Genomic DNA, 287,215 nt, shown 5'->3' with positions numbered 1-287,215 from the left:
AGTGGGAACTTGTCAAGTGTTTCTTCTAATGGACACTTAAGTGTTTTATTTCCCTCTCCTGCTTATTCTCTGTGCCAACCTCAACACCCAACACACGACGCCTGGGATCTCCTACCAATAACCTGCAGGAGAAGGCAGCCTCACCCAGATGCCAGCCACTGCCCATCCATAGCCACTGCCCATCCATAGCCACTGCCCATCCATAGCCACTGCCCATCCATAGCCACTGCCCATCCATAGCCACTGCCCATCCATAGCCACTGCCCATCCATAGCCACTGCCCATCCATAGCCTCTGCCCATCCATAGCCTCTGCCCATCCATAGCCTCTGCCCATCCATAGCCTCTGCCCATTCATAGCCTCTGCCCATCCATAGCCTCTGCCCATCCATCCACTCACTGATTCATTTTACATTTTTTAATCACGTGCACTTGGCTCTTATAAAATTATTACATTCTGTCATAATTAATATATTTTTTTTACATTTACAGGATGTAAAAAAATTCAGTATTTTCTCTTACATATTTTTTTGTATTTTTTATAAAGACCTGAACATATATAATGTATCGTGATGGGTTGTATATCGTGTGTGTGCCTTTTATCTCATAACCTATTTATCTGCTTATATATTTGTCATTGATCAGCTGTTATTCTGTCTCTGTATCTTCTAGTAATCGAATCTTTCAGCTATTAATATATCTATATATCTCAATTTATTAATAAATATCTGTATTTCATATTTACTATTAACAAATCTATGTATCTCATATGTATTAATATATCTCTATTTCATATCTACTATTAATCTATCTCATATTTATTAGTATGTCTGTATTTCATATTTACTATTAACAAATCTATGTATCTCATATTTATTAATATATCTCTATTTCATATTTACTATTTATCTATCTCATATATATTAATATATCTCTATTTCCTATCTACTATTAATCTATATCTCATATTTATTACTATATCTGTATTTCAGATTTACAATTTATCTATGTATCTCGTATATATTAATATATCTGTATTTCATATCTACTATTAATAAATCTATATATCCTATTGATTATTATAGTTGTTTCATATCTACCATTAATATATCTAGCTCATATTTATATTCATATCTACTATTAACAAATCTATGTATCTCATATTTATTATTATATCTCTATTTCATATCTACTATTGATTTATCTATCATATTTATTATTAATATATTTCTATTTCATATAAATCTACTATTAATATATCTATACGTATCTCTCGTAGTATTTATATATGTATCTTTAAAAAAATATATATATTTTTTTTCCCATATTTAAGTGTATTTAATATTTGTCAACGATCATAGCTATTCATATATCTATATCTCTTATCTATCTACTAGTAATATCTGTATATGACATCAATAGCTGTTAATATATCTATATCTTATCTATCTACTAATATCTGTATATGACATCAATAGCTATTACTATATCTATATCTCTTATCTTTCTACTATTATTATCTGTATATGACATCAATAGCTGATCGATTCTATGAATGTATCTCTGATATTTATTATTAATACAGCTGTAAAGATCAGTTTAATAACTCTATTGATCCAATCTCCCCCGATACATAGACGATAAGATCAATCTTTACTATTTCCTCTCTACCCCCCCAGTGACCCCCCCCCCCCCAGTGACCCCCCCAGTGCCCCCTCTATGGTTCCAAGGATTTCCCTTCTCACTCATCACCGCCTGGAAATGTTTAGATAAGAGAGTGTGAAGGAAAACACTGGGGCGGCCGCTGGTACACTGTAACAACCCCTCTGCTGAGACCAGGATCACTGACAGTATTGGGATTCTGCAGCACTGAGCGCAGCCCGGGCCCGGGGAGAGCGCTAATACCCCGAGAGGGGCGTGGCCTGAGCGGACGGGGGCCTGTGATTGGCCCAGCTTCCACCCCTCTCTCATGAAGGGCCGCCCCCTCCCTGGGGAGGAGTTCCCATAATAGGAGCATTAAGGGAGGGCTGGGAGATAGAGGGAAATAGTCCGGAGTGAAGGAGCGTCCATGCCTGAGCCCTGACTGCTGACACCTGGGAACCAGAGCGCTCAGCCCGGGACAGGATACTCCCTGACACCATCATGCTGTGGAAACTAGCAGACAATGTCAAGTATGAGGAGGAGTGTGAGGTGAGCACTCAGCTGTGCTGCATGTGTAGAGCGTGCATGTGTAGAGCGTGCATCTACTGCTGGAGTAGTCTTTATTCTGAGGGGTTTGTATCAGAAATGGTTATTTTGCTGGTTTGCAGCACTTCTGATTTTCTCTGAGCTCCATATTAGTTCATGTCCCTCACACTGTGTCCTGTGCATCTTATACTGTTTGACCCTGATTTTGCTTTGATTTCTTCCTGCCCCATTGGATGCTTTTTACTGTTTTTTAGTCTTGGTGTATAGCACAATATTGGTCACTAGTGGGCGCCAGAGACAAGGGCATCCTGTCTAAGTCCTGGGCAGAGTTTGGGTTAGAAGTTTCTATTTGCATTGCTTTTGTGGAGAGTCTGTTGTAATGTATGGTTTGTTACTTTTATATTTCATTTTTATTGCAATAATTCACATCCTGTCCATTTACGTACAGTTTGGTGATCGGTCTTCATGCCTTGACTCATTCGTCGGCCTTTCACCCCCTTTTGGTCACAGTCCTTCATTTTTCTCCATTGGTCACGGTCTGTAGGCTGCGGTTGTTTTGGCTCCTGTTGATTAGATTCAGACATTTGCAATCAATAGGGGGTATTTAGTTGGGCGGACGGGTCACAGCGGAGCTTGTCGGGGCTCTTTTCTCTACTGATTAGTTCGCCCTGTTACTCCAATAAGCGTGAAGTTGTAATCTGCTAAAACCAGGGATCAATGTATTTATCACCCTTGCAGCCTAGGAATGCCCCTTGTAGAATTGCTTTGGATGGCCGTCTCCTGCTACCAGACAATTTTTAAGGGATGTTTAAAACTGAAATCAATTATGTTAGTCTAATTTTATTTATATTTTCGCATGTCAGGAATAAAACAAAATACAAAAAAACAAAAAAAAAAAACTTGATAATGAATATTCAAATGCTAAAAAAAATACAAAAACTTGTATATAGCTAGATATTCCTATCTCATTTTATAACTTGTATATAGCTAGATATTCCTATCATTTTATAACTTGTATATAGCTAGATATTCCTATCTTTTTATAACTTGTATATAGCTAGATATTCCTATATCTTTTTATAACTTGTATATAGCTAGATATTCCTATATCTCTTTTTATAACTTGTATATAGCTAGATATTCCTATACCTTTTTATAACTTGTATATAGCTAGATATTCCTATATCTCATTTTATAACTTGTATATAGCTAGATATGCCTATATCTTTTTTATGACTTGTATATAGCTAGATATTCCTATATCTTATTTTATTTTTATTTTTTTTTAAAGATTAAGTGTTATACACTGACCATGATGCTGATGCAACTTAGATTTTCTACAGTTTGGTTACACCAAATGAACACTTAACCTTTTGCAGAGACTTACATGGTGATGGTGAGGTTGATGCAGATCTAATGTCTTCTGTATTTGTTTCCCTTGCAGGACAGACATGATGGAGGCAGCAATGGTAATCCACGGTTACCCCATCTGTCATCAGTCAGCCAGCATTTATACAGCCCAGCTCCCCAACTTTCTCACTCAGGGTCCTCTGACTTTCAGCCTCCGTATTTTCCACCTCCATACCAGCCTCTGCCGTACTCGCAGTCTGACCCTTACTCCCACCTTGGAGACCCCTTCTCCCTGAACTCCATCCACACTTCTCACCCTCCTCCCAGTCAACAGCAAGCATGGCCAAGCCGTCAAAGCCAAGAGCACAGCGGAATTTCCCACCACAACAGACCAGGGTTGGTTCATCACATCCCGTCTCTGGATCCCAGCTCAGGAAGGTTGGGAAGAGACTTCCAAAGAAGGCCAGATATTCTTCTCCAGCATGGACCTGGACACGGTCTGGACTCAAGTCTTGCTGATAACCTTGGTCTACCGGACATTGGCCAGCAGATGGAGGATGTTGCGGTATGTCCCCTATAAAATTTTAATTGTGGCAAGGATAGGGTTTCATCTGGAGATCCTTCCTGTCATAAGAATGCGGAAAACTTGACTTGTCTGAGCTGGATTGGCAATTTTTATTTTTTTTATTTTTAGTACATTTTTTTTCAAGCTTTGTTTGTAAAGAGCTGCTGGCAACAAACCTTCATTTTTGCGCCCATATTTACTGCTATGGTCAAAATGCCATACTCCATATGCTTGAAGGCGACTATAGAGTCAGAATTTCACTGCCCCCTTTTTAATTTGGAGATTTTTTGCTTTAGACAAACATAATTTTTTTAAAAAAACTATTCAGACATGAGATTGTTTTATAAAAATTGGTTTAAATTTATTGAAGCTAACCTATTCTACAGTGCTGTACAGAAATTGTCAATTTATTAGTCTGACATTGCAAGAAACTAGATTATTATAATTTTTTTTAAATCTTTGTGTAGCAAGTAATTTGACTTTTATTTTTTTTTATTTTTATTTTTTTGTAGGTTCATATTTTATGTGATATTGCAACTAAAAAATTGTACACCTAAATTCTCCTATTTTTTTTTTTTTTTTTTTTTCCCCATGCAGAGTTTAGAAGAGCAGGGTTTAATCATGCACGATCAGACTGTCATAAAAAAAGGTTTGTGAAACCAATTTATTATTTATTTATTATGTATTTATTTATTGTTTGTCTGTAAACAACATTTATTTAAAAAAAAAATAGTTAATTACAAGACTGGGTAAATAATACTTATATTTTCTTCTCTGAAGTGAAACTTTTCTTGTGCTTGTGTTCTTCTATCCCTCATCCGTAGTGCATCCAATATTCATTAACCCTTGCAAATTGAGTAAAAACAGAACGTCTTCTATAAACTATCCTGATTGCAAAGATTGTGTCATGTGAAAAATATTTAGTTGTTGAGTTTTTATGTGGTGTGATGAGGTTTTCCTATCACAAATCTCTCTTTGCATCTTTGCAACAGTGTCTGTCTGTGGTTTACTTTTCTCCTTTATTTTTCTTCCGATTTTTTATTTCTTATGGGATTTTTGTATCCATTCTAGTGGAACATTTCAGTATATGTATATATAATGTATAATCCCCCCCCCCTGGCACTTATTGATACAAAATATTTAACTCCATCTTGATGTACAGAAGCTGTCACTGGCTTTATAACTGAGTCTATTAGGAATGCTTGAGCTGATCTGCGGATTGATGTTTCATAGAGAACCTAAATATTATAGTAGACACTTAACAGCGTTGGCATTATAGCTTGCTTGCTCTCGGTTCACACTTGCTTTTGGATTTTTTTATTTGTTGCTGAGATTGTAAACAGAAACTTTTTTATTTTATTTTTTTAACAATGGGAGGATAAAGTTAGTTTAAATGGATAAAAAATTTAGAACAATATTTGGTCGGAAAATTAACTTAATTTTATTTTTGTATTTACTAAAGAGATTTATTTTCCCACCTATTTTAAGTGTGCAATTCCTCGCCCCACTTTTCTACAGTTAAATGGTCCCTATTTTGCGGTCTCCACTTTTCAGATTCATGTCATGTACAGTGCTTGCTATTGACTTAAGTCTTTTTTGTTTTGCTAATTCTCCTGTAAACCTCTCCCTGCTCTTCTGGAGTCGCCTTTTAAAACCTGAATTGCAAATGGTCTGAACATCTAAAACATGTGTGCTTGTGTTCGTCCACACCCTTGTATATATGTCAATACGCATTATAGGCTCCCATTAAGGGGGACTTGGTTCTGATCCTTTGTCATCTTGTCAGCAAATATCTTGTTGAAGGAGTGCTTGCTCTTAACAGAATATGCTGCCACTTCTTTCTAGAATAGGCAAGCAATCTAGATCCAGGTGGTGATGGTTTCTTTCAATTTCCAATAGGACTCTAGAGCTAACTTGCACCAATACTATGGGAAGCCAGGTGCTATAATTTTTATATATATATATTTTTTACAATGGGGGTAACTAGGAGCACCCAGATATGGGAATGCACATAAAATTCAGAACTGGTTCAAAGCCATGGACCAAAGGGTTGTACTCCAAAAGATCTCCATGAAAAACAGCTGATCTACCTTACGTCTGTTCCCCAACCTGTGGCTCTCCAGCTATTGCAGAACTACAACTTTGTGATAGAACGTAGATTCCCCACAAGTTGTGGAACATTGCCTTAGGTTATATTTTAGGGAGTGCTGATCAGAAACCTATTTGATGCACCATAAATCTTTGACCACAGAAGTAGAAAAATTCCCTGAATAATCATCAAATGTCTTCTCCACAGGCAAAAACACACTCAACATGCCCTACCAGAAAGACTCCTTGATGGGAATCGTCATAAATCCGAATGAGGTCTTCTGCTCTGTTCCAGGAAGACTTTCTCTCTTAAGTTCCACCTCAAAGTACAAAGTTACAGTAGCGGAAGTCCAACGGCGGCTGTCGCCCCCTGAATGCTTGAACGCTTCTTTGCTTGGAGGAGTGCTAAGAAGGTAAGTGTTTGATACTGTAGTAGCTGTACACTTATGGATGTTTCTAGCAGAAATTGGTTCTGAAAGTTGTTACAAATTTTGTAAAGCCTTGTTGCTTAAGTTCTGCAGCTCTTCAGCAACCTTAGGGCGGATTCACACCACGATTTCACTTTTCGACTGCTGTATCCGGTTGGGGGGAGCAAAAATCGAGCTCTCCTGTATCACAGCTGGACCTGGCGTGTATCTAATTCATGTCACTGAGTCGACTAGAGTCAAATGGTGACTCCGGTCATCTGATTGAAATGAAATAGATATGGGCCGGGTCCAGCTGGGATACGGGAGCACCCGGTTTTTTGCTCACCCCCCCCTCCCCAAACCGGATCTGTCAGCTGTACAGTGAAATCGTGGTGTGAACTCGCCCTTAGAAGGGGGCTTGGGTGCTGTATTCAACATGTTATTTAGGATTAGGAAAACAGCTGATTTGTTCCAAAAAAACTGTAAAACATCATTCCTCATGTTTTGTGTGGTATTTTGAGCAAAGTTGTCATACCACACGCAACCTGAGGATAGGTGTGGTGCTGTTTTTGAAAGAAATTGGCTGTTTTCTGATTTTGAGAACTCCCTTTTTAAACCTTTTTTTTTTTTTTAGGAATTTAGTGGTGGACATGATCATAACTATGAAATTTCTTATCAAGAGGGCTGACATTTTTAAACACACACAGTCTACATTATAAAAATATTTGTGAAGCTCTATACATTGCATTTGATGTTGCTCTTCTTCAAATCCAGACACAGAAGTATTATCTCCTGAGGGCCTGTTGGGATTTGTAGTTTTGTAGCAGATGGTTAGTGACTGGATTTCCGAAGTGGTTTCTAAATAGTTAATGTGTATAATCTCTCCCGGCCATTGAAACTCTCCCAACTGCTTTCTATTTAATGATAGGGGACATGGGGCGTTGGATCGACAACAGTTGTAGTGCAACAAAACTTTCCTTCCACAGTTTCCGGTGTGGCTCCTTGTAGAACAATGGTGAGCTTTGTTGTAATATTAAAGGGGACCATGTAGAATCCAACGTACTAGATGAAAAAGAAATCGTTAGACCACATTATCCACTCCCTACACCCCCCACCCCTTTTTTTTTTTTTCTCCTCTGGCTGGTTCTGCTCATTTGAATGTGAACGAATTGTATTCAAATGGGAGAACAAGAAACCTGTTTGGCTCCATGGAAAGACCCTACAACCCAGCCAGGGTCTCTTTAAAGAGCAATCTTGCACACACAAAAATGCATTGCATAATCAAATTTTTTATTTTTTATTTATTTTGTAGGAAAGCTGTAAAACAATAAAGCACTGATGCATAATATGACCACTATGGAGCTATTCTTTTTGAATGCTTGTTGTGGCCCCCCCCCCAAACACCAATTAGCTAATCTTTAGGTTCCCCACTCCTGGTAAGGCCCTGTTGAGCATGTACTCCCTCACTTGACCATTTGGAGCAGCATGACCAGGTTATGATAAAGTAGGAATCTCTAAGGAGAATAGAAGATATCTGAGCTCCTATGAACATATTTGCTGTGAAACAAGACTCTAGTGGATAGAAAGTGGTCACTCTTCTGAGTAAGAACTGACCTGATTTACGTTAGATCTTTTTTTTTTTTTTTATTTTTTTTAAAGAATTTTTCCTATGACCTTATTGGCCGCCTTCAACGCACATGATCTGGGTCCTGTTGGTGATGCCATGTTGCTCTAGAGATATATATACTTGATGTGGGAGCTAGGGTCAGGAATGTAACATTAACATATGGCTACTTTTGTGTCTAAGTAGCGTGCATGAATGAGAGCACTGGGTTAGTGACTAAAGTGCAAAAAACATCTGTTCCTGATGTTGCACAATTAAATGAATTTCCATGGTAGAAGGTGAAACTAGAAGAATCATTTTGCTATGAATTCCCAATGTATCTCTAGGGAAGGGAATTCCCATTCAAGTTCCCACAGATGTCTCCAGGGAGCCTTGTACTTCTGAAATTCGATCTGTAATCCATTGTGCGATACAGTTTAGATTCATTGTGAGGGAATCCTGCCCCGTGACATCAGCACTTTCTTGTGAAGTCTTGTCCTCTTTTTCTTTGGAGTGACTCCCTCATCTGAGCGGTTTTGTTGGTTAAACACCTTCATGGCTCCATTGAAATGTTAAATACCTGTCCTGTCTTTTTCATCAGAGCCAAATCCAAAAATGGAGGAAGGTCATTGAGAGAGAAACTTGAAAAAATCGGCCTGAATCTGCCAGCCGGGAGAAGGAAAGCAGCCAATGTGACCCTGCTGACGTCACTGGTGGAAGGTTGGTGTCATAGATTCATGGCGTGGGAAGCATGTTGGCTTCAGCCACAGTAGAGATGGCATTTTGACACCATGATACTGTTGACTGTTTTGCAATATTGGAGGTTGACTTTGGACGAGGGGTTCAATATGTGGTGATCAATAACTTTGTTTCATCCCTTTCATAGATCCATTCCCAGCTTTATCCAGTGTGGGGGGGGGGGGGGGGGTTGTTAATCTGATTTGCATGTCTCAGCAGTGAGTCACTTCTCTTGTCCTGGCATGAGACAACTCCTCTTTAAAGAGCTAACCATTTTGTGGGCTGCAATCTCTACATGACCCACACGTCTGACAAGCCGGTCCACATAGTGTCTTGGTCTTGTCCAGGTTACTTTGCTTTGCCCTGGCCTTCAGAACTCTAATGCTGGGTTCACATTTGTCTGGCTCGTGGATCCCAGCCAAAACTTGGTTTAACGGATGACAAAATGCAGCAGTTGGGATCAGTGGTTTAGGATCTGGCATTCATTATTGTGCATGTTGGACTGGGGAACGCAGCTAAATGCATTCCCCTGTCAGATGCCAATGTGGTGTCCCATTGTCTGGCCTCCAACTTGAGACACCAAATGAGAACCTCTCTCCCATGATTTAAGTCAGCGTGAGCTGACGAAACGTCGGGATGTGGAGGGCTATCGGTGACAGTTTTAACTAGCAGCCAGCAGTGGTCATTTCAGGATAAGATGCACCCACTGGAAAAACCATAGCGGACAAGGATTGTATACTTTATGGGTGCATCTTAAAACCAAATTCACACACTTGGCTGTGTTTTTAAACACACATTCACAAGGGATAATTTGTTTTAATTGACACTAATAAAGTATTACGTTTTTTAGGGGGGTTTCTAGTTTAGGGTTAACCCCTTGGGGGGCTACCCCTAAAGGTTGTTGGTACTGCCAAATGAGAACTGTCCGATTTAAAATGGATGGATCCGTTTTTATAATCGGTTTACCTCTGGTGCTTATTCTACAGCACCAGGGGTAACTCTGCTGGACGATGCATATGTGAAGGGGCCCTAAGCAACTTGAACAAAGAACCTATGTGGCCTGCGTCCTTGACCCTGACTATAACCCTTGTCTTCTCCCTGCAGGTGAAGCCGTACACCTTGCTCGTGACTTCGGTTATGTTTGTGAAACAGAATTCCCTTCCAAGGCAGTGGCTGAATACTTGAGCCGGCCACACATGGAACGCAACGAGATGGCAAATCGCAAAAACATGCTGCTTGCGGCAAAGTAAGTAACCAATTGGAGATCCATTAGACAAGTCTTTAATCTCTGATTTGATCAAACAGGGGAAATGTTCTGATAGACTGCTAAGTTGGGACTTTTCCAAGCTGTGAAATGCCTTTTATTGCCAAGTCTGATTTCCTAAGCTTTTTGACTCGTGATGACTACACCCCTTTCAGAAGTCCCTCAGATTTTTTTTCCCCATTATACCTGCCTTTTCCTCTTCACCCCAGCCTAGTTATTCTATTACTTAAAAAATATTTCGCAAGCAAAATTGCTTTTGATTTTGACTAACCTGTGCAAGAATGTCAAACTTCAGACAGACTGGGTGCAATAAGAGAATCCTTACTTTACATTTTATTACTTTACATTTTATATGGTCTACGTGAATTTCCAACAAACTGTACGACTGGATTGCTCAATATTTCATGTGAAAACAAATTATTGACCTTTTAGGCTAAGTTTCCACTTATTATTATTATTTTTTTTTTCTGGCAGTTTTTGGAATACTGCTACTGCAGATTTTGAGCCAAAGTCAAAATACACTTCTGGCTTTGGCTCAAACTGCAGTGGGAGTTTTCCAAAAACTGCCAGAAAAAAGTGGAAACTTAGCCTTGCTAAAAGAAAAAGCCAAAATGGTCATTAATTTGGTGGCCTCGACCAATTGATCATATGAAATTTGGCTTTGGTTCTTTGTCTCTATTCTGTGAAGATGCTTTGATTTGTTGAGACTTCAAGAGTTTCTTGAGGGCCATTAAATGGCACCGAAAAATTCCATGTAGCAAACAGTTTTTCAATGTTCTTGGACATTTTTTTTTTTTACTCTTGTGGTGGGGACACATTTTTTTAAATCTGAAGTTTATTTTTGAACCACATTCACTGGGGTTAGTTCACCTTTATTTTCCATTCCAGAAGTTATTTCTGTCCTCTTCCAGGACACTTGTATGTTGAGTTATAAATGTTCTCTTACTGAAGAATGTTGCGTCCGGTGTGTTACATGAGGCTTTATGATGTGTACAAATCTCAACAAGTACTCTAAGTGTTTTGCGGATCTCTCCTAATACTTTTCAGGTGTTTTTAAACAGTTGGTTGCTGACTAAGTGACTATTCATCTATAACAGGAAACTGTATAGACCTCTGATGAAAGGGATGCATCTGTAATCTATGTCCCATCTCGCTTCTAAATAAAACATTTGTGCTTTATTGGAAAAGTTTAAGATTACAACATTTAGGAGACCCCTGTAAAACTGAATAGATCCCAAGTTGTGTTTTTTACTTCAAATTCAAAGCCTTCTGTCAATCTCAAATTTTTACTTTTATTTTTGGTTCTAGGCAAATCTGCAAAGAATTCACAGACCTTCTCACACAAGACAGGACGCCACTGGGTAACGCAAGACCAAATCCCATCCTGGAACCTGGAATCCAAAGTTGTTTAGCTCACTTCAGCCTTATCACGCATGGTTTTGGGAGTGCCGCAATCTGTGCTGCTATGACCTCTGTACAAAACTACCTAAATGAGGCATTAAAAATTGCAGACAAAATGTATATGAACACAGGAGACCAGAGCCCTGGAGAAAGCAACAAAGGCCTAGAAAAGATGGACAAACACCGGAAATGATGAGGGTGTAGTGTGGACAACTTTCAGTGTTTGACTAGAGGAACCTATGAGGCTAGGACCTATCACTTTCCTCTTGGTCTCCATTCCATGAGGAACCACAATCTGGCTGGCGGCCCCGGAGACTCTATGGAATATTACGGGACGGTGCTGTTTTCTTATGTCCACTGCCCATTGGCTTGGCTAAGAGGCAACTTTCCAGAAACTTTTCTTCCAGAAAATGTTTGAACCTCCTTTTGCACTCAACTTCCAGCCTCTTCACCTCCCTCACACATTTCATTAGGATTACGAGGATTTTGCAGATTATTCCTTCCCCCTACACCTAAAAATATGAAAAACTGTTCACCAGAGGGTGTAGACATTCACAAAAATCTGGACTTGAGAGTTGGCCTGTGTGCATGTACTTTATGTGTAACTGCAGCCAATTGTAGCATATTTCATTTTAACTCCGCTCCAACTTGGTATTTTAAATGTGTCCATTTTTTACATTTTTATTTTGTAAATTTTTTTTTATTGTAACTTTTTATTTTTTTTTAAATATGCAATAATTTGCTTCAGCCAAGTTCAGAATTTTTTTTAATTATTTTGTTTTTGCGTTTTTATATAGGATTTTAAAGGATTGGGTGCAGATCCTCATAAGACTAGGTACAAACATTTAATGATCTTGTCATACATTAATGGATGAACCTCTTTGCCTGTCACTTTGGCACTTTTCTACCTATTGTAGTAAAGAGAAATAAAAAAAAAAAAGAAGAAAAATCGTCATTCTTTGCCCTGTTTTGATACAATTTTTCTTGTGTTAGGTCATTAGAAGTGAAAATTCCTTAATCATGTTGCTAAAAGTGGACCTCCACCTTCTCAGAATTACATTGACTTGTTATGAAAGATGTAGTGTTTTTTTTTTTTTTTTTTTTTTTTTTTTTTCTCTTGGGGATTAGAAGCCACCAATAAAACAAATCTGTCAGCAACTAAATTCTGTGAAGATTTAGCTGTCATAGTGGCAAAGCATTGACTTTTTTTTTTTCTTACTGTACATATTTATTTATATGTAATTTAAGGGGCTTTGTACATAATGGTGAAAATTTATACAACCGAGGTTATGGGAAGGTTCATTTTTATTTTTTTTATTTTTTTATTTTTTTTTTTTTTTTTTTTTTTTTTTTTTTTTTTGTAAACAGGTCGAATTAGGATATTTAACAAAAAACAATGTGGCACTAAAAGTGCTTCATAAAGCAATATGTGTGAAATTGTGTGGGAGGGGAAGCTTAAATTTATTTTTTATTTTTGGAGGTGTGAGTGACATGTTGCGTTTTGTGTTCAACCGCTTTTACAAATTTGTAAATCTTACAATATTAAACTGTTGTATATTATAAGCCTATAATAAAAATCCTGAACCTAGATTTTATTTGTATTTACCATTTACATAATGGATTTATATATATTTTTTTATTACCTTCCTCCCAATTTCCATTGCATAAAAAGAAAATAAACGTGTGTGGGGGTTAACTTTTATATTTTATTCTCATATAGGAGGAAATTTATCAAAACCCATCCAGAGGAAAAGTTGTCCAGTTGCCCGTAGCAACCAATCAGATCGCTGCTTTCATGTTTGAGAAGCCCTCTAAAAATTGAAGAAGTGATCTGATTGGTTGCTATGGGCAACTCAGTAACTTTTCCTCTGGACAGGTTTTGATAAATCTCCCCCATTGACTTTAACCTCACCATCAAAATTTAAAAAATGTCTTTTAAGCTTTTAGGTAGGTGTAAGTTTGAGTTCTATGGTTTTGGTTATCAAATCCTAAAAAGTGGGTGTGTATACACCCAGATTCCATAGGGATGCATGAAGGGGGTGTGTCGACCCACGCTCTCTGCAGCTGATTGTGGGGTGTCGCATAAGTTAGTCATCCACGTTCACTTATTCCCTATTTGGTGGATCGGGATTTTTTTGTTTAACACTAGTGTGTAAATTGTTTTTTTTATTTAACCCCATAAATTGGTAGCTTGTAGTACTGTAGTCTTTCACAATAATGCAAAGTGATGGGTTTTCTGTGTTTTTTCCCGTTTTAGAGGAATTGAAGCCTTTAGATTTGCTGGTGTGCTCTGCGTCATTGTTCTGTAGCATGACAAAGTTTTAGCTGTTGTATCGATTATCTCACATTGGGGGACATTTATCAAAGCATTTAGTAGAGATTATTTTTTTTTTTTGCTTAAAATTGTCGCAAAAAAAGTCGCACGTGCGACTACTCTTTTATTTATTTTTATTTTTTTTTCCTGCGACTTTTTGATTGTGCAGTGTCCTAAGCACAAAATAAAAATCTTGCTTACCAAAGCGCAAAATGATTTTTTTTTTTTTAATTTTTTTTTTTTTTTGACTTGCAGTGGTCAGAGATTTATCAAGTGCGAAAGTCGCATCACATGAAGAAACCTACTAAATTTACTCCTGCTCAGACATGGAGCAGAAAAAGCCACTACCAAAGCAAAAAAAAAAAAAAAAAAAACTTATGTGAAAGAAACTTATCAACAGTCTGAAAGCAGTTGATAAATAAGTCGCACATAAGCAAAAAAATTGTAAGAAAAATTTACTAAAAAAAGGAATTCATAAGCAAACATTAATAAATGTGCCCCATTATGACTAAAGAATAGTTTTAGTACAGAGGTTCATGGTCTAGTCAATGACTACAAGGTGCCCAGGTCTGGTGGCTATAAACAATCCCAAATTATCCCTCAACCACCAGCCCTGACAGCCGGTAAAAGGGGTTGGTGTTGACATGCTATTTGGTTTCCACCAAATCTGATTCTGTGCTTTATGGCCAAACCTCTCCACTTTTGTCCATCTTTTCAAAGGACTTGCCCCAGATTTAGCAATATTCTGGATGCTATACACAAAAATAGACTGTCTCTCCTCAATCACTTCTTGGCTTTCATATCTTTACGAGCTCTGGTAAAATAAAAGTGGAGCTGTGATTGGTAAATATGGAGGAAATGATATGTATTCAAACTCTTCCCGTCAAGCTGTACTTGTACTGTCACTAACTTATACATGTAACGTGTTAACTGAGGCCTATGGAGTCATAGATGTAGCTCTTGGGTTTTTCTGCAATTTCACTGAGCATTTTTACAATGGTGTCCTATAAATTCTATGTATGCCTCTGCTGAGTAGTCAACTTTACACAAGAATTGTACAGCCTTCTGATGTTGAGAAATCTAGTATTGCCCACTAGAGATTAGTGAAGTTAGTGATTCGGTTCGTCACAAACTACTTGGCTTGGCGGTTGATGACTTATCCTGCATAAATGAGTTCAGCTTTCAGGTGCTCCAGTGGCCTGGAAAAGATGGATACAGTCCTAGAAGAGTCTTCTAGGACTTTATCCACATTTTGCAGAGCACCTGAAAGCTGAAATAATTTATGCAGGATAAAGTCGGCAACTGCCAAGAAGTTCGTGACTTATCGAATCACTAACTTCGCTCATCTCTATTGCCCACATTACAGAACAGTAACAACACTGTAAAACAGGCTAGAACTCGGTCAGTACAGGAGAAGTAATGGAAGGAAAAAAATGTTTTATAGCTCACCACTCGTTGAAACTGGTTGTGGGAATGTCCGAGCCCAGGTGCACGGAACGTAGACTCACAGCCGTTCTGTGGCAAAGTATACAGGAAAAGCTTCCAATATTGGAAGAAAGGATTCAGCACTCCAGGATGTATTAAACTTCTTCCAACTTTATAAACGGACCATTAAAATGTCTGGTCGACTAAAAAAACAAACATATTAAAATAATTTTGGTTTCAAAATGTTTTGTAGTCCACCGGACATTTTAATGGACGGTTAGTAAAGTTGGAAGTTTTTTAATACACCCTGGAGAGCTGGACCCCTTCTATCAATATTGGAAGTTTCTCCTACAGGATAAGTAATGTTTGTACACATTGGGGGACATGTATCGTTGTTTGTGTATAGTAGAAGCAGTTTACCCCTTTTGCCGACTTCTACATTCTGCGCAGATGCGCAAAATTTATCAATCTTGCGCAAGGAGTTTTATAAATTAAGGGGAAATATAGTAATCTTCTCATGCCTCCATCGTACATAGTCGCTCTATTTTGTATATGCTTTGGCTGTAGCGTATCGGAACATATTTAAATTGTAACCGTGACCCTGCTTTTAAATTTTAAGGTCCAGTGTTTCCTTATTTTCAACATCCCTGTTTTTTTGTATTTTTTTTTTTTTTTTGTAGATGTCTAATAACCTCTTAATGGATCTGGCCCTGCAGAGGATGATGCCTTTTGTTTAAAATTGAAAAAGATGAACAGGCCTGCTGTGAGTTATAGTTTAGGAACCGCTGGAGGGTACCTGTTGTGGAATAACGTGCATAATGTACAGTGTTAGACATCTGCATAGCACAGATCATGGATATCATCGATCTTCTATTCAGGTCTGCTCAAAAACTGACCAGACAAGAACCCTTGAGGTGAAATGAGGCAGGTAATTTTACCTCCGTATGAAATTTTTTGACGTTTAATTATTTTTGCATCGCAGCGAATAATCAGAATAAAAAAAACATACCTGCTGTGATCCTGATAGATTATAGCATCTAAGACGGTTTAATGGTGACCAACTTTTAGAATGAGGTCTGCCCGTACCTGCCTCATGAAAGCTGGCCAAAATATGGGGGCATCATACTAACACAGGTCCACAGCATGCATGCATGATGGATGGAACAGAAGAGTGTAATATATATATATATATATATATATATATATATATATATATATATATATATATATATATATATATATATATATATATCTCCTTTATAAAGTAAAACCTGTTTCCTTAAACTACTAATTCAGTCATAACTTATAAAAGGGTATCTGACACTATACTACAATTGCCATTTAATGTCGATTGACTGTATAATTGTGAACGGGAGAGGAAACGAAAAGTAAGGTCTGATACGTTAACTAACCTGCCTTTTGTTATCTTTGCACTTTGAGAAGATCAAGATCAATATCCAATATATAGGAAACATTAGACAATCATAAAAGCATTTAAACTAATAAAGAATGTCAAGAAAATTGATTGTAGTAACACTTAAGAACATAATTATAATTTATCAATTTGAAGGGCATAAGAGAGAAAAAAGAAATGGAGGATTTAGAGCATCTTGCTACTGCACGTCCAAGATGGCTCATATTTGCGTTAAAAAATATGGTCATTGCGGAAGTTTTCTGCGGGTAAATGAAATGTACGCAGTTAATAAATTTGTGCGTACTGAATATATCACAAGGTACACCAAAACATACACATCTGGAGGGAATGGTCCACCAGAATGTATGCAAAAAAGATGCAAAAAAATAGCTTGCGCAAAAATATAAACACAAAAAAGGGGTAAAATCTTTGATACATATCCCCCAGTGACTCTACCAGCAGAATAGTGAGTGCAGCTCTGGAGTATAATACAGGATATACCGTAACTCAGGATGTGTATAGGATAAGCCATGTAGGTACAGTTACTCTACTGATTATCAAATCATAACACAGAGAAAGAATGGGTACCTGCACTTACCGCTAGGCTGCTATAACTCGACACTCCGGTATCAGACTTCCACTTTTCTGGTTCCCAGCACCCCCGTACTAGCAGGCAGAAGGACCCTGATCCCCCGCAGTGACGTACTGGATTGAGCAGTATCCCTGAGCCAGTCACTTGGCATAGTTACCTAGGTCGCCTACTACAATAGTGCCACTGCTCCCCAGCAGTGTTTTTACTCCACTGATTATGTATATTAATTATTTACATAAACTATAATACAATGATCATTGAGATAACATTTGACTGTAGCCAAGATGTCTTTTATGTTGTGAACCTAGCACAGATACTTGAAAATGTCTCCGTCTAGGTGACCCCTTTTCAGGTGTATTTAAATAATAGCACAGGGGAGGGACTATCCTATTAATTTATTGGTTAGCCTCCGTAATGGACACTGTACTGACAGGCTATTTTGAACTTCAGGACAGTAGCTTTCCCTGAAACACTTCGTTATAAGGGATTTATGGATAGTCTGGAGAGAAATGACCGTTATCCCCCTTTAATATCAAGTGTCTTAAGACTTGAGATGAGTGCTTAAGATCTCTTATTCCCTATCTGTGTACATCCCGATGCTCTTGTCTTGCTGAAGTCTGTTCCCGGGATGACAGGATACCATATGTTAATATTTTAGTCTGTGGATTTGCAGTTACACATGGCTGGGGATCTTGTATATTTTTATACCAAATCCTCCACGGCTCGGAGTGTTTGATCATCCGCCCATCAAGGCTCGATGATTGCCCCTCTAATTTGTACTGTGTCAGCTTTCAAACACACGGGCCAGATGAGGCTGATGGGTGGTAGGAAGCTGCACAACAATGCCACATCTTGAAGTAGTGTGTACAATAGAAAATGCAAATCTGTACCCAAGACTTCTAATTATAAAGGATGTGGTTACTGCTTCAGTGCCAAATGGGACACCAGTGCCCACTGTGCTCAAAGCAGCTATACATTGCCCTATTGTGGAGAATCTAAGGAGGAAGACTATGGAAAATACAAACGGCTTCTCAATAAATACAATATATCTTATAGATATCAGGTAAATAATGGGAAAAAGCGAGTATTATGGGAAAAACAACCCTTACACACTGACACTTGGGGTACAGGATAATGACACTGACACTTGGGGTACAGGATAATGACACTGATACTTGGGGTACAGGATAAGGACACTGACACTTGGGGTACAGGAAAATGACACTGACACTTGGAATACAGGATAATGACACTGACACTTGGGGTACAGGATAAAGACACTGACACTTGGGGTACAGGATAATTACACTGCCACTTGGAATACAGGATAATGACACTGCCACTTGGAATACAGGATAATGACACTGACACTTGGAATACAGGATAATGACACTGACACTTGGGGTACAGGATAATGACACTGACACTTGGGGTACAGGATAATTACACTGACACTTGAGGTACAGGAAAAGGACACTGACACTTGGTACAGGATAATGACACTGACACTTGGGGTACAGGATAATGACACTGACACTTGGGGGACAGGATAATGACACTGACACTTGGGGTACAGGATAATGACACTGACACTTGGGGTACAGGATAATGACACTGACACTTGGGGTGCAGGATAATGACACTGACACTTGCGGTACAGGATGATGACACTGACACTTGGGGTACAGGATAATAACACTGACACTTGCGGTACAGGATAATGACACTGACACTTGGGGTACAAGATAATGACACTGGCGCTTGGGGTACAGGATAATGACACTGACACTTGGGGTACAGGATAATGACACTGACACTTGGGGTACAGGATAATGACACTGACACTTGGGGTACAGGATAATGACACACTGATACTTGCGGTACAGGATGATGACACTGACACTTGGGGTACAGGATAATGACACGCTGACACTTGGGGTACAGGATAATGACACGCTGACACTTGGGGTACAGGATGATGACACTGACACTTGGGGTGCAGGATAATGACACTGACACTTGGGGTGCAGGATAATGACACTGACACTTGCGGTACAGGATAATGACACTGACACTTGCGGTACAGGATGATGACACTGACACTTGGGGTACAGGATAATGACACGCTGACACTTGGGGTACAGGATAATGACACTAACACTTGGGGTACAGGATAATTAAACTGACACTTGGGGTACAGGATAATGACACTGACACTTGGGGTACAGGATAATAACACAGACACTTGGGGTACAGGATAATGACACACTGACACTTGGGGTACAGGATAATGACACACTGACACTTGGGGTACAGGATAATGACACTGATACTTGGGGTACAGGATAATGACGCTGACACTTGGGGGACAGGATAATGACACTGACACTTGGGGGTATAGGATAATGACACTGACACTTGGGGTACAGGATAATGACACTGACACTTGGGGTACAGGATAATGACACTGACACTTGGGGTACAGGATAATGACACACTGACACTTGGGGTACAGGATAATGACACTGATACTTGGGGTACAGGATAATGACGCTGACACTTGGGGTACAGGATAATGACACTGACACTTGGGGGTACAGGATAATGACACTGACACTTGGGGTGCAGGATAATGACACTGACACTTGGGGTACAGGATAATGACACTGACACTTGGCGTACAGGGTAATTATACTGACACGGCGTACAGGATAATGACACTGACACTTGGGGAACAGGATAATGACACTGACACTTGGGGTACATAATAATGACACTGACACTTGGGGTACAGGATAATGACACTGACACTTGGGGTACAGGATGATGACACACTGACACTTGGGGTACAGGATAATGACACTGACACTTGGGGTACAGGATAATGACACTGACATTTGGCGTACAGGATAATGACACAAACTCTTTGGGTGAAATACTAACAAGAGATGAGCGAAATTACAGTAAATACGATTCGTCACGAACTTCTTGGCTCGGCAGTTGATCACTTATCCTGCGTAAATTAGTTCAGCTTTCAGGTGCTCCGGTGGGCTGGAAAAGGTGGATACAGTCCTAGGAAAGAGTCTCCTAGGACTGTATCCACCTTTTCCAGCCCATCGGAGCACCTGAAAGCTGAACTAATTTATGCAGGAAAAGTCATCAACTGCCGAGCCGAGAAGTTTGTGGCGAATTGAATTTACTGTAAGTTCGCTCATCTCTAATACTAACTGTTGGGGTGACAATGATATTTTGTAACTTCTCAATTTCTATTTAATTGAGATATATTAAAGGAGATCTGTAGTGCAATATAACTTATCCCCTCCAAAGGATAGGGAATAAGTTATAGATTGCGGGGGGGCCCCCCGGGATCTCCTGGATGGGGCCGTGGCAGTATGCTGGAAAGGGGGGCGTTCTGTCCCCGCATGACGCGGTGGTCGACACGCCCCCTCCATGTACCCCATAGACCCACCGCGATCTTTTTGCACTGAAGTACTCCTTTTAAAACCAGTGATAAAATATGAATTTCTCTAATACAATTTTTTTGTTCTGTTGGGGAGATGGTTGCAGACTGACAGAGCTAATTTACCTGTTGGAAACAGTCAGCAAGCTCATTATAAGACACTCCAAGAGCTGCCTAAAATGCAAGGGGGGGGGGGGGGGGGGGGGGGGTTCAGATCGTTTTTCAGGTGACTGTACAGTTTTTGTTATAAAGACAACACTTCCCAGAATACAACTCACCAGTGCAATCTCTGTGCAGACACTGAACAAGCAAGGCATTACGGCAGCTCTTATCCTGTATAACTGTGAGAACAGCTGGGAGTATAATATACATAAAGGAGTGGATAGTCACCGTAGGAGATGAACAGCTGCAGATTTTATGACTATTATGCTTTTTATAGTTTTTTTGTTTATGCATTTGGTTCCTGATCCGTCATCAAAAATTATTAATAAAAAATATCCACAAGTGGAAACCTGCAGAGAAATGTAAATTATAGGTGGAATGTGACACACAGTCTCCCCTGTGCAGAAGGACTGTGAGGATGAGCAGAACAGTCAGTGTTTATCCCCGTACATACAATCTATCCCAAATTCAGCTTTTTGTTTGATGGTGTAATCTGGTCGCCAGAAACCCTGATAGACTGTTTTACAGAAAAACCTACAGTGGTCCCTCAACATACGATGGTAATCCGTTCCAAACGGACCATCGTTTGTTGAAACCATCGCATGTTGAGGGATCCGTGCAATGTAAAGTATAGGACAGTGGTCTACAACCTGCGGACCTCCAGACCACTGTTAGAGGAAGTTGTACTCACGTGTCACTGCCGCTCCGGACCGTCACCGCTCGTCACCGCTCCCCGGGATGTCGCCGTCCATCGCTGTTGCCGCATGCCAGAGGTCTCCCCGACGCTCCGGCAAGGCCTCTGCTTCCCCGGCATCTGCGCTCTCCGTCGCCGCCATCACGTCGCTACGCACGATTGGAGCATAAGAAATGTGCATAAGCTTAAACAGGTTTTTATACTGCACCACCCTCAGGTAATAGGAAACAAGCAGAATTTGTAATGCAGCTCTGGAGGTGTCCTGATAAATGAAGAAATTTCTTAGCATTTCTGTTGGGCAGTGAAGGGGTTACTTTTCCTCATTTCAGGAACCATTTGTTGTGTCATATGTTTATCGTGGGGATGAACATATTTGTTTCTCGGAGATGACTGTGGAGGATGCAGAGGACATGGCACATTCGATCAATGTTCTGTTTTGTGTCTGCAGTAAAGTGCCATATGCAGAATCAGAAGATGAGAGACAGAGAAGCCGGGTAAACTGCCAACAGCTGATGGGAGTGTGATGTCCCAGTACGGGATATAGTCCCGTACAGTACTTAGGCCCTGTCAGGTTGAGTCCCTCTGTGTCCTAGGGGCTCTCCTGCAGCATCTCCCCCATAGTGTTATGTGTATTATGTATAAAGGACCTTTGAGGACCTTTACATTAGTCACATGATAATGTGGTCACATGTTCACTTCACATGTTTGTTACCCAGAGAGCACCAACTAACCAGGTGACCTGCAGCTTGACCTATTGGCTCTTTGCTCAGCCCCCCTTTATAAGAGGGGGAGGTACTCTGGAGTACAGCACATCTGGAGGCCTCAAGCCTAAATTAAGTTAAGTCATCTCTGTCTGCTGTCATTATCCTCAGTCAAGTCAAGTCTATTATAGTCAGCGTGGCTGTCCTAAAGTCTGTCAAGTCACTGCAAGTCCCAGCAAGCTGAGAGGTCCCCTGTGTTACTGGTCACCTCTCTGGGATCCTGGCCTAGCTGTAAAGACTATACCATCTGTCTACCTCAGTAAAGCTACCGTTAACCCTAACCTGGCCTTGGACTCTTATTTTTCCTGCCTGAATAGGACTGGCAGAGCTACCTTGCATAGGCCTTGCATCACGAACATTTAGGGGTTAATACCATCTGCCCCTGGGCTACAACATTTTCTCCATCCACCTCACCTTCACACCCCGAGGCGCACCACAGGAGGTGCACCCTGAAACACGTAGACACCTAGGGTCGCCACCTGGTATTTTAGCCGCCCTGCGAGTATTTTTACATAAAAAAATACCGGCGATGCAATCCAACCAATCCTCCAACTCCGGAATGTTCCATCATATACTATACCAGTGTTTCCCAACCAGAGCGCCTCCTGCTGTTGCAAAACTATAACTCCCAGCATGCCCGGACAGCCAACGGCTGTCCGGGCATGCTGGGAGTTGTAGTTTTGCAACAGCTGGAGCCAACCCTGGTTGGGAAACCCTGACCTATACTATATACTACTATATAGTCCAACATGCTGGGAGTTGCAGTTTACGTTTGGGGCAGCTGCTGAGCCACAGGCTGTATCAGGGCATGCTGAGAGTTGTAGTTAGTAACTAACTGCAACACACAAATTTTATTAAAAAAGTGATCAAAAAGTCACATCAAAAAATGGTACTGTTAAAAACTGCAGATCGGGGTGAAAATATGAGCCCTCATACAGGCCCGTATAAGGAGAAATAAAAAAAAGTTATAGGGGTCAGAATAGGACAAAATTTCCCCCCCACATATGTGTATCCTGTGATGTGACGCATATATAATTATGCAAATTACAGTGACAGCCACAGTGCCCCCATAAGAGTGACTTACACAATACTCTCATAACAGTGACAGAACCTGAGTCCCCATAACAATCATATGCCCAGTGCCTCATAACAATGACAGTTACAGGACCCCATAACAGTGATATGCCCAATGCCTCATAACAATGACAGCTACAGGACCCCCATAACAGTGATATGCCCAATGCCTCATAACAATGACAGTAACAGGACCCCCATAACAGTGATATGCCCAATGCCTCATAACAATGACAGCTACAGGACCCCCATAACAGTGATATGCCCAATGCCTCATAACAATGACAGCTACAGGACCCCCATAACAGTGATATGCCCAATGCCTCATAACAATGACAGCTACAGGACCCCCATAACAGTGATATGCCCAGTGCCTCATAACAATGACAGCTACAGGTCCCCCATAACAGTGATATGCCCAGTGTTCTATAACAATGACAGTTACAGGACCTCATAACAGTGATATGCCCAGTGCTCTATAACAATGACAGTTACAGGACCCCATAACAGTGATATGCCCAATGCCTCATAACAATGACAGTTACAGGACCCCATAACAATGATATGCCCAGTGCCTCATAACAATGACAGCTACAGGACCCCATAACAGTGATATGCCCAGTGCTCTATAACAATGACAGATACAGGACCCCCATAACAATGATATGCCCAGTGCTCTATAACAATGACAGATACAGGACCCCATAACAGTGATATGCCCAGTGCTCTATAACAATGACAGATACAGGACCCCATAACAGTGATATGCCCAGTGTTCTCTTACAATGACAGCTACAGGACCCCCATAACAGTGAAATTCCCAGTGCTCTATAACAAAGACAGTTACAGGACCCCATAACAGTGATATGCCCAGTGCCTCATAACAATGACAGTTACAGGACCCCCATAACAGTGATATGCCCAATGCTCTATAACAATGACAGCTACAGGGCCCCATAACAGTGATATGCCCAGTGTTCTCTTACAATGACAGCTACAGGACCCCCATAACAGTGATATGCCCAGTGCCTCATAACAATGACAGTTACAGGACCCCATAACAGTGATATGCCCAGTGCTCTATAACAATGACAGCTACAGGACCCCCATAACAGTGATATGTCCAGTGCCAATGATACCTACAGGACCCCCATAACAGTGACATCTACAGAGTCCCTAAAAGCCGTGATTGCCTTAGTGCCCCCATAATAACAGTGACAGCCATAGTGTCCGATCAGATTTCCCTATATAATGAATAATTTTTGCTATTCAGAACTTGCCTGGGTGACAATCCTTGTACAGACCCTACTGTTGTCATCCACCGTTTCCAGAATTGGGTGAAACTAGTACATGGCTGAATGGAATATGTATTTTAAAAAAATATTTTAACTTTTCCAATTCTGGCTGGAGTAATACAGTAAGAATAAATAGCACGGAGGATACATGTGTGTGTGCAGGACCGCAGAGCCAATATTTGGACATCACACCAATGAACAGATGGGGGAAAGACTGTTCTTTATTTCGAAATAGACAACACGGGCCAAGTTGGTTCCTCTTGGACCAGGACTGAATTGGCAGATGCCATGCAATGTAACTTCTGTACGTGTATTGGAAGAAATGACATACAGATGACAACTGGCATACACACTGCCCGCCAGTGACATTCATGGCTCCTGACTGATTTAAGGAGCACATGTAGCAGCAGAGCGGGGATCAAGCTGCTTCATCCAGATCTCCATCATCTCTTGTGGGAGCCATAAGAGCGGCCAAATTGGGTGTCAGGTTGTCACAGGGGAGCCTATACATCAGTGATGCCAGTGAGGGGAGATCAGAATTCCAAAAACAGCGCCACTTTTGTCTTCTGGAAATGTGTGGTATTTCAGTTCAGCTCTATTCAGGTAAATGCAGCTGAGCTGTCATACTGAAGACAACCTGAAGTCCTAGATAGATGGGTCTTTTATTCAACCATACTAACTATGAATAGAAAAAGGTGGCACTGTTTCCATCTATAGATATGTACTGTATTTATCGGCGTATTTTTTAGGCTAAATTTTTTTGCCTAAAGTCTATCTGCGTGTTATACGCCGATAAGCGGCTGTAGTTCAATGATTTAAAGCGGGCGCTTTAAATCAATGAACTGCAGCGGCTTTTGCAGGTCCAGAGACCTGCCGTCACTGCCCGATTCTCTGCCCCTGCCTATACTGGGGTCCAGAGACTGAGGCGCCGCTGCCTCATTGCCTCCCCCATCCCTGGCTTTTCTGACCCCGCAGAAGCCCCCAGGAAAGGCAGGGGGAGAGAGGCCGTCGCTGCCCGCTTCTCTCCCCCTGCCTTTCCTGGGGTCTAGAGCCCTGCTGCCGCCACTTCTCTCCCCCTGACTATCGGCGCCGCTGCCCCATTGCCGGCGCCGCTGCCCCATTGCCTCCCCCATCCCCGGTTTTATAATTACCTGTTGCCGGGGTCGGGTCCCCGCTGCTTCTGGCTCTAGTGTGGCGTCTCCTGCGTTGTTGCTATGCGCTGCGCTACGCAATGATGAGTGACATCGCGTTGAAGACGTCACTGGTCATTGCGCCTCGCAGCGCATAGCAACAACGCAGGAGACGCCACACCAGAGCCAGAAGCAGCGGGGACCCGACCCCGGCAACAGGTAATTATAAAACCGGGGATGGGGGAGGCAATGGGGCAGCGGCGCCGATAGCCAGAGGGAGAGAAGCGGCGGCAGCAGGGCTCTACACCTCAGGAAAGGCAAGGGGAGAGAAGCGGGCAGCGAACGGCCTCTCTCCCCCTGCCTTTCCTGGGGGCTTCTGCGGGGTCAGAAACAGTGTATCGGGATATACACATGCACACACGCACCCTCATTTTACCAAGGATATTTGGGTAAAAAACTTTTTTTCCCCAAATATCCTTGGTAAAATGAGGGTGCGTGTTATAGGCCGGTGCGTGGTATACCCCGATAAATACGGTATATATGTGTGCATTGGTTTATGGTTTTTGAACTTCCAATAGTTTAAAAGTTGCTCCAAAGTGCATTGAGGACTAGAAGCAAAATAAAAAAAAATAAAAAAATTCAAAAGAAGTCAAAGTTAAAAAAGTATTATTAAAAAAGGTAAAAAACTAAAACAAAAGAGGATATAATGATTATTAAGTCAATTTCTTCTAATCTGCTGCTAATAAAAGTGAGAACTGGTTCACGTCAGCAATGAATTCACCCCTGTGTTGATTTTTCTCTTATGCAAAACAAACAGCCATATGTCATCAGCCTAAAGAAAGTGCCCCCCCTTCCACCCCCGCTGTGGGACTGACCACGCCACGGTTCCCAGGTGCCAGCTTCCCATTGAAAAGGCTGTTCTTAGAGATTCACTTATATACACGTTGGAGGGGGGTTAGGGATATTGAAGATTTCTCATACAGCTTCGGAATAAGAAACCATCCATCCCTAATGAATTCACTAAGGAAGGGGAAACATTTAAATGAAATGCAAATTAATTTATTAATCACTATTAGAAATTATCATTGTGAAAAGAATTCAACCATATGCGTTGATGAAAATTAAAAATTATAATTCATAAATGCAAACTAAATAGAATAAGAATAAGAAATACATAAGTAAAAAAGTGTATAAAATAACAGTAAATTAGTAAGAATAATAAAAAAAGAAAATATATAATGATATGAAAAGACATTTATTACAGCAGTAATTAATAAACAAACAATAAGTTGAGCAGAAACTGAAATAAAAAAATAAAATAAAAAATATAATGAAATAAGTTTTGGGGAAAAAACAGCAAGAAGACATAATAAAACAAAAATGTATTTAAACATGAATGAATTAATAAATAAATAAACAAACAAACAACGTAATAAAATACTACTACAACTACTACTAATAATAAATTAATAAATCATACTCTGATCCACTGAATTTCTCCCCTGCTCCTAACTCTATATTCTGCTGTTCCATCATCCGGTCGTTCTCTGTTTCTGGATTTCTTGCCCGAAAACAAGTTATCGAATCATTTGAGCTTTTTAACTACAAACACGATTCCTTGCTGCGAGTCACTTTCCAGAATAGACAATTTATTCAGCGTCTGGAAAGTTCTGAGTTCTTTACTGCTTGGTACAATGTATTCATGTGAATCTGTTAATTAGCTGCTTGCACATCCCCCGTCTTCCTCTCTAGATCATCATCAAACCCCCTCCATTTCCCCCGATTCAGTAATGTTACTGGGTTATAATGCCAGGTATACATAGAAGTTGTATGTGGTCTAGCGGTTACAGAGGTGAAAGAGGTTCTGCGATAGTGTAGGTGTGTATTGTATGATAGTGTGCCCCCAGCTGCTTCAGTAGGACCTCTGCAAGGTTCCCTCATAACAATTCTATCCACAGTGCTTTCTCATAACAGTACCTTCCACAGTGCCCTCTCATAACAGTGCCATCCACAGTGCCCTCTTATTACAGTACCATCCACAGTGCCCTCTTATTACAGTACCATCCACAGTGCCTTCTTATTACAGTACCATCCACAGTGCCCTCTTATAACAGTACCATCCACAGTGCCCTCTTATAACAGTACCATCCACAGTGCCCTCTTATAACAGTACCATCCACAGTGTTCTACAACCTATCATCCACAGTGTTATACTACAGTACCTTCCACAGTGCCCTCTCATAACAGTAGCATCCACAGTGCCCTCTTATAAAAGTACCATCCACAATGCCCTCTCATATCAGTGCCGTAGACAGTGTTCGACAACAGTACCATCCACAGTGCCCTCTCATAACAGTACCATCCACGGTGTCATCTCATAACAGTGCCATACACAATGTTCTACAACAGTACCATCCACAGTGCTCTCTTATAACAGAGCCATCCACAGTGTTCTACAACAGTACCATTCACAGTGCCCTCTCATAAAAGTGCCATACACAATGTTCTACAACAGTACCATCCACAGTGCCCTCTCATAACAGTACCATCCACTGTGTCATCTCATAACAGTGCCATCCACTGTGTTCTACAACAGTACCATCCACAGTGCCCTCTTATAACAGAGCCATCCACAGTGTTCTACAACAGTACCATTCACAGTGCCCTCTCATAACAGTGCCATACACAATGTTCTACAACAGTACCATCCACAGTGCTCTCTCATAACAGTACCATCCATGATGTCAGCTTTTAACAGTGCCATCCACTGTGTTCTACAACACTACCATCCACAGTGCTCTCTCATAACAGTGCTATCCACTGTATTCTACAACAGTACCATCCACAGTGCCCTCTCATAATAGTACCATCCACAGTGCCCTCTCATAACAGTGCCATGCACAGTGTTCTACAACAGTATCATCCACAGTGCTCTCTCATAACAGTGTCATCCACTGTGTTCTACAATACAACAGTACCCTCCACAGTGCCTTCTTATAACAGTACCATTCACAATGCTCTCTCATAACAGTACCATCCACAGTGCCCTCATGACAGTGCCATCCAGAGTGTTCTACAACAGTATCATCCACAGTGCCTTCTCATAACAGTGCCATCCACTGTGTTCTACAACAGTACCATCCACAGTGCCCTCTTATAACAGTACCATCCACAGCGTCCTCTCATAACAGTACCATCCAGAGTGCTCTCTCATAACAGTACCATCCATGGTGTAATCTCATAACAGTGCCATCCACTGTGTTCTATAACAGCACCATCCACATTGCCCTCTTATAACAGTACCATCCACAGTGTTCTACAACAGTACCATCCACAGTGCTCTCTCATAACAGTACTATCCACAGTGCTCTCTCATAACAGTGCCATCCACAAAGCCCTCTCATAAAAGTGCCATCCACAGCACCCTCTCATAACAGTGTCATCCACAGTGCCCTCTCATAACAAAAGTCTATTCAAGGCTACTCTTTTTGCAGACACTAGAATCGGGATATCTGCCACGGAATTCCCCCATGTAAACAGTGCAACAGAATCCCATTAAAATCAATTGAACTTTGCTGCAGTGGAATGTTAGTGTGGAATATTTCGGCAGAATTTTGCACAAATAATTCCACTGTGTGAACATACCCTAATCGTCGAAACTGGAGAAAACAAGGCTCTACTCATCACTTGCCTGATATCATCCCTATAGTGAAGAATGGTGGTGGCAGTATCATTTTGTGGGAATGTTTTTTAGCAGCTGGGACAGGGAGACTGGTCAGGGTTGAGGGGAAGCTGAATGGAGCAAAGAGATATTCTTAATAAAAACCTGATCCAGAGTGCTCTAGACCTCAGACTGGGCCAAAAAATGTACCTCCCAAGAAGACAATGACCTAAAACACACAGCCAAGACAACACAGAAGTGGCTTGGGGACAACCCTGAGAATGTCCTTGAGTGGCCCATCAAACATCTCTGCCAAAGTACAGTGGTCCCTCAACATACGATGGTAATCCGTTCCAAACGGACCATCGTTTGTTGAAACCATCGCATGTTGAGGGATCCATGCAATGTAAAGTATAGGACAGTGGTCTACAACCTGCGGACCTCCTGATGTTGCAAAACTACAACACCCAGCATGCCCGGACAGCCAACGGCTGTCCGGGCATGCTGGGTGTTGTAGTTTTACAACATCTGTAGGTCCACAGGTTGTAGACCACTGTTAAAGAAAGTTGTACTCACCTGTCCCCGCCGCTCCGGACCGTCACGGCTTGTCACCGCTGCCCGGGATGTCGCCGTCCATTGCTGTCGCCGCGTCCCCGAGGTGTCCCCAACGCTTCGGTAAGGCTTCTTCTTCCCCGGCATCCTCGCTCTCCGTTGCCGCCATCACGTCGCTACGCACGCCGCTCCTATTGGATGATGGGACGCCGTGCGCAACGGTGTGATGACGTCGATGGAGAGCGCCGACGATGCAGAGGATCCCAAAGAGGACAGGTAAGTGATCGTCAGCAAAGGGCACAGGGCACCGTAAACGGCTATCCGGTGGCAGCTGAAGCAGTCAGCGCTGCCAGATAGCCGTTTATGCAATGGCCCCGACATACAAAAGCATCGTATGTTGATGCTGCTTTCAACATGCGATGGCCTCTGAGAGGGGCCATCGTAGGTCGAGGGGGTCACTGTACTTTGTTTTCACTTTGCCTTTATGGGGTATTGAGGGCAGAATAATAGGAGAAAACTTGATTTTTCTTTATGTTAGCACAAGGCAGCTACATATGAAAATGTGAAAACAGTGAAGGGGTCTGAAAACTTTTCCAACACATCATGGCATCAACACATCTCTGTTCTATTAGTGACTTCTCATATCAGAATGTGGCCGTATTATTCTATACCATATTATCTTATCTTGTACCATGTTGCCACATTGTGCAATAATATGTTGTCGCATTGTACTGTATTGTATTGTTAGATTGTTCTATAAAATACTATATTGTTATATTGTATGATAATATGTTGTTGCATTGTATTTTATTGCATTGTTATATTGTTCTATATTATACTGTCTGTATTGTTATATTGTACTATAATATGTTGTTGCATTGTATTGTTAGATTGTTCTATAATATACTATATTGTTATATTGTACTATATAATATTGTTGCATTGTACTGTATTGTATTGTTAGATTGTTCTATAAAATATTATATTGTTATATTGTACTATAATATGTTTTTGCACTGTATTTTATTGCATTGTTATATTGTTCTATATTATACTGTCTGTATTGTTATATTGTACTATAATATGTTGTTGCATTGTATTGTATTGCATTGTTATATTGTTCTATATTATACTGTCTGTATTGTTATATTGTACTATAATATGTTGTTGCATTGTATTTTATTGCATTGTTATATTGTTCTATATTATACTGTCTGCATTGTTATATTGTACTATAATATGTTGTTGCATTGTATTGTATTGTTAGATTGTTCTATACTATACTATATTGTTATATTGTACTATATAATATTGTTGCATTGTACTGTATTGTATTGTTAGATTGTTCTATAAAATACTATATTGTTGTACTATAATATGTTGTTGCATTGTATTTTATTGCATTGTTATATTGTTCTATATTATACTGTCTGTATTGTTATATTGTACTATATGTTTTTGCATTGTATTTTATTGCATTGTTCTATTGTTCTATATCATACTGTCTGTATTGTTATATTGTACTATAATATGTTGTTGCATTGTATTGTATTGCATTGTTATATTGTTCTATATTATACTGTCTGTATTGTTATATTGTACTATAACATGTTGTTGCATTGTATTGTATTGCATTGTTATATTGTTCTATATCATACTGTCTGTATTGTTATATTGTACTATAATATGTTGTTGCATTGTATTGTATTGCATTGTTATATTGTTCTATATTATACTGTCTGTATTGTTATATTGTACTATAATATGTTGTTGCATTGTATTGTATTGCATTGTTATATTGTTCTATATTATACTGTCTGTATTGTTATATTGTACTATAACATGTTGTTGCATTGTATTGTATTGCATTGTTATATTGTTCTATATTATACTGTCTGTATTGTTATATTGTACTATAATATGTTGTTGCATTGTATTGTATTGCATTGTTATATTGTTCTATATCATACTGTCTGTACTGCTATATTGTACTATTAGATTACTTGCTTGTGTAATAGCAGGTTTGCAGCACTATCCCAAATATTACATTCCAGGTATCATATTATATAATAACCCCATACCTGCCGAAATATCCTTATTTCTGTTTGCAGCCCCCTGGCTATAACCTCCATTATCCTGGGAAATAATAATCAAGATGGACGTCCAAGCAGATGTCTCTGCATCAAGTCAGTTTCATGAACGTTGCTGAGCAGAAATTAGGTCATCCATTGTCATGGGGAGCCAAATACTCACTCTGCTAAAACCCCCTTATATCTGCAGAGGGTTCATGGACGACCCTCGAAGAGGAAGAGATGGCGCTGCTATGCATTTAGTGACTCAATAACAACAAATCAGAGATTTTAAGGAATATGAGTCAACAGTTTATTGGCCCGGAGGATTATTTTATTTTGGTATTTTAACCTTTCTGCTTTCTAAGAAATTAATTCTGGGTAAGTAAAGGTACATTCAGCTGTTAAAAATTCATGTTTCCGCCATGTTTATTAGATGCTAATGTGGTGCTATTTCCTGCATTGGACAAAAAAAAAAAAAGAAGATAGCTGCGTTATTACAAAAACAGTGCCACTCCTGTCCTCTGGCTATGTATGGTATTACAACGTGGCTTTATTCACTTCAATGTAACTGAGTTGCAATAGCACACAAACTGAAGACAAGAGTGGCGCTGTTTCTGAAAGAAAGCCTCTTTATTTTTCTGAACCTGGATAATCCCTTTAAGGCTCATGCATATAACTATATTACAGCTCCATACATTCTCCAGACATCTATGGAGCTACACTGAATTTTTCTACCTGTTCCTTTGGATTCCATATTAATGAGCTGCCCCTCTAAGAATGGACAAAATGGCCCTGGTTTACTAAGAGTGGAGTGTAAGTTTCTTTGTGGGTTTTAATTCCCTACAATTTTTTCCCCACGGTATTTACTAAGGTTTCCCTACATTTTCCACTTTCCCTACATTTTGCTTTTTTTACACATGTTCTGATCTGTAGGGTTTTCCTCAGCTCAAATCCACCACATTTTATGTGGAAACCTTAGTAAATATGTTGTTTTTTTGTGAAAATGTCAGGAACACGCCCCTTTTCAGAGACCATGCCCCCTTTTCACATCGGCCACGCCCCCTTTTTTAAAGTAAAATGGAGAGTTAGTCGGGTTTTTTCAATTCTGGCACAAATTCTGGCGCAATGTGCCAGAATCTGGTGCAGAACCCGACAAAACTCGGGTTTGCAGTAGTAAATGAGGGCCAATAAGTCCAAGGCTCTGTGGCCTGCAGGGCAAAGCGGGGCACTCTTGGGAATCCAGGACACATTATTTCCTATCGCCGAGCGAGGGCAGGTTTCAACTATGTGTGTGCCTTAAAAGAGGACTTGTGACAAACTCCCCAAAAAGGAGACTGTGTTATAATGAAATGGCTCACGGTGCCCTGATCGCGCATCTTTTTTTACATTTTTTTTTTTTTTTTACAGTTTCTTGATATGCCTTTATAATTTGTCTGACAATTTAGGGAATCAGTCAGATGGGCATGAACTTAATTTTAATAAAGGGAGTGACTATCAGGTGATGGGTGGAAGTACGTGAGGAGGGCCTAATACTACATATCTGTGCCCGAGGTGTGCCTAATACCTCACAGAGGTGGGCCTGTATACTATATCGGGGCACAGAGGGGGTCTAAAACTATGTGGGGGCACAGAGGTGTGTCTAATACTATATGGGGACCAGAGTTGGGCCTAACTACTACAGTTTATGGGGCCAGAGGTGGGCCCAACTATTATAGGTGAGGTCCAGAGGTGGGCCCAACTATTATATAGGGCCAGAGATGGGCTTAACTACCATATGGGGGGGGACAGAGTTAGCCCTAACTACTATTTGGGGACCAAAAGGGCTATATTGGAGCACAGAAAGGGCCTTATATTATATGGGGACCAGAGTTGGGCTTTATGCTACATTGGGGCACAGAGGTGGGATAATATTATATGGAAGGACAGAGGTGGGCCTATATACCATGTTGGGGCACAGAAGGGGCCTAATACTATGTGGTCAACGCAAATCTGCTAATGTTCTTCCTTGATAAAGCCATATTGCAGTGGTGAAACATGTAGGAAGTAGTGGCCATTAAGGTTTTAGTTAGCAGCCCCAGTGTTTACATATATTTAAATTTTGCAGATTTAGTGGAGGTACAGTGGCCGTGCACACTACTGATGTATGAGCATTACTGTTTATGTACACTACTTAATAATCTCTCTAAGATGTGCTTGCTCCACTAGATGATATTCATTGGCTCTATATTAAAGGGGTATTCTGGGCAAAAACATTTTATCCCCTTTAATAATAAGGGGGGTAGAGGTGGGATATCTAGATCATATAAAGCTTTACAACAAACAGAGCCCAAAATAATGAATTTTCAGGTCAAATGGGAAATTGACCTAGGGTTTTCTATCTCTGAAGAAACATGGTCGGGTATCTTTACTATCCCAGTCAAGTTTTCACATTGTCTCTCCCATTTGGAGTCATCACGCAAGTTACTATATAGGTGGTACCTGACCCCGGTTAAAATGGCTAAATTCAATATAAAGAACTCTTCGGTTTGTTGGCGGTGTAAGCTGGGGGTGGGTACATTAAAACATATTTGGTGGGATTGCCCACATATAAAAAGGTTTTGGGACGAGATATATGAATTACTGAAGCTATTGTGGGGTGAAACTATGGATATTATCTGGGGGCCAGGAATGGCGTTATTATCATTGGGTTTGAATCACCTTCAACCGAAATATTCAGTGATAGCCTTCCATGTACTGGTTACAACAAGGGAGGCAATAGCCAGTTGTTGGAATAGCCAAACTCTTCCAAATATAATTTCCATTGTTAGAACATTGAAACAAATATGTATTATGGAGAAATTAAGATTAAATAGGATTGTAAAGGATAAGTCAAAAGACAAATGGCAGGAGATCTGGGAAATTTTTGAAACCCAATTAAATAAGTTGGTGTGAACCTCCCTAAATATTAGGGGTGAACTCTGGGTGTGAGTGGAAAAGGGAGGCGGAAGGATGGTTAGGTGAGAGGGGTGAGAGAGAGGGAGAGATTGTAGGATGTTGTTAAGTAGAGGTTTGGTTGTTTTGAGTTTTATTTATGTATATGTGCGATAATTGTATCTTGAAAATAACAATAATAAAATATTATAAAGGAAAAACATTTTATCCCCTATCCAAAGGATAGGGTATAAGGTGTCTGATCGCGGGGGGGCCCCGCTGCTGGGACCCCCGCGATCTCCTTGCAGCACCCGCATTCTTTGCCAGAGCTGCGTCTCCAGTTTTTGCCAGGGATACCCCTTTAATACTGTTGCTGTGATTTTAAACTTTTGTATCCATTTGTATCCACATTATGTAATTTTAGCAAACAATAAAAGTTATGTTTTAGTGGATAGGGGACAATAAAGGTAATAGTGCCCTTTGGGCACATCAGTTGTGGTAATACTATGTGGTGGCACAGACATTGATATAATACTATATTAGGGTCAGGGTTGAGCTTTATACTATATGGGTGCCAGAGGTGTGCCTAACTACTATTTGAGGCCAAAGAGGACCTAATACTTCATGGGAGCACAGAAGGGCCTTACTACTGCATGGGGGCACAGAGGTGGGTCTAATACTATACAGATGGAACCGAGATGGTCCTGATACTGTGCAGTAAGACAAGGAGGTGGGCACAGAGGTGGCCCTTTCTACTATATAGGGTGCACAGAGGTGGGCCTAACTGCTATATAAGGACACAGGGGGGGCTAACTACCATATGGAGATATAGAAGAGTTTAACTATTATATGGGGAAACCAATTGGGCACTATTACTGTGTGGGGCAATACATATGAGTTTGTATAGATGTGGAGATTGTGCCGGAGAAAGGAGACTAAAATGTTGGCCTGGCAAATTCTGTGGAGATGCGTTCTAGATGGGAGAATTCTTCAAGTCTTAAAATCATCAATCTTAATCAGATGGGGAAGCAGAGGAAAAGAACAACTCCGGTCAGAAAAGACATTGTCTATGAGTGACTGGATATGAATGCATTGCAACCACTTATATTAAATTGATAAATAATTATATGATCTGCAGAGCCTGTATAAGGAGAACATTGGTATTTGTAGTAAGAATTTTATTCAGTAGCAGTAAGGTGGTAATAGTCATTACATGGTGGTAATACATGGTTGTGGTGCGGCAGTATTATTGTCCCTTGTATACTGGTATTATTGGTCTCAGTATACAGGATTTGGTCAGTAATATGTATAGTAATGTGTATAGTAATAATATTCCTCCTTGTATTCTGGTATTATTGGTAACATTGGTCTCAGTATACAGGATGTGGTCAGAAATAGTATGATGGTAATATGTATTAGGATAATATACCTCCTTGTATACTAGTATTATTGGTAAGATTGGTCTCAGTATACAGGATTTGGTCAGTAACAGTATGATGGTACTATGTATGGTGATGATATTCCTCCATGTATACTAGTATTATTGGTAACATTGGTCTTAGTATACAGGATGTGGTCAGTAACATTATGATAGTAATATGAATGGTGATAATATTTTTTATTGTATTTGCATTTTTAATTGGCCTTTGTATACTGGATTTGGTTTGGTGTTTTTTGTCATATACTCTATTAGTATACATTTTCCATATTTGATGTTCTTCAGTTCAGGCTGTAGGTATGTTCTGATACATGTCGTATGATCTGTACAGCTAGGGCTACACACCTTGATCAATGCCACATCATATCTAACAGTAATGTTGCCAAATGCAACATAACATGACAGCGATGGATTTGCATCCGAAGTTTACAAGTCTCATGAGGCTTTGTCTATATTCTTCTGACTTCTCTATTTTTTTTTTACAGCCAAATTGCAACTGTACTAAAGTCTCATAATAGCAAGTTGCATGCAAACCATAAAAATATTTTGATTATGTGACTTACGAGAATTTAAAATTAGCTGTTGTGCAACCCACGTTGCCTTGTAGCACTAGTTTTAGACAAACAATATTACCATTTGCATTGATTGAACAAGTGGTGTTCTCTGTGGTTTCCACAGTTTTGGATCCCCCGAAATTTTTTTTTTTTTTTTTTTTTTTACATGAAATACAGACAAGACAAGAAAGAAAGGAACAAGTTAGGTTGTGCTCACATTGCATTCAGAGTACACATGTGGCATATGCCCAAGAAAAGCTCCTGTTGAAAATATAGCCAAATATAGCCATAGATCCCTATCGACCCAACAGATGCCGCCAAAAGAGTCTATATAGTTTTTTGCTATATAGGAAAGTACAGCAGACTGCGCCTCTCTTTTGGGCCACCAAATGTAACATATATTATGCAGTATACATTTTTTATTTTGATTGTGGGCAATAGATAAAGTATGGCTTTACTGTGACAAACTCGCCCCAAGTCAATGTAAAGAGGGCTTTATGATGTATCAGTGGGTAAAAGTGGATGAAAATTGAGAAACCTCAAGAATCAGCCAAAAGTGTTGGAAACCGAGCCACAGAGAGGACTTAAAACCTCCTTTATTTGCAAAGACAACAACTTTGGCTTTTTAAACACAATGTAAAAAGTAAATAAAACAATATATATGTATATGTATATACTGCAACTACCGATGATATATATATATATATATATACACACATATACACATACAATATATTCCTCATTTCACACCAAAATCCACAACAAGTACAATGTGACAAGAGACGTAGAGCACATTTAAATAGCAGATTGTTCCATTGGAAAAATTCACTGCAAAATCTGCAGCAGAAATCCGAGGAACACTCTTGAATTTATTTTATTTACTAAAACTGCTTTAAATAATAGAAGGGAACAGCCATAGGACGATAAACATCAAGAACCCCCCAGTAGTACATAGTCAATGCAAACAACACAAGAGGAAAATAATAGACATAACAGGTGAAAAATACACCATCCTATCAAAAAAATTTGAAAAAGGAAAACAATTGCCATCATATCCTGTGGCCTAACCGTGTTTTATTGCAAAATGAGTGCCTCAATAGGACACAGAGGGGTAAAAGAGGAAAAAGAAGAAAAAGTAAGAAGATAGAAGAGAAAAAAAGTAAGGGGGGAAGGGGTGGCAAAGAAGGGAGTTTAGGTGAAATCAGGGAGAAGAGAGAAAAGAGAGTGGAATGGACCCAAAAATAAAGCCATAGGGAATCCCAGAGCATGACATCCCAAATATGTGAGGAAGGGGAGTGCTGCAAAAGGGAAACAAGTGCAGTTGGGTGAATCTTGGAATTCAAGTGACCAAAACCACGTCTGAAAAAAGAGCCATATGGTGAAAAGGGCAAATTCTTTATGTGCATGTTATTATTAACTTATGGAAATCCATAGACAGATCGGGGGGGTGGGGGGGGGGGGACAGTTTGTTTCCAGAGCGTTGGGATGCACACTCGTGCCGACATAATTATAATAAAATGCAATGGCGATCGAGTGCAAGCCTTTGTGAACATCTCGGAGTAATGGAGAAGTAAAAGGGCTGGGGAAAGGTCCACGGCCAGTCCAGTGACCCGGTGAGTCACTCTCTTTACCTCTTCCTAGAAAGGGAGGTGAAATCGCAAGTTAGTGGGACCTCGAAATCAACTTGTAGCTGGATTCATCATAACAAGAAGAAATAATAAGGTCAGAACATAAGACCTGAAGGACTGTAACCAGGTCATCTGTAGGTCCAATTGAGGGGGTACGCTAGGGAGAGCCTAGATTTGCAAATCCACATTTAAAAAATGTATAGCATATAAACTTCGGCACATGTTCTGATACATTATATGTGATGTGGTCTGGGAGCAGAATTCACACAGATTCTGGAGTTTGGAATAGGCCGGGTGTATGTGCCAAAACTCTTATTCCATTGCATGAACATGCCCTTACAATGTAACATTTTGTTTATTCCAACAATAGTAATAATGAATATTAATAATAATAATAATAATAAGTATTAATAATCAATAACAATATAAGAACAATTGATAACAAATGAAATACTGTATAATAGTAAATAAAAACAGTAACACAAAGTGATAAAATACAAAAAATTACTACAATAATGAAAAAACTAATAAAATACAAAATTAGTTTATTATTAAAAATAAGGGACACATAAAGCCTAATAATATTCAATTTATTTCCATGTGCTCTGTAATATTCCTATATTCATTGATAGTATTGCGCGTTTGGCTCCAGGATCTGCAGATTAGCGGTGGGAGTATCAGGCGTTGGGTGTTGTGTTCTCTGGGCATCAAAGTGAGTTTTTCTTGCTTTTTCTCCCTGCTTCACTGCCCTTTACTCGTAATGACTGAGCACTGAAAGACTCTCACAGAGAATTGCTCTCTCATAATGGCTTTGCAGCAGTGGAAAATCCAATGTTGTTCGGGGCGCTTGCTATGAGATGTGCAATCCACCAAGACATCTGCCTGAAGGCTTAAACCACACAGCTACAGGCGAAGGCCCTGCGGGCCCAGAGATTGGGCATTTATGCAGAACTAAATAGGGGAACAGCTGAGCAGCAAGAATGGTAAGCACGGCCCACAGCACAGTAAAGAACTTCTCCCAAGGTGGGAGCCTTGATTCAAGCTGACATCTTGTATGTCAAGTTTATAGCATCCTCATTCTGCACATCCTATAACTCGCAACCTATGTCCCAATGAAGAGTGATGACTGTGGCCTTAACTAACTTATTAGTATGATTATCCAGCTCAAGAAGATTTATCCGCCTCTGGAGAACAAGTCTTCACGCCTCTATAACCTGTGAATTTCCTCAGATGAGGTATAGGATATAGGAGCTGAATATGGCCATATCTCCTACCTACACCCAATCAAACATTTAGGGTAGACACAAAGAGGCAGATAGCAGAGAAAAAAGACAGGCAGACTTTTATCATTGTCTTTAGACTTTTTTTGTGTCCACAAAAGGTGCAAAAAAGGCACAAGCAGGGTTTATTTGCGCCTTTTTTGGCAAATACACACCCAGACCAGACGCCTCTAAACCAATACAGGCCTCAGATCAGACCCACTTAATCTATACAGACCACACAACAGACCCCCTAAACTAATACAGACCCTAAACACCTACATCAATAATCTATCCATCTATCTATCATCTATCTTATCTATCTCTATAGATCACTACAAGTGACCAGTCAGTTCTTAAAGTTTATGCTGGAAGCAGGAATATTAGGTAAAAGTAAGGATCTGAGCAACTGTGACAAGGTCAAAATTGTAATGATAACTGGTCAGAACAGCCAAAGATTGGGCACAGAGTCATGGGTGCCCAAGGCTCATTGATGAGTGAGGGGGTGAAGGCTAGTCTATCTGGACCGATCACACAGTAGAACTGCCATAAAGCAAACTGCTGAGAAAGTTCCTGTTGGCTATGTTAGCCCCATACACAGGGCATTGTAGCTTGCTGTATATGGGGCAGTGTAGCCACAGACCAGTCAGAGTGCCCAAGCTGATCCCTGTCCACCACCAAAATTGTCTATAATGGGCATGTAGACATCAGACCCACCTGGAGCATAATGCTATGGAAAAAGGCAGCTTGGTCTGATCACATTTTACATCATGTGGACAAACATGTGTGCGCTCCTCACTTATCTGAGGAAACAATAGCACCAGGGTGCGCTATTGGAAGAAGACAAGCTAGCAGGGGCAGTGTGATGGCCAATGCTGCTGTTACTGTGACATGTTCATAGCAGCAGGATCCCCTAATGGCAGTGGCCTCACCTCTGCCACACTGCAAACATTGTTCATGATGAATATGACAAAGAGATCAAGGTGGGGACAAGGTTCCCAGACTTCTGATTATTCTTCTGTGGTGTCCCAGCACCAAAGGCTGCCCTGTTGCCTGCGGATCTCCTCAGGCATGGCTGCTGCTCCTGTGAAAATGATTACTATGTTTACAATGTTCAAGCACTTAAAGGGGTTCTCCGGTGCTTACACATCTTTTCCCCTATCCAAAGGATAGGGGATAAGATGCCTGATCGCGGGAGTGACAGCTATCACGCCCCCTCCCGTAAGCTTGCATTGAGGGGCGGAGCGTGACGTCACACGGGGGCGGAGGCGTGACGTCACACGCCGCCGTCCCGGTGGTCGCCTGTAATCAGACCCGGAGCAAACTCGCTCCGGGGACTGATTACAAACGGGGTGCCGCATGCAAGATCCCAGGGGGTCCCCAGCAGAGGGACTCCCGCGATCACGCATCTTATCCCCTATCATTTGGATAGGGGATAAGATGTCTAAGCACCGGAGTACCCCTTTAATTATATTTTCTATATTCACTTGTGGTGACCACGGGGTGTTGCAGTAAGTGGTGTGGTCGGATGGTATTAACCCCCTGGGGCAAGATATTGTTAACCCCTAGTGTTTGTGATGCCAGGATGTGATTGTTTTGGTATAGGGTACTGCCGACAACCAACCCAGAAACGGCATGCAGTAAATGAGAGTCCACAGCAAGGATTCGAAGCAACTTGAACTTTTTACTTGGAAAAGGCAAATAACAGTCTTAACTAGCCAACTTCCACAGAGGTGACAGGGACACAGGAACCTCTCAGGCTTGCTTGGACTTGTAGTTATTGTAATAATGATGCAGGCCACTGTACTATTGGTGTAACTTTAGCGGGACAGTAGTGGACTTGAATTGTAGAGGTAGATTTCACTTACAGTTTAGTTGAGGCTGCAGGTTCTTAGGCTTTGGCCTAGATAAGCTGAACTTGAATGGTACAGGACTTTGTACTTGCTTTTAGGTCCAGGTCTCAAGAGAGTGAATCTAGAGACTACAGCCCCTTATATACTAGGTAGCTGGTTGCCTGGGGTACCTCTGCCCTTGGAACTCTGGGTGTATAATTTGATTACAGGTCACATGACCAACATTTTATACAATATGTACAACTTTATACATAATGACATTCTCAGTAGAACACATACAATAAATGTACATAGTGAATATACAATGCATTAAACACCATATAAACCTAGGGGTAACCCTGCAGGAGAGCCCTGTGGACCTTAGGGTCTCTTCCTGAGGGGATTTAAGAACTGTACAGAACCGTATATAAATATATTTTTTTAGATATATAAATACAAAAAAACCAAGGGCAGAGCATGTAGGACCCCTTAATAATGATAATGGGGAGGTTGTCACGTGCGATCAAGAGAAGGCGGAGCTACTGAATGGGTTCTTTAGTTCTGTATATACTATGGAAGAAGGAGCTGACATTGGCCAGGTCAGTGCTGGTAACACATCATATAATGTATTGAACTGGCTTAATGTAGAGATGGTACAAGGTAAGTTAAGTAAAGTAAATGTAAGCAAATCTCCAGGGCCGGATGGACTACACCCAAGAGTTCTTAGAGAGGTAAGTTCAGTAATATCTGTACCCTTGTTCATGATATTTAGAGATTCTCTGGTGTCTGGTATTGTGCCAAGGGACTGGCGCAAGGCTAATGTGGTACCAATCTTCAAGAAGGGCTCTAGGTCTTCGCCAGGCAATTATAGACCGGTAAGTCTAACGTGCATTGTGGGTAAATTGTTTGAAGGACTTATAAGGGATTACATACAGGAATACATAGGGGATAATAGTATTATAAGTGATAGCCAGCATGGGTTTACTAAGGATAGAAGTTGTCAAACCAATCTAATTTGCTTTTATGAAGAGGTGAGTAGAAGCCTTGACAGAGGAATGGCTGTGGATATAGTGTTTCTGGATTTTGCCAAAGCGTTTGATACTGTCCCTCATAGACGTCTGACAGGTAAGTTAAGGTCCTTGGGCTTGGAAACTTTAGTTTGTAACTGGATTGAACACTGGCTCATGGATCGTACCCAGAGAGTGGTGGTAAATGATTCGTACTCTGATTGGTCCCCGGTTATTAGTGGTGTACCCCAAGGTTCAGTACTGGGCCCGCTGCTGTTTAATTTATTTATCAATGATATAGAGAATGGTATTAACAGCTCTGTTTCTATCTTTGCAGATGACACCAAGCTTTGTAGCACGGTACAGTCTATAGAGGATGTGCATAAGTTACAAGATGACTTGGATAGACTAAGTGTCTGGGCATCCACTTGGCAAATGAGGTTCAATGTGGATAAATGTAAAGTTATGCATCTGGGTACTAATAACCTGCATGCATCGTATGTCTTAGGGGGGATTAAACTGTCAGAGTCACTGGTAGAGAAGGATCTGGGTGTACTTGTAGATCACAGACTACAAAATAGCATGCAATGTCAGGCTGCTGCTTCCAAAGCCGGCAGGATATTGTCATGTATAAAAAGAGGCATGGACTCGAGGGGCAGGGACATAATACTCCCCCTTTATAAAGCATTGGTACGGCCTCACCTGGAATATGCTGTTCAGTTTTGGTCGCCTGTTCATAAAAGGGACACTGCGGAGTTGGAAAGGGTGCAGAGACGCGCGACTAAACTAATATGGGGCATGGAACATCTTAGCTATGAGGAGCGATTAAAGGAGTTACAATTGTTTAGTCTTGAGAAGAGACGTTTAAGGGGGGATATGATAAACGTATATAAGTATATAAATGGCCCATACAAAAAATATGGAGAAAAACTGTTCCAGGTTAAACCCCCCCAAAGGACGAGGGGGCACTCCCTCCGTCTGGAGAAGAAAAGGTTTAGTCTAAAGGGGCGGCACGCCTTCTTTACCGTGAGGACTGTGAATTTATGGAACGGTCTACCTCAGGAACTGGTCACAGCAGGAACAATTAACAGCTTTAAAGCAGGGTTAGATACATTCCTGGAACAAAATAACATTAATGCTTATGCAGAATTATAAAACTACATCCCTTTCCCTTATCCCCTTACATCCTTCCCTTCAATCCCCTGGTTGGACTTGATGGACGTATGTCTTTTTTCAACCATACTAACTATGTAACTATGTAACCACACACTATATATTATGTTATTTATGTACTATTCCTTTAAAGTAAGGAGATGCAGTGAGAATCAGGTGATCCTGTCTGCCCAATGGGAACCCTAAATTCTCGTGTATATAATGTGTGTGTGTGGAAAGTGTGGAAGATGTGTGTGGTGAATACTGAGGGAAGCCTGAGAAAGTCAGCCCTGCCATACTGCAAGAGTTCCCCGTACAGTGGTGAGCCAAGCCCTGGTGGTGTTAGTCATTAAACCTTGTCAGAACCCTAGTCAGCGTGGGATATCTTCAAGTCTCATATCTCAAATCTATATAATTCCAGTGGGTGAAAAGCACCATATGTCCCAGCAAGGCAACAGGGCTCCCAAGGGTTACACTGCATCCATCCCTTCTACTCTGCTCCATACTGTGTGTTGTACCATCTATACCTGCTCAGTAAAAGACAGTTATCCGTAACCCAACGTCTGTGTGTTTCTTACCCCAAGTGTCTGGCCCAGGAGAAGCTGTCTCAACCTCGGACTGTGTATAGGCTAACGTGTCCATGCGTCACGAATTGACAAGAATCCCTTACACTCCCATGACATCACACATCTTTGGGTGGCGCTGTAGAAACAAGTCCAATCCATGAAGGCCTTACGTCACAACTCACAACCTGCAACCTGACATCTTGGTGCAGATACCACAGGACACATGACCGGTCTATGGAGTCCAGACTTCAAAAGGTCAGAGCATGAAAGGAAATTGCACTGTATTAGGCAGGGGGTTTAATTTCATGGAGATTCCGCTTCTTCCTATATCATTGGAAAGTTCAATATAAGCTGTCTAAATATGGTGAGCAAGGGGCTCTAAGTTTATAGCTCTGAGAGTAATAGTTAACATTTGTGGACATTGTATGATAATGTTATAGTATTATTATGGCACTTATTATTATGGAGTTGTGGTATCTGGACCATTAGTGTATATTTACCTTTATACATTTGTATCACAGAATTAAAACTCAGTGTTGTTGAAATGTACCAAAGTCCCAAAGTCAGCATAGGGATGATTGATACTGATCTTAGACACTTTCTGAACATATTGTGGGCTCTGAGAATACAGCCACCCGGGGCTTTGCTTTGGGAGGACAGCCATACTGCATGCCCAGCCTGGTGTGTGGGAACAGCTCAGGATCCCTCGGTCTGGGAAGTGTTGGTGTATCTAAGCCCGGCCCATATGCTGCTTCTCACAGTAATAATTAGCGTGTGAATCTGGGTGATGAATCCAGGTCAAGTTTGCATCGTGTTACACACTCCTGCATGGAGCCAGAGTAATGGGCAGGAGAGGAGGGGACATTGTGGTCAGCCAGATGTCACATTGATGCGCCCGTATTACCAGGAGATGCCATAATCTGTGAGGACTTCCCCATGTATCTGCTACACTGTATGACCTTTTAGTATGAAAATTGTAAACTCTATAGGATCACAGTATTCACAGTATTCACTATACAATGTAGTTTTATCATATGCTCAATGTCAACCCCTGATGACTACAATGAGCTGCCAATTACTTTATACAAGTACTAATTACTGTAATACTACTGCCCCCATGTACAATAGTACAGCAACTAAAATGGTGAATATAAGTACTTTAATACTGCCCCAATGTACAAGACTATAACTTTTATATTACTGTTTCTTATGTGCAAGAATATAACTACTATAACACTGCCTCCTGTGTACAGGAATATAACTATTATAATACTGTCTCCTATGTGCAAGAATATAACTACTATAATACTGCCTCCTATATACAAGAATATAACTACTATAATATTGCTCCTATGTACAAGAATATAACTACTATAATACTGCCTCCTATATACAAGAATATAACTACTATAATACTGTCTCCTATATACAAGACTATAACAACTATAATACTACTCCTATATACAAGAATATAACTACTATAACACTGCCTCCTGTGTACAGGAATATAACTATTATAATACTGTCTCCTATGTGCAAGAATATAACTACTATAATACTGCCCCCTATGTACAAGAATATAACTACTATAATACTGCCTCCTATATACAAGAATATAACTACTATAATACTGCCTCCTATGTACAAGAATATTACTACTATAATACTGCCTCCTGTGTACAGGACTATAACTATTATAATTCACTTCTTGAGAAAAGAAATAGGACGGGAACTCACCCCTTCGGTGAGACCAGAAGAAGTTCCATAGTGGAACGAACGGACGTTGTCTAACGTAGCTCACGTCTCTATACCTGCTCATCACCTACCTGCACCCTCTTGTCCTTTGGAGATGATTTATGAAATAAAGAATTGTTTTTGATACGGTGAAGCGGTGAGTTCCCGTCCTATTTCTTTTCTCAAGAAGTGAAATATATATAACTGCATGCTATATTAGGACGGAGAGAACTACTAGCTGCACAAAGCATATCTAGATCCTGTGGCATGCCGGTATAAAGACCTAGGAATTGTACACCTATAACATAATTCAGCAAGTAGTGCCTGGCGGGACTCTTCTTTATAAAAATAACTATTATAATACTGTCTCCTTTGTACAAGAATATAACTACTATAATACTGCCCCCATATGTATAAGACTGTAACTAATATAATACTGCCCCTTATGTACAAGAATATAACTACTATAATACTGCCCCTTATGTACAAGAATATAACTACTATAATATTGCTGCCTATGTACAAGACTATAACTATTATATTACTGCTTCTTATGTACAAGAATATAATAACTACTATAATACTGTCACCTATGTACAAGAATATAACTACCTTAATGTGTGCGGGAAGAGAAGTAGACAAATCGTACTCACCCTAGTTGTTTGTCTCGGGACTCCTCCACACCTCATGTCTGTTATTTACAGGAATATACTTTGGGAATAAATTCTTCTCTTCTACTGCAACTACAGAGGGTGAGTGCGATTTGTCTTCTTCTCTTCCCGCAGGCATTACCTTCTATAATCTCATTTACAATCTGCACCCCCTGGTATTGTATCTATGTTATACTGCCTCCTCTGAATCAGTTATTCATCACTCAAGTGCGTTAACTGCAAGCTGTGCCACCATGTTGTCTTCTATTGAAATATAACTACCATAATACTGCCTCCTATGTACAAGAATATATCTACTATAATACTGCCCCCTATGTAAAAGAATATAACTACTATATTACTGCTCCCTATGTACAATAATATAACTATTATAATACTGCCACCTATGTACAAGAATATAGCTACTATAATGCTGCTCCTATGTACAAGAATATAACTACTATAATACTGCCCCCTATGTACAAGAATATAACTACTATAATACTGCTCTTGTGTACAATAGTATAACAACTATAATACTGCTCATAGGTTCAAGAATATTACTACTATAATCCTACCTCCTATGTACAGGAATGTAACTATAATACTGCTCTTATGTACAAGAATATAACTACTATAATACTGCTCATAGGTGCAAGCTAGGGATGAGCGAACTTACAGTAAATTCGATTCGTCACAAACTTCTCTGCTCGACAGTTGATGACTTTTCCTGCATAAATTAGTTCAGCTTTCCGGTGCTCCGGTGGGCTGGAAAAGGTGGATACAGTCCTAGGAGACTCTTTCCTAGGACTGTATGCACCTTTTCCAGCCCGCCGGAGCACCTGAAAGCTGAACTAATTTATGAAGGATAAGTCATCAACTGCCGAGCCGAGAACTTCGTGACGAATCGAATTTACTGTAAATTTGCTCATCTCTAGTGCAATCATATGACTACTATAATCCTAAATCCTATGTACAGGAATATAACTGCTATAATACTGCCCCCTATGTACATAAATATAACTACTATAATGAGGCAGTAGAGGAAAGGTAAGACAACACTACCAATGGTCATAGCATGCAAAAACATATGGGGGGAGATTTATCAAAACCTGTCCAGAGGGAAAGTTGCTGAGTTGCCCATAGCAACCAATCCGATTACCTCTTAAATTTTTCAAAGGCCTTTCCAAAAATGAAAGAAGCGATCTGATTGGTTGCTATGGGCAATTCAGCAACTTTTCCTCTGGACAGGTTTTGATAAATCTCCCCCATAATGTAAATGGTCCCATGCCGGAGGAGCAGATTCCGGAGTACAGGGGTGCCAGATGATTGTGAAATAGAGACATCTATGCATGAATCCGAAAGAAGAAATTCACATCTGCACTCACCTGTATACATCTTCACTTTATTTCGTCATCATAAAGAATATACAAGCTGGCCTGGTGGGATCGGGAAACAAGGAGCGCAACAGCCGAGGCTGTGCGGGTGGGCGGCGAACAGCTGGTTTCGCAGGTAAAACCGCTTCCTCTGGCCTCCCGGTTTTACCCGCAAAACCAGCTGTACGCCGCCCACCCGCACAGCCTCGGCTGTTGCGCTCCTTGTTTCCCGATCCCACCAGGACGGCTTGTTTGTATATTCTTTATGATGACGAAATAAAGTGAAGTTGTACACAGGTGAGTGCAGATGTGAATTTCTTCTTTCGGATTCATAACTACTATAATACTGCTCTTAAGCACCACAATATAACTACTATAATACTGCCCCCATGTACAGGAATATAACTACTATAATACTGCCCCAATGTACAAGAAAATAAATAATGTAATACTGCCCCTCATGTTCAATAATATAACAACTTAAAGGGGTACTCTGGCGCTAAAACATCTTATCCCCTATGCAAAGGATAGGGGATAAGATGCATGCACTTCAGTAATGTGGGGGTTTCCCAGTAAAATACCTGCTCTGATTGGTCAGATCGTCCAACCATTCATACATGCAAGGGATCTGAACTGTCTGTGGCATTTAAAGGGGTATTCTGGTGCTAAGAAATCTTATCCCCTATCCAAAGGATAGGGGATAAGATGCCTGATCGCGGTGGTCCCGTCGCTGGGGACCCCCGTGATCTTGCACGCAGCACCCCGTTACAATCAGTCCCTGGAGGATGTTCGCTCCAGGTCTGCTTACTGGCGATCACGAAGCCGGAGCATTGTGATGTCATGGCCCCGCCCCCGTGTGAAGTCACGCTCTGCCCCCTCAATGCAAGCCTATGGGAGGGGGCGTCACAGTGCTGCGGTCCCCAGCCGGGTCCCCAGCGGCGGGACCACCGCGATCAGGCATCTTATCCCCTATCCTTTGGATAGGGGATAAGATTTCTTAGCACCGGAGTACCCCTTTAAATGCCACAGACAGTTCAGATCCCTGGCATGTATGAATGGTTGGACGATCTGACCAATCAGAGCAGGTATTTTACTGGTAAACCCCCACATTACTGAAGTGCATGTACTAGCGTGATTGCATTACGGTACAGTGCAGTACTACATGTCCTTTTCTGTCCTTTTCCTGTGCCAGGATGAGCGGATCCCTTGAACACCAGTTGAGCATGCCTCCATATTGTACAGTATCTCTGCTACACTGTGGACTCTGAAGAAGCACCTACCTTTCTAGGAGCTATTTCTGAACTTTATACCAGGACTTACTTTAGCTTTATTAGATATCTGCCTTATTTTCCATGAATCTTCATTTTTTCATGTTTTGGTCTCAAGATACAATAGTTTCAATTTACACTGTTCGTCTTTAAAACCAATTGATATTATGTACAAGAATAATATTGGGGGGAGATTTATCAAAACCTGTGTTATCTTCTTTCATTTTTAACAAGGCCTCTGCAAAATGAAAGAAGCGATCTGATTGGTTGCTTTGGGCAACTGGGCAACTTTTCCTTTGCACAGGTTTTGGTAAATCTCCCCCATAGGGATCATTCTATATCACTATATAAATATATATATCACATATATATAAAAATATATAAATCCCTATAACACTGCCCCCTATAGTCAGATTTCATCAGGGCAGCTTTGGTCTCTCCCTTTTAGGCTCGGTTCACACTGTGGAATCTCTGGGCAGGAAATTTCCGCCCGGAGATTCCGAGTGCGGCCAGCTGCGACTGAATCAGTCGGTGCTAGGACCGCGTGGACACTGCAGTCTCCAACAGACTGCAATGTGTTCCGCGAGTATTTCCGCCTGAAGGAAATGAATTTTTGAAGCAGTGATCTATCAATAATCATACAGCGTGATGCCTAAAAAATAATACCATACATGCTCTAATACTTTTATACAGTTGCCCGTGTATTAATGTGGTGGCCCAGTACAGGAGCTGCAACCCTGTACCCTTGCTGCCCTGTCAGGCAGCCTCCATACAGTGACCCCTGGGCCCCCCCTGCACCTGTATGTGCAGGGGGGGGGGGGGGGGCTGCACATGTGTATGTTCCTAAGGGCCTGTGTTGTATAGTGTATTGCACATATAATGTGTTATGCCTTTAAGACCTGTTATCATGTGATTGTAACCCAGTGAGGTACCAGTGACCATGTGACCTACAGGGTGACCTATGGGACCCCTCCTGAGTCTCCCCATATAAGCCCTGGGTGGAGCTTCCTCATTCTCTTTAGTGCTGAGTTGCAGTAAGGTCGAGTCCTGTAAGAGTGTGTCTGGAGTCCAGAGGAGGCCTAAAGTCTACACACAGCCACGGATCCACAAGACCACTACTCCACGGGTCCAAGCCAAAGCCTGGTAAGCTACACGAGGGGTATAGTCAGTCTCAATCAAGTCAGTCCAAGTCAATCTGTCTCAAGTCAGCGTGGCCGTGCATCAAATTGTCTGAGTCCACTATAAGTCCCAGCAAGCCCTGTGGTCTCTGAAGTCACTGGTCCCCTCTGTGGGCCTAGCCAAGCTGTATAGACTGTTACACCTGTCTGATTCAGTAAAGCTGCCGTTGTTCCGTAACTTGTCATTATTTGCCCCCGTGCCTAGCCCAAGATTCAGCGGCCTACCTTCGGGTGGTGAAGCGGTTAAACCACGCCCTGTCGTCATGAACACTAGGGGCCAGTGGCGTTGCGACCCGGGTGCGGGGGGTGCGGGCCGCACCGGGTGACACCAACCTAATGGGGTGACACCAAGACGCTCCGCAGCACCCCCCCCTCCCCAGCTACACCGACACCCCCATCTGTGCCCGACCGGCCTCCCATCCGTCAGCACCCCCCCCCCCCGCCTTCATCTGCGCTGTGTGTGCGGTGCGCCCGTCCGTCATCACACCCCCCCCTCACCTTCACCAGCACTGTGCCCGGCCTCCGCTCCCACGTCTGCGCCGGCCTGACGTCACACCGCATGGCCGCGCAGGAGGACGTCAGTTACGTCACTCGCAGGGCGCCCGGTAAGAAGGAGCGCTGCGCTGGATGGGTGAGTGTGTGTGTCTGTCTCTCTGTCTGTCTCTATCTATGTTTGTCTGTGTGACTCTGTGTGTGTGTGTGTGACTGTGTATGTGTGTGACTGTGTGTATGTGACTGTGTGTGTGTGTGTGTGTATGTGACTCTATGTGTGTGTGTGACTGTGTGTGTTTGTGTGACTCTCTGAGTGTGTCTGTGACTGTGTGTGTGTGACTGTGTGACTGTGTGTGTGTGTGACTGTGACTCTGTGTGTGTGTCAGTCTGTGAGTGTGTGTCTCTCTGACTCTGTGTGTGTTTGTGCATGTGTCTCTCTGTGTTGTATGTGTTTTTGTGTGTGTGTGTGTGTGTGTGCGGGGGGGGGGGGGGGGGGGGGGGTTTGAACCAGCGATCTAATGTGGGGAGACTTTGACCCATTGTGGGGAACCTGCGGCCTAATGTGGGGAAACTACTACCAAATGTGCGGAGTCTATGCTACCTAATGTGGGGAGTCTATGCTACCTAATGTGGGGAATCTGTGCTACCAAATGTGGGGAGTCTATGCTACCTTATGTGGGGAGTCTATGCTACCTTATGTGGGGAGTCTATGCTACCTTATGTGGGGAATCTTCGCTACCGAATGTGGGGAATCTATGCTACCTAATGTGGGGAAACTGCTACCTAATGTGGGGAATCTGTGCTACCTAATGTGGGGAAATTGCTACCTAATGTGGGGAATCTGTTCTACCTAATGTGGGGAAATTGCTACCTAATGTGGGGAATCTGTGCTACCTAATGTGGGGAAATTGCTACCTAATGTGGGGAATCAGTGCTACTTAATGTGGGGAACTTGCTACCTAATGTGGGGTAACTGGTACCTACCTAATGTGGGGGAACTGGTACCAAATGTGGGGAATCTATGCTGCCTAATGTGGGAAAAGATGCTACCTAATGTGGGGAAACTGCTACCTACCTAATGTGGGGGAACTGCTGCCTACCTAATGCTCCCCCCCCTGGTAGTGGCACCCTCATTATCCACCAGCAACACCCCCCCCCCCAGCAGCAGCACCTCCATCAGCAGATCCTGATGGTGGATGATGGCGGTGCTCCTGCCAGGAGGATGATCCTGCCGATGGATGATGGGGGTGATACTGCCAGGGGGGGATGGCCAGTAGCACCCTCATCATCCTCCAGCAACTCCCCCCCAGTAGTAGCACCCCCATCATCCACTAACAACACCACCAATACCCCCCTCCCGTGGTAATAGCATCAGCTAACGGATGTTGAGGGGTGTTACTGCGGTTGTGGTATTATATTCAGAGGGTGCACTGTATGGCAACGTTATATTCAGAGCGCGCAGTTTGTGGTAGTATTATATTCAGAAGGCGCAGTTTGTGGTAGTATTATATTCAGAGGGTGCACTGTATGGCAACGTTATATTCAGAGCGCGCAGTTTGTGGTAGTATTATAGTCAGAGGGCACAGTGGGTGGTAGTATTATATTCAGAGGGTGCACTGTATGGCAACGTTATATTCAGAGGACACAGTTTGTGGTAGTATTATATTCAGAGGGCGCAGTTTGCGGTAGTATTATTAGAGATGAGCGAACTTACAGTAAATTTGATTCGTCACGAACGTCTCGGCTCGGCAGTTGATGACTTTTCCTGCGTAAATTAGTTCAGCCTTCAGGTGCTCTGGTGGGCTGGAAAAGGTGGATACATTCCTAGGAAAGAGTCTCCTAGGACTGTATCCACCTTTTCCAGCCCACCGGAGCACCTGAAAGCTGAACTAATTTATGCAGGAAAAGTAATCAATTGCCGAGCTGAGAAGTTCGTGACGAGTTGAATTTACTGTAGTTCGCTCATCTCTAAGTATTATATTCAGCGGGCGCAGTGGGTGGTAGTATTATATTCAGAGGCTACAGTATGTGGCGGTATTATATTCAGGGGTACAGTATGTGGCAGATTTATATTCAGGGGTACAGTATGTGGCAGATTTAAATTCAGAGGGTACAGTATGTGGCAGATTTATGTTCAGAGGGCACAGTGTGTGGTAGTATATTCAGAGGGCACAGTGGGTGGTAGTATTATATTCAGTGGGTACAGTGTGTGGCGGTATTATATTCAGGGGTACAGTATGTGGCAGATTTATATTCAGAGTGTACAGTATGTGTTGGTATTCAGAATGTACAGTGTGTGGTAGTATTATATTCAGTGGGTATGGTGTATGGAAGGTTTATAATCAAAGAGTTTAGTGTATAGTAGTATTATATTTAGAGGATACAGTGTCTGGCAGGTTTATAATAATAATTGTTTTCATATAGAGGATGAGAATGCGCTGACATAGTGAGGAGACGTCTGGGCGTCACATTCTACAGACAGAAGTTTTAGCTGGAACAAGTCCTGGCGGTATGTACCATCTGAATTAGATAAGGAAAAACTATGGAGAAGACGTCACCTATAGTCACTGATATCATTGTGTATTCTCCTCACTATAGAGAAGACGTCATCTGTAATCACTGATACCATTGTACATTCTCCTTACTATAGAGAAGACGTCACCTGTAGTCACTGATATCATTGTGTATTCTCCTCACTATAAAGAAGACGTCACCTGTAGTCACTGATATCATTGTGTATTCTCCTCACTATAGAGAAGACATTACCTGTAATCACTGATATCATTGTGTATTCTCCTCACTATAGAGAAGACGTCACCTGTAATCACTGATATCATTGTGTATTCTCCTCACTATAGAGAAGACGTCACCTGTAATCACTGATATCATTGTGTATTCTTCTCTCTATGTCCTATCAGAGCTGTAGTCGCTTGTCAGTTCTACAGTTAGGTCAGTGAAACTACAACTCCCAGAATAACCTCACCACTGCTCAAAGGGGTACTCTACTGGAAAACATTTTTTAATCAACTGGTGCTGCAAAGTTAAACAGATTTGTAAATTACTTCTATTTAAAAATCTTAATCCTTCCAGTACTTATTAGCTGCTGTATAAGCGATTCACAGGAAGTTATTTTCTTTTTTAATTTCTTTTCTGTCTGACCACAGTGCTCTGTGCTGACACCTCTGTCCATGTCAAGAACTGTCCATAGTAGGAGCAAATCCCCATAGCAAACCTGTCCTGCTCTGGACAGTTCCTGACATGGACAGAAGTGTCAGCAAATAGCACTGTGGTCAGACTGGAAAGAACTACACAACTTCCTGTGGAGCACACACCAGCTTATAAGTACTGTAAGGATTACGATTTTAGATAGAAGTAATTTAAAAATCTGTTTAACTTTCTGGCACCAGTTGATATAAAAGTAAATGTTTTCCAGTGGAGTACCCCTTTAAGTAATTCTGGGAGCTGTACATTTAAATGGTGAAAACTTCTTTAACACTTTCCCATTCTGTGGCAACTGGTATATCTGATTATTATACTGGAATTTCTCACAATGCGCTACAACAGTGGTGTCTGTCACAACAGGCTAAAAACTTACTGGGGGGGAGGGGGGTAGGTATGGGGGTGACACCATTTTCTACCGCACCGGGTGACACCAACCCTAGCAACGCCACTGCTAGGGGCCATCTGCCCCTAGGGTAATTCCATCTGCCCTCATCACACCCTCATCACATTAACACAATACAGTGCCACAGCCAACACACAATGCAAAAATGATGCATCATATATTGCCCAAATAATATACGGTACTGTGTCTATTCTATGTATCAGTGCCGCACAATATTATGCAAGATAAATACCGACAAATAGTGCTTAAATATTATGAAACCCAATTTTTTTCTATATAATGATTACAGGTGTCAGGCCACCTTTGGTTTCTCCTTCAGCATCGGTGGCTGATGTCCTGAAGGCAACCTGGATATGTTCTTCGGTTTACATATCCCTCCATAACTAGAAGAAAAGTTGGGTGAAGACCCCTGCCATAGCAGCACTCACGGCCACACTAGTTGTCCCCCAGTGTTCCCAGTAACAGATACAATTCCAGAATATCTCATGTGAATTCAATGCTCTTCTGTACACATTTGTTTTCCAGAAACGTTCCCCCCCCCCCCCCCCATTGCGATCTCCACAAGTGCAGCTGCAGTTATTGTAAAGCCAGATCAAGGACGGGTAACAACACAACCCTTGTGATCACACGTCCCACAACACACGTGGTGACAATACTGTGCTCAGCTGGAGATCACATAATCATCTTATAGGAAGCCAAGAACAGATAGGCTGCAGCTCCGAAGACGATGGGTGTTGTTGACACACATAAAACAATGTGATGGGTCTATCGCGGGATACATGGCCACTACTCCCTGTCTTCGTGTCTATTTTCCATTCTTTTCCTTCCTGTTTTCCTGTCATCAAAGACCTTGTCGAGGAACAGGCGAAGGCAGGCAGCACATCTGGCCACCATGTCCCCAGACCAGTTTTCATGGCTAAAGATACATGAGGCCTGGTGCCTCCTTGAAGGTTGCTCAATATTCCTGCTCACATCTATCCTTAATATTGAGGCGTTAAGCGTTTGTGGCACGTTTTGCACTTGGCACGGCTATAAACTGTCATGTCAGCTCTTGTTTTATGGTTTAATTAGGTGAAGGTTCGTAAAATCCCAGGATGATCTGGTTTATAGACTAGCTGTGAAGTGAGGGTGCAGTTACTTATGCAATGCGGACTTTTGCTGACATACATTATCTTAAAGCCACTTTTAATAGCTTCTTAAGAGGGTCCTCACCTTTGACCAATGTGGACTGGCAATCTGGCCATTTTGGGGGTAAATCTTATCTATTTTGAGCAGTGAAAAAAGTATATACAGTACGAGGGAACATGGCCCCAAACAATGTAAAAAAATAAAATAAATTGGAACTCCATCTAGCCGCTTAGGCTAAGCATACCATTTTCATTTTAAAGGGGTACTCTGGTGGAAATTATTTTTTTTTTTAAATCAACTGGTGCCAGAAAGTCCAACAGATTTGTGATTTTTTTTTCTATGTAAAAATCTTAATCCTTCCAGTACTTATCAGCTGCTGCATACTCCAGAGGAAGTGTGTTTCTTTTTTAATTTATTTTCTGTCTGACCACAGTGCTCTCTGCTGACACCTCTGTCCATGCCAGGAACTGTCCCGAGATAGAGCAAATCCCCATAGCAAACCTCTCCTGCTCTCTACAGTTCCTGACATAGACAGAGGTGTCAGCAGAGAGCACTGTGGTCAGACAGAAAAGAAATTCAAAAAGAAAAGAACTTCCTGTGGAGCATACAGCAAGTACTGGAAGGAACAAGATTTTTACATAGAAAAAATTCACAAATCTGTTTAACTTTCTGGCACCAGTTGACTTTAATTTTTTTCCCAATGGAGTACCCCTTTAAGCAACACAAAAAGATATCTACCTTTTACAGGTTAAGCCAATGAAATCTCTATTTACCACGTGCTAACTCATCGACTGACACTGAATGAACGTTCTTTGTTTTCACAACAAGCAGCCACAGCAAAAAAAAAAAAGCCGATCGGAAATTTATCTTTTCAAGATTTCCAATGTTTGCTTTTGGCTTAATCTCCGAAAAGAAAACCCAACCAGCGAGGGGACTAAAACTCAAGTCGTCTTACAAGAACCAGGAGAATGTGGAGCTTGTTTGTGATGAGAGGGCTTAGGAGATTCACAGGTGCCAATAGAATCGTGCACACTTTCCATTCTTGTAGGACAAGAGTAAAGAGATGATGAAGGCAGCGCCGCTGAATGACAGCGCATTTCATTTCATGCCATTGGATCTGTGCCCATCTCTGGCTTGTGTGTTTATTGTATTATTTCTAAGAGGTGCTTAAGTTATTCCTAGTTTGGTCTAAACAAGAAATCACTTTGCAGCTGTGACTACACGTCCTTCGCTCTGAGTCACTTATCACCGGTGTAGTGTTAAGAGATCTTGTGCTATGCAGGTGATATATTAATATGTGTGTGGGCACCACAATTAAAAGATCACTGTAGCAATTTTAATGGAGTACCCCTTTAAGGGATTTTAAAGGGGTTCTCCACTGCCCTGCCTTCTGGAGCTCCGCTCGCAGTGTCCGGACGTTTTTTACTCCAAACACTGTGTGCGGGCTTCCGTGTTCGAGGGCGCCCCCTCGTGACGTCACGCCCACCCCCTCAACGAAAGTCTATGGGAAGGGGGCTTGACAGCGGGCGTGACGTCACGAGGGGGCTTCCGTGTTCGAGGCCGCACCCTCGTGATGTCACGCCCGCCCACTCGTGAAGTCACGCCTGCCCCCTCAACGAAAGTCAATGGGAAGGGGGCGTGATGTCACGAGGGGGCTTCCGTGTTCGAGGCCGCCCCCTCGTGACGTCATGCCCGCCCCCTCGTGACATCACGCCCGCCCCCTCAAGAAAGTCTATGGGAAGGGGGCGTGACAGTGGGCGTGACGTCACGAGGGGGCTTCCATGTTCGAGGCCGCCCCCTCGTAACATCACGCCCGCCCCCTCGTGACGTCACGCCGCCCCCTCAACAAAAGTCTATGGGAAGGGGGCGTGACAGCTGTCACGCCCCCTTCCCATAGACTTTCGTTGAGGGGGCGGGCGGGACGTCACGAGGGGGCGGCCTCGAACACGGAAGCCCGCACACAGAGTTAAGAGTAATAAACTTCCAGACATTGCAAGCGGAGCTCCGGAAGGGAGGGCAGTGGAGAACCCCTTTAAGAAAGCTTGACCAGCATGATAACAGACACTGGTATGGTAACTATATTAAACTGCCTAAATAGTATATATAGAACTTTATCTTATTTTTGTATTCCATTTTCTTCATTGACCTGATTCTCAGGAGCTCTATACTTGAAGTTTGCTTTGCTGTGACATGGAGAAAATCAGAAGAAAATTGATCTGTGCAGACACCCAGGCTCCAGACTTTAGCAACTTCCTTCATCAAACACAAACTTGTGACTTTTATTGGGGCCCCAGGTGTATAAGGGTTTTATTAAGCAGAGCTGACAGGTCCCCCTGCCCAGGAAGAACTCCGAAAAGACGGCACAGAAGAGGGCATCAAGGAGAAACGTCATGGCGTGCTGGCAGCGGGCTAGGTTATGACAGCTCTTGACATGACGAAGCTTTGAGAGGATGAAGATTTACTCTGGCTGTCAATCATTCTTCATGTGACACATCAAATCCATAACTGATGATGAGCACATTATATGCCCAGTGGCATCTGATACAAAGCTGTCACCATCACTGAACTGGAAGCGGCGAGGGCCCTGCACAACCTACGTCTTATATTCAGGAATTGGAAGGTGTCAAGGAAAGAGCAGATACTGAGAATTGCACCCAGCATACAGGACAAGAGAAGTGGTACTGTGCAGTGTCCATATATACAGAATAAAAGCAGTTACTGAGAATTACATCCAGCATACAGGACTAGAGAAGTGGTACTGTGCAGTGTCCATATATACAGAATAAGAGCAGTTACTGAGAATTACATCCAGCATACAGGACAAGAGAAGTGGTACTGTGCAGTGTCCATATATACAGAATAAGAGCAGTTACTGAGAATTACATCCAGCATACAGGACTAGAGAAGTGGTACTGTGCAGTGTGTATATATCCAGAATAAGAGCAGATACTGAGAATGACATCCAGCATACAGGACAAGAGAAGTGGTACTGTGCAGTGTCCTTATATACAGAATAAGAGCAGTTACTGAGAATTACATCCAGCATACAGGACAAGAGAAGTGGTACTGTGCAGTGTCCATATATACTGAATAAGAGCAGATACTGAGAATTACATTCAGCATAAAAGAGAAGTGGTACTGTGCAGTACAGAATAAGAGCAGATACTGAGAAGTAAACCTAGCATACAGGATGAGGCTGGGTTCACATCACGTTTTTGCCATACTATTTTCAATCCGTTTTTCTAAAGAAAACCGAATGGCAAAAAAACGGATGGAACAGTATGGAAAAAAGTAAACCGTATGCGTTTTTAAACAGTATACTGTTTTTAAAAGTGCATACAGTTCCGTCAGTTTTTATAGAAAAAAACCCCATACGTTTTTGAAAATTTTGTCCATTTTTAATGGGAGGGGTCTTGGGTGGGGACTTTAGGATTCAAATGCGCATGTGCAAAGTAATAACCGTATACGTTTTTCCCGTATGGAACCGTATACATGTGCGTTTCCCATTGACGTCCATGTTAAAAAAAAACTTATGCGGTTGCAGTACGGTTTTTAAACGGGAGTCAAAACCGTGGTTGACCACGATATTGTCTCCGGTTTAAAAACCGTACTGCAACCGCATACATTTTTTTAAAACATGGACGTCAATGGGAAACGCACATGTATACGGTTCCATACGGGAAAAACGTGATGTGAACCCAGCCTGAGAGAAGTGGTACTGTACTGGGTAAAACCCAGGTAAAAATTCTGGTGTAGTAGCCCGCCATTGTTTTCAATGGGATTTTGCTGCACTGTAAACATGGCAGAATTTCTGCGGTGAAAATTCAAATTTTGAACTAAGCTGAAAGAATGAACATGTTCATTCTTTCAGTGCAAAGTGCTCGTGCACGAATCGCCGTCTATGGGGATGGTGCACCATGTGAATATGCCCCATTTTGGGATGACTTGCAACTTACCTTGTCCTTAAAAATGATTTCAGGGACTTGGGCAGCAAGTTTAAGGCAAGAATCTACAAGATAATATTTTCAGAAATATGACCTGTACCACGAGCCACACCAGAGAGGCAGCGGGAGATTAGGGAGGTAAACAAGTGGCTCAGAAGCTGGTGTAGGAAGGAGGGGTTTGGGTTACGATATAGAGGGAGAAGATAGATAGAGAACTGGGGCATGTTAATACCTGGGGTGGAGTGGAGGGAGGGGTTGGGATTATAAATAGGAATAGGCTTCATAGGAAAAAAAGTCATACACCTCTGTATTCTGACTAATGAGATTTTCTATGAGCCCCCAATTTTAATGGAAGCAGCAGAAAATCAGTTGTTGAGGCAAATAAACAAAGCAGCAAATCCCAATGAGGTGGTTATTATGGGGAACATTACAATCCCGATAAAATCTGGGAAACTGAGACCTGTGAATTTCATAGAGGAAACAGGTTTCTGAAAATAGTCAAACATAATTATCTGTCCCAAATGGTGCAGGGCCCGACCAGAGGGGGCGCCCTACTGAACTTAGTATTAACCAACAGACCTGACAGAGTAACTAATGTGCAGGTAGAAGGTTACCTAGGGAATTGTGATCACAATATATTACAATATAACTTGTCCTTCAATAAGGGAACCTACCAAGAAGCTACAAGAACAATGAACTTTAAGAAGGCAAAGTTTGATTAGCTCGGAGAGGCCCTTGGCATTATAAATTGGGATAATGTCCTCAAAAACAAGGGGTACTGACACTAAATGGGAGATGTTTAAAAATATCTTAAATTCTAATGGTGAGAGGTACATGTCTTATGGGAATAAAGGGTCCGGAACAGAAGAAAACCAATGTGGATAAATAAAAATGTAAAAGGAGCAATAAATGACAAAAAAAGCATTTAACCCCTTAAGAACATAGAACGTAAATCTATGCCCTGATGCTCTGGGACTTAGCACACCAGGATGTACATTTACGTCCTATACATGACGCGAGCATCGGAGCGGTGCCCACATCATGCACGACAGGTCCCATCTGCTATCAGCAGCCAGGTACCCACCGGTAATTACAGACATAAGCAATCGTGCTGATGTCCGCCATTAACAACCTCAGGTGCTGTGATCAATACAGATCACGGCATCTGCAGCAATGCGAGCTTGAAATGGCTGATCTGATTGCACGTGGCACGGCCGCGGGGATCAGATCAGCCAAGATGGCGGACGGAGGTCCCCTTACCTGCCTCCATCCGTTCCCCGGCATCTTCTTCTCTGGTCTGACATCAAGCAGACCAAAGAAGAAGATCGCCAATAATACTCATCAGTGCTATGCCTATGTGGTGTGACTGGAGTGCGTCCTGTCAGGTGAACATTACTTCATGTGTCTGCGATTGACCCTGCTGCTTAGGTGATGCTTTAATATACATTGTAGTCTTTGCCTGTTAATTTATATTGTTTTGCACTGTACCTGTAATAAATATAAAGGATATTTGTTAGGTAGCATAATGCAGAGTACCCATGTGACCCTGATTGCGCAATGGCAGGCCCTCTAGCTAGGCCATATATAGTGTAGGGTGGGGGGGGGGGGGTTATTCAGTTTTTAGTGGAGAGTGCAAAGCTCAGTTTGAGCTGCAGTGTGGAGAAGAGACAGCAGGAGTGTGAGGTAAGTCAAGGGAAGACTAAAGAAAATCTTCAAGCAAGCGATCACACCATTCTGCAAGTGTTTCCCGCCCAGGAGGAGTTGGAAATTTCCTAACTGTGAGCATAATAGCTGGTGACTCGACGGGCCACACAGTGCTAGTTCAAACCCTTGCGGTGTAGCGTTAATTGGACACTATAAAAACCCTAGTCAGTGTGGGTGGCCTCAGAATAAAGTCTTAAGTCCCAAGCCTGCAACAAGTAAAGCTAAGAGGGTGTAAAATACTACAAGTCACAGCAAGTCCACAGGGCTTCCAAGGTTAACTCTGTATCTCCTCTACTCTAATCTGTGCTGTGAGGATTGCAGTATCTACTCTTGCCTCAGTAAAGACAGTTATCCGGAAGCTGGTATATCCCATGCCTGGCCCAGGAGAAGCTGTCCTATCCTCGGACCAAGTAGGTTAACTGTGCCCTGGCATCACGATCATATCCGAACACCCTGCACACAGTACCCCATAATTGGGCGCCACACCTATCCTCTAACATGTCTAGGGATGGAGTACCCCTTTAAAATGGACCCAAATGGTCTTGTGGGGAGCCTTGTGAGGGTTCTTTACTGTAAGAGCAGTGCGACTATGGAACTCTCTGTCACAGGAAGTGGTCATGATGAACTCAATATAAGAGTTCAAAAGGGGCCTGGATGTTTGCCTTCTTCTGAAAAAACACAATAGGGACACAACAGGCATATAGGCTGAACTTGATGGACCCTTGTCTTTTTTCAACCTTATGAACTTTGTGACTATTTCTAACTACCTCTACTGCAAGCAAGGTTGTCCACAATGTCATCCATGCCCCACCTCTTCTTTACAATGTCATTAAGGAGAGAGGCATAGTCAATATCTCATTTAATTAACTGCCTAATGAGGGGAGCTAACTGCCTAATGGGAGATTACTTGCCTTCGGTAGGAGCTACCTGGCTAAGTGGGGGAATCACCTGCTTACTGGTAAAGTTACATGCCTAATGGGAGGATACTTGCCTAATGGGGGGATTACTTGTATAGGAGAGCTACATGGCTTATTGGGGGGCTTTCCTGCATACTGGGGGAACTAGGTGCCTAATGTGGAGATTACTTGCCCACTAGGAGAGCTACCTGCAAATAGGGGGATTGCATGCCTACTGGGGAACTACAAGCCAAATGGGGGATTACTTGCCTACTGGGGAAGCTACCTGGCTAATTGGGGGGATTGCATGCCTACTAGGGGAACTATGTGCCTAAAGGAGTATTACTTGCCTACTGGGGCAGCTACTTGGCTGGGATTGTCTGCTTGCTGGGGAGCTACCCGCCTTATGGGGGGATTACTAACATACTAGGGAGCTACCTACCTAATTGCGGAATTGCCTGCTTACTGGGGGAGATACTTGCCAAATGGGGTGAATATTTGTCTAATGGGGGGATTACTTGCCTACTGGGGGGATTGCTTGCCTACAGGGGGAGCTACCTGGCTAATTTAGGGATTGCCTGCTTACTGGGGGAGTTTACTCTGCCTACTGAGGGAACTACCTTACTGCTGTGGGGGTCCTACTTGCCTACCCACTTTTACTTTTTGGGACACCAAGGGGAGTATTATTATCGTTGGGGAGATTGTGTAGAAGTGGGATGTGTGTTGACAAAGAAAGGAGGCATGAATGGAAGAAAAGAGTCATGACTGGAAGAAGTCCACATGATGGTCTGGAGAAGAAAAAGTAAAGAGAACAACTCCAAAATGATGTCACCTGTGAGGAGGGGGGGCTTGCCAAATACCGGGTGCATGATACTGCTGCCCTGGCAGCTTCTTCCCACCCCACCCTTTCCCAAGTAGTGAGAGACCAGATAATTAGGGCTGGCAGAGGAAACCGTTCTTTGTACTGTTTATATCCAGATAAAGAACTAATTCTGTACATCCAGTACAAGAGAAGTTGTACTGTGCACTGCCTGACATAACTATCTCCCCCCCCCCTTAATCTTGTATACTGCACTTAGTTCCAGTAAATATCACCACATGTCTTCTTTGTAAATGATACATGCTTTATTTTCATCCAATGATCTAATGGTGATGTTCATATTGCAGGTTGCCTCTTGCCGTTACGTACGATGTAATCACATAGAGCCTTATATACTGTATTATCACTTATCTCATGTACACTGTGGAAAGCAGCCATATTTAAAAGGGTTTTAGTTCTATCCTTTCTGTGTGTGGTAGGTACTAGGAAAAATTATGTTGGGTAGTAGTCCCTGATGAATATGTCATATGGCAGAATGGTACTACCCCTGATGCTCCTCTGTGACCCACAGCCTTTGTGTCAGGGAAGCTGTTTCCTCATACAAAGCAGGAATGAGACTTCTGACACTTGAATTCCATGAAACAAGTCATAAACTTTACTGAACTCCTTTCGCAATTCCAATGAAATACAGTTGCTCGAATACAGTTTTGTTGGTTACAACTTTGGAGTCAGGAGAATAGAGATCTGGTCTCTATCACTTTAATTATTATTATTCTCTGGTGCTCACATTCTCGGTCTTACTTAAATTACTTAAACTGCTAAATGAGGACCTTTAGGGGATAGATCACCTTGGTGTATGGTGAACTACTTTTACTCTTTGGTGGCAATCTGTGATACATCACTTGGAAAGGCACATTCAGGGGCATCTTCCTGCATGGCAGACAGGCAGCAGCCGGGCCGGACTGGGACTAAAAAAAGGTCCGGGCATTTTACAATAAGCAGCCCATTTTAGCTGTGGATGTGGCTATGTGCATGTGGGGCCACAAATGGGAGGGGCGAGCTGTTAATCATAGTTGGGTATAATAAGACACATAACGGGGGGAATAAAAAAAATATTTATATATAATTATATATATATATATATATTTTAAAATCAAACAAATATTGCAGTATCTTGTAATACCTTTTTTATTGGACTAACAGCATTTTGTAGAGACAAGCTTTCGGGATTCCTCCCTTTTTCAAGTCGAAAGCAAATCTAAACTCACAAGCAGAAGACACAGGTTACATCTCACAAATATGCAGGGGTTAAGAATTCACACTAAGATAGACAATGAATCGTCCAGTGTGAATTCTCCACATCTATTGTCTTAACCCCTGCATATTTGTGAGAGGAAACCTGTGTCTTCTTGTGAGCTTAGATTTGCTTTTGACTTGAAAAAGGGAGGAATCCCGAGAGCTTGTCTCTACAAAATTCTTGGATTTTTGGATAACCCAGACTTGCAACAGCTGGAACCCCCTGCAATAGGGACCACTGTTTGAGATGAACCAGGAAGTGCTCACTCCACCAAGTGAACGCCATCCATACACGGCATTTGGATCATCATTACCTGCGTCCACTCACCACAGCTGTTTGACGCAAAACTCTCCACACCATCGGAGGAACCCTGAGACTTTGCACAGACGCACCGGGCCAGCCGCCGAGCAGAGCCAGTCTGCGCCGCTGAGCCCAGCACATCAGGGGCTACCATCTCAGGGATACGGAGCGGGGAGTGGTGCAGAAGCACCAACAACTATCTATCTACCTACAACTATTAACTTTTGTTTCAACTTACGATACTAACTCTGACACCATCTGTTACAATCATTGCGATCAGAACACTCGCTATACTAATCTGCCAAAAGCTATGGCCAAAGTCTACTGATATTCGGTCAGCAATAGACTAATAACTCCTATCCAATAGGTGGCTGCTATATGGACTAATTATTTTTACTATTAATTATTTTCTAGAATTTTTTTGTTTGTTATTTATTTAATTATTAATAATAAAAAAAAAATTCTTCTACTTTTTATCTAATATTATGGTATATTATCATTGCATTAATTTGTATGTTGTCTAGTCCATAGCAAGGGCCCTGCTTGGACTATTCTGTGTAATTTAATAAAATACTGTTATATATACAACCAGTCCTATCCCAACTATTTCCTACTCTTACAATTATATACCACATTTCACATACAAATATATACCTTCAGGTCTGCATCCATTTCTTTTACAGTTACCAAATAACACTGGTATACAAGGAAGAATATTATCACCATACATATTACCATCATACTGTTACTGACCAAATCCTGTAGACTGAGACTAATATTACCAATAATACTAGTATACAAGGAAGAATATTATCACCATACATATTACCATCATACTGTTACTGACCAAATCCTGTAGACTGAGACTAATATTACCAATAATACTAGTATACAAAGAGGAATATTATCACCATACATATTACCATTTTACTGTTACTGACCAAATCCTGTAGACTGAGACTAATATTACCAATAATACTAGTATACAAAGAGGAATATTATCACCATACATATTACCATCATACTGTTACTGACCATATCCAGTATACTGAGACCAATACGATCAATAATACCAGTATACAAGAATAATAACGCTACATTATGACCATTACCTTTACCACCACATAGTGACTGTATAAAAACCATATATTAGTGACCCTGGCTCTAAGTGATTACAGTGCAGTAACATCTACTGACTCACAGAAGGCGTCTTGTTGGAGTCGTTCTATTATCTTTTCTTCTCTGTCTTGCTTAAACCATCATGAAGTGTTCTTCCAATCATGAGTCGTCACCACAGAATCTGCCAGGCAACAAACATATTAGACTCCACACTTTTTAAGCACATTCCCCACCTGTTCCCTACTCTCAGTGCCCTAGTGAATGCCCCAGTAGGTAGAGAATCTCCCCAATAAGGTAGAAGCCCCTAGTAGGTTGGTAGTGCCCCCAGTACGTAGGCAATGCCCCTCGTATTGCTCCCAGGCAGGTAATACCCTCAGTAGGTAGGTTGTAGGTAATGCCACCAGAAAGTAGTGCCCCAAGTAGGTTATGCCCCCAGTAGGTACCAGGTGATGCCCCAGATAGGTTGTAGGTAATGCCCCAAAAGCAGGGCCGGTGCAAGGATTTCTGCCAACACAAGCGAAGCTCCATTTTGGCCATTTCTATACAGGTGGGGGTATGTGCAGAGCATTGCACCCTTCTAAAGACAAGGGTGCAATGCTCTGCACATACCCCCACCTGTATAGGAATGCCATTCCCATTTAAAATAGTGTAAAAAATGTTTTTATGTGGTATTGCCGCATGCGTAAATGTCTGAACTATTAAAAAATAATGTTAATGAAATTGCACGGTCGTGGGCACTCCGTCTCCTATACACATGGCAGTATAAGCTTACAAAGAGATCGCACCCTAGTGTTTATAGTACTGTTTTAATATGGCCATTTTACATAGTGTTACAAGTATTTCACTATATAGTAGTTTAGGTTATGCTGCAACCTGCAGCGCTATAGGCTGTCAAAGAATGATGGGAGTTGCAGTTAGTAACTGCAACTGCAACACCTAACTGCAGTTAGTAACTGCAACTCCCAGCATTCAAGGAATGCAATGCTGGGAGTTGCAGTTACCAACTACAATTCCCAGCATGCCCTGATACAATCTATGGTGACCAAAACTACAACTCCCATTATATTGCACAATACTATAATATAGGCTATATGGTGCTACATGCTGGGGGGAGCTGTAGTTTTGGGTCAGCTGCAGAGATATAGGCTGGAATCTGGATCACGGAAATTTCTTGATCCAGATTCCAGCCTGTATCTCTGCAGCTGACCCAAAACTACAGCTCCCCCCAGCATGTAGCACCATATAACCTATATTATAGTATAGTGCAACATAATGGGAGTTGTAGTGTTGGGTCAGCTGCAAAACCATAGGCTGTCTCAGGGCATGCTGGGCATTACAGTTAGTAACTGCAACTCCCAGCATGCCCTGATACAATCTTGGTCTGCTCTGCAGCTGTTGCAAAAATAAATGCATTGCTTCCCCAGGAGTATAGTTCAACATAATGATAGTTGAAGTTTTGGGTCAGCGGCAAAACCATAGGCTGTATCAGGCTGATACAGCCGATGGTTTTGTCGCTGACCCAAAACTAATTTTGGGACAGCTGCAGAGCAGACCAAGATTGTATCAGGGCATGCTGGGAGTTGCAGTGAATGCTAACTGTAATGCCCAGCACGCCCTGATACTATCAGGGCATGCTGGGCATTACAATTAGTAACTGCAACTCCAAGCATGCCCTGACCACACCACACATGCCCAGGCTCACGGCTCAGGACTACATCCCCATCATGTATTATTATGACTCCATTATATGTAGGCTCACGGCTCAGGACTACATCCCCATCATGTATTATTATGACTCCATTATACGTAGGCTCATGACTCAGGACTACATTCCCATCATGTATGATTGTGACTTCTGTATACGTAGGCTCATGGCTCAGGACTACATCCCCATCATGTATGATTTTGACTCTTATAAGTAGCCTACGTATGATAGACAGTCACAATCATACATGATGGGAATGTAGTCCTGAGCTGTGAGCCTACATATAATAGACAGTCACAATCATACATGATGGGGATGTAGTCCTGAACTGTGAGCCTACATAATGTATGATAGTGTGACTATTATATGTAGACTCACAGTCCAGAACTACATCCCCATCATGTAGGATTGTGACCATTTATCATTTTTAACACTTTAAGTGCTCCAGTGCAACCCTGACCTTGGCAGCAGGCCAGCAGCCACTTACCGGCACTTGCTGCTGCAGGCCTCTCTCTCCTTAGACTCTCCAGCAGCCCAGAGCCAGGGGCCGTGGCTGCTCCTGTCCTGGCAGCGGCCAGAGGGGCTCCTGTCCTGGCAGAGGGGCTCCAGTCCTGGGAGCGTGGCTGTAAGTGCGGCCTGCGCCTCTCCCGTGCGGGTGGACGTCATCCAGACGTAACTTCACGGATGCCTGAACCATCAGCCCCTGCAGTCTTAATTTGCTGGCGGCGGGGGGGCATTTAGGGGGTTTGCGGGGGCGGATGGAGGACGGTCTGTGGGGTAGCGCAACTCGGCTTTATTAAAAAGAAAAAAAAAAAGAAAAAATAGGTCCTTGATTTTTCTGCCCCCTGGTCCGTGCGCCCCTAAGCGAACGCGTGGTCTGCCTTATGCAACTGCCGGGCCTGCCCAAAAGGTAGGTAGTAGGTAATGTCCCCAGTAGGTAGTGCCCCCCGCAGGTAGATAATACCCCCAGTAGGTAGTAGGTAAGCCTCAAGATAGGTAATGTTCCAGTAGCTAGTGCCCCCTGGTAGTTAATGCCCCTAGTAGGTAGTTCCCTCAGTAGGTAGTCCCCCCAAGTATGTAATGCCCATAAAAAGTAGTGCCCTCAGTAGGTAGTGCCCCCAGGTATATAATGCCAATAATAGGTCATTTCCCCAGGTAGGTAATGCCCCCAGGAGGAAGTTTCTCTAGGCAGAATGTGCCCTGAGTAGGTAGTGTCCCTAGGTAGATAATGCCCCCCAGTAGGTACTTTTCCTGGGTTGGTAGTGCTCGCAGTAGATAGTGCCCCAAATTAGTAGCGCCTACTCCTGGCAGCCCCTGTGATGGCTTTAAAGTACCCACAGCCCATCCTGCATTCTAAGTGAATAGAGGTTTGGGGCTAGACTTGGGGTTAGGGGCTGGCAGTGGGCCCCCTTTCTGACATTTAAAGTAAAACTGTCAGCAAAGTCACCCGCACTTACCAGTGATAATGTCTGGTAGTGTGGGTGACGCTGATTAAAATGAGGCTAACCTTGCCCGGATCCGTCGCCTCGTTCGGCCGTTATATTCAGTTTTGTGATTATTGTAATGAGGACCAAGTGGCATGGGCCAGGTTAGAAGCTTGCCTTCGGGCACTGTGACATCGGCTGGGCTAATGAATATTCATTCCCTCCCTTCACTTCTCCCCCTCCTCTCCACTTTCCAAACACGTCTTCTGCACATGTGCTGCTTCCTGGGCTGTACTGAAGCTGCGCCGAGGCTGCTTCCGGGTGTACCCAGGAAGCGGCACATGTGCAGAAGACGTGTTTGGAAAGTGTAGAGGAGGGGGAGAAGCGGAGGGAGGGAATGAATATTCATTAGCCTAGCCAATGTCACAGTGCCCGAAGGCAAGCTTCTAACCCCACCCATGCCACTTTGTCCTCATTATCAAAATTAGAGATGAGCGAACTTTTTAAATAGTCTATATAGTCTTATATATAGTCTTAATCTATATTAAAAACGTCTATTTCTGGCCTACAGAGAGCCTCAATAGGGGTGTAGAACACGTTGCTGTGTTCTAACATGCATATGGAGTGTGCTGGCGTAGTGAAATAATACTGTTATTCAGTATGACATGCAGAATACCGGCATCAGTTTTAGAATCACTGCCGCAGAGCGGCACAATGACAGAGCCTGGTGGTGGCATCAGTATGAGGAGACCATATAGTGGCTGAATGACACAGCGTGGAGGTGTTGGCAGCATGAGGAGACCATATAGTGGCTGAATGGCACAGTGTGGAGGTTTTGGCAGCATGAGGAGACCAAATAGTGGCTGAATGACACAGCTTGGATGAGGCTGAAGCATGAGGAGACATATAGTGGCTGAATGACACACCGTGGAGGTGTTGGCGGCATGAAAAGACCATATAGTGGCAGAATGACACATCCTGGAGCTGGCAGCATGAGTAGACACTAGGGCTTCACAATCCCTAGGATTAAAAGATGAATTCTTAAATTGAAACCAAAGATTTTGGGTAGCTAGTGCTACCATAACAAAATTTTGGCACAACTGCACTGGACCTAAGCTTAGCAGAAGAGCAGAGCTCAAAGAGAAAGAAGCAAGCTCCACCCAGGGCTTATATGGGGGAGACTAGCAGGGTGCCCATAGGTCACTCTTGGGATCACCTGGTCACTGGTACCTCCTGGGTAATCACATGGTATAACTATTAAAGCAATTTGACTTTGTAACTGCTTTCTGAAGATACTTAAGACAACAATATACATATCAATATACATAGATTCATAGATTGGACTGCCGGAGGCTATCTACCCAATGCCTTGGATGCTGGGGCCCCTCGGTTCTCAACTCTTCTCCCCAGAACTCAATATACGTTGTTACACTATACAACAGTGTTACCTTTACATTTAGCTATTCTGTCACTCTACAGGCATTATCTAGATATCAGGCGAACCCTCTGGCCAGTAGAGTACCCTATACACTTGGACAGGAGAGAAAACATTAGACACATAACTGTAAATAGCGAGCAAAAGGATACTGGTAGACGGCACTCACAGGTAAAAACTTGCGGTTCCTTTATTGGGACAAGCTGGATACAAAGCAACGTGTAGTCAAGCGGCAGAGGTCACGTCTAAGTGCTCTGTGCAGCGCGAAACCGGCCGCTTGACTACACGTTGCTTTGTATCCAGCTTGTCCCAATAAAAGAACCGCAAGTTTTTACCTGTGAGTGCCGTCTACCAGTATTCTTTTGCTCGCTATGGATTAATCTATGTTCCGTAAGGACTGAGCACCACGCAGAACAGCGGAGGATAGTAATTAAGCAGTGTGATCAGACTCCTACAAAAAGGTACAGACTTGTTTCACATGTGTAACATAACTGGAAATATTTAGAACTCGTGGACTGGGACGACAAATAATGTTACAGTCTTATCTTAACTATTTGCATATGTGTGGACCACGTTTACCATATGTGAACTGACTATGTGTGGTACATAACTCTACATTATGAGTTAATCTTTGTACCTGGCAGGAATTTGTCCTTGTGTCGACTGCTGGAACCTACGCAACACCACTTCTGGGGAATATGGAACTCTTGCATCTTTGGGAGACCTTGGAGACTCTGAAGCTGCAGCTAACACTTCCTCGACAAATTCAAGAGCGGGTATTGGTCCAGGGCTGGCGGGACCCAGAGTTGCTTGCATCTGCACTGGAGAGGCTGAAGACTTAGTTGGTACTCTAGAGACTGGCGTATAGGCCGGAGCCAATGGTGACAAGACTAGGACTGGTGGGGAGACAAGTATTGGTTAAACCAGCCCCAGGGTTGGTGAGACACCGAAGATCGCAGGCTGAGTTGGAGAAAACATGGGGAAATCCATGGATGGGTGGATTCCCTCATCTGGGACATATTCTCTCACAGGTGTGACAGCTGGAGGAAGTGGTGCTGAGAGCACTGGTAGATCTTCTTTCAGACACAATTTGGTTCGGTTTCGGTGAACAACTTGTAGCTCATACCCAGACTTTTTTACTTCGTACACATCAGAGTCCAGATAGGGTACGGCCGTCACCGTGTACGGTTCTGTCTCCCAGATAGAGTCTAACTTGTGGGTCCTTGGAAACTTCCGCAGATTTTATTGCCAGACTGAAGTGGTTTGGCAGAAGCATGACGGTTATAATCCTCCTGTTGGCTCTGCTGGGCCTCGCCCATCTTCTTGCTGGCAATTTCTTTGGCCTCTTGGATTCTTTGCTGGTGGTCAGAGACCCACCCCAGGGAGGCTTGCGGAGAGTTGTTGAATGGGGCTTGGAGCCCAAATGTTCGGTCTTTTGGCAGCTGTCCATGGCATCCCATCATCAAGTAGAAAGGGGTGTACCCCGTAGAACAGTGGACTGTGTTATTATAGATCTCCAATAGTTCAGGCAGCAGTCGGGGCCACTGTTCTTATCTTGACACAGAGGCGGCTCGCAACATGTCGAAAAAGACTTGGTTGATGTGGTCAGCCCATTCCCCTGGGGGTGATAAGCAGTAGTCCGGAGTTTCTTGCAGGCATGGAATTGACACAGCTCTTGGAAGAGTTCGGCCTCGAAGGCCATTCCCTGGTCCATTAGGACAGACTCCAGACACCCAAGGGTTTGCACCCAATTGGAGTAGAATAACTGGGCCCCTGTCTTGGCTGTAAGATCTTTGATGGGGGCAACGACAACCATTTAGAGTAGTGATCCACCATGGTGAGAGCATAAGTGTACCCGGATCAGGAAGGAGACAACTTGACATGGTCTAGCATGACCAACTGATTAGGCCTTTCACTCTGTATGGAATGGAGGGGTGCTCTGGCCTCCTTGCACACATTCTTGGTGACATTACAGGCAGCACATTCACTGCGCCATTTCTCAAAGTCGCTCCGCATTCTGATCCAGTGGAATCTTCACCTGACAGTAGCTTCGGTCTTGTGGACTCCAAAGTGTTCCGACTGATCATGGTATGCGTTGAGGACCATTGCCACGTCTCTCCGGGGAACAATAACCTGATGAAGTCGCTCACCAGTCGAGCCCTTTGTGCACAAACAGTCGCTTCCTCTGTCACCACAGAAGGTTTCAGCTCAAATCACACTGGGCTCGGCATGGACGGGTTGGTACCTTTTTTGCCAGAAGGTAGTCCAACAGATCCCCCATGACTCGCCTTTCATCTTGAAGAGTCTTCCAGGTGTACAGGTCTTCTTTAACCTTTTTTTGGACCTGGGTTCACCGTCCATCAGGGTGGTCACAACATTCTGGTTCACGAACCGTTGATAAAATGGGGGCATCTCCATGTCCTCCCACACGTCTTCGACAAGTGGTTCTTCGCCGGGGGTCATCCAAGATAGTACATCCGCATTGACATTCGACTTGCCATTTCTGTACTTGATGGTGAAACTAATTGTCTAATCTTGAAGCCCAATGTTGTTCGATGGCACCCAACTTGACAGTGTTCAGGTGGGCCAAAGGGTTATTATCCGTGTAGACAGTAAATGGAGTGGCAGCCAAGTAGTCTTTGAACTTTTCGGTCACAGCCCATACCAGGGCAAGAAGTTCTAACTTGAATGAACTGTAGTTTGCATCGTTCTTCTCTGCTCCTCGCAGGTTACGACTGGCATAGGCAACTACTCGCTCTTGCCTTTCCTGGACTTGGGACAGGACAGCTCCCACTATTTTGAAACTGGCATTGGCATCTAACTGGATCGGCTGACTGTAGTCTGGGTACGCCAGGATGGGTGGTTTTGTCAGCAGACATTTAAGAGCTCGGAACACTGTCTCTTGCACTTCGCCCCATTCAACAGGTAGTTTCCCATTGTAGTTCTCCTTCGCCGTACCCCGTAAGAGAGCTGTGAGGGGTTCTGCAATCTGGGCGAAGTGGCTAGTGAACCCGACGGTAGTAGCCGGAAAATCCCAGCAAGCTCCTGACATTTTTCACCGAGCACGGGGTAGGCCAGTTCTTGACAACTTCCACCTTTTCAGAATTGTGCTGGACTCCCTCGGCGCTGACAACATGACCCAGGTACCTGAGGTTTGAGCAAGTGACACTTTGATGGCTTGATCTTAAGCTCATGCTTGATCAGGACTTGCAAGACGTCTGACAGATGACTGAGATGTTCCTGGTAGGACTTGGAATACACAATGACATTGTCCAGGTACAATAGGACACTTTGAAAATTCAGATGGCCCAGGCACCTTTCCATCAGACGCTGAAATGTAGCAGGGGCTTTACATAGCCCAAACGGCATACTTTTAAACTCGAACAGTCCCATGAGTGTCACGAAGGCGGTCTTCTCCTGGTCTTCCACGGCCTTGGGCACTTGCCAATATCCGCTGGTTAAGTCCAGGGTGGAGAAGTAAGCAGCAGACCCGAGGGTTGTGAGTGACTCCTCAATCCTTGGCATAGGATAAGCGTCCTTATGTGTGACATTGTTCAGTTTCCTGTAGTCGACACAGAAGTGGATGGTTCCGTCTTTTTTCTTGACCAGGACAAGTGGTGCCACCCAGGAACTCTGACTTTCTTGGATGACATTGGCCTCTTTCATATCAGCCAGCATCTTCTTGACAGTCTTATACATGCCTGGCGCGACCGGGCGGTGTCTTTCCTTGATAGGTGGGCTGTTGCCTGTGAGGATTCGGTGTTGGATCATGGACGTATGCCCGAAATCTGTGGGGTATTTGCTAAAAGCTTCATGGCACCTTTTGGCGACATTGCTGACTCCATTGACTTGGTCCCTTGGGGTAGTGTAATTTCCAACTTGGAGTTGTGCCCATCAGGGCTCGGGAGGACTCGTACTGGATCCTTCAGCCACTTGGGCTGAACGCTGGCGGGCCGCCATACGCTCTGTTAAGATGTCCTTTGACTCTATGAGATATAACTGGGCTACTGGGGTTTATTTGGGTAACACAGTAGCAGCAGGTATCAGACAGGTTGACTAACAGGACTGGAACTCTCCGTTGGTAATGGTGACAAGGAGGGGCACTGTCGCCTGGTTGACCTGGAGAGCTGGGTTCTGACATTTTGTTGAATTTTGAGTGCACTGTCGCTTTAAGAAGAATAAGATGCTTTCCCCTTTAAGATAATTGCTGAAGTGCTGCAGCGTTGGCTAGTGGGAGTACTATACTGAATGCTCCCCCTCTATTTTGCAGGTACCCAGTAGTAATTTGTCTTGTGACCAGACTTGCGGACACTAGTGGGTAAATGCTGATAGTTACCACCACCGGAGACTTGATACTGGTAATCGTTGGCGTTTGCAGAGTCTGCGCTGCAACGTGTGCTTGATAGAAGACAGCGGAGCCGGACGCAGCTGCCGGAACCTCCAATATGGCTGGGCCGAAGGAACTGCTTATTTTGGTCTGGTCGGCAAAGTCTTCCCCTGTGCAAGAGAGGGCGGCTCTTTAGTTCCTCCTCACTGTGCTAGGGATATGACACTGTTGGGGACTGACGGGGCTGAGCTGCAACTACTCTTGTGCACCGGAAACACCGGTCCCAATGAACCCTTTCAGGTACAGACTCTCTACAATACACAATGGCAAATGACAGTCTTTTCTTCACCTCCCCCTCTGTTTCACAAGCAACACGAGTATAACACTTTTCACTTGCAAAGTCCCATACACTTTTTGGTGCAGACTTAAATCGCATTGGCATGCAGTTTTTACAGACAATATTGGACACAGTTCAGACTAGGGGCAGTACTTGTGGCATAAGGCACACACCTGTATCCTGTTTGTGACGCCAAAAGTTGTGGTGGCGGTGTGTGTGGTGCAGGGCAGATGTTGTTACCCTAGGGGCAGATGGCATTAACCCCTTGTATTCGTAACGCCAGGGCATGGTTTAGCCTATAACTACCCGAAGGTATACTGCTGGATCCTGGGCTAGACACGGGGGGCAATGAAGACTCCAACGCCAAGTTATGGACAACGGTAGCTTTACTGAGGGTAGAAAGTTGGTAAAGTCTATACAGTTCAGCCAGGGCCTAAGGGGGTGACCAGTGATGAAGAAACCTTAAGGGCTTGCTGGGACTTGTAGAAGGAGTTGAAAATTGAATGCAGACCACACTGACTTGACAGATGACAGGGACTGACTTGACTTGATTTATAAAGCTGTGACTTTAGCTTACTTGACTTGATGGTGGCTGCAGGACTTGACTTTGAGGTCTCCAACACTCTGGACACACACACTAGGCGACTGCACTGGACCTCAGCTTAGCAGAAGAGCAGAGCTCAAAGAGAGAGAAGCTCCACCCAGGGCTTATATGGGGGAGACTAGCAGGGAGCCCATAGGTCACTCTTGGGATCCCCTGGTCACTGGTACCTCCTGGGTAACAATCACATGACATATCACATGGTATAACTCTTAAAGAAACATTACATTTTATAACACTTTACATATTTACAATGGGGAAATAAGTGCATTGGGCCTTGGGGACACTGAAGGAGGCTGCCTGACAGGACAGCAGGAGCATGGGGTAACACCTCCCGTACTGGGCAACCACAGATAGATAGATATGAGATAGATGGATCAGTGTTTCTCAACCAGTTTGCCTCCAGCTGTTGCCAAACTACAACTTCCAGCATGCCCACACAGCCAAAGGCATGCTGGGAGTTGTAGTTATGAAACAGCTGGAGGTACTCCTGTTAGAAAACGCTAAGATAGATAGATTGAAAGATATATAGATAGATATGAGCTGCATAGATAAATATATAGATCATCGTTTCCCAACCAGGATGCCTCCAGCTGTTGCAACACTACAACTCCCAGCATGCCCACACAGTCAGACATATGCTGGGAGTTGTAGTTTTGCAACAGCTGGAGGCACCCTGGTTGGGAAACACTGAGATAGATAGAGAGACAGACAGACGGAAAGTAGAGAGCTATATAGAAAGTTACTTACTGAACATGGCATCAGCTGTGGGCAGGGGAATGCTTCCTTTTCCCAGCACCTCTGGGCAGCTCAGAGTCTGTGGTGGAGCAGGATCACCAGTAGGACTGCACACAGGGGTCATGAGTGGGAGGAGGGAGGAGCGTTGCTCTCAGCTGCTCTTTTCCTCCCAGAGAGTCAGTACAGCCCCTGCACTGATTGAAAAGGCCTGAAGGGGAAACTGTAAGTAAAGACTCTGGCAGCAGCGGACACTTCTCAGGCTGTGCCCGACCTGTCAGTTGCAGTATCCCCCTGATGGCGGCCCTGGGCACAGTTATAGCTGTGGGTGGAAGCTGCGGCTGCTTTGTATTAAGAGCAGGCAGGGGAATGGCCCAGCCCACAGATGGCCGGCCCACCTGGAAAATGCCCCGTGTGCCCGATGGCCAGTGGGCAGCAGTGACCCAACCGTAGGCTTTAAAGGGGTATTCTGGGTTTATACATCTTATTCCCTATCCAAAGGATAGGGTATAAGATGTATGATAACAGGGGTCCCGCCAATGGGGACCCTCGTGATCTCGGTGCAGCCCCCGGCATTCTGTGCCGGGCGCTGCTTCCAAGACAGGGATTTGATGTCATGGTTACGCCCCCTAGTGACATCACACCATGCCCCCTCCATTCATGTCATGACGCTGTTGCTGTTCCTGAACCTTGTTCCTGTCTGCTCTGTGGGGATACTGTGTTATGTTTCCAGGCGCCAAGAGAGTATTTCATCTTACAAGGGGACCTTTCTGCCTTACATTGATCTATTTTAAAGGGGTATTCTGTGTTTATACATCCAAAGGATAGGGGATAACATGTATGATCGTAGGGGTCTCGCCGCGTGGGTCCCCTGCGATCTTGGTGCAGCCCCCGGCATTCTGTGCTAGGCACTGCTTCCGAGACGTCGACGTGACGTCATGACATGAATGGAGGGGGCATGGCATGACATCACTAGGGGGCATAACCATGACATCTCATCCCCGTCTTGGAAGCAGCGCTCGGCACAGAATGCCAGGGGCTGCACCAAGATCGCGGGGTCCCCAGCGGCGGGACCCCTGCGCTCATACATCTTATCTCCTATCCTTTGGCCAATAGCCAATTGGGTGTGTCTATTTATAGTCAGCCGAGCCTAGCCTCAGCACTGGTGATTATCTTCATTTTATCGTGACTTGCTGCTATGCTGGACATGCTGCTAATGGAGGCTGGGTGAAACACTCTTTGTTTGAGCTTTTAATCTACTATCTCTGTTTTAGCATGCACTTTATATTTTCTGGTTTTAGACATGTTATGTGGCATGCTCTTAGTAGATTTTAAGCTGTGTTTGTTTAGTCGGTTTTAGGATTTATTTACCCTTTCTGCTATGTGTCTGTTCACACTGTTTCCTCTTGTATCCGTTTATGTGAAGTTCTGTGTTTTATATTTCTGTTTTCCTACTGAGCCAGCATCCTGACCTTGATGGAGTGTGCTGCTGGCCAGTATTCTATTTGGATTTATTATTAATGGCTACTCCTATAGTGGAAGTGGAGTGGAGTGTCCAGTTTGTGTGTCCAGTGTGAACAATGTCCTATGTTAGGCATCCCTGTTTCTGCTCCATGGGGACATCCTTGTCTACTGGAGGTGTTCTGAAGGGATTACGATTTCTGTCTTGTTTTTTTTTATTTTAAAAAGAGAAAAAAACACAAGTCAGAAATCGCAATCCCTTCATAACACCTCCATTACAACACAACAAGATATACCCCAGAGTAGTGGGCCCAGAATCAAGACACTAGAAGTGCCTGAGGCAACGTTTACCAGACAGGACAAAATCCTGTACTGGGATACCACACATTAAATGCAAGAAATATTAACCCTTGCATTTTGCTTTCCTCGGTGAATGCATTAAAGGAGTACTATGGCGCTTTTTTTTTTATTAACCCTCCGTGCCCGGGCTGCAAAATGAAACAAAACAAACTTTAACTCACCTGCCTATGTTCCCCCGTTGCTCTGATGTCAGTGTCGCGTTCTCCGGTCCCTGTCTTCTTCCACTTCCTGCGGATCGGTGAGTCACGCTGTTCTCAGCGTATCACCTGCCGCAGCAGGACCCGCAGGAAGCGGAAGAAGACAGGGACCGGAGAACGGGACACCGACATCGGAGGAACATAGGCAGGTGAGTTAAAGTTTGTTTTGTTTCATTTTGCAGCCTGGGCACAGAAGGTTAATAAAAAATGCACCATAGTACTCCTTTAAATTTAATGCAACACATAAAATATATTTAACAAAGAACTCTCCAGTACCTGATATACACATTATGCATTAAGCAAACCTTTTACTCTCAGTCCATACTTGGACACAGTACATTTTGAAACAATTATTTTTTAAATCCATTAACACAGGTGCATAGTTTGTTATAGTGTATCAGAACTCCCTGTAATAGGTTTTTTCAGCTTTTTCAGCTAGACATGGCCAAGTGCGATTCCCAACCTGTGGCTCTTCAGATGTTGCTTTTATACAGTGGGTATGCCATGTCAGTGATGGAAGAATTCTCCTGGCAAATGCCACACCCAAATCCCTCCATTAGATGGTCATATAGTCAGCATTCCTTTTGTTAAAGGGGTACTTCATCGATAGACATGTGATCCCCTATCCAAAGGCCGGACCCCCCACGATCTCTGCACTGGCACCCCAGTCATCCAGTGCACAGAGCGAACTCTGCTTTGTGCCGGATGACTGGCGAACACAGCTGCCACGCCCCCTCCATTCATGTCTATAGGAGGAGGCGTGACAGCTCTGTACTAGCCGTCACACCCCTTCCATAGACATGGGTGGAGCGTACCTGACGTCACGATCACAGAAGCCCATGGCTCCATAGGGGATAACATGTCTAGGGGCAGAGTACCCTTTAAAATTTGTTTCTGTTGCTGCAACTTACGAAGGCAGTGGCTTTACACCACTTCGGCTGACACCAGACATTGAGAAATCCATGAAACTCCAAGTGAACAAATCATGTGCCTATGCTGTTTTCAGACAGGTTGTGCGGCAGTAGTAAGCGTTACAACAAAGCAAACATCCTGCAAGTAGTCAGTGGGCTGATAAGACATCTTGTGCGTGTACTGTTTATATATTATGTGATAGTTTGATATTTGAATCCAGTCTATATCACATATACTGTAGTCTGTTGTACTTTCATTGCCTGTATTACCATTGAGCAGGTGCAGTATATTTAGCTGGGTGCAGAAATGTGTCGCCCCATTCAATGACTTTCCTGTGTTATCTGACTGAACCCTTATGGTGTGAATATTTTCTGCAAATGTAGCTATTTCTACTGATATTTTCCAGGATAAATGTTACAGGCGAAATCAGCAAAATCACTAATTGGAGATTGTGCGATATTTGGGTTATTTAAGATGCGCGCCCTCCGGACATGAAGACTGAGAGGTGATACAAGGAAGGAACTGGAGAAAAGCACAGGATGCAAATACAGATAAAGAGCAAATCCACTAAAGTGTAATAATACATAATCTTCTCTCTACTTGTGGCTGTATTATTATTGAGACACTCTTGCACATAGAAGGCAATTATATAGTAGTTATAATTTTGAACATAGAAGGCAGTATTATAGTAGGTATATTCTTGTATATAGGTGGCAGTATTATAGTTGTTATATTCTTGTATATAGGAGCAGTATCATAGTAGTTATAGAAACATAGAATGTGTCGGCAGATAAGAACCATTTGGCCCATCTAGTCTGCCCAATAATCTGAATCCTATCAATAGTCCCTGGCCCTATCTTATATGAAGGATAGCCTTATGCCTATCCCATGCATGTTTAAACTCCTTCACTGTATTTACAGTGACCACTTCTGCAGGAAGGCTATTCCATGCATCCACTACTCTCTCAGTAAAGCAATACTTCCTGATATTACTGCAGAAATCGTTGCACCTCTAATTTAAAACAATGTCCTCTTGGTGGTAGTTTTTCTTCTTTTAAATATGCTCTCCACCTTTACCGTGTTGATTCCTTTTATGTATTTAAAAGTCTCTATCATATCCTCTCTGTCTCTTCTTTCTTCCAAGCTATACATGTTAAAGGGGTATTCCAGGATTTTTTTTTTATTTGACTATGCTACAGGGGCTGTAAAGTTAGTGTAGTTCATAATATAGTGTATTTACCTGTGTGTGACAGTTTTCTGACAATTCTTCTGTGATTTTCACTCCAATATTTATTTTTATCAGCATACAAAATGACTGTTGTCTCAGATTTTTCCCAGGTTGCAATGTGGCCGAGACCTGACCTCACTAGTCAGCTGATGACAGGGAGCCTGTCTGCTTCAATGGGTGGAGAGATCGCTTGGTGGGAGAGAGATCAATCTGCAACTAATGCAACAGCTGTAGGCACCCTGATTGAAAACCACAGGTCTTATGAATGGTTGCAGCTCCTTTATGTTTCAATGGATGGGGTGGCTGATGTGTGGGAGGGAGGAAAATGGAATTGTGGGATTTGTAGTCAAAAAAAGAAAAGTCAAACAGGAAATGCCAGTTCAAAAAAAGCTAGCCACAGTGTTATGGTAATCTCACAGCATAGCCATTTAGTCCCAAGACAAGCACAGATCCTTCCTAAGCATGTCCATTACTGTCTGCCAGGTACCTACTAAAATCACCTTATGGTGGATAACCCCTTTAAGGTCCTTTAACCTTTCCTGATAAGCTTTATCCTGCAATCCATGTACTAGTTTAGTAGCTCTTCTCTGAACTCGCTCTAGAGTATCTATATCCTTTTGGAGATACGGCCTCCAGTACTGTGCACAATATTCCAAGTGAGGTCTCACCAGTGTTCTGTATAGCGGCATGAGCACTTCATTCTTTCTATTGCTTATACCTCTCCCTATACATCCAAGCATTCTGCTAGCGTTTCCTGCTGCTCTATTACATTGTCTTCCTACCTTTAAGTCTTCTGAAATAATTACTCCTAAATCCCTTTCATCAGATACTGAGGTCAGGACTGTGTCAAATATTCTATATTCTGCCCGAAGAGTTTTTACGCACCAGGTGAATTATATTGCACTTATCCACATTACATTTCAGTTGCCAGAGTTCTGACCATTCTTCTGGTTTGCCTAAATCCTTTTCCATTTGGCGTATCCCTCCAGGAACATAAACCCTGTTACATATATTTGTGTCATCAGCAAAAAGACGTACCTTACCATCGAGACCTTTTGCGATATCACTAATGAAGATATTAAACAAAATTGGTCCCAGTACAGATCCCTGAGGTACCCCACTGGTAACAAGACCTTGCTCTGAATATACTCCATTGACTACAACCCTCTGTTGTCTGTCACTCAGACACTGCCTAATCCACTCAACAATATGGGAGTCCAAGGTCAATAACTGTAGTTTACTGATAAGTCTTCTATGTGGGACAGTGTCAAAAGCCTTACTAAAATCTAGATATGCGATGTCTACTGCCCCTTCGCCATCTATTATTTTAGTCACCCAATCAAAAAAAATCAATAAGATTTGTATGACATGATGTTCCTGAAGTAAACCCATGTTGTTTTTCATCTTGCAATCCATGGGATTTTAGATGTTCCACAATCCTATCCTTTAGTAGGGTTTCCATTAATTTCCCCACTATTGATGTCAGACTTACTGGTTTATAGTTGTTTGATTTTTCCCTACTACCTTTCTTGTGAATGGGCACGACATTTGCTAATTTTAAATCTTCCGGGACGACTCCTGTTACCAGTGATTGGTTAAATAAATCTGTTGACGGTTTTGCTAGCTCACTGCTAAGTTTTTTTAATAATTTTGGGTGTATCCCATCAGGCCCCTGTGACTTGTTTATCTTCACTTTAGACAGCAAACGTAGAACCTCTTCCTCTGTAAAGACACATGCATCAAACGATTAATTAGTCTTCCTCCCTAATTGAGGTCCTTTTCCTTCTTTTTCTGAAAACTGAACAGAAGTATTCATTAAGGCAGTCGGCCAGCCCTTTATTCTCTTCTACATACCGTATTTATCGGGGTATACCACGCACCGGCCTATAACACGCACCCTCATTTTACCAAGGATATTTGGGTAAAAAAAGTTTTTTACCCAAATATCCATGAAAAAATGAGGGTGCATGTGTGCGCGTGTATACCCCGATATACCCCCAGGAAAGGCAGGGGGAGAGAGGCCGTCGCTGCCCGCTTCTCTCCCCCTGCCTTTCCTGGGGTCTAGAGCGCTGCTGTCGGCCCTTTTCACCCCCTGGTTATCGGCGCCGCTGCCCGGTCTGTCCCCCTGACTATCGGTGCCGGCGCCGATAGCCAGGGGGAGAGAAGTGGCGCCGACAGCCAGGGGGAGAGAAGGGGCAGCGGCACCCATTGCCGGCGCCGCTGCCCGTTGCCTCCCCCCATCCCCGGTGGCATAATTACCTGAGTCGGGTCCGCGGTGCTCCAGGCCTGAGTCGGGTCCGCGCTGCTCCGCTGCTCCAGGCCTCCGTCGTTGCTATGCGCTGAACGGCGCGGCGCATGACGTCAGAGCGCCGCGCTGTGCATAGCAGCGATGCTGGGGACCGGCATCGTTTCTATGCACGGCGCGGCGCTCTGAAGTCATGCGCCGCGCCGTTCAGCGCATAGCAACGACGGAGGCCTGGAGCAGCAGAGCAGCGCGGACCCGACTCAGGTAATTATGCCACCGGGGATGGGGGGAGGCAACGGGGCAGCGGCGCCGGCAATGGGTGCCGCTGCCCCTTCTCTCCTCCTGGCTGTCGGCGCCGCTTCTCTCCCCCTGGCTATCGGCGCCGGCACCGATAGTCAGGGGGACAGAACGGGCAGCGGCGCTGATAACCAGGGGGTGAAAAGGGCCGACAGCAGCGCTCTAGACCCCAGGAAAGGGAGGGGGAGAGAAGCGGGCAGCGACGGCCTCTCTCCCCCTGCCTTTCCTGGGGGGGTATCGGCGTATAACACGCACACAGACTTTAGGCTAAAAATTTTAGCCTAAAAAGTGCGTGTTATACGCCGATAAATACGGTACCTTCCTTACTTTGTTTTTAATTTAGTTATTCCTTGTTTTAATTTCCTTTTTTCATTTATGTATTTGAAGAATTTCTTAACCTTTTTTTCACAGACTGAGCTAGTTTTTCTTCTGCCTGCGCTTTAGAAGTTCTAGTACATAGAGGCAGTATTATAGTAGTTCTACTCTTTTACATGACAGCAGTAATATATTAGTTATACTCTAGTATATTGAGAACAGTATTGTAGTAGTTATTTTCTTGTATAAAGTGGAAGTATTGTAGTAGTTATAGTCTTGTACTTAGGTCTAGTATTAGAAGTTATATTCTTGTACATAAGAGCCATAATATAGTAGTAATATTCCTGTACACAGGAGCAGTATTATAGTAGTTTTATTATTGTGCATAAAAGCAGTATTGTAGTAGTTATAGTCCTGTACATAGGAGACAGTATTATAGGAGTTATTTTCTTATACATAGAGGGCAGCTTTTTAGTAGCTATATTCCTGTACTTAGAGGTAGTATTATAGTATTTATATTCTTGTACATAAAATGTGGTATAATAGTAGTTGTATTTTTGTACTGTTAGTTGCTATAACTGATGACTATACAGGGAAACCTGCATAGAACATTTTTTATTTAATTAGTATTTATGCTCGGGCTACAAGCAATGCTATGCGTCAGTTTTACTAACAAACAGACCTTACACAGTGGTTGAAATGTGCCATAAGCAGACATTGCATACGTACCTGTATGACTGATAGTTGACCCTACTATAGCGGTTGATAAACCGCGTCCGAGGGCACGCCTATAAAGGGCAAAAAATGCAAACCAAGTAGGAAGGAAAACAAAGTTGCTAAACAAATTACCATATCAAACCAAAGACTGAAGGCATCAAACATGTCCTTCCGTAGACTCTATAACTAACAAGACAGCGCAAGAATGATCAACCTGAACTCTAACCACCTGAGCAGACACCTGGCATTATGGAGCTGAGGATGCCGCACCTATTCAAGGAAAACCTGCCACTGGGACCAGATCACAGATGACCTCCAAACTGCCGTATCAACATAATTATACAAACTTACCAGTGACAAGCTCAGTAGAAGAGGAACCGAATTTCTATCAGACACAGGCATAACATCATCGGTATTTTGCAATAAAGGGAAAAAAAATACAAATACTAGGGCAAATGCATAAGGACCTAAAAACGAAAACCTACAATCCAATGAAAATCATCGACCAGCCCCTAAGTAAATATACCGTAGCATAGCTAAGACACCAGCCTGAAAGTACAATCTGTGGAGATGCCATTCAACCTGTGGATATCACTAAAGATACGCGGAACTAAATGAAGAAAAAATAAAAACAAGCAGCAAAACATTTTTTTTATTAATATACAGTACAGACCAAAAGTTTGGACACACCTTCTCATTCAGAGTTTTCTTTATTTTCATGACTATGAAAATTGTAGATTCACATTGAAGGCATCAAAACTATGAATTAACACATGTGGAATTATACACATAACAAAAAAGTGTGAAACAGCTGAAAATATGTCGTATTCTAGCCACCTTTTGCTTTGATTACTGCTTTGCACACTCTTGGCATTCTCTTGTTGAGCTTCAAGAGGTAGTCACCTGAAATGGTTTTCACTTCACAGGTGTGCTGGTGTGGAGGAGGAGGTGTGATGGTGTGGAGGTGCTTTGCTGGTGACACTGTTCGGGATTTATTCAAAATTGAAGGCATACTGAACCAGCTTCCGGTTTGCGTTTAGTTGGACCATCATTTATTTTTCAACAGGACAATGACCCCAAACACACCTCCAGGCTGTGTAAGGGCTATTTGACCAACAAGGAGAGGGATGGGGTGCTGCGCCAGATGACCTGGCCTCCACAGTCACCGGACCTGAACCCAATCGAGATGGTTTTGGGTGAGCTGGACCGCAGAGTGAAGGCAAAAAGGGCCAACAAGTGCTAAGCATCTCTGGGAACTCCTTCAAGACTGTTGGAAGACCATTTCAGGTGACTACCTCTTGAAGCTCATCAAGAGAATGCCAAGAGTGTGCAAAGCAGTAATCAAAGCAAAAGGTGCTAGAACCTAGAATATGACATATTTTCACACGTTTTTGTTATGTCTATAATTCCACATGTGTTAATTCATAGTTTTGATGCTTTCAATGAGAATCTACAATTTTCATAGTCATGAAAATAGAGAAAACTCTGAATGAGAAGGTGTGTCCAGACTTTTGGTCTGTACTGTGTGTATATATATATATATATATACATATATATATATATATATATATATATATATATATATACCCCTCCCCCAACGACTATAAGCACAGAAATGATGCTGAGTAAATATCAGAGACACACCAACCTGAACTTTTAAAGTTTAACATAAAGCAATCTATTCTTGTTCGCCAGAAGGACATGATACTCCAGGCGGATGCCTGAGAACCGTTCCGTTAGAAGAAAACTTCGTCTGAGCCTGAGACCAATCCCAGTGTGGACAGTTTGCCTGTGAAACATTCCTGTTACCTGAAACCCAACCTTACCTGTAACCTAAAAATTACATTATACAGCCAATCCAACAGTAAACATGACAGATCATACGTAACTGCCATATCCATACACGAAACAGGTCTTAGAGTAATCATCATGCCTGAATAGGTGACATACCACTGTTCTACTTACAACCACCTGTGTGTCGGGATGTTATTGCTCGTAAAAACATGTCAGTAACAATAAACTGCACAGTGCATCCCCCTGCAAACGTGTCAGATATGAGGGGCATACAATCACCTATGCGTCGAGATGTTATTGCTCTGAAGCCGTGTCAGCAAACAATAACTGGAGTAGTGCATCCCCCGCAGACGTGGCAGGTGTGACGGGTATACCACTACCTATGTGTCAATGCTCTGAAAGCGAAAAGCGTGCCAGTAACAATAACTACGCAGTGCACCCCCTGCAGACGGGGCAGGTATCATGGGTATACACCGCCTATGTGTCACAAGGTTATTGCTCTGAAAAATGTGTCAGCAAACAATAACTGGAGTAGTGCATCCCCCTGCAGACCTATGTGTCATAAGGTTATTGCTCTGAAAGAGTGTCAGTAACAACAACTATGCATTGCATCCCCCCTGCAGACATGACAGGTATGATGAGTATACAGCCAGCTGTATGTCGTAATATGGCTGTTCTGAAAACGTGTCATTAACAGTAAATCAGCATAGTGCATCCCCCTGCAAACATGGCAGGCACGACAGGACTACACCTCCCATATATGCATGTTTATGGTACAACTCAAAAATGTTCATGTTACCCAAATTGCTTGTGATATATGTATGGAACAAAACCCTCTGTCGAGGTTACACGGCACCAGTTAACGTTGTTGTAACATAACATGTACAAGCGTGAAATAAAATTTGGACATAATGAACCACCATAGCATATGTATGGCAAAAACAAACTGCAACGTATTCATGGTCCAACCATGGAAGTAACAGCTTAGTATAAACTCTATGGGGGGTATTTATCAATTTTGCCTGTTGACAGTTTCTTTTTACCCTTTTTTTTCCCACTTTGGTTTTCGTGGACATGCACCAAATTTATCATTTGGTGCAAGTTGTTAGTAATTTTGGCTCAAATGTTGAAATCAGCTGTTCACAGCGCCTTTTACACAGAACTTACCACCACAGAGGACGCGTATTTTACCCTGTAGAGCAGCCATTTCGGAGTCCCTCCTGCAGTATATCAGCGAGCGATGTGAGTTATTTTCTTTTGTGGGGTTTATAGCCACCATGTGAAATGGATTTTATTTTCAACTTGGGTAGTTTTTTTTTTTTTTTTTTACTTTAGTGCAGTGGTCTTCAACCTGCGGACCTCCAGATGTTGCAAAACTACAATTCCCAGCATGCCCGGACAGCCATTGGCTGTCCGGGCATGCTGGGAGTTGTAGTTTTGCAACATCTGGAGGTCCGCAGGTTGGAGACCACTGCTTTAGTGATTACCTTTCCTGAACCTGTGTGGCCATGTCCAATGCTGGCTCAACGGAGGGTGAAGGTTCCTCAGAGACAACTATGTCGCAGGATAGTATTGAGCAGCCCTGGAGGCATCGCTGCTTTCACAAAAAATGTTTTTATGTTTTTTTACGCCTTTACATTTTCTGACATTGCTAAGTGTGTTTTCCATGTGCAAAATTTCTTGGCGGGGATTTGCACCAAAAAAACGGGATTTGAGCCAAAATTGCGCCAAAGATCGATTGGCGCAAATGATGAATTACTAACTAAAGTTAAAATCACACACAGGACCGTGTGATTTTGAGAAAGTTGTAAAAATGACAGTGGAGAAGATACTGCGCCAAAGTTACGTGAAAAAAAAAAACATAAATCCTTTGATAATAACCTGTCAGGCCCAAGGCCTGATTATTAAAATCCTATATGTGTATTATAAATTATAACTGTGTGTGATGTATTATTCAAGACATGGGTCAGAGGTCATTCAGACGGTGTATTCTTTTGTGTATTGCATTTTATTGGGGGTCTGGCTGTTTGTTTACATCTCCTTTGAAGTCAAAGGCTCTTTTGAAGCAGCAGGAAGTCATGCACTCTGGTCCCATCATATAATCAACCAGATAAGAGGGCCAGGAACAGAGATGCCCCCCTGGTGGGATCAGAGTGGAGGGGGGAATGGAGTCTCCCTCCAAAAGCCAGATATATAATATTTAACAATGCTAGACTCAGGGTGTTCAAGGCTGTGTCCAAAGCTGACAAGAGCTGGACTCTAACTGACAAGGAGGGCTATACCATCATGCTGTAAGAACTTCATCTATTGTTTTCTGAACTTACCTTGCTAAACTCTTTTATATATTTTTGTACCTGTATGTCATTTGTTTCTGTATTTTTATATAGTCAGCACTGTGATACCTTTTATCAGATTAAATGTTTAATTAATCAGCTCTGGTTTTTGATCTCTAAATATAGGAGCTCACCTTTCTGAAGGCAGCTCTGGTGGAAACACGTTTATCTAAGGGTTAATTTGGTGACTTGCTTGGACTAGTAGTGGATACCCAGAGATCTGGCGGCTTTAACCCTTGCACAATCACACTCTCTCTAGCGTCTTGGCTGGACCGATAGGGTGTGATCGTGACAACTGGTGGCAGCGTCGGGATATATTTAGAGATTTTTAGTGCTTGCTGGATTTGACCTGTAAGGAAATCTTAGCACTAAAAAGAAATTGCATACATCTTCTTGTGTGTAAATTCCAAAGACAGAGCTCAGTGCTGGTTTAAAAGACATACAAAAAGAGTGCAAGACAGTTCTGTCCTCCCCATCTCCTGTTTTACCTCCTCTGTCTCATCTCGGAAATATGGAGGCATATCGCAAGCAGTCCAAGCCTGCACTGGAGCTAGTGTGCCAAGAAAAGGACATCCCTACTGCAGGAAAGAACAAGGAACAACTTATTGCTGATCTTGTGGAGGATGATGCCCGTGCAGATGAGACAAAGTCCTACAGCTGGAACTGCCATCCAAGGACTGATATCTCCTGGGGAATACAACATTACTCCCCATCAGGACAGTACTCCCCATGAGGCCTTGGACTCTTATATGTGGACTGCCTTACAACACCTTGGGAATGTGGATGCCAATATGAAACTCCAACTTCTTCTCCAGTACCAAACTGCAGAGAGAGAGGCACGAGCTGCAAAAAGAGAGGCCCAGCGAAGGCATGAACTGGAGGTTCTGAGGCTGAGAGGGGATGCTTCATCTGCACTGAGTGATGTGCAGGATCAAGGAGACCACAAACCTCGCTTGGAACATTTCCCCATGTTGGAGAAAGATGGTGATTTGGATGTGTTCCTGAGGGGATTTGAAATGGTTTGCCGGCAGTTCCATCTACCTAAGGAACAGTGGGGACGATATCTAACCCCACGGCTGCGAGGGAAAGCTCTGGATGTTTTTGCTTCGCTTCCCTCTGAAAGTGACCAGGACAATGAGGCAATAAAATCTGCCCTGCTTTAAAGTTTTAATCTGACTCCAGAGGCTTATCGGAAAAAGTTTCGGACTTTGCAACACAGTGCCACAGAAAGCTGCACTCAACATGCAGGTCAGCTAAGAACTGCATTCAGGCAATGGACTGGGGGCCTACAAGTCACTACCTATGAGGCCCTGGAGGACTTGATGGTCCTGGATCAGTTTCTCCAAACACGGAGCTTTGAAGCCAGAGAGTGGATATTGGACCGCAAGCCCAAGACAGCAATGGAAGCAGCAGAACTTGGAGATGACTTTGCCAACAACCGGGCGCCAGCAGCAAAGCGTGGATCTGCACAAGCTGGAGAAAGTACCTGGAGGGGAGCCACACACCCACAGAGCACCACCAGCAGCACCAAGCCAGCCGGAAAATTCTTGCCATCATTCCCAAAAGCAACAGGAGCTACATTGGGTCAGGGGGACACCCGCCGATGTTACAGATGCAACAATATTGGGCACCTGAGTGCCACTTGCCCCAACAAAAAGAATTCTCCACCAGTAGCTGGAGGACACACAGCTGTTCTTCTGGTGACCGGAGCGGTGGAGAAAAGAGCGGATAACCTGCAGAGTGTAACTGTGGGTGACCGGGTGACAGTGGGTTTGCGAGATTCTGGATCCTCCTTTACCTTGGTGCGGCCTGAAGTGGTGGATACAGAGGACATCATCCCTGGAAGAACTACGGCTTTAAAAGGAATTGGAGGTGTGCGGCCTGCTGTGCCCATGGCCCGTGTGTACCTGTATTGGGATACAGGCAAAGGTTTGCGGGAGGTGGGGGTCTCTGAGGACATCCCTGTTAATGTTCTGCTGGGGAATGATTTGGGTCGGATGCTCTGTCATTATGCTCCAGAGGACACTACCTGCACACCGGATGGGCTAGGAGAGAGCTCTGTTCATTCTGAGGTACTGTGCGAGACTTTGGGAGACACTGCGAAATGTGGTAACTGGGAGGGAGTGCAGGGGATTGATAATTGTTTACCTGTGACTGAACCAGTAATGTTTTCCAAAAGTGGAATGGGGTGTATTGTGAAACGTGGTGACGGGGAGGGAGTGCAGGGGATTGATAATTGTTTACCTGTGACTGAACCAGTAATGTTTTCCAAAAGTGGAATGGGGTGTATTGTAAAATGTGGTGACAATGCATTGCCAATGCCAAAACCTAGTGGAGATGTGCTAGGGGGAGGGGTTGTGTGCCCTTGGTGACATTTAAGGATGAGGGACCAGCAGTGAGTGATATGTCCCAATCCTGTGAGCCTAAGGAGGAGGAGGGAAGGAGTGATAGCCCTGTGTATGATGCCTGTAACATTGTTATGTCTGGAACTGAGGGAGAGGAAGGTGGAGATGCTAGTTCACCTGGGGGGAAATGTGCTCCCTGATGCCCCAAGATGGGGGGAGGGAAATTAGCATTTCCGGGGAGCTCTGCGCAGTGACCCTTCCCTTGAAGGGCTGAGACAACGTGCTGAACATACAGGTGTTGACACAGATGGGCATCGGGTATATTGGGAATATGATATCTTGTACTGGGAGTCCCTTTTCAAAGGCATGCTAGGGGCCCAGGAGAGAGAGAGAGGCAATTAGTGGTTCCTAGGCAGTACAGGAAAGAGCTGCTGAGGTTGGCCCATGAGACCCCCCTGGCAGGACATTTGGGAGTGGCCTATGCGGTCATACAGAAGGAATGTCTAGCTGTGGTCTGGGCTTTGAAAAAATTACAGCCATACCTGTATGGCAGGGATTTTACTGTCATAACTGATCACAACCCTCTACATTGGTTGGACAGAGTGTCCGGTAACAATGGCACCTTGAAACAAATGCTAAAAACATTTGTAGAATAAGAGGGCAGAGACTGGGAAAAGTATTTACCCCATCTGTTATTTGCTTACAGGGAGGTACCCCAAGAATCTACAGGTTTCTCGCCCTTTGAATTATTATATGGTCACAAAGTGCGGGGACCCTGAGATTTAGTTAGGGAAGAGTGGGAAGGGGGGCTACATGCCCCTGAGACTTCTGTGGTGGAGTATGTTCTGAGATTCAGGGACAGGATGCAGGCACTGACTGGGCTGGTACATGACAACCTCACAGCAGCACAGACCAGGCAGAAGTACTGGTATGATCACAATGCAAGGGACCGGGTCTATGAAGTGGGACAGAAGGTAATGGTTCTGAACCCCCATCAGGCAGAATAAGTTGCAGGCTGCCTGGGAGGGTACCTTCCCCATTTTGCAGTGCCTAGAACCCACCACATATGTAGTTGCCCTTGATGAGAAAGATCAGAGGTAGAGACAGTACCACATTAATATGGCTTACTATGACCCTGAGAAGGTGGTACTCAGTGTATGTAGTGCACCAGAGGAAGGGTTGGGTAGTGATCCCCTACTGGACCTAGTGGAGAAAGCTAAGAGCCAGGGATCCATTCAGGATGTACAGATCAATCCACAGCTCTTAGCTGAAAAGAAAAGGCAGCTAAATGAGGAAATAGGCCCCTTCAGTGCTATCTTTGCCTGGGAATCCAGGGCCTGTGGTGTCAAGAAAAGAAATAGATGGTTAAGGGAGACAGATCTATCAGCCTGGAGAGGCAAGATCTCTCTGTCCCCATCTTAAGGGGGAGGTGTCAGGCCCAAGGCCTGATTATTAAAATCCTATATGTGTATTATAAATTATAACTGTGTGTGATGTATTATCCAAGACATGGGTAAGAGGTCATTCAGACGGTGTATCCTTTGGTGTATTGCATTTTATTGGGGGTTCTGGCTGTTTGTTTACATCTCCTTTGAAGTCAAAGACTCTTTTGAAGCAGCAGGAAGTCATGCACTCTGGTCCCATCATATAATCAACCAGATAAGAGGGCCAGGAACAGAGATGCCCCCCTGGTGGGATCAGAGTGGAGGGGGGAATGGAGTCTCCCTCCAAAAAGGCAGATATATAATATTTAACAATGCTAGACTCAGGGTGTTCAAGGCTGTGTCCAAAGCTGACAAGAGCTGGACTCTCACTGACAAGGAGGGCTATACCATCATGCTGTAAGAACTTCATCTATTGTTTTCTGAACTTGCCTTGCTAAACTCTTTTATATATCTTTGTAACTGTATGTCATTTGTTTCTGTGTTTTTATATAGTCAGCACTGTGATACCTTTTATCAGATTAAATGTTTAATTAATCAGCTCTGGTCTTTGATCTCTAAATATAGGAGCTCACCTTTCTGAAGGCAGCTCTGTTGGAAACACGTTTATCTAAGGGTTAATTTGGTGACTTGCTGGGACTAGTAGTGGATACCCAGAGGTCTGGCAGCTTTAACCCTTGCACCATCACCCTCTCTCTAATGTCTTGGCTGGACCGATAGGGTGTGATCGTGACACCCACTATAACCCTGATTACATGTAATAAAATGCTTAGCGTTTGCAAGAAGATCATGCTAAACCTGACACAAAGCTATGAAAATATACTCTGAAGAAGTCATGAAAGTCCATATGCTATAAACCAAGAAAAGCGTGCACCTCATATACGTACCGTATATACTCGAGTATAAGACGACCCGAGTATAAGCCGAGACCCCTAATTTCAACCCAAAATCCCAGGAAAAGTTATTGACTCGAGTATAAGCCTAGGGTGGAAAATACTTCATCCCCCCCTGTCATCATCCAGACCCGTCATTAACATCCTCATCATCATCACCGCCTGTCATCATCCAGACCCTCATCATCATCACCTGTCATCATCCCCTTGTCATCATCCAGACCCTCATCATCATCACCTGTCATCATCCCCTTGTCATCATCCCACACATCCCCCCTTCATCATCCCCTTGTCATCATCCCCACCCCTTCATCATCCCCTTGTCATCATCCCCACCCCCTTCATCATCCCCACCCCCTTCATCATCCCCTTGTAATCATCCCACACCCCCCCCTTCATCATCCCCTTGTCATCATCCCCACCCCCCTTCATCATCCCACACCCCCCCTTCATCATCCTCTTGTCATCATCCCACACCCCCCCTTCATCATCCTCTTCTCATCATCCGCCCTCAGTGGTCTTCAACCTGCGGACCTCCAGAGGTTTCAAAACTACAACTCCCAGCAAGCCCGGGCAGCCATCGGCTGTCCGGGCTTGCTGGGAGTTGTAGTTTTGAAACCTCCGGAGGTCCGCAGGTTGAAGACCACTGCGGCCTTCGACATCATCCAGCCCCCTCTCACCCCCCTTTAGTTCTGTACAGTACTCACCTCCGCTCGGCGCTGGTCCGGTGCTGCAGGGCTGTCCGGAGAGGAGGTGGTTCGGTGGGATAGTGGTTCCGGGCTGCTATCTTCACCGGGGGCGCCTCTTCTCCGCGCTTCCGGCCCGGAATAGAAGCGTTGCCTTGACAATGACGCAGAAGTACGTTGGCAATGAACGTACCTCTGCGTCGTTGTCAAGGCAACGTGACTATTCTGGGGCCGGGCCCGAAGCGCTTAGAAGAGGCCTCCCCGGTGAAGATAGCAGCCCGGAACCACTATCCCACCAGACGACCTCCTCACCGGACAGTCCTGCAGCATCGGACCAGCGCCGAGCGGAGGTGAGTACTGTACAGAACTAAAGGGGGGTGAGAGGGGGCTGGATGATGTCGAAGGTCGCAGTGGTCTTCAACCTGCGGACCTCCGGAGGTTTCAAAACTACAACTCCCAGCAAGCCCGGACAGCCGATGGCTGCCCGGGCTTGCTGGGAGTTGTAATTTTGAAACCTCTGGAGGTCCGCAGGTTGAAGACCACTGCGGGTGGAGAGTTTACTCGAGTATAAGCCGAGGGGGGTGTTTTCAGCACGAAAAATCGTGCTGAAAAACTCGGCTTATACTCGAGTATATACGGTATTACAAAACACTGGTACTGAAGCACCATGAATGCAAGCGTTGAACAAAAATTACCACCCACAAGCACTTACACAGCACCAAGAAAAATGAACAGCACGGCAAAGCAAAAACACAGAACAAATGCTGAGAAAGTATTGTAGCATGAAGCATATAATTGTAAACACTGCATAAATGCTATAACTGCACATACAGAATAAATGCAGAGAGTCTATGCAATAAACAAAAATTAATAAGTACTGAAAAGATATGAAGAAATTTATATATTGAAACTATAAATGTAAACCCAGACAAAAACGAAGTAAGCACAATGGGGGGCATTTACTAATCTTTTACCATGTAGTCTGGTTTTTACCCTGTTTTTTTCTACTTCATTTTTGACTATGTGCGACAAATTTACTAAATTGTTGCACGGCATTAATAAATTTGGCACACATAGGCAAAAGTGGGAAATTTACTTAATGTAGTAGAAAAAATAGTCTGTTCCTTTTTCCTGCTGTCTGAATAGGTTTGGCTGCTGGTTTCCTTCTGGATCTTTTGTTTTTGAGTTTTTTTTTAGCTTTTTCACCACATCTAAATAATTCAATAACTGCAGTGGTCCCTCAAGTTACAATATTAATTGGTTCCAGGAAAACCATTGTAAGTTGAAACCATTGTATGTTGAGACCATAACTCTATGGAAACGTGGTAATTGGTTCTAAAGGCACCAAAATGTCATCCAAAATAGGAAAAAGTGACAAAGAAAAATAAGTAGATAACTGATATAGATAAAGCAAATCCCTACATATAAAAGTAATAAAGATCTGCTGGGAGCTGTAAATCACTGTCTATGTCAGTGTTTCCCAAGCAGGGAGCCTCCAGCTGTTGCAAAACTATAACTCCCAGCATGCCTGGCCAGCCAAAGGCTGTCCGGGCATGCTGGGAGTTGTAGTTTTGCAAAAGATGGGGCCACCCTGCTTGGCAAACACTGGTCTATGTAGAGGACAGGAGCTTCTTCAGGGGTCCTGTACAGTACAGGCAATGTCCCAAACAAGTAATGGAGTCGCCCTCACCTGGTGTCCAAAAGAGCAGCTAACCCTGATACAGGTAAAGTGTACAGAACATGTAATACCAGACACCAGTCAGTGCATACACTTCAGTAATACAGGGGTTTTACCAGTGAATGCCCATTTTGATTGGTTGGTTCTTCCAGCCATTGACACGTTTTACAGATCTGGACTGTCTGTAGCATTGTATGTTGAGTCTGGTTTCAACTTACGATGGTCCAGAAAAGACCATTGTATGTTGAAACTATTGTATGTTGAGGCCATTGTAAGTTGAGGGATCACTGTAAATTGTAGTCATGGCTCAGAAGTGGTAAACGGCGTTTAGTGTGTGTGTGTGTGTGTGTGTTTATTACATTTTTTTAACACAGTTTTTTTCTCCCTAAATGTACTTACACTTTTTTTTTTTTTGGTTACTTCTTCTACAGATCTGTGTATCCTGTGGACTCCTTCGGATTCGGTGGACTACTTCGATGACCAGCGTTTTTCTTTGCTTGATGTTAATAAAATGGTTAACGAGGGCTTGTGGGGGAGTGTTTTTTGTAATAAATTTTTTTTAAAACCTGTTGTGTTTTATTTTTATTTTACTTTACTAGACAGGCTTAGTAGTGGAAGCTGTCTTATAGACTGAGTCCATTACTAAGCCGGGCTTAGCGTTAGCCACAAAAACAGCTAGCGCTAACCCCCAATTATTACCCCGGTACCCAACACCACAGGGGTGCCGGGAAGAGCCGGTACCAACAGGCCCGGAGCGTCAAAAATGGCGCTCCTGGGCCTAGGCGGTAACAGGCTGGCGTTATTTAGGTTGGGGAGGGCCAGTAACAATGGTCCTCGCCCACCCTGGTAATGTCAGGCTGTTACTGTTTGGTTGGTATTTGGTTGAGAATAAAAATAGGGGGACCCTATGCGTTTTTTTAATATATTTAATTATTTATTTAAAAAAAAAAAAACGCATAGGGTCCCCCCTATTTTCATTCTCAGCCAAATACCAACCAAACAGTAACAGCCTGACGTTCCCAGGGTGGGCGAGGACCATTGTTACTGGCCCTCCCCAGCCTAAATAACGCCAGCCTGTTACCGCCTAGGCCCAGGAGCGCCATTTTTGACGCTCCAGGCCTGTTGGTACCGGCTCTTCCCGGCACCCCTGTGGCGTTGGGTACCGGGGTAATAATAGGGGGTTAGCGCTAGCTATTTTTGTGGCTAGCGCTAAGCCCAGGTTAGTAATGGACTCTATAAGTAATGTCTATAAGACAGCTTCCACTACTAAGCCTGTCTAGTAAAGTAAGAAAAAAACACAACAGGTTTTAAAAAATTTTTATTACAAAAAACACTCCCCCACAAGCCCTCGTTAACCATTTTATTAAAATCAAACAAAGAAAAACGCTGGTCATCGAAGTAGTCCACCGAATCCAAAGGAGTCCACAGGATAAACGGATCTGAAATGAGAAGAAAACAAAAAAAATGGGTTAGTACATTTATTATCACCAGCTCACACATCTCCCGCCCCGCATGACTACAACTGCCAGCATGCCCTTACAGTAAGGACATGCTGGGAGTTGTAGTTGTGTGGTGCAGGAGATGTGTGGGCAAGTGACAAGCTTGTCCCCTGCCCCCAGCTGCAGGACTACAACTCCCAGCATGCCCTTACAGTAAGGTGGGGCGGAGGCCGGGCACAGTGTTTCCCAACCTGGGACTTGTAGTTTTGCAACATCTGGAGGCACCCTGGTTGGGAAACACTGTTTTAGGCCAGTGTTTCCCAACCAGGGTGCCTCCAGATGTTGCAAAACTACAAGCCCCAGCATGCCTGGACAGTCAAAGGCTGTCTAGGCATGCTGGGAGTTGTAGTTTTGCAACATCTGGAGGCAACCTGGCTGGGAAACACTGGCCTAAAACAGTGTTTCCCAACCAAGGTGCCTCCAGATGTTGCAAAACTACAAGCCCCAGCATGCCTGGACAGTCAAAGGCTGTCTAGGCATGCTGGGAGTTGTAGTTTTGCAACATCTGGAGGCAACCTGGCTGGGAAACACTGGCCTAAAACAGTGTTTCCCAACCAGGGTGCCTCCAGATGTTGCAAAACTACAAGTCCCAGCATGCCTGGACAGTCAAAGGCTGTCTAGGCATACTGGGAGTTGTAGTTTTGCAACATCTGGAGGCAACCTGGCTGGGAAACACTGGCCTAAAACAGTGTTTCCCAACCAGGGTGCCTCCAGATGTTGCAAAACTACAAGTCCCAGCATGCCTGGACAGTCAAAGGCTGTCTAGGCATGCTGGGAGTTGTAGTTTTGCAACATCTGGAGGCAACCTGGCTGGGAAACACTGGCCTAAAACAGTGTTTCCCAACCAGGGTGCCTCCAGATGTTGCAAAACTACAAGCCCCAGCATGCCTGGACAGTCAAAGGCTGTCCAGGCATGCTGGGAGTTGTAGTTTTGCAACATCTGGAGGCAACCTGGCTGGGAAACACTGGCCTAAAACAGTGTTTCCCAACCAGGGTGCCTCCAGATGTTGCAAAACTACAAGCCCCAGCATGCCTGGACAGTCAAAGGCTGTCCAGGCATGCTGGGAGTTGTAGTCTTGCAACATCTGGAGGCACCCTGGTTGGGAAACACTGGCCTAAAACAGTGTTTCCCAACCAGGGTGACTGTTTTAGGCCAGTGTTTCCCAACTGTTTTAGGCCAGTGTTTCCCAACCAGGGTGCCTCCAGCTGTTGCTAAACTACAACTCCCAGCATGCCTGGACAGCCAAAGGCTGTCCAGGCATGCTGGGAGTTGTAGTCTTGCAACAACTGGAGGCACCCTGGTTGGGAAGCCTGCGCAACTTACCGGCTTCCGTAGGATCCAGCGCTGCACGACACTGCCGCGCGACACTGCCGCGCGACGATCTCCGACAGCGATCGTCGCTGGAGCCTCGGAAGGGTAAGTGAACTTCTTCGCCGGTCCCCTTCAGCTGTTTAGTTTTGCAACAGCTGGAGGACTACAGTTTACAGACCACAAACCAGTGGTCTGCAAACTGTGGCCCTCCAGCTGTTGCAAAACTACAACTCCCAGCATGCCTGGACAGCCAATGGCTGTCCAGGCATGCTGGGAGTTGTAGTCTTGCAACATCTGGAGGCACCCTGGTTGGGAAACACTGTTTTAGGCCAGTGTTTCCCAACAAGGGTGCCTCCAGCTGTTGCAAAACTACAACTCCCAGCATGCCCGGACAGCCAAAGGGTGTCCAGGCATGCTGGGAGTTGTAGTCTTGCAACATCTGGAGGCACCCTGGTTGGGAAACACTGTTTTAGGCCAGTGTTTCCCAACAAGGGTGCCTCCAGCTGTTGCAAAACTACAACTCCCAGCATGCCCGGACAGCCAAAGGGTGTCCAGGCATGCTGGGAGTTGTAGTCTTGCAACATTTGGAGGCACCCTGGTTGGGAAGCTTGCGCAACTTACCGGCTTCCGTAGGATCCAGCGCTGCACGACACTGCCGCGCGACACTGCCGCGCGACAGTGCCGCGCGACGATCTCCGACAGTGATCGTCGCTGGAGCCTCGGAAGGGTAAGTGAACTTCTTCGCCGGTCCCCTTCAGCTGTTTAGTTTTGCAACAGCTGGAGGACTACAGTTTACAGACCACACACCAGTGGTCTGCAAACTGTGGCCCTCCAGCTGTTGCAAAACTACAACACCCAGCATGCCCTGACAGCCAAAGCCTATGGCTCTCAGGGCAGGAGCCCGGGCTGACATTACAGTGCAGCCGCCCGGGCTCCTCATATGGCCTCCCCGCTACCCCCCTTGTCTCCCGCCCGGGCTCCTCATACGGCCTCCCCGCTACCCCCCTTGTCTCCTGCCCGGGCTCCTCACACGGCCTCCCCGCTACCCCCCCCCCCCTCCTCCCCTTGTCTCCCGCCCGCGCCGCTCAGCTCCCGCTGCTACAAGACTACAACTCCCAGCGTGTCCTCACTGTAAGGCCATGCTGGGACTTGTAGTCTTGCAACAGCAGACAGATGGGAGTTGTGTGGCGCTGGCAGGTGAGAGGGGGGGATGTAAATCACTGCAGTGTCCCGGTAGCGCAGTGAGGGTAGCGGGGAGAAAGTATGTCGGAGCCCGGGCGGCAGCAGCTTTTCCTGCTCCATGTTGGAGCTGGAGTAAATTTAGTCAATTTTTATGGCCGTTGCGACAGTTTATTGCGCAACTGCGACTGTCTCAGTTAATAAATTCCTGACCACTGCAAGTAAAAACTGAAAACTTGCATAAATTAAGCGGGAATTTTTTTTTTTTACTTTCTAGCTCTTGCTAGGGAAAGTCGCACAATTTATAGGGTAGGCGCAATTGCGACAATTTTGCGCCAAAAATAGTCCGAAAAAAATGACTAAACCCCTTAGTAAATGCCCCCCAATATGATATGAAAATGCCTGCACAGTGCAAAAGCTATAAATGTATACAGGGAATAAATGCTATGAAAACTTGTACACAGTATAATGCTCTAAACCTATATACATTACAAATACTATGACCGCATACCCACTAAGAGCTATGAACATAGTCCATTATAAATGTAATGAGCGAGCATACTTTAAAAAATCTGAACATAAAGAACAAAAAACATAAAGGGAACACTAAGATAACACATCCTAGACCTGAATGAATGAACTAATCGTATGAAATACTTTCGTTTTTACATAGCTGAATGTGCTGACAACAAAATCACACAAAAATTATCAATGGAAATCAAATTTATAAACCCATGGAGGTCTGGATATGGAGTCACACTCAAAATCAAAGTGGAAAACCACACAACAGGCTGATCCAACTTTGATGTAATGTCCTTAAAACAAGTCAAAATGAGGCTCAGTAGTGTGTGTGGCCTCCACGTGCCCGTATGACCTCCCTACAACACCTGGGCATGCTCCTGATGAGGTGGAGGATGGTCTCCTGAGGGAAGTCCTCCCAGACCTGGACTAAAGCATCCTCCAACTCCTGGACAGTCTGTGGTGCAATGTGGCGTTGGTGGATGGAGCGAGACATGATGTCCCAGATGTGCTCAATCGGATTCAGGTCTGGGGAATGGGCGGGCCAGTCCATAGCATTAATGCCTTCCTCTTGCAGGAACTGCTGACACACTCCAGCCACATGAGGTCTAGCATTGTCTTGCATTAGGAGGAACCCAGGGCCAACCCCACCAGCATATGGTCTCACAAGGATCTCATCTCAGTACCTAATGGAAGTCAGGCTACCTCTGGCAAGCACATGGAGGCCCCCAAAGAAATGCCACCCACACCATTACTGACCCACTGCCAAACTGGTCATGCTGGAGGATGTTGCAGGCAGCAGAATGTTCTCCATGGTGCCTCCAGACTCACATGTGCTCAGTGTGAACCTGCTTTCATCTGTGAAGAGCACAGGGCGCCAGTGGCCAATTTGCCAATCTTGGTGTTCTCTGGCAAATGCCAAATGTCCCCCACCTGTGGACGTCGGGCCCTCATACCCCCCTCATGGAGTCTGTTTCTGACCGTTTGAGTGGACACATGCACATTTTTGGCCTGCTGGAGGTCATTTTGCAGGGCTCTGGCAGTGCTCCTCCTGCTCCTCCTTGCACAACGGCATAGGTAGCGGTCCTGCTGCTGGGCTGTTGCCCTCCTACGGCCTCCCTGCACGTATCCTGATGTACTGGCCTGTCTCCTGGTAGCGCCTCCATGCTCTAGACATTACACTGACAGACTCAGCAAACCTTCTTGCCACAGCTTGATGATTGATGTGCCATCCTGGATGAGCTGCCCTACCTGAGCCACTTGTGTGGGTTGTAGACTCTGTTTCCTCCTACCACTAGAGTGAAAGCACCGCCAACATTCAAAAGTGACCAAAACATCAGCCAGGAAGCATAGGAACTGAGAAGTGGTCTGTGGTCACCACCTGAAAAACAACTCCTTTATTGGAGGTGTCTTGCTAATTGCCTATCATTTCCACCTGTTGTCTGTTCCATTTGCACAACAGTATGTGAAATTGATTGTCAATCAGTGTTGCTTCCTGAGTGGACAGTGTGATTTCACAGAAGTGTGAGTGACTTGGAGTTACATTGTGTTGTTAAAGTGTTCCCTTTATTTTTTTGAGCAGAGTAAATCCTGTGCACGTGAAAACGCATGTATGCTATAAACACTGAGTAATGTATTGATGGAAAGAATGCCTTTTCCCTATACTGCTAGAGATAATGGGGGGAGATATATCAAAACCTGTCCAGAGGAAAAGTTGCTGAGTTGCCCATAGCAACCAATCTGTTCGCTTCTTTCATTTTTGAAGAGGCCTCTGAGAAGTGAAAGAAGTGATCTGATTGGTTGCTATGGTTTCCTTTGGACAGGTTTTGATAAATCTCCCCCAATGACTTAATAAACAATGAGTAAAGAAGAAAAATATACAGCTAAACACATGTTAAAGGGGTACTCCGGCCCTGAGACATCTTATCCCCTATCTGCCGCTGGGGACCCCCGCAATCTTGTATTCGGCACCATCTTGAGGTGTGTATATAGCCCCATCTTGAGGTGTGGGGGCGTCAGACCCCACACCCCTCGCATAAATACAGCCTTAACAGGCTTAATACTTGCCCATAAGTTTTGACCAATAGGTTTGCTCAGAGTTGTAGATTGACAGGCCATAATTTACATTGTACTCATAATCTCATAATGTATGGTTCCACCATTGACTTCCTGATAACTGTATAATCGCAGCATGGACAGCTATGAATGGGTTAAGCATTGTATTTACTCTGGTTCCACCCTTTGCAATCAGACTCTCCAGGTTTATTTATGAATGCATTCAACTGCGTGTGTGGCAGAGCGCTGTGTCCTGCAGTCCGGGCGCCGTCCTCTCTTAGTATTGCAGTGCAGTCCTCCACCACAGACATGACTGTTGCCAATTACATCCATGTGGAGAGATGTGGGCCTTACGCAGCTTCCAAAAGGATATATTACACAGAACTTTTTCACATTACTGCTTCTATCTCTATTGCTTTTCAAGTCCAACCGCATTGTTCTTCCTACGTGACCCCTGTGCATCTAAAATGAAATATTCTATTTCCCAAATCCTGCTTCTGCTGGTAACAGAGAAGGATTTAAATGAATGATGCCCAGGGTTTAAGTGGTCTTCTAGAGCAGTGTTCCCCAACCCCCGGGCCGCGGACCGGTAGCGGTCCGTGGATCAAACGGTACCGGGCCGCCCGAGGAACTTTAAATAATTTCACTGTGGCGTCTGAGCCCGCCCATTGTGTGACAATAGTGAATGAAATGAAATGAAAATCGCTATTGTTACACTGATCCTCCTCCTGGCCAATCGATACCATGTCCGATACCTGCAGTGCGGCTGTCCTGTTCTCCCGATCGCATCATTGCGTCCTATGGAGGAGCATGTGACACACACGTCACTCCTCCTCCCCTGCGCCCAGTGTCGGAAGAAGCAGAGTGACGTTTATGTCACATGCTCCTCCATAGGACGCCATGATGAGGACAGGAGAACGGGGCAGTGGAGCGGCAGCACCCGAGGACAACCGCAGGTGGTGAGCTGTTTACGAGAGGAGGGGGGGGGGTCTGCTGTCTATAAACTGTGGACCTCCAGATGCTGGAAAACTACAACTCCCAGCATGCTGGGAGTTGTAGTTTTGCAACAGCTGGATGTCCACAGTTTGGAGACCACTGATCTAGCAGCAGAGTGAGTGCTGTCTATAAGGGGGGCCCTGCTGTCTATATAAGTGGAGGGGGGGGGGGCTGCTGTCTATATAAGTGGGGGGGGGGAGGACCTGCTGTCTATATAAGGGGGGCCTTCTGCCTTTATAAGAGGGGGGCTGCTGTCTATAAGAGGGGGGCCTGCTGTCTATAAGGGGGGGCCTGCTGTCTATAAGAGGGGGGCCTGCTGTCTATAAGGGGGCCCTGCTGTCTATAAGGGGGGTCTGCTGTCTATAAGAGGGGGGCCTGCTGTCTATAAGAAGGGGGCCTGCTGTCTATATAAGGGGAGGGGGGCTGCTGTCTATATAAATACAATTAAATTAAAATCATTAAATCAAAACAAGCGGGCCACGGAAAAATGATCAAACGTTTACCGGTCCGCGGCAATAAAAAGGTTGGGGAGCACTGTTCTAGAGGATCCTCTGGTAGGCCCTTGCTCTGATACAATAATGGATCCCAAAGGTCCAGGTAAAGACTCCTATATTTGGAGCTGACTTTGTTGGCAATTATTTTTCGCTACTATCTGTTTGACCATAATGACTATGTGCCCTGGGTGTAATGAATGCTACATATACAATATGATCAGGCCTGGACTAGCTATTGGGGGCACAGCTTGTTTGCTAGAGGGGTTCTTGCGCTTTAGGTTGGTGTCCCGGCCCCAAGTGCAATCATCCAGGGCAGAAACACTGCCTCTTGAAGACCAGCACATTTAGTAACAGATATGCTTCGCACAGGCATGGCCGTGACATGACAGACATGTCCCTGACCTGGCTGCTCCACACCGAGCAGGAGCAGAACTTGCAGAAGAACTACCGATACCCACCGTTACCACTAACTCTGTAGCCTGCTGTGCCTCAAGGTGCTGCACCTCGCTGCCTATGTGCTGTGGACATAGGGGGTCAAGGAAGGGAGTCTGAAGGAGGGGGAGAACAGAGAGATTGGGGGGCGGGACATAGTGGTCTGGAGGAGGGACTGGACAGAGGAGTCTGGGGTATGACAGAGAAGTCTGGAGGAGGGGACAGAGGGGTATGGGGAGGGTGAAGAGAGCTCTAGAGGAGGAGACAGAGGGGTGTGGAAGAGGAGACAGAGGGCAGAGGGGTCTGGCTGAGAATAGAGGAGTCTGGAGACAAAGGGGTCTGGGGAGGAGAGAAAGGTTTGGAGGAGGAGGACAGAGGGGTATGGAGGTGGAGCACAGGAGCCTGGAGGAGAGCACAGAAAGGTCTGGAGGAGGCGGGCAGAGGGGTCTGGAGAAGGAGGACAGAGGGGACTGTAGGAGGACTTAGGGTCTGGGGTGGCATAGGGGTCTTGAGGAGGACAGGTGGGTCTGGAAGAGGACTTAGGGGTCTTGGGGAGCATAGGAATCTGGAGGAGGACAGAGGGGTCTGGGTGGCATTGTGGTCTGGAGGACAGTACAGGGGTAGCTTTCAGCTGAACTTCAGGAGCACAGTATGTGACAGACTTATATTCTGGGGCACAGTGTCTGGCAGAGTTATGTTTAGATGGAACATTGTGTGCCAGTATTATATTCAGCCCAGTGTCTGGCAGGGTTATGTGGTGGCCCAGTACAGGAGTTGCACCCCTGTACCCTTGCTCCCCTGTCAGGCAGACTCCATTCAGTGACCTCTGGGCCCCTCTTTTGTCTGTATCCCCTAAATAGTTAACTACCACCTGTGTTATCTAATGTAATGTATAAAACTTGTCATATGTAAAAATATCCAAAGTCACCCATTCACACCTGGGTGAGTGTAATGCGTTTCTCATGAGGGCTCACAACTCACTTTAAGTCATATGGAGTAAAAATTAAACGCCACACACAATTTTCTTGCTTTTCTCAGTTGCTTTTTAGTGAATATTTTGCATAAATTCACAGTTTCTTTGGCAAGTATTGCAAAAAATAGAAAATACATCAAAATAAATCACCCAAGGTACACCTTCTGCGGACACACTAAACACTCTTCAAGCTGTAGAAATGTTCAGCCTATATCCAGGCTCCCTTTAGCTGGACATCATTCCTTTCACGAAGGGGAAGAAAGTGGAGCTGGCGTCGACACTTACGACGTTTCAGAGACCATGCCTCCTTTTCCAAGTATGCCTAACGTGCTCCCCTCACCACATTAAATAGATATGCTAGTCTCACGAGAACTCATTTCTAAAAACGAGAATAACAAAATTAAAATACTACAATAATACAGACAAAATTCTGATTTTATCACAGACAGGAGGCTCGTATCAGATGCATATTCCTTCTTTATTTTGCCCAATAGCAGAAAGAAATGCAAGTGTTAACAACATAAAAAGAAAAAATGCTGGTAACTAGGTACCTAGCAACCATAGTGACTCCCCTTTCTCTCCTCCACCAATGACCACACACAGGGAGTCCTATATAAACTGGCTGCAGCTCCTCCTCCTCCTCTTTCTTTCTGCTCAGTAGCAGTGTGCATATCAGATAAGTACTCTAATTGTGGTTAATTCCTGTCTCTCTAGATATCTAGGGACCGCTTCTTGCGGTCTTCCATACATCTTAGCCTCTACACCTATTGAGTTTTCATAGGATTTTACACATACCTGCTTCCACAATTTTTCATATTTCTATATACCTATCTTTCATCCTATTTTATCCTGCCTGGTGTCGATACTGTAGACACCGGGCCCCCTCTTTGTGTTCTCTACTTGTATTACCTTCGGTTTGGCATTACTTTCCGTTGGGCCCGCCGCCATTTCCCCAGGTCGGCACTTCTTGTTCGCCGCTGTTCTCGCGAGATCCGGAGCGCGCGTCTCGCTCGCTCTGGTGGGGGCGTGTCGCTGACGCGCGGCTCTCGCGGGGACAGGGGAGTAGAGGGGGTGGGGACGACTCCCTCTCTGGCTGCAACGCAGAACGGGTTTGATTACCCGCTCGGCTGCAGTAGCAACAGCGGTCTCGCGGCTCTCCGGGTCGTGTGCTTCTCGGAAGCGCACGTCTCGCTGAGGGCGCGGACGTATGCGCCAAATCGTGCACCTTACTACTTGTAACTACTGGCCCTAGTTCCCTTTTATCCCCTCTGCTTCCGCACCGCTTACCGTGGGCGGAGCTTCCCTTACAATACCTGTGCAATAGACAGGATTGTATTCATATAGTATACAGTTCAGACCTATGTGTATATATATATATATATATATATATATATATGTAGAGTTATATAGCTATATATATATATTTATGTATATATACTGTTAATACAATACATTACTATAATTCAAGTACACCAATTAACAGATCCTGTTGCCCCCCTTTTGTCTTCACAGCCCCGTGTTCTCCGTTATACTACAAGTTCACTGTCGCTATGTCTGTGCATAATGTGCCTATTCCTCTGGATGGTGCACCACCCCCCACTTTAGAGGCTACAACAACTCACCAAATCAATGCACTCAGCCATTGCGTCTGCTATGTCAGCAGTCAACGCTAATATATCCCGCTCTGTCTCCCTGGCGCTGGCTGCGCCTCGCCAAGAGGAGGCGACGGCGATTTCAGTCCCGCCCTCTGTGCCCCATGCTTCGACTCAGGCGCCCAGCCTTTTAAGACCCGGTAAGTCTAGCCGAAAGAGACGACATTGTATAGACGTAATTACCCGTCCCGTTGAATTGTCAGCTGAGGGAGACGGTAGTAGACACTCTAAGACCTCAGTACCGCCTGAGGAAAATCATGTTGCGGATGTCAGACCCCCCAGCCCACGGGGATTACATCAATGGTCGGGCTTCTCGTGTTTCCAAGCGAGTTAAACCTAACTCTTTCGTAGAGTTGTCAGATGACGAATCTAACATGACGTCAGATCATCAGGGCACGGATTGGAGTGAGGATGACGAGAGCCTAGAGGAGGAGGCGGGACCTGCCTCTGCCCCTGCTCCCCAGGCAGAATCCTCCGGAACCCCGGTGGACTCATTGGGTGTTCCCTTTTTTAATCCAGATGACATTACTCATCCTAGATCCGGGGAGTGGACGCCTTCTCCCCAAGTGTCTAAGTACATTGAAACTTGGCTACGCAGATCGCTGGATCGCGCGAACCGCAGCAAATTGAGGGCGGAATGCCCGAGGCCATCTATTGGCAGTAGTGTTGCGAAGACTTCCGATCTGGACCCCATCCTGGTCAGATATCTCCTCAAATCGGGGAAGAACCCCAAGAAGGGAATTGATAAGTCCTTCAAGGGGGTGCAAGACAAACTCCTGGACATTCTGGGTCCATTGACAAAAATCTTGGACATGTCCGAACAGGCGGTGGCTTCTGGCGCCCCTGTAGATGCAGAGACCCTAAGGGGGTGGGCGTTGCGGGCGATCTGTCTGCTCGGCAACGCCAACACGGCCATGTCGGCGGAACGCCGCAGGTCTATCTTGATGCGCTTGGACCCTCAGTTGACCCATTTGGCCTCTGACGAGCCGGGTCCGAGTGCAGAAGGACTGCTCTTTGGCGACTCCTTCATTAAAAACATTAATAAATTTGTCGGGCTGTTCTCCAGCCTCGACAAGGCCCAGTCCTCTCTTAAAAAGTCTTCTCAGGGGAAGGTTTTCAACAGGGCTGGAAGGGGTAGGGGTCGCCCTTCCAGCCGTGGTTCGTATTACCGACCCTACCATAGAGGAACTGTCCACTTCACGCCAGACAGACAGCACTATACACCCGCCCCACCTGTGCAACCGGTTACCCCGTTCTTCCCGACCAGAGGTCGTCCATGGAGGGCTCGAGGTTCCACGCGTGGTTTTCCCAGAACCAGAGGCACAGGTGAGACTTTCTACCCCGCTACTACCGGATATACCGGTAGGGGGCCGTCTGATGTATTTTTCCCACGCTTGGTCCCGGATCACTTCAGACCCGTGGGTGCTACAGGTGGTGTCGGGTTACTGCATAGAATTCACATGCAATCCTGTACAGACCCATTGGCCAAGGGCCATTCAATTTACGGACGTGGACAGGGATCTGATCCGTGCGGAACTGATGGAGCTAAACCAAAAGCGTGCCATCAGGGAGGTGCCTTGGAACATCCCGGGTTTTGTCAGCAACGTCTTCTTGGTCAAAAAGAAAGACGGCGGACACCGACCCGTGATAAACCTGCGCTATCTCAACGAATGCGTTGTTTACCGCCATTTCAAAATGGAGGGTATACACCTTCTCAGAGATCTGCTGCAACCGGGCGACTGGCTGGCAAAGGTAGATCTGAAGGATGCGTACCTTACTGTGCCAATCCATCCCTCGTGCAGTCGGTACCTGCAGTTTTGTTGGGAAGGTCGCAAGTGGGAGTTCACATGCCTCCCGTTCGGCCTCTCCTCGGCTCCGTGGTGTTTCACCAAACTGCTGAGACCGGCCATGGCGGTGCTCCGAAGTCGAGGTGTTTGGTTAATCGTCTACCTCGACGACATTTTGATCATGGCTCCTACATGCGTGCTGGCCAGGCGGCATGTCCAGTGGAGGATTTCGCTCCTTATGGAATTAGGTTTTTTGATCAACAGGAAGAAGTCGGTGTTGTCACCGGCAAGGAGCATGGAGTTTTTGGGCTTTCTGGTGGATACTCAGTCCGCCACTCTGAGTCTTCCGGTCAAGAAGTTGACCACGATACGCAAGGAGATTCGGAGTATCCTCCGCAGGACGATAGTGTCCTTGAAAGCTATCGCACGGATTGTCGGATTACTGTCGGCATCCGTCCAGGCGATATTTCCGGCGCCTTTGCACTACCGGGCCCTGCAACGTCTAAAAATCAGACATTTGCAGGGGGGCCTGTCTTACTCGGACGAGGTTCCGATATCTCTGGAAGCCAGGGAGGAACTCCTCTGGTGGCTTCAGCATGTCCAGGATTGGAATGGGAAGACCATTTTCAATTCCAAGCCGGACCTAGTGATGGAGTCGGACGCCAGTCTTTCCGGCTGGGGCGCTCGTTGCGGGACTTCCTCCACGGGAGGCAAATGGTCAAGGACGGAAACGCAATTGCATATCAATTGCTTGGAACTCCTAGCGGGATCGTTCGCGCTCCGGAGTTTTGCAACCCACAGGTCCGATTGTTGCATTCTACTACGTATGGACAACGTAGCGGCGGTGCAGTATATCAATCGGCTGGGCGGAACGAAGTCGAAAATCCTCGCGGATTTGGCGACGGAGTTCTGGGACTTCTGTCTTCAACGGAACATTGTGTTGAAAGCGGAGTACCTACCAGGGATTTCCAACTCCATTGCGGATTGGAATTCCAGATACCTCAGGGATTCCAGCGACTGGACGCTGGATCCGGCGGTATTCCAGTCAATACAGTCGTTGTGGGGGCCGTTGGCCGTAGATTTGTTTGCCTCTCGGCTCAATCGCCAATTGGAGGTGTTTTTCAGTTGGTGTCCGGACCCAGAAGCCGCAGCTACGGACGCGTTTCTTCAGCATTGGCCTCAAGGCATACTTTATGCCTTTCCGCCTTTTGCGATGATCCCAAGAGTACTGTGGCAGACGGAGAATCAGAAGGCGACTTTGGTGTTGATCACCCCTTGGTGGCCGACCCAATCGTGGTTTCCACAGATTCTGGGTCTGGCCATGGACGTGCCGAGACTATGTCCGAGTCTTCCTTCGTTGTTGAGGGGCCCGAAAGGAGAGTCACACCCTTTGATTCTTCTCGATCAGTTACCACTGTTAGCGTGGCTGATTTCGGGTCATCGTCACTTGGGGGACGTATTTCGCAGACGGCTAGCAACCTCATTAACGAGGCATGGGCGCCGGGTACCAGATCGGCTTATCGATCTGCCTGGGGACTTTGGCTACGTTGGTGCACACGACGGGATTTGGATCCCGTTCGCGCCCCTCTAGCTGAAGTCATAAACTTTTTATCGGATTCGTTCGAAACGGGTAAGGCCTATCGCACAATCAATGTGTACAGGTCGGCCATTTCTGCGCACCATTCCTTGGTGGATGGCTTGCTGATCGGACAACATCCCGTGATTTGTCGCCTCATGAGGGGGATTCGGTTCAGGAGACCGCCTTCCTCTCGTTATCAGACTACTTGGGACGTTTCTCTCGTTTTACGGATGTTCGAGGAGTGGGACGACAATGATGAGCTATCATTGAAACACCTCTCCTTCAAGTTGACCATGTTGCTGTGTTTAGTTTCGATAAAACGTATATCCGATGTGCGCGCCTTGGACGTGTCTCGGAGACAATTTGTCCCGGATGGAGTTAGGTTTTCTGTCTGCCGTCGGACGAAGACCAATCTGCGTTCGGTTTTTTATCCGTGTTTTCCGTCTCATCCAAGATTGTGTGTGGTGCGTTGCCTCCGATCTTATGAGAATCGGACCGTACCGTTTCGTACAGGGCGCGATTCGCAACTTTTGATTTCGTTTTGTTCGCCGCACTTGCCTGTTTCATCCCCTAAGTTAGCACGTTGGGTGAAACAGACGATGACGTTGGCGGGGATCGATGTGTCCGTTTTTCTCGCCCACTCCACTAGGGGTGCTATTGGGACCAAGACTTTTCAATCTGGAGGTTCGCTTATTGAAATTCTGAAGGCGGCCGATTGGTCGTCTGAAGATGTCTTTAGGACGTTCTACTTTAGGCCTACTCAGCATGTGTCAATGTCAGTGTTGTGATTGTATTATTAAGTTGTTTTATTAATGCTTTGAACATGCATCTGATACGAGCCTCCTGTCTGTGATAAAATTGAAGATTTTCCTAGTATTATGACGGAAAATTTAGATTTTATAAAGACAGGAGGCGAGTATCATCCCTCCCATTGTACCCTACCCTACTCCATGGTATTCTTCTCTCTTTTTCAGGCTATTGAAGATTTTATCTTGCATGTCGATTTTACAGTTGGAGTTACTCGTTAGTAACATTGCTTCCAATCGAACCTGCGGTGTCCCGACGGACTCACTTCGTTGATGTTGATTGAAGTTCCGGTGGATAGTTTGGAGATCCACGCTGTTAGTTCGGTTCCTGGTTTGGGGAATCTTCAAGTGTCCGAGAAGTGGTGATCTGTTCCAGTAAGAGGCTGCCTGACATAAAGAAAGAGGAGGAGGAGGAGCTTCAGCCAGTTTATATAGGACTCCCTGTGTGTGGTCATTGGTGGAGGAGAGAAAGGGGAGTCACTATGGTTGCTAGGTACCTAGTTACCAGCATTTTTTCTTTTTATGTTGTTAACACTTGCATTTCTTTCTGCTATTGGGCAAAATAAAGAAGGAATATGCATCTGATACTCGCCTCCTGTCTTTATAAAATCTAAATTTTCCGTCATAATACTAGGAAAATCTTCAATTATTCATATGTAGGACTAGGATCCCAAGAGAACAGTTAAGACAGAGAAAAAAACAGGATAGGAGAAAAAAGAATGATGAGCTTGTGTACTTAGGTACATATGATAAACATGCGCAATTAATTAAAAATACGATAAAGAAATATTGGGGTCAACTTAGAGCTGACTCATAGTTCGGCAAGGTGTTTGGCAAAACTTCCCGGTTCACCTAAAAGAAAGGGAAATCACTGGCGAATAGTTTAGTGAGGGCGGACATCAGAAAAAAGAAAAAATCTAATCTTTTTTACAGTCTAGAAACAAAGGTACCTTTGCATGTCCGTCATGTCCAAACTGTTCCAGTATCATTAAAAGTGACCACATAGTACATCCTCTATATGGAACTAAGTTCCCTATTAGGGGTTGGTTCAGTTGTGAAACAAAGCAAGTTGTATACTTTCTTAAATGCTCTTGTGGCAGAATCAATGTCGGCCAAACAATGCGAAGTGTTAAATTCAGGATTGCCGAACATCGTTGTGTAATCCGGAATGCACTTGCCAAAATGCTTACAGATGAGACCAATAAGTTTGGTGAAACGGGAGTGGCCAGGCACTTTGTCAAACAGAAGCATAGAGTAAGCGAATTGCGGTGGATGGTAGTAGAAAAGGTTCAAGGGGTTACAGAAGATGAAGAAAGGAAAAGACTGTTAAAACGTGAAGTATATTGGTTCGAGACGCTTAATTCATTAAACCCAAATGGGTTAAATGAATCTTGTAACTTTGGAGTTTACCTGTGTCATCTTTTATGCTGTTCCTAGTCCTATATATGTATACCGTATATACTCGAGTATAAGCCGACCCACATAGAAACCGAGGCCCCTAATTTCCCCCCAAAAACCCAGGAAAAGTTATTGACTCGACTATAAGCCTAGGGTGGGAAATACATCATCCCCTCTGTCATCATCCAGACTCCCGTCATTAACATCCTCATCATCATCACCCTGTCATCATCCCCCCTTCATCATCATCACCTGTCATCATCCCCCCTCTTCATCATTACCCTGTCATCATCCCTCCCTTCATCATTACCCTGTCATCATCCCCCCTTCATCATCCCCCCTTCATCATTACCCTGTCATCATCCCCCCTTCATCATCCCCCCTTCATCATTACCCTGTAATCATCCTCCCTTCATCATTACCCTGTCATCACCCCCCCCTTCATCATCCCCCCCTTCATCATTACCCTGTCATCATCCCACACCACCCCCTTCATCATCACCGCTTGTCAATGTCTGATTTAACAGTGGTCTTCAACCTGCGGCCCTCCAGATGTTCCAAAACTACAACTCCCAGCATGCCCTGACAGCCATCGGCTGTCCGGGCATCCTGGGAGTTGTAGTTTTGAAACATCTGGAGGTCCACAGGTTGAAGACCACTGCCCGGGCCTTCGTCATCATCCAGCCCCCCCCCTCCCCCCTTTAGTTTTGTACTCACCTCCGCTCGGCGGGACGTTCTGGTGAGCTGGTCCGGGCCATCTGTGCTGCAGGACCGTCCGGTGGGGAGGGATAGTTGTTCCGGGCTGTCCATCTTCACCAGGTAGGCCTCTTCTCCGCGCCCGGCCCCGGACTAATGACGTTGCCTTGACGACGACGCACAGGGACGTTGCCTACCCGGTGAAGATGGACAGCCCGGAACGACTATCCCTCCCCACTGGACCGTCCTGCAGCACAGATGGCCCGGACCAGCTCACCCGAACGTCCCGCCGAGCGGAGGTGAGTACAAAACTAAAGGGGGGAGGGGGGCTGGATGATGATGAAGGCCCGGGCAGTGGTCTTCAACCTGCGGACCTCCAGATGTTTCAAAACTACAACTCCCAGCATGAGTTCTCACGAGACTAGCATATCTATTTAATGTGGTGATGGGAGCACGTTAGGAATACTTGAAAAAGGAGGCGTGGTCTTCGAAACGTCATAAGTGTTGATGCAAGCTCGACTCTGTTCCCCATCCTGTCCAGCTAAAGGGAGCCCAGATATGGGCTGAAAATTTCCTACAGCTTGAAGAGTGTTTAGCGTGTCCACAGAAGGTGCACCTTGGGTGATTTATTTTGATATATTTTCTATTTTTTGCAATACTTGCCAAAGAAACTGTGAATTTATGCAAAATATTCACTAAAAAGCTACTGAGAAAAGCAAGAAAATTGTGTGTGGTGTTTAATTTTTACTCTTTAAAACCTGTCATATACCTTTAAATACTGTTGTCATGTGTTGTAACCAAAGAAGGTACCAGTGACCATGTGACCTATAGAGTAACCTATGGGACCCCTCCAGAGTCTCCCCCATATAAACCCTGGGAGGAGCTAGTTCAGTCTCTTTGAGTCTTTGCTGAGATTCAGCACAGTCAAGTCCTGAGAGAGTGTCTAATGTCCTGAGGAGGCCTAAAGCCTACCACGCAGCCACAAGTCAACTACCCCACAGGTGAACGTCAAAACGGGGTAAGCTACAAATGGGGTGAAGTCTGTCTAGTCAGTCCCAGTCAAATCAGTCAAGATTAATCTGTGTCAAGTCAGCGTGGCTCTGCATCAAATTGTCCCAGCGAGCCCTAAAGTCTCTGAAGTCACTGGTCGCCTCCTTGGGCCTGGCTAAGCTGTTAAGACTGTTACACCTGTCTACCTCAGTAAAGCTGCCGTTGTTCCATAACTTGGCGTCGGAGTCATTATTTGACCCAGTGCCTAGACCAGGATCCAGCGGTATACCTACTGGTTGTGAAGAGGTTAAACCACGCCCTGGCATCATGAACACAAGGTGTTAATGCCATCTGCCCCTAGGGTAATTCCATCTGCCCTCATCACACCCTCACAACAACTTTTGGCGTCCTACGAACAGGATATGGGTATGCGCCTTATGTGGAAAGTACCCCCAGTCTAAACTGTGTCCAGTATTGCAGAGCAAAAGTAAAAGTAATTAAAATTTTTTAATAGAAGTAATTTACAAATCTGTTTAACTTTCTGGAGCCAGTTGATATATTAAAAAAAAGAAAGTTTTTAATGGACAGATTTATTGATGGGGCCCACAACAAGAGAGAATGTTAGCAGTCCAAAACCCTAACATGTCATTTCCTGCTTTCAAAAGACTGGCTATCCAAGTGATTGAGTTTGGGACTGAGTTAGAGGAAGTTTGTACTCCCCTGTAACACCTGTTCAAGAGCCACTAGGGGTGGTAGCCAGGCCTATACCATCACCATCCTCTGTCCCCGCTCCACTGCAACCTACTTTGCCAGCCACCACAGCCTTAGATCTACAGAGCGTTAGGCAGGACATTGAGCAATTGACTAAGGAAAGGCTGTAAAGGAACTTGTCACCCGGCCTGCTCCATCTGACCGTGAACCACCCTTGCCTAAGAAACCTGCCCCGGCTCCTGCTCCCCGCAATCCCAATTACTGTAATCCTCCACCCAATAGATATTTGGGGACTCATAGACCTTTCTGCACCTATTGTAACAAGCCTGGTCATTGGAAAATGCAGTGCTGGGATTTAAATGGATTCACAATGAGGTTGAGGACCGGCCTTCAGGAAAACAGTCACCAGGTCCAACCCTGAACGACCTAAATCAGGTCTCTCACTTTATGTTGTCTCCTGCCCCTTTGTAAAAGTTATTTTGGAAGGTGTGTTTTTAAAGGCGTCAATAGATACAGGGTCACAAGTGTCTACCATATCTAAACGTATTTTCTATCAACATTGGGATGCTAGTCTATTATGTGATCCTGATGATGTTCATTTCAGAGTAGTTGTAGGTAATTGGCAACCAGTCCCCAGACATAGATACTGTGAGACAATTATTCAATTGGGAGAGCATGTACTTACCGGACAGGGAGTGATTGTAACTAATGTGACAGATAAGGGGTCTGCTGAGTTTATATTGGGGATGAAAATTATGAAAAATTTTGGACTGAGTTCTACAGGCGGAGCTGAAGTTTGCCAGCAAGCAAAATGAAATCTGCAGAGTACGAGTTCAAGATATCAGGTCGGTGGCCTTACAACCCAACACTAAAACCATCATCTGGTGTCGTGCACCTCCCGGTGTCAAGAATAGGGACTATCAAGCCCTGCTGGAACCTATGCAGTTGGAAGATATTCCATCTTGTCTGAGCTGTGAGAAGTCTCGTCACTGTCACCAACGGGAGAGTCCCGGTGCGCATGGTAAACCTGTCTGATTCTGCTACTGTCTTACCCAAATACACTCCAGTAGCTCAGTTGTACCTCCTAGAGTTGAAAGACATTGGCCCTCATTTACTATTCACAACCCAACAACTTTTGTCTGGTTTTTTTGTTGCATTTTTTCTGGGACATGGCGCAGACATGTCGCAGACATCATGCGCCTGTGCGCGACAGTTCTTCCCGAGTCATCCGACTTGGGTAGGCTGGAACCCAAAAAAGGGGCGTGTCCCGACAAAGAAGGCCCTTTCACACATATTTATCATTGTAAAGCACCCGAATTGTCGTTTTTTTTTTTCCCCCACAGCTCTGACCTGTTGCAAATAGCCCTATCTAACCTATGGAAAGCCTGATATGTTGTATTTTTTGGTGTGATGTTTTTTTCTCTTAAATTAGTGACTGCTTCTTTTTTATTTGATTGTTTCTAATGTATTTTTTTTACTTAAAAAAAATGCAACACAAATACGAGTGTGCGACACCAAAAAAAAATTACTTGCGACATTGACTGCGACACAATAGTAAATAAGCGAGGAAACTAAGGTGTTGGGTTCAAATACAACCAGAAACCCGACCCGACTTTCTAAGTAAATGAGGGCCATTGTGACAGAACGTCTGGTGGCCCGACAGTGTACAACTCTAGTTACCGATGGATCCAGTGCTAACCCATCAGAGCCCTGGTGGGCACAGCTCCAGGTGGGAGACGAAACTCCCCCAAGGGACCAGGTAAATGGCATCATCAATGTCACCAAAAGGTATCATGAAGCTTTCAGCAAACACTCCACAGACTTCGGGAAGACTTTGATGATCCAGCACTGTATCCTCACAGACGACAGCCCGCCTATCAAGAACAGGCACCGTCCAGTCATGCAAAGCACGTATCAGACTCTCATGAAGATGCTGGCCGACATGAAAGAAGCTATTTGATACAAGAATGTCAGAGACCCTGGATGGCACCACTTGTCCTGGTCAAGAAGAAAGATGGAATCATCCGCTTCTGTGTCGACTACAGGAAACTGAACAATGTCATGCATAAGGACGCTTATCCTTTGCCAAGGATAGAGGTGTTGCGTATGGCCCTCGGATCTACTGCTTACTTCTCAACCCTGGATTTAACCAGCGGATACTGGCAAGCGCTCATGGACATGTAGGATGGGGAGAAGACTGCCTGGGGCTGTTCGAGTGTAAAAGTATGCCGTTCGGGCTATGCAATGCCCCTACTACATTCCAGCGTCTAATGGAAAGGTGCCTGATTTTGAATTTCCAAAGTGTCTTGTTGTACCTGGACGATGTCATCGTGTACTCCAAGTCTTACCAGGAACACCTCAGTCATCTGTCAGACATCTTTTAATTGTTGATCAAGCATGGGTTGAAGATCAAACCATCAGAGTGCCACTTGCTCAATCCTCAAGTCCATTACTTGGGTCATGTTGTCAGCACAGAGGGAGTTTAGCCAAATCCTGAAAAGGTGGATGCTGTCAAAAACTGGCCTACCGGCTACTACCGCTGCTTCATCCCACACTTTGCCCAAAAAGCAGAACCAATCACAGCTCTCCTACGGGGTACCACAAAGAAGAATTACAATGGAAGACTGCCTATTAAATGGGCCGAAGAGCAAGAGACAGCATTCCGAGCTCTTAAATGTCTGCTGTATCTTGGTGTATCCAGACTTCAGTCAGCCATTTCGGCTACATATTGATCCCAGTTTTGAAGGTCTGGGAGCTGTCCTGACCCAAATTCAAGATGGACAAGAGCGAGTGATTGCCTACAATCATGTGCACTTGTCATTTACTGTCTACACAGATAATAACCCGTTGGCCCACCTGAACACTGCCAAGTTGGGTGCCATCAAACAGCGTTGGGCTTCACGATTAGCTAATTATAGTTTCACCATCAAGTACAGAAGTGGCAAGACAAACGTCAATGCCGATGTACTGTCTCGGATGACCCCGGTGAAGAACCACCTGTCGAAGATGTGTGGGAAGACAGGGAGATGCCCCTATTTTATCAACGGTTAGTGGAACAGAATGTTGTGACTGCCCTCATGGACGGTGAACCCAGGTCTGAAAAGGTTAAAGAAGACCTGTATACTGAAAACTCTCCAAGATGAAAGTCGAGTTATGGGGGACATGTTGGACTACCTTCTGGCGAAAAAGGTACCAACCTGTCTATGCCGAGTCCAGTGTGACTACGAGTTGAAATACCTGTGTTGACAGGAAGCGACTGTTTGTACGCAAAGGACTGTTGTACCGAAATTCTTTGGATCCGGTCTCTGGTGATCGACTTCATCAGATTCTGGTTCCCCGAAGAGATGCGGCGATGGTCTTCAAAACATATGATCAGTCGGGACATTTTGGAGTCCACAAGACCAAAGCCACTGTCAGGCGAAGATTCTATTGAATTGGAATGTGGAGTGACATTGAGAAATGGTGCAGTGAATGTTCTGTCTGTAACATCAGCAAGAATGTGCAAAGGCGCCAGAGCACCCCTCCACTCCGTTCAGAGTGACAGACCCAATCAGTTGGTCACGCTAGATCATGTGAAGTTGTCTTCTAACCGGTCTGGGTATGCCTATTAACTTGTATAATGTTATGGGGAGAAGTAGCTATAGCCGAAGGGCCCCATTAGCAAAGGCATTCAGGTAGAAAGCCTCTGGCCGCTCGATCCAAATTCATCCTTATTCTCCAGCAAGCAGTTATAAGTCCAAAAAGTTCCCATATGTTTTCATCTTATTGTTCCTAATACCCTCACAACATGCAACATGGAGCATGTAAGGACATTAATTTCAATGCCACATGGACTCTGCCCCAGTTCATCTGTTCACGAGCCCTGTGAAGGACATTGTCTCAAAATGCCCCAGGAACTGTATCTAATGTTGTTGCCAGACATCAGTGGCCACTTCATGTTCGTCCACCCTCCAGGACTGGACGCTGAGGATTGCTGTTGTTAAGAGGGGGAGTTTGTGGTGGCCCAGTAAAGTAGTTGCACCCCTGCACCCTTGCTGCCCTGTCAGGCAGAATCCATTAAGTCACCTCTGGGCCCCTCTTTTGTCTATATCCCCTAAATAGTTAACTAACACCTGTATTATCTAATGTAATGTATATAACTTGTCATATACCTTTAAATACTGTTGTCATGTGTTTTAACCAAGGAAGGTACCAGTGACCATGTGACCTATAGAGTGACCTATGGGACCCCTCCAGAGTCTCCCCCATATAAACCCTGGGAGGAGATAGTTCAGTCTCTTTGAGACTTTGCTGAGATTCAGCCCAGTCAAGTCTGGAGAGAGTGTCTAGTGTCCTGAGGAGGCCTAAAGCCACGCATCAACAAGTCCACTACCCCACAGGTGAACGTCAAAACCTGGTAAGCTACAAATGGGGTAAAATCTGTTTAGTCAGTCCCGGTCAAGTCAGTCAAGATTAATCTGTGTCAAGTCAGCGTGGCTCTGTATCAAATTGTCCAAATCCACTACAAGTCCCAGCGAGCCCTAAAGTCTCTGAAGTCACTGGTCACCTCCTTGGGCCTGGCTAAGCTGTTAAGACTGTTACACCTGCCTAACTCAGTAAAGCTGCTGTTGTTCCGTAACTTGGCTTCGAAGCCATTATTTGCCCCTGTGCCTAGCCCAGGATCCAGCGGTATACCTTCGGGTGGTGAAGAGGTTAAACCATGCCCTGGCGTCACGAACACTAGGGGTTAATGCCATCTGCCCTCATCACACCCTCAACACAGTTATAATGATTTTTGTCTTTCTATAGAGGATGAGGATCTGCTAACAAAGTGAGTAGCCATTGCTATCTACAGCACTCATTGAGAGTTGTTATGTATTTAGGAGTGTACACTATCATATATCTAAATTTGTAAGTGCACTTACAAATTATTCCTAGCGCTTAATAAAAGCAGTTAAATTACCTATTATACCTTCCGTATTCTACTTTTTCATTATTTACTGTTATGATAACTTAATTGTTGTGATAAATTCACATTAAAGGAGTTCTGTGGTGAAAGTTAACTTATCCCCTATCTGAAGGATAGGGGATATAGATCACGGGGGGTCCGACCACTGGAACCCTCTGCGATCTCCTGAATGGGGCCCTGGCAGTCTGCTGGAAGGGGACGTGCCGACCCCCACACGGAGCTGCGGTCAACATGCCCCCTCCATGTATCCCAGCTTCCTGTGGGGGTTGGAATGGCCACTTCCGGAAAACTGCCGGGGCCCCATTCAAAAGATCACGTGGGGTCTCAGCGGTCAGACCCCCGCGATCTATAACTTATCCCCTATCCTTTGGATAGGGGATGAGTTATTTTCACTGCACTATTCCTTTAAGCGGTGATACAGCACTAGGGAATAGTAATTGTGGTTGACAATTTGTATCGTGAGACTAATTACTAAAACAAAAATTAAAGACCTTTTGTAATATGGTTGTTTACATTTTTTTTTAAATAATTAACAAAGAAAATGGCTCCTGAAAATCACACCACTAGGGGTCACCATACCTACTGGGATGCTAACCAGTCCTGCAGCAGCATTAGGCTTGTCCATGAGTCATGGACAAGAGATGACTCATGGACCAGGCTGCATGAGCAGACGCACTAATCATCTGCCCCTTCCCCTGAGAGAATTTTTATAATAGATATAGGTGATAGAGGCAAAACATTTAGAAGTACATGATCAGGATTAGGTATTGAGTAACATACATTTTTTTTTGTGTGAAATCTGACAGGTACGCTTTAAGTCTATGGCTAATAGGAGGACTACTAAGACACAGGAGACCTCACTAATATTAGCCTGTTGGTGACATCTTCTGTACTTCTGATATCTTCTGCAAGCAATTCTGGGATGCCCCCCTACAGCTCTCATCTCTGCATGTATCAATCTGCTGCACCATGGTGCCATTGTTCTCATGCCTCCTACACTTTTTAGTCCTGCAAAAGGAACATGTAGGTTTGGAAAATGGACCAAACATAATTATTTTACATTTGCTTGCTCAACAAGATGAAGCGAATATAGCGTAAAATGATTGTCGCTCTCTCTTTTGATGTTTCCACTGGATTACCTCTTGATGTTATTGAATAAAAGTCAAAAGTTTTCCTACTTGGTGAATGCCATCAATTTTTTATTTTATTTTTTATTTTTTTGGAAGATTACGAATGCTACCACACAAAGTCAGTATTACTGCTCAGGGAATGGAGTAAAAGCGAAAAAATGACCAAAGTTTTAAATTTTCAGTGGCATCACATTTCATTTTTGGCAAAATAAAGTGTGCCATTCTAAAGGAAAAATGCTCCCACAAAAAAACAGGCCCTCATACAGCTATGTCGATGGAAAGATGAAAAAGTTATGGCTTATAGAAGGAGGAAAGAGCTAAAACATAAAAATTAACATTTGCTTCATCCTCAAAACTTTACTGCCATTTGAAAAAAAATAAAAAATTGACGTTAGTCCTGAGACCCGCTGCAATTGTGAGTTATAAGCCAGCTGCCCAATCAGACTCTTTGATTCAATAGACTACTGCCATAAAAGAGTCGGATTTGATTGACAGGTGGGCAGTGAGGCACACGCTGTCACTTACTTCCCCGGCTTATAACTCATGATTGCAGTGGGTCTCAGTTTTTTTCAAATGACACTAATGCTTTAAGTATAGGAAAAAGAGTCGGCACTTCTGTGGTGGGTGGTGCACGTGTAAGAAACAGGCATGTAGAACAAAAAGTCCCGGCACTCACCAAGTTGCAAGCCAATTCGTATTTATTGTATGCGGGTAAACAGGACGCGTTTCGGCAAAGCCTTCCTCTGCCGAAACGCGTCCTGTTTACCCGCATACAATAAATACGAATTGGCTTGCAACTTGGTGAGTGCCGGGACTTTTTGTTCTACACTAATGCTTTAAGGACCCCCCTGTGATCTCCTGAATGGGGCTTCGTCTACTTATTCATCCTCAGAGCACTCTGGGCCCCACCTTCCTGGATGAGTGCCATTGACGGCCTGTTCAGCCAATCACCGGCTGCAGCAGAACGTTGCTGTGGCCAGTAATTGTCTGAGCAGGCCATCACTTATGCTCATCTAGGAAGGTGGGCCGGAGCATGCTGAGGATGGGTAAGTAGATAGGGCCTGTAAAGGAGGTTGCGGGATGTCCCAGCATTTGGATCTCCCGCAGTCAGACATGCCTCTGTGGATAGAGGGTAAGTGTCTGATAAATTCAGTTCCCTGGACTACCCCTGTAAATGTTTACTATATATGAACCTCTGTATTTGCCAATAGTCACAATACTGGCCACTGGTGTATGCATGGGGTAATTTGTTGCTATTGGAAATCCCTGTGGTGATGAATAGAAGCCATGTTGGTTTTACCCAAGCCACAGATGGAGGAAGGAGTAAAAACCCTTTAGACCCTATTGCGGTTCCACATTTCCTCCACTCTCTCTCTCTCTCTGGGGCTGTCATTGCCCTTTTCTTTTCTTTCGTCAGGTGCCGGGGTCACGGCCGGTGTCAGTTGTTCATCTATAGGACACGGGTGTGTAGAAGGTATGTGGTTCATTCACCAAAGCAAATTGAGCGTGACGAAATGCGCTCTGACACCCTGACCTGACAAAAAGAAGGTGCCTGCTACAAGAGAATACATAGCAAATAACATTAATAAGGTACTTTTCATATTATTAACATATTTTCAAAAATGTATCTCCATTATTGGGGCAAATGTCCAAAGCGCCCTTCAAGCTGTATACAATAAAAAACAATTAGTTGCCTAAAGGCCCACATATTTGCCCTTGAAGCTGGCGGCCATCTTCCTCTCTCTGGGAGCATGAGTTGTCACTTGATGGCAGATTTGCTGTTGCTCTGCAACAGCTTAAACACATTTGGGCTACATATTGGACAATCCAAAGAGTTGATATTAGATGATCTGAAGGTCTGGTCCATTAGATTGTACATGGGACTTATCAGGTGAACCGTAGAGGGTGACAGCAATGGAAAAGAAGATGGCTATCTGCCATCAAGTTTTTATGAGGCTATCTCCATGACAACCAGTATTATGGCCTCCATCGGGTGCACACAGTCGTGTGCCAACAAGTCTCCGCACACAGGGGGACAGGTTTGTAAAATGAATGCACCATAGGATACAACTAATAAAGAGTTTATACATTTGCATTCTACAATTTTCATCATAGGGGGGTTCATGATGATGTTATATTATGTGACATCTGGAGATTTACTTTTATTTACTTTATGCCCCACCAATCACGGGAATAAAAGGGACACAAATGTTAGTGTAATGCTACATCCCCTTCACTGTTTTTTCCCCTAGACAGTGCCCCCTAGCAGCCGGGATGTACAGAGAACTGCAACACAGCGCATTCAAGCCCAGCGCTATGCTACATCCCTTTCAACTTTATGATCAGTGGGGATCCCAGAGGTCAGACCCCTGCCAACCAGAAAGTGATAGCATATATATTACTTTCAAGGGGTTTTCCAGGAAAATACTATTCTTTACATTAATATTTTATTTTAGTGGAGATACTTGCCCCCCTGTTATAAAAGGGCTTATCCATTTTCCATTTTGTAACTTTCTAATAAACTTTAGAGGAAATATATTACATTTAGTTCTGGTGTACAAAAAGTTTCAGATTTTTGCACAAGTTTTCTGCACTTTTGTGCCACTTTCTAAAACATGGGTGGGGCTTAGCGGGAGGGGAAGGGCATAACCTTCCATTTTCCCAACACATTTACCATAACTTACACTGCAAATCGGCAATGGGCAAAAAATATACCAGAATTGTAGATGTTTTAACTATTTATTTACTTTTGTGTGTGTATTTTTTCCATTCACTGACAGCAACCAGATATTTTGAAAGTGGTAACAAAAGAAAACCTAAACATTTTGCTGTATAAAGATTTAGCTGTCTTTACACACTGTCTTTAGACTGTGTGATGTCCCAGTACGGGATATGTTCCTACAGTCCTGTCAGGTGGAGTCCCTGTATGTCCTCAGCGTTCTCCTGCAATGTTTCCCCATAATGTGAACAATTTGTATATTAAGTGCAAAGGACCTTTGAAGTGGGTCACATGATTGTTAGTCACTTGATAATGTTTGTTACATGTTTAACCCCTTGGGGATGGAGCCCATAAAATTTTTTTGCAAATCTGACCTCTGTCACTTTATGCATTAATAACTCTGGAATGCTTTTACTTATAAATTTGATTCTGAGATTGTTTTTTCCTGACATATTCTACTTTATGTTAGTGGTAAATTGTTGTCAATATTTTTGTTGATTTCTTGGTGAGATTTCAAAATCTGAATTTTTCAAGAACCAGTTGCGTTTTGAAGTGAATATGAAGGTCTTTATGTTGGAAATCCCTTATAATGGACCCCATTATGAAAACTGCACCCCTCAAAGTATTCAAAATGACATTCAAAAAGTTTGATAACCCTTTAGGTGTTTCACAGGAATAGCAGCAAAATGGAAGAGAAAAATCTAAATCTCCATGTTTTACACTGTCATGGTTTTGTAGCCCCATTTTTTTCATTTTTACAAGGATGTAAAAAGTAAAAAGGCCCCCCAAAACTTGTAATTCAGTTTCTCTCAAGTAAGGAAATACCTCATATGTGGATGTATAGTGCTCTGTGGGTGCACTAGAGGGCTCAGAAGGGAAGGAGTGACAATGGTATTTTGGAGAGCGAATTTTTCAGAAATGATTTTTGGGGGCATGTCGCATTTAGGAAGCCCCTATGGTGCCAGAACAGTAAAAAAAAACAAAAAAAACATGGCATACTATTTTGGAAACTACACCCCTCAAGGAGCGTAACAAGAGGTAAATTGAATCTTTATACCCCACAGGTGATTGACGAACTTTCGCTAATGTGGGACGTGAAAATGAAAAATTTGATATTTAACACTAAAATGCTGGTGTTACCCCAAACTTTTCATTTTCACAAGGGGTAATAGGAGAAAATTCCCCCCAAAATTTGTAACCCCATTTTTCTCGAGTAAGGAAATACCTCATATGTGGATGTAAAGTGATCTGTAGGTGCACTAGAGGGCTCAGAAGGGACGGAGCGACATTGGGCTTGGCTCGGCAGTTTTTCGCAAACAGGGTGCCTCCAGCTGTTGCAGAACTCCCAGCCTGCCAGGACAGGCAATGGCTGTCCGGCAATACTGAGAGTTGTTGTTTTGCAACACCTGGAAGCTGAGAAGTTTCACATTTTTATTGGGTGTGACGTGTTAGGGTATATGTATATGCAGTGTTTTACTTTTTATTTTGTGTTAGTGTAGTGTAGTGTTTTTAGGGTACATTCACACGGGCAGTGGTTCACAGTGAGTTTTCTGCTGGGAGTTTGAGCTGTGGTGGAAAATTTTGCACAGCTCAGACTTGTAGAAGGAAACTCACTGTAAACCACTGCCCATGTGAATGTAACCTGTACATTCACATGGGGGGGGGGGGCACTAACCATCAACTACAACTCCCAGAATGCACTGACAGACAATACATGCTGGGAGTTGTAGTTTTGCGACAGCCGTAGGCACACTGGTGGGGAGCCACTGAGTTAGGAAACAGACTCTAGCTCAGTGATTCCAACCCATGTGCCTCCAGCTGTTGCAAAACTACAACTCCCAGCATGTATGGTCTGTCAGTGCATTCTGGGAGTTGTAGTTTTTCAACAGCTGGAGGCACATGGGTTAGAATCACTGAGTTAGAAAATAGACTCTAGCTCAATGTTTCCCAACCAGTGTGCCTACAGCTGTCGCAAAACTACAACTCCCTATTACAGCTGTGTAAGGGTTAACAGTTAACCTCTAGCCAGATCACCTGCCATACATGACCCTGCAACATACTTACCCTGAGGGACTACTACCTTCAGCTAACATTGACTTCTACACCTATCCTCCTTGTTTGTACCACAATAGGGTTATGCTCCACTACAACAAATGCTTAATGAGAGGAAGGTTTCACCAAACACTGAGCCATGAAACTGGACCCAATACACAATAAGTACCAGGGCACCCCACCTTCCATCTGCCATTTATAATACTGGAGTCTTCTTCCATGGCAGAGGGACCTAAAGGCTCCATCACTGACCAGGGCCTGAATGTGACTGCATCCTCAACATCATGTATAACCTTATTTCTCCAAAAATAAGTGGCACCAGACTACTTATCTTCCTTCTCCCAAGGCAAAAAAAAAGCAGATGCTTGTTTTTTTTAATTTTTTTATGTGGATTAGATATGGACTAAAATAGGAAGAATGCTTCAGTTTGTACAGTACATTGCGCCTGAAGGTCCTTCGATCACCCTGGAAGGGGTTAACTCTGATGGGCTTTGTTGCCATGATTCTGTCTAAAACAGAGCACTCTTCCCTTGTTGTAAGCCCTAGTTCTTTCTTACTTTTCTGCTTTTGTAGTGTTTGTTTGTTTTCGGGGACTGGCCTCGCCTCTTAATACCAGTTGACTGACATTTTGTGTCTTTTCAGTTTTCACTGAAAATTTTCTGGCCAAACCTAAAAGACCCAAAAATGCTGACTATCTGGAAAGTCAGGATAGACATGGAGGAGGGAACGTCACAAGCTTGGGCGGGATCTGTGTATGAGCCCAAGAGTTCCTTAGGAGGTGCCATCCATTTATGATTGGTCGGAATCTGACCCCTGGGGTCACCATCTATTATGAGAACTGGAATCTTGTGGCCTCCCCAGCTTCGGTACTTCCTTCTCCTCACAGTTTTAACCTTAGCAAATGGGTGCTTGGGACTTCCATACTTAAAGGGGTACTCTGCCCCTAGACATCTTATCCCCTATCCAAAGGATAGGGGAGAAGATGTCAGATCGCGGGGGTCCCGCCGCTGGGGACCCCTGGGATCTCGGCTGCAGCACCCACCTGTTGCGGCTTCCGGAAACGCTGGAGGCTTCGGCTCCCGACCACGGTGAGGTGAGATTGTGACATCACGACTCCACCCCCCGTGTGATGTCACGCCATGCCCCTCAATGCAAGTCTATGGGAGGGGGCATGACAGCCGTCACGCCCCCTCCCATGAACTTGCATTGAGGTGGCGGGGTGTGACATCACACGGGGGCGGAGTCGTAATGTCATGATTTCCCGTCACCGTGGTCGTGAGGCGTTAGGATGAGCCGCAACAGGTGGGTGCTGCAGCTGACATCTTATCCCCTCTCCTTTCGATAGGGGATAAGATGTCTAGGGGCGGAGTACCCCTTTAAGCTGGCCATACAATATAGCCATTTGTCTGCCAAGCCCAATTTTAATTGAATTGACCGATCGCCCATAACAACCAATCACAGCTCAGTTCTCTTATCTTCATAAGCTCTGGTTAAATAAAAACTGAGCTGTGATTGGTTGCTATAAGTTAATTAGACCATTTTTATGTCTGACTGATAAATCTCGGCCAATGTATCGGAGTTGAAATCTCTGATTATAATAGAGCAGAGCGGCAGTGTAAATCATAGTGGATGGAAAGAGCAGCAACCTGAGCCTCTGATGGTAAGAAGCCAAATCTACTGTTATACAAGCCTCAGGGAAGGTTTCAGGTACTGGTAAGTGAGCCATGATGATCCCTGTATGACTGAAGTCCCTAAGTAATAGTATTATGGATAATCCTTAAGTCTTACAATAGAAAATAACCCTTCAGGCAACAATAGAGCCAAAATAGTAAAACAGATCTAGCAAAAAAGGAAAACAACAGCGCATTGTTCTATTGTTAGCTGCTCAGAGTGATATCCTCTGCTCTCCAAGGAAAAGGGGACCTGAGCAACAGGTCCCTTTCGATATACAATGGGGAATCTTATAGATTTGTAGGACTAGGAGATGACCTGAGCTAAAAATCTCCCACCATTTTCTGCTTGTTCAGTGTCTGCACAGAGCTTGCTTTGGTGATTTGATATTACTCAGGATAAGTACAGGATACATAATTTATATACACAGTGACTGCACCTGCAGAAGAGTGAGTGTGGTTGTGGGGTATAATACAATATGTAACTCAGGATCAGTACAGGATAAGTAAAGTAATGTATGTACACAGTGACTGCACCAGCAGAATAGTGAGTACAGCTCTGGAGTATAATACAGGATATAACTCAGGATCAGTACAGGATAAGTAATGTAATGTATGTACACAGTGACTGCACCTGCAGAATAGTGAGTACAGCTCTGGGGTATAATACAGAATAAAACCCAGGATCAGTACAGGATAACTAATATAATGTATGTACACAGTGACTCCACCAGCAGAATAGTGAGTACAGCTCTGGGGTATAATACAGAATATAACCCAGGATCAGTACAGGATAAGTAATATAATGTATGTACACAGTGACTCCACCAGCAGAATAGTGAGTGCAGCTCTGGAGTATAATACAGGATATAACTCAGGATCAGTACAGGATAAGTAATGTAATGTATGTACACAGTGACTGCACCTGCAGAATAGTGAGTACAGCTCTGTAGTATAATACAGGATATAATCAGGATCAGTACAGGATAAGTAATTTAATGTATGTACACAGTGATCTCACCAGCAGAATAGTGAGTACAGCTCTGGAGTATAATACAGGATATGACTCAGGATCAGTACAGGATAAGTAATGTAATGTATATACACAGTGACTGCACCTGCAGAATAGTGAGTACAGCTCTGGAGTATAATACAGGATATAATCAGGATCAGTACACAGTATGTACACAGTAACTCATGAGTATTATCGTACAGTGAATCAGTTTTTTGTAAAGGCTATACCTATATAGAGTTGGACATTCCCTTTAAGCACTGTGTGAAGAAGATGCCATGTGGTTCAATAAAGAGCTGAACAAAGGAAGACGCAGCATTGAAATTTTAACTGAATCTAAAAAAAAGGCAAAACCCTCATTTACATTTTCTTCCCCTTCCTGAGAGCAAGCGGGATTAGGGCATGTTGCAGCATGACACAACATACAGTACATATTACGAGACAGGATTTACTGTTGACTTACATTTTTTGAATGGGTGTATGCCGTACTATCAGTTTTCTGAGGATTTATGTATCACTTCAATTGTCTTACATCCTGCGCCAACTCCCTCCAGATGACAGCGTGCCAAAAGCCTCCATTATTACCGAGCACCCAGGATCACGGCTGAAGGAGGGGAAGTGCAGCTCCGAAACTTTAAGACAATATATTCCCCTGAATAAAACCTCCCCAGTTTATATTAATGTTTGAGTCATCTTCTTCTAACAGGCTTAAATTTAGCCAATTGGCTCTTTAGTGATATCTGTTCCTGAGAAAGCAGGGTGGCAGCCATCTGTCACCATTATAGCCCTATTAAGCATTGCCATTAGGCTTTCCCAGCAAATCTTCCGTATAATGATTTTGTGTTATTTTTCCAGGGAGATCTTACTGAAAAGTGAGAGCTGAGCACTGAGTTTAAGCTCCACCCTTGAGGAGCAAATCTGTCCATCAATTAAAAGGTACAGGTTAGGTGGGCAGATATGTCATACAGAAGACTGGATGAGAAGGGTGACAACCAGAAGCTTAACTTGTAGCTTTTGGGTCCTGATGCAAAATCTGCAACATGGTCCCATGTGCCATTTATAATACTGGTGTAGTTCATAATATAGTGTCTGTTCCTGTGTGTGATGGTTTTCTCACAATTCTTATGTGATTTTCACCCCAATAATTATTTTTAACACCATACAAAATGACTGTTGTCTCAGATTTTTCCCAGGTTGCAATGCGGCCGAGACCTGACTTACTAGTCAGCTGATGACAGGGAGCCTGTCTGCTTCAATGGGTGGAGGGATGTAGGCACCCTGATTGAAAACCACAGGTCTTTTGTTTCAATGGGTGGGGTGGCTGATGTGTGGGAGGGAGGAAAATGGAATTATGGGATTTGTAGTCAAAAAAAGAAAAGTCAAACAGGAAATACAAATTCACAAAAAGCTAGTCACAGTATTATGGTAATCTCACAACATAGCCATTTAGCCTTAAGACAAGCACAGATCCTTCCTAGGCATGTCCATTACTGTCTGCCAGGTACGTACTAAAATCACCTTATGGTGGATAAATGCTTGAAATATATACAAAAACAAAGCAGACAAAACAGCGCAGCTATGTGCCATTACTCTGGTGGAGCGGTGGTTGCCACTAGCAGCAGAGAAAGAAAGTGCTCACCTTTTGGTGTTATGCTAAGAGCACAACACCTCTTGTAGCCTGGTATACCCAATCTGCGGGTGTGATGTCAGGTAGAGAGTCGGAGTGCAGCCTAGATCGTGCTTGTCACTGAAGCTGTCAGGACGGTCAAGGAATCCACACGTAGGAAGTTGCAAGTGGCAACTCAAAGAAAGGCGATCTTCCGGGCGCTCATCCGATGACAAATCATAATCCAATAGGGTCACAGGGGTAAGGATAATAATAGTACTTTATTATAAGCGCTTAGTCTACGTGTTTCAAGGGGTGGGACCCCCTCTTCATCAGGTCATCTCTTATGGTGGATAACCCCTTTAAAGGGGTACTCCGGCGCTTAGACATTTTATCCCCTATCCAAAGGATAGGGGATAAGATGCCTGATCGCGGGGGTCCTGCCGCTGGGGACCCCCGTGATCTTGCACGCAGCACCCCAGTTAAAATCAGTCCCCGGAGCATGTTCGCTCCGGGTCTGATTACCGGTGACACGGGTCCGGCGGCGTGTGACGTCGTGCCTCCGCCCCAGTGTGATGCCACGCTCCGCCCCTCAATGCAAGCGAACATGCTCCAGGGACCGATTTTAACTGGGGTGCTGCGTGCAAGATCACGGGGGTCCCCAACAACGAATAAGATGTCTAAGCGCCGGAGTTCCCCTTTAAGGACTGAATGGAGGGGGTCGCAGCTGATATCGCCCATTAGATACTTATCAATATGCCATAACAAAATGAGAAATCCCCTTACTGTCTCAGTAAGCTGCTTATAACAAGGGACTAACCAGTTTGGGGTGTGTGTGTTTGTGTGTGTGTGTGGGGGGGGGGGGGGCTTAGTAGTAGGTGGCTAACTACTAGTAGTGCTAAGTGGTAGGGGGTTAACTAGTAGGGGTGCTAATAAGTAGGGGGCTAATTATTGGGGAGCTAAATAACAGGGGGTTTCCTTGTGGATCCACAAGTCATGGACAGTGCAGTTTATGGAAGCTAGAAATGTGTATGCACATGGTTCAGGCTGCTGGAAAATACCTGCAGTGAAAAGCACAGAGGGCTTGACATTTCTTGCAGTCCTGTAGGTTATCATCGGACAACTCCTGTGGTTAAAGAGGAACATTATTATTTACCTTAATTATTATAGTGGCTTTCTACCAGTATGTCCCTTTAACTGGGTGGGTATTGGAATGTTTAGAAACTTTCTAGTGAAATGTATGCTTGATTCCTAACCATCTCTGCATGCTGTCAATGAATGGTTCCATCCTTTTTTCATCCAAAGGCTAAAAACCTATACAGATCTTTTACAGCTGAGAGTTTGTTACATTTTTATTCACTTTTAGCAATCCTCAGGGAATTGCTTGCATTTCAGACTGATACATTTAACCTACACTGAGATATTGTAGCCTGGGCCAGACTGGGGATAAATTATTGCATACCAGCCCCACAGTATTGTGTCATTGTGCCAGTCAATGGCCACCAGGCGCAGGCGTATCACTTTATATGGCAATATATATATATATATATATATATATATATATATATATATATTGGGGCAAAAAAGTATTTAGTCAGCCACCAATTGCCCAAATTCTCCCACTTAAAAACCTATGTAATTTTCATCATAGGTATATCTCAACTATAAGAGACATAATGAGAAAAAAAATCCATAAAATCACATCGTCTGATTTTTAAAGAATTTAGTAGCAAATTATGATGGAAAATAAGTATTTGGTCATTAACAAAAGTTCATCTCAATACTTTGTTATATATCCTTTGTTGGCAATGACAGAGGTCAAACATTTTCTCTAAGTCTTCCCAAGGTTTTCACACACTGTTGCTGGTATTTTGGCCCATTCCTCCATGCAGATCTCCTTTAGAGCAGTGATGTTTTGGGGCTGGCACTGGGCAACACAGACTTTCAACTTCCTCCAAAGGTTTTGAGATCTGGAGACTGGCTAGGCCACTCCAGGACCTTGAAATGCTTCTTATGAAGCCACTCCTTCGTTGCCCGGGCAGTGTGTTTGGGATCATTGTCATGCTGAAAGACCCAGACAGGTTTGATCTTCAATGCCCTTGCTGATGGAAGGAGGTTTTCACTCAAAATGTCACGATACATGGCCCCATTCATTCTTTCCTTTACACGGATCAGTCTTCCTGGTCCCTTAGCAGAAAAACAGCCCCAAAGCATGATGTTTCCACCACCCATGCTTCACAGTAGGCATAGTGTTCTTTGAATGCAACTCATCATTCTTTCTCCTCCAAACATGACAAGTTGAGTTTTTACCACAAAGTTCTACTTTGATTTCATCTGACCATATGACATTCTCCCAATACTCTTCTGGATCATCCGAATGCTCTCTACCAAACTTCAGACAGGCCCAGACATGTACTGGCTTAAGCAGGGGGACACGTCTGGCACTGCATGATTTGAGTCCCTGGTGGCGTAGTGTGTTACTGATGGTAGCCTTTGTTACTTTGGTCCCAGCTCTCTGCAGGTCATTCACTAGGTCCCCCCCTGGGGTTCTAAGATTTTTGCTCACCGTTCTTGTGATCATTTTGACACCACGGGGTGAGATCTTGCGTGGAGCCCCAGATCGAGGGAGATTATCAGTGGTCTTGTATGTCTTTCATTTTTTTATAATTGCTCCCACAGTTGATTTCTTCACACCAAGCTGCTTGCCTATTGCAGATTCAGTCTTCCCAGCCTGATGCATGTCTACAATTTTGTTTCTGGTGTCCTTCGACAGCCCGACAGGTCTTGGCCATAGTGGAGTTTGGAGTGTGACTGTTTGAGGTTGTGGACAGGTGTCTTTCATACTGATAACAAGTTCAAACAGGTGCCATTAATACAGGTAACAAGTGGAGGACAGAGGAGGCGTTACAGGTCAGGAAGAAGTTACAGGTCTGTGAGAGCCAGAAATCTTGCTTGTTTGTTGGTGACCAAATACTTATTTTCCACCATAATTTGCAAATAAATTCTTTAAAAATCAGACAAATAAATTATTTAAAAATCAGACAATGTGATTTTATGGATTTTTTTTTCTCATTCTGTCTCTCATAATTGAGGTATACATATGATGAAAATTATAGGCCTCTCTAATCTTTTTAAGGGGGAGAACTTGCACAATTGTTGTCTGACTAAATACTTTTTTGCTCTGCTGTATATATGTATATACACTCTGTTCCAAATTATTATGCAAATTCCATTTAAGTAACACAAAGATTAAATATTTTGTTTTTAAGTTTAACTCATGGACGGCATTGTGTCTCAGGGCTCTTTTGTTCACTGAAAACAATCTCGGACACCTGTGATCATTAGATTGCCAGGTGAGCCCAATTTAAGGAGAAACTACTAAAGGTGGGTGTTCCACATTATTAAGCAGAACACCATTTTCAAGCAATATGTGGTAGAAAAAGGATCTCTCTGCTGATGAAAAGAGTGAAATAGTTCATTGCCTTGGACGAGGTATGAAAACATTAGATATTTCACGAAAACTTAAGCGCGATCATCGCACTATTAAGAGATTTGTGGCTGATTCAGAGCACAGATGGGTTCGTGCAGAAAAAGGCACATTGAGGAAAATTTCGGCCAGATCCATGCATCGAATCAAGAGAGCAGCTGCTAAAGTACCATTACATTGCAGCAAACAGATATTTGAAGCTGCTGGTGCCTCTGGAGTCCCAAGGACATCGAGGTGTAGAGTCCTCCAGAGTCTTGCAACTGTGCATAAACCTTCTATTTGGCCACCACTAACCAATGCTCACAAGCGAAAATGGCTGCAAAAATACATGAATTTTCAAACAGTCTTGTTCACTGATGAGTGCCGTGCAACTCTAGATGGTCCAGATGGATGGAGTAGTGGATGGTTGGTGGATGGCCACCCTGTTCCAACAAGGCTGCGACGTCAGCAAGTCATGGAGTGGTGGAGTCATTTTTTGGGCCGGAATCATAGGAAGAGAGCTGGTAGGCCCCTTTAGGGTCCCTAAGGTGTAAAGATGACCTCTGCAAAGTATGTGGAGTTTCTGACTGACCCCTTTCTTCCCTGGTACAGAAGAAAGAACTATGATTTCCGCAATAAAATCATCTTCATGCATGACAATGCACCATCTCATGCTGCAAAGAATACCTCTGCATCAATGGCTGCTATGGGGTTAAAAGCAGAGAAAGTCATGGTGTGGTCTCCATCCTCCCCTGACCTCAATCCTATTGAGAACAATCAGGAAATGCCCCAAGGGAAAGTAAGAGGTCCTTAATCAATCAGATCCAAACCCCAGGGCCGTAACCCGGGGTAAAAAAAAAAAAAAAAAAACTATTAAGCTTCTCTTAAAATTTAACTTTTATTGTGATCAAATAAAATATAAAAACAAAAAAACAACAAGCAGAAGATAAAAACATGCGCAGTGGTAAGCGTGTATAGCGCTGCGGCTAAGTCCTGATAAGCTGCCACCACACAGGCACGGCATCCCGTCATAGGCGCGCAGGCACAGTGAATGTACGGGGAGATTGGGATGTATAAGTCCCCTGCACTGATGACTGGGCATGTGCCGCAGACCGTGCACTTTGTTTACCTTTCGCAGAGGATTAATGACATGGATAGGTTAGTGACGTGTCAGATCAGATAGGTGAAGGAGGTTATCTCACCTGGAAGTAATTCCTATACTTGAACAGACCATTGGTTTGTGGCCACAAAGTGATGATACAGGCTCTAGGATTGGAGCATGATAGGAGGCCATTGTTGATGATGCAAGGGGGATGGTTATAAATACCGTGTTGGTCATTACTGTTTGCCATTGCCTCAATAGCCTCTTGACAATGCCGTTGTTACAGCAAAACATGTCGAGGGAGGCATGCTAGTTACATTTTAACATCACTGTGACAGAGTATTAATACAGTGTACTGCAGCACCATCTACATCTATACAACAGGGTAGTCCCTGTAGCGACAATACGATACGTGCACTCTGCCACTCCACTGTTTTTATCTTCTGTTTGTTTTTTATTATTTTTTTTTATTTGATCACAATAAAAGTTCAATTTTAAGGGAAGCTTAATATGTTTTTTTTTTTTTTTTTTTTTATCCCGGGCTACGGCCCTGGAGTTTGGATCTGTTTCAATCCTATTGAGAACCTTTGGAGCATCCTCAAGCAAAAGATCTATGAGAGTGGGAGACAGTTTACATCCAAACAGCAGCTCTGGGAGGCTATTCTGACATCTTGCAAACAAATTCAAGCAGAAGCTGTCCGAAAACTCACAAGTTCAATGGATGCAAGACTTGTAAAGCTGCTATCAAATAAGGGGTCCTATGTTAAAATGTAACGTGACCTGTTAAATTGTTTAAAAGTTAAAATGTTGTTAAAAGTTGGATTGAAATAGCTTTTGATTTCAGTAAATATGCTGCAAACACAAAAAATGACAATATTCAGTTCCTTACAATCTATAAAGTGTTTTGAAACTTACTGTGCGTAATAATTTGGAACAGTGCGGTGTAAGTTTTTTTTATGTTTAAAAAAATACTGTTATCATTAGGAAGTTTGTTCAACAAAATTTGAATTGTATTCTTAATAGTTGATAACATGAGAATTATGCTGACTGTTATTTTCATCAATTATTTAGGTAAATGAGAAAAATAGCATTTGCATAATCATTTGGAACAGTCTGTATATATATCTTACCAATATACCAAACTACCAATTAGTTTGGTAGTTTGTCCCCATATTAGCTAGGCAGGAACATATTAGATAGTCCCCCACATTAGGTGTAGGCAGCATACTTCCCCCACATTAGGTATAGGCAGCATACTTTCCCCACATTAGCTGTAGACAGCAGAGTTCCCCCACATTAGCTGTAGACAGCAGTGTTCCCCCACATTAGCTGTAGGCAGCAGAGTTCCCCCACATTAGGTACAGGCAGCAGAAGTCCCCAGCAGTAGGTACAGGCAGCAGAGTACCCCACAGTAGGTACAGGTAGCAGAGTTCCCCCACAGTAGGTACAATCAGCCCAGTTTCCCCACAGTAGGTACAGGCAGCAGAGTTTCCCCACAGTAGGTATAGGCAGCAGAGTTTCCCCACAGTAGGTAAAGGTGGCAGAGTTCCCCCACAGTAGGTGAAGGTTGCAGAGTTCCCCCACAGTAGGTACAGGCAGCAGAGTTTCCCCACAGTAGGTACAGGCAGCAGAGTTCCCCACAGTAGGTACAGGCAGCAGAGTTCCCCCACAGTAGGTACAAGCAGCCCAGTTTCCCCACAGTAGGTACAGGCAGCAGAGTTTCCCCACAGTAGGTACAGGCAGCAGAGTTCCCCCACATTAGGTAAAGGCAGCAGAGTTCCCCCACAGTAGGTGAATGTTGCAGAGTTCCCCCACAGTAGGTACAGGCAGCAGAGTTTCCCCACAGTAGGTACAGGCAGCAGAGTTTCCCCACAGTAGGTACAGGCAGCAGAGTTTCCCCACAGTAGGTACAGGCAGCAGAGTTCCCCCACAGAAGGTACAGGAAGCAGAGTTACCCCACAGTAGGTACAGACAGCAGAGTTCCCCCACAGTAGGTAAAGGCAGCAGAGTACCCCCACAGTAGGTACAGGCAGCAAAGTTCCCCCACAGTAAGTACAGGCAGCAGAGTCCCCCCAACAGTAGGTAAAGGCAGCAGAGTTTTCCCACAGTAGGTACAGGCTGCAGAGTTCCCCCACAGTAAGTGCAGGCAGCAGGGTTCCCCCACAGTAGGTACAGGCAGCAGAGTTCCCCCACAGTAGGTACAGGCAGCAGACTTCTCCCACAGTAGGTACAGGCAGCAGAGTTCCCCTCCTCTCCCCTCCCCAGAATGGAAAAACAAATATGCTCAACTGAAGGCCCACGCAGCGATTTCCAGAGCGCATTTTCCATCCTCCACAGTGCAGGTGCCGATGAAGGCCGTAGATGCGGTTCACACAGGGAGGAGGCTGTTTGCCTGGGGATCCTGGATGAGTGTTCTGGATTATCAGTAGCAGCAGCGGTGGGCCCTTTACCCGAATGGGCCGGCCAGTCAGTCCGCCCCTGGCCACTGCATACAAGGTCCTGATACCAGTGTCAGGACCTTGTATTCTATAATAAGGCAGGCAGGCAGTAGCCTACAGGAATTTTCCCGATATCCCGGTAGGCCAGTCCAGCCCCGATTGTAGCAAATTATCAGGACCCAAAGAGAGTTCTGCTAAAAAAGGATTGTCTAGGCTTGATGCAACTGTAACAAACCCTCAGCTGTGAGATGTTTGAGGTCTTAGTGGAATTTGAAATGTTTTCTTCACTTACAGCAAGCTAAAATCTTTAAAATGACAATACATTTTGAAACACAACCTTTCAAACTGCCTATATATGTCAGATAGCTGTTGGCCCAGTGCTCTATTGACGCCACCCCACCAGCTATCCCTCTTATATATCCGCATACATATGCACGCTTAGCTTGGCCGAGCATACATGTGTTCCCAATGGTGATAAAACTGCTGCCAGGCTCTTCTGGGAGCTTTTTATCCAATATGCCGATTCATCTGCCATCATAGGACAGTGGGGAGACCCCCCAGGCACATTAGATCAGTGTTTCTCAACTAAGGTGCCTCCCGCTGTTGCAAAACTACAACTCCCAGTATGCCCGGATAGCCAAAGGCTGTCCGGGCATGCTGGGAGTTGTAATTTTGCAACAGCTGAAGGAACACTGGTTGGGAAACATTGCATTAGATGGTTGGCCAATTCCATGGGCCAGCTATTGTCTTTTAGGAAGTTACAGAATGTATTGGACTGGGCCTACATAGATGGCACACACAGGGCCCATAATCATCCTCTCTGGTATTTCATTGCTGTATTATAACACTTTCTTTTGATTTATGACTAAAACGTCCCAATAAAGCTGCTGTAATCGCCTAAATCCTGTGATCAGCGGCGACCATTGTAGCCAGGACCTGTGTTCACAATATTGGTTTGTACAATGCGCTCTTGTGAGTGAAACGCGTAATGACGACATGTCACTTCTCTTAATGTTCATGCCTGCAGCTATGTTTGCTTCACTTTAAATATTATTTGCCCTTTGATGACAGTGTCGGAGAAGAGAATCGGAGAGAATGTGATGTATATGTGTTAACCCTGTACGTGCCACAGCTGCCTGTTATAGGTATACTGCCTGATGTTCCCATCTGTCATGTTGGAAAAGCGGCAGCCTGAAAGAGTGTTGGCTGCTGATTACCAATAGAGGACAAAGCTGTTGGGGGCTGCACCTATTTACCTAATGGGGGAGCTACCTACTGTTCCCCCAACCCACCTATCTACCCACTCTACTCTGTAGGACACCCAGGGGGTTATTATTACTGTATAGAGTACTATAAGTGATGAAAAAGTGCGGATCTTAAAATGTTTGTCTGACAGGTTCTGTGGAGACGAGTTGCGGCTGGAAGAAATCATCATGGCAGTCTGGGCCAGATGGAAAAGAAAAAGATAAGGGAACGACTCCAATCAGAGAGTATGTAACTGTAATCACTTATATAGTCTGCAGAGTCTGTGTAGAGCCAAGTTCACTAACGTCTTTGCACAGACAGACCCGGTGCGGCCGCTTGGCGAACCAGACAGCCACCTAGAGAGCACTGCCGCCCAGGGCAGCAGGGGAATTCAATAATAAGGGGAAGTTGTGCAGGTGCTTTTGAACTACAAACGAGCGCCTGTAATACCAGCACTCATTTGCAGTTCTAAAGCACGGCTGATGTGTGCTCTTGAAGAAGTCCCAGCTGCTCAGCCGGGACTTCATATGCCCCCAAGGGTGCTGTCCCCCTGCAGAGCTTTTACCCTGTCAGCTGCTGTTTCCAAGCCATGCCCAGTGACGTCATCTCATTGCGCACGGCTTGTGTGAGAAGTTCTGTGCTGGAGCACAGACCCGAAAAGGATGCAGAGGCCTCAGCGTTGAAACAAAAGAAAGTGAGTAGGATTTGTTTTTTCCTTGGCAGCATCAATTGGGGGCATCTACCTATATAGGAACCCACTTTGGGAGGGGGGGCGGAAATTTACCTAACTATATACCTGCAGGGGTTTCCCTGCCTAACCACCTACCTACTGTCTACATACCCAAAGGGTATTACCTGCTTAATTACCTATGTGTCTACATACCTACATGGGGATTACCTGCCTAACTACGTACCTACGGTCTACATACCTACAGGGGATTACCTGCCTAACTTCCTAGGTGTCTACATAGCTACAGGGGGATTACCTGCCTAACTACCTATGTGTCTACATACCTACAGAGGGATTACATACCTAACTACCTACCTTTGTGTCTACATACCTACAGGGGGTTACCTACCTAACTACCTACCATCTACATACCCACAGGATGATTACCTACCTAACTACCTACATACCTAAGGAAGGATTACCTGCCTAACTACCTACCTACGGATTTGTTTAGTAACAGTATGATAGTAATATGTATGGTGATAATATTTCTTCTTGTATACCGGTATTATTGGTAACATTGGTCTCAGTATACGGGGTTTGGTTAGTAACAGTATGTAGGTTATATGTAGGGTGATAAAATTCCTCCTTGTGTACTGGTATTGCTGGCAGTATACTGCTGTTATGTGGTAGTTATTTAGAGGAATAAGTTATCTAGAGGTATACAGTATTATAAACATTTGTAAAGGGGAGGAACCGATAATATATCCACGCCCGTAGGGGGCGCCAAAAAAAGTCTTGCCTAGGGTATAAAATAGCCTAGCACTGGCCCTGTGTACAGTGATTTATTCAGTATCAGTTTGGTCGTATTATCCCGTTACTATGTGGGGGTAATGTGTAGTCATGGTGTGGTATAATTATTTGTTTTTTGTATAGTGGTGTTTCTGGTGATACTGGTCTTTGTATAGAGGTTTTGTTCAGTTTCAGTATGGCAGTATTATCTCATCACTATATATTGGTAATGGTAGTGGTCATGGTGTGGTACAATTATTTGTCCCTTGTATAGTGGTGTTATTAGTGATCTGTGTACAGTGGTACCGGTCTGTGTACAGTGGTTTTATCCGCACATCCACAATTTGTATTTTGATCTAATTGCTTCTCAGCATAAATTCAAAAACTAACAGGATGTTAGTATTCATTTTGATCAAAAAGTACAAGCCCACTCGCCACGTCAAGGCCACCTATTCAGAGTGGGTCGCTAACCTAACACTGGCGTAGTGCCGGGCAGCGACCATTGCCCCTGCCACACCATGCCCACAAGGGGAATGACCCAGTGGCCAGGCGGACCCACTGCTGCCCGACAAAGCCCCTTGCTCCGGGCCACTCCACCCCACAGGCAAAGCATCACAGTAACAATGATCGCTGCAGAGCACCACACCAGTGTGAACACCTATCATGTGATTCCTGCCAGAGGGCTGCAAGAATGTTAGGAGGAAACCCATATGCAGTCCTCTGCTGATTAAAAATGCCTGGGCCGAATGGGTGGAGCAGAGTGCTGGCTATGAAAGAGGCGAGAGACTACAAGTGGAAAACACAAAGAGAAAAAGAAACACAGCCGCACATCCACAATTTGTATTTTGATCTACTTGCTTCTCAGCATAAATTCAAAAACTAACAGGATGTTAGTATTCATTTTGATCAAAAAGTACAGGTCCACTCGCCACGTCAAGGCCACCTATTTAGAGTTTGTCCATAACCTAACACTGGCGTAGAGCCGGACGGCAACCACCGCCCCCGCGACACCATGCCCACAAGGGGAATGACCCAGTGGCAAGGCAGCCCCACTACTGCCCGACCAAGCCCCTGGCTCCGGTGTGGTAGTCTGCGGCGGTCATTGTTACTGTGTTGCTTTGTCTGTGGGGTGGAGTGGCCCAGAGCCAGGGCTTGGTTGGGCAGTAGTGGGGCTGCCTGGCCACTGGGTCGCTCCCCCTGTGGGCTTGGTACTGCGGTGGCAGGGGCCGCCAACCGGTGCTGCGCCAGTGTTAGATTATGGAGCCACTCCGAATAGGTGGCCTTGACGTGGCGTGTGGGCTTGTACTTTTTGATCAAAATGTATACTAACAAGCTGTTAGTTTTTGAGTTTATGCTGAGAAGCAAATATATCAAAATACAAATTGTGGATGTGCGGCTGTGTTTCTCTATTTTTGTTTATTCAGTATCAGTATGGTAGTATTATGCCATTACTATGTGGGGGTATTGTGTAGTTATGGTATAATTATTTGTTCCACCACTGGTGGTAATGGAAGTAATGGTAGTGGTCATGGTGTTGGGCAATTTTTTATCCCTTGTATAGTGGTGATATTGGTCTGTCTATAGTGTTTTTTTTTTTTATATATAATAACATTATGAAGGTATTAGCAGCAGTAATATGTCGTCCTGGTGTGGAGGCATTATTTTGGGGGAGATTTATCCAAACCTGTTGAGAAGAAAAGTGGCTGAGTTGCCCATAGCAACCAATCAGATCGCTTCTTTCATTTCTTAAAAAAAAAGAAAAAAAGGCCTCTGAAAAATGAAGGGATCTGATTGGTTTCTATGGGCAACTCAGCAACTTTTACTCTAGACAGGTTTTGATAAATCTCCCACTTTATGTTTTTATACCTCAGCCTGTGAGACAATTCTGTGTGCACCCCTGGCGAGCGGCAATATTCACACTGTATGCACCGCCATTCTCTTAAGTTCGCAGGCTGGGGGCCTCATAATTGAGTTTCGCCTAAGGCCTCACAAAGTCTTCTACAAGAAATCGTTATAAAAGAATCTGAAACTGTGAAAGAAAACCCTTCAGTTGTGTGAACAATACCAGGTTAAGATAGAATTTTAGCCTCTGGATGAATATATCACATTTTTCCATTTACTAACAGCAAGCAGAGATGGTGAAACACAAAGTATAGTATCATAAATAGCAAACAATAGCAAACAATTGCTTCAGGTCTTTTCCATGCAGCCTAGCACCCACAATCAAGTCTTCATCTTTGCCCCTGAGGATTGTGGGAAGGATCTGCTCACCTCTCCTTAAGGATAAGCTCTGAGACTTCTGGAGAAAAAAAAAAAAAACATAGTAAAAAAATTGCTCTGTCAGCAAATCCAGTTTTTGTACATATCCAATAAATTTACCTGTGTGCACCTGGGAAGATCATTAAAAACTTCCTTTATGTCTTTCCAAGCTCTTCATCATAAGTCATGTCAGGCACTTCCTGCAAGGGCGGATGATAATAGCAATATAACATACAGCGCGCTTAACCCCTTCTTTACCACTTACCTGTCTGACAAAATCCTATTAGAATTATGTAACATTTCACCAGCAGATTTAGCAATTTAGGGAGCGTTCCCACCTGGCGTATACAGAACGTATTTCTCGCAGCGCAAAATTTGCGGCAGCAGTTGGAAATATGCTGTGTATTGCTCGCTCACTATACACATAGGGCTTTCCGGTGGCAGCCACTACACACATAGGGCTGCTGCCGGAAAGCTCTGTGTGTATGGGCAGCAGCGGGAAATACGCTGCGTATTCCTCGCTCACTATATACATAGGGCTTTCTGGTGGCAGCCAATATATACATAGGGCTGCTGCCGGAAAGCCCTGTGTGTATGGTGAGTGAGGAATACCCAGCGTATTTCCCGCTGCTGCCGCAAATTTTGCACAGCGTGAAATACGCTGCGTATACGCCAGGTGGGAACACACCCTAAAATGGTACTCCGGTAGAAAACTTTTTTTTTTTTTTTTATTAACTGGTGCCAGAAAGTTAAACAGATTTGTAATTTATTTCTATTAAAAAATCTTAATCCTTCCAGTACTTATTAGCTGCTAAATACTAGAGGAAATTCTTTTCTTTTTTGGAACACAGTGCTCTCTACTGACATCACGATCACAGTGCTCTCTGATGACATCTCTGTCCATTTTAGAAACTGTCCAGAGCAGCATATGTTTGCTATGGGGATTTTTTCCTACTCTGGACAGTTCTTAAAATGGACAGAGATGTCAGCAGAGAGCACAGTGGTCGTGATGTCAGCAGAGAGCTCTGTGTTCCAAAAAGAAAGGAATTTCCTCTGTAGTATTCAGCAGCTAATAAGTACTGGAAGGATTAAGATTTTTTAATAGAAGTAATTTACAAATATGTTTAACTTTCTGGCACCAGTTGATTTAAAAAATTAAATAAAATCAAAAGTTATACCTTTGTACATTTAAGGGGAAGCTCATAAAATAGAAGATGTCTTTTTGTGCCATATTCAGTTGAACATATTTTGGGGATGGGTTAGATGCAAGACCTCAAGAGGCACTCTATAGCTACACAGAAGCTTTGTAATACTTTGCAGTCTTTAATTACATCATATTTTGTTCTCTGGTCACATCCAGATCTGCATTCAAAATTCTGCTGTTTGTCAGATAAAATCTGTCAATACCCTGCTGACAGCCACACCTCTGATATACTATTCAGCAATCTGTTATAGTAGGTTGTAGGATATGTTCCTAACTCAGTCCTGTGCAGTAACTATAGGCAAATACCCCTAGGCATCAAAGGCATAATCTGAAGCTCCTGGCCCTTAAAGGGGTATTCCGGGTTTATACATGCATGATCGCAGAGGTACCACCACTGGGGACCCCCGAGATCTCTGAGACGGGAACGTGCCGGCTATGGGAGGGGGCGTGATTGCTATGGAAGGGGGCGTGATGGGCGTGACACAGAGATCGTGGGGGTTTCCAACTACGAGACCCCTGCGATCATACATCTTATCCCCTATCCTTTGGATAGGGGATAAGATGTATAGACCCGGAATACCCCTTTAATGTTTAATCTGTAACAGGGTCCCTTACCTACCATATTCCTTTAGGTCCACAGGCAACGGGGCTTGGCTGTATCTTCTACCACTGTGCCCTCCAGTGTAATGGAACTAAACCAAAAAAGGGAGGAAAAAAAGCAAATTGGACATAATGTCACATCAAACTCCAAAAATGGGCTGGACAAAATGATAGGCACCCTTTTATAACTGTGGAAAAATAAGATGGTTTCAAGCATGTGATGCTCCTTTAAACTCACCTGGGGAAAGTAACAGGTGTGGGCAATATAAAAATCCCACCTGAAAGCAATTAAAAAGGAGCGAAGTTCACTTAGTCTTTGCATTGTGTGTCTGTGTGTGCCACACTAAGCATGGACAACACAAAGAGGAGAAGAGAACTGTCTGAGGACTTGAGAACCAAAATTGAGGAAAAATATCAAGAATCTTAAGGTTACAAGGCCATCTTCAGAGATCTAGATTTGCCTTTGTCCACAGTGCGCAACATTATAAAGAAGTTTGCAACCCATGGCACTTTACCTAATTTCCCTGGGCATGGATGGAAGAGAAAAAGTGATGAAAGGTGTCAATGCACGATAGTACAGATGGTGGAGAAGCAGCCCCAAACAAGTTCCAAAGATATTCAAGCTGTCCTGCAGGCTCAGGGAGCAGAAGTGTCAGCGCAAACTATCCATCAACATTTAAATGAAATGAAATGCTGTGGCAGGAGACCCAGGAGTACCCCACTGCTGACACAGATACATAAAAAAGCAAGACTACATTTAGCCAAAATTAACTTGAGTAAGCCAAAATCCATCTGGGAAAATGTCTTGTGGACAGATGAGACCAAGATAGAGCTTTTTGGTAAAGCACATCATTCTACTGTTTACTGAAAACGGAATGAGGCCTACAAAGAAATGAACACAGTATCTACAGTGAAATATGGTGGAGGTTCAATGATGTTTTGGGGTTGTTTTGCTGCCTCTGGCACTGGGTGCCTTAAATGTGTGTAAGACATCATGAAATCTGGATTACCAACGGATTTTGGGTAGCACTGTACAGCCCAGTGTCAGAAAGCTGGGTTTGTGTCCGAGATCTTAGCTCTTCCAGCAGGACATTGACCCCAAACATACGTCAAAAAGGACTCAGAAATGGATTGCAACAAAGCGCTAGAGAGTTCTGAAGCGGCCAGCAATGAGTCCAGATCTAAATCCCATTAAACACCTGTGGAGAGATCTTAAAAGTGCTGTTGGGAAACAGAGAGACCTGGAGAGACCTGGAGAGACCAATAAGAGAGACCTAGAGCAGTTTGCAAAGGAAGAGTGGTCCAACATTCCGGCTGAGAGGTGGAAGAAGCTTATTGATGGTTATAGTAGCCAATAGCCAATAATTTTGTCCAGCCCATTTTGGAGTTTTGTGTGACATTATGTCCAATTTGCTTTTTTTCCCCTCCCTTTTTTGGTTTAGTTCCAATACACACAAAGGGAATAAACGTGTATAGCAAAACATGTGTTACTGCAATCCTTTTCTGTGTGAAATACTTCCTTTTCTAGAAAAATTTCAGGGGTGCCAACATTTGCACCCATGACTTTAGACATGATAGTATCACACAGTTGCGACAGATTTTTCGGCTGTGCATCCATGATAAGAATCTCCCATTTCATCACATCCCAAAGGTGATTTATTGGATTGAGATCTGGTGACTGTAGAGCCATTGGAGTTCAGTGAACTCATTGTTATGTATGAGATGATGTGACCTTTGTGACATGCATTATCCTGCTGGAAGTAGCCATCAGAAGATGTGTACACTGTTGTCATAAAGGGATGGACATGGTCAGCAACAATACTCACGTAGTCCATCGTGTTTATACCATAACCAGTTTGTACTAACGGGGCCAAAGTGGGGTAAGGAAATGTTCCCCACACCATTATACCAACACCAGCCTGAACTGCTGACACAAGGCAGGAATAATCCATGCTTCCATGTACGACATCTGAATGTTGCAGCTGGAATTGAAACTCATCCGACCAGGCAACATTCTTCTAGTCTTTCATTGTCATATTTTGGGAATTCCTATCACTTCGTGACGCCAGGACACTGTTAGCCTATACACGGTCCGAGGTTGAGACAGCTTTTCCTGGGCCAGATATGGGGGTAATAAACACACTGACATCAGGTTACGAATAACTGTAGAAAGGATGAAATGTAACCCTTTGGGAGCCCTTTTACCTTGTTTGGACTTATGGTGCTTTTCACCCATTTGGATAATACTGACTTGAGATTAGAGACTGTAGATTTCCCACGCAAACTATTTCGTTCTGACAAGGTCCAATTACTATTACCACCAGGGCTTGACTCCCCGCTGTACAGGGGAACACTTGCAGAATGGCCAGCTGACTTTAGAAGATAGTTTCTTAGGCTTCCCTCAGGATGTCTCCACACACCACTTCACCTCCTTTCCACACTGCAGCTCAGGCTAAGACTGGGGCAACTCCCCCCCCCCCCCACACACTACATACTGACCAATTTAGTTGTTCCCATTGGGCAGACAGGGTCACCTGGATTACACTGCTCCTCTTGCTCTTAAAGGTAGAGTACATAGACAACATATTATACAGTGCATATAGAAAGTAAAATAAAGTACATTAACATATCATACACAACAGACATTTCATAGTGGACTCAACACATGTGCAGCAGGCATGCCCGAGGAGATCCTCAGCCCACAGGACAGCCTTTTGTGCTGGGACACCACATTTGTATGGTCAGTCTACCTTTGACAATATCACTATGTTCCAGAGCACAGCAAAGGCTTTACAAATATGAATACCAGCAAAGAGTAACAGAGGGATGTGATCATAGGACCTAACAGAAAACCAGTAGATGTTTGAATACAGCTATAGATATGATTGCAGTATTACATTATTGTGGAACCCAAGGGTTGATGGGTGTTGTAGTGCAGGCTAGCTGAGAATTGTAGGGATTCAGATGGTAGTATAGCTAACGGTTCCCTGTGAGCCCAACAATTCTTTTGTTAAATAGGTTGTCCACATAGTGTAGAGTGCAGAAAGGATAACTCCAGACACTTGGATAATGAGGAAACAAGTTAAAAACGTAACTGATTCTTCCATGCAAATACCAATACAATGTAGTCACATCAGCACAGAACAGAATGTTACCCTCTTTAGAGTAGATGAATTAATAATGGTCATTGTCCCTTTAAGAGTTGTTTTAAGCAGATATACTGAGTATAAAGTCTCTAGTGTGCCTTGCGCATGTGTAAGTAAAGTTACTAATCGGAGGGAGGATCCCCAGCACGGCTAGACTCCAACTTAGTATAGACAAAATGCAGATATGCCAGTGGTAAAGATATATTCTTTATTCGGATCCCCATAAAAAACGCAAAATATAACAAGGGTTACTAACGTTACTAATGTAGATGCAGAATAAAGAAAGCATATTGTCCAATTAGTGTTTACGTCTGTAACATGTGAGCCTTACATCACTAACTCTGACTGTAGGTCTCTAAAGAGATTAGTGTAGGCGGAGGAACCCTTGCTCAGATTAATTCTCCTCTGGCTAAGACAATATTCTTGTAGCTGAAATGACTATCTTTGGGTGAAATCCTCCAAACTCTGTACAGTGCTGTGATCACAGCCTGGATCTGTCTCAGACGATGGAACTTGCAACTGGAACAGAAGAGTGACATGCTTGTAGCAGGCTTCATCTTGAACAGGTTACAGAACAGGATTAAACCTAGGACTAACACTATAGCCTATGTGTATATATGCCTAGCAGAAGCAAGAGATGCTACTCTGGCATAAACCAGACATAAACTACTTTGGATTCACCCCTCTGGAAAGAGTAGACTGAACTAGGGACTCTTCCCACAGCCTTCTAGATGTTTCTGTATAGAAACTGTCTGGGAAGCATCATATGACCAAGGCATCATTCATCTCATACATAGCATATGCAAATCTTTAACCCTTACCTCGGCGTATGCTATTATTACAAAGTTAACTTACAGTATTCCCACATACACATTTATGCAATTTAAAGAAAGTTTTCTCACATGAAAATGACAAGTATGGTAGGTGGGACGCAGGTCCTGGGACACAACAGTATAACCTTGTTAGCAGAACTACCCAAGACAGAGGATTTTACAGGGTCGTTTACCTAACTGTTCAATTATACAGCAAGCTTAGGAATGGCAAAGCAGATGCTGCTCTTGTCTCGACAGGTCTGCATTCTACATATATGTAATTTTATTATTTGATGACCGCTCTGGTAGCAGTTTGCTCAGAATGGGAGCGCAAACAGCATTGTGTGCTTATGCCAACTGATGCACAGTCCTCAAATAGAGAGGCAAAGGCTCGAACTGCTGTTATGACAGGAATATAAACAAATGGACTCCTGCAGGGGGAACACTGAAAGTAACCCCCCATCCTACAAGTTATAATCTCTGGGAAAATATCTGATGTTATAGTAAGTGCATCTGATAAATGTGACATCTGAGGGTGAAGTTTATTCAATTTGTTGATTCAGGAAAAACTTTTTACAGTTGAAAAAAAATGAAGAAACAAAACAGAGATTTCTGGTAAAAGGCAGAAAACGTTTACAGAAAGATTGTGAGATGAAAGTAGGAATCAGATTTCCTGTAAATGTAAAAAAAAAAAAAACACATAAAAAAGGAAGAAAAAAAAAAACAAACGCCACAAATTCCAGATATTTAATACCTTCCCATCCTAATACAACCTATGCCATATTGACTGTCTGTCCTGGTCTGCAGAACTGCAGGAGTTAGTGGTGTACATAGCTTCTGGTCCTTGTTGGTGAGTGAGTGGTATGTGCAGTTTATAAGCCCTGCTGGTCTGTGGAATGTACTGTATCTAGGCCACCCTGCTGGTCAGTGATGAGCACTGCATCTATGCCCAACTGGATAGTGATATGTACTCTACCTAAGGCCTACTGGTCACTGATTTATAGGGGCCATCCAGTCAAGCTAGTAAGTAGTACTGTATGTAGTATCAACTGCTGGCCAGAAGTATATAGTATCCAGACCCTGCCGATCAGTGGTATATTCAATATCCTTTTATTTACATAGAAACATAGAATGTGTCGGCAGATAAGAACCCTTTGGCCCATCTAGTCTGCCCAATAATCTGAATCCTATCAATAGTCCCTGGCCCTATCTTATATGGAGGATAGCCTTATGCCTATCTCATGCATGTTTAAACTCCTTCACTGTATTTGCAGCTACCACTTCTGCAGGAAGGCTATTCTATGCATCCACTACTCTCTCAGTAAAGTAATACTTCCTGATATTACTGCAGAAATCTTTGCCTCTCTAATGTAAAACTATGTCCTCTTGTGGTAGTTTTTCTTCTTTTAAATATGCTCTCCTCCTTTACTGTGTTGATTCCCTTTATGTATTTAAAATTCTCTATTATATCCCCTCTGTCTCTTCTTTCTTCCAAGCTATACATGTTAAGGTCCTTTAACCTTTCCTGGTTTTATCCTGCAATCCATGTACTAGTTTAGTAGCTCTTCTCTGAAGTCTCTAGAGTATCTATATCCTTCTGGAGATACGGCCTCCAGTACTGCGCACAATACTCCAAGTGAGGCCTCACCAGTGTTCTGTACAGCGGCATGAGCACTTCTCTCTTTCTACTGCTTATACCTCTCCCTATACAACCAAGCATTCTGCTAGCGTTTCCTGCTGCTCTATTACATTGTCTTCTTACCTTTAAGTCTTCTGAAATAATTACTCTTAAATCCCTTTCCTCAGATGCTGAGGTCAGGACTGTGTCAAATATTCTCTATTCTGCCCAATGGTTTATATGCCCCAGGTGCATTATCTTGCACTTATCCACATTACATTTCAGTTGCCAGAGTTCTGACCATTCTTCTAGTTTGCCTAAATTCTTTTCCATTTGGTGTCTCCCTCCAGGAACATCAACCCTGTTTCATATCTATGTTTCATCAGCAAAAAGACGCACCTTACCATCGAGACCTTTTGCGATATCACTAATGAAGATATTAAACAAAATTGGTCCCAGTACAGATCCCTTAGGTACCCCACTGGTAACAAAACCTTGCTCTGAATATTCTCCATTGACTACAACCCTCTGTTGTCTGTCAGACACTGTCTAATCCACTCAACAATATGGGAGTCCAAGCTCAATGACTGCAGTTTATTGATAAGTCTTCTATGTGGGACAGTGTCAAAAGCCTTACTAAAGCTTCTAGTGTTACTGTATGTATAGTATCCAGTGCCAGCTTTGCTATAGTATTATACATTATTCAGGTCTTGCTGTTTGTTATCAATATATGCAGTTCATACATACATATGGTATATACATTGCTAACCAGTCAGTAGAATATATAATATCTTGTCCCTGCTAGTCAATGGTATTTAGCATCCATTTATTGCTGGTCAGTGGTAAGTATAGTATTCCTTTTTCCCTATAGTAATACACAGAGTTCAGTTTACTGGTGATCTTCAGTGATAAATACAATGCATAATATAATCATACAATTGCTGCTGTACCAGGAGAAATGTACGAAGCTATTCCCTGGTGGTTTGTGGTATATACATTACAATTTCCCTGATATTTTGTGGTATATATAGAATGTATACCCATGTGGTTAGTGTTATATACAGTACTCACTTCCTGCAGATTAGTAATACATACAGAATCATATGGCCCCTGTTGGTTAGTGGTGTATATGCGATATATGGTCCCTGCTGGTAAGTGGTATATTTTGTCCCTGTTGGTTGGTGTTAGGGTATGTTCACACGATGGAATGTTCATGCGGAATTCTGCGGGAATATTGCGCAGGGACATTCTGCTGCAGTAGAGTCCCAATGGAATTCTGCTGCACTGTGCACATGATGGAATTTCTGCGGCAGAGGTTTCTGCAGCGAATATCCCGATTCCAGCGTCTGCAGAAAGAATAGACATGTCAATTTTTTCTGCGAATTTCACTCGGAAATGCATTGTCGATTTGCCTTCTATGAGACAGTGCATTTGCGAGCGGTCCTAGCACCCGCAGGACTTTCAAATGTGCGGAATGTCTGCCCATGTTTTCCGGGTGGACATTCTACACATTTTCCGAGCGGATCCACAGCGTATTTTCTGCTGCGGATTTGCCACCGAAGGACCCCTACAGGGTGCCTTTAGATGTGCCTGCTCAGAGCGGCACTACGCTGCTAGGAGCAGGCACATTGTATACTCGCAAACATAGCGGCCGCTCCCCCTGCTCCCTGAGGTAGGCAAAGAGCAGCCGCGATGTGCAAGTATTCTGCGCACAGTGACTCGCCAATTGCAGTGTGTCTACTGGTAGCGGCATATTGCAGCTCCGAGCAGTCACATCTAAAGGCACCCTTTAGCGGTCCATCGGCGGCAGATTCACAGTGGATCCGCTTGTCTGAACGTACCCTTAGAATGTAAGTAATCACAGGCAGGGCCCTCTCTCCCTCTATATCAGTCTGCATGTAACATTCATTGTACTTGCGTTTTGTATGCATTTTATCCCTTACCAAATGTAAAGCGCCCTAAACAAAACAAAAAAAAAGCGCTATATAAATAATAATAGAAATATATATGATCCCAGTTGATCAGTGGTTTATCCAGTCCCTAATCTCTCCTAGTTACTGGACAATCTATTGTCTGGAATTTGGGTTGGTACTGTTCTTTCATTAAAGTTTATGGGTGAGGGATTGGACAGCTGATCCATAAAATAAAATGCTTATTTTTTTTTGGATGGGTTGTAAAACATTGTAAAACCTGATATATTTGGCCCCTTTTTTCTTTTTCTTGTACCCTCCCCCTCCCAAATAATCCAGATATTTACAGTGTTGAAATGAGATAATGGATATTGTGTCACAGTATACAGAGGAGTGACATTACTAGAAAGTCCTCTGCCGTGTGGCCCCGGGGTGATTCGATTACACTAACCTAACCAAGAAGACTTTTGTAAGGGAAGTAAATAGAAGCAGGATTACTAGAGCACAGGCTTCGGGGCTGTGATGCCTCTGACTCTCACTTCTTTACCATCCAGGCTACTGGGACATAGAAAAATGTGTGTCTCCCAGCCCAGTGCTGACTGATGAGTGAGTCACCGAGGAGTAAGGCAGTAAATCAGATGACAGGGAACCTAGGGTGGGGTCACTTACTTTATCGTATTAAAATAATTGCCACTGGAGCCTTTCACAGCAGCTAAATCAGGGCAAGTAATGAGAGGATTGTGCGTGTATGGGCCCCGGGGGCTAGGAAAAATAAATGAAATGGCCCTGAGGTTTTTATCTCAAAGCCCTGAAATAGCCCCTTCTAGCCCTGACTTTTATTTCCCAGACCATAGTCTGGTAGATAACATCTCAGTATGAGACACATACTAGTAAACAGGATTGTTTGTGTTTTCTTATTGTAAACGTTTAACATATTGGGAAACCATCATTTTCAAAAAGTTCTCTTTCAAATTGAAAAATAACCGTTAAATAACCAAGATGAAGAAGACCCTAGTCCAGGGTCGAAACGTGTTGTTTTTTATTAATAAATCTACCTGAACATATACCTGGGTCCGATTGATGCGCCAAGATACAGGATAACTTTTGTATTTTCTGCTCATTGTTAAATAGAGGAGGAATGGGAAAAAACACTGCCTTGTCCTTTTGATGGTGTTTACCACAACACCCCCTTGGATCTTGGGGTCAGGACTTTGATGTCTGTTAATCAATTCCCTTTATGTCCTCTAGACAATTGGAATGGGTTGACCCCCGGGCTATCAGTACTCGTATAGAACATAGTACCTGTGTGCTTCTATGGGCCTCTTCTACATGGGCATTTAAAGTGAGTGCCACAGTGGCTTTTATGTTTTTAAAGGGGTACTCTGCTGCCCCAACCCTTGTGACGTCATGCCACACCCCCTCAATGCAAGTCTATAGGAGGGGGCGAGATGGCCACCATGCCCCCTCCCATAGACTTGCATCGATGAGGCGTGGCTTGATGTCACAAGGGGCGTGGCCGCGTTGTCACGACCCCCGCACCCCGCATCCAGTGGTCTAAACAAATGCTGGGTGCTGCATAGAGATTGCAGGGGTCCCGTAGCTGCGGGACCCCGCGATCAAACATCTTATCCCCTATCCTTTGGATGGGATAAGATGTCTAGGGGCAGAGTACCCCTTTAACACCATAACACACATTACGGGTCTTGAACCTCATCACATTGGCCTATGCAATGATGCAGTTGTATATACAGCATAATGCTTAACATTTAAATCTCCATCAAGTCTTTTTTAAAGCCAGTTTTTTTTTTATGATACAGTTCATGATCCCTGGTGGTCAGTGGTATATAGAGTCCCTGATCCCTGGTGGTGAGTGGCACACACAGTGTCTATCTATTGGTGGGGTCACTAGTGTATACCACACTAATTTGTTTTGGTTGTAAGTGGCTAAAACAGTTTTTAGTTCCTGGTTGTCAATGGCCTATACAGTCTTTGTTGGGGTAGCTAGTATTTACTACTCTTATTTTGTAGGGGTCAATAGTATCTATTGGTCAATGTACATTGCCTCGCCCTTTTTAAGGTCACTAGTATATACAACACTTTCTTTGTGGGAATCAGTGGTGTATATACATATCTTAATCCCTGGTGGTTAGAGGCATATGTATTGTCTAGCCTTTGGTGAGGTCAGCACTAACACTCATTTTATTGTGGTCACTTGTATACATGGTTGCTGATCCCTAATTGTTAGGCGTATATACAGTATTTAGCCCTTGTTGGAGTCACTAGTATGCACAACAATCATTTTGTCGTGGTGGTACGTGGTACATACAGTTTATGATCTGTGGTGGTGAGTGGTAAAGTTTCTGGTCTCTAGTGGTCAGTAGTATATACTGTTCCTGATCTGTGGCGGTCAGTGGCATATATGGTAGGCAGCTCTAATGGTCACTAGAATTTATAAAACTCATTTTGTGGTGGTCAGTGGTTTATACAGTTACTAATCCATGGTAGCAAGTGACATATATACCTCAGTGGAGTCACAAGTATGCACAACACTAATTTTGTAGGGGCCAGTGGTATATATAGTTTCTGGTCCCCAGTGGTGAGTGGCATATACATTTCCTAGTCCCTGGTGATCAGTGGTATAGACAGGTCCTAATCCCTAGTGGTCAGTGGTATATACAAATCCTGGTCCCTAGTGGTCAATGGTATATACAGTTTCTGGTCCCTGGTGGTCAGTGGCATATTCAGATCCTGGTCACTGCTGGTAAGAGGTATATACAGATCCTGGTCCCTGGTGATCAGTGGTATGTACAGATCCTGGTCCCTGGTGATCAGGGTTATATACAGTCCCTTGTCAGTCATATATACAGATTCTGGTTCTTTCTGGTTAGTGGTATATAGTTCCTGGTCAGTGGTATATTCATATCCGGGCCACTGTTTGTCAGTGGTATGTACAGTTTTTGGTCCCTGACGGTCAGTGGTATATACAGTTCCTGGTCCTTGGTGGTCAGTAGAGATGAGCAAGCTTTTCAAAAGTTTCAGAAAGCGGTCACTTCACGGCACACTTTTCTCCACAAACCAGCATTTAAATGGTTAGGTTGCACAACTTAAGCCAAACTTAAAGGGGTTATCCAGGAAAAAACTTTTTTTTATATATCAACTGGCTCCAGAAATTTTAACAGATTTAATTACTTCTATTAAAAAATCTTAATCCTTTCAGTATTTATGAGCTTCTGAAGTTAAGGTTGCTCTTTTCTGTGCTCTCTGATGATATGTGTCTCAGGAACCACCCAGTTTAGAAGCAAATCCCCATAGCAAACCTCTTCTAAACTGGGCGGTTCCCAAGACACGTGTCATTAGAGAGGATTTAGACAGAAAATAACAACCTTAACTTCAGAAGCTCATAAGTGGTCATAAATTTACAAATCTGTTTAACTTTCTGGAGCCAGTTGATATATAAAAAAAAAGTTTTTTCCTGGAATACCCCTTTTAAGCCATATTACCTGGATCACATCGAGTCTCACTCCTGAAACCCACTGTGACCCTTAAAGGGGTTCTCCGGTGCTTACACATCTTATCCCCTATCCAAAGGATAGGGGATAAGATGCCTGATCGCTGGAGTCCTGCCGCTCGGGACGCCCGTGATCATGCATGCGGCACCCCGTTTGTAATTAGTCCCCGGAGCGTGTTCGCTCCGGGTCTGATTACGGTCGACCGCAGGGCCAGCGGCGTGTGATGTCACGCCTCCGCCCTCGTGTAACGTCACGCTCCGCCCCTCAATGCAAGCCTACGGGAGGGGGCGTGATTGCTATGAGAATAGGAATGAAAATAGGGGAAACCTATGAGCTTTATTTATTTATTTATTTAATGGAAAAAACGCATAAGGTTCCCCCTATTTTGCTTTTCAGCCAGATATGAACAGAACTTGGCTCGTGGCTCTTTTTCTGTAGTTCTGCCACTCATTACAGGCGGGGCTACAGAAGAAGATCGACGGACCAAGAAGAAGATTGGTAAGTGGGTTTTCTCTTGTATACAGTAAACAGCATAGGCTGTATACTGTATACAACACCCCCCTCCCCCAAAAGTGTTAATTAGAGCTCAGTAGCATTAATTAACCCTTTCCTTGCTGAGCTGGCCCATTGCGCTTAGCAAACAACTACTTTTAACAATCAATCAGACATGGGAAAATAAAGCAAGTAAGAAAAAGAGAAAGCCAGCTCACCGCTAGATGATTATCAAAGCTCTGTGAATACGGACGTGAATTTTGGAAGCACAGGAGGGCCTGCCGAGCCATTTCCTCAGCCGGAGTACCAAAAGAGGGTTCAAACGTAGTATCCAGCTCCCAGTGTAAAAAATACTTTAAAATTTTAAAGTTTAATGGGTCATCTTAAAAGTTGAAAAAAAAGTTGAAAAAATGCTCATAAAATGGATACAAAAAAATCAGAGAAACGCAGACGCGTTTCGAACCAACTGGTTCTAAGCAGTTTCTGTGATTTTTTTATATCCATAATGTTGTTTTAATTCTGGGCCTTTCTGGGCTGAGCACATAGTGCATAGTGCTAAGCCCAGCAAGGGTTAAAGAGTGAACTGTGCTTACAGTTGTCTAGCTGGTGGCACAGCTTAGACCCAACATTGCCAGGTTTGGCCGAGCTGAACTTTGCAATGTTCGAAAGTTCTGCGAGCCCTGGTTCATTCAACTCTAGTGGTCAGTGGTATATTCAGATTCTGCTCACTGTTGGTCAGTCGTATATACAGATCCTGGTCCTTTGTGGTCAGTGGTGTATATATACAGTTCCTTGCTCCTGGTGGTCAGTAGTATATTCAGATCCTGGTCACTGTTGGCCAATTATATGTACAAATCCTGTTCCCTGGTGGTCAGTGGTATATACAATTACTGGTCCTTGGTGGATAATGGTATACACAGTTCCTTGACCCTGGTCAAGGGCACTTACAGCTTCAGTCCTTTTTTAGAGGTTTGCCAAGTTGGGGGTTGCTGCTCTATGGTATATTACCCCAAGACTATGATAAAAGAAAACACTACGCATACCTTGATTTCTGGCCTTCAAAATAAATCCAAAACAAATCTTAAAGTAAGTGATTTTCTTTAGAAATAAACAGTACATGAAATCAGCAGTAACAGAAGCCATTTAGTCACAGATCAGTCACAATAAGAAGAGAGGTCAGAACCTGCCCATAGAGACGACATCTGCCGCCCCTCCCAGCACAGCGTGAGTCATGGCATAATACCTGCACATTCACCGCTGGGACAGTGTCCCGCCCCAGCATTAACCCAATATCTTCTTCTCTGGATGACGGTTGTGTAATGTCCTTTAGAGAGTCAATACTGTGTCTCAGAACATTAAAAAAGAAAAAAATATTTAAACAATTTTGAAGTTTACTATTGCTTCCCCAGGATAAAAATTTAATGGACTGTGACGACCTGTCTGTGTATAGTATTAAAGAGTAGGGCAGGGACAACCTTTCAGTGGGGGATGACAACTTTTTGAAGTTGGTGACAACTTTTTGAAGTTTTTGCAATGGGGCCAAGCTTAGACAACAGTGCTGTCAAAAAGGGGTACGGTCCTCTAGCAGCAGTCTCCTTATTACCACCAGTTCTGTGGCTTTAAGACTCCTGTCTATATCACTAAATTATTTTTCTCGTTTGTGCTCACCTAAAAACATCTGAGCCCAAGCACTGCAAATTCTGACAGCCAGGTTATGAAAAATATAGTAACACCTCCATAATGGTGCTCTAAATATATACCACACTATACAGGAGTTGTAAGGAGAAGGAAAGAGAAGTGTGTGAAGAAGTCAAACGAAGCCTATGAAAGAAAATCTAAAATCTGCAGCCACGCCAATCTCAGGATGAACCCTCCCTCAGGTGAAAGTCAAAGCCTAGCGGTGAGCATAAAATTCCGGGGGAAAACATTCTCTTCAGTCAGTCAGTCCAAAGTCTTCAAGTCAGTGTGGGCTGCTATTTAATCTCAAGTCTCAGCCACTACAAATCCCAGCAAGGTGACAGGCTATCCTAGATCACTCTGCACTTCCCTATGAACCAAAGTCTGTACTGTGATGGATTTAACAATTCCTGCTTCAGTAAAGATAGTTATCCGTAACCTTGTATCGGTGTCCTCATTGTCCCCGCGCTTGGCCCAGGAGAAGCTATCTCAACCACGGACTGTGTAGGTTAACGGTGCCCTGGCATCACAAAGTGATCTATACACCCTGCACACAGCCACTAATATATCACATAATCCTATTATGTGTGATACTGTATGCTGAGCTGCTGTATCCATTCCTATCATGTGTGATACTGTCTGCTAAGTTGCTGTATCCAATCTTTTCATGTGTGATACTGTCTGCTGAGCTGCTGTATCCATTATAATCATGTGTGAAACTGTCTGCTAAATTGCTGTATCCGATTCTATCATGTGTGATACTGTCTGCTGAGCTGCTGTATTCAATCCTATCATGTGTGATACTGTCTGCTGAGCTGCAGGTTATGACTAGTCAGAATTGTTGTTTAGTCTGGTAAAGCTGGATGACAACATGTGGCAGATGGCACCCAGCTTTCCTAGGATCAGATACAGTAGTGAATGGTTCTGTACCCACTAGGGACTTCAGAGGGAATGTGCCTGTCATATTTGATATAGCATTCTCTACAGCCGGGAATGTGATCTGTTAGCAGCAGGTTGGACTTGATCTGCTCTGTGAAGCATGTCATTGCTCTCTGTTATCAGCTTCCCTGTAACACCTGGCTTGTCCCTTTCCTGCTGATGAGAGATGTTGTCAATAAAAACATTCATTAAAGTGACGGCTGCTATTTGCATCCACTGCAGATGTGCTCAAGAGCTGACACTCGATCCCAGCATCAATGCTCAGCGTTGGCGAAGCTCCACCACACCACATGATCTTCAATATGAAATCCTCAAGTCACTGCATAATTTGGACATGTAGCATTGTGTCTGCAGAGTCCAGGATGGCAATAAAGCCAATATGGCTACAGTCATGACAACGGATTTCAGGGGCTGTATTCACTCCCTCATCAGATCATCTTTATAATGGCTAATGCATTATCCAAAATTACCCACCTGCAGACTTACTGTATCTTTATTTATTTGACTATCGCTCTGAGGGTGTGTGAGTTGCTGGGCCCTGTATAAGAGATCACAGGGGGTTTTAGAGGGATAGGTTGACTTCCCGGAGTACCTCTATAAGGGCTTGTTCAAATGAACGTATTTAGTTTCAAACTCAAAGCGGGTTTCCCCGGAATCTCTGCCGCAGAAAATCCGCCACAGACCCCATTGTCTTCAACCCTTTAAAACAAAAAAATGCTGAGAACATGCCCTAAGGCTGGTTTCACACTAGAATGATTCTATTGTTAAAGGGGTACTCCGGTGGCAAAAAATGTTTTCACATTAACTGGTTGCAGAAAGTTAAACAGATTTGTATATTACTTCTATTAAAAAATCTGTCTGACCACAGTGCTCTCTGCTGACACCTCTTTTCATGTCAGGAACTGCCCAGAGTAGGAACAAATCCCCATAGCAATCCTCTCCTGCTCTAGACATTTCCTGACATGGACAGAGTTGTCAACAGAAAGCACTGTGGTCAGACAGAAAATAACTACACAACTTCCTCTATAGTATACACCAGCTGATAAGTACTGGAAGGATTAAGATTTCCTAATAGAAGTAATTTACAAATCTGTCTAAATTTCTGGCACCAGTTGATTTGAAAAAATAAAATAAAATGTTTTCCACCAGAGACCCCTAAATGACCAAGCCCATTTTCACCTCAAGGACCAGGCCAATTTTATTTTAGCGTTTTCGTTTTTTCCTCCTCGCGTTCTAAAATCCATAACTCCTTTATGTTTCCATGTACAGACCCATATAAGGGCTTATTTTTTGCGTGACCAATTGTACTTTGTAATGAAACCTCTCATTTTACCATAAAATGTATGGTGAACCCCCAAAAAAATTTTTAGGGAGGAAATTTTAATGAAAACCAAAATGTTGCACATTTTGGAGGGTTTTGTTTTCACACTGTACACTTTACGGTAAAAATGACATGTGTTCTTTATTCTGTGGGTCAATACAATTAAAATGATACCCATGGCTAGATACTTTTATATTTTTGTACCGCTTAAAAAAAATCTAAAACTTTTTGTACAAAATCAGTAATCTAAAATCACCCTATTTTGACCACCTATAACTTTTTCATTTTTCCGTATATAGGGTGGTATGAGGGCAAATTTTTTGCTCCGTCATCTGTACTTTTTTAGATGCTACATGTGCATATATAAAACTTTTAGATAATTTTTTATAAATTTTTTTTTAATAAAATGTGATAAAAAAATCAGCATTTGTGGGCTTTTTAAATTTTTTATGTTTACGCCATTCACCGTACAGGATCATTAACACTATATTTTGATAGTTCAGACATTTACACACGCGGTGATACCAAATATGTTAATTAAAAACATTTTTTTATGCTTTTTGGGGGTAAAATGGGAAAAACTGACAATTTTCATTTTTATTGGGGGAGGGGATTTTTAACTTTTTTTTGTACTTTTTATTTTATCGGAGGGGTTAATGGCGGACATCCGCGCGATCGCGGATGTCGGCCATTACGGGCAGGTTCCCGGCTGCTGCTAGCAGCCGGAACCTGCCGTGGATGACGCGAGCATCGGAAGGGTGTTATAGGGTCATACACAGGACGTAAATGTACGTCCTGATGCGGGAAGTCCCGACAAACCAGGACGTACATTTACGTCCGTGGTCGTTAAGGGGTTAAGCTGGGACATCTTTTTGTGGGCACAGATTAAGTCCATATTACACCAGTGCAGTGTGAAACTGATGTAAATACTGTATGTAAGTAATACTATGAACACAACAAGAAAAATAAATGTGGACCAGAGAAACAATCACACGGTCATGGATAAAACCAAGGTACATTGACTATACAATAGTCAGATCCAGGTCTACACAGGCGCTCTGCTGTATATCGAAGAGAATACTGATCAGATCAGTCACAGGTAGAACACGTAACAATTAGGCTAGGTTCACACTTGTGAAGCTCCGGACAGAAATCTTCCACCCGGAACTTCAGAACGTGGCCAGCGCTGTCTAAATCAATGTCTGCGGAGCGGAAATCTGCCAGAACATTGAAAATACCACCTCCAGGCTCTCTCATTATGCTGCTATATGGTCTCCTCAAGCTGATGTTGCCACCTCTAGGCTCTGTCATTGTACCCCCCATATGGTCTCCTCATGCTGATATTGCCACCTCCAGGCTCTCTCATTGTGCCGCCATATGGTCTCCTCATGCTGATGCTGCCACCTCCAGGCTCTGTCATTGTGCTGCCATATGGTCTCCTCATGCTGATGCTACAACCTCCAGGCTCTCTCAGTGCTGGTCCCCAGTTATAGAAATTCCTCCACATTAGACCACAAGTAAGTATTGAGGATATGCATTAGCTAAAACATAACTTTTCCTAGGATAAAATATATGGACCCAATTTTTTTTATTTTTTTTATCTAACAAGAGGAAAGGTGTGCAAAAAACATCATGTTCCACCTACACCACCAAGTATTAATGTTGAAGACCTCTAAAAAGTGGAAGGGAACAATGTTTGGTTCATTGTAACAGGTGGGGGTAAAATCTTCCCCTTTAAGGCCCTACTCTCACACTATTAATTCCCTTCTTGGCAAGTGTTACTCACCCTTAAAAAGGCAGCCCCACACAGGAACCTCTCTCTATTTCCACCTAAAAACACTGCCATTTCCCAGGGTCTTTGGTTGAAAATAAGTAGAAGTTAATGTGTGTTGCCGCTCATTTTAGGGCAAGTAACACTTGCCAAAAAGGGAATTAATAGGGCGAGAGTAGGGCCTTACAGCAAATCTGCTACAATGGACAATACGTTGTTCCCTTCCACCTTTTGGAGGCAAGTGTTACTCGTCCTGAAAAGGGCAGCCACACACAGGAACCTCTCACTATTGGCCCACTCTACCAAAGTGTACCAAAGTGCTTGGCAGCGCCAACGTGTGGAGCTGTAACTACGTTCAGAGAAAACACATGTCCTTTACGGCCCACTGGGTGAATGTGGTTCTTGCACAGCCACAACAACAACTTGGACAAGTCACGCCGCTTCCACCTCCACACTCTGGTCCTGCGTTGGTCCTGCAACAGTGTGCGACTCTGCCTCCTCATCCTCCACTGTGTCCTCAGCCTCCACTGCACGGACAAGTCTCAGTACCCCTCCAGCATACCATATGTGCAGGGCACGGCGGTGTCAAGTTGTTCTTCACATGGTTTGCCCTGGCAAACGGCATCCCACAGGGGAGGAACTGCTAAGTCATTCATCAAGAAATCGAATCATCATGGCTTACTCCACGAAAACTGGAAATGGGAACCATGGGGAGCAACAACGGGAAGAACATCTTGTCTGCACTGCTTCAAGGAAGCCTGAGCCATGCGCCCTGCATGGCACACGTGTTCAGTCTGATTGTCAAGCGATTCCTGAAGAGTTCCCCCCATCTCCAAGACATCCTAACAATGGGAAGGAAACTTTGCATGCACTTCAGCCACTCGTACACCGCAAAGCACACCCTCCTTGAGCCCCCAACATAGACTGGTTTGCGACGTTTCCACACATTGAAATTCCACCCTCCATATGTTGGACCGACTATATGAACAGAGAAAAGCCATCACATATTTCTTGATGATCCAAGCAGATAGGGTTAATGTTAACCAGTGGCAGCTCATACGTGACACCTGCCGTTTGATCAGGCCCTTTGAGGAAGCTACATTATTAGTCAGTCACCAGGATTACAGAATAAACGACCTCATTCCACTGCTTCATATCCTACAACACGTGTTTTAAACGATGGCTGGTCAGGGCACTGGAGACGTGGCGCCTACATCTCACGGCCACATGAGCCCTGTGGGGGCTGAACTGGAGGGGGAGGCAAAGACAGTGGAGCACAGGCAAGGTTTTGCGAAATGGGTGGTTTTTATAGTCATCTGACAGGAGAGGAGGAGCAGGAGCAGCCAGAGGGGCTAGAGGGTTATGAGGAAGGCGAGACAGAGGACCCAGACACACGGTGGCCATGTGGTCTCCTCATGCTGCTGGCACATTAAATGAAACTTTATCTTAATCTATTTTAAATCTTTAATTAAAATTTTACAAAATATCTTTAATCCTTTCAACTGTGAGGTCCTATGGTCTCGTCAGGCTGTTGCCACCTCCAGGCTGGGTCATTCTGCCACTATATGTTGTCCTCTTGCTGCGGCCAATTCCAGGCTGTGTCTTTCTGCCACATTATGGTCTCCTCATGCTGTGTCCTTGTGCCACCATATGGTCTCCTCATGCTGTTGGCACATTAAATTAAACTTTTAAAATTAAAATTTATATAAAATCTTCAATTAAAATTTTACTAAATATCTTTAATCTTTTCAATTGTGAGGCCCTATGGTCTCATCAGGCTGTTGCCACCTCTAGGCCCTGTCATTATGCCACCATTTGACTCCTTGTTATATTTGGTTTTGTGGTCACACAGTATTAGTTCAAAGTAAACGCTTCGGGCACCCAAGACATTAAACTTGTGAATCTAATCATAATCTTCAATTTAAATAAAAAAAAATCCCTCCAATCTTTTCAATTGTTAGGCCCTATGGTCGTCGTCATATATTACCTTTGGAATACCAGTGGAATTACCTCAAGAATCCAATGAAACAGGTTGGAGCAATAACAATGAACCATAACAGATTAAATGAAACATTCGCAGTTCCACAAAGAGTAAGACAGTTGGGGTGCGGGGGCGCTAAGAGGCAGGGGCTGGAAGAGGTGGTAGCTCACCTCGTGGCGGACCGCCAGCTTGATGCTCACCAGTATGGGTCCTCAAAGAAGGATTTAAAAAAATTCAAATAAATTCAAATTAAATTAAGTAAAATTTACATTAAAAAATCTCTTTACTTTCTTCAATTCTGACGCCAAATGGTCTCCCGACCCTGCTGCCTTATCCAGACGCTCTGTGGCCGTGATTCTAATAGTGATGCCTGTAATCTGCATGTCATACTGAATAACAGTATTATTTCACTACCCCAGCACACTCCCTATGCATGTTACGACAAGGCAAAGTGTTCTACACCCCCTATTGAGGCTCTCTGTAGCCCAGAAATAGATGTTTTTAATAGCAATTTGTCACAAGTTCAGACCAAACTGATCTTTTTCGGAAAATTCGGCAAATCGGCCGAATCGAATTTTTCAAAATTTGCTCATCTCTATTTATGATGCAAAATTTCACCGAAAAAACACTAAAATATAACTTTTAATACATAGTTCACTTAAAAAGGATCCTATTGTGATCCACTGACCAAACTCATAAAGAAAAAATATCATATATATTAAGTAGTTGCTGCAAAACAACCCTGATAAATGGTCTCAATGCAGTCTTACAGATGGTACATACAAAAGCACAAGGTGTATACCAGTTGGAGAAAAGTATATGTTTCCTACCTAAAGGTGAGGTTAAGGTAGGGGAAGAGAAGGGTAGGGACCTGCAGGATAGATATAAGGCTAATTGGTGCGTGTGGCCACTACCTGCGGCTCGCCCTATAATAGCCCTAGACTACTCCTGCCGCTAGGCGGAGTTTACGCCCTTATAAGGGCGGCCCCGCTCCGGAACCTAGACCTATGTTGTCCTTAATAGATACTAGCCTAGGACAAGTGAGGAAAGGGGCTCTCTATCTCACTGGGGAACCCTAACTAACTATAGGATGGGGATGGACAGCCTAAGATAGTATTACAGTGAGAGACACCTAGACAATGGACCATGGATATAAGGTCACTTATCTAGATAGGTTGTTGTGATAGGTTATTGTGACCAGAGTTATTCCAGTGACGGGTAACCCAGATGGTAGTAGTATGGACTATCCAGCATGCGTTTTTTTCAAACAGAGAACATATCCAAGGTAGTGATACTAGATCAAAATATGTTCAATTGATTTATAGAAAAATTCACTATTAAATATTCACATGTAATAGATACCCTTTATGGGTAAACTGGCACACAATCACCCTACAATGTTATATATCTGTCAGAGAGAAAAAAGAGGGGGTATTGAACCCATATACTTATCAAATTTAAACTGGCAAATCACTCAAGTGCATAGTTCCAACGCGTTTCACCCCCCCCCCCGCTCATCAGAGGACAATTTGGGGGCAGTCAGATGGGAGACAATCCTGGATGGCCGATGAGGACCACCAGCAGTCCTCATATATCCTGCTCCTCATCGGCCATCCAGGATTGTCTCCCACCTGACTGCCCCCAAATTGTCCCCTGATGAGCGGGGGGGGGGGGGGGGTGAAACGCGTTGGGACTGGGACTATGCACTTGAGTGATTTGCCAGTTTGAATTTGATAAGTATATGGGTTCAATACCCCCTCTTTTTTCTCTCTAACACATGACAGATATATAACATTGTAGGGTGATTGTGTGCCAGTTGACCCATGAAGAGTATCTATTACATGTGAATATTTAATAGTGAATTTTTCTATAAATCGATTGAACATATTTTGATCTAGTGTCACTACCTTGGATATGTTCTCTGTTTGAAAAAACGCATGCTTGATAGTCCATACTACTACCATCTGGGTTACCCGTCACTGGAATAACTCTGGTCACAATAACCTATCACAACAACCTATCTAGATAAGTGACCTTATATCCATGGTCCAATGTCTAGATGTCTCTCACTGTAATACTATCTTAGGCTGTCCATCCCCATCCTATAGTTAGTTAGGGTTCCCCAGTGAGATAGAGAGCCCCTTTCCTCACTTGTCCTAGGCTAGTATTTATTAAGGACAACTTAGGTCTAGGTTCCGGAGCGGGGCCGCCCTTATAAGGGCGTAAACTCCGCCTAGCGGCAAGAGTAGTCTAGGGCTATTATAGGGCGAGCCGCAGGTAGTGGCCACACGCACCAATTGGCCTTATATCTATCTTGCAGGTCCCTACCCTTCTCTTCCCCTACCTTAACCCCACCTTTAGGTAGGAAACATATACTTTTCTCCAACTGGTATACACCTTGTGCTTTTGTATGTACCATCTGTAAGACTGCATTGAGACCATTTATCAGGGTTGTTTTGCAGCAACTACTTAATATATATTATATTTTTTCTTTTTGAGTTTGGTCAATGGATCACAATAGGATCCTTTTTAAGTGAACTATGTATTAAAAGTTATATTTTAGTGTTTTTTCTGTGAAATTTGGTTTAAGCCCACTAAAAAGTCTATGATATACGGTGACGTCTATTTATGATGCACACAGAAAATCCGTACTCTAAATTAAATTGATCCAGCATTATGCCTGATGCAGGACCTGATACAGGGATTTTTATTAGTGTACTTTGACTTCCTGTGTCATGCCCTGCCTCCGCAGACCCTGTACTAGACATGACACAGTGTACTTGTTTTGAGTGTTGGACAAGGACCTAACGATAATATATAAAAAATTCAACTTTGATTGACTCTTGTCTCTATTTAGTCTATGGCACCCATGTCAAGAGACCTTTTAAAAAAATAGAAAAATCTAAATTTACAGTAATACATAGGGAGGTTATTTTTTTATACAGATATTGGGGAAGATTTATCAAAACCTGTGTAAAGAAAGAGTGGTGCAGCTTCTTTCATTTTTTAGAAACCTTTTTTAAAGTAAAAGAAGCAATCTGATGTGTTGCTGTTGGCGACTGCACCTCTCTTCCTCTACACAGGTTTGATAAATCTCCCCCAATATTGTTACCACTTAGTATCTCCAAAATAGTGTTGCAGAGATTTGGAAAAACTTGGCAGAACCATTGCAACCCTGTTTATTAGTGAAGCTGACTTACAATACAAGGCATTTCTGCTTAGACAGGTATGGTGCTGTTTTTGAAAGTAAAGCAGTCATTTATTTCTAATTATGGACATCCCCTGAAAGAAAATTTGCGGATACTGCTAACAGTGGGCTGGGCTGTGACAACTTCTTTAAGCAAAAAATGAACTTGCCGCAGTCTATGGGATATGGATCTCATACAACACAGATCAGGGTGCAAAATTACTGTAGAGATTATATCAAAGCAAAGTAATAAATAGTAATTGTAAATTTTTGCACACTCCATGGTCTGTTCTGTTACATTGACCTTCATGGAAATTGACACCCAGTGCAACTTTTGCTCATCTTTGTGTCTACACAATGTTGTGTCACAGGGAATCACCTTCTATCCGATGCCAGCAGCTGCCATCTGGTCTTGGTTTATAGTCCAGGGAATCTCAGCCACTAATGTCTCTGTTTTGGGAACCCAAAGAATGACAGACTGGCAGAGGAAGGGTTAATCTCTGGAAAATGAAATGTTCCATTATTTCTGCTCTATACCATTGGGCATCGCATTGTCCTCTTATAACGCTTGGCTGCACAGAGCTGTGTATGTGGCACAGACTGGCATTTGGATGGTGCTTGGTGGTTTCTCTTGCTCGGACGGAGATGATTCTCTCATGTCTTCTACAGCCAAGATCCCAGATGGGAAGAAGTGGACAGATGCAGGTCCCAGGTGTCCAGCAAGGGACAGCGAATTCCATTGGGGGCAGCTGAACATGAGTGCTGCAGGCATGGCTACTGGGAGGAGGGCACTTGGCTAAAGCAATGTGGAAGACATCAAAGGCATGATCCGATCTAGTGAATACATACACAGTTCCCCCAATAAATAAGTACAACGCAAGAAGAAGAAAAAAATTGTGTCTAACGGTGCTCATAGCCTTCAAGTGGGCCATGGAGACACAATGTCATTGAGCCACATTTACAGTGTATTATATATCTTGTTTTTTGTAGCCCTTGTACAGTACAGAAATGACTAGTCTGTGGACGCTTCTAGCACTACCCTAATACCCAAATGCTCTGTCCATCCCTAACTATGACAAAGAAACACCAAGCCCTTCTATTCTATTCTAGCCTGTTCTGTGTTGCAGTAAGAACTAGAACAGAAAGGGCCACCATTCTGACTTGCTCTTTTCGGGCCCCCACTTCTCTATGTACTCCATGCTACTCAGAAGTCTGTTTGTACCTGGGGACATAGGTAAATTTACCAGTAACACATCTGCTATTCTATACATATAAACAACACAAACAGTGAACAAAAAAATCACGAATTTCTGAATCCAGAATCAACACAGAAATTCCCTCTAAATTGGGGAGTAAATATTTAAGGGCTGGTGACATATTTACATAGAAATCCATTTACAATTCTCCCTATTTACTTTGAATGTTTGACAAATGTGATTTCTGAACCAACAAATAAAATGACTAATTACATTTCCCCGGGAATCAGGACACGATATTACTGCTCACAACAGCGGAGATACCGATGCACGTCCCTGACGCATCGCCCCCTCATGCTGACAGTAATTGCTCCATCTTTTGGGGTCGCCTTAAGCCGCTGCTGTCCACTTGTGATCATTTACAGAATAGATTTTTCCATGTCAGGCATCAGCGAATATATCATCATTTTTCTTTTAGGCTATAGGCTGTGTTGTTGTTGTCGTCCTCTCCCTTACTTTGTGCAATGCAAGATCCGCTTTAATTAAATTAGTTAGTCGTATACTGAGCATTAAAAGGGGCAGCCCTCGGGATCCTAGTGACTTGTGAGACCTCTGCTCATGTCACACAAATCCCAAAGAAAGTAACATGGAGACATCACACAATGCCCAATGGGAAGATGACCATGGACCCAGATGGTTATTTTCAGGCCAGTTCTCATAGAGCTTGGCAACTATCTGAAGAAATTGGCTTTGTCTCAATGACAGCAAGAGCAGAAGAGCAAATATCAAAGGTCTAATACAAATAAATTATACCACAAATATGGAAGAAATACATGGAAAAATAAGATGATCATTATATGCAAAAATATAATAAAATAATGATAATAGTAACAAACAGTAAAAAGTAGCAAAAGTACCAATAATATTATAGTAATAATATTTAAAAAAACATAAAAATCACATTTAAAAAACTAAAATCATAACAATAACACAAAAAAAATGTAAAATAAAACTATGTTAATATAATCAAGGGAAGAAAAAAAAAAGAAATGCATTGGTTTATTTTTCCTAATATTATCTTCATCATTATTGACTAATTTATCCTTATTATCAATCATACTTTTCTAGTTGCCCATATTGGTGCACAATGTGTGAAGAATTTGGCACATTTTTTAAATGACTTTTCGGCCTGGTGGATTCGTACTTCACCCAAGAGTGGATTAAAACTGCGCACAAAAAATAAACGACTTTAAAAAAGTTTATAAAATATTTCTAAAAACCCTACCTTAGCTAAGCCCCAACCCCAAGTGGGGCAAAGTAATAAATATGGTGGCGTGCAGATGGGCATGAAACAGTGGTGCAAATTATTGCATGAGCAATGATTAATTCCTCTCAAAAGGTGATTATTGTTATTCTACATATTTATAATATTTCCATTTGTAGCTCTGTTCTTTTATAAGGCTAAGTTTTTTTTTTTTTTTTTTTTGAGATCTGCCACTGCGGTTTTTGAGTCAAAGTCAGAAGTGGATCCATAAGGGAGGAGAAGTGTAAGTCCTTCCTTTATGTGTCCTATTCCTTTTGAATACATTTCTGGCTTTGTCTCAATAACTGCAGTGGCAGATATCCAAAAACTGCCAGAAAAAATAACTAGTGGAAATTTTGCCTAAATGTAATATTTAGTTTTTTGTACTTTTTATTATTTCTTTATATTATTTGTAAATAATGTATATATTATCAATTCATATAATATCATTGTAATTTGTTTATTTCTAATACTGTTTTCCCTTTCTATGTCCTTTTCATATTTTTATTACTTATTGTTTGTATCATTTTACTGTTACTATATTTTTATAGTTACAATTACTGTATGTATTTTTATAATTATAATTTTATATATATAAGTATTTCTTTATATCCCCTTTTTTTCTTTCTCTTTCTTTTCTTTTGCTATACCTATACCTTTTTTGGTTGCTAGAGATGAGCGAACTTACAGTAAATTCGATTTGTCACGAACTTCTCGGCTCGGCAGTTGATGTCTTTTCCTGCATAAATTAGTTCAGCTTTCCGGTGCTCCGGTGGGCTGGAAAAGGTGGATACAGTCCTAGGAGACTCTTTCCTAGGAATGTATCCACCTTTTCCAGCCCACCGGAGCACCTGAAGGCTGAACTAATTTACGCAGGAAAAGACATCAACTGCCGAGCCGAGAAGTTCGTGACGAATCGAATTTACTGTAAATTCGCTCATCTCTATTGGTTGCTATACCTACTGCTACATGCTTCACAGTAGGTACAGTGTTCTTTGTTTACCCAAGTTTTGTCTCATCTGTCCAAAGGACATTTTTTCCCCAAACTTTGTGGCTTGTCCTTAGGACAGATGAGACAAAACTTTAGATTTTCGACAAGTCACGTCATCTCTTTGTTAGCAGGCACGTAAATGAAGAATACAAAGAATAGAACACTATAACTACTGTGAAGCATGGAGGAGGCTCAGTTGTGTTTTTTTGGGGCTGCTTTGCTGCATCTGGCACAGGGTGTCTTGAATCTGTACAGGATACAATGAACATTCGAGACTATGAAGGCATTCTGGAGTGATATGTTCTGCTCAGTGTCAGGAAGATTGGTCCAAGTCACCTCCAACAGGATAATGACCCAAAACACATGGCTAAAAACACCAAAGAATGGCTAAGAGCAAAACATGGACTATTGTGAAATTGCTTCCATGGGCCCTGATCTGAATCCTATTGAACATCTCTGGAAGAAGCTAAAACCTGCAGTCTGGAGAAGACACCTTCACACCTGAGACATCTGGAGCAGGATCTTATAAGGAGTGGGCCAAGATACCTGCAGTCTGGAGAAGACACCTTCACACCTGAGACAGCTGGAGCAGGATCTTATAAGGAGTGGGCCAAGATACCTGCAGTCTGGAGAAGACACCTTCACACCTGAGACATCTGGAGCAGGATCTTATGAGGAGTGGGCCAAGATACCTGCAGTCTGGAGAAGACACCTTCACACCTGAGACATCTGGAGCAGTATCTTATGAGGAGTGGGCCAAGATATCTGCAGTCTGGAAAAGACACCTTCACATCTGAGACAGCTGGAGCAGTATCTTATGAGGAGTGGGCCAAGATATCTGCAGTCTGGACAAGACACCATTCCCACCTGAGACAGCTGGAGCAGTATCTTATAAGAAGTTGGCCGAGATACCTACAGTCTGGAGAAGACACCTTCATACCTGAGACAGCTGAAGCAGTATCTTATGAGGAGTGGGCCTAGATACATGCAGTCTGGAGAAGACACCTTCACACCTGGGACATCTGGAGCAGTATCTTATGAGGAGTGGGCCAAGATATCTGCAGTTTGGAGAAGACACCTTCACACCAGAGACATCTGGAGCAGGATCTTATGAGGAGTGGGCCAAGACACCTGCAGTCTGAAGAAACCCCCATCTACACCTGAGACATCTGTAGCAGTATCTTATGAGGAGTGGACCATGATACCTGCAGTCTGGAGAAGACACTTTCACAGCTGAGACCTCTGGAGCAGTATCTTAGGAGGAGTTGGCCAAGATACCTGCAGTCTAAGGAAGACACCTTCACACCTGAGACAGCTGGAGCAATATCTTATCAGGAGTGTGCCAAGTTACATGCAGTCTGGAGAAGACACCTTCACACCTGAGACATCTGGAGCAGTATCTTATGAAAAGTGGGCCAAGATACCTACAGTCTTGAGACGACACCTGAGACATCTGGAGCAGAATCTTATGAGGAGTGGGCCAAGATACCTGCATTCTGGAGAAGACACCTTCACACCTGAGACTGCTGGAGCAGTATCTTATGAGGAGTGGGACAAGATACCTGCAGTCTGGAGAAGACACCTTCACACCTGAGTCTTCTGGAGTAGTATCTTATCAGGAGTGGGCCAAGATACCTGCAGTCTGGAGAAAACACCTTCACACCTGAGACATTTGGAGCAGGATCTTATCAGGAGTGGGCAAAGATACCCACAGTCTGGAGATGACACCTGAGACATCTGGAGCAGTATCTTGTGAGGAGTGGGCTAAGATACCTGCAGTCTGGAGAAAACACCTTCACACCTGAGACATCGGGAGCAGGATCTTATGAGGAGTGGGCCAAGATACCTGCAGTCTGGAGAAGACACCTTCACACCTGAGACATCGGGAGCAGGATCTTATGAGGAGTGGGCCAAGATACCTGCAGTCTGGAGAAGATACCTTCACACCTGAGACAGCTGGAGCAGGATGTTATGAGGAGTGGGCCAAGATACCTGCAGTCTGGAGAAGATACCTTCACACCTGAGACATCTGGAGCAGGATCTTATGAGGAGTGGGCCGAGATATCTACAGTCTGGAGAAAACACCTTCACACCTGAGACATCTGGAGCAGTATATTATGAGTAGTGGGCCGAGATACCTGTAGACATGTATATAAGTCTCATTGAGAGTTACGGAAATCGCTTGAATGCAGTGACTACCACAAAATATTAAGTTTAGGGAAAAAGTACTTTTGTCTAGGACAGTTTGATTATTTTTATTTATTTCAAAATGATCCTGTTGAACCACAATTCAAAAGCAATGTCAAATATTTAATGTTTAGGTAAATTTCAATTCATCATTTATTTTATTTTATTCATTATTACTTCTGTTAGTTACAACAATTTTGTCCATGTCTGTCTGAGTGTGTATATATATTGTCCTTTTTATAATAATTTTTGAATGTTCCCTTTTTCATGCTATTTTTCTGTTTCCTCTTATTTATTTTTACTGATATTATTATTATTGTCATGTTTAGCGCTCCGGCCGCATACGCTGGCCGTGAGCGCATGGCCTCGTCTCTGGGATTCGCATTGCAGGACGCGGCCGCATTCGAATCCCAGCCCGTCACTCACCACCTGCTCCTCCTGCACTCTCCTCAGCTTCTGTGCTCTGGCGCGCGTGTCCCCATCCCTTAAGGCGCACGTGGCGGAGCTCTGAAATTTAAAGGTCCAGTGCGCCCATTAATTAAGTATCACCTGTGCTCACTTAATAAATTCCTCCACCTCCCACACTTCCCTGTCAGATCTTTGTTACCCTAGTGCCTGAGAGAATGCACTCCTGTGTAGTGTCTTACCGTGTATCATACCCTTTGCTCCGTGACCTGACCTTGTTCCTTAGCTGCTTGCCTACTGACCACTCGCTACGTTCCTGACTATGCTACCGTGCCTCCAGCCCTGACCTTCTGCTATCTGACCAAGAGTTGCCATATCCTACCTGTGCCTCGAATTCCTCAGCTGCCTGTGTGGTTGAGCCATGATAGGGGTAGTGACCTGCGTGCCGCCTGTCGCAAGTCCATCCCGCTTCGCGAAAACCAGCGGCACCTTAGACTCCACTCCCTGGTACGGTCCGAGTCATCTGCCACACAGGTCCAGCAGATCCACATCTGTGTTCCTGTCTACTAAAACGTCAGTGTTACAATAATTATTATTTTTTTTTACATATTTATTTTTTTACACACTTCTCTGTGACTTGTTGTCCTCTTTTTGGAACCTATGGCAGCAATATATATATATTTTTACATGCTGGTTTTAACCTGTTGGGAACAGAGGGCATACCTGTACGCCATTCGCCCACTCCCTTTCTATAACATGGCGTGGCCCTGCGTCATGGCAGGTCGGGCCCAGCCTCTTACAATGGCCAGGACCTGTGGCTAATAGCACGTGGCACTGATCGCGGTGCTGTGCGCTATTAACCCTTTAGATGCGGTGTTCCAAGTTGAACGCCGCGTCTAAAATGAAAGTAAACGAATGGCAGTTAGCTGAAGGGGTTGTTCGTTATCGCCGCGGCGAAATCGCGACATCCCGAACAGCTGTAGGACAGCAGGAGGGTCCCTTACCTTCCTCCTCGCTGTCCGATCGCCGAATGACTGCTCAGTGTCTGAGATCCAGGCATGAGCAGTCAAGCGGCAGAATCATTGATCAATGGTTTCCTATGAGAAACCATTGATCAATTTAAAAGATCAGTGTGTGCAGTGTTATAGCCCCCTATGGGAGCTATAACATTGCAAAAAAAAAAAGTGAAAAAAAAGTTAATAAAGATCATTTAACCCCTTCCCTAATAAAAGTTTGAATAAAAAAAAATTCCAAAGTCCAAAATAGCGTATTTTTGGTCACTTTTTATATAATGCAAAAATGAATAAAAAGCGATCAAAAAGTCCGATCAATACAAAAATGGTACCAAAAAAATGAGCCCTCATACCGGCCCGTACGCGGAAAAATAAAAAAGTTATAGGGGTCAGAAAATGACAATTTTAAACGTATACATTTTCCTGCATGTAGTTATGATTTTTTCCAGAAGTACGTCAAAATCAAACCTATATAAGTAGGGTATCATTTTAATTGTATGCACTGTGTAGAAACGGAAGCCCTGAAAAATTACAAAATGGCGTTTTTTATTCAATTTTGTCGCACAATGATGTTTTTTTTTCGCCGTAGATTTTTGAGTAAAATGACTGATGTCATTACAAATTAGAATTGATGGCGCGAAAAATAAGCCATCATATGGGTTTTTAGGTGCAAAATTGAAAGGGTTATGATTTTTGAAAGGTAAGGAGGAAAAAACGAAAGTGCAAAAAATGGAAAAACCCTCCGTCCCCAAGGGGTTAAAGGAAGGTACACTTGGGTAGGATACCCCAAAGCTATTAAAAGGTACAGGCAAAATTTTGACTGTCTATGCACCACAATCTTTACTAGCTTTGTGCTGGTAAAGATCTCTGGAATAACTCACAACAATTTTCAGTGTGAACTATAGTAAATAGCCCTGGGAGATCACTCCTCTCCTGATGGGAGCTTCCCCCACTTCTTGAAAAAGTGGCATGAACAAAATAAAAATGTGCAACTTCTGCCCCCAGAAAACTTGCATACATTTATTTATAAATTCATTATTTTTTACAACATTCACCCTCCTCCCTTCATACCTCTGGGCTTACAGTGGAGAATTCTCTTCCCCCTGAATCACTCAGCGCTCTCTACATTCCTCATCGGTTGCTTATTTTGTTTTGCTATTTTACACTGAATGGGACAATTCCCAGTTTTATGAAAGTTTTACTAAACATCAATGCACCCTTCTTACAACATAAAAAGACCAAGTCAATAGGTGATGGCAGTTTAGGCAGGATTCTCAAGACTGAGGTTATGGCCGCACAACTCTGAATGAGAGGAAACTTGACAGTGAAAAATGAGAGTGATTTTTGCCAATTAGGGACCATTTATGCGATGCTGAAAGCTTGCTTGGGATGTAGTTGTGATCCGTGTTTCACCTTTTTGTTGTGCACCAATTGACTCACAGTAAACACAGACCATGGGAATATTTACAGTCGATAAATGTGTGTAACAGCTGGTGGTGTGGATCCGCTGTACCTGTGTGGACGATAGCGTGAGCCGCACCAGGAAGCAGAGTCTAAGGAGCCGTTATTTTTCACCAGAACCCGCCGCAAAGCAGGATGGACTTGCTGTGGCAGGCAGCTCCCAGGTCGCTACCTCTGGCACGACTCGTCCACAAAGGCAGCCAAGGTGATGCGTGGCACAGTAGGAAGAGACGTACTCAGAGTCGGGGACAGGCAGGTAGGTCAGGGCTGGCGGCAAGGTACAGGGGTCAGGAAACGCAGCAAGAGAACTGGTACACGTAAAAGCAGAAGCGACTGGAACACTTTCTCTAAGGCAAAAGGCACAAAGATCCGGCAGGGAACAGGAGGAAGTGCGGGGTTAAAGAGGGTCAGTTCCCGACAAGCACCAATCAATGGTGCACTGGCCCTTTAAGAAAACACTGCCCAAGGAAGTAGGTTGGCCCAATTGTCATGTCGTGCAGAAACAAAGTATTGGTGGTAGTCACCCAGAATTTGATTCACCCTCTCTACCTAGCCATCGGTCTGTGGGTGATATGCAGAGGAAAAGTCCAACTTGACCTTGAGACGAGAGAAAAGGACCCACCAAAACTTGGAAACAAATTGGACCCCTCGGTCAGAGCCAATTTGTAACGGAAAACCGTGTAAGCAAAAAATATGCCAGAAGAATTGATCCACCAGCTGTGGAGCAAAGGGAGGTCCAGAGAAAGGAACAAAATGGGACATTTTGGAGAAACGATCTGTGACAACCCAGATGACCGTGTTATTAGAGGACGTTACAGAGACCAAATGGCATCACAATGTACTCGAAGTGCCCATCATGGGTATTAAAGGCCATCTTCCATTCATCTCCTTCCCGTATTCTGATCAGGTTATACGCTCCTCGCAGATCGAGCTTACAAGGGGTAGATTCTTCCCCAAGGAGTCGTAGTCCCTGGCAGAAGGTCAATCGGGCAGTCATAGGGACGGTGCGGAGAAAGACTTTCAGCCTGTTTTTCGCAGAACACATCTGCAAATTCCTGGTAAGGGACAGGCAGACCGGGCATAGATGAAGGAGGTAGAGAATATTTAGGCTGTGGTGATGCCAGACAGTGGTTTTGGCAGACAGGTCCCCAGCGAATGACTTCAGCAGTTTGCCATTCGAGAACCAGTGCATGTCGTTGAAGCCAGGGAAGACCAAGGAGAAGCTCCGAAGTACAATGAGCACATAGAACTCAATCTTCTCCTTGTGTAAAACACCCACTTGCTACAAAAGTGGTTCAGTGTGGAAGTGCACTGTGTAGTTCAAGCATTCACTGTTGATAGAGGAAATGTATAAAGGCTTGACGAGTCTTGTTACTGGAAGATGGTGCTTGTGGACCAGGGAAGTGTTGATGAATTTTCCTGCAGAACCAGAATCCAGGAAGGCAGAGGCGTGGAACGAAGCTCCTGCAGAGGTGAATAATGGAACTGGCATAGTCAGTCGAGAAGAGGGAGAATTCACACGTAGAGATGCCTCTCCCATGTGCCCTAGGTGCATGCGTTTCCCGAACGTGGTGGCTGTAGAGGACAATTTCCGTACTGGCACAATACAGACATAAGTTCTCTTCACGTCGGCGAGACCTCTGTTGCTGGGACAAGTGGGCACAGTCCACCTGCATAGCCTCTTCGGCAGGAGGCAACATTGGTGGATGAGGTGGCCGCAGGAACACTGGCACCAATCGGGGAAGATGACGTGTCTGAACTGGTTCGCGTTCTTGGTGGAGTTCCTTCTGCATCTCAGCAAAAGGCACATCGATGTGAGTGGACAAGAGAATGAGCTCACTCAGAGAAGATGGAGGATCTTGTGCAGCGAGAGCATCCTTAACTCTACTGGAAAGTCCCTTTTTAAAGGTAGCACACAGAGCCTCATTATTCCAGGCCAATTCCGAGGCTAAAGTGCGGAACTGGACTGCGTAGTCACCAACAGTGGAGTCCCCTTGGTGGAGGTTTAGTAGTGCAGTTTCGGCCGAGGATGCCAGTGCAGGCTCTTAAAGACTGTGGAATTTCGAAAGGAAGGCTTGCAGATTGGAGGATACTGGATAATTTCTGTCCAAGAGAGGTGTGGTCAGAGCCAGGGCTTTACCTGAAAGAAGACTGACCACAAACTCCACCTTGGCATGCTCCGTCGGGAAATGGTCAGCCATAAGTTCCAAACCCCCTGCAAAATTTAGGGTCCCCTTCGAACTTCATCGGCAGAAAGAGACGTAGCTTGGAGCCAACGGAAGTCACGGAAGCTGCAGACACCGGAGGAGCCACTAGAGCAAGTGGAGGCTGCTGCGGCTGTTGAGCAAAGAGGAGCTGCTGCATCATTGTGGATAGCGGATTCAGCTGTTGCGCTTGTTGCTTAATCTGCAGAGATTGTTATGCCACTATGGCAGATAGATCAGCAACATTCGGCAGAGGCACCTTGGCGGGATCCATGGATGGATCTTACTGTAACGGCTGGTGGTGGGGATCTGCTGTAGCTGTGTGGACGATGGCGTGAGCCGCACCAGGGAGCAGAGTCTAAGAAGCCTCTGGTTTTCACCAGAGTCCGACGCAAAGCGGGATGGACTTGCTGTGGCAGGCGTCTCCCAGGTTGCTACCTCTGGCACAACTCGTCCACAAAGGCAGCTGAGGTAATGCGTGGCACAGAAGGAAGAGACGTACTCAGAGTTGGGGACAGGAAGGTAGGTCAGGGCTGGCGGCAAGGTACAGTGGTCAGGAAACGCAGCAAGAGAACTGGTACACGGAATAGCAGAAACAACTGGAACGCTTGCTCTAAGGCAAAAGGGACAAAGATCCGGCAGGGAACTGGACGAAGTGCGGGGTTAAATAGGGTCAGTTCCAGAAAAGTACCAATCAATGGTGCACTGGCCAATGAAATCTCAGAGAACTGGTGCGCACGCCGGCTAGCTGGGAGGACAGAGGAAGCAGGAAGACGGTGGGGCAGGTGGGAACCATCGGACCGCGTGCTTTTGCATCACATCATGCAAAGCCAAGTACAGTCCGTGTGGGGAGTCGGGCAAGGAGAGCGCTCACGGCCAGTGGGGCTACTCGTAACAGTGTGATACTTAATGCTCTAAAACAAAAATAGACAAAAATATGTCTGATTCAACAACAATTCTCACAATAATCAATATACATTTTTTGGGCATTCACCATCCCAGCACACCTTTCTACACCTGACATCATTATCTATCCTTCTTCATTAAGGAGAGAATGGAATTAACTTTTGGGTGACTGGTCTGGTCCCCCTCCTTTATTTTCCATATTTTCCGGCATATAAAACGACTGGGCGTATAAGACGACCACCAACTTTTACAGTTACAATATAGAGTTTGGGATATACTCGCTGTATAAGACTATCCCTCTACCGCAATACGGTACCTTACCATTGTTCCCCCACACTAGGTTGCCAGCATAGTGCCCCCAGACTAGGTAGGCAGCATAGTTCCCCCAACATTAGGTTGTCAGCATAGTTCCCCCACATTAGGGTGTCAGCATAGTTCCCCCACATTAGGTTGGCAGTATTGTTACCCCCACATTAGGTTGTCAGCATAGTTCCCCCCATATTAGGTTGTCAGCATAGTTCCCCCACATTAGGTTGGCAGTATTATTCCCCCCCACATTATGTTGTCAGCATAGTTCCCCCACATTTGGTTGTCAGCATAGTTCCCCCACATTAGGTTATCGGCATAGTTCCCCCCACATAAGGTTGCCAGCATAGTTCCCCCACATTAGGTTGGCAGTATAGTTCCCCCCACATTAGTTTGTAGTTCCTCCACATTAGGTAGGCAGTATAGTTTCCCCCACATTAGGTAGGCAGTATAGTTCCCCCCACATTAGGTTGTAGTTCCCCCACATTAGGCTGGCAGTATAGATCCCCACATTAGGTTGTAGTTCCCCCACATTAGGTTGGCAGTACAGCTCCCCCACATTAGGTAGGCAGTATAGTTTCCCCCACATTAGGTTGTAGTTCCCCCACATTAGGTAGGCAGTGGATCCCACAAACATACAGCCTTCAGCCATATACATTGTATGGCTGGAGGATGTATGTCTGTGTACTGACCCACATCAGTGCTCCGACCACCGCTCCTCGGGTCCGGGGTCACAAACTACTGCTATGGCCTATAGGCCATAGTAGTAGGTCCCGGGACCGGAGGAGAGGTGGTCGTCTCACCGAAGATGAGATGGTAACTTACCATGCCCGCGCGTCCTCGCTGCTCCGCTCTGCTGTTGCTATGGGCGCATGCACGGGACGTCAGTGACGTCCCTGTGTGGGCTACCTCCTGGCAGCCCCTGCGTTTTTAGAGTTAACGCGGGGTTGCAAAAAGTAACCGGGACATCCTTGTGTCCCGAAAAGATCTTTCGGGACACAGGGATGTCCCATATGTGATGGGGGAAGTTAATCTAGGCCGGGACGCCCGGGGTATGGATAGTCCATACCCAGGGCATCCCGACCAACTGCAGCACCTGGCGTATAAAATGACACCCAGCATATAAGACGACAACTGACTTTTGAGAACATTTTACTGGGTTAAAAAGTTGTCTTATACGCCGTAAAATACTGTATAAATGATGTAGGGCTTGTAGAGATGGAGATTCACACTTTCGATTAGTTTGGGTTTAAGTCAACCTAAGGCTGGGTTCACACCACGTTTTTCAAATATGGTAACCGTAAACGGTTTTCCGCAAAAAAACGTATATGACCGTATCCGAAACTGTATGCATAGAGAATGCATTGTAAACCATATTCCAAATGTTGTGTACGGTTGCATCCGTTTTGCCTCGGATACGGTTTTGCCGATTTTTCAACCGTAGGCAAAAACGCTGTCGACCACGTTTTTGCCTCCGGTTGTAAAACCGTATGCGAACCGTAAGTGGTTCTTTTAACATTGTTGTCTATGAGAACTGTACACAGAATTTCAGAATACGGTTGCACACGGTTTTTTTAATCCGTTTTTGGAGTTGACACATGTGCAGATTGGAATTTCAATAGAACAATAGTAACTTTATTAAATTGCTGGAAAACTAATTCCAACAAAATAGCAAAACCGTTGGCAAAAACTGATGCAAACGGATAGAACCGTATGGGGAAAAACCGTATACGTTTTAATTTGGAGTCATACAGTTGTATAAGGTTGCATACGGTTTTTGCCATACATTTTTTAGCGGAAAACCGTATACGGTAACTGTATTTGAAAAACATGGTGTGAACCCAGCCTAAGCTAGGCTGTCTACCTTTATCTGAGACCTGTAGAAGGTTAGAGGATCAGTTCTGAACTGTGACATTACAGTGCTAATGGCCGTGAAGCTGACCTTGGAAGGTCAAAAGTTAAAAAAAAGTCAGTACTTACCTCCTGTTCTCCCCCACAGCTTCCATTATTGTGGCACCCAGTCTCTGCCATAGTGCGCTTCCTGGTACTGTGGAACTGAGTGACTGACTTAGCGACAATGTGACTTGTTGACCACAGCACTGGTGAGTACAGCACCGCAGAGACAAGACACTACGATAACAGAGGCTGTAGGGGTATGCGGGAGGTGAGTACAGATTTTTTTACTTTTAGCAGGCAGCCTGGTAAATATTTATAAATAAAAAAAAGACTGGGATTTATTCACAAAAACACTAGAGGAACTTGAGTCTTGGGAGGGTTGGCATGTTCCTTTTTTCTTGCTTACTAATGTTATCATTTTTGAGAGGAAGGAGAATCCCCTTTGTTTCTTCTGTTATTCACCTAGATGGTATATTCGATCATCTACCTGTTTGCTGCCTGCCCCAACCTCTTCCTGACTACTATTTATGGATTAACCAAGCTTGCCTCAACCCATGCAACTATTGACTACAATTCTTGTCCTCCACCTTGGGACCATGTCCCAGTGTCTACTCTTCATCTACCTGCGAGCTATTGCTATCTAGAGATTCCAAGTGGGAAGCTCACACCTTGTAATCATGGTCCTTGCCCTGTGAGTTCATATCTCCTATGCAGGTTTAAATTAGAGACAGTCTGAATTGGGCTTTCCACCTCTGCATTTGCCTTTTACAGTGTTAGTCTGGCCTACCATAGGATTTGAGGCTCCAATCTTTGACAGAGGGGTCAGATTGGGAAACAATGCTTTAGGTTTGGGGGCACAGTTCATTAGTAGCATGGTGGCATAGATCAAAAGGGGCATGGTGGCACAGATCTTTAGGGGCGAGGTGGCATAGATCATTAGAGGCATCTTGGCACAGTTCATTGGGACATAGTGGCAGAGATCATAAGTGGGATGTGGTATAGGTAATTTGGGCATGGTGGTACATTTCATTGGGGCACAGTGGCACAGATCATTAGGGGCACTGGGGGGGTGGCAAGAAGAACTTTTGCTCCAGGGCCCACGAGCTCTGCCCCTGTTTAAAGCTATATATTTATTGTGATAATTGAACTCCCCTTTGTTTACACGCCATGTATCCCAATCCCATCTTTCGTCTGAGTTATTCACCAAGAAGCAGGTGAAGTTCGGCAGACTCTGAGTACAAGATGTCAATAGAGCGCACTTTACTTAAGCATGGCCCTACTCTGACAGCCTATAGACTCAGTGTAATCCTTGCAATAACTTCTTACATTTATGGCTCTCATTTGTTTGTTTTATCAGCAAGAGGTATGTGGGCCATAGATGGATGCTCATTGCATGCAGAATTATAGGAAACATGTCCCCCTGCTCACCATCAACCACCATAATAAACCCTATCCCCCACCCCCCCTCCCCACTCTGAATGTTACATGGCAGAAGATCAAATATTTCATTGTGATTTCAAGGCTTTACACACTTTAGTTGACTCATGGTGGAGTTTTATTGTACAATGAAGCAGTAGAAAAACTCTTTCACATGCCAGTGTAGACACTTTATAAAGCAAGAGAGTATAAAGAGTACCCCAAATGTATGTAAAAACTGGGTCTTCACCATGGTGCTGGTTCATACCACCTCACCAGGCACCCACACTCCTTGTGGGAGACATGCATCTACCTATCTACCTAAACTGAGGACTGCCCATCTCTTATTTCTGGTGGCTGCACCCACGGAAAATCCTGATGCTAGCTACAGTGGGGTAAAAAGTATTTAGTCATCCACCAATTGTGCACGTTCTCCCACTTAAAAAGATGAGAGAGGCCTGTAATTTTCATCATAGGTATACCTCAACTATGAGAGACAAAATCCATAAAATCACATTGTCTGATTTTTAAAGAATTTATTTGCAAATTATGGTGGAAAATAAGTATTTGGTCAATAACAAAAGTTCATCTCAATACTTTGTTATTTACCCTTTGTTGGCAATGACGGAGGTCAAACGTTTTCTGTAAGTCTTCACAAGGCTTTCACACACTGTTGCTGGTATTTTGGCCCATTCCTCCATGCAGATCTCTTCTAGAGCAGTGATGTTTTGGGGCTGTTGCTGGGCAACACAGACTTTCAACTCCTTCCAAAGGTTTTCTATTTGGTTTAGATCTGGAGACTGGCTAGGCCACTCCAGGACCTTGAAATGCTTCTAACGAAGCCACTCCGTTGCCCAGGCGGTGTGTTTGGGATCATTGTCAAGCTGAAAGACCCAGCCACGTTTCATCTTCAATGCCCTTGCTGATGAAAGGAGGTTTTCACTCAAAATCTCATGATACATGGCCCCATTCATTCTTTCCTCTACAGTCGTCCTGGTCCCTTTGCTGAAAAACAGCCCCAAAGCATGATCTTTCCACCCCCATGCTTCACAGTAGGTATAGTGTTCTTTGGATGCAACTCAGCACTCTTTCTCTCTGCAGGTCATTCAATAGGTCCCCCCGTGTGATTCTGGGATTTCTTTCTCACCGTTCTTGTGATCATTTTGACACCATGAGGTGAGATCTTGTGTGGAGCCCCAGATCAAGGGAAATTTTCAGTGGTCTTGTATGTTTTCCATTTTCTAATAATTGCTCACACAGTTGATTTCTTCACACCAAGCTGCTTGCCTATTGCAGATTCAGTCTTCCCAGCCTGGTAAAGGTCTACAATTTTGTTTCTGGTGTCCTTTGACAGCTCTTTGGTCTTGGCCATAGTGGAGTTTGGAGTGTGACTGTTTGAGGTTGTGGACAGGTGCCATTAATACAGGTAAGAGTGGAGACAGAGGAGACTCTTAAAAGAAGTTACAGGTCTGTGACAGCCAGAAATCTTGCTTTTTTGTAGGGGACCAAATACTTACTTTTACCGAGGAATTTACCAATTTATTCATTAGAAATCCTACAATGGGATTTCCTGTATTCGTTCCCCCCATTTTGTCTCTCATAGTTGAAGTGTACCTATGATGAAAATTACAGACCTCTCTCATCTTTTTAAGTGGGAGAACTTGCATAATTGTTGGCTGACTAAACACTTTTTTTTCCTGACTGTAGCTTTGGGACATTCTGTGAGTCCTGCGATCTGAAGTGTACAGAAGCAGAGGTCTATACAGCCCTTAACCCTTTACCCTGTGCTTTGGGCCACAGGCTTGCCTACCAACATACCTAATATGGGGGGATATTTACTGCCACTAATAGCCTTGCTAATATGGGGGACTAACTACTACCTATATACATACCTACCAAGCTAATATGAAGGGCTAACTACTACCTTTGTTACTAATACAGGGAACTATCTGCTACCTGAATAACTAATATGGGAGGACTACCCACCTAACTAATATGAGGGGTTGATCTACCTAAAATTGGGGGATACCTACCTAACATGGGGTTACTTACTTGCATACCTATCTACCTAATGGAGATTTTTCTACTCATTAAATCGATGGTGTACATTACTGTATGAAGGAATAAAGGGGGAACATTAATGCATGGGGCCACTAAAAGGGACACTATTATGGTGGGGGACAATGTTGCGGTTTGCACAATTACTGTGTGAGGAAATAAGAGGGACATATTTTTACATTTGGGCAGTATGGGTGTGAAAAAGCTGGGGAAAATGCTGGAAAAGTGCAGAGCCTAAAATATTTTTGTCACACTCTGCGCTCCGGCTGCAAGTGCATTGTGAGTGCATTGCGCAGTGTGAGTGCATTGTCCCTGTGTTCTCGCCGCTGAGGCTGGGATTCACATCGTGGGACGCGCCTACATGTGAATCCCAGCCCGTCAATCCCCACGCTCTGCTGCCGCCTCCTCCTCTGTGTCTCAGCTCCGGCGTGCGCGTCCCCATCTCCTAGGGTGCGTGCGCGTGGGAGATCCGAAATTTAAAGGGCCCGTACGCCCATAATTAGTTGTTACACATGACACTACATTATAAAGTCCCTCCTACACTTCCCTGCCGGATCTTCAGTGCCCCTAGCCTGAGATTAAGCATTCCATATTGCCTGTTTGCCTTAACCGTGTATTCAGACCTTCCCACTACGTTATTTGACTTCGCACCTTTGCCGCCTGCCTTGACCTTCTACTACGCCACTCCTTCATCCTTTGTACCTTGCCTAGCCCAGCTACCTGTGTGGTCGAGCCGTGTCGGGGGGTAGCGATCTGGGTGTCGCCTGCTGCAGCAAGCCCATCCAGCCTTGTGGCAGGCTCTGGTGAAGACCAGCAGCACCTTAGACTCTGCTCCCCAATACGGTCCATGTCATCAGCCACACAGGTTAGAGGATCCACATTCTCTTCCGTAACAGTTTTTCTGACCAATTTTGCAGAGATGAGTGTTGGCTGGAAGAACATGTTAGTCTGATCCGGATGGAGTAGAAAAGGAACAGAAAACAATGCCAATAAAAGGAAACGTCACCTGTGAGACACTTCACTGTAGTCACTATATGGTAATGGTATGGGGAGAATGTTGGTTCTATTGGTGCTTGTACTGTGGTAATGTACACCTGGCCCAGCTGAATAGTGAGGTACACCTGTTCATAATCATGTGATAATGTATTTTTCTTTTTCCAAATTATGTTCATTTGTATGTGGATTGTGTGGTTTAGTATAGGGAGTTGTGTATGTGTACAGCATACAGTATGTGGGCTAGTAGGGTTTGTGTGCCAACGCTGTTTCAAGTTCTGGTTGGACCATGGAAACCAATGAGTGGGTATGGAAGAAATTAACATTGGTGTTAGCAAATTTTTCTATGCTGACCATTATGGGTGTAGCTTGACCTCTTCAAACTTCATGTAAAATCTGCATCAGATTACCCTATTTGTCATGTTTTTGGGCCCTTATAATCATTAGTAGTGTTGAGCGGCATAGGCCATTTTCGAATTTGCGATATTTCGCGAATATATGGACGAATATTCGTCATATATTCACTAAATTCGCATATTCGTAATATTCGCAGCATATTTTCGCATATGCGAAAATTGGCATATGCAAGAATTCGCATATGAAAAAATTAGCATATACAAAAATTAGCATATGAGAAAATTCGAATATGCGAAAATTTGCAAATGCAAATTTTCGCATTCCAGTCTAACACAGTAGTATTAGAGCCTTCTTTACACCACACAAGCTGGAAGCAGAGAGGGATGATCACTGTGATGTGCACTGTGAAAAAATTTTTTTATTAAAAAAACAAAAAAAAAACGAATATTCGTAATTGCGAATATATAGTGCTAAATTCGCGAATATTTGCGAATATGCGATATTCGCAAATAAACTTCGCATTGCGAATATTCGCGAGCAACACTAGTCATTAGGGCCCAATTGAAACTGTGGTACTCCTTCCTTGCTGTAGATTCCTGTAAATAATTTTTAGTATTTTTTTGGAATCTAGGAACAAACTGGAGAACCTACTTGTACAAGAATCTTGAAAAAAACTAGTTTCTGACTGTCACATTCTCCGATAATATGTGACGCCATCCGGCTTGGTTCCTAAACATGACAGCACCTGAAAAGAAGAAGATATCAGAGTTGATCAATCTGCTCAATGGCGTATGGACCCTCCTTGTCATGGCCTTCAAGTTGTTTTAAGGTTTTCAGCTCCACAGATGAGAGTGAAAAACACAAAGAGACAACTGTGTGCAGCTGTGGACAGCACGAGGGGAGCAGAGCAAAATGTGAGCAGCAAATGATGAGATCACGTCAAAGAAATACATGAAGAGGACATGGCGGAGTCAAGGGGTGCAAGTGGACGGAAGAAACTTAGGGTGCGTTCACAATGAGTATTTCAAGAGGAATTTACTCTTGAATTCTCCGCTCCAAATTAATGTACATCTCCTCTGCCCATTGACTGCAATGTGTTTTACGCTTTCCTGTTCACACTGCGGAAATTCCGCTTGCGGAATTCCGATGCGGAATTCCCTTCCGCTTGAAGAAAGAACTTGTTCATTCTTCAAGCGGAATCTGCGAGCAGAATCCAACAGAAGTCAATGGTTAAAAAAAATTCCGCCCGCCATCTTTTCGCGCGTAAATTGCGTGAAAAAAAAAGGGAAATTCTAATTGGTGGTTGTAGGCCAGCAAAAAAAAAATAACTGTTTCCTCCTCTATTCCATGTGGAAAATCTGCGTGGAATTCCGCGCAAATTCCACGTGAAAGAAAAATGGAAATTCCGCGGCGGAATTTTTAAGTGAGATTTCCGCTCAAATTCCTCAATGTGAGCGTAGAGTGCATCAGCCTGAGGACTACTCCCATCAGGCTGATGTGATGTTTAACCCCTTCATTAATGGATTTGCACAATATTGCATACCTGTCTTACTCTTATCTCTTATCTTTCTATAAACAGGAGAATGCAGCAGCACACTGCTAGCACAAAGATACTGATAAAACAAGAAATGCTTTATTGCTACAAAGCAAAAAATTAAAAAATGTGGTTGCTTTACTCCCCATTTGGCCAAATAGTTTGGACCATCCCACCGCGATAAGGTGACCTCATTAGGACGGACCCTACACTGTAAATGTGCCTCTGTACAATCAGCACCTTATAAGATGGGTGGGGTGCAGGAGCCAACATGAAGGTCTCACTTATCCCCTTGTTGAGCTGTGCGCTATGTGTCAGCCAAGCAAAGAAAGAGTTAACTTACACTGTTGGACAGTGTAGGCTAACCCTTTGGGTGGTATTCACTATATAAAGCTATCTATAGATAGATGTATTTAGTGTATACAGAAGACGAAGTCCACTTACTTCCCCTCCAGTCCCGGCTGGGTCTGTGTAGCTCCGCCCCCTAGTGATGACATTATTAGGGGGTGGAGCTTCAGGCTGGTAAGTGATAGGCTCTGTTCACATTGCCCGTTTTGCATAATGTGAACAGACCCTTCTGGCAGTGTCTTCCCAGATAGGGAGACTCCAGCTGTTGCTACACTACAACTCCCAGCATGCCCAGACAGCCAGTTTTTTTTGTAACAGTCATTTCATATCTGTGTATGCAGAGGATTACAGGGGATTCAGAGGACTACTGCGGATGAACTGGATTTTTCCCCCTATTAATAAAATGGTTAACAAGGGCTGTGGGGGGTGTTTTTTAAAATGGAATAATTTTTCCAATGTGTCGTGTTTTTTAAATAATTTTCAGGCTTAGTAGTGGAAGCTGTTTTAGAGACGGAATCCATTACTGAGCTGGGGCTGGGGAGGGCCAGTAACAATGGTCCTCGCCCACCCTGGTAACGTCCGGCTGTTGTTGCCTGGTTGGTATCTGGCTGAGAATATAAAGACGGGGAACCATATGCATTTAAAAAAAAAAATTTATAAAAAAAAATGCATAGGCTTCCTCGTCTTTTTATTCTCAGCCAGATGCCAACCAAGCAGCAATATCCTGACGTTGCCAGGGTGGGCGAGGACTATTGTTACTGGCCCTCCCCAGCCTAAATAACACCAGCCTGTTACCGCCTAGGCCCAGGAGCGCCATTTTTGATGCTCCGGGCCTGTTGGTACTGGCTCTTGGTGGTGGATACCGGCCCTGTGGAGTAATAATTGGGGGTTAGTAATAGCTATTTTTGGGGCTAACGCTAAGGCCTAGGCTTAGTAATGTATTCCGTCAATAAGACCGGCTTCCACTACTAAGCCTGAAAATTCAATAAAAAAAAAAAAGCTGCCACATTGGAAAAATTATTTTATTTAAAAAAACACTCCCCCACAGCCCTCGTTAACCATTTTATTAGAAGGAAAAAAAATACAGTTCATCACAAAATATTGGTTAGTACATTTTTGGTGCTTTCTGCTGGGGAGAGGGCCAATATTGCAATGTCTTCCCAAACAGGGAGTCTAAACTACAACTCTAAGCTTGCCCAGAGAGCCTATGGCTGTCTGGGCATGCTGGGAGTTGTAGTTTAGCAATAGCTGAAGTCTCCCTGTCTGGGAGGACACTGCCAGAAGAGTCTGTTCACATTATACAAAACGGACAATGTGAACAGAGCCTCACACTCACCAGCCTGGCTCCTGTCTGTAGCTCCGCCCCTAATGATGTCATCACTAGGGGGCAGAGCTACATGGACCTGGCCAGGATAGGAGCAAGAGAGGTAAGTGGACATTGGCTTCTGTATACACTATATAAAGCTATCTATAGATAGCTGTATATACTGTATAACGCCCAAAGGGGCTATAGGAGTCAATTTGGTGACAGGATTCCCGGCTCCTGTATAGTATACACGGGTACACTATTCACCCCTGTATACTATACTGCCGGAGGAGGTGAGTAGTGATGCTGTACATCACTCCTCATCTCCTTACACTCTGTGGACCGGGCGCTCAGCATCCAACCCACAGAGTGGTACCTGAAGGCAGTGAAAAAACTGCCACAGGGGATAAACTTGGCTGTTTCCACACACCAGGAAAAACGCCAGAAAAAACACCAGAAAAACTGCCAAAATGCAGGAAAAAGCTGTGGCAGTTTTTCTGGTGTTTTTGCTGGCGTTTTTTTTTATAGGTGTAAAAAAAAAAAACAAATTAAAAAAAACAAACAAGTGGAAGCCTAGCGTAAATGAGGTTAATCCAATTTCTATGTGACATGAGTAGTATGTTACTTATTTCTTATATATGCTGCTAATTTGCTGCTGCAGATTTCATACTGCAGATTTTCTGCTATAAAGTCAATGATGAAATCTGTTGCAAAAAATCTGCTGCATACATAGTACTGTATATATGTGAACTTATCCTTTAGTACTGAAGCCAAAAATTGCAGCTGATATTTTTCTAAGCATCCAAACTGGTTGCGGAACCCCCATTGACATGTATGAAAAACAGAATTGTGAATTTTAGTGTGGGATCTGCCCTGAAATCCACTTCAAACTCATAGATACATTGTATCACTTGTTCCGAAGATACACATTGCATCTAATGAAGAAAAGACCAGAACATGTTTCTTACATAGAATATTGCATCCAACTGAGCAGCAACATGTTTGCAACAAAGTATTTCCGTTGTACAGAATCATTACATAGAAGTGGCCGCCCCTGGTAACTGCTGTTACTTTGTTTTGATTGCATATTTTCATTTGTTTCCATTAGTTAGATTTTAAAGCTGCGCAAATACAAAACAGAGAAGATTGCACAATGTGAACTGTAGCACAAACCCAGAGAGTTACATATAGTGAGAAGGAAAGGCGACTTTGTGCAGTAAGAGATGAATCCTTAGCACATAGGGACATTCTTAAAGGGGTACTCCGGTGCTTACACATCTTATCCCCTATCCAAAGGATAGGGGATAAGATGCCTGATCGTGGGAGTCCCGCAGCTGGGGACCCCCAGGATCATGCACGCGGAACCCCGTTTGTAACCAGTCCCCGGAGCGTGTGGGTCTGATTATGATCTGATGTGGGTCTGATTAGCTCCGGGTCTGATTATGGTCGACCGCAGGGCCGGCAGCGTGTAACATCACGCCCCCGCCCCCATGTGACATCACGCTCCGCCCCTCAATGCAAGCCTACGGGAGGTGGGGCGGAGAGTGATGTCACACGGGGGCGGAGGCGTGACGTCACACGCCGCCGACCCTGTAGTCGCCCGTAATCATGCACGCGGAACCCCGTTTGTAATCAGTCCCCGGAGCGTGTTCGCTCCGGGGACTGATTACAAACGGGGTTCCGTGTGCATGATCCTGGGGGTCCCCAGCTGCGGGACTCCCGTGATCAGGCATCTTATCCCCTATCATTTGGATAGGGGATAAGATGTGTAAGCACCGGTGTACCCCTTTAATACAACACTCAGGCTGGGTTCACACTGTAGAATCTCCGGGCAGAATTTCTGCCTGAGATCAAGCCGGCGGCACTAGGACCGGATGGACGGCATTGCTGTCCCTGTAGACGGCAATGCATTTCTGGGTGGTTCTTTTGGGAGATCTGCTCAGAAATGCATTGACATCTGTAGGGACAGCAATGCAGTCTGAGCGGTCCTAGTGCCGCCGGCTTGATCTCTGGCAGAAATTCTGCCCAGAGATTCCACAGTGTGAACCTAGCCTTAGAGTTTATTCCCACAGCAGAATTCCGCTTGTGGAGTTTTGCCTCAAATCAAAACCCATAGACTTTTATGGGATTCTGCACTCCCATTTACATTTCTGAATTTCCGCTGCGGAATTCCGCAAGCGGAAATTCAGAAGTGTGAATGGGAGTGCGGAATCCCATAGAAGTCTATGGGCTTTAATTTGAAGCAAAATTCCCCAAGAGGAATTCTGCTGTGGGAATAGAATCTTAGATACATAGGGAGAGATGTATCAAAACCTGTGTAACGATACGTTCATAGGTGCGTATTTTCTGCTGCAGATTTGCTGTAGCGGAGTTTGCTACCCATTGACGTCAATGGGCAGCAAAATCTGCAGCATCTAATCGGCAGATCTGCAGCACAAAATGCGCACATGTGAACGTACCCTAAGGGTAGAGTCTCATGTGCCGTATTTTGCTGTGTATTTGCTGCCGCATATTTTCCTACCCATGAAAGTGATGGGTAACAAAATAGGCTGCGTATTTTGCTATCTATTGACTTAAATGGATAAGAAATATGGCACATGTGACTTTACCATGAAGATACATTCACACAGGTGGATTAGCTGCAGAAAATCTGCAGCGGATTTTGCTACCATTGACTTGAATAGGTCAGTAGAAAATCTGCAATAGAGGCAGATTTGCAGATTTTCCTTCAAACCCATTGAAGTGAATGCTAGCAAAATACGCTGCAGAAATTCTGCAGGTAATTTGCCTGTGAGAATGTGCTGTGTTTTCCAAACAGTGTCCCTCCAACTGTTGCAAAACTACAGCTCCCAGCATGCACAGACAGCCAAAGGCTTTCCATGCATGCTGGGAGCTGAAGTTTTTAAACAGCTGAAGGAATAGTCTTTGGAAAACATCCATATAGAGGTATAGTTGCTTATAGCAGCCAATCAGATTGCTTCTTTCATTTTTTATAGGTCTTTTTAAAAATGAAAGAAGCGATCTCATAGGTTGCTATGGGCAACTGCTCCACTTTTCCTCTGAACAGGTTTTTATAAATGTCCCCCATAATTCTGCTTTACATGTGCTTAAAGAAGTGCCAGAAAGTTAAACAGATTTGTAAATTACTTCTATTAAAAAATCTTAATCCTTCCAGTACTTATAAGCTGCTGAATACTTCAGAGGAAATTCTTTTATTTTTGGAACACAGAGCTCTCTGCTGACATCATGACCACAGTGCTCTCTGCTGACATCTCTGTCCATTTTAAGAACTGTCCAGAGTAGGAGTAAATCCCCATAGCAAACATATGCTGCTCTGGTCAGTTCCTAAAATGGACAGAGATGTCAGCAGAGAGCACTGTGCTCATGATTCAGCAGAGAGCACTGTGTTCCAAAAAGAAAATAATTTCCTCTGTAGTATTCAGCAGCTAATAAGTACTGGAAGGATTAAGATTTTTTAATAAAAGTAATTTACAAGTCTGTTTAACTTTCTGGCACCAGTTGATTAAAAAAATAAATAAAAGTTTTCCACCGGAGTACCCCTTTAACCCCTTAAGGACTCAGCCCATTTTGGCCTTAAGGACTCAGACAATTTAATTTTTACGTTTTCATTTTTTCCTCCTCGCCTTCTAAAAATCATAACTCTTTTATATTTTCATCCACAGACTAGTATGAGGACTTGTTTTTTGCGCGACCAATTGTCCTTTGTAATGACATCACTCATTATATCATAAAATGTATGGCGCAACCAAAAAACACTATTTTTGTGGGGAAATTAAAACGAAAAACACAATTTTGCTAATTTTGGAAGGTTTTGTTTTCACGCCGTACAATTTATGGTAAAAATGACATGTGTTCTTTATTCTGAGGGTCAATACGATTAAAATGATACCCATTATTATATACTTTTATATTATTGTTGCGCTTAAAAAAAATCACAAACTTTTTAACCAAATTAGTACGTTTATAATCCCTTTATTTTGATGACCTCTAACTTTTTTATTTTTCCGTATAAGCGGCGGTATGGGGGCTCATTTTTTGCGCCATGATCTGTACTTTTTTTTGATACCACATTTGCATATAAAAAACTTTTAATACATTTTTTATAATTTTTTTTAATAAAATGTATAAAAAAAAAGTAGGAATTTTGGACTTTATTTTTTTTTCGTTCACCCCGTTCACCGTACGGGATCATTAACATTTTATTTTAATAGTTCGGACATTTACGCACGCGGCGATACCAAATATGTCTATAAAAAATGTTTTTTACGCTTTTTGGGGGTAAAATAGGAAAAAACGGACGTTTTACTTTTTTATTGGGGGAGGGGATTTTTCACTTTTTTTTTACTTTTACTTTTACATTTTTTTAAATTTTTTTTTAACACTTGAATAGTCCCCATAGGGGACTATTCATAGCAATACCATGATTGCTAATACTGATCTGTTCTATGTATAGGACATAGAACAGATCAGTATTATCGGTCATCTCCTGCTCTGGTCTGCTCGATCTCAGACCAGAGCAGGAGACTAGTGTTGCTCGCGAATATTCGCAATTCGAATATTATTCGCGAATATCGCATATTCGCGAATTCGCGAATTTCGCGAATATAGCGCTATATATTCGTAATTATGAATCTTCGTTTTTTTGTTTTTTGTTTTTTTTTCTCTTCACAGTACGCATCACAGTGATCACCCCTCTCTGCTTCCAGCTTGTGTGATGATAAGAAGGCTGTAATACTACTGTGTGAGACTGGCGCGCGAAAATTCGCATATGCGAATATTTGCATATGCTAATATTCGCACATGCGAATTTCCGCGCGCACTAATTTTGTATATGCTAATTTTCACGTATGTTAATTTTCGCATACGCGAATGTTCGCATATGCGAAAATAAAACGAGAATATGCGAATATTCGCGAATATATGACGAATATTCGTCCATATATTCGCGAATATTCGCGAATTCGAATATGGCCTATGCCGCTCAACACTACAGGAGACGCAGGGAGACGGACGGAGGAAGGAGAGGGGACCTCCGTCCGGAGTTCTGAATGATCGGATCCCCGCAGCAGCGCTGCGGGCGATCCGATCGTTCATTTAAATCGCGAACTGCCGCAGATGCCGGGATCTGTATTGATCCCGGCACCTGAGGGGTTAATGGCGGACGCCCGCGAGATCGCGGGCGTCGGCCATTGCCGGCAGGTCCCTGGCTGCGATCAGCAGCCGGGATCAGCCGCGCATGACACGGGCATCGCTCCGATGCCCGCGGTTATGCTTAGGACGTAAATTCACGTCCTGGTGCGTTGAGTACCACCTCATCAGGACGTACATTTACGTCCTGCGTCCTTAAGGGGTTAAAGATAAACAAATGCTGTTGTATGTAAGGCATACATGGTGCTGGCTTTAGAGCTGCAGTTTGCAAGTCTATCTTGTGCAGCTGCTGTATCCAAGCCAATCCTGTATGCTACTCTTTGTTTATACACTGTATCTAAACCTCTCATGTATGATGATGTATGTTGAGATGCTGTATCTAAACCTTTCATGTGTAATAATATTTGTAATTACCTAGCCGGTTCTGCCGTCCCCGGCATCTGTGCCTCCTGCGGTTGCGTCCCCCAGCGCGGTTCCGGCTAGCGCTGCACAGGTGGGTATTGGGAGTCGGTGCACTGCACGCCGCACACGTACTCCGGCTTAGCCCCAGTCCTCCTGCTACTCGAGGGGGGGTCTCACCAGGCTAAAACAGGGAAGGGCTCGGCGCGAGGGGCTTGGGGCAGGCCTGTTGGAGCGGAGGAAGCACTGGCTGAAGCTCTGCCATCTCCCCTACGCGTGCCTCCTGTTATATTTCCCGGGATTTTACATGTGCCTGATACACAGCCCGCTTCTCATACCTCCAGCCTCCATTGTCCCCCTGTATTTCTCCCCTGGCAAGCTGCACCTGCTCCCCCTCCCCTATCTACCACCTCTCCTGTCCCTGTGCTCGGGCTTATTGCCACTGGCTCTGCTCCTGGTGTATCTACCGCCCAGATCAGTGCCCCTGCAGTTATGGGCCAAAATCAATCTGCGTCCCATGATTCCTCTTCTGCTGGGGAGGCTCCCCCTGCCCTTACACTTCCCCGGCTCCTGCAGCCCCTGGGGTCACCATGCAGCCTGCCATAGTTGATTCCTTGGGTGCTGAGCCACCTTATGTGGATGTCATTGAATCTATTGAGTCGCCACCACTTGCCACATTGTCATTTCACCCCGTTTTTGCAGATTATCTCAGGTCCGCCGGGATATTGAATCCGCTTTTCACCTTTTGCCAGTTTATACTGAATGTTACCATCTTTTGGGTTGTCAGGGGGATGGTGCTTTTTATTATGACACTTGTCTTCTGATGTGGTGTTCCATTTCGTGCCTCTACTTCAAGATGTTTAGTACATTCTTGGAGTGGGTGGTGCGTTATGAGACGGGTTGTCACTCAGTTATCCATGACTTTCTTTTTGTTGCCCCTGGGGTCCAATTTTTGTCAGTTTCCCCTCAATACTTTTTGCTTTCTTATGGCCAAGTTTGGTGCTCCCTTGTGACTGGACAAGACAGAAGGCCCAGTTACCACCCTTTCTTTTTTGGGAATTGAGATTGACTCAGCTGAGTTAGTCTTTCGGCTTCCCGGGGATAAACTGGACAGGCTGTTGCAGTTAAATAAAATATGGAAATTGAGGCTCAGGGTCAATGAATATTGGATGATGATATGTTTATTATAATAAAATATATATGATAGTTAAAGTGTGTGTCGAACCTCACAGGGCCCTTGTGGGTCGGCAAATACACAATAAAAATTCACAATAGATATACAAATATAATACGGCAATTGTAACTAATATCAACAGGTAATTAGTAAATTCATGAAATTGTAAAAATTTTAAGAGTTTCCAATATCCGATAAAACAGCCAAAATTTTCCACAGTGTCCGATAAATCAGTCAAAATAATCCACTGTGTCCGATAAGCCAGCCGAAAAAATAGAGATATTCTTGAGAAATTGATCTAATAGTTCAGATGGTGGGTACCATGAAAATAAAGTGCATATTAATCTCTTAGTAGTTTTGTTCAAATGAATCCCCTTGTATGTGAATCGCTTGTAATCCGATGTATAAGTTCTGGCTCTTTGTGCAAAGAGCCCGCTGCTAGAGACTGGGCAGTCTCAACGATATGCAGCGATGTCTGAAGTGAGCTTATAGGGAGGATACAATGTTGCTAGACAAGTGATACTATGTATGCATACAATTGTTTAAAGGGTTTAGTTCTCTTGAATGAAACACCTGCTGCTAGAGATTTTGCGGTCTCAAAATATGCAGTGGGTTTTGGTGGGCAAATAAACAGGGGACTGCAGCGCTTCAAAAGTACAGCATAGCTGTATACATAGTACCTGATGTGGAGCAGTTGGTCCGGGCTTGGTACAGATGATGGTCGGATGTTAGAGACACGGCTTGTCTCAGAAGATACAGCAAATTGTAGAGGATCCGATCCTTGTAACGGTTCTGATAATTAGCCCGGTGTGGCGTATCCTCGGGGCTGGAGCGTTGCGCATAGGTTTGAGGCGCCGAAAATGGAAGGGTTCTGGCTCTGGGATATTGGCTGTATGGAGTGGCACTTAGAAGGGAAAGCTGGATGCGTTTCAAGTCCTCCATAGGACCTTTCCTCAGCAGCTAAAAGTAAAAGTGAGGCTGTTGCAGTTAGTTTTTGAGAGTTTTTGTGGTGTTAGTAAGGTCACCCTTAAGCAGATGCAATCTCTTCTGGGTCATCTGGTTTTTGCCTGCAGGATCATGCCAATGGGTCGAGTTTTCTCTCGGCGCCTCTCGTTGGCCACAAAAGGTGTGTCTCAACCTGAACATCATATTCGCCTAACCATTCCTTTGAAGGCTGATTTAAGGGTTTGGAGGGAGTTTTTATGGTGATATAATGGCCATACGCAGAGATTTCCCTGTTCACTGATGCTTCTGGGTCCGTTGGTTTTGGGGCTTATTTTCAAGGGGACTGGTGTGCGAAGGAATGACCTTTGGAATTAAAGGAGTTTGGAATTTTTGTCGCAATTTGACTTTGTTAGAACTTTCTCCCAGACTGCCGAGATTAAGTGTTCCTCTTAACAAAACCCACCCCATCCCTCTTAAATAAATACTCTGACAACCAATAACTTTTACGTGGTTGGATTTTGGCCACAGCTTTATTAATAATTAACATTTTGAGGCACTAACTTGGTGATGGTCAACGTTTGAGTGGTTCTACCTCACCAACTCCGATGAGGAGGTCCAACCAGACCTATTCACATTGGAACCTGCCCGCTGTGACTTAATAAATACGATATCAGAAAACAATGCAAAACAGTATAAAAAACAACAACAAGAACAGGGGAGGGAGGGTGGGACCAGCCTCCAGGACCCAAATGGGGGTGTGAGGACACAGGGCGGGGCAGTATATATATATATATATATATATATATATATATTGTTAAGGGATCTGGAGCATGAAAAAAGGAGAGGCTGTGATTGGCCTGCTCCTAGTGTCTCCCCCCCCCCCCCCCCCACCGCAGGGATGCCCTAGCAGTGACCCCAGGACCACAGGAGGGAGGGGGGAAGGTGACAGCCTGTCTGCTGCTAAGGCTCAGCAGTCAGAAGGTGATGCTGTTAACTCACGACTTGCCTTTTCATTATCGGGCCAGTTGAGTTGTGGGGGAACAGTTTAGGGATAGGTTTACTGTATTAACAGTATTTCTTCTTCCTCTCTTCCTGTTTTATCCCTCCTTAGGCACCTGGCGCTCCGTTGTTTGTATTACAATGATATGGGTTCATTCCCACATAGCTGGTGTTATTAATGTTTTTGCTAACTCTCTTTCCCGTTTTAACTTTCAGGGGTTTCGGTTGTTCTGTCCGGAGGCGGACCCGGTGGGTCTTTCGTGTCCACCCTGCCTTTGGGACCTGGTGCAGATGGTTTGATGCCCCTCATCTCGACTTCTGTGTTGGCCACCAAATGGAGAGCTCATGGTAAGTCATGGAAGGAGTGGTTGGTGGTTGCTGGGGATCGAGATTTTTTTTCCAGTGGCGATCTCCGGCTGGAGATTACTTTGTCTTCTTTGTTGTCCCTGCGGGCCGCAGGAGTTTCAGCCTCTGTAGCTCAGAGGCGCTTATCTGGGGTGGGTTTTAATTTTAAGTTACAAGGTTGGCTGGATGTCATGCACAGTTTTTCCATTCAGCAGACCTTGAAGGGTTGGCGGTGGGAGCATGTGAGAGCGCGAGAGCCACCACCCTGTGCCGTTTCCCTTGTTTCTGTTTATTTGTTGTTTTTACGATTATGAGGCTGTGCTCTACACAGTGGCCTTTCCCCTTGCTTTTTTTGGTGCCTTCCAGGTTGGGGAACTCATTGTGGCATCATGCTGATGGCTCTCCGCTTACCCACTATCAATTTTCTACAGTTTTTTGGCATTGTTTGGCAATGGTGAGGGTCTCCCCTGCTGACTACGGTACTCATTTCTTCCGTAGGCCGCTAGGGCGGCAATGTTGGTGTCAGATATCCAAAGCATTGGGTGTTGGAAATCAGCTTGTTACACTGGGTATGTGAGTCCTGAACGTCTTCTCTAACATGTTTCTCTTTTCAGATCATCTTCTGTCCACTGTGTGCTTCCTAGGGCACATCTTCTGGGTCGCCCAGAGAGCAGAATGTCATCCTGGAGGTCTGGAGTGTGAATATTCCCTGGCAAGGCATTAGAGGTCTGAGATGGTCGGACGTGCTGGCGAAGGCATTGGCCCTGGCCGGGTCAGTGCACCCTCCTGTGGTGCTAGTTCTGCATGCCGGGGGTAATGACCTCTGTTTCCTCCGGGTGCCAGACCTCATCACTCTTATGAAGGGGGATTTGGAACGTATTATTGGTTTCTTTGCAGAAGTGGTCATTGTCTGGTCGAAAATGGTTCCGAAGGTTACCTGGCAGGGGGCCAGGGAGGCTTCGGCTGTGAAAAGGGCCCGTCGGACGGTTAACTCCCGGATGGCACGATTTGTGAGGTCCAAAGGTGGCGTGGTTGTCAGACACCGGCAGCTGGAGGGTGACAACCGGCACCTGATGATCAATGATGTTGGGATGGACATATTTTTGTCGGGGTTGCAAGATGGTGTGGAGCAGGCGTTGTTCTTGCTGGGTGGGAGTTGGAGTGTTGTGTAGGGGTACATGTACTCCTCTGTGGCAGTGGAGAAGAAGAATAAAAGCAGAGATCAGGAGGCTGAAGGCGGAGTTACCCGCTGGCAATGCTTGCGGTTAGGTATAGCACTTCAGCCATTGTTTACAATTACTGTGACCGCTAAGCAATTTTGTTTACAAGTTAATATTATTTATACATTTATAATTAAACGCTGTGACCGACCTACCCAGTCCATCAAAAGGTTTATTGTTGTCTGTCTCAATTATTTATAGTATTAAGCAAGGGCTGATTGGGTGTGGGAACTAATAGGTGAGGTGGTCCATGTTCTGCACAGTCCTGCTTAGATGGTGTATTTAGGCCTATCCTGCTTAGCTGCTGTAGCTTAGGGTCCTTTGTATGTTTATGTCTGCTGACCTACTGTATCTAACCCTATCATGTGTGATAGTGTCTGCTGAATCACGTATCTAACTCTAATGTGTGTGATACTGTCTGCCTAGATACTGTATCTAAGTGGTCCTGTCTGATGTCTGCTGATCTGCCGAATGAAATCCAATCATGTATAACAGCATCTGCTAAGCTGCTGTATCTAAGCCTCTCATGTATGATACAGTCTGCTGAGTAAATACTGCTTCTATCCCTATCATGTGTGATATAGTTTGCTCATTTGCAGTATCTAAGACTGTGCTACTCTTTATGTCCGTCATGTATGCATTTCCTGTATATAAGCACTAAAGTAGTCGGTTGATTCTTCAGGGTCAAGAAGAAGAATGTGGGTGTGACATCGGCAGGTGCAGACCTGATGCGCATCAACTTGTCCTGGAACAGAAGATATAAGTGCAGGCTGTGATATAGAGACCCCAAACACCAGGGAGAGGCAGGGTGACACCCACACAAAGCAAAGAGACGCTCTAATTCTGAAAGTTACCCAGCCGTATAGGCATGGGTAACCCTGACTGACAGGTTTTTGGGGTTTAAATAGGGTTAATGCAGACCACCTCCTCCTGTTCATGTTGGTTAGGGGTCTTCTAGGCGTAGTTGTTCTCACTCCCAGACTGGGATAGAGCTTACTTTAGGAGGGGGTGGGTACTAGTGGGCCCCTGGTCCATATAACCGCCCAGGTGCCTTCCTCACGTGTGTCTCACCGGAGCGAATGAAAGCAAAACTGCCCACCCGCCCTTGTGTCATTTTACCATTCTGTCCTGGTCTTTTCCCTTCTTGTTTTTATGTTTTATTTCTTAGTGCTTTTTGTATCTCTGGAAGTTGCAGAGCTTGTATTGTAAACCTCTTTTCTTAATTTTTCTAGAAAATGAAGTATTTCTTACAGAAAAGGATTGCAGTAATACATGTTTTGCTATAAACATGTATATTCCCTCTGTGTGTGTGTATTGGAACTAAACCAAAAAAGAGAGGAAAAAAAGCAAATTGGACATAATGTCACACCAAACTCCAAAAATAGGTTGGACAAAATTATTGGCACCCTTAAGTTAATATTTGGTTGCACACAATTGGAAAAAATAACTGAAATCAGTGGCTTCCTATAACCATCAATAAGCTTCTTACACCTCTCAGCCGGAATTTTGGACCACTCTTGCTTTGCAAACTGCTCCAGGTCTCTCTTATTGGAAGGGCGCCTTTTCCCAACAGCAATTTTAAGATCTCTCCACAGTTGTTCAATGGGATTTAGATCTGGACTCATTGCTGGCCACTTCAGAACTCTCCGGCGCTTTGTTGCCATCCATTTCTGGGTGCTGTTTGACGTATGTTTGGGGTCATTGTCCTGCTGGAAGACCCAAGATCTCGGACGCAAACCCAGCTTTCTGACACTGGGCTGTACAGTGCGACCCAAAATCAGTTGGTAATCCTCAGATTTCATGATGCCTTGCACACATTTAAGGCACCCAGTGCCAGAGGCAGCAGAACAACCCCAAAACATCATTGAACCTCCACCATATTTCACTGTAGGTACTGTGTTCTTTTCTTTGTAGGCCTCATTCCATTTTCAGTAAACAGTAGAATGATGTGCTTTACCAAAATGCTCTATCTTGGTCTCATCTGTCCACAAGACGTTTTCCCAGAAGTTCATTTTGGCTAAATGTAGTCTTGCTTTTTTATGTCTCTGTGTCAGCAGTGGGGTCCTCCTGGGTCTCCTGCCATATCGTTTCATTTCATTTAAATTTTGACAGATAGTCCACACTGACACTGATGCTCCCTGAGCCTGCAGGACAGCTTGAATATCTTTGTAATTTGTTTGGGGCTGGTTATCCACCATCCGGACTATCCTACATTGAAACCTTTCATCAATTTTTCTTTTCTGTCCACGCCCAGGGAGGTTAGCTACAGTGCCATGGGTTGCAAACTTCTTGATAATGTTGCGCACTGTGGACAAAGGCAAATCTAGATCTCTGGAGATGGACTTGTAACCAAATCCTTAGACAGTTCTCTTCTCCTCTTTCTGTTGTCCATGCTTAGTGTGGCACACAGACACACACTACAAAGACTAAGTGAACTTCTTTTTATCCGCTTTTATGCTTTTTATCTGCTTTCAGGTGTGATTTTTATATTGCCCATACCTGTTACTTACTCCAGGTGAGTTTAAAGGAGCATCATTTGGAGTTTGGTGACATTATGTCCAATTTGCTTTTTTTCCTCTCTTTTATGGTTTAGTTCCAATACACACAAAGGGAATAAACATGTGTATAGCAAAACATGTGTTACTGCAATCCTTTTCTGTGAGAAATACTTCATTTTCTCGAAAAATTTCAGGGGTGCCAACATTTATGGCCATGACTGTATATATATATATATATATATATATATATATATATATCACAAAAATAAATTAAAACATTTTCTATTTTGCTTGCTCGGTTTGCATTACTCTGTCTCTCTGACATTATTGTTATTACTCTGTTGTTGAGTATTGTCAGGTTTTCCCGTTTTAAAGTATTGGTGGTAGAGATGTCGCGAATTGTTCGCCGGCGAACAGTTCCCGGCGAATTTCGCATGTTCGCATTCGCATCGCCGGGCGAACATATGTGAAGTTCGATCCGCCCCCTATACTTTAACATTGCAGTAAACTTTGACGCTGTGAGTCAGAGTCAGCAGACACATTACAGCCAATCAGCAGCAGTCCCTCCCTTCCAGACCCTCCTACCTCTTGTGAGGATGCCATTTTAGCCTCATTCAGCATGCTGCAGGCTTAGGAAGTGGAGGATTAGAGAAGCTGCTCCTGCTGTATAGGGAAAGCGATAGCTAGGTTGCTGCTAGGTGGTGTATTCAGGGTCCACTCTACTCCTAAAGCACTAATGTAACATCTGCTTTAAGGACAGCACCCAAAAAAGCTCTTTTTAGGGCTGAAAGATATCAGTCCTGGTTGGGAGGGAACCACTGGTTAAAAGGGGTACTCCAGAATCAAACTTAAGTTCCTTCAAGCAACTAACTACTACAGTATTCAAAGGGCTGAAAGATATCAGTCCGTGTGTTTTGCAACAGCTGTAGGTACTCTGGTTGGGGACCACTGCTTAAAAGGGGAACTCCGCTGGCAAGCTTTTTTTCTTTAAAGCAACTAACTACTACAGTATTCAAAGGGCTGAAAGATATCAGTCCGTTAGTCTTGCAACAGCTGTAGGCACCCTGGTTGGGAGGGAACCGCTGGTTAAAAGGGGTACTCCAGAATCAAACTTAAGTTCCTTCAAGCAACTAACTACTACAGTATTCAAAGGGCTGAAAGATATCAGTCCGTGTGTTTTGCAACAGCTGTAGGTACCCTCGTTGGGGACCACTGCTTAAAAGGGGAACTCCGCTGGCATGCTTTTTTTCTTTAAAGCAACTAACTACTACAGTATTCAAAGGGCTGAAATATATCAGTCTGTGTGTTTTGCAACAGCTGGAGGCACCCTGGTTGGGGACCACTGCATAAAAGGGGAACTCCGCTGGCAAGTTTTTTTGCTCATTGTCACACTAGTGCAAATCACATTAGGTGTGACAGTTGTGCAAATAAAAAAAAATACATTTTTTGGCTGTTAAATAAAATCAGTCGTCACTGTTAGTTCACGTCACAGTTGCCATTTTTCTTGCCTGTAGGGAAAATTGTGTCACCCTAGTGCAAATCACATTAGGTGTGACAGTTGTGCAAATAAAAAAAAAATACCTTTTTTGGCTGTTAAATAAAATCAGTCGTCACTGTCAGTTCACGTCACAGTTGCCATTTTTCTTGCCTGCAGGGCAATTTGTGTCACCCTAGTGCAAATCACATTAGGTGTGACACTTGTGTAAATTTAACCAAAAAAATGACAGGCAGAGGAAGGCCACTCCGCAGGGGCCGTCATGGTGCTGGGATTCCCTTTGGCCCTAGAATGGCCAGTGTTCAGAGGCCACGTACCCTGAACCCCCAAAGTTCTGAGGACTTAATTGACTGGCTATCACAAGACACCCAATCTACTACTAAAGCTTCCGCTCGGAACCTTGACGCACCATCCTTCTCCTTCTCTAGCTTAGCTTCGGGCACCTCTCATGCTACCACTTGCCCGCCTGCCACAACCACCAACACTAGCACCACAGCAGCTTTACTTGACCCGTCAGAGGAGTTATTTACACATCAGTTTGAAGACATGAGTGATGCGCAACCATTATTGCCAGAGGATGTAGTTAACAGGGATATGTCTCAGTCAGGCAGCATTACACACATAGACGTGCGGTGTGATGATGATGTTGTACCCGCTGCTGCTTCCTTTCTTGAGGTGTCAGTTAGCGGTGAAGGTGTTGATGATGACGATGTGTCCGTGGATGCCACGTGGGTGCCCGCTAGAAGAGAAGAAGAGGGGGAAAGTTCAGATGGGGAGACAGAGAGGAGGATGAGACGAGTTGGAAGCAGGGGGAGGTCGTTGCAAGAGGCTAGTGGCACAGTCAGACAGCATGCATCGGCACCCGGGGTCAGCCAGAAGGGACGCCAATCAACGGATGCTGTTGCCACCACCAGAATGCCGTCATCGCAGAGCTCAGCAGTGTGGCATTTTTTTTGTGTGTCTGCCTCTGACAACAGCGAGGCCATTTGCAACCTGTGCCAGAAGAAACTGAGTCGTGGGAAGTCCAACACCCACCTAGGCACAACTGCTTTGCGAAGGCACATGATCTCACATCATAAACGCCTATGGGATCAACACGTCAGTACAAGCAGCACACAAAGTCAAAGCCGCCATCCTCCTCCTGGTCCAGCATCTTCAGCCAGGTCAACCACTGCTGCCCTCCTTGCCCCCTCTCAACCATCCGCCTCTCCGTCTCTCGCCTTGAGCAGTTCCTGCTCATCTGCCCACAGTCAGGTGTCTGTCAAGGACTCGGAGATGTTTGAGCGCAAGAAGACAATGTCTCAAAGTCACCCCCTATCCCGGCGTCTGACAGCTGGCTTGTCGGAACTGCTAGCCCGCCAGCTTTTACCATACAAGCTGGTGGAGTCTGAAGCCTTTAAAAAAATGTGTAGCCATTGTAACACCGCAGTGGAAGGTACCCGGACAAAATTTTTTTGCACAAAAGGCAATCCCCAACCTTTACTCCATTGTGCAAAAGGAAATTTTGGCATGTCTGGCATGGTCCATCTCACCAGGGGGGCAAGGGTCCATCTGACCACTGATACCTGGTCTGCAAAGCATGGTCAGGGCAGGTATATCACCTACACTGCGCATTGGGTAAACCTGGTGACGGCTGCCAAGCATGGAATGCGTGGCTCTGAAGAGGAGTTGGTGACACCGCCACAACTTGCAGGCTACCTCCTCTACTCCTCCTGCTCCATCCTCTTCCATAACCTCCTCGGCCGAGGCCCCTCAACTGCTGCGTCTTGCTCCACATCACCGGCAACCCCCCCCAACTCCACAGGTGCTATTCCAGATCCCGGATACAGCAGTGTCACGCCATCTTGGGGTTGACTTGCCTCAAAGCGGAGAGTCACACCGCACCACCGTCCTGCATTATAGAGTCTTCTGGACTTTATGATAATTTAAACTTGAATTTTCCAGAGTACTAACCATTATACCAAGGAACACTTGTTGCTTGTGATTTTTTAAACAAAAATTTTCAAAAATAAAATACAGAGAGGGAAGAACTCTGTTTCTTTATTTGATGAAAATTTTTATTTAGAAAATAATTTCTTTGTGTGTTTCTCCGTCCTGCATTATAGAGTCTTCTGGACTCTTGGATATGCGCTTGTTCTTATTTTTCAGCCAGGTGTACATGCCTAATTTTTCTGGCCTCTGGTGCTGCACTTTTTATGCTGCCGCAATTTTTCTGGGTGCTGCTACAGCTGCGGCTGCAACAATACCACATTTTTGAGCCATGTGTACATGCCTAATTTTTCTGGTACTCTCTGCTGACATCTCTGTCCATTTTAGCAACTGTGCATATTAGATGTATGGTAACGGTAGCATGGTGGCTCAGAGGTTAGCACTGCTGCCTTGCAGCGCTGGTGCCTTGGGTTCAAATCCCACTATTTTCAGTGTATAAATGCCGCACATTTGGCACCTTACACAAAAAATTGTGCAACATTAATGCATAAGACACCCAACGTCATTTCTTCTATAACTGCTTTAGTACACGATTTGGGGTTTTCACTGATTTATTAAATGCAACTTTTCTTAAAATGTCGCAATGCCCTCAATGATACCACAAATATCCACCAGACAAAGGCCTGGCTTAAAAAACTGGCTGTACGCAGCATTTTTTTAAAGTCACAGTAAAGTCGCACCCGGTAAAAAAGTCTCAGGCTGGGTTCACACTGCGGAATCTCCGGGCAGAATTTCTGCCGGAGATCGAGCCGGCGGCACTTGGACTGCATTGCTGTCCCTGTAGACGGCAATGCATTTCTGGGTGGTTCTTTTGGGAGATCTGCTCAGAAATGCATTGACATCTATAGGGACAGCAATGCAGTCTGAGCGGTCCTAGTGCCAGCGGCTTGATCTCTGGCAGAAATTCAGCCCGAAGATTCGGCAGTGTGAACCCAGCCTCACAAATGTGTCAGAGAAGGAATCATACAAAGTGGTGCAAATGTGTACTAGTATCATATTCACCACATGCCCAACACCATTGAATACATTTGGTGCATGTACACTCCAAGTACGCCATCCAAACATGTGTATAACATCAGTGCACCTACTCTGACTTTGATAAATGTCCCACATTGTCTGTGAGTTTTGTGATACTGACCTTCCTGTGGGGACTATGGAGCTCCTCAGGCATCTTATAGTGTCCCTCATCATTGACTAGATGACTCACCAGATCCTGTCCTAGAACAACAAGGCGCTGCTACAACAAGAGCGCAGCAGGACAAAGCGCTGGATTCCTGCAACTCTTACATAACAAGAAGATTATGCAGCTACCAGTACACTGACTCAGCTCATTCCCGAAATCTCAACCAAGAACGCACCCACACACTTATACTAGGAGTAAAAGACTGGACTAAAGGACCAGTAATGTGACCAAAAGCTCATACACTTGTGCCAGTAGATGCCTAGGTAAGACCCACATGCTCAATATAATATCACTATACACAGAAGATGTATAACTTATACAAGTATATACCCAGGTTATACCAGCATTGTCCATATAACTATATACAGGAGATATATAACTTATACCAGCTGTACATATATAATTATATACAGTATATACCCAGGTTATACCAGCATTGTCCATATCACTATATACAGAAGACGTATAACTTATACCAGCTGTACATATATAATTGTTACGACGAGCGCTCCGGGTCCCCGCTCCTCCCCGGAGCGCTCGCTACACTCTCGTTACTGCAGCGCCCCGGTCAGATCCACTGACCGGGTGCGCTGCGATACTGCCTCCAGCCGGGATGCGATTCGCGATGCGGGTGGCGCCCGCTCGCGATGCGCACCCCGGCTCCCGTACCTGACTCGCTCTCCGTCGGTCCTGTCCCGGCGCGCGTGGCCCCGCTCCCTAGGGCGCGCGCGCGCCGGGTCTCTGCGATTTAAAGGGCCACTGCGCCGCTGATTGGCGCAGTGGTTCTAATTAGTGTGTTCACCTGTGCACTCCATATATATACCTCACTTCCCCTGCACTCCCTCGCCGGATCTTGTTGCCCTTGTGCCTAGTGAAAGCGTTCCCTTGTGTGTTCCTAGCCTGTGTTCCAGACCTCCTGCCGTTGCCCCTGACTACGATCCTTGCTGCCTGCCCCGACCTTCTGCTACGTCCGACCTTGCTTCTGTCTACTCCCTTGTACCGCGCCTATCTTCAGCAGTCAGAGAGGTTGAGCCGTTGCTAGTGGATACGACCTGGTCACTACCGCCGCAGCAAGACCATCCCGCTTTGCGGCGGGCTCTGGTGAATACCAGTAGTGACTTAGAACCGGTCCACTAGCACGGTCCACGCCAATCCCTCTCTGGCACAGAGGATCCACCTCCTGCCAGCCAGCATCGTGACAGTAGATCCGGCCATGGATCCCGCTGAAGTACCTCTGCCAGATGTCGCTGACCTCACCACGGTGGTCGCCCAGCAGTCACAACAGATAGCGCAACAAGGCCACCAGCTGTCTCAACTGACCGTGATGCTACAGCAGCTACTACCACAGCTTCAGCAATCATCTCCTCCGCCAGCTCCTGCACCTCCTCCGCAGCGAGTGGCCGCCTCAGGCTTACGACTATCCTTGCCGGATAAATTTGATGGGGACTCTAAGTTTTGCCGTGGCTTTCTTTCACAATGTTCCCTGCACTTGGAGATGATGTCGGACCAGTTTCCTACTGAAAGGTCTAAGGTGGCTTTCGTAGTCAGCCTTCTGTCTGGAAAAGCTCTGTCATGGGCCACACCGCTCTGGGACCGCAATGACCCCGTCACTGCCTCTGTACACTCCTTCTTCTCGGAAATTTGTAGTGTCTTTGAGGAACCTGCCCGAGCCTCCTCTGCTGAGACTGCCCTGCTGAACCTGGTCCAGGGTAATTCTTCCGTTGGCGAGTACGCCATACAATTCCGTACTCTTGCTTCTGAACTATCCTGGAATAATGAGGCCCTCTGCGCGACCTTTAAAAAAGGCCTATCCAGCAACATTAAAGATGTTCTGGCCGCACGAGAAATTCCTGCTAATCTACATGAACTCATTCATCTTGCCACTCGCATTGACATGCGTTTTTCCGAAAGGCGTCAGGAGCTCCGCCAGGATATGGACTTTGTTCGCACGAGGCGTTTTTTCTCCCCGGCTCCTCTCTCCTCTGATCCTCTGCAATCCGTTCCTGTGCCTCCCGCCGTGGAGGCTATGCAAGTTGACCGGTCTCGCCTGACACCTCAAGAGAGGACACGACGCCGCATGGAGAATCTCTGCCTGTACTGTGCCGGTACCGAACACTTCCTGAAGGATTGTCCTATCCGTCCTCCCCGCCTGGAAAGACGCACGCAGACTCCGCACAAAAGTGAGACAGTCCTTGATGTCTACTCTGCTTCTCCACGTCTTACTGTGCCTGTGCGGATATCTGCATCTACCTTCTCCTTCTCTACTATGGCCTTCTTGGATTCCGGATCTGCAGGAGACTTTATTTTGGCCTCTCTCATCAACAGGTTCAACATCCCGGTAACCAGTCTCGCCAGGCCCCTCTACATCAATTGTGTTAACAATGAAAGATTGGACTGTACCATACGTTACCGCACGGAGCCCCTTCTAATGTGCATCGGACCTCATCAAGAAAAAATTGAGTTCTTGGTCCTCCCCAATTGCACTTCCGAAATTCTCCTTGGACTACCGTGGCTCCAACGCCATTCCCCAACCCTGGATTGGTCCACGGGGGAGATCAAGAGCTGGGGTATCTCTTGTTTCAAGGACTGCCTTAAACCAGTTCCCAGTACTCCCTGCCGTGACCCTGTGGTTCCCCCTGTAACTGGTCTCCCTAAGGTCTATATGGACTTTGCTGATGTGTTTTGCAAAAAACAAGCTGAGACTCTACCTCCTCACAGGCCTTATGACTGTCCTATTGACCTCCTCCCGGGCACTACTGCACCCCGGGGCAGAATTTATCCTCTGTCCGCCCCAGAGACTCTTGCTATGTCTGAGTACATCCAGGAAAATTTAAAAAAGGGGTTTATCCGCAAATCCTCCTCTCCTGCCGGAGCTGGATTTTTCTTTGTGTCCAAAAAAGATGGCTCCCTACGTCCTTGCATTGACTACCGCGGTCTTAATAAAATCACGGTAAAGAACCGCTACCCTCTACCTCTTATCTCTGAACTCTTTGATCGCCTCCAAGGTGCCCACATCTTTACCAAACTGGACTTAAGAGGTGCTTATAATCTCATCCGCATCAGGGAGGGGGATGAATGGAAAACGGCATTTAACACTAGAGATGGACACTTTGAGTATCTGGTCATGCCCTTTGGCCTGTGCAACGCCCCTGCCGTCTTCCAAGACTTTGTTAATGAAATTTTTCGTGATCTCTTATATTCCTGTGTTGTTGTGTATCTGGACGATATTCTGATTTTTTCTGCCAACCTAGAAGAACACCGCCAGCATGTCCGCATGGTTCTTCAGAGACTTCGTGACAATCAACTTTATGCCAAAATGGAGAAATGTCTGTTTGAATGTCAATCTCTTCCTTTCCTAGGATACTTGGTCTCTGGCCAGGGACTACAAATGGATCCAGACAAACTCTCTGCCGTCTTAGATTGGCCACGCCCCTCCGGACTCCGTGCTATCCAACGTTTTTTGGGGTTCGCCAATTATTACAGACAATTTATTCCACATTTTTCCACCATTGTGGCTCCTATCATGGCTTTAACCAAGAAGAATGCCAATCCTAAGTCCTGGCCTCCTCAAGCGGAAGACGCCTTTAAACGGCTCAAGTCGGCCTTTTCTTCTGCTCCCGTGCTCTCCAGACCTGACCCATCTAAACCCTTCCTATTGGAGGTTGATGCCTCCTCAGTAGGAGCTGGAGCAGTTCTTCTACAAAAAAATTCTTCCGGGCATGCTGTTACCTGTGGTTTTTTTTCTAGGACCTTCTCTCCGGCGGAGAGGAACTACTCCATCGGGGGTCGAGAGCTACTGGCCATTAAATTAGCACTTGAGGAATGGAGGCATCTGCTGGAGGGATCTAAATTTCCAGTTATTATTTACACCGATCACAAGAATCTCTCCTATCTCCAGTCTGCCCAACGGCTGAATCCTCGCCAGGCCAGGTGGTTTCTGTTCTTTGCCCGGTTTAATTTTGAAATTCACTTTCGCCCTGCCGATAAGAACATCAGGGCCGACGCTCTCTCTCGTTCCTCGGATGCCTCGGAAGTAGAGCTCTCTCCGCAACACATCATTCCTCCTGACTGCCTGATCTCCACTTCTCCAGCCTCCATCAGGCAAACTCCTCCAGGGAAGACCTTCGTCTCTCCACGCCAACGCCTCGGAATCCTCAAATGGGGTCACTCCTCCCATCTCGCAGGCCATGCGGGCATCAAGAAATCCGTGCAACTCATCTCTCGTTTCTATTGGTGGCCGACTCTGGAGACGGATGTTGTTGATTTTGTGCGGGCCTGCACTGTCTGTGCCCGGGACAAGACTCCTCGCCAGAAGCCTGCTGGTCTTCTTCACCCTCTGCCTGTCCCCGAACAGCCTTGGTCTCTGATTGGTATGGACTTTATTACAGACTTACCCCCATCCCGTGGCAACACTGTTGTTTGGGTGGTCGTTGATCGATTTTCCAAGATGGCACATTTTATTCCTCTTCCTGGTCTTCCTTCAGCGCCTCAGTTGGCAAAACAATTTTTTGTACACATTTTTCGTCTTCACGGGTTGCCCACGCAGATCGTCTCGGATAGAGGCGTCCAATTCGTGTCAAAATTCTGGAGGGCTCTCTGTAAACAACTCAAGATTAAATTAAACTTTTCTTCTGCTTATCATCCTCAATCCAATGGGCAAGTAGAAAGAATTAACCAGGTCCTGGGTGATTATTTACGGCATTTTGTTTCCTCCCGCCAGGATGACTGGGCAGATCTTCTACCGTGGGCCGAATTCTCGTATAACTTCAGAGTCTCTGAATCTTCTTCCAAATCCCCATTTTTCGTGGTGTACGGCCGTCACCCTCTTCCCCCCCTCCCTACTCCCTTGCCCTCTGGCTTGCCCGCTGTGGATGAAATAACTCGTGATCTTTCCACCATATGGAAAGAGACCCAAAATTCTCTCTTACAGGCTTCATCACGCATGAAGAAGTTTGCTGATAAGAAAAGAAGAGCTCCCCCCATTTTTTCTCCCGGAGACAAGGTATGGCTCTCCGCTAAATATGTCCGCTTCCGTGTTCCCAGCTACAAATTGGGACCACGCTATCTTGGTCCTTTCAAAGTTTTGTGCCAGATTAATCCTGTCTCTTACAAACTTCTTCTTCCTCCTTCTCTTCGTATTCCTAATGCCTTTCATGTCTCTCTTCTTAAACCACTCATCCTCAACCGTTTCTCTCCTAAACTTATTTCTCCCACTCCTGTCTCCGGTTCTTCGGACATCTTTTCTGTAAAGGAGATACTGGCCTCCAAAAAGGTCAGAGGGAAAACCTTTTTTTTGGTTGACTGGGAGGGCTGTGGTCCTGAAGAGAGATCCTGGGAACCTGAGGACAATATCCTAGATAAAAGTCTGGTCCTCAGGTTCTCAGGCTCAAAGAAGAGGGGGAGACCCAAGGGGGGGGTACTGTTACGCCGAGCGCTCCGGGTCCCCGCTCCTCCCCGGAGCACTCGCTACACTCTCGTTACTGCAGCGCCCCGGTCAGATCCACTGACCGGGTGCGCTGCGATACTGCCTCCAGCCGGGATGCGATTCGCGATGCGGGTGGCGCCCGCTCGCGATGCGCACCCCGGCTCCCGTACCTGACTCGCTCTCCGTCGGTCCTGTCCCGGCGCGCGCGGCCCCGCTCCCTAGGGCGCGCGCGCGCCGGGTCTCTGCGATTTAAAGGGCCACTGCGCCGCTGATTGGCGCAGTGGTTCTAATTAGTGTGTTCACCTGTGCACTCCATATATATACCTCACTTCCCCTGCACTCCCTCGCCGGATCTTGTTGCCCTTGTGCCTAGTGAAAGCGTTCCCTTGTGTGTTCCTAGCCTGTGTTCCAGACCTCCTGCCGTTGCCCCTGACTACGATCCTTGCTGCCTGCCCCGACCTTCTGCTACGTCCGACCTTGCTTCTGTCTACTCCCTTGTACCGCGCCTATCTTCAGCAGTCAGAGAGGTTGAGCCGTTGCTAGTGGATACGACCTGGTCACTACCGCCGCAGCAAGACCATCCCGCTTTGCGGCGGGCTCTGGTGAATACCAGTAGTGACTTAGAACCGGTCCACTAGCACGGTCCACGCCAATCCCTCTCTGGCACAGAGGATCCACCTCCTGCCAGCCGGCATCGTGACAATAATTATATACAGTATATACCCAGGTTATACCAGCATGGTCCATATCACTATATACAGAAGATCTATAACTTGTACCAGCTGTACATATATAATTATATACAGTATATATCCAGGTTATACCAGCATGGTCCATATCACTATATACAGGAGATATATAACTTATACTAGCTGTACATATATAATTATATACAGTATATACCCAGGTTATACCAGCATGGTCCATATCACTATATACAGAAGACGTATAACTTATACCAGCTGTACAAATATAATTATATACAGTATATACCCAGGTTATACCAGCATGGTCCATATCACTATATACAGAAGATATATAACTTATACCAGCTGTACATATATAATTATATACAGTATATATCCAGGTTATACCAGGATGGTCCATATCACTATATATAGGAGATATATAACTTATACCAGCTGTACATATATAATTATATACAGTATACACCCAGGTTATACCAGCATGGTCCATATCACTATATACAGAAGATATATAACTTATACCAGCTGTACATATATAATTATATACAGTATATATCCAGGTTATACCAGCATGGTCCATATCACTATATACAGGAGATATATAACTTATACCAGCTGTACATATATAATTATATACAGTATATACCCAGGTTATACAAGCATGGTCCATATCACTATATACAGGAGATATATAACTTATACCAGCTGTATATATATATATATATATATATATATATATATTATATACATTATATACCCAGGTTATACCAGTATGGTCCATATCACTATATACAGAAGATGTATAACTTATACCAGCTGTACATATATAATTATATACAGTATATACCCAGGTTATACAAGCATGGTCCATATCACTATATACAGGAGATATATAACTTATACCAGCTGTATATATACATATATATATATATATATATATATATATATATATATTATATACAGTATATACCCAGGTTATACCAGTATGGTCCATATCACTATATACAGAAGATGTATAACTTATACCAGCTGTACATATATAATTATATACAGTATATACCCAGGTTATACCAGCATGGTCCATATCACTATATACAGGAGATATATAACTTATACCAGCTGTACATATATAATTATATACAGTATATACCCAGGGTATACCAACATGATCCATATCACTATATACAGGAGATATATAACTTATACCAGCTGTACATATATAATTATATACAGTATATACCCAGGTTATACCAGCATGGTCCATATCACTATATACAGGAGATATATAACTTATACCAGCTGTACATATATAAATATATACAGAATATACCCAGGTTATACCAGCATGATCCATATCACTATATACAAGAAGATGTATAACTTATACCAGCTGTACATATATAATTATATACAGTATATACCCAGGTTATACCAGCATGGTCCATATCACTATATACAGGAGATATATAACTTATACCAGCTGTACATATATAATTATATACAGTATATACCAGGTTATACCAGCATGGTCCATATCACTATATACAGAAGATGTATAACTTATACCAGCTGTACATATATATAATTATATACGGTATATACCCAGGTTATACCAGCATGATCCATATCACTATATACAAGAAGATGTATAACTTATACCAGCTGTACATATATAATTATACACAGTATATACCAGGTTATACCAGCATGGTCCATATCACTATATACAGAAGATGTATAACTTATACCAGCTGTACATATATAATTATACACAGTATATACCAGGTTATACCAGCATGGTCCATATCACTATATACAAGAAGATGTACTGTATAACTTATACCAGCTGTACATATATAATTATACACAGTATATACCAGGTTATACCAGCATGGTCCATATCACTATATACAAGAAGATGTACTGTATAACTTATACCAGCTGTACATATGATTATGAACCAGAATATGCCCAAGGTATACCAGTGTAGCACATTTCACTTTTCTGCATTTCAAGAGTATTGGTTTTACATAAGAATCCATTAATTTATCCTCTGTGAGTTTTCTTTTCCTTATCCTAAACAGGCGTGGAACAGCAATGAGAAATTCACCATGAGAAGTGAGAAGTCACATAGATAAGTACATATGACAGTAATATGCCCACTGGGAGACACGTATGAGCAGTGACAAGCAGGAAAATCCGAGCAGAAGGAGACTGGATTGAATGTGACTACAGGGAGATGGGTAGTGATGCATACAGTATGCAGAGCCTGAGCGGCAAGTCCTATGCCCTCTGTGCTATGGGCCTGTTCAACCTGCCTTGTATGCTTGCTGCAGTCCTCAGGCACTGCCCTGCTCCACCACTGCATGTCATATGTGTGATCAGACCCTCACCTAGCCAGCTCTGCCTAAGGAGTCGAAATCCTGGCACATGCCATCTAAACTGTGCTACAATGAGTCTTATGTGGATTAGGAAGAAATGGGAGGCCGTTGTTGCAGGAGTCATTTGTCACAATGTTACACATTGTGTAGGTTAGCTATTGGTAAATCTGGTTAATTTCTACGACAATACTGCCCCCTAGGCACAAGCATATCCAGTAAAATAACCAAAGCCTCAATGGCTGTGGTGCCAAAGTTCAGCTTGCTCAGTAATTTCGCTTCACAGCCTAACGTAACTTTCAACCATATTACTTGCAACGTTCCCTTAAAGGCTGTGTTTACACTGCAGAATATTTGGGCAATGTCTACCCGGAAAACACAGGCAGACATTTCGTAAGACCACTCAGACCATCTCCATAGATGGCAATTTCCGGGCGGTTTCCAACGAAAGAATCATCAATCTGACATCAATTCTTTCAGTGGAGGTTGGAATCGGGATTGCAAGGTGCAGGAGAATCCCATTGAAGACAATGGCCTTTTGCTGCAATGGAATTTCCAAGCTGGATTTTTCCACTATATTTAGCTCGAAAATATCTTTGTGTGCACATGGCCTAAGCCATTGTAGCTAAGAAAGTCATGGGCCTGGGCATTGTTACCTCTTGGCCAGGTAATGCAGAATTGCATCAAATAAATATTAACATACTGCGTCCTGATGCTTAGCTATAATGCAATCAGATATACAGGACCATATAGCATCCAAGCCAATATTATTAAACAGCATTCAGGTTTAGTGCAAGGAAGGTTATTGTTTGCATCTCTGATGGTCTAGTCGAGTGAGAATGTTAAAGTAAGGGTTTCTGGGATCTAGGGCAGTCACATGGTTAAGTTTAAGAATCTTGGGAGAGAGCAGTGGAGGGGTTAATTCTTAGGCTAGTTGGATGATTCCTTATCTGGCAACAAAAGGAGGCTGAAAATAAATTGTTCAGCTTAATATTTTCTTTATACACTGGTCACAAGTGCAGGGAGGGGATAGAGAGGACTGTGCAGCTGTAACTGTATGGCCGCCCAGTTCTCTCTATGATCATAATGATAAGTGCATGGAGGGGATAGAGAGGACTGTGCAGCTGTAACTGTATGGCCACACAGTGCTCTCTATGATTATTAAGATGAGTGCAGGGAGGGGATAGAGAGGACTGTGCAGCTGTAACTGTATGGCCACACAATGCTCTCTATGATTATTAAGATGAGTGCAGGGAGGGGATAGAGAGGACTGTGCAGCTGTAACTGTATGGCCACACAGTTCTCTCTATGATTCTTAAGATGAGTGCAGGGAGGGGATAGAGAGGACTGTGCAGCTGTAATTGTATGGCCGCACAGTTCTCTCTATGATCATAAAGATAAGGTCCAATCAAATACAAGTATATAAGACCTCTCGTCACCAGGGCATATGTGAATAGTACTGGAGGCTCTCACTCCACATAGTCCAAAAAAATAGTGCTAAACTTCACACAACACCGTATTTCTTTTTTTCTTATGCAGTTTTTAATATTGCTTCTTCATATAAACAGACACAGTCCATATATATCAAAAATGAAATAAGAAAGTTACAGTACATTAACTTCACCCAGGGTGCTCAACTAAGCGCATCAGACACTATTCGTTTGCCAGAACATTTTTCACCCGCTTCTGGGCATAGTACGGCCGAGGTTCCTTCCTCTCACTAAGGAGACAGCAGCTGAGACAGCGTCGAACACTAATGAGGTTTCGGAGGACACGCCCCCTTTCTCAAGTATCCCTAATGTTCTCCCACCACCACAATATCAAGAACTGTTGCGAGACAATACTTCTGAAACGAGAGCTTTCATATTAAAAACTACAGATATCAATCTGTCATTAAAACAGTTTTTTTTCGTTCCGTATCAATACTAAGAAGAATATACAGATGTTCACACACACAAATACACTAAAATTACACATTTCATTCAGTCCATCCGGACTTAGTGAGTTCAGGGTTTCAATCCCGTAAACTTCTCGCTGTAGGAGTTTCTTCTTAACCCCTTCCTCGCGTGTACCATGTACCTCCTCTATGACCATCCAACGCAACTCACTAATTTGGTGATCACATTCGGAAATAGTCTCGCTAACCCTGTCTCTCCATATTTGTTCCCCGCCTCCATTTTGCCAATATCACTAGCAGGTTTTGTCAGTAAATTCTGGATCACACAATGATGTTCACTGATCCGGAATTTAACACTTCCTGCCGCATGGACATTTCAAAAGGTATATAACTTGTTTAGTATCACAATTAAACCACCCTTTCACTGGGAACTTAGTCCCCCATAATGGATGTACCACATGATCATTTTTAATGATCCTACTGCAATTGCGGCAGGATAGACACGGGGATGTCCCTTTATTTTTAGCTTCGATAAACTTCTGTTTTGACACTTTCTTTTTCTTGACGTCTGCTCTCACTAGGTGATTTGCCAGTGACTTCCCTTTCCTGTAGACAAACCTGGGAATTTTACTAAACATTTTACCAAATTTGGAATCCGCAATCATCTGTGCATGTTTATCATATATAGAAATATAAACCAAATCATCCTTTTTACCTTTCTTTGTCTTACCTCCTTGTCTCAATCTTTCTCTTGGGATTTCTTTCACTTCATTTCCCACTCTTCTCACCACTTCTTCATTGTACCCTCTTTCTACAAACTTCTTTATCAACTTTTTTTATTCTTAATATATTCCTCAGTAGTACTACATTTCCTTCTTGCTCTGATAAACTGGCTTTTAGGAATCCCTTTAAAGGTCTGTGGCACATGGCAGCTCTACCTTAGTAGTACATTATTTCTACCTGCTTCCTTCCTGTTTAGTGTGGCTGCTAACTGGTTCCCTACTTTGTAGACCTCAATGTCTAAATAATGTTTCTGCTGGAGATGGGCTTCTAAGTTAAATTCTATTAGCTCATGGCACCCATTTAATTCTCTAACATAAGTGTCCAAGCACTCCCGTGGGCCCGTCCACAACAAGAAGATGTCATCCACATATCGGACCCATTTTTTTTACAAAACGATTGGATGGTAAGGAATATACAAACTGCTGCTCAAACTTGGCCATAAAGATATTTGCAAAACTTGGGGCAACAGGGGACCCCATCGAGGTCCCCTGCAACTGAAGAAAATAATCGTCCCCAAAACGAAAATAATTTTTGACACCATCTCCAGCAGATCCATAGGAAACCTTATTTTAGCATTGTCAAGGGTGGCATCTTTAAGTAATTCCTAGTAATGCCAGCAAGCCCTCCAGTAATGGTATATTAGTATAAAGACTTTTGATGTCCAATGTACATAACCATGTATCTTCAGTAATATCCACATCTTCAAAACAATCAAGGAAGTTTTTGGCATCCCTGAGACAATTTTTGAGCTGCTGTATGACCTTCTGTAGGAACCCATCTACATAGACGGCAATGGGATAAAGAATGGAGCCCACCCCGGAGACGGGGGGGGGGGGGGGGGGGGGGTGCGCGACTCCATATCTCTATGTACCTTGGGGAGCAAATACAAAATTGAGGTTCTAGGATAATTATTTATTAGGGCCCGCTGGACATTAGCATCAATCACCCCATCATTAACCCCTTAACCACCACGGGCGTAAATGTATGTCCTGGTGCGGAGGTACTTCATGCACCAGGATTTACATTTACGTCCTGTACATGACCGTGAGCATCAGAGCGGTGCTCGCATCATGCACTGCATGTCCCGGCTGCTATCAGCAGCTGGGGACCTGCCGGTAATGGTGGACATAGCGATCGCGCTGATGTCGCCATTAACACCTCAGATGACGTGATCAATACAGATCACAGCATCTGCAGCAATGCACACCTTTAAATAGATGATTGGATGGCCCTCACCTGCCTCCAGCCATCTCCTGTGGTCTTCTGCTCTGGTCTGAGAACGAGGAAAACATTTTAAAAAGTCCAAAATTGCTGCTTTTTTCGTCACATTTTATTTAAAAAATTCATAAATAGTGATTTAAAAGTTTCATATACACAAATGTGGTATCAATAAAAATTACAGATCACGGCGCAAAAAATTTGCCCTCATACCACGCCATATAGACGTAAAAATGAAAACATTATAGGTGATCAAAATAGGGCGATTTTGTACAAAAAGTTTGAGATTTTTTTTCTGCCTGACCACCAGTGCTCTCTGCTGACACCTCTGTCCATGTCAGGAACTGTCCAGAGTAGGAGCAAATCCCCATAGCAAACATCCTACTCTAGACAGTTCTTGACATGAACAGAGGTGTCAGCAGAGAGCACTGTGGTCGGACAGAAAAGAAATTCAAAAAGAAAAGAACTTCCTCTGTAGTATACAGCAGCTGATAAGTACTGGAAGGTATAAGATTTTTAATAGAGGTAATTTACAAATCTGTTTAACTTTCTGGCACCAGTTGATTTTAAATTTTTTTTTCCAGTGGAGTACCCCTTTAAGGTCAAAATTGGCTTGGTCCTTAAGGGGTTAAATGCCTCTTCAAATAGAACAGCAATTTCTTTCTTAAACTGGACAGTGGGGTCTCCCCTCAATCTTTCCAACAGGTAAAAATGTTTATCCCATAAGCACCGTAGCACCATCTTTATAGACCTTTTTTATGACCACTAGAGATGTTGTGAATTGTTCGCCAGCGAACAGTTCCCGGCGAATTTAGCATGTTCGCGTTCGCATCGCCGGGCGAACATATGTGAAGTTCGATTAGCCCCCTATACTTTAACATTGCAGTAAACTTTGACCCTGTGAGTCAGAGTCAGCAGACACATTACAGCCAATCAGCAGCAGTCCCTCCCTTCCAGACCCTCCTACCTCTTGCACGGACGCCATTTTACCCTCATTCAGCATGCTGCAGACTTAGGAAGTGGAGGGTCAGAGAAGCTGCTCCTGCTGTATAGGGAAAGCGATAGCTAGGTTGCTGCTAGGTGGTGTATTCAGGGTCCACTCTACTCCTAAAGCACTAGTCTAACATCTGCTTTAAGGACAGCACCCAAAAAAGCTCTTTTTAGGGCTCAAATATCAGTCCGTGTGTCTTGCAACAGCTGGAGGCACCCTGATTGGGAGGGAACCGCTGGTTAAAAGGGGTACTCCAGAATCAAACTTAAGTTCCTTCAAGCAACTAACTACTACAGTATTCAAAGGGCTGAAATATATCAGTCCGTGTGTTTTGCAACAGCTGGAGGAACCATGGTTGGGGACCACTGCTTAAAAGGGGAACTCCGTTGGCAAGCTTTTTTTCTTTAAAGCAACTAACTACTACAGTATTCAAAGGGCTGAAATATATCAGTCCGTGTGTTTTGCAACAGCTGGAGGAACCATGGTTGGGGACCACTGCTTAAAAGGGGAACTCCGTTGGAAAGCTTTTTCTCTTTAAAGCAACTAACTACTACAGTATTCAAAGGGCTGAAATATATCAGTCCGTGTGTTTTGCAACAGCTGGAGGCACCCTGGTTGGGGACCACTGCTTAAAAGGGGAACTCCGCTGGCAAGCTTTTTTGCTCATTGTCACACTAGTGCAAATCATATTTGGTGTGACAGTTGTGCAAATTAAAAAAATTTGCACAACTGTCACATATTTTCTAGCCAGGTGTACATGCCTAATTTTTCTGGCCTCTGCTGCTGCACTTTTTCTGGTGCTGCAATTTTTCTGGCCGCTGCTACAGCTGCGACAATACCAAATTTTTCATCCATGTGTACATGCCTAATTTTTCTGGCCTTTGTGGATGAAAGGTCTTTTCTTAGTGAAAGATCTTCTTTCCTCCTATTGGACGAACATTTCAGACACAGTAAACCAATTTTAAAGACGACAGTCTTTAACCAGTCAGCTAAAACAATTGTTCATTCTTAAATAATTGTTACAACTGTGACTGCTGTGACTGAACTGTGACTGTGTGCAAGGCTATAACTGCTATAATAAGGCTCACTATGTCCAAGAATATAAATAATACTGTCTCATATGTGCAAGAATATATAATTACTATAATACTGCTCCCATGTCCAAGAATATAACTACTATAATACTGCTCCTATGTAAACGAATATACCGTATGCCGCACAGGCATATAAGACGCACCCAATTTTAAAGGTGCAAAATCTAGAAAAAAAAGATTCTGAACCCAACAGGGATCTTCAACCTGCGGACCTCCAGGTGTTGCAAAACTACAACTCCCAGCATGCCCGGACAGCCGTTGGCTGTCCGGGCATGCTGGGAGTTGTAGTTTTGCAACATCTGGAGGTCCGCAGGTTGAAGACCACTGGTATAGGAGGTAATACTCACGTGTCCCCGCCACTCCGGACCCGTCACCGCTCGTCACCGCTGCCCTGGATGTCGCTCCATCGCTGTCGCCTTGTCCCTGAGGTGTCCCTGACGCTCCAGTCGATCTTCCCCGGGATCCACGCTCTCCGTCGCCGTCATCACGTCGCCGTCATCACGTCGCTACGCACGGCGCTCCTATTAGATGACGGGACGGCGTGCGCGACGTCGTGATGAGGTCGAAGGAGAGCGCTGGCCATGCAGGGGATCCCGGCACAGAGCAGACACCGAGGAGGCAGGTAAGGTTCCTCCCGGTGTCCTGTAAGCTGTTCGGGACGCTGCGATTTCGCCGCCGCGGTCCCGAACAGCCTGACTGAGCAGCCGAGTTATTGTTACTTTCGCTTCAGACGCGGCGGTCAGCTTCGATCGCCGCGTCTGAAGGGTTAATACAGGGTATCACCGCGATCGGTGATGTCCTGTATTAGCCGCGGGTCCCGGCCGTTGATGGCCGAAGGGACCACTGCGATAGGTGTGTATTCGCCGTATAAGACGCACCAAGAAAAAGTGTGTCTTATACGGTGAAAAATACGGTAGTTACTACAATACTGTTCCCATGTCCAAGAATATAAGTACCATAATACTACCCCCTTTGTACAAGAATATAACTACTATTATACTGACCCCTATGTACAAGAATATAACTACTATAATACTGCCTCCTAAGTACAAGAATATAACTATAATACTGCCCCTATGTACAAGAATATAACTACTATAATACTGCCCCCTGTGTACAAGAATATAACTACTATAATACTGCCTCCTATGTACAAGAACATAACTACTATAATACTGCCCCCTGTGTACAAGAATATAACTACTATTATACTGACCCCTATGTACAAGAATATAACTACTACAATACTGCCTCCTAAGTACAAGAATATATCTACAATACTGCCCCTATGTACAAGAATATAACTACTATAATACTGCCCCTATGAACAAGAATATAACTACTATAATACTGCCCCTATGTACAAGAATGTAACTATTATAATACTGCCCCTATGTACAAGAATATAACTACTATAATACTGCCTCCTAAGTACAAGAATATAACTACTATAATACTGCCCCCTGTGTACAAGAATATAACTACTATAATACTGCCTCCTATGTACAAGAATATAACTACTATAATACTGCCCCTATGTACAAGAATATAACTACTATAATACTGCTTCCTATGTACAAGAATATAACTACTATAATACTGCTCCTATGTACAAGAATATAATAACTACTATAATACTGCCTCCTAAGTACAAGAATATAACTACTATAATACTGCCCCCTGTGTACAAGAATATAACTACTATAATACTGCCCCCTGTGTACAAGAATATAACTACTATAATACTGCCTCCTATGTACAAGAATATAACTACTATAATACTGCCCCTATGTACAAGAATATAACTACTATAATACTGCTTCCTATGTACAAGAATATAATAACTACGATAATACTGCCCCTATGTACAAGAATATAACTACTATAATACTGCCCCCTGTGTACAAGAATATAACTACTACAACTCTGCCCTATGTACAAGAAAAATAAACTAGTATAATACTGCCCTTTATGTAATTTAATGTCTCTGACCAGCAATTGATCCTAATTTAGGTGTAAATTGCCTTTCATTTCTATACAGCCATTAGGATGACATAATGGTTTGCTTTCTGGACATTTTATTTTTATAAATGTGCATATAAAGTTGTCCAGTGTCAGCCAACCCCCCACCCTTATGACACTGGGTCTCTTGGCTCCACCACTCTTCATGAATTGCTGTGTACGTTACGGTTGTGATGATATAACTGCTCATGTCTGGAGGCCAAACTGTATTTTTGGATGTGATTTGTACATTATTAATGTTTTGCTTCTCAACCAACCTGTTGCCATTTAAAAGGACTTTGTTACGAGCCAAGTTTATTAAGCAGGTGTTAAAAGCCCCTGATGTATAATTCATATATGGCATGGTAACAGTTTACCAGCAAGGTACTCTATAGACCTTTAATGGGCTTTAACTCTTAAACTTCAGGGATTACGGGTCAACATAAAATCCTGGGCCCTTATTTCACAAGGTTAAAGCCATAAAGAAACCAGATAGGACCCAATGCAGGATGCAAGTTGTTATATCCACATGGTGCACCCCTGAATTGTGCCTTTAATATATTACCATGTCTAATGATACTGGTATATGGTGCTATCATAGAACAACAGAGATAAACAGTATAGTGGACGGGTATTCTATTTAAATTCCAGCAAGAGAAAGGGTCCTGAAATCTCAACACCCCCCACCCTCCCACAAAGGTAATACCAACCCCCTTGTTGGTAGTAGCAACCCTCCCCACACACGCACATGGGTAATAACAGTCCCCTGAAGATAGTAGTAGCCCTCCTGTAGGTAGTAACAGCCCCCATAGGTAGTAGTAGCTTCCCTGTAGGTAGTAACAGCTGTAGAAGTATGCAACATTCATGTCACTCTGCTTCCAAGTCCCAACTTGTTTCGCCCGGGTGATGCTGGGATCCTCAAGGCGAACAAAACAATAATCATCAAAGCAAGTGATAAGTTTGGATAAAAAGAAGCCCTGGCTCTTCTTAGAGCCACTTACCGAAACTCTGCGCCAAATATAGGAGGTAGTGGAGGTCCCCAGCAAGCAACATTTCAGCACATTGTGGAAGTCTTACTATATGACCCTGCCTAGCAATTTGCCAGTGTCCTGAAATCTGTGCCCTGCCCTGCCCAGTGTCCTGAAATCTGTGCCCTGCCCTGCCCAGTGTCCTGAAATCTGTGCCCTAGCTACGAATATGTGAAGTTGTCATGTGGCTCAGGAGTCATTTGGTAAATGCCTAAGTCTATGTTTCGGTATTGTGAGTAAACCTGTGTAATTGTCTTTTGCATATTTCACTACCATTACAGAATACATTGAGCTAACACAGATATGTGCCGGTTGAACATTTGCTTCACTCTGTATAAAATGAGTGGATCATTTGTCACATAGCACATACTCCCCAGCTAGTTTCTACATAAAAGCTACCAGAAAAGGCTGAAGGAGGGGTTCCCTAGTCCAACCCCTGTCCCCATAAGACTGGACCTGTGGTAAGCTTGTGGGGGTGTAAGGTATATGGAGTGTAGCTGTGCAGTGACTAAAGGGTGTTTGGTTAACCCTTAACACTCGTGATGCCAGGGTGAGGGCTCCTCTGTATATGCTTGTCCTATCCCCACCCATCCCAAGAGCGATAGGGAGGGATAATAAATGATTGTCCACAACCGGAGGTTTCAGAAAACTGTCGGAACTTTTACTGCAGGTTTTAAGCAGAGTTAAACAGGAACAGTCTTTGTACAAGAGGAGTCTATTAGGATCCTGACAGTTGGTTGGGACCTTGTGAGTTTTAAGCTCAGGAGATTTATATGTGCTGTTCTGCTGGATTTAGGGGATTGAGTTTAGGTCCAGCAGTCACGCAGACTTTAGCGGGGAGTTGTATTGTAATTCACGATTTGGTTAGTTGCGGTATTATCAGGCTTCGGCCTGGTCTTGTCTTTGAAAGTTGCACAGATCTCTCCTCTCTGCTAGTCCAGAACCCAAGAGAGCGAGGATTGGCTGGCAGCTCCCTTATATGGGCAGGGGCTGGCCTTGAGCTCATTGGTCCATACCATCTGTCAGTCACTTTACACAAGGGATTATGGTCTAAACATGTGACCACACACGTGACCTAGGAAGGTCCTTTAGCATACCCTAAGAGAATTAACATTAGTCACATGACCGAAGGTCCTGCGACACTATATACACAATTAAATATACACACACAAACATCACAAAATTAAAGAGGGAAGAGGTGACTAGGGGCTATGCCACCAGGAGAACCCTAGCGGAAAGGAGTAACTCTGGATTTGGGGACCACCATACAAGGTAGGGTATACTATACGGTACCGGGACACCACAGACCCAATAAACTGTTTAGTTTGGCTTAGACCAAAGAAAAGCTCTGCTCCTGCTAGGTAGTCTAGTCAGTGTACCTCCTAGGTTTAGTAACTTAAAGGGGTATTCCAAGATTGTTTTTATTTGACTATGCTACAGGGGCTGTAAAGTTAGTGTAGTGCATAATATAGTGTCTGTACCTGTGTGTGACGGTGGTCTCACAATTTTTCTGTGCATATCGCATATCTCTCTATATATCTCATGTCTTGGGATTTCCCAGGTTGCAGTGCGTTGAGACCTGACATCACTAGTCAGGTGATCAAAAGGGGGCCTGTCCTGCTTTAATTTTGCAACAGCTGTAGGCCCCTGAATAGAAAACACTGTGTTTCAATGGGTTGGGTGGCTGATGTGTGGGAGGAAGGAAAGTGATGTGTAGTTTAGAGAACAAAATCCAACAGGAAATACCTATTTCTGGCAGGTAAGTACCAAAATCACCTTATGATGGATAACCCCTTTAAGCTGAGGCCAATCCTGTGTCCTGTTCAAACTTGAAAGGAACCAACAATGTTCCGGTTGGGAGAAGTGCCTTGATCTCGGCCACGTGCGCAGTGATCAAGGCACTGTACAGACCCAGAGGATTTCACCCAAAAGGTCATCTCCAGTCCACGCTGTGAGTGCATATTCCTGTACTAGTTGAGTACCCAGCTTTGCACTGGTCTTCCTACATAAACCTTGTGGGAGAGGAAAAGTTTTAATGACACTCTCATCCTCATATCCATTCATTCCACTCCAAATGATATGGGGCCCAAGGAAATGCAATGGGGCCCCAACTAATTTAATGGTTTCCAATAAAGCTCATCTGTTACTTGATCTATAGTTTTTAAATAGGCCACAAAGAGTAGTAAGGGTTAACAAGCTAATGCCAGGTATACCTTTGTTTGTTTCTTTGGTTGCTTTCATTTTTTATCCCATTCTTGAGTGTCAGAGAGGAGTTGCCCTGAGTCCGCTATGCCTGCTCCTCCTGGTGACTGACACACAGGGCTCGCCTGCCTGCGGCAGCCCAGTATAGTTTCACCGCGCATGCAGCGTCAAATTGTGTCCCAGCGCACACGCCATAAGTCTGCTAGCGTTTCTCAACCTTTCAAACACACCGCACGTGCACCCTAATACACATTGATGGTGCTTGCGCAGGCAAACTAAAACAGGGCCGGCGCAGGCAGACAAGCCCTGTGTGTCAATTTCCAGGAGGTTTTCCTTAGCAGTGAAGCAGGATCCTTACGGCTCTGGATAGACTTTCATTATGCAAAGCGTTTTGTGATACAAGCGGACTGCTTTATCAGGCATACAAGGTACAGGGTGGGTCACCAATATATATCACTTTATTTACCCATACTTAGATGAAGAAAAACAATTACCGTATATACTCGAGTATAAGCCAAGTTTTTCAGCACGATTTTTTGTGCTGAAAATGCCCCCCATTGGCTTATACTCGAGTGAACTCTCCGCCTGTCAATCCCTTCATCAGTGGTCTTCAACCTGCAGACCTCCAGATGTTGCAAAACTACAACTACCAGCATGCCCGGGGGCCTCTTCTCTGCGCTTTGGGGCAAAGGCCACAGTGGTCTTCAACCTGCGGACCTCCAGAGGTTTCAAAACTACAACACCCAGCATGCCCCGATGGCTGTGCAGGCATGCTGGGAGTTGTAGCTGGGAGTTGTAAGCGTGTTCAGCAGACGCCGGACCACACCTCTCTGACACTCGGGGATGGGTTAAAAAACGAAACAAAAGAGACAAACAAAAGTTTGTTAACCCCTAGTACACTGTGTGTCTCGTTTAACAATTATAGATCCACTGACAGATGCACTTTAACCTGTTTAATTCATCCCCTCCTCAATGGGATAGCAGCTTTAGCAACAAGTCTAACCATCTGTGAAATGGGAAGGGGTGAATGTCTACTGAATCCTACTGTCATAAGTGGTAGTGTTAAGGTGCTGATTATGTCAAAAGAGGGTAGATAGATTTTTGTTGCCAGATGCCCCATTAGCCCAATGCATGCCCAGTAATATACATAGAAAGAATATACATGCATAAAGCGAAGATCAAGGTCCTAACTATGGTACCATGTGTCCCCCCCCAACATGATTTATATGAATACAGATCTGCAAAGGGGATTAGACTAAGCAAAGTTAGGCCCCCATTCTACAAGGGTTCAAGTTTGAGCCCCCATTATGGTGGCAGGTTTTGCCACTCAGGCTTAGCCCTATTCTGCACCCCCATATTTGCTAGTAATGCAGTCCAGCCTAGATTCTGGACATGTGATGCCACTGTGTATGCCCATTGTGATTGTAAGAATAAGCTACTAAAGTGCCCATATACAATTCTGAGATTGGCAACTGGGATGAAGTGCTCTTTACCATGTTCCCTTTTCACAACATATTTAGAATCAGGAGCACTGCCCTCTTCAGGTTGTGGTCGTGCATGGGCATGGTTAGGTCCTGGAATGACTCACATGGTGAGGGTTCTTTGTTGCAGATTGAGCATACTTAAATTAGCAAAAGAGGGGGGGGGGGGGTCCAATATATAGCCCACCCTCCACAATGTATACCCCTGACTGCTACATTTCCTCTGCTGTATAACTGCTCCCCCATCTGCACCGGGTGTGAGCTTCACTTTAAGGGCCCGGACTGCATAAGACACTGAACTAATTGTGGCATTTCCTTTCTTAATGAATCCCAAGTGCCCGGGCAGCAGCAGCAGCAGCAAGGCGCGGGCGCTTCCTGTGGGGTGGTACGGCACAGTGTCCTGTCCTGCTTCTCATTAGAGGACACCGTCAGCGCTGCCCAGCTCCGTCCTCGTGTACGCTCGCCTGTCAGTCGTCCAAGTCTTGTTAACATGCTGAAACAAGAGGAAGTCAGCCTTACTTCAAGGAATTTACAACTGGCTCTAAACATCAAAGGCCACATCTACGCCAATGCCATATAAAGGAGCGGCCATTAAAGCGGCGACTCGCGGGGACAGTCGTCTTTTGACGTGATGTCACTTATAAATGCTTGCAAATGGAGACGCTGCGTGTTCGCTGTCTGGGCTGCGAATGTAAAAAATATCTTGGGTGTCAAAAGGGCATTTGCCCCCTTGTCTTATAGGCACTACCTGGAGGTGCTTTGGGGTGCTATGCAGTCTATATTCACATGGCTAAAATCCACAGTGATGGACATAGGGGGAGATTTATCAAAACCTGTGCAAAGGGAAAGTTGCCCAGTTGCTCATAGCAACCAATCAAATTGCTTCTTTCATTTTGCAGAGGCCTTGTTAAAAATGAAAGAAGCGAGCTGATTGGTTGCTATGGGAATCTTGTGGGTAATAGGATATAGAAAGACTCTGTAAAGCGAGGTTAATATCCCGCCTTAGGAATCACAACTAAGGATCACAACGACCATTACAGCACCATAGGGGTTGCCACCCAGCTTTCCACAGACATATCCCATAGCTCAGTGTTTTCAAAACAGTGTGTCTCCAGCTGTTGCAAAACTACAACTCTTTGGCTGTCCGGGCATGCTGGGAGTTGTAGTTTTGCAGAGCTGCTATAGAACATGATGGGAGTTGTAGTTCTGATGAGCTGTTATAGAACATGATCTGCAACATCTATTTCCCTTTTCGCACTATTCAGCTTTCCACAGACTCTGAATGGCATATCAGTATGTACTGCTATCCATAGTCGCTTTCCATACTGTTTTATTTATTTATATGTTTTTTCTTATTTATTGAATTAGTGTCAGTCTTTACTGCGGATCTAGCATTGTGTTCATGAACCAGGAAGCTCAGTATGAAGAGATCTATGCATAGAATTACAGTGGTCCCTCAAGTTACAATATTAATTGGTTCCAGGACGGCCATTGTATGTTGAAACCATTGTATGTTGAGACCATAACTCTATGGAAACCTGGTAATTGGTTCTGAAGCCACCAAAATGTCTTCCAAAAATAGGAAAAAGTGAGGATTAAACAAAAATAAGTAGAAAACTAATATAGATAAAGCAAATCCTTACATATAAATGTAAGAAAGGGCTGCTGGAAGCTTTAAATCACTGTGTATGTCAACGTTTCCCATCCAGGGTGCCTCCAGCTGTTGCAAAACTACAACTCCCAGCATGCCTGGACAGCCAAAGGCTGTCCAGGCATGCTGGGAGTTATAGTTTTGCAACAGCTGGAGGCACCCTGGTTGGGAAAGACTGGTCTATATAGAGGACAGGAGCTTCTTCAGGGTTCTGTACAGTACACGCAAAATGTAGCCGCCCTTACCTGGTGTCCAAAGGAGCAGGTAACCGTGGTACAGGTAAAGAGTACAGAACTTGTAATACCTCCCTGTACTGTAGGAGGCACTACCAGACAGTCAGTGCATGCACTTCAGTAGTACAGGTGTAAATGTCTATTCTGATTAGTCAGTTCTTCCGGCCATTGACACGTCTCACAGATCTTCACTGTCTGTACATTGCATGTTGAGTCTGGTTTCAAGTTACAATGGTCCAGAAAAGACCATTGTATGTTGAAACTATTGTATGTTGAGGCCATTGTAAGTTGAGGGATCACTGTATAAGAGAAGACCTACATTGTATGAATTATACCCCATCAGCAATGCTGGAATTATTCCCTTGGCCTCCTGATTGGTATAGAGCATGGCGCAGCATCCATTGGCATCTTTTACTGTATTAGTGTCAGTCTTCACTGTGGATTTGGCATTCTGTATAAAAACAAAAGAGCTTTTAGTATGTCTCTTTAAACTTCTCTCTTGTGCTTTTGGTTTGTATAGAACAGTGTTTCCCAATTAGGATGCCTCCAGCTGTTGCAAAACTACAACTCCCAGCATGCACGAACAGCCTTCGGCTGTCCGGGCATGCTGGAAGTTGCAGTTTTGCAAAGGCCAAAGGCACCCTGGTTGGTAAACCCTGGTTTGGAGCATGGCGCAGCATCCAGTGCCATTAGTGTCAGTCTTTACTGTTGATCTGGCATTCTGTTCATAAAACAGGAATAGCGACTGCCAACTCTGGCGCCCCTGGACTGGCTCTTTAAGCTTCTCCCTTGTGCTTTTGGTTGGTATAGAGCATGATGCAGCATCCATTGCCGTGTTCGCACCGCTCAGCCCCTGATAGTTAAGCGGAGACACTGCAATGAAGGTGTTGCTGCGGCTGGCGTCCTTTTGTTATTCAGTGCTAATTGGAGCAAACATAAGCAGAATTACAGGCTCCGCAGATGCCTCAGTGCCAAGGTGGCAGCGTATGATGTGTGGTAAGTGGGCACTGGGCACATGACCCGGGGGGATGCTGAATCGACGTTATACAAATGTACAGTTGCACCCCTGTATCCTAGCTGCCCTGTCCGGCAGACTCCATACTGTGACCCCTGCCCCCCCCGCACTTATGTTCTACCTACTCCCTTAAGTGCCTATGTTATACAGTATGATGTACATTAAATGTTTTATAGCTTTAAGACAGGTTGTCATGTGATTGCAACCCAGCGAGGTATCAGTGACCATGTGACCTAAGGGTGACCGATGGGACCCCTCCTAGTCTCCCCTCCATATAAACCCTGGGTGGAGCTAGCTCGCTCTCTTGGAGTCTTTGCTGAGGAACAGTGAGGTCAAGTCCTAGGTGTGTGTCTGGAGTCCAGAGGAGGCCTAAAGTCAGTCATGCAGCCACGGATTCTCAAGTCCATTGCCGCACAGGTCAAGTCAAAGCCTGGTAATCTACAGAAGGGGTGAAGTCAGTCATAGTTGGTCATAGTCAACTCAGTCCAAGTCCTCCTGTCTCAAGTCGGCATGGCCTGCATCCAAATTGTCTAAGTCCACTATAAGTCCCAGCAAGCCCTAAGGTCTCTGAAGTCCGTGGTCACCTCCGTGGGCCTAGCCAAGATGTATAGACTGTTACACCTGTCTGAATCAGTAAAGCTGCCGTTGTTCCGTAACTCGGCATCGGAGTAATTATTTGCCCCCGTGCCTAGCCCAGGATCCAGCAGTATTTCTTTGAGTGGTGTAGAGGATAAACTACGCCCTGGCGTCACGAACATTAGGGGTTAATGCCATCTGCCCCTAGAGTAATTCCATCTGCCCTCATCACACCCTCACCACACAAAGGCTGAGACTTTTGGAAGATCGGACCACTCAGTATGATGCCAGCATGCCACAAATTATCAATTTTATGATTGAGTTTACCCCTTTTTCTTTTTCTTTTTTTTGTGCAAAAATTTGTGCAGTAACTTTCATTGCATCTTTTTTGTGCGTCTTTTTTGATAGAGCAAAAAGCAAGTACTCTATTTCTTTGTGTATTGTGGAATGCATTCTACAGTGGATACTAATTTATGATGTGCGTTTTTGATAATTTTTTTGCGCAAATACGTTTTTTTTAACGCAAAAATACACCACCAAAAAGGATACGTAAGAAAGTGTTCTATCGAGACAGCCGGGGAATGCAGGAGCCGTCCCTCAACACTGCTAAACTACAACTACTCCCATCATGGGACAGAGTCTGTCCCATGATGGGAGTAGTTGTAGTACCGCAGCACTGACAGACAGCACTTGCACATCCCCCCCAGCTGCGGGACTATTTTGGGACAGTTAGGACTACTACGCCCATCATGGACAGACTCTGCCCATGATGGGAGTTATAGTCCAGGGACTGAGGTGCAGATCGCACCAGGTCACTCTCCAGAGATCCGCTGCGATCTGCATTTATTAACAGTAAAAGCCGGCAGCACATGCGACTACACTGCGGTCCCCGCTGGCTCCTGTATACAGCTGTCACATTTCATAATCTCCCGACAGCGGCGATTATGAATTATTAGCAGTGTATACAGGAGACGGCAAGGAACGCATGTGGCGCCGGCTTATTAACTTAATAAATGCGGATCACAGTGGGTCTCAGCAGAATGACCTGCTGCAATCTGCACCTCAGCCCCTGGACTATAACTCCCATCATTGTCTGTCCATGATGGGAGTAGTAGTCCTAAAAGTCCCGCAGCCAGGAGATGTGCAAGTGCCATCTCTCCGTGCTGCGGTACAACAACTACTCCCATCATGGGACAGACTCTGTCCATGATGGGAGTTATAGTACAGGGGCTGAGGTGCAGATTGCAGCAGGTCATTCTGTTGAGACCCACTGCAATCTGCATTTATTAAGTTAACAAGCCGGTGGCACATGCAGCTACACTGCGCTGGCCCCCGGCTCCTGCTCATAATTCATAATCGCCGTCACCAGGAGACAGGAGCTCTAATTGGTGAATAGCTATCCACCAATCAGATCTCCCATCTCCCGGGCGGGGATTATGAAATGTAACAGCTGTTTTTTTTTAAATAAATAAATTAAAGAAACGTGTGTGGTTCCCCCATTTTTTCAATATCAGCCATATACCAACCAAGCAGCAATAGCCTGACATTACCAGGGTGGTTGAGGACCATTGTTTCTGGCCCACCCCAGCCTAAATAACACCAGCCTGTTACCGCCTAGGCCCAGGAGCGCCATTTTTGACGCTCCGGGCCTGTTGGTACTGGCTATTCCCGGCACCCCTGTGGCGGTGGGTACCGGGGAGCAATAATTGGGGGTTAGTGCTAACTGATTTTGGGGCTAACGCTAAGCCCGGCCTTAGTAATGGATTCCGTCTATTAGACAGCTTCCACTACTAAGCCTGAAAATTCTATTATAAAAATACAACACATTGAAAAAAAAAATATTTAAAAAAAAAAAACACTCCCCCACAGCGCTCATTAACCCTTTTACTGACATTTAAAAAAACGCTGTTCATTATTGCAATCCGCCGAATCTGACGTAGTCCTCCACATTCACGTATCAAAAATGAGAAGAAAACAAAAACAATAAAACTACAACCATTTCTGGGATTTCTACACTATCAAAAAGCTGGTGTGAAATTTTGGATGTAAACTGGACTCTCACCCCTTTGAAAATATCATGTTAAGCAGACAATATACGTGGACAAGCCCACTTTTACAAAACTGATGTGAACAGTGTAAACCGCGGCACAAAGCTCTTTGAAAACGTGGTCGATACTTTACGTGCCCAATTTTTTTTTTGGGCCGCAAAATTCTTTGAGAATCTCCCCCTGCAAGCCACACCCCATCTCACAAAGACACACCCGCTGTTTAAGCCACGCCCCTTTTATTCTCTACCCTTTTTGTGGCTTGCAAATCACGCCCAGTCCCACAAAGCCACGTCCCCTTCTATTTTCAACTTACAATATCTTCATCACAAATCAGTCCCACCTGAGGACAGGATGTTAGGATGGGATATGAGGATGTGATATGAGGACCGCAAATGAGGTCAAGATATGAGGTTGGGATATGAGGACGAGATATGGTGTTGGCATATGACAACAATATATGAGTATAGGATATGAAGTCAAAAGCTTTCTCCTTTGTTGATTTTCCTCCCCAACAAGGATAAGAAAGGAAAAACCGGGCAATGCTAGTTTCATGATAAAATGAGAGAAACTGTAGTATTCCTTTAATACGGCATCACTGGAACCTGGTATGATTGGTATTATTGTATTGTCTGGATTACTGGATGGTGAGAAGAGAAATAAAGAGTAGCAAAGAGCAGGTTTTCCATAGAACCTACTGTTGGTGTCACAGCAGTAGAGTTGGTAGCAGTGCCATAAGTGGAGGAGGTCAGATGACATAACATAATTATAAACACTGACAACATAAGTGACCTCATTACAGTGACCCCATAATGCTGAAAGCTAGACCACCCCCATAAATGTTACAATTAATGAGCCCACAATAAATGTGACAGCCATAAATTATGACCCCATGACAGTAACAGCCAGAGAACCCCCATAACAGTGTGCAACCATAGTGCAGCCATACGGCGACGGCATTTTTATTTATTTTTTTTACCTAAAAATAACACCACAAACAATGCCTTGTCATTTAGCACTCCCCAGATGTAGTTTTTGTGGCATTATTTTAAAAAAAATTGTTGGTTTTAGTCTTAGTTTTTATCATGACAAGTCATGTGATTCTTTCATTGTGTGAAGAATTGGGAGAAGAAAAAACCATAAAAAAACGCCAATGCTAAACCCATATGGCGTTTTTTGTGACATTATTCTTTGGTTCACAAATAGGTAGAAAAACACCAAGATTTTTTCCCAAAAGACGCCATAGTCTTAACATGCTGCAATTTTGGTCATAAACTGCAGAAAAACACCAAATATGAGGGAGAAAAGGTTTCTGGGCGTTTTTTGCAAAAAATAAAAAAATGCAAGTGGAAGTTAAGCTTATTAGTGGCCTCCCCAATGACCCCATAACAGTGACAGCCACAGAACCCCCATAACAGTGACAACCTCAGTGACCCAAAAGCAGTGACAGCCAAAGTGCAACCATAAGGCTAAGTTTCTACTTGTTTTTAATTTTATTTTTTTTTAAACTCCCAAAAAAACGTCAATTCTGCCGCATGGCGTTTTTTCAGCAAAAAAACGCTGTGGCCAGATGTTAGCTGTAAATCAATGAGAAATCGCAAAATTCTTATTCCACTAGGCGTTTTTCACTTTGGCTTATTTTTAATCCTTTTGGCGTTTTTTCACTCTTTTTTTTTGGCATTTTCGGCTCCTTGGCGGTTTTCCAAAATCACAGCATGTTGAGCCACTGGCGATTTTTTTGTCAAAAATGTGGCATTTTTCTCCCATAGAAGTCTATGGGAGTGAAAAAACGCCAAGAAAAACGATATGTGGGTTTTAACTTTGGCATTTTTTCAGGCGGTTTTTATTCTTTTTTGGACTTTAGCAATCCAAGTATGGAGATACCTTTTTTAATAAAATTTCGTAGGGTTCCATTAAAAATTTTTAATAAAAAAGATACAGTATTGAAGGAAAAAAATTGTATCTAACAAAATGTATCTTTTTTATAACAAAATTTTTATTAATTTTTAAAACCGGAATCAATTTATGTGGGCGGGCAGGGACCTAAAAATATAGCCGACAACAATAAAAATATAGTGTGTGTGGTGTGCTTTTCCCTTTTTTTAAATTTATTTTTAATTTTTTTAGGTAGTACTACTACTCCCAGCATGGAACACACTGTTCCATGATGGGAGTAGTAGTACCTGTACTAATTAACAGATTGCCCGTTGCGATCCTCCTGTATGGTCCTTCTCTTCTATGGTTCCCTGCACTGACGTATATATAAACCTATTCATATTTCCAGATGGTTCCAGACAATCACAACTCTCTGCGGGAAATATGAATATGTGTAGATATACGTCAGTGCAGGAGACCATAGAAGAGCAGCCGGCCACATCTATACATTATACAGGAGGATCACAGCGGGTGTCAGGAGTAACTTTCACTGTGATCTTTCCTTAACTGCAGGTAATACTATTCCCAACATGGAGCACACTCTGCTCCATGCTGGGAGCTGTAGTACCTGCATTAATAGACAGATCACAACAGATGCCAGAAATTACACTCGCTGCGATCTATCAATTAATGCCGGTACTACAGCTCCCAGCATGGAGCAGAGTGTGCTCCATATTGGGAGTAGTAGTACTGCCTAAAAAATGTTTTAAAAAAAATAGAGAAAAAAAAGTGAAACACACACTTTATTAACAATTAATAAAAAAAACTTTTATAAAATATATACATTTCGTTAAATTAAATTTTTTCCATCACTACTGCATCCTTTTTTTTGGGTACCCAACAAATTTTGGGTACCAAAAAAACTACCAAGGTGCAATTTCTACACAAATGAAAAAAATGACGTTTTTTCAGGCGTTTTTTCAGGCGTTTTTTCATACGTTTTTTTTTCAACCCAAAAAACGCAGGACAAAAAACCTAGTAGAAACTTAATAGTGATAACCATAACGGAATCATAACAGTGACAGTCACAGTAACCCCATAACACTGACACCCACAGAGCCCCAACAGTGCAGCAATAACAGTGATAGCCACATTATCTCCATGATAACAATAGTGCAGTCATAAGAGTGACAGTCACAGAGCTCTGGATACATGCCCATCTTCAATGATTTCTGTGTGGGGCAAAATAAGTGTCAGATCCCGCGCACTAATAGAAAATTACACGGTCCCCTATGTCTGTGTCCCCATGCAGTGTTATAATGCTACAAGAACGTCATTCAGAAATCCCTGCGGCGGGGACTCCATTTATTGCTGTGCAAGACACGGAGGATCTGTGAGGATCTTTATTTATAGAGGAGCCAACACTGAATGCTGGTTTACCACACAATGGAAGTCGCATGATGAAGTGCACATGTGGTGAAGGTGTGATGAGGGCAGATGGAATTACCCTAGAGGCAAATGGCATTAACCCCTAGTGTTTGTGACGTCAGGGAATGGTTTATCCTCTACACCTCTATCCTCTACCACCTGAAGGAATACCGCTGGATCCTGGGCTAGGCACGGGGGCAAATAATGACTCCGACACCAAGTTACGGAACCACGGCAGCTTTACTGAATCAGACAGGTGTAACAGTCTATACAGCTTGGCTAGGCAAACAGAGGTGACCAGTGACTTCAGAGACCTTAGGGCTTGCTGGGACTTATAGTGGACTTGGACAATTTGGATGCAGGTCACGCTGACTTGAGACAGGATGACTTGGACTGACTTGACTATGACTGACTATGACTGACTTCACCCCTTCTGTAGCTTACCAGGCTTTGACTTGACCTGTGGGCAATAGACATAGAAACATAGAATGTGTCGGCAGAAAAGAAATATTTGGCCGATCTAGTCTGCCCAATAATCTGAATCCTATCAATAGTCCCTGGCCCTATCTTACTGTATATGAAGGATAGCCTTATGCGTATCCAATGCATGCTTAAACGCCTTCACTGTATTTGCAGCTACGACTTGAGAATCCGTGGCTGCTTGACTGACTTTAGGCCTCCTCTGGACTCCAGACCTTGCTGCACTCAGCTAAGCAGGAACTAAGAGAGTGAGCTAGCTCCACCCAGGGCTTATACAGTATGGGGGAGACTAGGAGGGGTCCCATAGGTCATCCTTAGGTCACATGGTCACTGATACCTAACTGGGTTACAATCACATGACAACTGGTTAATCACATGACAACTGGTTAATCACATGACAACTGGTCTTAACCAGCCTAGCGGTATTCCCGAGCGTGACTCGGGGTTAATTTTCGCTGCTAGAAGCGGTAACCCCGAGTCACGCTCGGGGTAGAATTGCAGAGTTGCCGTGCGGGCTGCACGATATATCGCAAAAGCAATCAAATCGCGATTTTTGCTTTTTGCGATGTAGTGATGCAGCCCCCGGGAAAATATGTGATTATCTGCTTGGGTCGGCTCCCGTGGCGGGGGCCGGCCAGAGCAGGTAAAGACATATACTAAAAGTCAGTGTTTCCCTACCAGGGGGCCTCCAGATGTTGCAAAACTACAACTCTCAGCATGCCCGGACAGCCAAAGGCTGTCCGGGCATGCTGGGAGTAGTAGTTTCCCAACAGCTGGAGGCCCCCTGGTAGAAAAACCCTGAACTAAGTGTAAAAGTAAGAAGGAAGAAAATAAAAAAACCTTTTGCTCACCTAATCCCGGTCCCTGCAGATGTCGTTCCCCTCCGTGTGCTCTGTTCACTGCTCTATTCATCTTACAGGACCTTTCCCTTTTCAGCCAATCACAGGCCGCAGTGGTGTAAAGCCTGTGATTGGCTGAAGGGGAAAGGGCTTGTTCTGCAGCAAATACACTAGGTTTGAAATCTGCCGGCAATCCTAGTGTATCCTGCTGCAGAACAAGACAAGGTGACAAGGGGGGAATGTGACACAGGGGAGAATGTAACAAGGGGGGGGAGGAATGTGACAAGGGGGGCGGGGGAATGTAACAAGGGGGGGGGGGGAGAGAATGTAACAAGGGGGGGAATGTGACAGGGGGGATGAATGTGATGGGGGGAGAGTGTAACAAGGGGGGAGAATGTGACAGGGGGGATGAATGTGACAGGGGGGAGAATGCAACAAGGGGGGGAATGTGACAGGGGGGGGGGGGGGAATGTGATATGGGGGGGGGGGGGAAATGTGACAAGGGAGGGGGAATGTGACGGGGGGAGATGTTGAATTTCAATGCAAAAAATTGTACCGCTTTTGGTACAAATTTCCAGACGGAATCATACCGCTAGGGAGGTTAAAGGCATAACAAATTTCAGGTAAAATACATTATATAACAGGCATATAAATGAATAGACAATGGAACAGGTGCAGGGGGGCCCAGGGGACACTGTATGGAGGCTGCCTGACAGGGCAGCAAGGGTACAGGGGTGCAACTCCTGTACTTGGTCACCACACACACAAGTGGACTGTATGTAATTATCCCTGTTCATTGTGCCTAATCTTAACCACATTATCCTGAGAATCCAAATGACATGCCGACGGCACTGGAGATGATGGGACAGTAGAGTCATTTAGGAGATACAGCCTGTGCCTATAATATCTGGCCACACCAAATACCTACTACTGGGCTAAATATGAACACATCCTGTATTATACTCCAGAGCTGTACTCACTCTTCTGCTGGTGGGGTCACTGTGTATACACATTACATTACTTATCCTGTACTGATCCTGAGTTATATCCTGTATTATACTCCAGAGCTGTACTCTCTATTGTGCTGGTGGAGTCACTGTGTACATACATTATATTACTTATCCTGTACTGATCCTGAGTTATATCCTGTATTATACTCCAGAGCTGTACTCACTATTGTGCTGGTGGAGTCACTGTGTACATACATTACATTACTTATCCTGTACTGATCCTGAGTTATATCCTGTATTATACTCCAGAGCCGTATTCACTATTCTGCTGGTGGGGTCACTGTGTATACACATTACATTACTTATCCTGTACTGATCCTGAGTTATATCCTGTATTATACCCCAGAGCTGTACTCACTATTGTGCTGGTGAGATCACTGTGTACACACATTACGTTACTTATCCTGTACTGATCCTGAGTTATATCCTGTATTATACTCCAGAGCTGCACTCACTATTCTGGTGGGGTCACTGTGTATACACATTACATTACTTATCCTGTACTGATCCTGAGTTATATCCTGTAGATCTTTTATTAGAAAAATATAAATCATAACAAAAACACAAAACCAGCAAAACTTGGCCATAACTGAAAACAGCAACATGAAATAACATAAACCAAAACTTTACATTTAAAATAAAAGAACATAAATCCTGCCTAACCGGCCAGCCCAGTTTTCCTAACAAAAAGAAAAACACACCTTACATAACCAAATATCTAACAACACACTCACATGCATACTCAACTTACATAACCAAAAAAGAAACATAAAAATAGCACTATTTAGCTGTAACTTAAAAACACCCAGACTTGGGAAAAACACACACTACAAAACACACAGAAAACACAACAAGCACTCCCACTACACACCACCACCCCTTTTTTTTTATGTTTTTTTTTTTTTTATAATAACACTAATAATAATAATAATAATAATAATAATACTATGCCACACACATGCATCACAGATCCATAACTTTACAAAGGCATAAAGATAAATTAATCTACAACTCAAAAAACACCCAAACTTGGGAAAAATCACATATTACAAACCGAAAACACAACAAGCACTCCCACTGCACACCAAATTTTATATATATATATATATATATATATATATATATATACACACACTTTTTTTTCCCCCCTCCCACACACACATATATACATTAGTTTTCTACGTTATCCCACAAGACCTAAACCACAACTGGATACAAAAATTACTACAAAAATAACATCTGGTTCGACTGCCATATCTATCTCTACTATAAACACAATAAAAACAATATATAATTCACAAATCAAGATAAAAATAAATAAAATAAAAATAAAATTAATATATATATATATATATATTTATAATAATTACATGTAATGTACACAATTTATACATATAAACTATATACACTATATACACACCTATTATTATACAGGAAACACACCTAAATATACAATAAAACATCCTACTCTAAACTATCCCTTCACCCACACCACCCGCCCTTCTGTACATGGGTCAGAGTCCACAGTTCTCAATGTCCAGCCACGACTGACCCATGCCAGGTCCACCAAAAGAAAACCACCACCCACCAAATACACCCACCCAACCTAGAACTCCTCCCAACCAACTTAACCATAACCAACTTTATAACATACATAAACAATATAACCCACACTAGGCCCAAGTTCGGTGCCTGTAAGCCCTTCATAACCTAAACATCGGAAAACAAAACAAAAATCTATGGTGCACATGCATTAGCCCACAACCAGGAAGAAGGATGGCAATCCTGATACATAAAAAAAAAATTTACATACTTTCCCTAACACCTCCCTACCTCTCACCCTACCATTATCCCTAAAATAGAAACTGACCCTACTATCACCCTAACCCTGTCCCCTTACATCACTGTCCCTAACCAAAACAAGGGTACTCTACCCAGAAGGTCTAGTACCTAGGGCACATCAAAAGAAAACCCTCTCCATAGGAGAGAAGCCCTACTGGTACCAAGACTGCCATACTCCAAAGACCTGATCTTCCCGAGGTCACCGGTGATATTCCTACAGACCTCCACCTCGGAGAGGACTTTACGCTGCATAGACACTAAACACTGTGCGTTCCACGTGTGGTACCTAATCACTAAGCTAACTAAGAATAAAGTGCCCCGGTCTCGACCACCCAGGTTCCTGAATGCCCCATAAGCCCACTCCGGGTAGGTAAGGCCGGCAAGTTGACTCCAGCCAATGGAAGCGCCCACCCGGTTGTAAACCCCTATATTAAAGGGACAATGAAGGAGGAAATGGTCCATGCTTTCCAGCGTGTCCACACACTCTTCTCGGGGACAGTCCCGATCATCAGATCTCCTACACTTCAAATTGTCCCTCACATATAGCTTCCCCTGAAAGCAGCGCCAGGCCAAGTCCCAAAACTTTTGGGGGATCCTTTTCATGTTTAAAAGAAACAACCCCACCCTCAGATCCTGACCTGGGCAGTCCCTGAGCGCCAGAGGCTTCTGGAAGTGGGTCAACAGAACCCGTTTGTCAAGGAACTGCCTTGACTGGGTCCTGATCTCCCACACTCGCCTTCAGAGTCGGGGTAGCGTAAGCCGGAAGATATCCATGTGGTGTACGGAGGTCCTTCACTTGCCCTCCTCTCTCCCATTCCTGGAAGAAATGCCGAAACCACTCCCTGCAGGAGAGTACCCACGGAGAAGCCCTCTCTGACCAGAGGTTTGAGATGTTGGCTTTCAAGAAGGTGTTTGTTAAGAACACCACGGGGTTTACCATAGATAAACCCCCTAGTCTCCTCGTGCGGTACGTAACCTCCCTCTTGACTAGGTTCATCCTGTTCCCCCATAACAGTTGGAAAAACAGGCTGTAGACCCAAGTGTAGTAAGCCTCTGGCAAGATACATACGCTGCCCAGATAGATAAACAAGGGGAGCAGGTACGATTTGATCAGGTGTACCCTTTCCCTAAGGGTCATAGACCAACCCTTCCACTGGTTCACCTTCTGAGTGGCATCCTGGAGCTTACCATCCCAGTTTTTGGTGGGATAATCATCCTGGCCGAATGTGATGCCCAAAACTTTTGCTGATTCTTGGGGCCCTGGAAGGGTGTCCGGGAGATCAAACGTCTCCCAGCCAGAGACTTTCACACTTATCCCGGTTGATCTTAGACCCGGAAGCCTCCGAGTAGCGGTCGACCTCTGACATCACCACATCGACCTCCCCCCTCGAGGAGACGAAAATGGTGACATCATCAGCATACGCCACCACTCTCTGGGCGACATCCGGCTCCGCCAGACTCATCCCGACTCCCGCCAACGGTCCACAATCTACCCTCCGGACGAAGGGATCGATTGCGAACACATATAACAGCGGGCTCAAAGGACAACCCTGACGGACTCCGGACCCCACCTCAAAAGAGCGGCCAGACCAACCGTTCACCAGCGGGAAACTCTCTGCCCCTGCATACAAGATCTTGAGCCAATTAACAAAAGTACTCGGTCAGCCATATCTCAGAAGGACGGTCCAGAGGTAGTCATGGTTCACCCGATCAAATGCTTTGGCCTGATCCAAGGACAGTAAGTACCCCTTCCAGAGACCCGCACTGCTCCGCTCCACTGCCTCCCTGACACTCAGGACAGCACTTAAGGTGCTTCGGCCTGGAACAGAGCAGTGCTGGGCCCCCGAAAGGAGCCGGGGTGCAAACTCCACCAACCGATTAAACAGTATCATGGCCAGAAGCTTCCTGTCCGTATTGAGAAGAGCTTTGGGCCTCCAATTCTCAATCTGGCTAGGATCTTTACCCTTTGAGAGAAGAATCAGGGCTGACCTCCTCATTGACCTAGGCAGAGTGCCCGAGGAGAGACACTCATTGAATACCACAGTCAAGAGGGGAGCTAAAGACTCCTTAAAGGTCTTGTACCACTCGGATGTTAAGCCATCCGGACCTGGCGACTTCTTGGGGGCAAGCCCCTCGATCGCCAGTCTCACTTCCTCTTCCTTAATTTCTTCTGCCAAAACGCCAAGAGAGGGGTCTACCCCTGGCTCAGGAATGGTTTCAGCCAGGAAAGCCGACATCTTGTCCCGATCTAGATCCTTCCTTCCCAAGAGGTGCAAGTAGAAGGATCTGACGACCTCCAGGATCCCTGATCTGGACCGATTCAGAGATCCCGTACTATCAATCAGTCCTGAGATGATTTTACTACTCACTGACATCCTGCAGTTTCTGTAAGGGTCGGGCGAGCGGTACTTCCCAAAATTCCTCTCAAAAACCAAAGATGCGTGCCTATCGTACTGACACCTCATCAGCAAGGACTTCACTCTGGAGATATCCCCCCGGCTACCTCCAGTCGAGACGAGAAGCTCGAGTTTCCTCCTCAGACCCTGATACAAGCGATACCTGTTCAGGGACCTGAGGCTCGAGAGCTGTCGGAAGAACCCCGCAACCCACTTCTTGAATATCTCCCACCACTCTGACTTACTACTACAAAGGTCCAGTAAAGGTACCTGACTCTGAAGAAAATCCTCAAAGGACTGTCTTACCTCTGCTTCCTCCAGGAGGGACGAATTCAGCTTCCAATAACCTTTACCCATCCGGGGGGTCTCTGAAACATTCAAGGAAAACAAAATCATACAGTGATCGGAGAACTCCACCTCAACCACGGACACTGCGGAAGAGACAGCTTCCTCCTTTAAATAAAACCTGTCTATCCTAGACCTGCAGCTACCTCGATGATAGGTGAAACCAGCATGGCCTGAGGGGCTCCGGATGTGGGCGTCTTCTAGGCGAGCTTCCCTAACTATATTATTGAGAGCTATGCTGTCGTAAGCCAGCGGACCATTGGAACCTCTCCTATCTTGGGACCTTGTGACAGTATTGAAGTCCCCTCCAAAGATCACTTACCGGCTAGTAAAAAGGAAGGGCTTGATCCTCATAAAGAGATCTTTGCGGCCCCACTTGGTTTGTGGGGCGTAGATGTTAATGAGCCGGAGCTCCTGTCCCTTCATGAGGACATCTAAGATCAGGCACCTCCCCATTTCTAACTCAATAACCCGTCTGCATTCAACCGGAGCGGTAAAAAGGACCTCCACCCCACTATACGGCTCAGCCGCAAGAGACCAGTGGGAGGGCCCGCGCCTCCACTCTCTCCTGGCTTTTACCAGGGAGGCTAGATCTGACAACCTGGTCTCCTGCAGATACAAAATATCGGCTTCAACACGGCCGAGAAAATCAAAGGCTGCAAATCTAGCCGTATCCGACTTTATGCTGGCACAGTTAATAGATGCCAGCGTCAATGGGGTGAGTGCTGCCATCATGGGTGATTGAGTTAGACGGCCCTAACCCCTCATTTCTTTTTTTTTTCACCCCCTCATCCCCAGATGAGGAGGCTTCTTTCCCTTTGGACCTTTTTTTAGACTCTGACTGGTCCATTTTTGAATCCCCATCTCCGCCTGGCTCTGGTTTGGCCCCATCCCCTGAGGAAACAGCCCCATCAGGACAGGGCCCAGTTCCCCCTGGAGGCTCCCCCACTTCAGGCACCCCATCCTCGACCCTCGGAGATGGCATCGAGTACAGAGTACCGGTTAGACAGATCAATCAGAGGGGGGGCAGGTAAGCTTCCGCTTGGGACCTGGTCCGTAGCACGGGGACTAGAGGGCTCCGACCTCTTCTTTCTCCCTTTACTGCCCTTCTTTTTTGGCCTCTCTTCACCCTCCTCATCCACACTTTCACAGTGGGAGGAATCGGAAAGATCGGCCTTGCTGCCTTCTTCTCTACAGATTCTCCCCATTTCCTCATCCAGCACATTCTCCCCCAGGGCCTCAGCATTTTCAGGACTAACCTCTGGAGCAGGGCCAGAAGCTACCCCTGCCACATGGGAACTCTCTAGTTCCCTGCTCCTTCTCCGATTAGCCTCCCGCCTCAGCTTGGCGGGACTTTTCCTCCTCACTGACCCTGTTGCACCTTCACCCGCACTCGTGCCCTCCCCAGCTGAGGCAACATTACTGCTCTCCCCAGCCAAGGTGACCATCGCACGGGCAAAGGCGCTAGGACAACGGCTGAAAGGGTGTCCTAAGACACCACACAGATGACACCTGTTCTGCCTACAGGATGCGGCAAGATGACCTACCCCACCACACAGAGCACAGACCTGCACAGTACAGGCTGCGCTAAAGTGAGTGGGGCTGCCACACCTGTGACAGACCTTGGGCTTCCCCTGGTAGAAAATTTGGATTCTGTCTCTCCCAAGAAAAGCAGCTGATGGGATGTGGGCAACAGTGCTCCCCGAACGCTTCAGTTTGACGGAAAACGTCCAGGCCCCAGACCAGATCCCATGTTCGTCGCAGTTCTTTTTCGGCATGTCCGTCACATCACCATATCTGCTGAGCCAGGTCATGATATCATAGCATGAAAGTGATTCGTTACGTGTCAAAACGGTCACTTTCTTGACCAAATTCTGACGGGATATCGCCTTTACGGCAAAATCCCGCCAGCCGGGCTCGCTTTTCACCACCTCATAGTTCGACCAGAAGAGTTCCAAACCCTCTGGCCGAACGAAGCTGATGTCAAACTCGGAAGTACCGTAGGGGTGGATCAGGGCAAAGATGTCACTTGCCCTGAATTCCATCCGGAGGAGGAGCTCAACCACCTTACCCCGAGGCGGACATGCATCTTCGCCCCTCCACACTAAACGGACCACATTCCTACGGCCACTTTCCTGCTCGGATGTCGGAAGGGACCAGACCACCTCCCCGTTTTGTTCTCGGAAGGCGCCTAAGCCATGTCTTTCTATCCAAAAAGACAGGTCAACCTCACCCCTCCCCTCTACATGAATTGATCTGTCTCCCCTACGTAGAGCCTCCAGGAGGCGCTGTTGCAAGTGACCCCCAGAGCCAGATGGAGATGGGGATCCCCCTGATCCCCCGGCAGTGACGCTGGCATAGCTTCTGGGAGAAGCAGCCACTACCGGGGCGGCAGTCGAACCAGAAACCAAACCATGACCCTTATTCTTAACAGAGGTGTCAGCCACCAAACCTCTCTCTGCCATTCCACTACCACTCCTCACCTGAATTTCGCTAGCACCCCTCTCTTGCACCCCATTTGCACTCCTCTCTTGCACTCCACTTGCACCCCTCTCTTGTACTCCACTTGCACCTCTCTCTTGCACTCCACTTGCACCCCTCTCTTGCACTCCGCTTGCACCCCTCTCTTGCACTCCGCTTGTACCCCTCTCTTGCACTCCACTTGCACCCCTCTCTTGTACACCACTTGCACCCCCCTCATCCACACTGCTACCACAACTCCTCCCATGCACACTACCATAACTCACATTCTGCACATTACCATTTTTGCTTTCACTTTCACTCTTGCCTACACTCTCCATTGTATTACAGGCTGGGCTGGCGGGGTCTTTTGTTTCATGTACAAGGGTTGCCGGTTTTAGGATTGGCGCTGTAGAGTTCTTCCTTCCACTCTCCTGGGATGCAGAGACAGGCTCCGCCTCTGACATGGGTGGCCACGCCCCCCCACAAAATGCTGTACATCTTGGCGGGAGCTGTCCCTCCAGACGCACTCCCGCCCCGTCAACGTCACCTAGGGGACCGCCCCCTGAACCACCAAGGTCCGGCGCCCGGACACTCCCCCCCTCACAGGGGAGTGCCCTGCAGCGCCAGAACCTGTACCGCCCACTTCAACCGAGGGTGAATCTGCCGCTATTTTCTGGCGCCTGGACACCCTTCCCCCTCACAGGAGGGTGCCCTTTTTTTTTTCTATAGCACCCGCGGCCATTTTGGGTGCACTACTGTATACCCCATGCTGGCCCCGCTCCACTACAGAAACGGGGTCTGGCAGATTGGTGGACCCAGCACCCTGAGCTGACTTCTCAGCCGACCCAGGTTGCTGGAAAGAAGAAAATACAAATTTCACTCCTTGTGCCTTCTTCCTCTTCTTGCCCTTCACTTTCTTCCTCTTCCCCTTCTCTACTGGGCCCAAATCATCACCAAAAGTGAAGTTCTCCAGACGGGTGGGGGACTCCTGCATAACAATCGCCCGCAGGAGACCCCCATCTGCCGAGCTGCTGCCATCACTGCAGTCACTGCCATCCTTATCATCCTCACTGGAGGGAGGTAAGGCCACCTGAGCTGGATTTATATAGTCCTCACTGAGGGTAAGTGGGGGGTCTGGGGTAACAGTGGTGGTACAAACAGAACCCGTGTCCATATCCCCCTCACTCACATCCCCCTCCTCACCTTCCTCCATCTCCTCCTCCTCGCTCTGGCAGTCATCTTGGTGACTTTCTTTTTCTGCACCTCTGGAGACCCCCTTTTTGGGGAACCTCTCCTCATTAAGTATCTTCTCACTGAAGAAGCCGGCTCCAGCCACAATGTCCGCTCTCAGCTGAACAATCTCCTCCACCTCTTTCTTTAGTGCTCTCACCTTTGCAGTGAACGCTGCTCTCTTGCCCTTGGCTGCTGTAACTCTTTTTATTATAAAAATGAAAAACAAATCTGATACAAAACATTAAACAAAAACAAGCTTAACCAGCTATAACAAACATAACATAAATAAAATTACAAAAACAAAATCTGCCTAACCGGCCAGCCCAAATTTACTAAAATATACTTTTACTTTTTTCCCATACCAAAAGACAAAATAACACACACAAACACGCATTCCAAAAAAAAGAACATAAAAATAGCCCAACTTGGCTTATAAAAATATATAAAACATAAAATAAAGCACGACTTGGCTATAAAACAAAAGAAAAGGAACATAAAAGTAGCACAACTTGGCTGTAACTCAAAAATTACCCTTACCCAGGGGAAAAAAAAAAATATATATTCCAGCACAACTTGCTACTAAATAACACTCTGCCTCCCAGCCAGAGATCCACCGGTGAAAGAAGGGCAGGGAAAAGCAGTGCAGAGATGCGGCCGGAGAGAGGGCCCAAAGAGCCCAGCCCCACGCACCGCCCCCGCACGGCCGCAAGGCCCGCGAAGCACGCCCAGCACGGCAAGGAGCCGAGGACGGCCAGAGAGGAGAAAGAGCAAGCCAGAACCGAAGAAGAGGACAACACCGCCGAAAAGCGAGACCGCGAATCTGGAGGCGAGGAGAGCAGAGACACCGGAGGGGAGCAGCCCCCCCAAGGAGGAAAAAATTAAATATAAAATTTTATACACAAACATGTATACATGCATATACGCAAGCATACACATACATATATATATATATATATATATATATATATATATATACATACACATGTATATACACATAAACGCACACATATATATATATATACACATAAACACATATGATACCACTTAACTACTGACCCGACTGCCACTATACACTATATAATATAAAACAATATAAAACAATATAAATACAAAACACAATATATACAAAACACAATATATACAAAAATCACTGAAAATACACAAAAATATACTACAGAAAATAACGGAAAACACCTACACTAAAACTGTCCCCTCACCCACACCACCCCTCCTGTACATGGGTCAGAGTCCATACCGTCCATACAGTTCTCAAAGTCCAGTCCTTAACTGACCCATGTCAGGTCCCCAAAACACCACTCAGAAAAAAAAAACACCACCCACAAATACACCCTCCCCACCTCACACTCCTCCCAACCAACTTATATACAAACTTATACATTCTGAACCACCACCCCCTTTAGGCCCAAGTTTGGTTGCCTGTAAGCCCTTCATACCATGTAAATTGAAAACAAAACAAAAAGCTAATGTGCGCATGCATCAGCCCACCACCAGGGAGAAGGATGGCAGACCTGATACATAAATCATTTTATACTCTTTCCCTAACTCCCCCTACAATTCTCCCTAATTCTATCCCTACAATAAATCTGACCCTGCCCTCACCCTATCTCTACCCCTATAACACTGCCCCTAACCAAAAATAAAAGGTACTCTACCCAAAAGGTTTAGTACCTAGGGCACATGAAATGAGAAACCTCTCCACAGGAGAGAAGCCCTACTGGTACCAAGACTGCCATACTCCAAAGACCTGATCTTCCCGAGGTCACCGGTGACGTTCCTACAGACCTCCACCTCGGAGAGGATTTTCTGTTGGGTCGACACTAAGCACCGTGCGTTCCACGTGTAGTACCTAACCACTAAACTGACTAAGAATAAAGTGCCCCGATCTCGGCCACCCAGGTTCCTGAATGCCCCATAAGCCCACTCCGGATAGGCAAGGCCGGCAAGTTGACTCCAGCCGATGGAAGCGCCCACCCTGTTGTAGACCCCTATGTTAAAGGGACAATGAAGCAGGAAGTGGTCCATGCTTTCCAGCGTGTCCCCGCACTCTTCTCGGGGACATCCCCGGTCATCAGAGTTCCTGTACTTCAGGTTGTCCTTTACACATAGCTTCCCCTGAAAGCAGCGCCAGGCCAAGTCCCAAAACTTCTGGGGGATCCTTTTCATGTTTAAAAGATACAACCCCACCCTCAGATCCTGACCTGGGCAGTCCCTGAGCGCCAGAGGCTTCTGGAAGTGGGTCAACAGAACCCGTTTGTCAAGGAACTGCCTTGACTGGGTCCTGATCTCCCACACTCCCAGACCCCACCGACGTATCGCCTTCAGAGTCGGGGTAGCGTAAGCCGGAAGATATCCATGGGGCGTACGGAGGTCCTTCACTTGCCCTCCTGTCTCCCATTCCTGGAAGAAAGGCCGAAACCACTCCCTGCAGGAGAGTACCCACGGAGGAGCCCTCTCTTTCCAGAGGTTTGCAATGTTGGCTTTCAAGAAGGTGTTCGTTAAGAACACCACGGGTTTTACCATAGATAAACCCCCTAGTCTCCTCGTGCGGTACGTAACCTCCCTCTTGACTAGGTTCAACCTGTTCCCCCATAACAGTTGGAAAAACAGGCTGTAGACCCTAGTGTAGTAAGCCTCTGGTAAGATACATACACTGCCCAGATAGATAAACAAGGGGAGCAGATACGATTTGATCAGGTGTACCCTTTCCCTGAGGGTCAGAGACCAACCCTTCCACTGGTTCACCCTCTGAGTGGCATCCTGGAGCTTACCGTCCCAGTTTTTGGTGGGATAATCATCCTGGCCGAATGTGATGCCCAGAATTTTTGCTGACTCTTGGAGCCCTGGAAGGGTGTCCGGGAGATCAAACGTGGGATCTCCCCCTCCCAGCCAGAGACTTTCACACTTATCCCAGTTGATCTTGGACCCGGATGCCTCCGAGTAGCGGTCCACCTCTGACATCACCACATCGACCTCCTCCCATGAGGAGACGAAAATAGTGACATCATCAGCGTACGCCACCACTCTCTGGGCGACATCCGGCTCCGCCAGAGTCATCCCGACTCCCGCCAACGGCCCACAATCTACCCTCCGGACGAAGGGATCGATTGCGAACACGTATAACAGCGGGCTCAAAGGACAACCCTGACGGACTCCGGACCCCACCTCAAAAGAGCGGCCAGACCAACCGTTCACCAGCGGGAAACTCTCTGCCCCTGCATATAAGGTGACAAGCCAATTCACAAAAGTACTCGGTAAGCCATATCTCAGGAGGACGGACCAGAGGTACTCGTGGTTCACCCGATCAAATGCTTTGGCCTGATCCAAGGACAGCATGTACCCCTTCCAGAGACCCGCACTACTCCGCTCCACTGCCTCCCTGACACTGAGGACAGCACTTAAGGGGCTTCGGCCTGGAACAGAGCAGTGCTGGGCCCCCGAAAGGAGCCGGGGTGCAAACTTCACCAACCGATTAAACAGTATCTTAGCCAGAAGCTTCCTGTCCGTATTGAGAAGAGCTATGGGCCTCCAATTCTCAATCCGGCTAGGATCTTTACCCTTTGACAGAAGAATCAGGGCTGACCTCCTCATTGACTTTGGTAGAGTGCCCGAGGAGAGACACTCATTGAATACCTCAGTCAAGAGGGGAGCTAAAGACTCCTTAAAGGTCCTGTACCACTCGGATGTTAAGCCATCCGGACCTGGAGACTTCTTGTGGGCGAGCCCCTCGATCGCCAGTCTCACTTCCTCTTCCCTGATTTCTTCTGCCAAAACATCAAGAGAGGGGTCTACCCCTGGCTCAGGAATAGTTTCAGCCAGGAAAGCCGACATCCCGTCTCGATCTAGATCTTTCCTTCCCAAGAGGTGCGAGTAGAAGGATCTGACGACCTCCAGGATCCCTGATCTGGACCGATTCAGAGATCCCGTACTGTCAATCAGTCCTGAGACCACTTTACTACTCACTGACATCTTACAGTTCCTGTAAGGGTCGGGCGAGCGGTACCTCCCGTAATCCCTCTCAAAAACCAAAGATGCGTGCCTATCGTACTGACACCTCATCAGCAAGGACTTCACTCTGGAGATATCCTCCCGGCTACCTCCAGTCGAGACAAGGAGCTCGAGTTTCCTCCTCAGACCCTGATACAGGCGGTACCTATTCAGGGACCTGAGGCTCGAGAGCTGGTGGAAGAACCCCGCAACCCGCTTCTTGAATATCTCCCACCACTCTGACTTACTACTACAAAGGCCCAGTAAAGGTACCTGACTCTGAAGAAAATTCTCAAAGGACTGTCTTATCTCCGCTTACTCCAGGAGGGACGAATTCAGCTTCCAATAACCTTTACCCATCCGGGGGGTCTCTGAAACATTCAAGGAAAACAAAATCATACAGTGATCGGAGAATTCCACCTCAACCACGGACACTGCAGAAGAGACGGCTTCCTCCTTTAAATAAAACCTGTCTATCCTAGACCTGCAGCTACCTCGATGATAGGTGAAACCCACGTGGCCTGAGGGGCTCCGGATGTGGGCGTCCTCTAGGCGAGCTTCCCTAACTATATTATTGAGGGCCACGCTATCGTAAGCCAGCGGACCATTGGAACCTCTCCTATCTTGGGACCTCGTGACATTATTGAAGTCCTCTCCAAAAATCACTTGCCGGCTAGTAAAAAGGAAGGGCTTAATCCTCATAAAGAGATCTTTGCGGCCCCACTTGGTTTGTGGGGCGTAGATGTTAATGAGCCGGAGCTCTTGCCCCTTCATGAGGACATCCAAGATCAGGCACCTCCCCATTTCTAACTCAATAACCCGTCGGCATTCAACCGGAGCGGTAAAAAGGACCGCCACCCCACTATACGGCTCAGCCGCAAGAGACCAGTGGGAGGGCCCGCGCCTCCACTCTCTTCTGGCTTTAACCAGAGAGGCTAGATCTGACAACCTGGTCTCCTGTAAAAGGAAAATGTCGGCTTCAACACGGCCGAGAAAATCAAAGGCTGCGAATCTAGCCGTATCCGACTTTATACTGGCATAGTTAATGGATGCCAGCGTCAATGGGGTGAGTACCGCCATCATGGGTGATTGAGTTAGACGGCCTCACCTTTATTTTTTCTTCCCCTTCTTCTTCGCCTTCTCATCCCCAGAAGAAGAAGAAATGGCAGGACCGCTTTTACCTCTTTTTTTTGACTCACTCTGGTCCATATGGTCCCCGTCTCCGTCCGACCCTGGTCTAGCCCTGCCCTCCGAGGAAGGTGCCTCAACAGGACAGGGCCCAGTTCCCCCCAGAGGCTCTTTCTCCCTGGGCACCTCACCCTCACCTTCCCCCTCCAAGGAGGGGGAGGAGATGTTATCAAGGACGAGGTACCGGTTTGACAGGTCAACCAGAGGGGGGGCAGTCAGGCTTCCGTTTTGGACCCAGCCCGCAGTACGAGGGAGAGAGGGCTTGGACCTCTTCTTTCTCCCTTTCCTTTTGCCCTTGTCTTTCTTTTTGGCCTTCTCTACACTCTCCTCATCCACACTTTCATAGTGGGAGGAATCGGAAGAGTCGGCCATATTGCCTTCCTCTTCGCCCAGTCTCCTGATCTCCTCATCCAGCACGTCCTCCTCCAGGGCTTCAGTAATTTCAGGGCCAGCTTCAGGAGCAGGGGCCGGAGCTACCCCCGTCACTTGGGCACTCTCCAGCTCCCTACTCCTCCTCCGATTTTCCTCCCGCCTTAGTTTGGCGGGGCCCTTCCTCCTCACTAGCCCTGGTGCGCCCCCATCCCTGCTCGTACCCTCTCCAGCCGAGACAACTTCACAGCTCTCCCCAGCCGGAGCGGCCGCCGCACGGGCGAAGGCGCTAGGACAACGGCTAAAAGGGTGCCCGAGGACACCACACAGATGGCAGCGGATCTGCATACAGGATGCGGCCAGATGACCCACCCCACCACACAAAGCACAGACCTGTACAGTACAGGCTGCGCTAAAATGGGTGGGGCTACCGCACCTGTGACAGACCTTAGGCTGCCCCTGGTAGAAGACCTGGATCCTGTCACGTCCAAGGAAGGCGGCTGACGGAATGTGGGCAACCGTACTCCCTGAACGCCTGAGTTTGACGGAAAACGTCCAGGCCCCGGACCAGATCCCGTGCTCATCAATGTTTTTCTTGGGCATGTCATGATGTTGTAACAAGAAAGTGACTCGTTACGGGTCAAAACGGTCACCTTCTTGACCGAGTTCTGACGGGAAATTGCCTTTACGGCAAAATCCCGCCAACCGGGCTCGTTCTTCGCCACCTCGTAGTTTGACCAGAAGAGTTCGAGACCCTCTGGCCGAACGAAACTGACGTCAAACTCGGATGTACCGTAGGGGTGGATCAGGGCAAAGATGTCACTCGCCCGGAATTCCATCTGGAGGAGGAGCTCAACCACTTTAGCGCGAGGTGGGCACGCATCCTCACCCCTCCAAATCAGACGGACCACATTCCTGCGGTTATTGTCCTGCCCAGTTGTCGGGAGGGACCAGACCACCTCCCCATTCTGCTCTCGGAAAGCCCCCAAACCTTGCCTCTCTATCCAGTAAGACAGGTCGACCTCACCCCTTCCCTCTACCTGGATCGACCTGTCTCCCCTACGCAGAGCCTCCAGGAGGCGCTGTTGCAAGTAACCCCCGGGGACGGACGGAGACGGGGACCCCCCTGGACCCCCGGCAGCGACATTAGCATAGCTCCTAGGAGCAGTCACTGCCGGGGGGGCAGCCGGGCCAGACCCAGACCCAGAACCACCATTCACACCACCATTCACATCATCCTTTTTTCCATCCATACCAGACTTCCCATTCGTACCACTACTCCCACCAACATTCACTCCACTGACACTCCTCTCATCCACAACACTACTACACTCAGCATTCTCACATCCTGCACTCATACCCTGCCTAACTGACTCTGGGCTGGCTGGGAGTTGTAGTATGGCTGGTTTAACCAAAGTCTTTTTCTCTGGCTTGGCTGCTGCTGGGGTCAATGCTGATGGCGATGGCTCCTCCTCCTTACTAGGCAATGACGCCTCCTGAGTCTGGGGCTGCCCCCCCGAGCGCACCCCAGCTCCTCCCACGGCGCCATTGCCGGACACTGATCCCGGCACCGGAACACTCCCCCCCCTCACAGGGGAGTGCCCCGCGGCGCCAGTAGTGCCCACAGTACTCGGGGAACCGCCCCCCGAGCACACGGCAGCGTAGCTTGCCTCTGGCACTTGGACACGCCCCCTGCCACCCTGGGGCGGTCCTGCAGTGCCAGAGCTGCCCGGCATGAGCCCATCCTGCCCTTCCCTACCGACAGGATCGGTGGGCTTCACAACTATTGCGCCCTTAGCCTTTCCTGACGCCATACTGTACTCCCCATGCTGGCCCCGCTCCACCACAGGAACGGGGTCTGGCAGTTTGGGGGAGCCCGCAGCCTGAACCAGCTTTGCAGCTGGCCCAGACTGCTGGAAAGGGACAAACACATATTGTACTGTCTCCTTCGTCTTACGCTTCTTGGACCTCTGCTGGACCACCACATCCTCACATTCTTCGTCCCCAAAAGTGAAATTCTGGAGGTGGGCTGGGGACTCCTGCATCACAATTGCCCTCAGCAGACCCCCAGCCTCACCCTCCACGTCATCCTCCTCACTCTCGCTTGGTGGTAGTGCCACCTGTCCAGCCTCAATGTAGCTGTCCTGGGTCTGGGTTTCACATGGAGCAGCTAAAACATTCACACTTTCCCCCATCTTCTTTTCTTCCTCCTTTACCTCCTCACCACCATCCTCACTATCTTCGCCGCCACTACTCTCCCCATCATCCACCTCCACCTTACCTGGGGATTTCATGGCGGCAAACCGATCACTGTTGATCAGCTTCTCCTTGAAGAGACCGCTCCCCTCCAGTATCTCCGCTCTCCTCGCCTCCAGCTTCACAATCTCGCCTTTCAGCGATGTTATCCTTCTCTTCAGTTCTGGCTTGCTCTTTCTGGATCCGGTGCTCATCAGATTCTGGGCCGCACGCAGATCCTCTCTGGCCATCCTCAGCTCCTTGCCGCGCTGCTCATACTCCACAAACCTTGCGGCCATGCGGGAGCAGTACTCTCTGGGCCCACTCTCCGACCACATCTCCACACTGCTTTTCCGTGCCCCTCTTCCACCTGTGGATCTCTGGCTGGCACCCGTAGCCTGGGAAGCAGAGCCTGCATTTCTGCAGACTCTGCCAGATCTTCTCCCGGCGGGAACAATGGCTGTTGAAGTTTTCACTCCACTCCCCGCCAGCCTAGAACGGGAAGTGGAGCCATGAGGCTCCATTGCAGGAGGCTCTTCCCCAGGAATCTGCCACCTCCCTGGGAAAGCAGGTGGAAAAATCAGCCTCTCTCCTCTGGAAGTCTGGAGTCTCAGGAGCTCAGCAACACACACACCTAGTGACCACACCCTCCAGAGCTGTACTCACTATTCTGCTGGTGAGGTCACTGTGTACATACATTACATTACTTATCCTATACTGATCCTGAGTTATATCCTGTAAATCTTTTTATTATAAAAATCTAAAACATAACAGACATAATCAATAATACATAACATAAACTCAGCTTACATGCGCCATAAATATGAAACAAAATAAGACAAATTGTCATTATAACAAAAACTAAACTTTTACCAGCCAGTCCAGTTTCAACTAAAACTAATTACGTACACGTATATATAAACTAATGAAATAATATGTGTACCCCAACACCATACATCACACCAAACTCACACCAAATACACAAACAAAAACTCTGCCATGTCCGGCAATAGGAAATAAAAGCCGTCCAAACCTGGACATAATGAAAATATTGACTGACAGGCAGCAGATACATTACAGACAAAACATACATATAAACATACATATAAACATACATATAAACATACATATAAACATAAACATACATATAAACATACATATAAACATACATAGACTTTTTTTTTCCTTTTCCTCTCTCTCTCTCTTTCTCTCTCTCTCTCTCTCTCTCTCTCTCTCTCCCTCTCTCCCTCTCTCTCTCCCTCCCTCCGATCCCACACTCACTCACACCCATCCTCACCACCATCATTAGCGGATATCACACTCATACCCATCCTCTCCTAATATATATTAAAAAAAAAAAAAAAAAAAAATTTTCAAAACAAATTGATCCGGCTGCCTTAACTAAAACGAAAGGTAACTAAACATTAATAAGCATACATATACGGTAATACAGAAATACAGGTAAATGAATAACAATAACAACTCTTTCACTATCTAATCCCAAAGCCCCTCCAGCCCCTCTTGCCATGAGATGGTATAAATGTCCAGTCCAGTCCATAATCCACACCAGGAGCCGGGCATCATGGAGTCCAATATTGTTCATCAATGGCTCCACCCAGCTCAACTCTTACCCCCCATTCCCCCACCCAACCTATTCTATAGCCCCCTATATACATATATACAAGAAAGTAAAAGCAAGGCCTATTCAGCCATGCCACCAAAAGGTTTGCCACACAACATAATTACTTAAACACATACTATACACTTATTAACATAAACATAACTATATACATAACATAACTATACATATAACTACATTACTATATACATAACATAACAATTGTAAGGCCCAAGTTCAGTTACCTGCAAGCCCTTCATACACTCATTTCTCTAAAACAAAACAAAAAGCTAAAGGTGACATGCGCCAGCCCTCCACCGGGATCAGAGTATGGCAGACCAGATACCAAATCATTTTTAAACCTATCCCTCACCTACTTTCCCTAGACTCACACTATCGCTGCCCCTAAAGTTTAAGCTGTCCCTACACACTGACCCTACACTGACCCTACCACTCTATCCCTAACCAGAATTAAGGTGCCTCCCCCAAAGGGTTCAGCATCTAGGGCACATCAAATGAAAACCCTCTCCATAGGAGAGAAGCCCTACTTGTACCCAATCTGCCATACTCTAAAGACCTGATCTTCCCGAGGTCACCAGTGATATTCCTACAGACCTCCACCTCGGAGAGGACTTTTCGCTGTGTAGATACTAAACACCGTGCATTCCACGTGTGGTACCTAACCACTAAGCTAACTAAAAATAATGTGCACCGATCTCGGCCACCCAGGATCTTGAATGCTCCATAAGCCCACTCCGGATAGGCAAGGCCGGCAAGTTGACTCCAGCCGATGGTAGCGCCCACCCGGTTGTAGACCCCTATATTAAAGGGACAATGAAGCAGGAAGTGGTCCATGCTTTCCAGTGTGTTCCCGCACTCTTCTCGGGGACAGTCCCGGTCATCAGAGCTCCTACACTTCAGGTTGTCCCTTACACATAGCTTCCCCTGAAAGCAGCGCCAGGCCAAGTCCCAAAACTTCTGGGGGATCCGTTTCGAGTTCAAAAGACTTAAACCAACCCTCAGATCCCGACCTGGGCAGTCCCTGAGCGCCAGAGGCTTCTGGAAGTGGGTCAACAGAACCCGTTTGTCAAGGGAACGCCTTGACTGGGTCCTGATCTCCCACACTCCCAGACCCCACCGACGTAACGCCTTCAGAGTCGGGGTAGCGTAAGCCGGAAGATATCCATGTGGTGTACGGAGGTCCTTCACTTGCCCTCCTGTCTCCCATTCCTGGAAGAAAGGCCGAAACCACTCCCTGCAGGAGAGTACCCACGGAGGAGCCCTCTCTTTCCAGAGGTTTGCGATGTTGGCTTTCAAGAAGGTGTTCGTTAAGAACACCACAGGGTTTACCATAGATAAACCCCCTAGTCTCCTCGTGCGGTACGTAACCTCCCTCTTGACTAGGTTCAACCTGTTCCCCCATAACAGTTGGAAAAACAGGCTGTAGATCCTAGTGTAGTAAGCCTCTGGCAAGATACATACGCTGCCCAGATAGATAAACAAGGGGAGCAGGTAGGATTTGATCAGGTGTACCCTTTCCCTGAGGGTCAAAGACCAACCCTTCCACTGGTCCACCTTCTGAGTGGCATCCTGGAGCTTACCGTCCCAGTTTTTGGTGGGATAATCATCCTGGCCGAATGTGATGCCCAAAACTTTTGCTGACTCTTGGAGCCCTGGAAGGGTGTCCGGGAGATCAAACGTGGGATCCCCCCCTCCCAGCCAGAGACTTTCACACTTATCCCGATTGATCTTGGACCCGGATGCCTCCGAGTAACGATCCACCTCCGACATCACCACCTCGACCTCCACCCTCGAGGAGACGAAAATGGTGACATCATCAGCGTACGCCACCACTCTCTGGGCGACATCCAGCTCCGCCAGACTCATCCCAACTCCCGCTAACGGCCCACAATCTACCCTCCGGACGAAGGGATCGATTGCGAACACGTATAACAGCGGGCTCAAAGGACAACCCTGACGGACTCCGGACCCCACCTCAAAAGAGCGGCCAGACCAACCGTTCACCAGTGGGAAACTCTCTGCCCCTGCATATATGGTGACAAGCCAATTCACAAAAGTACTCGGTAAGCCATATCTCAGGAGGACGGACCAGAGGTACTTGTGGTTCACCCGATCAAATGCTTTGGCCTGATCCAGGGACAACAAGTACCCCTTCCAGAGACCCGCACTACTCCGCTCCACTGCCTCCCTGACACTGAGGACAGCACTTAAGGTGCTTCGGCCCGGAACAGAGCAGTGCTGGGCCCCTGAAAGGAGCCGGGGTGCAAACTTCACCAACCGATTAAACAGTATCTTGGCCAGAAGCTTCCTGTCCGTATTGAGAAGAGCTATGGGTCTCCAATTCTCAATCCGGCTAGGATCTTTACCCTTTGAGAGAAGAATCAGGGCCGACCTCCTCATTGACTTTGGCAGAGTGCCCGAGGAGAGACACTCATTAAATACCTCAGTCAAGAGGGGAGCTAAAGACTCCTTAAAGGTCCTGTACCACTCGGATGTTAAGCCATCCGGACCTGGAGACTTCTTAGGGGCAAGCCCCTCGATCGCCAGTCTCACTTCCTCTTCCCTGATTTCTTCTGCCAAAACATCAAGAGAGGGGTCTACCCCTGGCTCAGGAATGGTTTCAGCCAGGAAAGCCGACATCTTGTCCCGATCTAGATCCTTCCTCCCCAAGAGGTGTGAGTAGAAGGATCTGACAACCTCCAGGATCCCTGATCTGGACCGATTCAGAGATCCCGTACTATCGATCAGTCCTGAAATGACTTTACTACTCACTGACATCTTACAGTTTCTGTAAGGGTCGGGCGAGCGGTACTTCCCGAAATCCCTCTCAAAAACCAAAGATGCGTGCCTATCGTACTGACACCTCATCAGCAAGGATTTCACTCTGGAGATATCCTCTCGGCTACCTCCAGTCGAGACGAGAAGCTCGAGTTTCCTCCTCAGACCCTGATACAGGCGATACCTGTTCAGGGACCTGAGGCTCGAGAGCTGACGGAAGAACCCCGCAACCCGCTTCTTGAATATCTCCCACCACTCTGACTTACTACTACAAAGGCCCAGTAAAGGTACCTGACTCTGAAGAAAATCCTCAAAGGACTGTCTTATCTCCGCTTCCTCCAGGAGGGACGAATTCAGCTTCCAATAACCTTTACCCATCCGGGGGGTCTCTGAAACATTCAAGGAAAACAAAATCATACAGTGATCGGAGAACTCCACCTCAATCACGGACACTGCGGAAGAGACGGCTTCCTCCTTTAAATAAAACCTGTCTATCCTAGACCTGCAGCTACCTCGATGATAGGTGAAACCCGCGTGGCCTGAGGGGCTCCGGATGTGGGCGTCCTCTAGGCGAGCTTCCCTAACTATGCTATTGAGGGCTGTACTGTCATAAGCCAGCGGACCATTGGAGCCTCTCCTATCTTGGGACCTTGTGACAGTATTGAAGTCCCCTCCAAAGATCACTTGCCGACTTGTAAAAAGGAAGGGCTTGATCCTCATAAAGAGGCTTTTACGGTCCCACTTTGTTTGTGGGGCGTAGATGTTAATGAGCCGGAGCTCTTGCCCCTTCATGAGGACATCTAAGATCAGGCACCTCCCCATTTCCAACTCGATAACCCGTCTGCATTCAACAGGAGCGGTAAAAAGGACCGCCACCCCACTATATGGCTCAGCCGCAAGAGACCAGTGGGAGGGGCCGCGCCTCCACTCTCTCCTGGCTTTTACCAGGGAGGCTAGATCTGACAACCTGGTCTCTTGCAGATACAAAATGTCGGCTTCAACTCGGCCGAGAAAATCAAAGGCTGCAAATCTAGCCATATCAGACTTAATGCTGGCACAGTTAATGGATGCCAGCGTCAATGGGGTGAGTGCCGCCATCCTGAGTGATCGAGTTGGATGGCCTATCCCCTTTACCTCTTACCCTTCTTCTTCCCCCCTTCCCCATCAGAAGAAGACCCCCTTTCCTTCTTTTTAGACCTCTTTAGGGATGCTGACATATCCATCCCACGATCCTCATCTCCTGACCCAGGGGCCACCTGCCCTCCCAAGGAAGTTACCTCAGAAGGAACAGGCTCAGCACCTCCCGGAGGTTCCTCCGCCTCTGAACAAAGACTCTCAGCCTCCCCCTCCAAAGAAAGGGAAGAGTCCTTGCCAAGGGCCCGATACCTATTGGATAGAACGATCAGAGGGGGGTTGGTCAGGCTTTTCCCAGGCACTTGGCCTGCAACACCGGAGGAGGAAGATGATGCCCTGAGTACCCTCTGGCCCTGCCTCCTTCTGCCGCACTTTTGTTTTTCCTTTTGCCCTTTCCCATCTTCCTCATCCAAACTTTCATATTGAGAGGAACTTGAGGAAATGGCCCTATTTGCCTCCTCTTTACGAAGTTTCCTTATCTCTTCACCTAACTCGGCATCCCCAAGAGCCTCAGCTGTCTTCTCTGAGCCAGCGTCGGGAGCAGGATCCCGGACTACACCTTCTACCAGGGAACTTTCAAGATCCCTGCTCCTTCTGCGCCTCTCCTCCCTCCTAAGCTTAGAGGGGCTCTTGTTCTTAACTTTCTTCATTGGCTCTAGTGCCCCTTCTCCTCTGCTGGTCCCCACCCCAGATGAGGCAACCTCACTCCTCTCCCCATCCCGGGTGGTCACAGCATTGGAGAATGAGCGGGGACACCGGCTAAATGGGTGACCAAGGTCACCACACAGGTTACAGCGAATCTGGCCACAGGTTGCAGCCAGATGACCCTCCGCACCGCACAATGCGCACATCTGCTTAGTGCAGTTTGCGCTAAAGTGTGTGGGATCACCACACTTGTGGCACAGCTTCGGCTGTCCCTGGTAAAAGACTTGGATCCTATCGCGGCCGAGAAAGGCGGCTGATGGAATGTGTGCGACAGTGTTACCTGAACGGCGAAGGCGGACGGAAAACGTCCAGGCTCCAGACCAAATGCCATGTTCATCCAGATTTTTCTTGGGGACGTCCGTCACCTCCCCATACCTGCTCAGCCAGGTCATTATGTCATAGCAAGAAAGAGACTCGTTACGTGTCAGAACGGTCACTTTCTTGACAAAACTCTGGCGGGATACCGCCTTCACAGCGAAATCCTGCCAGACAGGCTCATCCTTCACCAGTGCGTGATTAGACCAAAAGAGCTCAAGCCCTTCTGGCTTCACAAAACTGATGTCGAACTCAGAGGTACCGAAGGGGTGGATCAGAGCAAAGATGTCATTAGCCCTGAATCCCATCTGGAAAAGAAGCTCCACAACTTTTGCCCTAGAAGGGCATGCATCACCGCCTCTCCATACCAGACGGGCCACATTCCTCCGACCACGCTCCTGCCCGCTTGTTGGAAGGGACCAGACCACCTCCCCATTATGCTCTCGGAATGCCCCAAGTCCATGTCTTTCTATCCAAAAAGACAAGTCGACCTCCCGGTCCTCTACCTGGAGCGTTCTATCCCCTCTCCTTAAAGCCTCCAGGAGGCGCTGTTGCAAGTTACCTTCCCCTGGATTAAGAGATGAGGATCCCCTGGGACCCCCAGCAGCGACATTAGCATAACTCCTTATTGGAGCAGTCGCTACCGGGGGGGCAGCCGGACCGACACCACTCCCCCCAGAAACAACAGTAGAGGCAGTAACATTATACATAACACTTGTGCCTGTCCCCTCCTGCCTAGCTGCACTGGACTGGCCGGGATATAATCTTGCTGGCTTTATGATGCCGGGCTTTACACTTGCATCATTGGCTTCATTGGGCACACTCAACCTTGCAGCAGTCTTCCCTTTAGAAATATCGTAAGAAGCTGCTTTGTCGCATACTTTGCCCTCGGCCTCCGCCAATACCTCGGCTTCAATTTCTTTAACTGCTACTAACATTGCATGGGTTGTATCATGTCCATGTTCCTGTGGTACCAGTCCTCCACTGCCAGCTCCACCCACAGCAGCCCCACCACAGCGCCACAACTCAAAAGAGCCAGACACCGCTGACTGGGCCGCCGAGAATGGCGCTCCGGTTCCAGACACCTGGACACTCCCCCCTTTGCCTGCAGAGGAGTGCCCTGCAGTGCCAAACCTGTTCTGGGAGCTGCCCTCTCCCTTGTCTTTATAATTGCCCGGCCGCCCGAGCTCCATACCAACCTCTGCCACCTGGACACTCCCCCCCTCACCTGCAGAGGAGTGCCCCGCAACGCCAATATCCCCTAACTGGGGACATGCTACCTTGTCCGCAACACTGTCCGGCCCCTTGGCCGTATCTTTGCAGGTGCTGGCCCCGCTACTATGACAAGCGAGGTCAGCGCTTTCCCCCATCTTTACTTTATTATCCCAGGTGTTCTGGCCCCGCTCCACATTTGCAGAAGGGGGGACAGGCAGATTACCAGGGTCTGCACCCTGAACTGACTTTGCAGCCGGCCCAGGGTGCACAAAAGGAACATAAATCAAGCTTACTTGCTCAGATGTTTTTTTCTGCCTTTTCTTCTTCTTTTTTATTATTTGTTCCTCTCCAAGGTCGTCGCCAAAACTAAAATTATCCAAATGCATGGGGGACTCCATCTTTACAATTTGTGCCAGCAGGGCGCCACCACAACCCTCCTCCTCCTCGCCAGCACTCTCGCACCATGAAGGTGGTAATGCCACTTGTCCTGCAGGTAGACTTGCTTGGGACATGTTCACACCCTGCATTGGCTGCGGCTTGGCTTCCACAGCTTCCCCACTTGCCAGCACCTTAGCCTCTTCAGCCTCCATTTCTTTGACCTCATCCTCACTACTGCTCTCATCTGCTGAACAATCACCCCCAATCTCCTCTTCTTTTACTGGGGATTTCATCCTGGAGGAGCGATCCTCATTAAGAAGTTTCTCCCTAAATAAATTGCTCCCCTCCAGGACAGCCATTCTCCTCAGCTCAGTCTCCTCCAGCTCCAGCCTCAAGGACTTAACCCTTGCAGAGTACTCTGGTTTCTTCCGCTTGGTAGTTGTGCTCACCTGATACTTTGCAAACTTTAGCTCCTCTCTCAGCTCCCTCAGCTTCTTCCCAAGGAGTTCGTACTCACCAATCTTGGCAGCAAGTCTGGAGCTGTATGTCGCCATAGACTCCTTGGGTCTTCTCTGGCCCCACTGCTCCACAACCTGGCTCTTGGAGGAGCTCTTCTGTGCTGCAGAGACCTTCTTTAAACCTGTCTTGCTTGCAGGCTTTTCTTCCTGGCTGAGAGCCTTGCGGCTTCCAACCATTGCTGGAGGGACAGAATCCACATCGCTGCGGACCCTGCCAGATCTTCTAACCCCTCCAGCCGGGGCACTGGCTGGTAGCTTTCCCTCTACACCCCTCGCCAGCCTGGACCGAGGAGTGGAGGTCAGGGGATTCATGCTGATGGCTCCCCCAGGAATCTGCCACCTTCCTGGGAAAGCAGGTGGAAAAATCAGCCTCTCTCCTCTGGAAGTCTGGAGTCTCAGGAGCTCAGCAACAGACACACCTAGCGACCACACCCTCCAGAGCTGTACTCACTATTCTGCTGGTGAGGTCACTGTGTACATACATTACATTACTTATCCTATACTGATCCTGAGTTATATCCTGTATTATACTCCAGAGCTGCACTCACTATTCTGCTGGTGAGGCCACTGTGTGCATACATTACATTACTTATCCTGTACTGATCCTGAGTTATATCCTGTATTATACTCCAGAACTGCACTCACTATTCTGCTGGTGGAGTCACTGTGTACATACATTACATTACTTATCCTGTACTGATCCTGAGTTATATCCTGTATTATACTCCAGAGCTGCACTCACTATTCTGCTGGTGGAGTCACTGTGTACATACATTACATTACTTATCCTTTACTAATCCTGAGTTACATCCTGTAGATCTTTTATTTAAAAATATAAAACATTACCATAATTATAAACACCATAACATTAATACAAGCAACATACAATATATACAAGTAATGAGTCCATATAAGTCCTTAAATGTCCATCAAAGTATCTCCTGGTCCAGCCACATTCTCACCTAACACACCACTATGACAACAACCCCACAAATGCAAACTACTAAACACTACTTAATAATAATAACAATAACAACAAATAATAATCATAACAATTCTAAATACTAATAATTAACCTAAAACCCCCTGGCCCGGATGCATTTTTTTACCCTGAGCTGGTTCCGCATCCCATGCCCCCAGTACATGATAACACACGTCCATGAACCAGGATTTTTTGTATATATAGAGTTCCATAGAAACCCCCTCCCCCCTTTTTCCCATCACCCAACCTAAACTAAACCCCAACACAATGTGACAAACCAACCCCTAGAAAAAATGATATGCTAAAATACAGACTCTAAATATATAAACACATATAAATACACAAACAGAAATATATACAAAAATAGTAAAAACTATACAAACCAAACAACAAACAAGAAGTTGTTTACATCCTGTAATATACTCCAGAGCTGTACTCACTATTCTGCTGGTGGAATCTTTGTACTACATACAGTATGTTACATTACAAAAGACAGGATGACTCCTTTAAATGACTGGTTATGTTAATGCTGGGCACTCTGATTGTCAGGATTCCTCAGTACCTGGAAACCCCTTAGGGTCTTGAATAATAAAAAGGCAGTCATCCTGCACTCACCGCAGTCCACCGCTGTAAAAACAAAGGCTTCATGGATTCAAACGGGGTAGAAAACGGGGGCTCAGAGGCCACGAACCGGTGGTTTCGTGCTAATAAGTAGTGTTGCTCGCGAATATTCGCAATACGCGAATATAGCACTATATATTCGTAATGACGAATATTCTTTTTTTTTTTTTTTTTATAAATTTTTTTTTTCACAGTACACATAACAGTGATCATCCCTCTCTGCTTCCAGCTTGTGTAGTGTAAAGAAGGCTCTAATACTGCTGTGAGACTGGCGTGCGAATTTTCGCATATGCGAATATTTACATAAACAAATTTTCGCACATGCGAATTTTTGTGTATACAAATTTTAGCATATGTAAATTTTTCGCGCAAGCGAATATTTGCATATGCGAAAATAAAACGCGAATATTCGCGAATATATGACGAATATTCGTCCATATATTCGCGAATATTCGCGAATTCGAATATGGCCTATGCCGCTCAACACTGCTAATAAGCACTTCATCTGGCCTCCCTCCCGTTTTCTACCCTGTTCGAATCCATGACACCTTCATCTTTACAGCGGTGGACTATGGTGAGTGCAGGACAACTGTCTTTTTATTATTGAAGTGTTCATTACCTGCTCCATTTTCTGACCTTGCACCACCATACCATCCAATGGACATTTCAGTAGCACTAGTTCTCTTGGCTTTTTTTTCAGGTGGTAGTGATCAGATTCTGGGTGTGTAGTTTTCTTGGATTGGTGCCTCCGTTTCTACTTTCTTGTCTCTTTTTTTATGCACCCCTTAGTGTCGGTTCACATATTCAAATTTCCGCTTGCAAAATTTTACCTCAAATGAAAGCCCAATGGACTTCTATGGGATTCCACACTTCTGAATTTCCACAAATTTTGGAGGGTTTCGTTTTCACGTTGTATACTTTACCGTAAAAATGACGTTTCTATTATTGTACTGCTTCTAAAAAAAAAAATTCTCTGCATAATAGGTATGTTTAAATTGCCCTATTTTGACCACCTATAAACTCTCTAATTTTTCTATTTTCAGGGCTGTATGAGGGCTCATCTTTTGCAAGATCTGTAGTTTATTTTTTTTTTTACCACTTTTGCTTATATGTGACTATTTAAATAGCTTTTTTTTGGGGGGGGGGTGATGTGACCAAAACACACCAATTTTGGATTTAATTTTGTTTTACGTTTACACCGTTCACCGTACGGGATCATTAACATTATATTTTTATCGTTTGGACATTTACGCACTCGGCAATACCAAATATGTTTATACATTTTTTTTTAAAAGCTTTTTAGGGGTAAAATGGGAAATAGGGCCATTTACATTTTTATTTGGGGAGGGGATTTTTCAAATTTTTTAAAACTTTTTTTTACTTTTTGTTTTTACACTTTTTATGTCCACATAGGTGACTATTTCTAGCAATGATTTGATTGCTAAAACTGTTCAGTGCAATGCATATGCAAAGCACTGATGAGTATTATCGGTGATCTTCTACTCTGGTCCGCTTGTTGTCAGACCAGAGCAGAAGACCCTGGGAGAGCAGCGTAGGCAGGTGAGGGGACCTCCGTCCGGTGCCATTTTGCATGATCGGATTCACATGGCCATGCCGCAGGCAATCCAATCATCCATCAGAATGCCTGCAATGCCACAGGGGTAAATGGTGGACATCAGTACGATCGCTGATGTCTGCCATTACCGGCAGGTCCCTGGCTGATAGCTGATAGCAGCTGGGATCTGCTGTGCATGATGCGAGCACAGATACGGTGCTCGTGCATGTACAGGATGTAAATATACGTCCTGGCGCATTAAGTCCCATTGCATCAGGACATACATTTACGTCCATTGTCCTTAAAGGGGTACTCCGGTGGAAAACATTTTTTTTTTAATCAACTGGTGCCAGAAAGTAATACAGATTTGTAAATTACTTCTATTTAAAAAATCTCAATGATTCCAGTACTTATCAGCTGCTGTATACTCCAGAGGAAGTTCTTTTCTTTTTTTTTTTTTTTTCCTATGCTACTATAACTGTAAATCTGATGAAAGGAAGTATAGTTTTTAAGGTTGTCATTGTTAGCGGCAAGGAGGTAGTAGATCTGCTGAGCATGTGTGAATGATGGCTTGGGGTATGTCAGGTGGTGGAGTCTAAGGTGGCACCCAGGTCGCTACCCCTGACACGACTCGTTGACATAGGTTGCTGAGGAGAAAACTTGGTACAGGAGGAATATGGCAACTCGTAGTCAGGATAGCAGAAGGTCAGGGCTGGCAGCAAGGTAGCAAGAACAGGGACGTAGCAAGAGGTCAGGAGCAAGGTCAGGTCACGGAGCAGGTAGGTCCGGAACATGGTAAGGCAAGATACAATAAACGCTTTCACTAGGGCACTGGGCACACAAAGATTCGGCAAGAGGTAGAGGGAGGTGCACATACTTATAGAGAAGGGACAAGTGCAAACACTAATTAAGGGCGCACAGGCCCTTTAAATCTCAGAGCTCTGGCGCATGCGCGCCCTAGGAGGCGGGGATACGCACGCCGGTGGTGTGAGAACACGGAGGAAACAGAAAAAGGAGGAGGTGAGTGAAGACCCGAGATTCGCATGGGGGCGCATCCCGCGATGCGAATCCCAGGCCGCCAGGGGACAGAGGAAGAGAGCACTCACGGCCAGTGTGACCGGCCGGAGTGCTCGCCGTAACAGTCATATTTCTTTTTGTGTTTTTCTGGTGATGGAGCTATGTGTAGGTTTGCTTTTTGGTGAAAATAAAATACATGATGTAACGCTCCACGGGTGTGGACCCACTATGCCACAAGTGACAGCTGGCCCACCTGGCAGAATGGAGCAATACCAGTGACCATGTGACCTACAGGGTGACCTATGGGACCCCTCCTGAGTCTCCCCATATAAGCCCTGGGTGGAGCTTCCTCGTTCTCTTTAGTGCTGAGTTGCAGTAAGGTCGAGTCCTGTAAGAGTGTGTCTGGAGTCCAGAGGAGGCCTAAAGTTTACCACACAGCCACGGATCCACAAGTCCACTACCCCCCAGGTCCAAGTCCGAAACCTGATAAGCTACAAATGGGGTATAGTCAGTCTCTGTCAAGTCAGTCCAAGTCAATCTGTCTCAATTCAGCGTGACCGTGCATCAAATTGTCCAAGTCCACTATAAGTCCCAGCAAGCCTTGTCACTGGTCACTGGTCACCTCTAGCTATATACTGTATAGACTGTTACACCTGTCTGACTCAGTAAAGCTGCCGTTGTTCCGTAAGTTGGCGTCGGAATCATTATTTGCCCCCCGTGCCTAGTCCAGGATCCAGCGGCCTACCTTTGGGTGGTGAAGTGGTTAAACAAACACAAGGGGTTAATGCCATCTGCCCCTAGGGTAATTCCATCTGCCCTGCATCACACCCTCACCACAGTCCCATGCTACCTACATTATTGCCAAAATCTATGTGTGACCATGGCCAATCTTGCAGTTTCCATCCTGGCCACTAAGCCTAAAACTAAGCTGAGACTTCCCACTTATGCCTTTTGTGGTGGCCCAGTACAGAAGTGGCCCTTGTGCATACTATTGGTCCTATCAGGTGGAGTCAGTCCCAGTCCACTGGCCTCCACACTCCTCAGGACTCTTCTCACCCAGTCTGTCATGTCAGAGTTAATGTATTATATTAATGTTAATGTGCCTTTAAGTATTGTTGCTAAGCCTGTGTAACCAAGGAAGGTGCCAGTGACCAGGTGACTTGTTGGTGACCTATAGGACCCCTCCGAATTTCTCCCTTATATAGCAGTCAGCTTAGTTTTAGTTTAGTGCATGCTGAGCTACAGTCAGGTGAAGACCTGAGAGTGTCTGATGTTCCCGAGGGAGACCAAGGCCTAACCACGCAGCCACTATCTGTGGAACCCCTATAGGTGAAAGCCAAAGCCTGGTAAGCCTAAATACAGGGGAGAAGTCTAGTCAGCATAGTCCAGTCTGTCAAGTCTAAAGTCAGCGTGGGACTGCATAATTGAGTACAAGTCGACCACAAGTCCCAGCGAGCCCACAAGTCTCCTAAAGTCCACTGGTCACCTCCTTGGGCCTAAACTGAGCTGTGAAGACTTTAACATGTCTGCCACAGTAATGCTGCAGTTGATCCATAACCTTGCATCAGAGTTATTATTTTCCCCGCGCCTGGCCCAGGAACCAACGGCCATACCTTGGGTGGTGTAGAGGATAACCATGCCCTGGCGTCATGAATACCAAGGGTTAATAACATCTGCCCAAAGGGTTATAACATCTGCCATTCATCACAATCACACCCCTCACCACACTTTCTTCTCAGGTGCACAGTGAAAGGGGACACCAGTACAGAGAAAACACTGCCCCCCCCCCCCCCCTCGTTTACTGGTACAGTGACCTTTAGTTCATTTGTATGGGTCTTGTCTATTGCTATCTATTGTCCATGGGTCATGCTACAAAGCATATCACTAAATACTGTTAAAAACAGCTCAGGTAAGAAGGCAGCCCCCAAAATAATGCACCAAAAGATGAAAAAAATAAAAACAGAAAGGGATTAGAAAAAAACCAAGTATCTGTCTCTATCAGAAAAAAAAATCTAGGCGATACATTCCCTTTAAGGGGTTAAAAACAAAGTGGACCCTCCAACCGATCTCTCATAATCTTGACAGGATCTATGACGCCCCTTAGCATCATCAGATGTGGTTGAGGACAATGAATTGAACCCCCCCCCTTTTTTTTATTTAAAATTAATTTAAGGTGTTGCTCGCTGTAAGTGAAGCCTCCAGGTCAGAATCAATTTTCATGTTGATCCACCCTCCCTGTATATTTAGACAGTGCCTGCCATGTATATCCCTCCTGCTAATGAATACACCCAGTGTTGGTTCCAACCACTTCAGGACAAATATCCGAGGCACACAGCCTGGCAGGGAACTGGCACCATCCAAATTCATTAGACCATAGATCACTTTTCATTACTGTCACCCAGGGCTTAATGGGGAGAGAAGTTTACAAATCTCACTCTGGCTGGGTTTATGGGAATGGAAATTCAAAAAGATGGTTCAGACTCAATTTAAAGGGATATGATTCACACAACAAGGTTCCTTTACTTTACGACATCGACATGAAGCTGGACTAATGGGCCAAGGTATTCCTGCTAAATGGTCGCTTTAACTGTGTAAATAGAAAGATGGCACCAAAGTACCAAAGCAAATGGTCCATAAGGGCAGAACCCAATACAGTAGAATCTCCCAATAGCGGACACTCACAGGGAATAAAAAAGTGAATACTGTCCTGTACTCACTCCAGAGTGTAATTACCTATAAAACATGATAAAAAGCAATATTACAGTAGAATCTTCCAGTGTCATTTAACCCCTTAAGGACCAAGCCCATTTTCACCTTAAGGACCAATAGCATTTTTTGTACATCTGACCACTGTCATTTTAAGCATTAAAGGGGTTATCCAGGAAAAAAAACTTTTTTTTATATATCAACTGGCTCCAGAAAGTTAAACAGATTTGTAAATTACTTCTATTAAAGAATCTTAATCCTTTCAGTACTTATGAGCTGCTGAAGTTGAGTTGTTCTTTTCTGTCTTAGTGCTCTCTGATGACACGTGTCTCGGGAACTGCCCAGTTTAGAAGTAAATTCCCATAGCAAACCTCTTCTACTCTGTGCAGTTCCCGAGACAAGCAGAGATGTCTGTAGAGAGCACTGTTGCCAGACAGAAAACAACAACTCAACTTCAGCAGCTGATAATTTTTGAAAGGATTAAGATTTTTTTTAATAGAAGTAATTTACAAATCTGTTTAACTTTCTGGAAACAAATTATATATAAAAAAAGTTTTTTTTCCTGGAATACCCCTTTAATAACTCTGGGATGCTTTTACTTATGAATTTGACTTCGAGATTGTTTTTTCGTGACATATTCTACTTTAACAAAGTGTTAAATTTCTATCGATACTTGCATCATTTCTTGGTGAAAAATTCAAAAATGTCATGAAAAATGTGAAAAATTACCATTTTTCTAACTTTAAAGCTCTCTGCTTGTGAGGAAAATAGACATTCTAAAAATGTTTATATTGATTCACATACACAACATGTCTACTTTATGTTGACATCATAAAGTTGACATGTTTTTACTTTTGGAAGACATCAGTGGGCTTCAAAGTTCAGCAACAATTTTCACATTTTTCACGAAATTTTCAATATTGGAATTTTTCAGGGACCAGTTCAGTTATGAAGTGGATTTGAAGGGTCTTCATATTAGAAATACCCCATAAATGACCCCATTATAGAAACTGCACCCCTCAAAGTATTCAAAATGACTTTCAGAAAGTGTGTTAACCCTTTAGGTGTTTAACAGGATCAGCAGCAAAGTGAAGGAGAAAATTCTAAATCTTCATTTTTACACTCGCATGTTCTTCCAATTTTTGAATTTTTACAAGGGGTAATAGGAGAAACAGCCCCCCAAAATTTGTAACCCAATTTCTCTCGAGTAAGGAAATACCTCATATGTGTATGTGAAGTGTTCGGCGGGCGCAGTAGAGGGCTCAGAAGGGTAGGAGCGACAATGGGATTTTGGAGAGTGAACTTTGCTGAAATGGTTTTTGGGGGGCATGTCACATTTAGGAAGCCCCTATTGTGCCAGAACAGCAAAAAAATTAAAATAACACAGGCATACTAGTTTGGAAACTACACCCCTCAAGGCACGTAACAAGGGGCCCAGTGAGCCTTAACAACCCACAGGTGACTTTTTGTTAAAGTTGTGTAAATGAAAAAAAAAATCATTGAAGTGCAGGTTTTTTCCCCAAATTTACAATTTTTACAGAGGGTAACGGGAGAAAATGCCCCCAAAAATTTGAAACTCCATCTCTTCTGAGTATGTAAATACCCAATGTTAAGACGTAAAATGCTCTGCGGGCGAGCTGCAATGCTCAGAAGACAAGAAGTCACATTTGGGTTTTGGAAAGCAAATTTTGGTTTTTGGGGGGCATGTCGCATTTAGGAGGCCCCTATGGTGCCAGAACAGCAAAAAACAAAACCCACATGGCATACTATTTTGGAAACAACACCCCTCAAGGCATGTAATAAGGGGTCCAGTGAGCCTTTACACCCAACAGGTGTTTGACGACTTTTCGTTAAAGTCAGATTAAAGATGTAAATTAAAAAATTTGGGATAATGGGAGAAAATGCCCCCAAATATTTGTAACCCCATCTCTTCTGAGTACGGAAATACCCTATGTTAGGACGTTAAATGCTCTGCGGGCAAACTACAATTCTCAGAAGAGTCACATTTGGCTTTTGGAAAGCAAATTTTGCTGAAATGGTTTTCATGGGGGGGGGGGGGATTGGTGGTGGTTGCATGTCGCATTTAGGAAGCCCCTATGGTGCTAGAACAGCAAAAAAATAAAAAAAAATAAAACACACACATGGCATATTATTTTGGAAATTACACCCCTCAAGGAATGTAACAAAGGGTATAGTGAGCCTTAGCACCCCACAGGTGTTTGACGACTTTTTGTTAAAGTCGGATGTGTAAATGAAAAAAAACTATTTTCACTATAATGCTAGTTTTTCCCTAAATTTTACTTTTTTACAAGGGGTAATAGGAGAAAATGACCCACAAAATTTGTAACCCCATTTCTTCTGAGTATAGAAACACCCCATGTGTGGACGTCAAGTGTTCTACTGGCGAACTACAATGCTTAGAAGAGAAGGAGTGCCATTGAGCTTTTGGGAAGAGAATTTTTTGGAATGGTAGTCAGGGGCCATTTGCGTTTACAAAGCCCCCCTTGTTGCCAGAACAGTGTACTCCCCCACATGTGACCCCATTTTGGAAACTACACCCCTCACAGAATTTAATAAGGGGTGCAGTGAGTATTTACACCACACTGGCGTTTGACAGATCTTTGGAACAGTGGGCTGAGCAAATAAAAAATTAAATTTTTCCTTTTCACGGATCACTGTTCCAAAAAATCTGTCAGACACCTGTGGGACGTAAATGCTCACTGTACCCCTTATTACATTACGTGAGGGGTGTAGTTTCCAAAATGGGGTCACATGTGGGGGGGGGGTCCATTGTTCTGGCACTATGGGAGCATTGTCGTTCGCCCGCAGAGCACTTTACGTCCACATATGGGGTATGTTCTTACTAAAATGGGGTAACATATTATGGAAGGCTTTTTTTCCCTATTTTCCCTTGTGAAAATAAAGAATTTAGGGTAACACCAGCATTTTAGTAAAAAAAAAAAAAAAAAATTTTTTCCCATCCAACTTTAACGAAAATTTGTCAAACACCTGTGGGATGTTAAGGCTCACTATACCCCTTGTTACGTTCCGTGTACGGTGTAGTTTCCAAAATGGGGTCACATATGGGTATTTAATTTTTTTGCGTTTATGTCAGAACCGCTGTAAAATCAGCCACCCCTGTGCAAATCACCAATTTAGGCCTCAAGTGTACATAGTGCGCTCTCAGTCCTGAGCCTTGTTGTGCGCCCGCAGAGAATTTTACGCCCACATATGGGGTATTTCCGTAGTCAGGAGAATTTTTTCCCCTCATAAACCTCTTGATAAAATAAGAAGTATGGGGCAACATCAGCATGTTAGGGTAAATTTATAATTTTTTTACACTAACAGGCTGGTGTAAACCCCAACTTTTCCTTTTCATAAGGGATAAAAGGAGAAAAAAGCTCCGCCCCCCCCCCTCCCCGGCCAAAATTTGTAACGCAATTGCTCCCGAGTAAGGAAATACCCTATATGTGGCATGCACATTTGAGGACTAAATTAGGGATTGCATAGGGGTGGACATAGGGGTATTTTACACCAGTGATTCCCAAACAGGGTACCTCCAGCTGTTGCTAAATTGCAAGCATGCATGGACAGTCAGTGGCTGTCCAAAAATGCTGGAAGTTGTTGTTGTTTTGCAACAGCTAGAGGCTCCATTTTGGAAACACTGCCGTGCGATACACTTTTCATTTTTATTGGGGGGGGGGGGCAGTGTAAGGGGGTGTATATGTAGTGTTTTACCCTTTACTATGTGTTAGTGTAGTGTAGTGTTTTTTAGGGTACATTCACACGGGAGGGGGTTTATGGTGAGTTTCCCGCCAGGAGTTTGCGCTGCGGCGAAATATTAGCTGCAGCTCAAACTTGAAGCAGGAAACTCACTGTAAACCCACCCGTGTGAATGTACCCTGTACATTCACATGGGGGGGAGGGAACCTCCAGCTGTTGCAAAACTACAACTCCCAACATGCACTGACAGACCGTGCATGCTGGGAGTTGTACTTTTGCAACAGCTGGAGCTACACTGGTTGGAAAACCTTCAGTTATGTTCTGTTATTTAACTCAGTATTTTCCAACCAGTGTGCCTTCAGCTGTTGCAAAACTACAACTCCCAGCATGTACTGATCGCCAAAGAGCATGCTGGGAGATGTAGTTATACAACAGCTGGAGGTACACCACTACAACTCCCAGCATGGCGAGACAGCTGTTTGCTGTTTGTGCATGCTGGGAGTTGTAGTTTGTAAGATCTAGAGGGCCACAGTTTAGAGACCACTGCACAGTGATCTCAAAACTGTAGCCCTCAAGCTGTTGCAAAACTTCAAATTTCAAGCATGCCCAAACAGCTGTCTAGGCATGCTGGGAGTTCTAGTTTTGCAACATCTGGAAGGCTACAGTTTAGAAACCACTGTATAGTGGTCTCCAAACTTTAGCCCTCCAGATGTTACTAGGCAACTCGCCGGCTTCCGTAGTCTGTACCAGGAAGCCATCCGCATGTCATCGCCGCCGCCGCCGATCGCCGCCGATGGTAAGTGACCTTTGTGCTGGAGGTCCCTTACCATGGGCGGCGGCGGCAATCGGCGGCAGCGGGCGGCAATGACATGCGGCTGGCTCCTTGGTGCAGACTACGGAAGCCGGTGACAGGACAGTTCCCCCGTTCTGCCCGGACAACTGTGGGTGGGCAGAACGGGGGAACCGAACTTTAACTATTGGTTGTTCGCTTCTGACCAACCAATAGCAGGGATAGGAGGGGTGGCACCCCTGCCACTTCACTCCTATCCCTTCAGGGGGATCGTGGTTGTCTTGGACATCCCCGATCCCCCTTATCTTCTGGGTCACCGGAGACCCGTATGACCTGGAATCGCTGCAGATCAATTCAGACCGGCGATTAGCGGCGATCACCAACATGGGGTGGGGAGGTCTCAGGGCCCCCCTGGGCATTGTCATGGGATGCCTGCTGAATAATTTCAGCAGGCAGCCTGGTCCGGTCCCCGCCCGGTGCACAGCAGGACCGAAATCCCCACGGGCATACAGGTACGCCCTGGGTCCTTAACCCCTTAAGGACTGGGCCCTTTTTCACCTTAAGGACTCAGCCCTTTTTTGCAATTCTGACCACTGTCACTTTATGCATTAATAACTCTGGGATGCTTTTACCGATTATTCTGATTCTGAGATAGTTTTTTCGTGACATATTCTACTTTATGTTAGTGGTAAATTTTCATCGTTACTTGCATCCTTTCTTGGTGAAAACCCCCAAAATTTCATGAAAATTTAGAAAATTTAGCATTTTTCTAACTGAGAAACTCTCTGCTTGTAAGGAAAATGGATATTGCAAATAAATTATATATTGATTCACATATACAATATGTCTACTTTATGTTTCCATCATAAAGTTGACATGTTTTTACTTTTGGAAGACATCAGAGGGCTTCAAAGTTCAGCAGCAATTTTCCAATTTTCCACAAAATTTTCTAAATCGGAATTTTTCAGGGACCAGTTCAGTTTTGAAGTGGATTCGAGGGGTCTTCTTATTAGATATACCCCATAAATGACCCCATTATAAAAACTGCACATTTAGGAAGCCCCTATGGTGCCAGAACAGCAGAAAAAAAAAAACACATGCCATACTATTTTGGAAACTACACCCCCCAAGGAACATATCAAGGGGTCCACTGAGCCTTTACACCCCACAGGTGTTTGACAACTTTTTGTTAAAGTCAGATGTGTAAATGAAATTAAAAAAAATTGCACTAAAATGCTGGTTTCCCCCCAAATTTTACAATTTTACAAGGGGTTATAGGAGAAAATGCCTCCCAAAATTCATAACCCCATCTCTTCTGAGTATGGAAATACCCCATGTGTGGACGTCAAGTGCTCTGCTGGCGCACTACAATGCTCAGAAGAGAAGAAGTCACATTTGGCTTTTGAAAAGCAAATTTTGCTGAAATTGTTTTTGGGGGGCATGTCGCATTTAGGAAGCCCTATGGTGCCAGAACAGCAAAAAAAAAACACATGGCATACTATTTGGGAAACTGCACCCCTCAAGGAACGTTAAAAGGCATACAGTGAGCATTAACACCCCACAGGTGTTTGACAAAGTTGGATGTGAAAATGAAAAATTAGATTTTTTTCACTAGAATGCTGATGTTACCCCAAATTTTTCATTTTCACAAGGGGTAATTGGAGAAAAAGCCTCCCAAAATTTGTAACCCCATTTCTTCTGAGTATGGAAATACCCCATATGTGGATGTAAAGTGCTCTGGGGGCTAACTACAATGCTAAGAAGAGGAGGAGCGCCATTGAGCATTTAGTGAAAGAATTTGGTTGGAATAGAAGTGGGAGGCCATACGTGTTTACAAAGCCCCCCGTGGTGCCAGAACAGTGGACCCCCACACATGTGACCCCATTTTGGAAACTACACCCCTCACAGAATTTAATAAGGGGTGCAGTGAACATTTACAACCCACTGGCATTTGACAGATCTTTGGAACAGTGGGCTGTGCAAATGAAAAATATTTTTTTTCATTTTCACGGACCACTGTTCCAAAAATCTGTCAGACACCTGTGGGGCATAAATGCTCACTGTTCTGGCACTATGGGGGCTTTGTAAACACACATGGCCTTCAATTTCAGACACATTCTCTTGCCAAAAGCCCAATGGCGCTCCTTCCCTTCTGAGCATTGTAGTGCACCCGCAGAGCACTTTATGTCCACATATGGGGTATGTTCTTACTCAGAAGAAATGGGGTTACAAATCTTGGGGGGGCTTTTTTCCTATTCTCCCTTGTGAAAATTAAAAATGTAGGGTAACACCAGCATTTTAATGAAATTTTTTTATTTTCACATCCTACTTTAACAAAAATTAGTCAAACACCTGTGGGGTGTTCAGGCACACTATACCCCTTGTTACATTCCATGAGGGGTGTAGTTTCCAAAATGGGGTCACATGTGGGTATTTATTGTTTTGCGTTTATGTCAGAACCGCTGTAATATCAGCCACCCCTGTGCAAATCACCAATTTAGACCTCAAATGTACATAGTGCGCTCTCACTTCTGAGCCTTGTTGTGCGTCCGCAGAGCATTTTACGCCCACATATGGGGTATTTCCGTACTCAGGAGAAATTGCGTTACAAATTATCTTTTTCCCCTTTTACCGCTTGTAAAAAATGAAAAGTATGGGGCAACACCAGCATGTTAGTGTAAAATGTTTTATTTTTTTTACACTAACAGGCTGGTGTAGACCCCAACTTTACCTTTTCATAAGGGGTAAAAGGAGAAAAAGCCCCTCAAAATTTGTAACACAGTTTCTCCCGAGTACGGAGATACCCCATATGTGGCCTTAAACTGTTTCCTTGAAATACGACAGGGCTCCGAAGTGAGAGAGCGCCATGCGCATTTGAGGACTAAATTGGGGATTCAAATCCGCCACAAAAATACCCTACAGCAGTTTTTCCCAAACAGGGTGTCTCCAGCTGTTGCACAACTCCCAGCATGCCTTGAAAGTCAGTGGCTGTCCGGCAATACTGTGAGTTGTTGTTTTTCAACTGCTGGAGGCTCCATTTTGGAAACCGTGCCGTACAAGATTTATTTTTGTTATGGCGGGGGGGGGGGGGGGGACTGTGTAGGGGTATTTAGTGTTTTACTTTTTATTTTGTATAGTGTAGTGTAGTGTTTTTAGGATACATTCACACGGGCGGAGGTTTACAGTGAGTTTCTTTGCTGGGAGTTTGAGCTGCAGCGGAAAATTTGCTGCATCTCAAACTTGCAGCAGAACTCGTTGTTAACCCGCCCGTGGGAATGCACCCTGTACATTCACATAGAGGGGGGGGCAAACCTCCAGCTGTTGAAAAACTACAACTCCAAGCATGCACTGACAAACCATACATGCTGGGAGTTGTAGTTATGCAGCAGCTGGAGGCACATTGGTTGCGAAACACAGAGTTTGTTACGTAACTCAGTGTTTCACAACCAGAGTGCCTCCAGCTGTTGCAAAACAAGATGTCCCAGCATGCACAGTCTCTCAGTGCATGCTGGGAGTTGTATTTTTGTAACAGCTGGAGGCACACTGGTTGCAAAACATTGAGTTAGGTAACAAACTCTGTTTTACAACCAATGTGTCTCCAGCTGTTGCAATACTGCAACAATCAGCATGCATTGACAGCCGAAAGGCATGCTGAGAGTTGTAGATCTGCAACAGCTGGAGGCACACTGCTACAACTCCCAGCATACCCTTTGGTAGTCTGTGCATGCTGGAAGTTGTAGTTATGCAACAGCTGGCTGCACACTTTTTCATAGAAAAAAAAGTGCCTCCAGCTGTTGCATAACTACAACCCCCAGCATGCACAGACTAGCAAAGGGCATGCTGGGAGTTGTAGTTGGAACTCCAGCAGTTGCAAAACTACAACTCCCAGCATGCCCTTTGGCTTTTGCATGCCGAGAGTTGTTGCTAAGCAATTGCAGGAAGTGAAGAGGCCTTACCTCCTGCTGTATCCTGCCCCGGGACGCCGCCGCTGCTGACCGCCGATCCTGATGCTCCTGTTGCCGCCACCGTACCAGAGGGGACCCCTGCCAGACCAGGTCAAGGTAGGAGACCCCCTCCGGCGCCGATCTCCGCTCCGATCGCCGTCCCCAGCAGGTCCGTGACTGATCGGTTGTTCCGACCGATCAATCACGTGATCACAAGGCGGCACCCGTGCCACCTCACTCCTGCTGAGTAAGGGTGAATGGGGCTGTGTCGGACAGCACCATTCACCCTTTTTTCCGGGTCACCAGAGACCCGAATGTCCCGGAATAATCGCAAATCGCACGTCTGAATTGACGTGCGATTTGCGGCGATCGCCGATATGGGGGGACCTCAGGATCTCCCTGGGCGATATGCCGGGATGCCTGCTGAACGATATCAGCATGCATCCTGGTCCGGTCCCTGCCCGGTGAGCGGCAGGGACCGGAAGAACGCAGGGCATATCCATACGCCCTGAGTCCTTAAGGACTCGGAAACGGGAGCGTATGCATACGCCCTGCGTCCTTAAGGGGTTTAGTACCAGGTTGCGAGGTTGTACCTGTACGCCCTAAGTGGTTAAGTGCCTATTTGGAGGTTGGAACAATTGAGTTTGTCAGGTGCACATAGTCATGTACCAACTAACTTCTACCCAGGAAGGGAAGCATTGGAAATTGCCCTTTAATTAAGATTCTAAACATATAAATAATACAACTATTAAGATTAATAGAGATCAGACATAAATGTCTCATACCCAATAAGACAGTTCTGACAGCAGTAAGGCATTGCTTTAACTGCAGCCTCTGGGGATAGAGAGTGATGTGTGCCGCCCCTTTAACATGTTTTACTTTGTAACGCAACAGCTGAGAAAATCAGAAACATATGCAAGGAGTCTCCAGTGTAATCCTCACTGCTCAGTCTGTTACATTATAGTGTCACAATGTATCCAATATGTACAATAAACCTCACAGTCTCATTCTCCTTATTCATTTCTCAGTTTTTCCCTAATTTACTCAAGCAGTCAAAATGCAAGTTGTAGCTTCCTGTACTAATGTGAGATGTGTACTGGACACCATTTCTAATATTGGTGACTTACTTGCACAGTATTTCACTTGTAAAAGCAGCTCTTAGTGCTCCAGAGCTGTGCTTCTTATTAACCCCTTAAGGACCAGGTCATTTTATACCTTAAGGACCGGAGCGTTTTTTGCAATTCTGACCACTGTCACTTTAAACATTAATAACTCTGGAATGCTTTTAGTTATCATTCTGATTCCGAGACTGTTTTTTCATGACATATTCTACTTTAACTTAGTGGTAACATTTTATGGTAACTTGCATCCTTTATTGGTGAAAAATCCCAAAATTTGATGAAAAAAATGAAAATTTTGCATTTTTCTAACTTTGAAGCTCTCTGCTTGTAAGGAAAATGGATATTCAAAATATATTTTTTTTGGGTTCACATATACAATATGTCTTCTTTATGTTTGCATCATAAAATTTATGAGTTTTTACTTTTGGAAGACACCATAGGGCTTCAAAGTTCAGTAGCAATTTTGAAATTTTTCACAAAATTTTCAAACTCACTATTTTTCAGGGACCAGTTCAGTTTTGAAGTGGATTTGAAGGGTCTTCATATTAGAAATACCCCATAAAAGACCCCATTATAAAAACTACACCCCCTAAAGTATTCAAAAAAACATTCAGTAAGTGTATTAACCCTTTAGGTGTTTCACAGGAATAGCAGCAAAGTGAAGGAGAAAATTCAAAATCTTCATTTTTTACACTCGCATGTTCTTGTAGACCCAATTTTTGAATTTTTGTAAGGGGTAAAAAGGAGAAAATTTTTACTTGTATTTGAAACCCAATTTCTCTAGAGTAAGCACATACCTCATATGTCTATGTTTATTGTTCGGCGGGCGCAGTAGAGGGCTCAGAAGGGAAGGAGCGACAAATGGTTTTTGGGGGGCATGCCGCATTTAGGAAGCCCCTATGGTGCCAGGACAGCAAAAAAAAACACATGGCATACCATTTTGGAAACTAGACCCCTCAGGGAACGTAACAAGGGGTAAAGTGAACCTTAATACCCCACAGGTGATTCACGACTTTTGCATATGTAAAAAAAATATATATTTTTTTTACCTAAAATGCTTGGTTTCCCAAAAATGTTACATTTTTAAAAAGGGTAATAGCAGAAAATACCCCCCAAAATTTGAAGCCCAATTTCTCCCGATACAGAAAACACCTCCCATGGGGGTGAAAAGTGCTCTGCTGGTGCACTACAGGTCTCAGAAGAGAAGGAGTCACATTTGGCTTTTTGAAAGCAAATTTTGCTCTGGGGGCATGCCGCATTTAGGAAGCCCCTATGGTGCCAGAACAGCAAAAAAAAAAACACATGGCATACCATTTTGGAAACTAGACCCCTCGGGGAACGTAACAAGGGGTAACGTGAACCTTAATGCCCTACAGGTGTTTCACGACTTTTGCATATGTAAAAAAAAAAAAATTTTTTTTACCTAAAATGCTTGTTTTCCCAAAATGTTTACATTTTTAAAAAGAGTAATAGCGGAAAATACCCCCCAAAATTTGAAGCCCAATTTCTCCCGATTCAGAAAACACCCCATATGGGGGTGAAAAGTGCTCTGCTGGCGCACTACAGGTCTCAGAAGAGAAGGAGTAACATTTGGCTTTTTGAAAGCAAATTTTGCTCTGGGGGCATGCCGCATTTAGGAAGCCCCTATGGTGCCAGAACAGCAAAAAAAAAACACATGGCATACCATTTTGGAAACTAGACCCCTCGGGGAACGTAACAAGGGGTAATGTGAACCTTAATACCCTACAGGTGTTTCACGACTTTTGCATATGTAAAAAAATATATATTTTTTTTACCTAAAATGCTTGGTTTCCCAAAAATTTTACATTTTTTAAAAGGGTAATAGCAGAAAATACCCCCCAAAATTTGAAGTCCAATTTCTTCCGAGTACGGCGATACCCCATATGTGGCCCTAAACTGTTGTCTTGAAATACGACAGCGCTCCAAAGTGAGAGCGCCATGCGCATTTGAGGCCTAAATTAGGGACTTGCATAGGGGTGGACATAGGGGTATTCTACGCCAGTGATTCCCAAACAGGGTGCCTCCAGCTGTTGTAAAACTCCCAGCATGCCTGGACAGTCAACGGCTATCTGGCAATACTGGGAGTAGTTGTTTTGCAACAGCTGGAGGCTCCGTTTTGGAAACAGTGGCGTACCAGACATTTTTCATTTTTATTGGGGAGGGGAGGGGGGCTGTGTAGGGGTATGTGTATATGTAGTGTTTTTTACTTTTTATTTTATTTTGTGTTAGTGTAGTGTAGTGTTTTTAGGGTACAGTCGCACGGGCGGGGGGTTCACAGTAGTTTCTCGCTGGCAGTTTGAGCCACGGCAGAAAATTTGACGCAGCTCAAACTTGCAGCCGGATACTTACTGTAATCCTCCACCCATGTGAGTGTACCCTGTACGTTCACATTGGGGGGGGGGGGGGGGAAATCCAGCTGTTGCAAAACTACAACTCCCAGCATGTACGGTCTATCAGTGCATGCTGGGAGTTGTAGTTTTGCAACCGCTGGAGGCTCCGTTTTGGAAACAGTGGCGTACCAGACGTTTTTCATTTTTATTGGGGAGGGGGGCTGTGTAGGGGTATGTGTATAAGTAGTGTTTTTTACTTTTTATTTTATTGTGTGTTAGTGTAGTGTAGTGTTTTTAGGGTACAGTCACACGGGCAGGGGGGTTCACAGTAGTTTCTCGCTGGCAGTTTGAGCTGCGGCAGAAATTTTGCCGCACCTCAAACTTGCAGCCGGATACTTACTGTAATCCTCCGCCCATGTGAGTGTACCCTGTACGTTCACATTGGGGGGAGGACATCCAGCTGTTGCAAAACTACAACTCCGAGCATGTACGGTCTATCAGTGCATGCTGGGAGTTGTAGTTTTGCAACAGCTGGAGGCACACTGGTTGTGAAACACCGAGTTTGGTAACAAACTCAGTGTTTTGCAACCAGTGTGCCTTCAGCTGTTGCAAAAGCTACAACCCCCAGCATGTACGGACAGCGGAAGGGCATGCTGGGTGTTGTAGTTATGCAACAGCTGGAGGCATACTACTTTGGCTGGGGATGCTGGGGATTGTAGTTATGCAACAGCTGGAGACACACTGGTTTGCTACTTAACTCAGTGTGCCTTCAGCTGTTGCAAAACTACAACTCTCAGCAGTCACCGACAGCCAACGGGCATGCTGGGAGTTGTAGTTAAGCAACCACCAGATGCACCACTACAACTCCCAGCATGCACTTTAGCTGATTGTGCAAGCTGGGAGTTGTAGTTACACAACAGCTGAAGGTACACTTTTCCATAGAAAGAATGTGCCTCCAGCTGTTGCAAAACTACAGCTCCCAGCATGCCCTTTTTGCATGCTGGGAGCTGTTGCTAAGCAACAGCAGGAGGCTGTCACTCACCTCCAACGATCCTCGCTGCACCAGGTCAGTCCCTCGTCGTCTCCGCCGCCGCCGCTGCTCCTGGGGCCCCGATCCCAACATGGACGCCGGGGATCGGGGTCCCCAGCACCCGGGGTGCACGTCCCGCACCCGCTCACGTCCTCCGGAAGAGGGGCGGAGCGGGTTGCGAGAGTGACACCCGCAGCAGGCCAATAATTCCGGGTCACTGGAGACCCGATTGACCCGGAATCCGCCGCAGACCATGCGGCCATCGCCGACATGGGGGGTCATAATGACCCCCCTGGGCGATATGCCCCGATGCCTGCTGAACAATTTCAGCAGGCATCGGGGACCGGCTCCGCTCCAGATGGTTGCGGGGGGCCGGTAAAACACATGACGTTCTCATACGTCATGTGTCCTTAAGGACTCGGAAATGGAGACGTATGAGAACGTCATGTGTCCTTAAGGGGTTAAAGGGGTACTCCACTGGAAAACAATTTTTAAAATCATCTGGTGCCAGAGAGTTAAACAGATTTGTAAATGACTTCTATCTATTTAATCCTTCCAGTATTTATCAGCTGCTGTTTGTTCGAGAGAAAGTCCTTTTCTTTTTGAATTTTCTCTTTCTCTGACCACCGTGCTCTCTGCTGACACTTCTGTGCATTTTAGGAACTGTCCAGAGTAGGAGCAAATCCCCATAGCAAACTTATCCTGCTCCGGACAGTTCCTGAAATGGACAGAGGTGTCAGCAGAGAGCACTGTGGTCAGACAGAAAGGTAACTCAAAAAGGAATGAACTTCCTCTGGAACATACAGCAGCTGATAAGTACTGGAGGGATTAAGATGTTTAAATAGAAGTAATTTACAAACCTGTTTAACTTTCTGGCACCATTTGATTAAAAAAAAAAATTTCCAGGGGAGTACCACATTAAGGGTAAGTCAGTTCCATTGAAGTGAATAGAGCCACATTGTAATACTACATACAACCAGGTGTGGTGCTGTTTTTAGAAGATATAGGCTGTTTTTCTATTGCAGGATAACCCCTTTTAAACTTGGGAAATAATAAATGAAGAGCTGTCTTTGGTCATTGGGTCTTGTGTCTGTATATTTTAGATGATAAATAGGTAGATAAATAAATAGAATTTATTTTCTTTCTTGTAAATAGATTCCTTGTAAATAGATTGTATTATAAACGCCTCCATTTAATGATAACAATCACATTGAGTAACTTCTCATGGTCCCTTCACATGGGCTCCGCTGTCTTGGAGGCTTGTGCTGGATTTGTATATAAGAACATGTAACGTGTGCTGGTTAAACACTTTGTAACAAATAACCAGATAATACACATGCCCAGCCTTAAAGGGTAACTCTTATTAAAACTAATTTTTGCTATTGCTCTCCTTATGGTAAATAAAAAATATTTCTAATATACTTTGTTTAAAAAAATGAAGTTTTCTATGTTTTATCTGTGCTTAAAAAAGCTTAAGAGCACATTTTCCCCCATCTTATGCACAGACTTTGGACCGAAGTCCAAACACAGGAAGTGCAACCTGGAGTGCTGAGGGGGGGGGTGTCCAGCCTCAACCAATCATAGCTCCTCTCACACTTAACTGCCATATGTTGTTGGTTGGACACCCCCCCCCCCCCCCTCAGCACTCCAGGTTGCAGTTCCTGTGTTTGGGCTTCGGTCTAAAGACTGTGTATGAGATGGGGGAAAATGTGCTCTTGAGCTTTTTTAAGCACAATTAAAACATATAAAACATTTTTTTTTTTTTAAAGAAAAGTACATTAGAAATATTTTTTATTTACCATAAGGAGTGCAATAGCAAAAAAATTTTTAATGAGAGTGCCCATTTAAATTGTCTAAAACTTAATTCACTAGAGATCAGCAGTGGTGGTGACATCACTGAGAGTACATCCTATCCATTCACTAGAGAACATTAGTGACATCACTGAGAATACAGCCTATCCAGTCACTAGAGGTCAGCAGTGACATCACTGAGAATACATCCTATCCATTGACTGGAGAACATTAGGGACATCATTGAGAATACAGCCTATCCATTCACTAGAGGTCAGCAGTGACATCACTGAGAATACATCCTATCCATTCACTAGAGAACAGTAGTGACATCACTGAGAATACAGCCTATCCATTCACTAGAGGTCAGCAGTGACATCACTGAGAATACAGCCTATCCATTCACTAGTGAGTGGCAGTGACATCACTGAGAATACAGTCTATCCATTCACTAGAGGTCAGCAGTGACATCACTGAGAATACATCCTATCCATTCACTAGAGAACAGTAGTGACATCACTGAGAATACAGCCTATCCATTCACTAGTGAGTGGCAGTGACATCACTGAGAATACAGCTTATCCATTCACTAGAGGTCAGCAGTGACATCACTGAGAATACATCCTATCCATTCACTAGAGAACAGTAGTGACATCACTGAGAATACAGCCTATCCATTCACTAGAGGTCAGCAGTGACATCACTTAGAATACAGCCTATCCATTCACTAGTGAGTGGCAGTGACATCACTGAGAATACAGCTTATCCATTCACTAGATAACAGTAGTGACATCACTGAGAATACAGCCTATCCGTTCATTAGAGGTCAGCAGTGACATCACTGAGAATACATCCTATCCATTGACTGGAGAACATTAGTGACATCACTGAGAATACAGTCTATCCATTCACTAGAGGTCAGCAGTGACATCACTGAGAATACATCCTATCCATTCACTAGAGAACAGTAGTGACATCACTGAGAATACAGCCTATCCATTCACTAGAGGTCAGCATGACATCACTGAGAATACAGTCTATTCATGCACTTGAGATGAGCAGTGACATTACTGAGAATACAGCCTATGCATTCACTAGAGATGAGCAGTGACATCACTGAGAATACAGCCTCTCCAGTCACTAGAGATCAGCAGTGACATCACTGAGAATACAGCCTATCCATTCACTAGAGAACAGTAGTGACATCACTGAGAATACAGCCTATCCATTCACTAGAGGTCAACAGTGACATCACTGAGAATACAGCCTATCCATTCACTAAAGAACATTAGTGACATCACTGAGAATACAGCCTATCCATTCACTAGAGGGCAGTAGTGACATCACTGAGAATACATCCTATCCATTCACTAGAGATCAGCAATGACATCACTGAGAATACAGCCTATCCATTTACTAGAGATGAGCAGGGATTTGAGCCCAAGGCCCCTGCACTGCAAGGCAGCAGTGCTAACCTCTGAGCCACCATGCTACCTTTTGCATACATCTAATATCCACGGTTGCAAAAATGGACAGAGATGTCAGCAGAGAGTACCTGAAAAATTAGGCATGTACACATGCCTGAAAAATTTGGCATTGTTGCAGCCGCTTCTGTAGCAGCGGCCATAAAAATTGCACCACCATAACAAGTGCAGCAGAGGCCAGAAAAATTAGGCATGTACACATGGCTGAAAAATTGGGTATTGTCGCAGCCGCAGCTGTAGCAGCGGCCATAAAAATTGCAGAACCATAACAAGTGCAGCAGCAGAGGCCAGAAAAATTAGGCATGTACACCTGGCTGGAAAATTTGGTATTGTCGCAGCCGCTGCTGTAGCAGCGGCCTGAAAAATTTCTGTTTGTTTTGCCAGGCAGAAAGTGCCCTAAAACATTGCGGCTTGAACCCTAGTTGGTGGCGGATAAGTCACGCAAGTCATCCGGCATTCAGAGTTCAAATACAGCAGCGTGTGGACCATTTTTAGGCCAAGGCAGCTCATCCGATCAGGCCTTGTTCAGTCAAATGTATCGCCCAGTGTCAGTCCCTTCGGGATCCGTCCCTCATTCATCTTAAGAAAGGTGAGGTAATCCAGACTTTTTTGACCAAGGCGACTCCTCTTTTGACAATACCTCCTGCTGCACTGAAGGTCCATTCTGACAGGACACTTGAAGCGGGACAGGCCAGAAGTACGAGCGCAAATTGGGATAGCTCAGGCCACAGGTCAAGCCGGCACACCCAGTAGTCAAGGCGTTCATCGTTCCTCAGAGTGTCGATATCTGCGGTTAAGGCCAGGTAGTCTGCTACCTGTCGGTCAAGTCGTTCTCTGATGGTGGACCCCGAAGGGCTGTGGCGATGCGTAGGACTTAAAAAGCTCTGCATGTCCTCCATCAACAGCATGTCTGTACAGCTTCCTGTCCTTGCCGGCGTGTTCGTGGGAGGAGGAGGAGGATTACTTTCACCTCTTCCCCTGTTAGATCCCTGTTGTGCTGTGACATGACCCTTATACGCTGTGTACAGCATACTTCTTAATTTATTTTGGTCCTGCTGGATCCTTTCCGCCTTGCTGTAATGAGGTAACATGTCAGGCACTTTATGTTTATACCGGGGGTCTAGTAGCGTGGACACCCAGTACAGGTCGTTCTCCTTCATCCTTTTTATATGAGGGTCCTTCAACAGGCACAACAGCATGAAAGACCCCATTTGCACAAGGACGGATGCCGAGCTACTCATGTCCCGTTCCTCGTTCTCAGTGATGTCAGGGAAGGTATAATCTTCTTCCCCCCAGCCACGTACAACACCACGGGTACCAGATAGGTGACAAGGAGCACCCTGGAATGCCTGCTGTGGTTGGTCTTCCTCCTCCTCTTCAAAGCAACATTTCTCCTCTGACTCCTCTTCCTCACACGCTCATCTACTGCCTGATCCAGCACTCTTCGCAGGGCACGCTCCAGGAAGAAAACAAACGGTATGATGTCGCTGATGGTGCCTTCGGTGCAACTGACCAGGTTTGTCACCTCCTCAAAAGGACGCATGAGCCTACAGGCATGGCGCATGAGCCTCCAGTAACGTGGCAAAAAAATTCCCAGCTCCGCAGATGATGTCCTAGCACCCCGGTCATACAAATATTCGATGACGGCTTTTTCTTGTTGGAGCAGGCGGTCGAACATTAGGAGTGTTGAATTCCAACATGTCGGGCTGTCGCAAATCAAGCACCTCACTGGCATGTTGTTTCGCCGCTGGATATCTGACAAGTGCGCCATGGCCGTGTAGGA

General features: G+C 44.6%; 2 protein-coding genes and 3 long non-coding RNA genes across 6 annotated transcripts in view; 3 read left to right on the top strand and 2 right to left on the bottom strand.

The window, feature by feature from the left end:
- The window catches only part of LOC130296322 (uncharacterized), a 60,568-nt gene extending 18,560 nt beyond the window's left edge, over window positions 1-42,008 (bottom strand). Inside the window, exons 1-2 of the long non-coding RNA XR_008849172.1 lie at window positions 41,866-42,008; window positions 2,633-2,749 (exon numbers count right to left, since the gene is read on the bottom strand). This is a non-coding gene — a long non-coding RNA (uncharacterized LOC130296322). The remainder of the gene's footprint in view (window positions 1-2,632; window positions 2,750-41,865) is intronic.
- On the top strand, window positions 2,035-12,480 carry TFAP2C (transcription factor AP-2 gamma). Of its 2 annotated transcripts, none has more exons than XM_056547724.1 (7): window positions 2,035-2,189; window positions 3,631-4,101; window positions 4,699-4,750; window positions 6,398-6,602; window positions 8,801-8,919; window positions 10,042-10,183; window positions 11,510-12,480. In XM_056547724.1, the coding sequence occupies exons 1-7, from the start codon at window positions 2,142-2,144 to the stop codon at window positions 11,793-11,795; spliced, it is 1,323 nt and encodes a 440-aa protein (XP_056403699.1). In that variant the 5' UTR covers window positions 2,035-2,141; the 3' UTR covers window positions 11,796-12,480. The 2 variants fall into 2 exon arrangements, with proteins under 2 accessions (XP_056403699.1, XP_056403700.1); XM_056547725.1 differs by lacking the exon at window positions 2,035-2,189 and adding an exon at window positions 2,927-3,014.
- A 27,361-nt stretch (window positions 42,009-69,369) lies between the features above and the next one.
- On the top strand, window positions 69,370-111,450 carry LOC130296298 (uncharacterized). The gene is made up of 4 exons (XM_056547690.1): window positions 69,370-69,378; window positions 71,294-71,425; window positions 106,867-107,989; window positions 111,004-111,450. The coding sequence occupies exons 1-4, from the start codon at window positions 69,370-69,372 to the stop codon at window positions 111,009-111,011; spliced, it is 1,272 nt and encodes a 423-aa protein (XP_056403665.1). The 3' UTR covers window positions 111,012-111,450.
- Window positions 111,451-138,672: 27,222 nt separating this feature from the next.
- On the top strand, window positions 138,673-198,127 carry LOC130296806 (uncharacterized). Its single transcript, XR_008849294.1, has 3 exons — window positions 138,673-138,712; window positions 196,689-196,820; window positions 197,432-198,127. It is a non-coding gene; the product is annotated as an uncharacterized LOC130296806 (long non-coding RNA).
- LOC130296805 (uncharacterized) lies at window positions 141,614-143,622 on the bottom strand. Its single transcript, XR_008849293.1, has 3 exons — window positions 143,563-143,622; window positions 141,860-141,939; window positions 141,614-141,779 (listed from the first exon to the last, which is right to left on the bottom strand). It is a non-coding gene; the product is annotated as an uncharacterized LOC130296805 (long non-coding RNA).
- Window positions 198,128-287,215: the final 89,088 nt, after the last annotated feature.

The sequence above is a fragment of the Hyla sarda genome, chromosome 12, assembly GCF_029499605.1.
Source record: "Hyla sarda isolate aHylSar1 chromosome 12, aHylSar1.hap1, whole genome shotgun sequence".
NCBI lineage: Eukaryota > Metazoa > Chordata > Amphibia > Anura > Hylidae > Hyla > Hyla sarda.
This window is presented reverse-complemented; position numbering and strand designations above follow the sequence as displayed.

What these genes read in the sequence shown, in the direction of transcription:
- TFAP2C (XM_056547724.1), top strand. Translation starts at nt 2,142, where the DNA reads ATGCTGTGGAAACTAGCAGACAATGTCAAGTATGAGGAGGAGTGTGAG. An exon ending in AGCAGATGGAGGATGTTGCG is followed by an intron (nt 4,102 to 4,698) that starts GTATGTCCCCTA and finishes TTCCCCATGCAG; the next exon opens with AGTTTAGAAGAGCAGGGTTT. An exon ending in GCTGACGTCACTGGTGGAAG is followed by an intron (nt 8,920 to 10,041) that starts GTTGGTGTCATA and finishes TTCTCCCTGCAG; the next exon opens with GTGAAGCCGTACACCTTGCT.
- LOC130296298 (XM_056547690.1), top strand. An exon ending in CTCGACAAATTCAAGAGCGG is followed by an intron (nt 71,426 to 106,866) that starts GTATTGGTCCAG and finishes TTGAATTGTCAG; the next exon opens with CTGAGGGAGACGGTAGTAGA.